Source organism: Python bivittatus, unplaced genomic scaffold (assembly GCF_059951505.1).
Source record: "Python bivittatus isolate LINGU-HERP-01145 unplaced genomic scaffold, Pbiv_v1 ctg000610_np1212, whole genome shotgun sequence".
In the NCBI taxonomy this organism is placed as follows: Eukaryota; Metazoa; Chordata; class Lepidosauria; order Squamata; family Pythonidae; genus Python; species Python bivittatus.
Window position 1 is genome coordinate 4,640,832 of NW_028277088.1, and position 230,987 is coordinate 4,871,818.

The window sequence follows — 230,987 nt, forward strand, 5'->3', positions numbered from 1 at the left end:
CTTGAGCAGGGCCGTCATTGGAGCTGAATTACAGACAGTGCTGAGCCAGCTCATGGGGAACAGAGGCTGGTCCAGTACAAGCAGGAAGAAAGTGGAACATCAGGTGAGCTCCATCTTCCACCAACTCGTGATCTTCTTCACATTCCCACAAAAAGGAAAGAAGAGAAGAATGTGATCCTCAAAGTCAAAGAAAAGAGGCTCAGAAAGGAACTGTGTTGAAAAAAAAGGAGTTGGAGAGCCATTCTGAACAAGTTCATCAGCCACGAAGTGATTTCCTAGCCTCAATGGAGCTTACACACTCCAATTAGGCCTTCAATCATGGGTTCTTTTTTGTATCATACTCAGTTAAATTGCCCCAGACTTGAGAAAGACCCAAAAGCACTGGACCCTGGACCAGGTGATTCCTTTTATATCTCTCTATAATGGGTGGAGAGTCTTTTTATTTTGTAAAACAAAGGTATTTTATAAAAGTGATGGGTAAAACTTACAAATATACGAGTGCTTCCTATTAACTGTATACTATATTCTATTACTATTACTTTTATACTATCACTATTGCAATTACCTCTATACTTTATTACTATTACTTCTATACTATTACTATTGCAATTACAGTTATCTCTATACTATGCTCTATGCTCTACCAGTGTTTCTCAACCTCAGCAACTTTAAGATGCATGGACTTCAACTCCCAGAATTCCCCAGCCAGCATGGGGACTTCAATTCTGGGTGTTGAAGTCCACGCATCTTAAAGTTGCTGAGGTTGAGAAACACTGCTATATTCTAGACTCCACAACATTGTTCTCTATTGCTACTTACTGTGCATAGATGTTTTGTTCTTACAGAGCCTGTTCTGTCTTTTTTTCTCCCTTTGGGATTTCTCCCTTTTTTTCTTCTCTGTTGTTGCTTTTCACAGCCAGTGGGTAGAATTCTTGCGCTTATCCAACTTGTGTTTTTCCTTGCTGGGACTCCTTTTTTTTATTCTGGACCAACCCCTCCCTCTGAAGGAAAACCACCTTCTTTCTTTTTGCTGTTGGACATCTCTGTTCACTGGTGGCTGCAGAGCTCCAAAAACAATGTGTCTCCTCTTCCCTAGACCTGTGTCAGTGTTGCTGTTTTATTGGTGATTCTGCCATGGTGATGTTTGGGGAAAGGCTGGGGAAGGGAAAGGAAGGAGCAGATGCCTGCAAGCAGCCTGGTCTTCCATACCTTCCCACCAAAGATTTCTCAAATTTGCATAGTGGAAGAATGAGTTTCAATTCAAAGCATTCTCTTTTGGATGGTCTCAACATTCAGAGCATTTACCTGGAATGATAGCCCATGTGGGACACCGAAGGATACAGAGTGTTCACACTGATGCGTATCTGCATGATCTGCTTGATAGGACAAGGACAGAACCAGGCACAACCTCCAATTAATGCTTTGATGCCTCCAGGAGCAGTTTCATGGTGAACTGTGCCAAGAGCGTGCTCATGGGGTCTTCATAAATAGCCCACATGACTAATGACAATGGTGGAAAAACATCTAAAATGCCGCAGCTAGGCTGTCAGTGCTGTCTCAAGGAGAATGAGCTCTACACCTAGAAATTTTTCCATTGATTTCAGCAAAATGGGTCCCCCTTAATCTGTTCATCACAGGTTGACAGACAAGTGGGTTGCTTCTCTTAGTTGCAAGACAACACAACAAAGGGATTGAAGCCTGGTAGCACTGTAGCTGAAGAACAACTCTGCTTTCCCACCACTCTGCTTTCCCAACATGACGCAAGGGATGGGCAATTTTAAGTGTTCCATTCTGGGCCATGAGTCCATGGTTCTTGGCCTTAGAGTGAATAAGGAGCTCTTGTGGCCTCTTCTGAAACCCCCCCATTCTCCTGTCCCAAGGCCCAATTGGATTTCTGAACTCAGCCTGACCTAGCTTTACACCTGGAAATTGAACAGGGACTTCCATTGAGTTCCATCCTTCCAAGTCCAGCTGTTTCTTACTCCCCAAGTGTGCCAGAGCAACACATTCCGTGGCCCACCAGCTGATGGCAGATTGTGCAACTTGATTCTTATGATCTCCTGTTTTGTAGGAAACCAGTAGGGTCTTGGCCTTCTGCCCCTTTAGTTTGAAGTGTATTCTTAGTGCCCCACACACATCTACCTTGTACCAGGTTTGTTCTCTAGGGTGAGAAGAAAAGGTCTAGGCAGAAACCATTCCTTCTGCTTGGTGGCATTTGGAATTGACCTCGGGCACAAAGCAGCCACCCAGCCTTAGCAAATCCCTTCTTGATGGGGTATGTATAGATTCCCTCTCATGCAGAGCACCTGGATCCCTGACCCTCCTAGCCAAGGTTAAAATGGCCTTGCCAGTGGGATTATGTCTGATAGGCTTGAAAGGAGCAGTAAGAATCAGTGCCCATGAAGGGAAACTAAATAACCAGGTATGATGGAAGGCTTGTGCTTCTGAAGAAACAGCAGATGTTTGAGGACATCTAGAGGGCCATCTGCCTGGACTCTGCACTGAGTTAGACTTGATGGTCTCAGGGGCTCCTTTCAACTCTAGGATCTTGAGTGAATTGAGCTCCCAAACCAGGGAGCTTGCCCCTGCCTCTTCCAGAAGCCTTGGGGCAGGCAGAGCTCTGTAGTCTGTTTTCTTCATTTCCTCTTCTGCAGTGTGCTACAGTCAGTGTAGACAGCAAATTTTCACTACTGAAATACAGACATGCCACTTCAGCCACGCAGGTCCTCAAGCTGCTTTGGACTGAGAGGCATGGATGACAGGGCAGCACCTCAGAGAACCCTCGCCTCTTTGCAGTTTCGTGTCACATGTAAGAGAGCCCTTTCATGGCTTTTGTCAAAGGGAGGACTCACCTCTTACCCTTCTCTCCTTTAATAGAGACAATGTGGCCTATGAAACCACCGTGACGGTTGTAGGCATGTTGGGGGAGAAGCCACACCTGCTCCATATCCGAGGAAAGGGCTCGTATGATGAAAAGTATGAAGAAATGCTCAAGGTCAGCTGAAGAACAAGCCATGGGGGCCTTGCTGCAAGCAGCTTAAAGGTAGCTAGTTTTTGTAATATTAGAGAAAATTAAAATATTTCTATCACTGGCTTCTCAGAAAAGGGCCTTGCTTCTGCGTGTACATGGCTAAAGCTGAACTGCGCCTTGACTAGGAAGTCTTTGCCATGGGGTGGCCCTAGAGATAACCCAGCTACCTTGGAAGCCTTTGAGACACTTAACTGTGTCATAACTAGGTTCACATAATATGCTGCCATATTATTTCCTTAACCGTGGTTTACTGAATAAATCACAAATTCTGGTTTGTCCCAACAAATAAAGCCATATGCCAGGCTTATGGTTTAATTTCCTATAATGCACCAAGCTAAAACCAAACAAAGGAAGCTTGGCTTGTGTTTTGAAGTAAACCCAGGCTTTTTTGAAAGGGCCTTTTAAGTTGATTCCCAAGTCCATATATCATTCAAAGCAGTAATGTAATTTTTCACAGGAAAAGAATGTTGGATTTCAAACTAAACCGGATGCCCTTATTCAGTTATTCACACATAACCCATTTTAGTCGGAAGGGATGCATGTCAGGGGCATCTGGATTCTGCTGCTTTCATGCAGACGTAGCAAGAAAGAGAAAGCCAGAGCATTAAGTATTTTAACATCTAACTTGGCACCAAACACCATTCTATGTTAGAAAGAATGGCTTTCTAGTAATTAAAAGACTCAGAACCATTCAGAGGCTTCATTAATGTAATTTAATCCATTGACAGAAATTTAATTAGTTGATTAAAACATCTTTAAGAATTGGTTTAGCTCCTTAGACCACCAGCAAAGCAAATATGAACTATTTCTCGCTAAGACTGCAGCTGAATCATGTGATTTCCAACCTGCTTCTTAAGCTGCTTTTCCTTTTAAGGATTTAGAAGTCAGTTGGTGGCAATTTTGTTCCTGTTCATTCATGGCAACAGTAATATTTTTAAAAGAACGTACCTGGTCCCAGTTCATCTTTAAAAATGATGTGGGATGAACTAAAGGCGCCTTAAGGAAAAAAAAAATCAAACCAGCAATAGCGGCTTATGAGCCCCTAGAAAACTTTGAAAATGGAGCCCAACTGGGAGGGCAAGATGCAACAGTGCGCCCTGCTCCCAGAAAGGCAATGAATGCTGTGCCATAATTTTTATTGTTCCCAAATGCACTTGTGCCCCATTTCCTAGCTGCTTCTAATAGTGGTTGTTATTTTCCCCCCAAAGCAGTCCCCTGACTACTTTAAGGATCCTCACCGAAGTAAGGATTCTGGGGAAAAAAAGAAGAAAAAAACTCATTCCAATTGCACGTTAATCCCAGCACTGCTGATAAGGCAATCTATTTCAGACTGCCGATCAGTCACGTTCCTGAAGCACCCCTACTTCCCCTACACCAACCCCAACCCACCTCCATTGGCTGGTAGAGCCCTTACACCTGAGTGATTAATCCATAAGTGACCTGCAAGAGGACCCATTTTCATTGTTTTCTTAACGACGAGCAGCCTAGGTCCTTGCTCCATCTCATTCCCAAATTCATTCCCGGGGCACTGGATTTGAAAGCTCTGTCCACCGTGGACGGTACGCTTCTAACGTTCATAAAGCCAGTTGCACATCGGGTTGGATCACCGGTCACTTTCCAAGCCTTGAGAGCAGGTCGCACAAACGGGCCGAAGTTCTGTTCACTTCCCTGGATATTCAAATACGGCAGCCGCTCCCATCCCGGTCCCAATGCACATTGAGACCACGCCATAGCCTCTGGAACAAGAGGGCGCATTAGGGCTAAGCTCTCTAGGCAGAGGGTCTCGGGGACCAGAAGCTTGGGAGACACAAAAGGATTCTGGGAGAGAGAAGACCTTAGAACAGAGGGCTACTGGCTAAAGCAACACAAATGAAAAGCTACCCTAAGTGAGAGTTTCAAGGTCAATAAAATTTAAAGCAGAGATACAACAAGGTATCCAGTATCTCCTCACTTTTGTTTACACAAGTTAGAGCTTGCAGGAGATCAGGTTTTACAAGTCAGACCTCCCGAACAGGTTGAGAAATTCCTTTGGCGTACTGGATGTGGCACACTTTAAAAGCAACAAGCATGAGCCACGTATTCAATGCGCAGCTCATGCCTTCCGCGCTCACCTCTTCCCCCTGCGCTTCAGCTCATTGAGCAAAGTGACAACTTGCCGAGCCCCGGTGCAGCCCAGAGGATGTCCCAAAGCGATGGCGCCGCCCAGAGGATTCACCTTCTCCATGGGGATGCCAAGTTTCTCCACACAGTAGACAGCCTGGAAAATGACACAATCAAGAACTTTTTGAGGAATCAATTTCACTGGAGGTCTCAGTTGGAACAAACAGCTGGAATAAGTGGCCTCTCCCTTAACTCTTTCAGTTTTTTTTTAATCAAGATTTCCACATTTTGTAACAACTCTATCTCTGCCCATACATGCATCAGTATACATCTACTGAGGCCATGCAATACTGAAACTCCATCTGTTGAAAGGATTTGAAATATACCCAGTTATATCTGGCACAGTGCAATGTAAGCAAGGGAGATTAGGAAAAATGGACATCTTGGTAGTGAGATGCAGAGGGGAGAAGAAAGAATGGGGCCAATGAGAGGCAGGAGGTTTGGCACACGCAACCATGCAGACACGTAACGCCACTTTGGGTGGAATGAGGGGCACCTGCTGCATTGGGAGACTTCAGAGGCCACGTTCCCAAAAATGTGGGCAGGGCCAGGACAATCTTGGCTTGGTGAAATGTGATATTTAGGGAGCCAGTAAATAGCCTTGGAGCCTCAGGGTCCTCTTTTACAGATGCAGTCAGCCTCACATGGATAGGCAGAGCAGACTCCAGGGCAGCTGAAATCTCTCTCGCCCTTGTTCACAATTAGGGACATCTTTATTTTATGGTATCTTCATCATAACCTTTTCTTCAAAAATCTTACCTGACTAGCAAAGGCCTCGTTGATTTCAAATACATCGATATCATCCACTGTCAAACCTGCATGTTAGAGATTGACACAATTAAACAACGTAAAACCTACCTCTTTTAGGGAGATATTACAGGCGACGTACAATGGTGTTTCAATGCCCTCCCTTCATTCCGCTGCCCCAAAGCCGCCCTTAGGCAGTCATAAAAATCACTCCAGGAAGACCCCCCCCCAAAGGCCACTGTGAGCAAACAGTGGGTTGCAACGGATCGGGGAAATGATCCCCTCCCCCCAGTTCTTTGTCAGGAGCCATTCCATCAAAAGGAGGGCTACCTGACTAGCTGCATGGGCTTCGGCTCCTCCCCTCTCCACCCCAGATTACACTCCTCACCGGCTTTCTTCAGTGCCACTGGAATGGCATAGGCTGGCCCTATGCCCATAACATCCGGTGGGACTCCAACCACAGCATACGATTTCAGCACCCCAAGGACAGGAAGCCCCAGTTGCGCAGCTGCAGAACGTCTGGCCAGGAGCACCGCAGCAGCACCGTCGCTAACTTGGCTGGAGTTACCTGTGGGAAGTCATTTCACGCTGATTCCAGCACTGCAAATGCAGACTTAGCTGCAAGATGCAGGCAAACTGATAGAACAGCACAGTTGGGTTAGTTACATTATACGCATCCAGGCCCAAGGATGGAAGAGATTTCTGCATAGAAATCTTATGTGAAAGCCTGTCCAACTCTTCCACACAAAAAGAACACTGCCAATAATTTTGTATTTCTAATTTCTTTTATATTCAAATCTAATTCAATCTAGAAATAATGTACACAAGCTCTCGAGATTGTGTAATCTGGAAATCATCTTTCCCATTAAAAGGACAATTTTGTAACAACTCTGGGAAACTGATCTAAGCCTATCAAGGGCTGTGGGCATCCTTGGAGGGCCCGTGTTCTAGGGGGTCAAGATGGCATACAGTGAGGCCTCCCTTTATTTGATCCTCACAGCCACCACTCTGTGAGACAAACTGGGATGAGAGATGTCAGGACATGGCCCAAAGTCACCATGCGAGCTCTTGGCTAAACAGGAATTTGAACCCAGGTCTTCCAATCCCCCTCTCTTGATCTGATGCTATTCCCCTTAGAGAAAGCGAGCAAGCATATATTTCACTGACTTACGTAAGTTTGGCACAAAGCCAGCCCAACCTCATCTCTTCCTTCGGAGGCTTACCAGCTGTTGAAGTCCCGCCCTCCTTGAAGGCCGGCTTCAGCTTGGCCAGCCCCTCCAGTGAGGTGTTTGGCCGGATTCCTTCATCCTGCAGCACAGTGATGGTTTTCTCAGTGCCCTGGTCATCAGTGAAGGTGGTCGTCACAGGGACAATCTCGTTTTTAAACCACCCCAACTTCTGCGCTTGAACTGCTCTGGAAACACACCATGCCCAAATAATTACCTTTATAGTACACGTTTTAAAACTCCGAGGAAAAACTGCTACTAAATAAGAAAGGGGCCTAGATGTATTTTACAACTTTCACAGGAAACATCTTCAGCAGAGAAGTTAGAGAGAAAAGAGCTGTGTGGGGGCACTGCTCTTGTTATTCCTGGAAAGAACTGAAATGATCCCTTTGAAAAAATGGCTTTTATGCAGCACCAACCCTGATCAAACTGTCATTTGTCTTGCACAATGTCATGTGATGCCAATGAAGAGGCTTCCTCACCCAAGAAAGCTTATCTTCTACTAGGAAAACATGTATTAAGGTTCATAACTGAAGGCACAGATTCCCTATACATGCTAATCTAATCTAATCTAATCTAATCTAATCTAATCTAATCTAATCTAAATCTAAATGGTGGTGATACAATGCCAGATTTTAAAAACGCAAGTTGGTTTTGTCAGGTTCGGTCAGCACGGGGCTTCAGGGAAGCTCGCAGCCAGACCACGCGGAATCCACCGGCGGTAGCTAGCGGGGAAAAGAGGAATTGAAAGCGCCGCTAGTTAACGAGCCACCTGCGCCCAGCCAAACAGGAAAACCGCAGCGGAAGCTTTTAACTATAAACTGATAACGGCGCGAACCAACAATGAACGGGGCCACAGGCAGCGAAACAAGATCGCAACGCAGCACAGAACCCTCGGGCTTGCACGTAACGGGGAGGGACCAACCCAGCCGGAGGGGAACTGGCAATCAAGGACAATGGACCCTGACCGAACCTGCCATCATGGACAATCAAGGGGGATTATTGGGGGGCCGATAATCCGCAGCAGCAACGTGATCGCGAGGCGGGAAAAAAGCGCGGGAAGGGGGGAATATAACAAGTAATGCAATTGTACCAAGCCAGTCCTGGCTTTGCTTATGACTACTACGTTACGCATGAGTAAACCTTCTTTGTGAACCACACGTGTCACGAGAGTTTCTCTGTCGAACGGGGCAAACCTCACATAAAGCCAGGACTCACCGTTAGCGCTACCCGGTACCACCGAGGAGCGTTTCCCTTTCCAATACAGGCATGACCAGCGACGAGGAATCCGTGGGTCAGCTGGAGCACGAGGGACCCAGGCTCGAGGAGGGACGGTCAGAGCCACCCGGGAGCGACGGGACAGCGACCAGGACCGGGCGCCCTCCAGCCGAGCGGTGGTCGATGTGCGTGAACCAAGGGCCAGACGGTTCAGGCGTCACGATGACCCGAGGTTCAGGGTCCCGGAACCGCGAGCGGGACGAGAAGTTCGCCCGACTAGAGGAGAGAGTCGAGCGGCGCCTAGACGCCATGGAGGCGATGCTCCAGACCCTGCTACAGAGAGTGGGACCATCGGCGGTGAGCGATGGGGCGAGCAACGGGGGTGGCGGTCCGGCACCCCAGCCGGCACCGCCCACGATGACCCGGTCGGTGGACCGACGGGCGGCAGACGCCCTGAGACTTCGAGGCATCACTGGGAAGTTCTCAGGGGACCCTGAACAGCTGCCGCATTTTTTGACGCACGTTAGGGGGTTCATGCAGAGGGGTGGTCACCTATTCGCTAGGGACGAAGATAGAGTATCCTACGTGGCCGAGCTGCTAGATGGCCAAGCAGCTAGCTGGGTGATCGGACTATATGACGCCAACGCGGCGGAACTACGGAGTTTCCCGGACTTCATGCAGGCGCTCCGGGACAGATTCGAGGACACATTGAGCGCCAAGCGGGCGGAGGACGACATCCTGCAGTTCAGACAGCGGGGCAAGTCGGTATCGGAGTACGCCCTGGAGTTCCGGAGGTTGGCAGAGAAGCTCACGGACTGGCCGGAGTCCCTGAGGGTGAAGTATTTTAAGAGGGGGCTCAATCCAGAGATCCTGGAGCGGGCACTGGGACGGGACAACCCGTCCACAGTGAAAGATTGGATCTGGCTGGCCGGAACGGCGGAATCGACATGGCGGCAGATCCAACAAAGCGCGAGGCGACGGGACCGGACGAGGGACCAGCCGAGGGAGAGAACCCCCGAGGAAAGGCGGAGCAGTCGGCGGCAGTCCACTGGGGGGCGAGAGGCGACCAGAGCCCCGAACCTGTGCTTCCGGTGCGGAGGCAGAGGCCACCCAGCGGCGCAGTGCCCGACGGAGCGGGAAGGAGCCCCACCACGGCCCGAAGTCAAGCCCCCGCGTGCGACCGGGAAAAGGGCCGGCGACCGACCGCGGAAGGGGGCAGTGGCGGCAGTGACCGAAAAAGGACGCGGGGGGCGGTCGACCCCGGAGACGGCGTCCTCTGGAGAGGACTCGGAGCCGGCGGGAAACGAGGTGCGCTCGCACTGAACGGCGTCCCAGTGCGAGCAGGGGAGTCGAGGCGCGCGGACCCAATCGGAGATGAGGACTGCCCTCCGTTCCGGGTGAGAATACACATCCGGGGGGTGAGATCCGGAGGGGAGGCACAGCTGCGGGCGCTACTGGATTCAGGCTGCACCCACTGCTTGATGCACCCAGCTGTGGTCTCAGGGCTCGGACTACAGCTGAGGTGCCTCCGAGAGCCCATTGCATTCAGCCAGCTAGACGGCACGCTGGCGGGGGGGGGGCCAGCTCAGTATTACACCGAGCCGGTCCAGATGACGATCGGGAGTCACCGGGAAGAACTAAGATTTGTGGTGGTCCCGGTAGCCGACTACGCGGTGGTACTCGGCTTGGCGTGGCTGCGGCGACGGAACCCACGGGTCGACTGGACAGCGGAGGCAGTGCGGTTCGGGGTCGACAGACCGGCGAAGTGCGAGAGCAGAGGGGACCGAGCCGTGGAGACGGGTGCGGCCGCAACCACAGACGGGCAAGTGGAGGATCCGAGACCCCGGGAGACGGGGCGAGAGCAGACGGAGCCTGAGACCCGGGCGGCAACAGCAGCAGCAGCAGCGCCGGGACCCCGGAGACTCGCAACGATCCCGAGGCATGGGGAGGCAGCGGCGACTGGCGAGACAACTGCAAAGCGAGAGGCAGGGTCCGGGGAACCCATGACGGGCGGCGGAATCCCGAGGCAGTATCGAGACCTGGCGGCAGCGTTCGGGGAGAAGGAGTCCGACCAACTCTCTCCACACCGGCCCAGTGATTGCGCCATCGAGTTAGAGCCAGGGGCGACTCTGCCTAAGCCGAAAATGTACTCCCTGTCAAGGAGAGAGATGGGGGCTCTGCGGGAGTTCATAGACAAGAACCTAGCGCGGGGATTCATCCAACCCGTGAAGTCACCATTAGCGGCCCCGGTACTATTCCGGGAGAAGAAGGATGGCTCGCTCCGAATGTGCGTGGACTACCGGGGGCTGAACGCAATCAGCACCGAGTACAAATACCCCCTCCCCTTGATGGAGGACTTGATGTCGCACCTGTCTAAGGGGAGGGTGTTCACAAAACTGGACTTGCGCGAAGCTTACTTCAGGGTCAGGATCCGCGCTAAAGATGAGTGGAAAACGGCGTTCAACACGCCGCTCGGAAGCTACCAATTTTCCGTGATGCCGTTCGGATTAAAAGGGGCCCCGGGGGTATTTATGCAGCTAATAAATGAGGTGCTGCACGACCTACTCTACCGGGGCGTCCTGGTCTACCTGGACGGCATCCTCATCTACACCGAAACCCTGGCGGAGCATGTGAGCCTGGTGCGCACGGTGCTCCAGAGACTGCTGAAGGCACAGCTGTACGCGAAGCTATCGAAGTGCGAGTTCCATCGAGAGCAACTAGACTACCTCGGCTACCGAATATCCAGCCGGGGAATTGAGATGGACCCGGCGAAGGTAAAGGATGTCCTGGGCTGGGAAGCGCCGCGAACCCGGAGGCAACTTCAAAGCTTCCTAGGGTTTGCGAACTTCTATAGACAGTTTATCCTGAACTTCGCCCAAATCGCCCTTCCCCTAACAGACCTGCTAAAAACCAAGGGCACCGGAAAACCCCCCAAGCCCAGCATGACACTTGCGTGGACTGCAGAATGCCAGGGGGCGTTTGAGGAGCTAAAACGGCGGTTCACAGAGGAGCCGATCCTGCGCCATCCCGACCCAGATCGGCGGTTTATAATCCAAGTAGATGCGTCAGACGTGGCAACGGGGGCAGTCCTGCTCCAGCCCAGCCCGGAGGGGGCCATCCACCCATGCGCCTACGCCTCCCGCAAATTCACCGAGACGGAGAGGAGGTGGATGGTGTGGGAGAAAGAGGCGTACGCAGTCAAGTGGGCACTGGCCACGTGGAGGCATCTACTGGAGGGGGCAGCTGAACCATTCGAGGTGTGGACGGACCAAAAGAACCTCGAAGCCCTGAAGACCCCGCGTAAGCTATCCCCCAAACAGGCGCGGTGGTCCCAATACTTCGGGAGGTTCAGGTTCACCCTAAAACACATCCCCGGGAAGCGCAACTTCCTAGCCGATGGACTGTCTCGCATGCCCCAGCACGCCAGCCTACGGGAGGAGATTGTGGACTCCATCATCCCTGCCAGCAGACTGGCTGCAAAGGCGGTGACCCGGAGCCAGACCAAGGGGGAGCGACGGGACGCGGCGCCTGAAGTAAGGCAAGGGTTCGTGGAGGCGGCGGAGCGGGACGCTTGGCTCAAGCAGAACCGAGAGGCACTAACCAGCCAAGAGGGGTTGTGGTGGCACGAAGGAAAGCTGTACGTGCCCGAGGGTTGCCGACGGGAGGTCATGGAAAGAGCCCACGACAGCCGGAGCGCGGGGCATTACGGCTTCGTGAAGACGCTCCACTTAATTAGGCGGCAGTTCTGGTGGCCCACGCTCCGTAAGGACATGGAGGCGTACTCGGGGGGTTGCCCGGTGTGCGCGACGGCGAAAGGGGCCAAAGGCAAGCCTAGAGGGCTACTCCAGTCAGTAGCGGAACCCGACGGCCCATGGCAAGAGATCGCCATGGACTTCATAGTAGAGCTCCCGGAGAGTAAGGGGAAGACCGCCATTTGGGTGGTTACGGACTTATTCTCCAAACAAGCGCACTTTGTAGCGTGCCGGCGAGTCCCCACGGCAGAGGGGTTGGCGAGACTATTCGTGCAACATGTTTACCGGCTCCACGGCGCGCCCCGACAAGTCGTCAGCGATCGGGGCGGCAACTTCGTCGCGCGGTTCTGGAGGGAGTTCCTGAAGCGGGTGGGGACGAAGCAAGCCCTTTCTTCCGCGGCGCACCCGCAGACGGACGGAGCCACGGAATGCCTGAACGGGGGGCTCGAACAGTACCTGCGCTGCTACGTGGGGCACCAACAGGACGATTGGGCGGAGCTACTACCATTCGCGGAAGTGGCATACAACAACGCCGTCCACAAGAGTACCGGGTTCACTCCGTTCAAAGTAGCCACCGGGAGAGACTTCGTCCCCATGCCGGAGTTGCCTCAGCCGGAATCCCAGATCAACTCCCTGGACGCCTGGTTCGCCCAAATCGACGCGACCCGGCGAGCGGCGCACGCGGCATTGCAGAGAGCCAAAGCCGACTACAAGAAACACGCGGACCGCAAGAGGCTCCCCGAGGAGCAGTGGAAAGTGGGGGACCAGGAGTATCTGTCAACCAAAAACCTAAAGACGCACCAGGCATCGAAAAAACTCAGCCCGAGGTTTGTGGGGCCGTTCCCCATTGCAGAGGTCATCAATCCAGTAACCGTCAGGCTGACGCTCCCGAAAAGCCTCGGGAAGATCCACCCGGTGTTCCATTGCAGCCTGCTAAAGCTGCACCAGCCGGGGAATGCCTGGCACAAGACAGAGGGAGTGCCACCCCCCATCATGGTCGTGGGGGAGCAGCATTTCAAGATCAACCAGATACTGGACGCCAGGAGGCACAAGGGGCAGGTCCAGCTCCTAGTGCAATGGAAACATTTTCCCAAGTCCCACAGCGAATGGGTGAGTAAAACCCACATAAGGGCGCCGGACCTAGTGCGGGACTTTTACGATAAATACCCCGGGAAACCGAAATAGAGCCGGGGGGGGAGTTGTCTTCAGGGGGGCGGTATGTCAGGTTCGGTCAGCACGGGGATTCAGGGAAGCTCGCAGCCAGACCACGCGGAATCCACCGGCGGTAGCTAGCGGGGAAAAGAGGAACTGAAAGCGCCGCTAGTTAACGAGCCACCTACGCCCAGCCAAACAGGAAAACCGCAGCGGAAGCTTTTAACTATAAACTGATAACGGCGCGAGCCAACAATGAACGGGGCCGCAGGCAGCGAAACAAGATCGCAACGCAGCACAGAACCCTCGGGCTTGCACGTAACGGGGAGGGACCAACCCAGCCGGAGGGGAACTGGCAATCAAGGACAATGGACCCTGACCGAACCTGCCATCATGGACAATCAAGGGGGATTATTGGGGGGCCGATAATCCGCAGCAGCAACGTGATCGCGAGGCGGGAAAAAAGCGCGGGAAGGGGGGAATATAACAAGTAATGCAATTGTACCAAGCCAGTCCTGGCTTTGCTTGTGACTACTACGTTACGCATGAGTAAACCTTCTTTGTGAACCACACGTGTCACGAGAGTTTCTCTGTCGAACGGGGCAAACCTCACAGGTTTGTCATTGACAAAGCTTGAGAGGGGCTGCTTTTAAAAGCAGCTGAGTGAGCTAGGAGAATGAAAACCTCCCTTCTTAGATTTATTAGCTTGCAATCTGGTCTTTGTAGTGTCTTGGGCCTTGACTCTGGAGGTTAGAATCAGAAGTGAAAATGGTTCAGCCTTTTTACCAAGATCCCATTTGCTCTCAAAGGGCCCGTGCCCCAGCCTGATGGGCAACTGAGCCAGCTCTTGGTTTCAGCAAACCCTGTACCCTAAACCTGGGTTACCTGCCCTGTATGGATTGTGACTGTGCGTAATTCTTCTCCAGTTGGCATGGAAGCAGCTAAGATGGGTTCTCCAGCACAACTAGAAGTTTAATACCTGAACAGAATTATAGCCTCAAATTAATCTGCACCCTCTGGATCACAGCAAACTGCATTGGTACATTGGTACAGTACACTCAAGGGTCTCCAGAGCCTTGCACAGATCAAGCCGGCTAAGCTGTGCAAAAATGTCAGTCAGCCTGGTGGATGCTGCAATCCAACACATCTAGCAGATAAAGAGATGGAGAGACCAATGTAAATCTGTGTGAAGCCACAGTCTAAGCGTCTGCCTAAGCAGAAGAATCTGACGAGGAAGAAATGTAGCACTGAAGATGTTACCTAGCCAGGTAATGAAATGTTTGCAAGAAAAGAACCAAGCTCAGAGAACCCCAAGGACTCCACCGAAAAAGTGTTATTTTATGCAGAATGTCAGATTCCTGTGCTTGAACAAAGTAAGTGGGGGGTGGGGGCGTGCATACAGTTTCACGATTGGTAGTACCACAGCAATGATATGGGGAAAGGTTTGAAAACTAAACTACTTGGGAGCATAGCTAAATTTGAAAAGCTCATTAGTTGGGAACAGCTTTCCCAACTATGCAGCACTGGGACCTCCGGTGACCAGAGTTTTTGATGGAAGCCATTGCTTTATCATCAAGCAGAAAGGCTGCCCCGATAACCACTAAAAGATCAGCTCATGTACAGGAACAAAATAGATGCTCTGTTTAGCCCTGTAGAGTAAGTGAAGTGCAGCCAAACAAATACTGGCTTCAAATTCTTAGGTCTTCGGCTGGTCCATCTTTATGATTTTGGCATTTGCTCTGAAAAATGAGAACCACAAGCAACATAAATGTGGGAGAAAGTGCCCTGAAACAGCAAAAATCAGCCACACCAAGCCAGGCCTCACCACTTACTTTTGTTGGGAGGCAAAGGCAAAAGCGTCTTGCTTTTCTCGGGAGACACCAAATCTTTCTGCCACATTCTCAGAAGTTATTCTGAAAAACAATATTCAGAAAATGTTCTAACTCACGGTTGCCCATAAATTAATTCAATTACTGCAATCATCACGGCTTCAAAAAGTAAGATTTCAGTAGCTAAGTAAGAGGGTGAAAGTGGAGGTTAGGAGAAAAGAACAACACTAAGTTGAGTTTTCAATTATCAAAACATCTTACCGCCTTTTTTTTCAAATATGCAAAATTGTGTATATTTGCTTCACTTCACGAGGACTGCGACTTTTTTCATAATGCAGAATGTGGACTTTTTTATTACAACACTGAGTATGATAGAATGACATCCCAACACGATTATTTATTTATTTATTTATTATTAAATGTATACGCCGCCCATCTCCCCCAGAGGATGACCCTGGGCAGCTCACAATTAAAAACCAAGGCATTAACACTAAAAATATAAATACCCTCCAATTAAAATCACAAGTAACCTAGAGGCGTGACACCCACCCAGGCATTACTCACTTAACTTCTTAGAGTCTTAACAATGAACAACTGGTATCACGTGCTCAAGATGAAAGGCAGTGGCTAGATTTAGTGGTGTCGTTTTTTTAAAAAAAAACATGGTTTGCTGAATCAGTGAACTTGGTTGCATTTGTACAGCATACTCAACCAAAACCATACAGCCCGCATTGTGCCCCAGGACAATGTGTAAACCCAGCGAGTGCCAGAAGTGGAGAAATTAGAGCCGCAGCCTCTTACCCCATTGGGATCAGGCAGTCTCGAGCTTTGCTGTTGTCCATGATGCGAGAGCTGACATCCCCAGGATTAGTAGCACTGCCGAGAGACATGCTCTCCACTCTGGAAGAACAAGAAAAGGTGTTTATGAATGTTCCTCATTTGCACAAATCATGCATGGATTCCTGAAAAGCTAAATGGGTAAGAAATGGATAAGCAAGCATTTTGACAGAAATAAGTATATGAGACTAAGTTACTGTACAACAAAAATGTAAATCTGTCTGAATGTGAAACTTGGACTGCTGGAAAATAGTTAACTAAAGCTTCAAGCCTGTATCCAGGAGAAAGTCCATTAATTTATTTGGATTTATTTCTTGGCAAACACATAGAGAACTACATTGTCAGTGCTATTTCAAGAGATCTGCAGATTCCACAATTTCCTCTGCACTACCAGATCAAGACTCTGAGCAGGAGACGTTTATACCTCAGGCATTCCCTACTTTAGCTTCAAAACAGCCCACTGAAATGTATTTATTTATTTAAAAGACCACCCAGCCCAGTGCTTGGAGGAAGAGCCGACTCTTTAAGGCGTTGTGGAACGCTGTGACAATAGGGGCCTGCTGGATCTCAGGGGGTGTTCCACAGAGACCTACCTCCTAGGCCCCACTGGATGACATCATTTAAGGGAAGGCACCTGGAGTACACCCACCCTATCTGACCTGGTGGAACGGGCAGATATTTCCAAGCAATTATTTATAGGAGTACAGCATTCAAAGTCAATAATGATATGGCAGCAATGTTTTGACATTAAAAAAAAAGTAGACACCACTCAGTGCCACTTAGGATACAGATCCATTTGTGAAATTTCCTGAAATGGCTCTTCTTGCTCAAACTTAATTTATTCAGTATTAAAGAAGTAGTTGCAAATGTCCCTGTAGCTCAGTTTTCGTAGCAGCCACTGGTCCAAAGTCTCAGCTATTAAAGATGAATGGAAGTCCTATGGCTGCTTGCCAAAACATTCCTCTCAAAAATAGTAAGGCACCAGCTAAAGCCACAGGTTCAGGAGAACTGGTGGAGATGCTAGCTTAAAACTGCAAGAGAACAAAAGACCAGGGGACTTTTCATCTTCAAGGTCTGTGGGACTGCCTTAACAGTAATGCTGAGTTCCAAATATTTGTGCATCTAAGAAGCAGAGAGGTTACCAGCAGAGGAGGTTGATCCAAGTATACAGAAAGGGCAGTTCTCAGATCCACTGGAGGAGCTGACTGTTTTGAGGTTGGACTGTTTTTGCTACATGTGGAACAAACCATCCTGAGATCAGAACGTTTCAGCCACACATGTTTTGTATACCTCTAGATTCTGGCCTACCATTAACTCCTTGTAGATCATGAAAAGCTAGTGGAAGCGTGTGCACTAGTAGAAGATTAAGTACAATCCCACTCCTCAAGATTTTCTTGGGTCAGTGTTTCCCCACAGCAGGCACCACACAGCTGCAGGCATGTGGCAATGCATACCTAGCATTGCACAAGATCAGGAAGCTCAATTCAGCCTTCACAGAGAGTCCAACTTTGTTCCTAAGATTATTCTAGTGCTTAATCTGCCAGCAGTGCCCCAGGTAATTGCACAATTAAAACCAAGCTACGACGCTTACAGAAGGCATAAAGCCACATGTGCAGGCACATCCCAATACTTATTTAGCTAAGCCATGGATTTTGTGTTCTGATACAGCACTCGAATATCAAAGAAGGCCTGCAGCTGATTTTCACAAGGCCCCGTGAAATAGATGGAGCAATTGCTTCACGTGGAGAGATCAGGAGGCAGCACCAAACAACACGGCCATCTGATTAACCCAACCTAGTTTTCAAGTGGATTACCTAAAAAGCTTGCTTCTACATTTATACAAAATGCCGTACTACAACAGACCATTACAAAAGAATGAACAGCATTTATAATATTTTTGCAAACTCTTGGAATTCTGTCTTACTAATACTGGGACACCTGTTCCTTTAAGTTCAGTTTTACAGATGTGGCACTGAGGCAGGATTGCTAACTTGCCAAGGCACTCCATCACTGAGGGGTCTCTGGCTGAAGAATTTCCAAGACAGTTTAGGAAAGGGCACTTCCTTGAGGCTGGTGTTTTGCAGCAGAATGCAATATTTAAAGTACTCTCTCACACTCCTGCAAAATGCTATTCTCGAGAAATCCTCTTCCAAAGTAGCTGCCTCAAAATACAGATTTTCATAATCTGCTTGAAAATATTACACGATGGCAGTAATAAACAGACAAAGGGCTACGATTAGTGAGCAGAAAACAATTATGATAAAAACAAGCTTACCCACAGGCCAAACCAATATCATAACAGCCATTTCTAATGCCACCTGCAAATAAAATGAACAAATTTTAAGTCAACCAGTGAACCCCACATATTTCCTCCTTGCAAGTGCTGCCAAGGAGGGCAAAATCAGTACATTCCCTCACTAAGATGGTAGTTTTTTCAGACAGTAATAAGACAGAATATATTAATTTCCTCCTAGAAAAATAATATTCCCAGAACTCTGTAGAACTTACTGGTACCAGGACTATAACTTCCTCTATAGAAAATATTAACAGACAATCCACAAACAACATTGAATTCTAGCATTTAAATCTCTACATGTCATAGCATCAGGACCTTCAAAAGAACTGTGTTTCAACTACTGAAATGATATATTTATTCCATGCATGGAATCTGACTATCACCTTCACACAAAACACAGCCTTCTTACCAGCAATATTGATCACAGCTTGCAACCCAGATGAACACTGCCTGTTAACACACGATATTGGGACAGTCTCTGGAATACCACTGAAAGAAAGAACAAAATATTTCATCAGCATAGAAAGGGGAATAGGAAAACAGCATCAGACCTTGGTGGAATAATTCATTTTAAGGATTTCTTATGCCTTGATGATCTTGGTTTGTGATCTTAGGAAGCTCCACTGGAAACAGTGTAACTAGGATCTGATGCAGTTTCAACTATATCAGACTGCAGTCCTCAAATAGGTTTAGGTAGGTCAGTGCTCTTTACTAACTGACTGAAAGTTGTCAGGCCTGTTTGAGATGCCAGGGATTAAACAAGGAACATATTGCTATATCACTTTCCAAAACTGTACTACAAACACCAAGACTGAAAACACTGAACACAGCCCAAGTGACCCAGGACTGGAACTGAAAGGGGATTCTATCGCGGCAAATTGATCTGCAGAACTACCGTTTGATCCCCACAGCAGGCCTTGGCTCAGCACAAAGTCCAAAGTCAAGTCATAGCAAGTGATAAACATAGGCACTCACCAAGCTCTATGGTCACATGAAAAATGTAATGCAGAAGAAGGTCCAAGGTCTCCCAAACCGCCCAGAGTTGCTGGGAGCTGGGCGGCGTGTACATTTAATAAATCATTATTATTAAGAATGGTATTTGGTCTTACATTATTTTCCTATCTGACAGTGGTGTCTGCAGCAAACCACAATGATGCCACATTAACAGTGTGGAGGAAAAGAGGGGTATAAATCTAACCCACAAATAAATAACCAACCACTGATGCTGAAGAAGCTGAAGTTGACCACTTCTATGAAGACCTACAACACCTTCTAGAACTGGCACCAAAAAAAGATGTCCTTTTCATCATAGGGGATTGGAATGCTAAAGTAGGAAGTCAAGGAGTAATCGGAATAACAGGCAAATTTGGCCTTGGAGTACAAAATGAAGCAGGGCAAAGGCTAATAGAGTTCTGTCAAGAGAACAAGCTAGTCATAGCAAACACTCTTTTCCAACAACACAAGAGACGACTCTACACATGGACATCACCAGATGGTCAATACCGAAACCAGATTGATTATATACTTTGCAGCCAAAGATGGAGAAGCTCTATACAGACAGCAAAAACAAGACCAGGAGCTGACTGTGGCTCAGATCATGAGCTTCTTACTGCAAACTTTAGGCTTAAATTGAAGAATGTAGGGAAAACCACTAGACCACTCAGGTATGACTTAGATCATATTCCTTGTGAGTACACAGTGAAGGTGATGAATAGATTTAGAGGATTAGATTTGGTAGACAGAGTGCCTGAAGAACTATGGACGGAGGTCCGTAACATTGTACAGGAGGCAGCAACTAAAACCATCCCAAAGAAAAGAAATGCAAGAAAGCAAAATGGCTGTCTGATGAGGCTTTACAAATAGCTGTGGAAAGAAGGAATGCGAAAAGCAAGGGTGAAAGGGAAAGATATAAGCAACTGAATGCAGATTTCCAGAGAATAGCCAGGAGAGATAAGAAGGCCTTCTTAAATGAACAATGCAAAGAAATTGAGGAAAACAATAGAATGGGGAAGACTAGAGATCTCTACAAGAAAATTGGAGATATGAAAGGAACGTTTAGTGCAAAGATGGGCATGATAAAGGACAAAAAAGGCAGGGACCTAACAGAAGCAGAAGAGATTAAGAAGAGGTGGCAAGAATACACAGAAGAACTATACAAGAAAGATCTTAATGTCCCTGATGTCCACGCTGGTGTGATCACTGACCTTGAGCCAGACATCCTAGAGAGTGAAGTCAAGTGGGCCTTAGGAAGCATTGCTAACAACAAAGCTAGTGGAGATGACAGTATTCCAGCTGAGTTATTTAAAATACTAAAAGATGATGGTGTTAAAGTGCTGCACTCAATATGCCAGCAAGTTTGGAAAACGCAACAGTGGCCACAGGATTGGACAAGGTCAGTTTACGTTCCAATTCCAAAGAAGGGCAACGCCAAAGAATGCTCAAACTATCGCACAATTGCACTCATTTCACATGCTAGCAAGGTTATGCTCAAAATCCTACAAGCTAGGCTTCAGCAATACATGAACCGAGAACTACCGGATGTACAAGCTGGGTTTCGAAGAGGCATAGGAACTAGAGATCAAATCGCCAACATTCGCTGGATCATGGAGAAAGCACGAGAGTTCCAGAAAAATATCTACTTCTGCTTCATTGACTATGCAAAAGCCTTTGATTGTGTGGATCACAACAAACTGTGGCAAATTCTTAAAGAGATGGGAATACCAGACCACCTTACCTGTCTCCTGAGAAATCTGTATGCGGGCCAAGAAGCAACAGTTAGAACCGGTCATGGAACAACCGATTGGTTCAAAATAGGGAAAGGTGTACGACAAGGCTGTATACTGTCACCCTGCTTATTTGACCTATATGCAGAGTACATCATGAGAAATGCCAGGCTGGAAGAATCACAAGCCGGAATTAAGATTGCAGGGAGAATCATCAACAACCTCAGATATGCGGACGATACCACCCTAATGGCAGAAAGTGAAGAAGAACTAAAGAGCCTCTTGATGAGGGTGAAAGAGGAGAGTGCAAAAGCTGGCTTGAAACTCAACATTAAAAAAACTAAGATCATGGCATCTGGACCCATCAATTCCTGGCAAATAGAAGGGGTAGAAATGGAAGCAGTAACAGACTTCATTTATTTGGGCTCCAAGATCACCGCAGACGGAGACTGCAGCCATGAAATTAAAAGACGCTTGCTCCTTGGGAGGAAAGCTATGCCAAGCCTAGATAGCATATTAAAAAGCAGAGACGTCACCTTGCCGACAAAGATCCGCATAGTCAAAGCTATGGTTTTTCCAGTAGTAATGTATGGCTGTGAGAGCTGGACCATAAAAAAGGCCGAGCGCCGAAGAATTGATGCCTTTGAACTGTGGTGCTGGAGAAGACTCTTGAGAGTCCCCTGGACTGCTAGGAGGTCAAACCAGTCAATCTTAAAGGAAATCAACCCTGATTGCTCATTGGAAGGATCGATAATGAAGCTCAAGCTCAGATATTTTGGCCACCTAATGCGAAGAGAGATCTCTTTGGAGAAGACCCTGATGCTGGGAAAGATTGAAGGCAAAAGGAGAAGAGGACGGCAGAGGATGAGATGGTTAGATAGCATCACTGAAGCAATGAGCATGAAACTGAGCAAACTCAGGGAGGCAGTGAAGGACAGGAAGGCCTGGCGCAATATGGTTCATGGGGTCACGAAGAGTCGGACACGACTTAACGACTAAACAACAACTAACAGCTCCTCTTTCTACAGAATAATCCCAGTTGCATCAGTCATATGCAGTGCAAACAGCAAACACAAAATAGCAGCGCAAGTGCCCGATGTCAGATGTGGCCCATTCATGTGGCCTCTGTCCTAGCTTGTCAGTATTAACCAAGCCAGATCCCTCTTCCGTCTCGGCCATGACGACGGTGCCCACTGCCTCACTTGTAGACGGCCCAACCGCAAAGTTCACCTTAGAAACTGCCCAACTCTCGCCATCAGGGCTCCAGCGCCAGGTTGAAGTACGTTCCCTAAGTGCAAAGAGATGAATCAGCTTCGGTTATCAGCGGTTCAGCGGCCCTTCAAGGGAGAAAGGGGGGACCGCAGCCCACTCCCCGGCCAGGCGGAGCCACAAACCATCCGCAGCCCGGGAGGAGGGGAAAGGAGCAGAGCCCGGGGGCTCCGAACGCAAAGGCTCACCCACGCAGATATCGCCCAGCCTCTCGGGGCTTAGCTTTAAGTCGCTCAGGACAGCAGTCATGACCGCAGCCAGAAGCTCGTCAGGTGTAGTTTCCTGGAGAGGAAAGAAAGAAGAGCCTGCTGGGCAGCTCAGCACCCTCGCCCTGTCTGTAGAGGCGCCAGCCTGGAGATGGTGGGAACTGCGGTCCAGCTGCATCCACGGGGCCCTTGACGTGGGGCCCTCCTCTTCACCCCCCCATAAAATCTAGGACCCTTCTAGGGAGGTCAGACCATGATCCCCAGCCAAAGGGGCTGGACTACAACTCCCATACGAAGAGAACGGCCGGGCTAAACGGACTAACACCTCCCCTCCCGCCCGTAATAGATCCGCGCCCCTCCGGAGGGGCTCGGCGACCGCTCGCAATGACGGCCGCGAGGGCTGGGGGTGATGGGAGTTGTAGTCCGACGCCTCTAAAGGAGAGCCCTGCTTTGGGGTTTCATTGGGGAGGGGTGTTGGAAGGAAACAGACTTCGCAAGAGCAGCTCGGGAGGCGCTTCGGCCCGTCGCCTCCGCCTTAGAAGGCGCCCCGCGGTTACCTTGAAGCCGCCCCGGTTGCTCCTGGCGATGGGGGTCCGCCGCCCGTGCACCACCACCACGTCGTCCGGGCCGGACAGCCAGCTCCGGCAAGGAGAAGGCGCCAAGGCCCGCCGCTGTCCGGAGCCGGCCACATGCCCGAGGACCACCCGCACCCGCTCCATTTTTGTCGCCTCAGCAACCTCGGCGACGAAGAGCGAGGCGCGCAGGCGCAGGGCATGCCGGGAAAACCCTACGCGAGGGCCCCGCCCCGCCCCCTTGCCATAGCGCAGAGAGGCTGCCCGTAGAGACTTTGAAAAAGGAAGAGTCGCCCCTGCGTCCCGATCCCTCCCATTCTAAAGGCCGGGTTGTTCGATAAAGCAGTCGACGGCTCTCCCCGTTCGCATCATTCCCGCGACCCTAACCCTAACCGCGAACAGCCCTCTGTAAGCCTTACTTCGAAGGCCCAAGGGAAACCGAGTTCCGCTTCCAACCCTCAGGAAAGGCAAGCTAGAGGGGCCCCTCTTCCCTTTCCTATCTCTACGCACCGGCTGCCGCCTGCGGGAAGTCCCCGCCCCCAACGGAAGAAGGCAGGCCCCGCTAGGCATCTTGGGACGTGTAGTTCTCGATAGCCGCCGTCCCTCCCAGGCAGGCCCGGGACGCGTTATTCCAAGAGGGACTCCGCTGCGGCGGTGCGCGTGTTCGTTTGAACGCGCCCGGCGAGAATTCCGGGCTGAGCTTCCGCCAGCCTCGGAACTGCTGGCTACGGGGGCCGAGGAGCCAGCCCTGCCTCGCGAGGCTGCTGTAGCAAACACATTCCTGCCTCTCCTGCTGGGAGTTTTCGACCGTCTTCCTCCCGGGCTTAGCAAGTGCAGCCTCGGGGCAGGGAGAAGATCTGGAAGGGGGGAAACCGAACAAAAGCCCGCCCGCCCGCCGTTTCCAGGACCCCGCATTTACCCCTTTTGCATTCAGCCAGCAGCTGGCAAATATTGGCACATCGCGCCAGTCCAGTTTACATATAACATCAACATATATATATATATATAACTTTATATATGAACCAAGCCACGGTCAGAATAAAGCTTGGATCAACCTGCAGCCAGAATGCCTCCTATTCTCTCTCTACGCCCCCCCTTAAAAATAAACATTTTGGTCCCGGAATAACACAAAATTTAAAAACGTTTTATTTCATGCACCTGGGAGGAGGGAAGAGGACGAAGCATTTACAGCAAATAAAATACATTCAGCGAGGTCTCCCACAGGCCGAAACAGCGGCATCGCTTTCCTTTCCTATGGACGCATCCTTCCAGTTATAATAATTTACAATATTTAAAATTGTCCATGCCGGGAAAGGCATGGACGTGAGCCCAAGGATTAACTGAGCATCTGAACTCTGACAAGGGAATTGTAAAGAGTGCATTTACTCTATGGCAGTGTTCTTCATCCTTAGCAACTTTAAGATATGTGGACTTCAACTCCCAGAATTCCCCAGCCAGCAAGGCTGGCTGGGGAATTCTGGGAGTTGAAGTCCACATATCTTAAAGTTGCGAAGGTTGAGGAACGCTGTGTATGGAAACCAGACTTTGGCACCTCACTCATGCGTCGTTCAACATCGTAATCGGACACAGTGCCTAACACCCAACTGTGAGTTGGGGTGAAGGGGGTGGTTTATTTAACTGGCCTTCACCTAGCATTGCATGAACCAGACAGTGGCGTGTTGCATTCTGACAATAAGTGGAGCCATCTATGAGCAGGTCTACCGGATTCACCGAAATCATTTCTGAGTCTGTCTGAATTGCCAGGCGATGGACCCTCCGTTTAAGGCACTCTACGAATGAGCGGTCGATCAACAACGAAGGACTCTGAAGGCTTCCAAAACCTGCCATGGCTAATCCAAGTTCAGGCCAATTTAAATTAAAAGACAGGGAAGTCCACAGCGTTGTAGGTCCTGAGATCAACTCATGCTGCTGATCCTTAGACAATGTACAATATGAAACCTTTTTCCCGGGTAAGGAAAAACCACCTTAGAATCCATATGCATAAAGACAGGAATGAAGTTGCATTTTTTCCCCCAAAAGCAAAGTTTCCACTATACACCTGGTAATTCTTTCTTGATAGGCTATGCATTTTCTTTTTAAAAAAAAAACTGTACAGAATACATACATTTGGATGGACCCACACTTACGACGTATTTGCAATAGGCCCACTGAAACCGACAGGATTTAAGTTAGTTAAGCCCCATTTCATATTCATGGGTCTAAAGCCAACTCATTCCTTTTTTCTTCTTCGTGTTTTTGGTCTGTTTTATTCTCTCTCGTGCACGTAAATCACAGCAAGAGAAATCAGCAAAATGACAGAAAAGGCACCTGAGGAGTAATTCACGTCTATTTACATATCAACAGAGACAGAGAAAGAGCACAATTGTATATTGATGGCAAAGCTGTGTATAACTGTGACAAAGACTGCCAAGCTAGACACATCATTTCTGAAGGCAATCAAGAAGCAATGAAATTCAGTTCAGTTGAGCGGGAAGTCCAGGAGAAAAATAGGTAAGGAAAATTCTCAAAGTGGGGAGAGACGAACAAGTGACAATTTACACCTTCAAATATCCTTTACACATCGTTCCGGAACTCATAGAATCTCTGATCCATTTAAAAGTTGGTCTAAAGGCAGAGTAGAAAGAGGTTAAAAGAAAGCTGGGGACATTGAGGGCTTCTATTATCTTTGGATAAACAAACTTGTAAAAAAAGAAAACCACACACACAACAGGGTTGTTCTTTTTTAGAGATTGGAATTCGTAGCACCAGAAAATCCAGCAACCTGTGACTGGCCCAGAAGAACCAACGTAAGGAATAAGATGGCTCTCACAAGGAGTTAAGATTGTTGGGACACCCAGCTGAATGCACAAACAAGGACTAAGCCACCATCATAGAACAAACTTTGCAAACTGGCCTTCTAAAACTCTATTGCAGTGTTTCTCAACCTTGGCAGCTTGAAGATGGGTGGACTTCAACTCCCAGAATTCCCCAGCCAGCAAGGCTGGCTGGGGAATTCTGGGAGTTGAAGTCCACCCATCTTCAAGTTGCCAAGGTTGAGAAACACTTGCATAGACAGATTTTTCTCCATGACGATTCAGTGTAGGAGAGATATTCAATTTATATGCTACTTCCCATGGGGGAGAGGGGAGAAATTCTCCATTTCACCTCTGATGAATGAGCTAATTTCACATATTTCAGTCAATGCCCAAACTGAAGGCTGGCTGGGGAATTCTGGGAGTTGAAGTCCACACATCTTCAAGTTGCCAAGGTTGAGAAACACTGCTCTGTTGTGTTACACAGTTCTACCCAACCAAAGCATCAATCTTCTAACATTTCTATCTTCCAGCATTAATGGATAGAGAATTCAATCCAGAAGGCAAGGATTGGAACTAATATTGCGCAATGTACTGGGGATGACGGGATGTGCATTAAAATGGTGGAATATACACTATGCAAGTGTGTCTAAGATCAGCAAAATCACCGTTTTACCGCTTTCGTTATAGTAATCGGTGTTTTTTTTTTTAAACTGTTCCATCTAGATCCCTTAAAAAGAGCAGAATGTAAATTATGCCTTTGGTCAGCTTGTATTATAGTCAAATGTACTGTACAATTGCCAAAAAAGGCATAATATTCATTGTCCAGTCTCTGCTTGTTTTAGTTTTCATCACCGTAAAAGTAATCCACGAAATGTCTTTCTTTTCCTGATTGAGCATTTGATGCTGAAAGCGCTAGGGAAGTGCAGAGTCAAACAAAACCACCGGAAAAAAAATCTTGTTTTCTAAGGATGAAGTCTCCATATGATACATCGCTAGATTTCTCATCAGCGCAGAAGCAAATATATGCCAGATACACACATTTGCTTAAAATACACAAGGACTTCAACTACACAGGTCTTAGCTCAGAATTTGGGTCGGTGGGGAAAGAAAATATAATAATCACCACCACAGGAATCATTAGCTTCTGAGAAATTTTCGAACCAGCAATTAGCAGCATCGATCAACCCAGAAACTGAATGGTAGAGAAACTGATTTAGCACTGGTTGGCTAATAGCCTAGTGGATCTCTTCCTTTTTGCACCAATCCAGACACACTTCGTCTGATATATTTTTGCACGGAAAGCTAGCTTGCCCGCCTGGAAACGCCTCTTCCAAGGCGGAAAACATTTTAATCTTGCTTACCATGTCCTTTCCCCTATTCTACAGTATTTGTACGCGTGGGCCACCGGACAGCGAAGGGGCGGTGTTGATGTGTGAAATCTGTACGTGATTTGGGGGGGTTTGGTAAAGCGTAGGGCTGTTGCTAAATTAAGCCGAGTCCATTATCACGTTGGATCGAATGATTCGTTCCTTCATCGGGCTGAGATAAACAGTGCGCCCAGTAGGGAAACCTCTTCTCCTGTGAAAACTGGATTTTTTTTTTTTATAAGTTTCTACTTTGCTTAAAAATAAATAAATAAATAAGTTGATCACAAATTAATTTGGGGGGGAAAGGGCAATTTCTCGCTCAGTAAAAGAATCCATCCTTTCGCCCAACCCATGAATAAAGTTAATGCTGATATTCGATACGTCAATAATTGTAGAATACTATTCGGTGGAAGAGCTTTTGGATACTTTCTGCCCAGAAGCCTTGATATTGAATTTATCCTTTTACAATAGTGCTGGGCGAAGCAAGGAACGAGTCTGCCATCTTTAACAACTTTGTGTTTTTAGGAGATTTCTAAATATAAGCCATGAAACTTAGCAACAGCAGATCACTGCCATCTCCACCATGGGGAATTGTCAACAAAATATTCAACACATAGCAATTTGGATGTAACTTTTTTTCCTTCCTTTTTAGGGTCAAAGATTTGGAAAAGCCCCCCACGCTCCTAAATTTCTCTAGCCTTCTGTTCCAGGTGATTATTCTGTAAGTGACTCTATGAATCATGGCTTTTCCTTTTTCAAAGGATCCTGGAAATGTGGTTCATCTAAGCTCCCCTTTCAAAGCTATCTATTGGCAATCAACAACCAAACTAGTTCTGAAGGGCGTATTGTGATTTCAGCAAGTTTACCCAAGTGTTCTGGTCAAGAGTTTACCAACTTCCTTCATCTTGTTCCTTAGTGGCTGGTCAAATCCATTCAATTCTCATCAGAAAGATACCCAAAGCAGAGAATCTGCCAGTATTCACAAGGCAACACAGCCCTACTAGCGGTATCACCTGTTTCCCAAAGCCTCCTTTTCACTGATCATCCAGAAGGTCAAGATGGATGGAAGTTCAGCTCAGAGGCACCGCAAGACATGACCTGGCCAACGAGGCATGATGGAAAACAACACAGCCCAGGTAGGGGCAACCCAAGTGAGGTTGAATGGAGAAGCATGCAGGTCTCTTTTGTCGCTCACACCTTTGTTCGGGTGCGAACTCTTTGGTCTCCCTTCTCTTCCAACAGGAAGGCCTGCTAGAGGCTGAAGTTCACGAACGGATGCCGCAAAAGGTCTTCTGCTGTGGGCCTCCGCTTTTCTTCTACAAAGATCAGCTTGAGAAAGTTGCGGCAGTAGTCCGAGACCCCGTCCGGAAGCTGGGGCTTTGTTGGCTGTGTTGCAATCTTGAAAATGGCAGCCATAGCTTCAAATTCTGCCCACGGTGGTTTCTCAGTCAGCATTTCCACCACGGTACAGCCCAAGCTCCTGCAGAAGAACACGGAGAGGAGAAAAGATTCAAAGAACGGTTCGTTTCTACAGCACTTTTGGAAGGCAAAGGGGACTCCCTCCTCCTTGATTTCCCATCGCATCTACCCTGTAAGGAAAACTGGACTGGGAAAATGGATCTGGGGAACCACACAGTGGAACCCCAAGGAACCACAACATTATGGTAGGAAAAACAGAGGCTGGGTGGTCAAGCCAATGAAGTTGCCAATGCAGAGGGACGCCAGTTAATGAGACCCGGAGGTGCACGCAGGTGCATTTTCATATCTCACAGGTCCATCTTTGAGATGCCTGTCCTCAAAAGCACGTTGTATCATTAGTTACACCTATTCTACATTAAATAGATGTAAAAACATATAGATAAAATGGCTAAGGTGGGACTTGAAAAATCCAGGTGGCCCAACTGACCACAGAGGCTCAAGATTAATCCAGATGTTCAGGAATGGCTGTCGGAAATAGGTGATCTATCTGTCTTGGAAAAGGCAATATTTTTTGCTAAACAGAGGATGCAGCAATATCTGTTACTATGGCAGAATACTGTGATATTTTACAATAATATTTTGTAAATATAATACTATTATATTACAGTAGTGAATTTCTTAGTAAACCAGTGATTATTGATCTATATAAGGTAGATTCCCCCCTTCCTTCCTTCCTTCCTTCCTTCCTTCCGTCCTTCCTTCTGTCCTTCCTTCCTTCCTTCCTTCCTTCCTTCCTTCCTTCCTCCCTCCCTCCCTCCCTCTAGATCTCTCACCTTTCTATATATTGAATAAACAGGGAAGCAGTGTGGGGCTCACTCAGAGAAAGGGGTCCAGCACATCCATTCCTAGCACATCAGGCTGTGAAATGAAAAGGGATGTAACTTTTCACCTCCCTGGGAAATGAGTGGCCAAGAGGATTGTTCTGTAGTCAAATGGGTGGCAGCAGCATAAATAGCTGGGTCTCCTCCCTGGAGTGCAGGGAGGGTGCTGCAATGTGGTGGGAAGAAGGCTTGGAGATCCACTGTAGGCATCAGTGGGGCCCAAGCCCTCATGTATGTGAGAACCTGATTTCAGGTAACTTTGGGTCTGTCTCCATCTCTCAGCTCAGTCTCCCCAAGTTGCTTTTGTCAAGATAAAAACAATCTCGGTGTGAACTCCAGGGGACAGGTGAGAGAAGGATGCTGTAATAATTCAGAAACAGCTAAAATTAAGCTCTTGGGTTGAAAATGCAGAATATTTACAAATACATTAGGTAATTCCAGCACTGTTCATTCATCTTCACCCCCCACAACCAATGAACATGCCTTCCTGGGATTAACCCCTCATCTTACCATACGTCAGCCTTCCTTCCATAGCCTTCTCCACTGATCACCTCTGGGCTCATCCAGTAGGGAGTTCCCGTGACAGATTTCATCCCTGTTCCAGACATGCAGATGGTCTGAATGCGTTTGCTGGCCCCAAAGTCTCCTAGTTTCACATTCCCAACGGAATCTCTCAAAATGTTGGCACCTAGGTGGGGAAGGGGAAGGAGAAGACAGACAAGGAGGAGAAGGAGGAGAAGGAGAAGGAGAAGAGAGACATGGAGGAGAAGGAGAAGACGGAGAAGGAGAAGACAGACAAGGAGGAGAAGGAGAAGTCAGACAAGGAGGTGAAGGAGAAGGAAAAGAAGGAGAGAGACATGGAAGAGAAGAAGAAGACAGATAAGGAGGAGGAGGAGAAGACAGACAAGGAGGAGAAGGAGAAGGGGGAGAAGGAGAAGAGAGACATGGAGGAGAAGGAGAAGGAAAAGAAGGAGAAGAGAGACATGGAAGAGAAGAAGAAGGCGGATAAGGAGGAGGAGATAGACAAGGAGGAGAAGGAGAAGGAGAAGGAGAAGGAGAAGGAAAAGAAGAAGACAACATGACAGAGAATCAGCAGCAAGCTGGCAAGACATTCCTGCAAATCTTGGGTTCATAGTTGGCTGCCTAGTGCTGGATCGTCTACAATGAAGACTGCAAGAAGCACAAGGCACCGTGTCTGCTGCACACTCAAGGCCACACCTTTCCCTCTACAGACCCACGTCGACATGCAGCCCCTCTTGAAACTAACGCTCCATCGGCATCCTGAATAAATCTTGCACATTCTCCCTAGCAGTTTCAATTTGGTTTTGTTTTCCTCTCAGATTATATGGCTAGCGTCTGTTCTTCAACAATTACAACTTTCCTCATATTATAAGAGTCTTTGTGTGTCTGTATTGATGTATTAAAAAATTAATATGTGTGTGTCTGTATTTTAAAAATAATGTTAAATAATGTGTGTGCATCTCTCTCTCATTACCTATCAATATCTTTTATTAATGTTGCAGCAGCCCCAACAATGGCTTGGCTTTTATCGTCAAGCCATGTTTTAATTAGCATATCGTTTTGGGTATATATTTCTTAGCTGCTAGAGTTCTTTTCATATTACATGAATGCTGGACTGAAAACTGGTGCTGCATTTGCCCCCCTCCCTGTTCTCATTCAATTTGATAGAAGAGAATTTGCTTTAAAATCTCTCTCAAAGGAGAGAGTGATTTCGATGAGAGTTGGATGAGTAGATGTTGGGTGGCCTTGTCCCGATTTAGTGACAAGGTGGGCGACCAAAGACGTATGTGAACAGATTCCCTTAAATGCCTTCAATTCTCTTGAATGCCGAAGAAAGACATTAAAAGGTATTTTCGGCCCGTGTTGGTGGGTTATTCCCCAGACTGAGGAACTGGACAGCTGAGGGGTCTTCAGAAGGAGGGGCTGATGTGATGCAGAAACACCACCAACCTTTGCCACTTCCAGGAATAAAGTCAGCTCAGGTGACTAACAAGAAACACCTCTTTAAAAAAATGCTAACATCCTGAAAACAAGGTAGGAAAATAAAAGTCGTTTTCAGGGTGGGGTGAAATCTTTGAGACTCTGCCCTGAAGATTTCATCACAACCTTCATTCTCATACCGGGCTCCATCAAGCTGCCTTTGGCCCTGGAAGCATCTGGGCTGGCTGAAGCAACCTGAAACGTCCCTTGTGAGTTGTGCCTACCTTTAATATCTCTGTGTACAATCATGTTGCTGTGGAGGTAGAAAACCCCTTGTAGGATCTGCCTCGTGTATTTACGAGTCACATTCTCTGTCAAGGCACCATAGGCTTTTAGCTGGTCTTTGATAGAACCCTAAAAAGCCGCAAGAGATCAAGGTTTGGTTAGTTTCTTTGGTTCCTGCAACGACAGATCTTCTGAAAAGTTGCTGGGGCATTAGCTGTAGTTTTAATGCATAAATGAATAATAATATCTGAGTCGGGCACACCCACATTAAGTGCTGACCATGAAGGAGGGAATGATTAGCTGTCAGAGAACTGAAGTTTGTTCTGGCCACGATTGGAAGGGAGATGCAGAGAGAAAAATCTCCTTATCCATCCTGGGGAACAGGTTGTGCACCAGAAAGCTCACGGAACAGCAAGATTGACACTGAGGCGATATTTTTAGTGCTTCCCCCACAAATAGCCGATCCCCAGCTGCTGCGATTCATCGAATGGTGGGTTCGCTCTAAAAAGTTGCAGCGTACGGAGGCCCGGATGGGCTAAACGGGTCTCGGTTCTCCAAATCCCGGAGACAACCGCACGTGGTTCTGGCGTGCATCGGGTCAGAAGAGACTTCCCCGCGTTTGCACAGTGCAGCACGCTGCTTCCAAACCAAACTAAATTCACATCTGGCCAAAGGGCTCGTATTTGGGGGGGGGGGACAAAGAAAAACAAATATTAGCATCTGTGTCATTCGGAAACCATCGCGCTCAGGCCCTCGTGCTTCCTGGTTGGAAAAAGCTGTTTTCTTTTTTTCATTCCTTTGTGGTGACTGTCTATTCCAGCCTTCTGCAACCAGGAGCTTCAGCTCTTCCAATTCCCAGGCTCAGCCTGTGTTGGTGGGAGTCAAACCAACACATCTGAAGGGAACTCAGTTTAAAGGACCACAGGCGGTCATATATTTGAAAATTCACAAAAAACAGGTTCCTGGTGTGATCTGGGGCTCCATGTTGGCAGAATAAAGGCCTCGGAGATCTCCCCCAGCAACTGGGAACACAGGACAAAAATGATCCATGCATGGATTATCCACCAAAACGTATTCCTATTTTAGATTATTTGATTGTACAGTTACTTACTTTTATATTGTTAATGTACTACAGACTGAGTATCTAGTTTTGGAATCCACTTGGAATTAATGTTATGGTTCTTTTTTTCTTTTCTTAGCTAACCTTAAGTATTGCTAAAAACTTAAGTCTCAAACGAGCGTAGTTAATAGAGGGCATTATTTTACTTACACCTAAGTATGTTACACCCACATATTTGAGTGTATGGGTTTTGTGATATCTTGTTTTAAGCTCGTTATTGACCAAAATAAAATGATCTAAATCTAATCTAAACAGGACCTAAACTGTGAAGTTAAGTGAGAGGTTTGCTTTGAGTAGGTGCAAATACTGTTGACAACATCCAGCATGCAAATTTGAATTGGCTCCTGCTTTCAGAGAAGAAAGTTTCCCTTGTTAAATGTGAAGTGCAGCAAAATTCAAAGAACTGGTTTCATTAGAGCCCTAAACAGGACAAGGAAAAAGAGGTGCGTGATGAAATGTTATATCAGATTATATCAGCTCCCAGAATCTAAATTCCTGTATAAGGTTTGCTCAAACAAGAATGCCGTGAATAAGATTTTAGGGGTGAAAGACACAGATCTGCGGCATAGATGGGAATAAGTAATCCAGGGATGGAAAAAGGGCCACATTTCAAGGATAAGAAAAATTAAGACAAAACAAAACATCATACTATTCCCCTAGGACAGTGTTTCTCAACCTCAGCAACTTTAAGATAGGTGGACTTCAACTCCCAGAATTCCCCAGCCAGCATGGCTGGCTGGGGAATTCTGGGAGTTGAAGTCCACATGTCTTAAAGTTGCTGAATTGGCTGGGGAATTTTGGGAATTGAAATCCACACATTTTAAAGTTGCTGGGTCGAGAAGCACTACCCTAGAAAGATGATCTAGCATTTTTACCCCATTTGGAAAGCTGGAAAAGTCTATACTCTTTTCCAAAACCAGGTGGGCCCCCTCATTGTTGATTTCTTTTCCAAAACTCCTGAAAAACGAGTTATTTCAGAGAGCCGTCCCCTGATGGGGTGTTGCCGTTTTATTTCTAACTTTTATTTTTACAGTAACGCAGTGATTTTTCTTTAATGCTGTATCTGGTTCCTACCGATGACTGTGCGGGTTTTGATTATACCCTGGATGTTTTCAATGTATTCTTTCATTCTATGTAAGCCGCCAAGAGTGTTTCGGATTGCAGCGGGAGAGAAAGACGCTTCATAAATAAATGAATAAAATTACACACGCAGGCTGGCTTACCCCGGGCATGTATTCCACAAAGATGGACAATTTCCTCTCCTCCGGATCGCGGAGACAGCCGTAATATTGCACAATCCTCTCGTGACGGAGGGTTTTAAGCAGCTGGATCTCACATTCTAAGGCATTGACTTCCTGAAATAAGTCCAAGGTTAGAGAGGGAAAGGAAGGTTGGTGGACATGGCCAGATCCGACACGGCACAGACGGATCTGGCAACTATAACCCATCTAGCATTCTTTAAACCCTGATGCTCTGATCTGGCTTCCTTTGCCATTTCCAGCCCCAACATTGCAAGGAATAAGCAATGAGTTTGCAGAAGTGAATTTTGTTCACTTAAGAGGAGTGTGGATCCATGCAACCCTTTTGACCCATTGATGCAAAACTTTGCTGCCCAACAGCCTTTAAGAAATCTCCCTTCCATGACTGTCAGAAAGGACAGACCAAATTTGGACAGGGAACCGGTGCAGACTCCCCGATCTCTTTTTAATTGCTGGTGAAAAGTGGGGAAGAATATGCAAGTTCAAGATGACGTAGCTGGACATTTCCAACTATCCTGCCAATGGTCCAACAGCTCCTTCAACATTAATGCACTCCTGAGTTTGTGCATTAAGCAACCAAGTTTCTGTATAAGGTCATTGCACTGTCTATTTATTATTTCTTGATAGTAAATACAATAAAAACGATAAAAACGTAGCACATACATTCTTTCCTTTCCTTTTTCAGGGTGGTAAAACCCAGATATTTAAAGGCACCCACACATTCCCCAAGGATGGCCTCTTGCAACTATCACGCGTGGCTCTTGGCATCATTTTGTACCCGAATTCAAAACAGAAAAGTTGACGGCTTCTTCCTCTGCAATTCCAGCTCACCGACTGCCTGAACAAGATGTTACTACAGCTTTAAGTTAGCACCAGGCAGACCGGAGGGCTTTTCCAGGAAAGTGACCCATTGCTGAACAATATTTGGCCCGTAACATTTCCTGTCTGAAGCCAAAAGCGACAGGAATCAGAACGGAAGAGCTGTTGCAACAGCCTTTCCTAAAACAGTGGACCTGCTGGGCCTGTAACAGGGAATTTGGGGGGGTGTAGACCAGAACATCTGCAGGGCGCCCACTTAAGTTGATTGGAATGGAAATTCTACTGGGGGCAAGGGGGCATCCATTCCTCCCAAATGTCCATAAAATGGCAAGTCAAGTTCTTGGCGGTGAATGAGATCATTTGCCTAACGACCCCATCACATAGCTTAAGCCAGTGTTGTCCAAACTTGGCCACTTTAAGATGAGTGGACGTCAACTCCCAGAATTCCCCAGCCAGCATGGCTTAAGCAAATGGCATCGCTGGCATCTGTTTGTGTACGAACCTTAGAGGCAAATGAAGGGATACAAATAATACTACTGCGACCGCTAATAATCACGATTTATTAAATTTGCTCTCAAGGACTCTGGGTGGCTCACGCCAATCAAAGCAATGACAATAAAATCAATAAAACATCAAAGTTAAAAGACGACAAGCACGAGGAAGTGAGGGATCTCACTCTCCCTCACCAAAGGCCAGAGGTCTTCACGGCTCTTCTACACAACAGCAGAGCGGGGGCCATCCTGTTCTCGGGGGGAGCCTTGACCTCACCTGCGCTCTTTGCGCAACGACCTCATTACACAAATGATATAGATCGCCATGAATGCAAAGAATTTGTAGAAAAGGAATGTAAATGCCTTTTCCAGGTGACTTCAGATGCAACGGATGCCTCTGCTGTTTTGTGGGTTGTCAACAAAAATTTGGTCCATTGTGATCGTGAGCCTGCTACATGAGGGTCCTTTAAACCAAGATTTCGCTCTGTTATAGAAATGCCTCCTTAAAAAAGTAACAGCGCCGGCAAAGAAAGAAGCCTTTTGTGTGTTTAAATATATGCATATTAGATGGATGGATGGATGGATGGATGGATGGATGGATGGATGGATGGATGGATGGATGGATGGATGGATGGACTGATAGGGAGATGGATGGATGGATGGATGGATGGATGGATGGATGGATGGATGGATGGATGGATGGATGGATGGACTGATAGGGAGATGGATGGATGGATGGATGGATGGATGGATGGATGGATGGATGGATGGATGGATGGATGGACAGGGAGATGGATGGATGGATGGATGGATGGATGGATGGATGGATGGATGGATGGACAGGGAGATGGATGGATGGATGGATGGATGGATGGATGGATGGACAGGGAGATGGATGGATGGATGGATGGATGGATGGATGGATGGATGGATGGATGGGAAGTGTGTAGGGAGGGCAACAAATTCCTGTTTCTTAATCTGACCAAATACTCACTTTGCTGGTCTCTTGGCTGTCAGGATCAAAAGGCACCTGCTTCACAGACAGCTCTCGTCCAATGTCCACATCGTAGCAAAGGTAGACTTCTCCAAAAGCTCCTCGGCCTAACAACTTTCCAAGCCTCCAGTTCACTGGGGCCTGCAGTGCTAAAGGGAGATAAAACAAGGTCACAGTGAAGGAGAAAACCCCACCCAACTCAAGCTCCCCAAACTTCCACAACTCCTACTATGCAATGATCATGCACAACACTGGGAAAATTCACCTTTTTCCAGGGCAGAATCTGACGGTTTCATCAAAAGTAGGAGAACGTCAGCTTTCACTTCAGGTTTCTAGCCCATGTAGTTGCTGGGACTTCTAAAGAACAGGCTGGCATTTGAAGCTAGGGTCCCACAACCTATCTGCATTTTACTTGATTTCCTTCCTAATACAGAATTTGTAGTTTCCTTGGAGAACAGCCATCTAAGAACCTGACGACTTTTGAAACTTGTTATCAGCTGGATTTAGGCCTAGCCTAGATTTCAGTTGCCAACACATCACTAAATTTGGGCTTCATCAAAATTAAGCAGATTTAATGTATACCTTCTGACTAATCCTATGATAACTCTGCTCAGCTTCACTTACAAAAATGTCGATGGCCAGAATGGACTTGCCAACATTGCACCCCAAGGGTTTCTGAACAGGCTATAAGGAAAACTTGGAAATGCAATATAAATTGCATTGGACAGCAATATATTCAAAACACCCAGGATTTCATGTTCGACAGAAAACTCTCAACTGAGTATGTTCAGCTTGACCATTAGGGGAGGCAGGACATCTCCATGAAAATCTACAACTAGTAGCACAAACTCACCTTCTAGGGGAAAATAGTGCCCTCCAGTTATGACAAGGTGTATTAACTCTCTTGCCTACCCCACCATCCACCATTTCTGAATTTCCCTGTCTCCCAAACATTATCAGGTTCCCATCTCTGGTACTTCCCTGTGCCTGAAAGGGACATGAAAATCAGGGTGGAAAATTTGGGCTCAGCAATTCTTTTGACCTTTGAAGATACTACTTGTGTTGAGAGGGGAAAACACCTTTGTGAAAGATAAAGAACTCATCTCTTGTTTGTTATTTTCAGAGCTAAGATGATGATTATAAAGCGTTTGATGGCAAAGGTCTATCCTTGGCTATCGAAGTAGGGTGTGATTCAAAACATTCAGAGGTCTAAGCCTGCTCAAGACTGAGAGATAAGGACATCTCAAAGGATTCACCATTGGGAGAAATACCTGAAGATACTGGAAGGATATGTTAATTAGGCTGGGAATGGGTAATCTTTGGACCTTCAAATACTCCTGGTACAATTCATGACTACAGGCACACTAGCTGGAAGAGCTAAGTTGTGCATCCAATTACATTCAGAGGATCACTTTTTCCACTATGTTCTAAACTCTTCTGTAGTTCAGCTTTGTCCATCCACATGTTGTAGGGCTGCAATTCCCAGAATCCTAGCCCAAGGCCATGCTGACTAGGAATTTTGGGAGCTCCACCTGGAAAGTGGGGGAACAGCTTCTGTAGTTACAAGGAAAGTAACTTAATTATTTAGGGAGCTGAATGGGAAATCACAGAACCTTGTCAGAGTGACAATTAGTATTCCTTCAGGGAGTAAAGTGTCCTCCCCTCAAAACACTTGTTCTTTAGGTGTCAAAAACGTGGAGGAACATTGAGGTAGCCCTCTGTAATTCCAGGGAAATCTTGCAATAAAAATCTGAGACACTCCACCGTCAGTTTTTAACTTTACAAGATCAACAATGGAAGATGTCCAACTGACCTATTAATCAGCGAAGGAATTTCCTCAAGGCCAATTCACTTTGCTTTTTGAGTCAGAGTAGAAACCCTGTTTTGATTGCAAGGGGTAGACATGCTCCTTGTTCAGTCTTTGAAATCATCACCTTATTTCTGAAATTGGCAGACAAGAAATGGTTTCCTCGCCATTGAAACGTGTTTTCCCCAACACAAGTAGCATCCTCAAAGGTCATCAACTCTGAACAACCTCTCAATGAGCAGACTCATTACCAGCCAGCCCTGATGTTCCTTCCCTGGGTGAAGCCCAAGGGTTTCAAGATAGCATTTAACATGGCCAATGAAGAGAATTCCCATCCAGGCCCACATACACAGCAGAAGCCCATTGAGAGGCAACTTACTGTTCCTGGTCTTGGCAGGAGAAGAGCCAAAGCCTTGAAAGATCTTGTCACAATTGTGCCACCACTTGTTGCTCCCGCGTTCCTCGTACCGCAAGGTGATGAGCTTGTTGTCTCCATTGTAACTCTTGGTTCGGCTGGAAGGCAGAAGCTGAAACAGGTTCTCTGGAGGAGCGTAACTTCTGGGGAACGTTCTTCGGCCTTGGAAAGCAATGGAGAGAGAACAAAAGAACTGAGACCATGGAGACTTTCCCTGTGTGTAGGTAGACCAGTGTTTCTCAACCTTGGGAACTTAAGATGTGTGGACTGGCTGGGGAATTCTGGGAGTTGAAGTCCACACTTCCCAGAATTAGAGTTCCCAAGGTTGAGAAACACTGATGTAGACTGAACAGGGACACTGTTTACTTTTGAAGATGAGTGGATCTCATTGAAGTCCAATTTTATCTGTCATCCTGGTTTGTTTTTCTACCTTAGTTCCTAAAATCAAAGAATTCCATGATTCATAGAAGAGGCCAGGCAGGGATCCAAATGTAAGGGATGTGGGAATCCCAATTAAAGTAACCCCAAGAAATGTTTATCCAATCTTGCCTGAAGATGTCCCGTGAAATGAAGCCCACCATCTCCCTATGGAACTGCCTCCCCCTTCTACACTCTCTTTTTACTAGAAAATGTTTGTAACGTTCAACCAGGATCAACGAATGATCTGAAGTTACTGGAAGTTACTGCCTTCCTGTCACTTAAGACCACTATTCCATGTCGTGCATTCTGGGGTGACAAAGAAAAGATCCTGGTTTTCTTCTGTCTGCCTTTCATTTAGATACTTGAGTGCTATTATACTCCCCAATTTGTCCTTCACACGTGTTGGACTTCAGTCTTACAATTTGCAGCCAACACAGCTGCAAATTGAGAACTGCTAATCCAAGATGCCTGGTGGGCACCAGATCTGTGATGTCTATTCATTGACAGGGCTGATTTTATGCTGGCTGTAGAAGAGAAATGCAAGAGAATCTCTCTGGTTCCCTTCTCAAGGCCCCTTGAGGAAGATGTCCAAAGGAAGCTATAGTCTTCTTCAGCTTCTCTACTTTCTAACACATTGAAATGATGGAGCCAGTAAGGCAGTTATGACCTCTCCAAAACCAGCATGGGTTAATGGAAAGCCAAAGAGGACACATTCAGTTACACGCATCTTGATTAGTGTGGAAGAGAGAAAAATCTTATCCTGTCAATGAAACATGGCATGCCTATGAAAAGCCATCTTCTTTCAGGTTTAGGAATATGGGGTTCACACATGTAATTCAAGGGCAAGGATTATGCCCTGTTGGATCCTCCAAGTCCATCTTCACACCCTTCTCTTTTAATAGCAATAGTAGATGTAGTAGTGCTGTAGTAGGAGATTCCTACACTGGGCTAGCTAAGGCTCTTCCTACCCAAAGTGTCTGCAGGGTATGGTCACAAAAGTCAAGATGGCAGCCACAATGGTGAGATTGAAGTTCTGCTTGTTATGTGTGTTGCACCAGCCAAACTTTGATCACACCTTTGTGCCCACCATGTTGACTTTTTTGACCACCCTGCAGACACCGCTGCTTCCAACTCTTACAGTCTATCCTTCAAAAACAATTCAACCCTTGTTTTGACCAGTTTACCGTCGTTGTAATCCTTGCGACTCTGAGAGAGATGATACTGCCTCGGGAAGGTGCCGCCTTTCCCTCGCTCGCAAAACGGAATATCGAAATCTGGCAAAGGAAGAGGAGCAAGGTGAAAAGGTGGAAAACTTTTGCATGCTTGACTCCCACCTGCCCAATAAAATCCAAGATAACAGGAGCCACTCCAGATTCTAACCCCCGTTACAAGTTGACTTAGAGGCAGAATTAAATAATAGGTGTTGTCCTAGATCAGTGTTTCTCAACCTTGTCAACTTTAAGCTGTGTGGACTTCAACTCCCAGAATTCCCCAGCCAGCCATTCCCCAGTCCATTCAAAAAGAACGGTACAATCTCCGGTTCCATCCCAAACTCAATTTTCATTTTCACATTGCCAATTTCTGCACCATCAAGCCGTTAGCAGCCTCTCCAAGATAGGGTACGTGACTCAGAGAAATGAGAAATGGGCCCATATGCTGGGAACAATATTTTTACAAAACCAGAAGATAGAATTGTCTACAGAAAGCAAATAGCTCAGCCAGGAGAACGGTCACAAAAAGGCCTAAGTTTCATCTTGTTTTCTTTCACTGCCGGATTTTCTGCAGTCCTGTTGAAGCCCAACCATAAATCCTACTCGTGCTCCACATCGCTGAGCCACCGCTTCATGGATCATCTTCTAAGGCAGTTTGGCTGCTTCGTCCTAACGTGCTCTTCTTGAAGCAAAGATGTTGAGATGGCCATAAGGTACATGAAAGAAAGCAGGGGCCAGTTGAGTGAGCAGGACAGTTGGGGCTCAGGCAGAGGACCGCTTAATCCGAAACTTGAGTTCTGCACCCTGGAGGCCTATTAAAAAATCCCAGAGTCCCACAGCCTGAACTTGAAGGTCAGCTTCCACAGCACAATATCACTTCAAGCCAAACACTGCCTTTCTTTTCTCTTCTTTTTTAATTATCATCTCTGGGCCCCCTGCCATGTATTCATTCTTAATAGCAGAGGTCACGATAACATAACAGTAAGGAAATGTTCCGTGATTTCACCAGCTACACATGGATGTTGAAGTCAAGCCTTCCACCGAGAATCCTCTCTGCGAGCAAAATGTCAGATCGTGAACGTATCCGTCTGGGAAACATCCCTGTTCTCTGGGGCCGACTGAGGAGAACTGTGTGGGGCTTGTTATAATTCTGACCTCCTGGCATTGCAGCCTTTTAGAGCTCAGCTAAAACTTTTCTTACATTCTTGCTTGGGGGAATTTTCGCTCACCATCCGCCTTCCAACATTTTGGGGAGACCTTGGGTATATCCATCTTGGTTGAAGTCAACAATCCCACGCTTAGCATTCTTACCTAAACACTCCAAGCTGTCCTTGGTTTCTCTCTTCCTTCTTGAAACAGGTGTTTGGCTGAAAGGTGGACTGCAGAAAGAAATCAAATTAGATCCAGTGAGATGTGTTCAGCCTTCTGTACTGCTTATTCTATATCCACCTCCTCCAAACTGGTACCCTTCACTGCACGTTGACTGAACATCTGAATAATGCGTATCATTTCAAATTCCAGCATACATTTTAAGCTTAGCAATGTCTGTCTCACCATATAAAAATGTTAGGCATCTTGCATCAATAAACAAACCAGGAGCATGATGTATAACAGAAGACATATATCCACCCGGAGAGTAGAAAAAGCACCATAAAAGTCAGCAGCTCAGTGTTAATAATTCTTCATTCTTTATATATAACAAATTATTGTTCTTTTAATAAAAGATCCTTGCCTGACAAATCAAAGAGGACAGTGAAGGCACCAGGCGAGTCTCTCCAGGGAGGATATTTTGAAGCCAAACCACCACATCTGAGAAGGCCCCCTTCCCTTATTGCCACCCACCAGAACTTGTTCTGATGATGACCTCAAGAAATAAGCAAGAAAGTATGGAAACAGGTGGCCCTTCTGGTTCCAAAGGAGGAAAACAGTACCCTGGTAAAGCCTCTTTCTTGAACTCACGCCCCAGGGAGCCATTTCTGCTATCATCCTATATCTCCCTTACCTGTCTATGGATCTGTCCAGGGACTGACAGCTACCAGAAAGTGAGTCGTCTGGGCTAATAAATGGGTCCAACAACTTCGAGAGAAAAAAGAAGGGGAGAAATAAAGAGGAGGGTTTCAGTACATGTTTGAAATTGCCCCAAACAGACCCATTTAAGCACGTGCTACCCCAACCAAGCAGAATATAACCAGAAGGGCACTGGATTCTTAGGTTATGAAGAATCCCAGGGATCTCCACAGGGCTAAGTCAAGCTGATCCATCACATTCTTTCTTCTGCCACCCCAAAGCCAAAGACTTCTGGGGTCCGATTCTCTCTTCAGTGCAGCTTACATTTTGGTCCATAGTTTCAGGGATAAACTCTCCTTCACTGTTGATGCTGGTGTACGATCCCTGGCGAGCGATCTGCTGCTGCTCTTCAGGGACACTCCCAGGAGGTGGAGAACTCCGACCAGTGTGCAGAGAACCTGCAAGACAGGTAGATGTCACCAAGGGGGAGATCGAGAGGTGAGTGTGGATCCCAACAGCAGGGAAGGGGAGGGTGGCCTTGAAAAAGAACAATTTCATAAGGCTGGCAATCCAGTCCTAATGCTGAGCAGGGGACATAGGCATGAAGGAAAATAAAAGAGTCAGGAGAATGCACCATGTCAGATGATGATGTTGGGTGGACATGTATCTGCCCTCAATGGAAGCAGAGTAGAACTCTGCCTTGCTAAAGCTGGCTTCAACTTTTACCCTCCAGATATTTTGGACTACAACTTCCAGAAACCTTCAGATAGCATGACCAAACCCTAGGGAGGGTACCTGTTTCAGGCAGAGGATCATTCATGGACCTGGTCTTTGAGATCTTTCATTGGCGATGCCAAGAACTTCTGGAACCATCAACACGCATGTAAAGCTTACTGAGTGATGGGCCCTCACTCAGTAAGGAATGGAAATGCTAAACCAACTCCATCCCCACCCTTCTGGCCCAGAGCAAGAGTGGGCATCCTGGTGATCTCCAGATATTTTTGAACTACAACCCTCACAGCCCCTTCAAACTGGTCATGCAGGCCGAAGCTGACAGAAACTGAAGTCCGGCATTGGTGGGAACTTGGAGTGGCAAGGGCTGAACCCACAGGATGAAAGGCGGGGGCATCTCAACTCTCCTCTTTCAGAAGTTCTCTGGGTTTTACACACCCTGGCCAAACTCCCCGTCTTGGTGTGGCTGCTTCATAGTTCTGCTCCCACCACTTCCCTCCTTGGAGTGTTCTTCTTTTTACAAATATAGCCAACACTGACTGTGGCACAGTGGAACTGGAATCATCATCATTATCTCCCTCCAGCTTTGGATCCTAAGTTCAGCCCAAATACATCAAAGACCCAGGATCTACAACCCTTTGATGGACAGGTCCTCTGAAGCATTTCATATTCCACCCTGGTCTCCAGATTGTATTTTGCTCCTTTCCTTAAATATAGCAGTCTTCAATACCGGAATAAGCTGAGCACCTCTACACATTCCCCTTTCGCAATTCTGCCTCTAGCTTTCAGGATGATTTTCCTCCCCAAGAAAATGCCAACAACAGTTTGGGATTCTTTTTCTTATACGACCACGAGGACTAAAGAGCTGCTTTGTTTTGGAAAAAACCAAGTTACGTTTTTCGGTCATTCCAAACTCATTGTTGGAAGGAACATTTGCAATCATAAATCAGTGAAGATTTGATACCCTCTGTTTCTTTTCACGCATTTCTCCCCCCTCCCGTCTGTTTAACAAATGAGACCCTTTGCCAAGCATTAGCTCTTTTGCTGAAAGAAGAATCTTTTGGGTGTTCTGCCAACAACAAGTATATATTAACTCCAAAAGTCATTGGTTTGCTAATCAACTCGACTGGCAGGCCGAAGGAAAACAGCAAACATTTCACGGGGTTCAAGCGCAAGACGACATCTGCAGAGACTTAATGGAGCAACAAACCAGCACATTTTGTTTCTGAAACAGCTTTCCAATTGCCTCCCAGTATTCTGGGCAAAGACTCGATGGCAATGTAAGGGAGAAAAGGCATGATCATTTTTTTAAAAAAATCAATGCTTTAGTCTGCCAGGAATCTCCAGCAAAGAACTAAGACAGATGTAGTAATGTGGATGAGGAATCCTGATTCAGCCCATCTCGTAGAGCAAATTCCCCTACAACCCGGTCCGCTACAGAAGTTGGGATTTCAACTCCTACCAGCCCTCACTAGAATATGGCAAGGAACTGTGGAAGTCCCAAGTATCAGCCATGGACCCACTTGCCTATCCTTGGCTGGGCCTGCCAATCCTGGAAGAGCAGCTGAAACTCGGAGATCTGCAGTCCCAACACATCTGGAAAACACCAGGGTAGGCCAAGCTGCCTTGCAGATGGGGCACAACTGCCTTATAGGTTGGGGCGTTGAGGGGGTCAACTCCAAGGGAGTGACTTTATAAGCAGGAGACCCTTCTACCTTAGATAGAGGAAAGCTTCAACTCCAGGTAGCAGCGACCAAGATCTGCTCTGCAAACTTCTGACCCAAATCCAGCCCTGGACATGGAACACCGTTGATTAGCTACATCATTCTTCATTGAAGCTAAAAGTACTAGATATGGTATAGCCAGGAGCAGAGGACTCCCATCCAAACGCTGACCAGATGCAGACCTACCTAGCTTCAATGCAGTTGCAGAATGACATGCCTGCAGGCCACTGTTTGGAGGATAAGCCTATGGGTAGCCACTTTAGGCTGAAGAGCCTCCTCGGTTCACATACAGGAATGGGATCATTCCCCAACTACTGGAGCTCATCAGAAGAACCTGGTCCGCTGTACAACTGCATCTCACTGACCTGTTGAATGCTTTCGTGTCCTCTCGCTGTCTTTGTACAGAGATCCCAGTATATCTCCCATGGATTTAGATATCCTCATCTCATGCTGCTTGGTGTTATTAGGTTGCAGGGGCTATGAACAGAAGAAAAGGTGTTGGTAGGTCCCACCTTCAACCCTGAGAGATGATGGGTCAAATGTCCCAGCCGTTCCAAGGAGCAGTACCCCCTTCCAGGAAGCCCCAGTGCTCAGCTAGCGGGGGGACTCAAGTGGAATCCAGGTGATCTATTCAAGATGACATCACTAAACAGTGAGGCCAAAGCTTTCTGGCCTCTGCCCCAGGATCTCTTTGTATCGTAAAGAAGTGAAGAGGGAGAGATAAAGCATACTATTAATGACCTACTCTACCTGTAAAATAATGAGAGTTAACTGGGATTCAAGCAGTGTTTGCATGATGGCAGCCCCAGTGTCAAAAATACACCCAGGTAATGCTAATGGAGGGATGCTAGTTAGCACAAAGCATCCATTGCACTCAATTTTATTTCACTGCATTTCACTCCACTCCACTCTTCTCCTAGGTCCAAATTGCTCAGGGGTTATTCCAACCTTGAACTCCAGAAAACATTCCAAGGAGATGTATTATTCCAGTGTTGTCCAAACTTGGCCACTTTAAGATGAGTGGACTTCAACTCCCAGAATTCCCCAGCCAGCCATGCTGGCTGGGGAATTCTGGGAGTTGAAGTCCACTCATCTTAAAGTGGCCAAGTTTGGACAACACTGTATTATTCCCTTTGCTCAGCATAGTCACTCAGAGACTGGTGGTTCCCCCACTTTCTCTGCTCCACAGCGGACTCACATCCCCTCTAGATTATTTCTGCACGCCACCCGCAGTGCACAGATATCACCGGTTGAGCAACACTCCTTTAGACCATGGAGGGGGCGATGTTCGTTAAGCTTCACCCCGATCATGCCATGACCGTTTAAGCAACAAACATGGAATCCTTTGCACGTCGTTAAGAAGGTTTAAACGAAGAAAAGCTTAGCCGAACGGCTGCAAGTCAGAATAGAGAAATGGAACCTCCATATTCAACAGCTGTTAATGTGGAGATTTTTAAAAAATGCCATGTCAACTAAAGTGAAAGTAAAGTCTCCTTCCATCAATTTCATTTCTGGGGATCTCATGGAAAATAATAATCATCATCATCATCATCATCATCATCATCATCATCATCATCATCCTGGCAACAGGATGGATGTGGTGTTCTTGTCTTCTTCAAAGATTCTTTTTTTTTTACTTTTCAGTCTAGCTTACAAATCTAATGATCTCCCATCCAAATACTAACCAGGCCTGATCCTGCTTAGCTTGTTAACATCAGCCAAGATCAACCTAGAAAGTATAGATTCATTCATTCATTCATTCTTAAAATGGCCGTGATCAGAAGAGATGGGGTGAGGACATCACAATATCATACAATTGTGTAGGGTCAAAATTTCAGAGATCCTGGAGGTGGCAGTGGGGTCTTTTGACCCACATTAAGACTTTCAAAATGTCTTCATTTTACCAACAGAAGAGAATATATTGTATGCAGCTCAGGATTGAACTGTGGAGTCCTTGGGGTTCTCTGAGCTTGGTTGTTTTCTTGCAGACGTTTCATGACCTGACTAGGTAACATCTTCAGTGCTAGAAGAGAGTGGGGTTTGCTCTCTGTTTATCTACAGTAGCTTGCCCTGTCACAGTGTTGGTGGAGGAATTATTTTTTCTCCGTAGTTCCTTGATTAGGCTGCTGTTTACTGCTTGTCTGTGTTGGTAGTTCTTTGATTAGGGTATTGTTTACCGCTTGTTTGTCTAGTATTAATTCTGGTGCTAACCTAAACAGGAATTAATCCTGGTGCTAAGCAGGGATTAACACCAGGATTAACACCAAACAATCAAGCAGTCAGCAATACCCTAATCAAAGAACTACCAACTCAAATAAGCAATCAAGCAGTCAACAACACCCCAAGGACTCCATTGTCTTTCTTTTGTTTTCCATCAAAAATCGGTAGGAAATCACAGTTTTGGCAATGTAATTTTAGGAAGCACTGGAATTTGCCAAATTGGAGTTCAAAAAGTACATGCAGACACCCCCTCCCCAAACTTCTGGCCTTCTGCTTCTACTTGGCGCATTCCTCTGAAAGCCAGCTTTTGCAAAAGGCAGCCAGTTGCTAACCAGGACACCCACACGCTGCCCGCTGCATAAAGTAATTACAGTTCAGAGTTGCGATAGGGAGAGGGAAAAACCACAATTTCCCCTACAGAGCCAGGTACATAAAATTTTTTAAAAGGGAAATCCTATCGTCAACATATACAAGTGTTTCCAGTCCTTTGGACGATCCCATTGCCTTTTGCTTTGTACACAAATCGAAGGGGCAAAAACACCCAGCAGGTCTCACACTTGTTTCCTTTGGAGTCTTCACAAACACTCTCAAGCTTTTCATGGAAGGGCTGAGATCCAAGTGTTCCACCGCCCGGTCCAAATCTTCCTGGGTTTTCAGGGGCATCAGGAGCTGGGAAAAGATTGAACAAACACCGCCGATGCAGCTGGGTTGCAAACAAGAGCTAAGGGAGGAAATGGCTGAACTCTGGGGTCTTGGGAACCGCAGGGGTTGGGGCTGTTGAACCCGGGACGGTGCAAAGCAATTGGAGGTTTCTACTGGAAAACAGAAACAAACACCGGGGGCTGTAACCTTTTCTTCCATCAGAGCATTCCCCCAAGGAGGAATGGAATAAAAGTTATCAAAACAACGGCTTAGAAAAGGAGAAGCACGGAGCGTCCCTCGCTCTGCTAAAAGGAAGACCTGCATCGCGCTGAGTAAATAAAACATCTGGGGCCCGGGATCTGCAGGGCTGGCTATGCACAGAGGGAGCGACTTGGCTGGGCTGCAATTCATTTTGAAGGCAACTTCCAGCTGACCTGGACGACTGCTTACTTAGCTTGTTGGAGAAAGAGGCATGGGCCTTAAGGAAAAGAAAGAGGGAGAGATGCAAGCTTGCTGTGACTTTCTTCGGTTTCCGAAACGGTTATCGTTATACGGCAGTTCATCTGGCTGCCTGAGCCAACAGGGCCATACATATCGTTTGCTGGATGGAGTCAGACTCCAAACCTTTTATCTGGATGATTTCTCACATGCAGAGACCAGAATGCTGCACTTGAACATCCTGGTTTAAAGTCCATTCAAACCCTAGATTCATCCATCAAGAGATCAAAGGTGTGCTTGGCTCATATCTCCCCTCTGCTGTAAACAAGCTAACTTATTACAGGTAGTCCTCGCTTATCGACCACAACAGGGACTGGAAAATTCATTGTTAAGCAGGGTGGTTATTAAGAGAGTCACGGCTGCTTTTACGACTTTTGCAGCGGTCATTCAGCAAATCACTGTGGCTGTTAAGTGAATCACACTGTCATTAAGCGGATCACGCGGTTCCCCATTGATTTTGCTTGCTGGAAGCCAGTTGGGAAGGTCGCAAATGGCGATCACATGACCCCGGGACACTGTAACCATCATAAGTGCAAGCTGATTGCCGAGCACCTGGATTGCAATCACGTAACTGCAAGGGTGCTGCGACGGTTGTAAGTGTGAGGACCAGTTGTAAGTCCCTTTGTTCAGCACCGCTGTAACTTTGAATGGTCACTAAATGAATGTTAGTTAAATGAGGACTACCTGTATCTCATAGTCTTCATGCCTCCATTGGACCGGGGGATCTTTAAGGGCTGTTGTAAGAATGATGGCGAGAAATAGAAGAATGCCAGCAATGTTCTTTGGATATCCTAGATTGGCTAAAGTTCCTAGTTTGTTTCCTTATTTTTGCATTTTTTCCTGCATACATACAAATTGGCTCATTTATTGAGTCGTCTAAGAGTCCATACCCCAGAACTTATTGAGGCACCCTCTTCACTTGGAGGAGTGGTAGTAATTTTATTCAATTACCCCTTAGGGCAGTGTTTCTCAACCTTGGCAACTTTAAGATGTGTGAACTTCAACTCCCAGGATTCCCCAGCCATCCATGCTGGCTGGGGAATCCTGGGAGTTGAAGTCCACACATCTTAAAGTTGCCAAGGCTGAGAAACACTGCCCTAAGGGGAAAACTGTGGATGGTGCAGGCACGGTTGAAGCATGCTCTGTGGGGCGATCTCTTGGTGGTGCAGAATGGGACATCCCTCGTCTTTTTAATATCCTCCAACTTCTAAACTCTCCCTTCTCCCAAGCTGCAGAGCACCAGGCAGCTCCTTACCAGAGGTCTGGGCTAAGGACTTCCCCAGGAATAAAAATTAGACTGAGAACATCATGTGGTCCTAAAACCATCGGTTGTCCATCGCTGGCCAGACCAGAACCAATGGCAGACTTCAGCTTAACCTCGTAGGGGAGGCCCATCCCAAAGAACGCTTTTAATCCTTCTTCCAGCAGTAGGAATCAGGAACTGAGCTCACGTCCTTCGACTGCTGTACCATTTCTCTTCCCTACTACGCACTGCCTGCTTGGAATTTGTATTGCCATTTTCTTCTTGGCTGCAAATCATGTCCACGGCTGTCTCTCTTGCCACTCCCTCATGCCTTTCCTTGGAATGGACATTCATCTTTCAAAATCTCGGATAAAATAGCCTTCCTGTTTCCCAGGACTTCATGCACCCTTGCGCCAAGCTTCAAAGACTTCAAAAGACATCCTTGGTGCACCGTTGCGATGGACTTCTGCCTATGGCCAAAAGCTGAGAAGAAGGCTTGGACTTCCCCAGGCCAGCAAGACTGTTGTGTGCATGGACGGTCTCCGCTAGACACCGGCCTAAATATAGATGCATGTAAACCGGAGTGCAAATTGGCAAGTTGCAGACTCAGGAAACGAAGCCCAACTTTCCTGTATCTAGGATATTGAATAGCTACATTAATAAGGCAGGAAGGCCGAAGCAAAGAAAACTGACAAATGCTGATTCATCGCTTTGCTATGAATCCCGGTGCTTAAACCAAGACTTGTAAGTCAGCGAGGCTACAGGGGGGGTGTAACGTGCTAACGGGGGTAGAGATCTGAGCCGTCAACACGGCTCCCAAACAAACTCCAGAGCGAGCTTCTCCTCTCAAAACCGCAGCACCAGAAAAAGGAATTTCGAAACCCAAACAGGGCTGCCGGATTAGGTATGCATGCATGCATGCATGCATGCATGCATTTATTTAATTTATTTATTTTTTTTCACGGTTCGTTCTGCCCTTTAGAAACTTTGGCTGTGCAGAACTTCTACTGGCTAGAGGCAGGAGATGGGTGACGCATCCCTACATCTTGGAAGTAGTTTTGCAACGGCTTTCAAAGAGTTTTGCATTTTTGAAAAACCCAGTGGAGCGATTGCTCAGCACAGGATTGTGAGCCTACAAAAATGTCGTGTTTGTGCAACTTGCGTTTGGACCTCCTTTGTGCACCAGCTGGACCAGTGTGTCTCGACCTTGGCAACTTTAAGATGTGTGGACTTCAGCATGGCTGGCTGGGGAATCCTGGGAGTTGAAGTCCACACATCTTAAAGTTGCCAAGGTTGAGACACATTGAACTGGACACAACTGCTAGTGACCAAGTCAGCTGTAAACAGCCATTTCTTAAGTTCTCCCAGGTGCTGCAAAGAGGGAGGGAGAGAGATTGTCATTCCCCATCTGTCTTTCCACAAATGAGACTAAAATTAAGGGAAAACCTCTGATGGGAACCCCTATGGACAGAATTAGGAGGTGAACTTCTGTCCTTCCCCCTGTTCTGTGCAGTGGAGAAAGACAGGATTCCTGGAGAAGTCCCAGTTTGAGGCCGCTCCACCAAAAATACTTTGGGAACAGGAAGGGTCAAGTTAACCTCCAGGTAAAATGTTTTGGCCACACAGTTGCCCACAAAGAGTAAGTGCAAGCTGGTTGCCCAGCGCCCGGATCGTGATCACATGACAGCAAAGGTGCTGCGACGGTTGTAAGTGCGAGGACCAGTTGTAAGTCCCTTTGTTCAGCACCATTGTAACTTTGAATGGTCACTAAATGAATGATCATTAAGTGAGGACTACCTGTATCTCATAGTCTCCATGCCTCCTGAGAGAAAACTATCAATTTTCTCTCATGAGCGTATCTTGGGATTGCGGGATTGTGTTTCCCAGGCCTTCAGCTTCTACAAATGCTGTCCAAATGCTGAGGACCAACTCAAGAACTTCTCAAGCAGGTGCTCCAAGTCCTGAACCACAATGTCTTCCCTACGTGGGATTTTCCAGGAAAAGGTTTTCAACGCACCTGTCTGGAGGCCTGTGGGGTTAGGCCTGCATCTGGAGGGAGAATGGCCAAACTACTGGTTTTCAGAAGAACGCCTCAGCGTGTTGCTGTGAGATGCCATATGAAGAGCAAGAGATTGCTGACAGCACAGACAGACAAGTACCTCATTGCTGGCGTAATGCAAATCCATCATCTGTCCAAAAGCATCCATGACTTTCTGTAAAACTTCTTTGAACTTAACTGGCCTCTGGAACTGGATAATCCTGCAGAATTAAAATTAATTAATTAATTTTAATTTCTATAGATGCTCATCTCAACCCAGCGACTCCGGGCAGTGAACAAACACAGAAACAATGAACGTAAGTGCAACGTGTGGGAATTTTGTTTGGGGATAACATTGTTCCCCAGCGTAGTATACTTTTTCTAAGAACAGTCCCTTGCGCACAGAGGCCAATACAATCTCGGTCATGGGGGCCATTGAAAGCTGGAACTTCCAGTTGCCCAAATCGTGACCCACGTTAGAAAGGTCCTGTTGGGTGTCAAGGTAAACCCCCTCTTCCAGGCCCAGCAAAACCAGGAGATTCATGAAGAATCTGGTCTCCTTCCACAGATGATCTCATGGGTCCTTTAGGCTGGTTCTACAATTCTGATGTAAACTACATCAAAGGAAAAATGGTGTCTGTATAGCAGGAAAGGAATCTTTATACCTGCTTAACAGTGTCATGGAAAATATAATAGTAGCTGTGCCTTATCATGCAAAGCTGAGAAATGCTGTGCTTCCACCCAATTCTTAACGAACCAAATACATTTAATAAATTGGCATAACTGCATGTTAACCTTATTGCTAGAATGAAGAACGTAAGCTGCTCGGCGTCATTTGCCTATTAATGGCTTGGATTTTAATTGAAACGGTTTACTGTGTTTTCTTTTTGGTTTAATCGACTGTACGCTGCCCAGAGTTGCCAAGCTGATTGGAGCAGCCAGATTAAATTCTTTAAATTAAACTGAATCAATTAATTTTCAACTACAGTGGCAAGTAAGCAGGAGAGAATAAATTAAAAAAATATTACCAAAATCTCAGTATAATCATTTTGAAGGGCTACCTGCAAGAGGGGAACTTTCTATTAGGAGGGAGACCACTGAATGAAGGAAAGAATGAAGTTGGGCTTTATTTATTTATGAATTATGGCTTTTCATAAAACTTCAGCAAAACCAAGCAATACATCTAAACCTGTATACCCAAGAACACAAGAACATACCTTTTTTCTCCATCGTGTTCAAATTTGATCCTGGCATTCCGCAACTACGGAAGAAAAAGAGATAGAAAGCCCCTTAGGTACAGAGATATATATATTTAAATACAGAAATGAGGCAGGGGCTTGAACTACAAATCTGGAGGTCTTCAGCTCAACTTTTATCTGTTCTTCTCACATTATCTGGTCTTGGGTGTTCAGTCTCAGCCTCAATACACCCATCATCCCCTTCCCTCACCTGGCTTCTGCAATATCTTGCAGCCCGCCATCCAGAATTGGAATAAAGATTAGGACAAAAATCATGCCCAGCACACGTCTTGAATAGCTGAAAATACGTTCTAGTGATGATTTGCTTCTCTTGCAAAAATGTTTGGGCAGGGTCAACTTTTACAGGCAGTTCTGCAGGACCCAGGGAAGACACCTCCCTGGACAACCCCTTAAAAAATATTTCCAGGGCTGAATCAGCTGGTCGACAGCTCAGAGAACATGGTAAAACAAACCAGAATATGATTTAGCATGCCATGTGAATTTGCTTCCTCCCAACAAGGCCTAAAATTGCAGTTTTGCAATCAAACACACCGGAGCGATCCTGTTCTTCTGCAAGCAGAAAGTTTTGGAAAAATGGGGCCGTTTGGAGCATGAAAGTGTTCAGTAAAGTCCACTGGTTGGAGCATTTAAGCAGGGCCACTATTATTAATTGGGTTTTTTTAAAGGCAGAAATAAATTTAAGCCTTATCTCCCTCCCCCTTCTCCCTCCGGTTTCTTTTCAGAGTGGAAAAAACACATCCCATACTTGGGAATCAGCATCATTTGGAAAGATCGGCTACACACGGCTGGTATCTAAACAGGAGAATTCCTAGATGGGCGAGGAATGACGTCTCTTCCTGAAAACACTTCTTATCTCTCACTTGAGCTTTACCCAGAACATGATTAGCAGTTTCCATGCTTCCATTCTATATTCCTGAAAATATGTTGTTGCAATGAAAAAGTTTCAGTTCAATAGCTATTTATGTGGAAGAGGGACAGTGTGTGTGTGTGTGTGTGTGTGTGTGTGTTAAAAAGATCAGTTTCTGAAACAGTGAAAGTGGACTGCACCAATAACCACAGAAGGCCCACCCAAGTTGGGAATCAGCAAGGCTGGTTTGGGTGGGTCGCTAAACTGGGTCATCCCTGTGGATCCACTTCCCTTATGGGTCCTTTAGACTTTCTATGCTATTCCTGCCCAAACACAAGAGGAACACCAAGGAAGCAGAGGATGAGAATCCAGTTCCATCTGGGATAAGGAAGAGCATCTGATATTGTCACAACCTAACTACTGTCTGGATAATACAGCTTATATCCCTGTAGGTTGTTGATGATGATGAAGATTACATGCCATCAAGTTGTTGTCAACTCTTAACCAGACAGATTTTCTCCATGATGGTCTGTCCTTAACCTGGTCCTTCAGCTCTTCCAACAGTGTCCCAATCACCACTGTAACTGAGTCCATCCATCTTGCTGCTGGTCCTCCTCTTCTTCTCTTTCCTTCCACCTTTCCCAGCATCGTATCCTCCTCTAGAGAGTGGGGTCTTTGTGTAATGTCTGAAGTAGGATCATCTGAGCCTGGTCATTTGTGCCTCAAGTGAGAACTCTGGGTTGATTTGTTCAGTGACCCATTGATTAGTTTTCTTGGCTGTCCACAGTATTCTCAGGAGACTTCTCCAACCCCAAAGTTCAAAAGCGTCGATATTCTTCCTCTCCTGCTTCTGCAAAGTCCAACTTTCGCTTCCATCAAGTGTCATGGGGAATACCAAGGCTTGCACGATTCTGATCTTTTCCTTGGGCATTATCAAGTAGGAAAGGAGGCTTGCAAGATAAGATGCTTACTGTTTTTGTCTAAGTGAAATAAGATGAATTATTTCATCTTCTCTAATAGCTTTTGGACTATGTGCCTCCACTAATTTTAACCAGAAAAGCAGATAAGCAGAAAGCTATTCATGCCTTCATCCACAGAGGTGGCAATCTGTACTTTCCCTTGAAGAATCGAAGATACTCAGGAATTGTGAAATAATGAAAAGAACAACAAATACATTAAGAAAGGGGGCAGAATAAAGTAGAGGTGAACCTCAAGAAGGTTAATGAAGAGTGTCGCATGTTCAAAAACATTGTCACTAAAATTCAGCGTATACCAGATTGAGATCCTCAATGGTTTGCAACATTTAAAAAAGTGTTCAAAACCACTGTTTTGAAAATGGGACACGGCCCCAAAGCCTTCTTAAAATGAAAGTCTCTATGCCATGTAAGAAGCCACCAGCTGAGTGACTAGATCAGTGTTTCTCAGCCTTGGCAACTTTATGATATGTGGACTGCAACTCCCAGAATTCCCCAGCCAGCATGAACTAGATACTCAACTGGAGGACCATTCAAACTCTGTTCGCAAGAAGTTTCCTTAGACCACATCAGACCAGTGCCCCTCAAATGTAGTATGACAAACCAGGATGGAGCAACCTTGTGGGGCCTATGGACGGCATCAGTACCCTTACTGGGGGCACAAGAACTGCTATGTGATAATGCAAAAGGGTGGCAGTTGTATCACACACGTGGGTGTGTGATTTTTCTCCCATGCTTTTCCCCAGGGTTCTAATAGCAGTGAAGGTAGCGAATATTCTTCTTTTTAGTTTTAGGGTTTACAGGACTGTTTTTGTGGGTTCCCCAACTCAAAATAGTTGGAAAGCATGCCACTGATTTTTGGCTGTTGCATCACTGAATTTTGGAGACGATTCCCAAGCAGAGGCAACCACAGGGGAGGGAGGGTGATCACAAAAATCAAGATGGCATCCACGACTGCACAACACACATTAAAAAGGGGTGGAGCTTCACCAGCACCGTCGAGGCCACCATCTTGACTTTTCTGACCTCCCCCTCCACAGATGCCCCTGATTCCAAGAACTGCATTAAAGGCCTTTGGAGACCCCACACAGCTTTCAAGACCAGAAATTATCCATCTCTGCTTTAACCCAATAGAGGGGTCCTTCTAAACTGTCAGGTAGTCCCCGGGTTAAGTACGCTTGGTTTATGGACAACCCACAGTTAAGAATGGAGCCTACTGTAGCAAAATTTGAGTTAAATGCACAATGATTTCAGTTAAATACACAATGGTTCGAGTTCATTACACAATACTACTTATACAGTATTATACAATAATACTGTTCTGGCTTAAATTCAACTTAAGGACAGACCTTGGAAATGGAACTCGTTCTTAAATGGGGGCTACCTGTATCTTGAAATGAAAGACGCCAAACCTTCTCCCTAAACGTCACCTGCTATAGTCTGTGGTCTCCCTCATCTTAAAACTTGGATCTGTGGTCTCCCCCATCTTAAAATTGCCCCCGAAGAGCTTCCTGAAGAAACCCTGAGGGCCCAAGTGAAGAGACGTCATACAGCTTTGCCTTGCAAAGAAACCTTTCTCTATCCCCGTCTAGTTGGACAACCAAGAGAAGACAGTCCTTAAGACCCAATGCCCTATTTGCTGAGCAGACCAACTCTGTTTAGGAACAATTTGTTGCTGGAAATCGACAAAACACTTGTTTAAAGCAGCCCCAGAAGAGAGGAAACATCATGACTGCATCCTTTTTCTTCAGCGTGAAACAATAACAACAGTGACCTCCTTTGGTTAAGGGCCAAGGAAAACACACCAGCCAACTCACAGAACAGCACAGTTGGCAGGCTAGAGGAGAAATATGAGTGATGCTTCAGAAAAACTGTCCTGGGCAAAGCTTTCCCCACACTCACATACTACTTGCTAGGAAAACAAGCATGGGAGAGAGGCCCAACTGGAAGGGGAAACGAAAACCACAATCAGGCTGTGTCCATTTTGCATCGCTGGTCCTTCTGTTGACCGGCACTGAAGGGGTGCCGTTTCTCTCAGCAGAATACAAAGCTAGCTTCAAGTATTTTACTGCACCCTGGTGTGACCTAGAGACGGTGGGAGAAAATGCAGGAATGGTGATGCAGATTGAAGAGCTGGACACTACAAAAACCCAACGTGTCCTAGAACCATGTTCTACTGAACTTAAGGGAGCTGACTTCTGAGAACATGGGTGCAGGACTGAATTGGGATGTCTATGAGCAACCTGGCCAGGGGGCCCCTGCAGAGGAGATCTAGCGAGCATCTACAAAGCCATGTTTGGTAGATGCAGGCTAAAGTGTGTCAACTCATTGAGGTAGGCCAGGTCAAGCAACAGACACTGCAAGGATTGCAGGAATGCTACTTTATTGTTGTAGGTATCGTAACAGAATCTTGAAAGCCTGTCAAAGCTTCTTTCTACATCATCTGATACCAAACATCTCATGCAGAACAAAAGTGATGAACCTTGAAGGAACACTACAGTGTCCAGGAGTGCAAAATGTTTCAAGGTCAAAATTTCCCAACCTAGCCTCACTGGAAGCATCCTGGACATTTCAGCCATGCTCCAACCTTAAAACAGACACTTCCATTTTCCAGAGACACTGGAACATTTCCGATGAGGTCAAAACAAAGATGGAGGTTGGAATGGGACAGGAATAGACCCACCCCAATGAAATGAACCTTTGTTTTTAGTAAAAAATGACAGAGGATCAGGAAGCAGAGATATCTGCCTCTGTACTAGAGATGCTATGACATGCTTATGCAGTTCATGACTTTGAGACGTCACATTTCCGAAATATAAAAGCACAATGTTAACCATTTTTAAAAGCCAACCAACAACTAGAGAGCAATTTTGGTGCCTCTACGTGTGTCTCTGTGTGTGTGTGTGTGTAACAATCTGAGGACTCAGAAATCAAAAGGAGTATTGCAGTAGATCATGGAAATGATCCAGGTTCAGATCAATACTCAGTTTTCAAGCTCATCAAGAGATCTTTGGCTATTCACTGCCTCTCAACGTAACCTACCATACAAAGCTGTTGTTGATTTGTTAACATTTATTTTAATCCTAATTTCAATTTCTATAGCTGCTCACTCACACATCAGTCGGGGAGCTTATTATGAAGACAAGAGTTGTAGGACCTCTACACTCTGAAAAATGGCAGGAGTAAATGTCTGTAAATAAATTGAAAACTTGATCTCATTACAGTATAAAATATCTTTTAACAACAAAAGGTAACAGACAAGGATGGACCACACAATGCATTTTTGGATGTACATTGTGGTTATGTTAACCCTGGAAGGAAGAGGTGGGAAGTGAGACCACTTTGCACGTGGAACACTTTCTCACCTCTCATCAAGTCTTGTAGTGTCCATAGTTGTACAAGTATCAGACCATCCTTAACATCATCTACACCCTAGTGAAAATCTCCATTGCTGCAGAGGTTCCTCAGCTTTTCAAATGACCAGTGTTAACTATATCTTCATCAGCACCAGCTCCTAATCATGCTGTGAAGATCATAACCTGTTGCCACTTGCTTGCAAAACTGATGCACAAGGTTAGATAGATTTGGTTTTTTTTTGAGTTCACCCAAACAACTAAGATTTGGCACAAGGATGGAGATAAAAAGACATGAAAAGGGTGAAGGAGCCTATGAAAGATCATGGTGTGTTATTTATTTGTTTGAATGTATTAGCCACCCAACTCCAATAGATCATTCAAAACAATGCGTAGCCTTTGTAAAGACAGTTTCATCTCCTGAACTCCTTAGGAGTTCTTCTTAACTCTTCTCAAATTGTCCTAAGATGGCGCCTGCCAGGTTCTGCTTGCTCCCCACCCTCTATTGCATTAGTTTCCATAAAAACTTAATCCCACAAGTCAGTCAAAGCCTTACTGGGTCATTGGACAGCATGACAGCTGTTAGAGACCTGGTGACTTCGCTAAACATCTTGAATTGGTTTTCAGCAAGGGCTGCCATAGGACTGAATTCAGCTTAGAGAGCTGTTACACCCTGGAGCTCAACTATGTGTTCGTTTTCATCAACAAGCCAGTGTTGCTATAGCAATGGGAAGAGAAGGATGGTGTTTTCTTGGTATAGAATTCGGTTTTTTATTTCCCTTGGTGCTTGGCTGACCACAGGGGTTAAAAGCAGGACCTTGTAAACGCAGGGGCAGTCAGAGACTTGATTCAAAGGCAACTGGATCTAATCTCCAAATCAAATCGATTTTCCAGATCGGGCTATTGGTTGGGATCGAATTCAATCAGTTGTCTCAAAATCAATCTGAGGAGTCAGTGACTTTTTGCAAACGTGCTGAAAGGGTTCTTTTCTGACTTGATTCAGATTGGATCTGATGTGATCCTACACCTCTAGTAAATATATGGAGCTGTCTAATGCCAAGACTGACCATATGCTCCTTTAACCCAGCATTACTTACTCCAGTGTTTCTCAACCTTGGGAACTTTAAGATGTGTGGACTTCAACTCCCAGAACTCCCCAGCCAGCATGGCTGGCTGGGGAGTTCTGGGAGTTGAAGTCCACACATCTTAAAGTTCCCAAGGTTGAGAAACACTTATCTACTCTAATGGTGGCTGTACCTTCTCTAGCCAACTATCCTTCCTTTTTAGAGGATCACAATTTCTATCATCCACAACAAACCATCCATTTCATATTCTGCTTCTTCTGCTATCACCCCCATAGCAACCCCATGCTACCAAAGTCCAATCCCTTAAGTTTAAGCAGGAACACTGAGCATTGCAGAAGGGAATCTGAAGCACCATAACTGACCTGTTTGTTGGAATGGTTTTTATTTCGGTTGCTGTCCAAGAAGCCCCCGCATTTGCCCAGGGCTGCAAGATCCTTCATAATAGAATTCAGAGCTTCCTCTTCATCTGCAGACAGACAAACAAAGAATTAGGTGAGACCTCTGAAACTTCAGGACATCTTTCCAAGGGCCACATAACACCTTCCAAGGAATTCTGACGCATGGCAGACTCATCTTCCGAGCATAACTGCTTATAAAAGATTGTGGAGAGGTGCCCCATTCATCAGTGGGCCTAGCTACGGGGAGAACGATGATCTGGAAGCGAGGGAAGAGCCGAAGACATGGCATACCCTCCCCAAATTTGGACTACAACTCCCTTCCAGTATTCCTGGAGCGCAACCAATACATCTGCCTGAAGGGAATGCTACCCGCCCCATAACTGGAATGAAGTTGGAATGAATAAACTTGCACAGAAAGATAAATGCATTCAAACAGAAGGTTCAGCTGTTCGAGCACCTGCAAACATTTGGGCTATTGGCTTTTCAGTTCTCAAAGTGAGCGTTCACTTTGTTTTCAAACAACACTGTCTGTTGAATTTGCTACCAATCGATTGGGCGTCCTCTCCTGCCCCAACTATCACAAGGAGAGGGTTGCTAAAGAAAAATCTAGCGTGGAGCAAAAGGATATTTATTCCCGTTCCAGCCAAAAATCTCCTTTCTTCAGGAATCCGAACAGGTCCCTGAAGCCCTTGAGCTGTGAGAGATAAATCCTATCACTAACCCACCCATAGGAAAAAGTTGCTTCTACCCGTTTGGAATGGAAGGAGGACTGAAGTCACTCCAAATGCGAATACTGTATATGCATCTATTTTCCTGTGGTATTCCCCCATCCCAGGGAGGGGTGACTCTGTCCATTTCAAAAATGGTCATATTTGAAGATATATGAAGCTGACTTCTTCTCGTTCTTGCAAAGCAAGGCAACATTTGGGTGGTCCAAATGACTATTTATTTATTTATTTAGGGCAAAGCCCACATTAAAATGCGTATGCACGTTTTTCGGTGTTACTTTGCCTCCTAGCCATCTTTTTTTTTTTGCAACCCGTGTTCTCTGATGCCGTGCCATTTCTGTACGTTGCTTTTATCCATTTTGCAGGCTCTTCCGGCGATTAGTCGTTTTTGTTATTAGCAAACGGCAGTGTAAAATTGGGAGAACGGTGAACTTTTGATGACAACGACGTTGCAATATTCGATACGGAATTCCTTTTCCATCCCTCTCCTATTGTGATTCATTCACAGAGATATAATTATCCATTCAAAATGAGCATACGTGAAATCAGAGTCCTGCTATTCTTCTCTAAACATTTGTTCATTATGTAGTAATCAGTAAAAGATTAAAAACGCAAAAAATGTAAGAACAAAAAACATGAAAAATGGAAAAAGAAGATACTGTACATCGCAAAGCAAAACGAAAAAGGGAGTTTGGAGGCAGGTAGAAATACATTTGTAAGCTTAGTGGGAAATCCTTTTTTCCCCTTTTTACTGTAATGCTGTAAACCACTGTATTATTTCAATGCAGATTTCAATGCAGTACAGTAATGCTTATTAACGATGAATAAAAATTATTAACATTCTGTTATTTAAAAAGCTTAAACTATTGGAAATAAAAAGAGAAAAGTAAAAATTCTCTCAGGATCAAATTGCCATTTAGGATGTCAGTGTTAGAAGCATAAAATGATTTAATTTTTCATCCAAAGGGTGGACTTCTGGGGAATTCTGGGAGTTGAAGTCCACTCATCTTAAAGTGGCCAAGGTTGAGAAACAGAGTTATGTGATAATAGTTTCAGTCTTGAGAGAAACAACATTTTATACATCCATACTTATCATTTCTATCCCCAAAGGAATGGAAATAATCGTTTAGGAATTATTTCACTGCCATATTAAAAATAGGAATTATTTCAAGGCCACATTAAATCAAGCTACCCCAGTATTCATGATCAGGGATGAGTGCGCACATTTTCCAATTTTCTCAAAAACATGCAATCAAAATGCCAAGTCAATGAATCATCTCACCCCAGTTACTCTCAAGAAGGGTCTTTCCCCGTTACGCTGTTAAGAGTGTGCTCCGCCCATCCTTGAATCAGCAGAAACAGCCCAGCGTGAAGTGCGCTGAGCCCACTGATTCCTGCCCCTCTTGCTATTGATCCCAATCTCTGCCTTCTCTCTGAGACAGTATCTCTCAACCTCAGCAACTTTAAGATGCCTGGACTTCAATTCCCAGAATCCCTCAGCAGCATGGGTGGACTTCAACTCCCAGAATTCCCCAGCCTGCATGTGTGGACTTCAACTCCCAGAACTCCCCAGCCAGTTTAGGGAGAAGAGGAAAGCTGAAGGCTTCAGATACATTAATGAATGGAAAGGAAAGCTGAATGGTATCTTAGTGCAGCAAGTCATTTGAAATGTAATAGGTTTTCTTTAGCCATTCCCTTTATCTGTTCTTCCCCATTAACTCAAAGTTGAATGCAACACGCAAGGTTTCTTCCCACCTTGAAACTCTGTCCTCTAGGAGTAGCCGCTGACTTTCAGAAAGGCCTTTCCTGAAATATTTTGTTTTTAAAAGAGCAAGGCGCAGCTGATGGGAGAGGGAAAGAAACGGAGAGCCTTTGCACACCATAAGCCAAGGCTTCTCAACTTCAGCAATTTTAAGATATGTGGACTTCAACTCCCAGAATTCTGGAAACATGCTGGCTGGGGGATTCTGGGAGTGAAGTCCACACATCTTACAGGCTGAGGTTGAGAAACACCACTTTAAGATAATGGGCTACGAAAACTCGCAGATGTTGCAGGTCTGAAGGCTGACCTGGGATGGTCTTGGGATACAGGAGAAAAGGCTCTTGAGCAGAAGTCTTGCTAACTTAAACCTGTCTCGCTCATGGGTGAGATGAAGGCAACGTCATAGGGACGTGGCAGAAAAAAAGGAAGCCGCCAGGGCACGTTGGCACTGTGGTTACGTGCAGGTGGGGAAAATGTTGCAAAGTGTTTGCCCGCTGGGTTTCTGCTGACTCAGTTTTCTGGATTTGTTGCTTTCTAATCAGCCCCACCTACCACCAAGTCATTATTCTACCATATCTTTGCATTCTGTGTTATCTTCTGTAATACAGAAGTGTTTTTTCCCCTTTTGGGCCAAGATGAAGGCAATGCCATGGGGACGTGGGAACAAAAAGAGGACAGAGCGAGTGGGGAACGGCTCGAGGGCAGCACTTTGCTCTTCCAATGCTACTGTGCCCAATAGCCTTTTAGCCCCATAGACCCTGGACTGAATGATGGAGGAGGCTTTGCACAAGTCACGGTGTTTGTGGATTTTGGCTGGCCCACGATTTTCAGCCAACCAATCCAATAAGCCACTCTGGGACCAACAGGCAGATTGGAATAAGTCTGTCCTTCTGTTTTTTGCACTTTTCTGAATGTTGTCCTAACAATTAGCTCAAAGAAGTCCGTTTTTGTTTTTTTGGGGGGTGCCTTCAAATTCGTCTTAATTCCCTCCATGGACAATTCTGTGCAATTTTCTTGACAATATTTTGAGAAGCAATTTGCCATTGTCTCCTTCCTAGGGCTGAGAGAGAGTGACTGGCCTAAAGTTGCCCAGCTGGCTTCGTGCAGGACTAGAACTCACAGTCTCCCGGTTTCTAGCTTGGTGCCTTTAACCACTCCACCCAGCTGGGTTTCCCTGCAATGCCTATAATACTACATATCCTAGGCTAAAATTTAGACAGTGACCACCATGTCTACATGCCCCTGAAACAGGCATTATGCCACCACAATATCTACAAGAAGAAGGCTATGCTGAGTAAAAAAAAAAAAAACCTCTGATATTCTACAAGTGGCTGCAGGCTTTTACTTGGTTCCAGAACTGCATGCCTGATATGGATTCGACCAGCCAAAGCTGTCACACTCTCCGTGGCTTTCAATACTTTTATTTCTGTAAATCAAACTGCCCGGGTCTGCTCATTTTGCCAGTGTATCTATTCAGGTCATCAGGAAATCTGCCCCCCCAACTATATATATTTTTAAAAACAGCTGCAAAATTATTCTTAACAGTGGAAAAGATGTCTATGTGTGATGCTGTTAGCTAATTTCAGGTAGTCCTCACTTAACAACCATTTGTTTAGCGACCACTCAAAGTTACAACGGCGCTAAAAAAAGTGACTTACGACTGCTGCCCGAAGTTACAACCATCCCAGCACCCCTGCAGTTATGTGATTGTGATGTGGGTGCTTGGCAACCGGCTCGGCTCGCATTTACGATGGTTGCAGTGTCCTGGGGTCATGTGATCACCATTTGCAACCTTCCCAGGGGGCTTCTGAAAAGCAAAGTCAACGGGGGAAGCTGGATTTGCTTAACAACATGGTGATTCACTTAAAGACCACCGCAAGAAAGGTCATAGAATAGGGTCTGATTCCCTTAACAACCGCCCTGCTTAACAACCAATTCTCTGGTCCCTATTGTGGTCATTAAGCGAGGACTACCTGTAACTGTGCAATGGCAGATCTGGCTAGAAATTTATATGACTAGATTTTGTGGTCATAAAACTTCTAGAGAGGAAAAGCTTACGATGTTCAGCTTGAAGAATGTGGTGGGGGCCATGACCCAAGGAAGTGTAAAGGTACTATCAGCTTTAAATGAGCTAATCCATGCTGTTCTCCCTCAGCAGTCCCCTGGATATTATACTGAGGCAGGGAGAGTCACTCCCCTTCGTTTGCTTGATCTCCCAAAGCTTTTGTGTTTGGGAAATCCTTTCTCTTTGACTCTGCCAGCAAAATACCCAGCAGGATGCTCTTTTAGACAGTCCAGCCCGGGTGTGCTTTAAACGGCAACCGAAACAAATCCTCTTTGCAAAAAGGTGAAGCATCTCAAGGAAGGTAAGCAGCAAATCAGATTAACAAGCTGACCTCCTTGCTTGCAAAGTTATCCATCACGCAACTCTGTTTGCTAAAGGACTTCTGCAAGAGATGGTATTTTGCAACCAGCATTGATTGCAACTCTAGAGATCCTCCTCAGAGGTTTTCCTGGAAAGATGGGAATCCTCTTTCAGTCATCAGCCTAGCCCAGTGTTTCTCAACCTTGGCAACTTTAAGATGAGTGGACTTCAACTCCCAGAATTGAGAAACACTGGGCTAGTCATTCAACCAGGTCTAAAGTAGGGTCTTGTAACTGTGGGGTGATGATCCAGTTTGAAAAACTCCCCTCTTCAGAATTGCAATTTATAACAAGCAAGGCCCAAAACGTCTCCCCTGTATTCCCTCCTTGAGAACATCTACAAGCATTTGCAAGGTATCTATAACAACCTGCGGCTTATCCAAAAGGCACAAAATTGTCCAAAAGGCACTGAATAAGTCGGAGACGACTTAACAACTGAACGAACAAAGCATCCAAAACGGGTGATATATATATCACTCGAAAGATCAGATTTTGGAATGATCACCAGGGAATAGTATGGATCCAGTCCATGTTCACCACGGGTAAAAATGAAACGAAACAATAGTAAATCAGAGGCAAAGGGGAAGGAAATATGCACAAGAAGATGGCCCAACTGAAGCCACAATACAAGGGTTACATCAGGTTTATATTTTATCAAGGCTCTATGTCACCCAGGTCCAGCTCAGGGGCAAGCACCTAGGGAGGAAAAAACGCTAAGCAGAGCTGTATCTGGTTAATACTTGGATGAGATACCATCAGGAAACCCCAAATCTATTAAACCTGGGAAGTTTTTAAAAAATCCTAGAAGAGGGCAGTGCCAAATCACTTCCTTTTTGTGGCCAAGAAAGCTACAGAGATACCTCCATTTCCAACCCATAAAGACGAAGAAGGTACAGGGAGTCCTTGCTTAGTGACTGCCTCATTTAGTGACCACTTGCAGTTACAATGGTCATGAAAAAGGAATTTTGTGACCAGGCCTCGCATTTATGACCTTTGCAGGTCTGTAAAGCAAAAGAAAGCTGAAGATTGTAAGCCCAATCATGGTTTCACTTAGCAGCTGCCCTGCTTAACAACTGAGTTGCTGGTCCCAACTGTGGCCGCTGAACAAGGACTCCCTGTATGTGAAGGCATGGTTACCTGCCCTGTGCCACACCAAGATCCTGCCCAAAAGTAGGACCAATCAGGAATCAGGCCTTAAAAATGGGCAGATCAGAAACTTGCCTGGACAAGGATCCACTCAGGACTCAGCTGCTCAGACTAACCAACCTGAACCCAGTACAAACAAAGAACCAATCAGGAACCAGCACTCTAAAAATGACCAATCAGAAGCTGGCATGAACAAAGGACCAATCAGGAACCAACACCACCCAAACCACCAATCAGGATCAGGCACAAAGAACCAATCAGAGACCAGCCCTCACCAACCTGCACCAATTGGAATCTACCTTGGCTAATGGCCAATCAGAAGTCAGGATACCAGGCCATAAAGACAGGAGCCCAGTCAGTCCCTGCTTGGTTGTCTGTGGTCTACATAGGAGACCACCTTGCCTCTGAAGATGCCAGCAAAACATCATGAAATCTGTTGTCTAGACCACAATCATTAAACTCTGAAGCCCAAAACTACCCAGCAGATACTGGTTATGAAAGCCTACACCAGTACAGGTAGTCCTTGCTTAACAACTACAATTAGAATGAGCAACTCCATTGCTAAGCAACATGGTTGTTAAGTGAGACATCATGTGACTGTGGCTTGCAATTGTACTGCCAGCTTCTCCACTGATTTCTTGTGGAAGCTGGCTGTGAGATGTCCAAATGGTGATCACATGGATGCTGCAACGGACATAAATGCCTGCTGGTTGCGAACCGCCTGAATCTCAATCATGTAACTGCAGGACACTGCAACGGTTGTGTGAGGAACTGGTCGTAAAGTTATTTTTTCAGCGTTGTTGTAACTTTGAACAGTCACTAAACAGGGCAGTTGTTAAGTGAGGACTACCTGTATTCTGTGAAGTCTGCTCACCCAAATGCAGAGACTAGGCACTCTGCATTTACACATACAGGTCAAAAATCTCCTGATGGCAATACGGAGCAAAACTGTGGTCTACAGTTTTCATTCGTGCAAAGTCTCAGAGCCTTCCAAGATTGTGCTCCTGAAATCTGGGGCTGAAATGGCCTCTTTGAAACAGCGAAATCTTTTGTGTGGGGGGACAGTAGGCAAGATGCAATTTAAGGCTAAAATAGGTGTGTTAAAGCTTCAGTGACACCTGATGCATCTCTTTTGAGTTCCCAATGGGCTGGAACTTTGAACCTGGCCGTGTCACTATCAGGTATCTCTTTCCCTCAAAGGAGAAAAGACAATCACCCGCTTAGGCTACTGCAACGCACGCCACATGGGGCTGCCTTGGAAGGTCACACGGATGCTGCAGTCAGTTTGGAGTGTACGGCCATAGCACGAGTGGCCTTTGCTGGTCGAAGCACCTCACTTCAGTGCTCCAAAGGTGGACAACAGGCTTCTGGGTACAATTTGAAGTGCTGGAAATATCTTCTAAAGCCCAACGCCAGTTGGTGCCCAGGTATCTACGGCAAGGGTTGTTCCAACTTCTTCAGGCTGCAGAACCTGTTCGTTTTTTTTGTTTTGTTTAATGTCCTGGAATCTCTGATCAAGAGGTAAGGCTATCGTGATAAAAAATGGGCTGCATCTGAGTGAACTTTTTGTGTGTGTCTTAGTCTCTCACAGAACCACTGTGAATTGGTCCAGCTGATTTAATCGACCCAGACAAACTATGTGCTGGGCCCCATTTTAAGGCAGTGAGGAGGGCCAAAGCGCGATGGTCCCGCTCCTTGGTGGCTCAACCAGTTCTTTGGAGCATCCCCCTGCCAGTGGACATTGGTTGGCCCCACCTTGACCACCATCTACAGATCTTCTGGAAGGCGTTTGTGTCTTGGCCCCATCTTGGTTTAGTTACAGTTCTGATTTGGTTAATTTGACATTCATTTTTAATGAGCATTTGCATACTTTATTGCAGTGTTTCTCAACCTCAGCAGCTTTAAGATGGGTGGACCTCAACTCCCAGAATTCCCCGGCCCATGCTGGGGAATTCTGGGAGTTGAAGTCCAGACATCTTAAAGTTGCTGAAGTTGAGAAGCACTGCTTTATTATATATGGCTTATGGTATAATCCGTGTGTATCTTAATGATTGCCTTTGGTTTATTGTATAATGTTTCTTATGTACCTTAGCAGTACATTGCCGAGAGTCCTTAGGGATTCAGTGGTCTATAAATGTAATTATTAAGACCCATGATTTCTTATACACAACGCGAACTGGCACCCCTTGGAGCACATTCACCATCTCAATGGGAATTCAGGATCAAATCTTCGGCCTTCGAGAACAAGGATCATGAAAGAACGAACCGAGGAGATTGCAAATACAGAGTTAAGCTAAACGCCAAGGGATCCAAGAATATTATTCTTAAGCGTATTCCCTCAAGTCCTTCTGGACGGAGGTTGAGATAAAACACATAAAGGCATAAAATAAGCTGTAGAATTCCTCCAGCTTTCTTCAGAATGTATCTGCCAGCTAAATATTGTGACGCAGAATTGGCAGAGTTAATTGTGGCATTGATTCAATCGGCATCAGAAAACAGAATTAGTACAGATGCTTAAGATAGATCCAGAGGAAAATGGCATGATTCATATCTTTGCTGTTTTTTTTCTCCCCACCCCCAGTGTCTGTGGTTTCAAAGTCTGGTTGCAGAAGAGGGGAATTTCAAAAACCACCCTTTGCAGAGGAGAATCTGCAGATTAGGAAATCTGGGCCCCTTTCACCTGTTTATCCTCCGCATTCATTTTGTCCACAAAACACCAGGAAAATTCTGTTTCCCCCAACAACAGCACCATTCTGGCATAGTAGACGTTCAATACAACTTGGTTATTGTTTTTTAAAACATGGTTATGATGCTTAAAATGATGGCTTGCTCCTCCTCTGGAGTAAAACCATAATAAAGCCATCTACGAGGAGTTGAACGATAACTCTGCAAAGCGCCGCGTATTGCTGTCGATCGAGCCAAACAAAAATACATTGATTAAATGGATCACTTATTGGAAGGAAATGTGTTTCTGGATCAGTTATCACTCTGAAAATTGCTGGGTTGTGCGGGGATAGATTTCTTAGAAAGTCACAATAATAGACTTCCTAGTAGGCCACAATAATATCATATAAATAAAAGCATGTTTTCCCCTGTGTCTTCCAGATTCGCCTCCCCACTCAGGAGTAGTTTCCCACTGTTGATTTTTACTCAGTCTCAACTTCCCTTTTCATACTGTTCTTAAGAACTCAGCTGCCTCTCACACAAACATCTCTGAGCTTAAATGTAGGGAAAGGGGGATTTTCTTTACCCTAAAAGAGGAAATAAGAGGTTTTGAAAAACAAAAGAAAAAAGGAGAAACAGAAACACACAACGGCCTGGTTATCGTACAGGCAAAACACCCATTTTGGTTCGAGTTGCGGGAAAAAAACCCTAAAAACTTTTATTGCAGGTTAAGTTTGAATGTGAAATGAAATCATCTGGGTGATACTGACTTAGGTCTTTCATGTCAATATTTAAGTAATTTAGCTATTGATTTACTTTATATACTACCACATTCCCTAGGGACTCATGGCTGTTCCGATGTCCCTCTGTCAGGGAGACCCATTTATGAATTTCATGCCAGGGAAGACAGGACTTGGCAATCTTTAAATTGTAAAATGCATATTTACTAGAAGAGAGAAGAGAAGAAATAAGCAGTTATTTTCTTTATAGCAGGGTTCCTCAACCTTAGCAACTTGAAGATGGGTGGACTTCAACTCCCATGCTGGCTGGGGAATTCTGGGAGTTGAAGTCCACCCATCTTAAAGTTGCTGAGGTTGAGGAACCCTGCTTTATAGGATAACAGCAGCGAGACTCTTATACGTACAGAAATGGAAGGACCCACAAATACCTACAGTTATGGATGGTGAAGTTGAATGAGTTGGAGAAGATGGAGAAACTGACTATTTTTATTAAAGAAAAAACTTTGACTAGCTTTGTTTTCTACTTGGAAATTGCTTCTGGACTTTTTACTTGAAACCCAAAGAAATGAAACTTTAACTTGGGGGTTCGATGATTAATACTGTTTATGATTATAGAAATACTGTGTATTAGTTTAAGTTTTAGAGTAAGAGGTGAATGTATTATATTTGTACCTGTACCAAAGAAAGTCAGAAGTTACCTTTTTTTCTTTTCTTATTTTTTTTCCCTTCTGCACTTTAAATTTTGTTCTTTCTCTGATCTTTTTTCCTTTCAATTCTTTTTTTCTGTTTCCTTGTATTTTATCTTTTGTTGAAATTTAATAAAGTTCTTATATATAAAAAAAGAAAAGAAATAAGCAGTATTCTGCGGGATCAGACTCCTGTCCTATCTAGTCCAGCCATCTATTCTCCTAGTGGCCAACCAACTACACAAGGAAGCCCATGAGACTTCCAGCAAATGGCCTTCAAGGAGGAGGTGGTGGAGAAGGAGGAGGAGATTGGACCCCTGGCCCATCTAACCTACCAGTCTTTTCCCAGGGGCCCACCAACCGCTCATGAGTCTCCCAGCAAATGGCCTTCAGAGGCAACCCACTGCCATCAAGGCTAAGAGCCATCAATCTCCATGACTTCCACGAATTGGTCCAACCCTTTTTTTGAAGCCAGCCAAGCTGGTCACCAACACCACATCTCGTGGTAGTGAATTCTAAAGCTGAATTATGTGTTGTGTAAAACATATTTCCTTTTGTCTGTCCTAAATCTTCCAGCATCCAGTTTCATTGGGTGACCTTTGTTCTATTATTTTGGGAAGGGGAAAATAGATTCTCCTTTTCTACTTTATCCACACCTTGCATAATTCTGTGCACCTGAATCATGTCCCCTCCCGTTCGCCTCCTTTCCAGACTAAAAAGCCCCAAATGTCACAACCTTTTCTCCTGGGAAAGCTGGTCCAGCCCCAGGATCATCTTAGAACTGCACACAAGATTCCAGATGTGGTACCACCATTGATTTCTATAAGGGCGTTAGAGTATACTCGGTGACAATTGTGGTTAGTTGTTAGTGACACTAAAAATTAGTGATCAAAAAAGGAGAGTTCAATAGAAGGGCAGAATAATATTGGACCATCATTTGTGAGGGAAAGGTTGTCTGAAAGAGCACGGCTAACAACTATAATTGAAAAAAGATGGGGTACCAAGCAGAGTTTGTCACAAAAGGTTCTTGTTCCAAAAGCTAACAAACAGACCATTATGTTGGCCAAACTTTGGCCAATGAAATAGGCAAACTTAATAGTTATCCTCAAGCAGGTGTGAGTCAGAATCAGTGCCTTGAGACACAACTCCCACATTCTTAATATACACTTCTCTGCATGACCATTTCAACAACACTCAGGAGTAGACAACATCTAGCCTGTCTGTCCCTGCCTGCCTCCAATTCTCTCGGTGACTTTATGTAAAGATAAAGTTCATCTTTACGTCAAGGTAAATGCAATCCTTTTAATTGAATTTTAATAGAAAATGCATTTGTACAAGCAAAGAACCAGCTTCTAGCATGTTTAGAATGCCCTGTTCTGTTTTCAGATGACCTGGAAATCACACCCACATAGCAGAGGGCGCATTGGAAACCTAGTTTGTTTCTGATAAATGGGTGTTTTCACATGTTCTCAACACTTCCACCTCAAAAGGGTTGCAGGTTCCTCACTATAGTACTGGTACCTAACACTAGACGAATTTGCAAGGTGATCACGAGACACCATGGTGGTATCACTCAGACACGTTGCTTTCCCATTTGAATTCAATCTTCCAAGCCACAAGCTCCAAACTTAGGGGGCTTCAAAAGTTTCTCGGAGTTATCCAACTGGCAGAATGCAATGACTGCTGCTAAATGAGTTTGAGCAATGTTTCCAGGCCAAACAGGGGTCTTTTACAGAATGAATGACGTTTCCCCCAGGTCAGGGACATCGTTTGGAAGTCAGATGAGAAATTAGCAATAAAGGAGGAGAAACAACAGAAATGGGGTCAAAGCAGACCACACCAAAAGCTTTTAGCTGTCAAATGCGAGGAAAATGGGGAGAGACAGAGGAATAACTTAGCAATGTTCAGATGGTCTAGACAGCCCTGTTATTGTTGGCTGGGTTGGCTGGCTATAAGTCGGAAGAAATTTGTAGTAGGTTCCAAGGTTCTGCTTCCATCAACAAAGAAAAAGACAAGAAAAAAATCACCGTATTTGGAAGACTTAGGAGGCAGATGGTAGAGGCTAAGAGAAGAAAAGATGCACAGTGCAGTGCAAGATGGATGGATGGATGGATGGATGGATGGATGGAAGGTAGGTAGGTAGGTAGGTAGGTAGGTAGGTAGGTAAATAGGCAGACAGACAGACGTATTCTGAAATGGATTTATAATTGGGCCACTTATGAGTTAGATCAAACTTTCCAAAGGAAGTGAGCAAAGATCTAGGTTACATATGCATAAAATTTCTTTGCAAACATCCCAGGTTGAAGAAAAGGTCCTTAACCCTCATCAAGTCTGTAAAAGGAACCTCCTATGGCCCTAAGCACAATCGTGGGTATCTGGCATTGTTAAAAGCAAAGAATAACCATGAATATATTACATTTGCACACCCTTGGTGCTCACTTTTCTCTAACGACAACAAAAAGAGTGATAAAGATCTCCGTGTTTTGAGGACATAAGTCTGAGGAGGATGTTTTTAACTTGTGTATTTTTTCTAAGATTTTATAGTTTGACGCCCATAGGTGGTTCCAATAGAAGAGAATCTCTGTGGCTCAGGGTTGAGCTGTGGAGTCCTTGGTGCTCTCTGAGCTTGGCGGTTTGCTTGCAGACGTTTCATGACCTGACTAGGTAACACTTTCAAACAGCAAACGCTTCAGAAAGCACACAAATGGGAGAAATCTGCATGTAGGCAAACCCTGCCCCAAGGATATAAACAGGGAGCAAACCCCACACCCCCTCGCACTGATGATGTTACCTAGTCGGGTCATGAAATGTCTACAAGCAAACCACCGAGCTCAGAGAGCACCAAGGGCTCCACAATTCAACCCCGAGCTACAGATATTCTCTTTTATTGGAGACAGGATTATGCTAGGCTTGAAGTATAACACAGAACAAGGGCTGAATTGTGAGCACCATTTTTTTCCACCAGGAGAGGCTCTGCTGGAAATTCCTTAATCTGATACGCAGGAGAAAGTCGTCTCCTGTGCGGCTCCCAGAGAGATGTATCTCTCCCAGTATTTAAGAATATGGCCAAAAAAGAAATCCATCTCTTTCACAGTGGTTCCAAGCTTTACCTTCTTAATTCAATTGACACTGATGTTAATGATACCGATCATAATTTTATCCAGGTTTCAATTGTATTGCTTTAATCTTAGGGTTTATCCTTTCTATTTTTAATTGCAGCGAGCTGCCTTGAGTGCTGAATAAACAGAAAGACATGAAATAAATATGCTGGAACTGCCTCTTTCCATTCCACGGATGGACATTATATTAGTTCTACTCACCAACAGAAGGTGGAAAATAAGAGATAGTTCTTTAAGGAGGAGCATTTTCACCAGACCCAGCCTACACTAGGAAAATGCAGAAAGAAAAAACAATATCTACTATTCCCTGTAATATGAAAATACTTGGACAATGCTCTTCTTGGATACAGAAACTTTATTCTCTGATATGCCCCAAGAGATATTGGAGATCCCCCCTCCCTCTTTTTAGACTAGGTTTGCCTCTTGCTTTTTGCTAAAATAAAACCATAATCTATTGCCATGACAATGGCTGTGTTATCCAAACTACAGTAAAAAATGCCTGAGGGAAATCAGGAAGGACTTGCATTTCTCGCTAGCTTCTCACTCCTCCCTACACATACGAAAATCGTCATCACTAGAATTCCACATCTCTGCCAGACTGTAAAAGAGAAATGAAAGCACCTCATGTCACAAGAGTGAAAAATGTCAGGAGGATGGTCACAACCATGTGACCGTCGCTCCTTTTTATGTGGGTCGTGCATGAGACATGGGTAAAAAAGGAGACAGGGCTTCAATCACGCAGGTGTGCTCGCCATCTTGACTTGTTTTTTTTTTGACTTCCCCGGGCGACACGCCTGTCCCGGAGTGCAAAATGCATAAGAGGACCCCACCAGATTGTTTCGTGCAGAAGATGAAGAGTCTGAGTAACTTCCAACATGCGGCAAACCAACATGTGTTGGAAAATTATCCTGAATTTCGCAAACAAATGGACCCACTTTTGTGCTGATCAATCACGTTGCATTCGAGTCAGCCAGTCCCTGATATATGAGATTGTTTCCATAAAAAAATAGCGGAAGAACTGTGCAGAATTGCACATACAATAAAGCCTCAATGTTACATCGTTTCTTTAAAAGTTACATAAATTTCATAAAATATAGATGTGTTGTGTAGACTGGATGTCATGGATGTTCGGCCCCTTCTTTTCCCAAACAGACCAATGAACTCAGGTTTTGCTGTATCCAAAATCGTAGACGTCCTGTTTTCTAAAATTTGAACCTATTCCTCACTACCCAGAGATTTCTGTATCATTGCCCCAATACATGTGTGGGTATAGGAAAGAACCAATACACGTTTATCACACTGAAGACTAAGATAAATGAACCTGAATTTCAGAACAAACTGGCACTTTCCTCATTTTCATAATCTGAGTGGACACTGAAAGATGCGTCTTCTGTTGACAAAGCAGACATAATCTTGTTTTCTGAATTCTCATGCTTTCATAGTTCCCTAATCCAAGATTCATCTCATCCAATTTAATTCGATCTATTGCTCTTAGAGTAACAATGGATAAACATGATTTTAACTGAGTCACCACCTAATATATTACCTCTTGGAAGTATAAATATATTGCTAGTGCCAGGTAGTCCTCGCTTAACGACCACAATAGGGACCAGAAAATTGGTTGTTAAGCAGGGTGGTTGTTAAGTGAATCAGACTCAATTTTACAACCTTTTTTGCAGCAGCCCTTAAGCGAATAACCGTGGTCATTAAGTAAATCACATGGTCATTAAGTGAATCATGTGTTCCCCATTGATTTTGCTTGCCGGAAGGTGGCTGGGAAGGTCACAAATGGCGATCACATGACCCCGGGACACTGCAACCATCATAAGTGCAAGCTGGTTGCCAAGCATCCGGATCACAATCACATATCACGGGTGCTGGGACAGTGGTAATTTCAGGCACTAGTTGTAAGTCACTTTTTTTGGTACCGTTGTAACTTCAAACAGCCACTAAATGGACAGTTGTTAAACAAGGACTACCTGTATCTCACAATAAACGCCTTTTCAGAGGATTGAAAATCAAGGCTACTATTTAATAAATAAAAAAAAAACACTACCCATTAAAGGGGAAGGATGATGTTAATGCATTAGATTATTTATTTATCAAATTTAACAAACAATAAACAAAATAATTTAAAAACAAAATACGAACATCTGCCTTTTCCATACAAGTAATAACAATGACCTCTTCTTGATCATGAATGAAAGCTGAGTAGGCTTCAAATTCTGCTTTTGTGCTTACGAAAAAGCATAGAAACAGGATACTGGGTTAGATGGAACTTTTGTCCACTTCCTTAAGGCTTAAGATACAGAAGAAAAGTAATCCTTGCATTTTAGCTTAATTTATAAGCCAGGCTATGGGAAATCCTGTTAGATTAGTTGTTTTGTTGTTGTTATAGACTAACTAGTTTATGATCTCGGATGTAGCAATAAAATTTGTCAACCTGGATTATTAGCTATTTATACTTTTAAAGCTACCCACACAGTGATTAAAAAAAGATCCACCTATACAACATTCTTATTTCATCACTCTGGACTTTCCCATATATAGGGTATAGAATGGCCTGTGTAGTGGGCAGTCCTCACTTAACGACCACAATTGGGACCAGAATTTAGGTCATGAAGCGATGCAGTCATTAAGCAAACCATCACGTGACCAGACCCTATTTTATTACCTTCCTTGTGGCAGTCATTAAGCGAATCATGCAGTTCCCCGTTGATTTTGCTTATCAGAAGCTGGCTAGGAAGGTTGCAAATGGCAATCGCGTGACCCCGGGACACTGCAACTGTTATAAGTGAGAGCTGGCTGCCAAGCAGCTGGATCACGATCATGTGACCGCAGGGGTGCTGTGACAGTCGTAAGTTTGGGCACCGGTCGTAAGTCACTTTAGCACTGTCATAACTTCAAACAGTCGCTAAACGAATAGTCATTAAGTGAGGACTACCTATAAGCCACTGAGTAACTGAAATGCTCAATTATGGAAAGTTTAATTGATTTTTAATTAACATTCAGGATTGCTATCCAGGATCTCAGCCTCACAGGTAATTTCAGGTATACCACATACAGTACAACTTCACCCGAATATCTCTGTTTTGTAGAACCTCCACCAGCTTTCCCCCACTTAGGTTCCCTCTAGATATGTAGATTTCAATTCCCAGAATTCTCAGCAGTTGCTCTACCAGCAGAGAATTCTGTGGGCTGATCTAAGCTGGCTTATTGATTTCCAATATTTACAAATCCCCTCTCCATTGAACTCTAGCTTAGTATGAGCTGAGCAACAAAACTGAAACCAGCCCTTGCTGATCTCAAGTTTCATTGAAAATGTCAGGGCCAACCCCCAAAGGTGTCTGAAGCATGGGAACGCCAGCATCTTCCAATATCTCTCTGATTCCCACCCTCTACAACCCTGATGAAAGGAAAAATCTCAGTTCATGAATCTCAGTTTATATTAACTACCAAGAAGGACAGACATCAAGTGGTATCTGTATTTGAAATCCACAGAGAAAGTCAATTCCCTTGGTCCTTCCAACTCTTCCTCATTAACCTAAGATTGAAAGACAACCACTTAATAGAAAGATAGAAAATCAATTCCCAGAATCCAACCTAACTTTTGTCTTCTTATCCAATTAGGCGAGTAAGAAGAACCCAAAATTGTGTGGTTTATGCACTGTGTAAGGCTTGAAGAAATACGATGGGTAACTCCGGTCCCTAATCACAGCCTTTGTCTTCACAGACAAAAAGCAACTTCTTCTGCCCTGCTATATAGCAGAGGAATGCAGAAACGCTTTGATCTGCAGCGTAGAACCCAATTATTAAAATGCAGAAGATCTGAGTAATCAACTCTCTTGTAGCATTCAGAAAATACTTCCTAACATAGTCAGCTGCAATTGACTTTCATCAAAGCACAGAATCACAGAATCACACAATTGGAAAACTGGGAGGGAACACAAGGATCATCTAATTCAACTCTATGCTATCTGCAGAAAAACAGTTCCACCATCCATGAGAGGTGACCATCTAGCCTCTTCTCAGAAATCTACAAAGATGCAGAACCCACCTGATGGGATTGATAAACTGCCTGTCAGATTTGCAAATGACACAAAATTGGGAACTCTGGCCAACCCCCAGGACAACGGAAAGAGACTGTAATCTAATGGAAGATTGGGTTGAGAGGCACCAAGTATATTTTAACAGGGAGAAAGGTAAGTGTTTACATTTAGGGAGGGGGAAAAAAGGCACAGAACTTGAGGGATATAAGGCTTGGACGCTCTACCTCTGAAAAGGACTTGGATGTAGTCGTTGACAACAAGCTGAACATCAATCAGCAGAGGGAGACAACTGCTAGGAGGTCTAACACAATTCGGGGCTATGTCAACAGAAGCGTTGTATCGAAGACACACAACATCATCATTCCTCTCCATTAACTGCTCCTCTTATAGGTGCTTACACGCATCTATTCCACAAGAATTCAAAAATGCCCCATTTTACACCACCCTTAACAGAGGATCAAGCCAGGAAGAGTGAAAAAGACTTACCCATGGTTGTATAGTCATCAGGTCTGTGTCCTGCTACTGACTTAGAGCACGTGCACTGTTAAGGCCTTCAGTAATAATAGTTAGCCTACCAAAAAAGAAAAAAAAAAGAAAAGAAGTAAAGTTAATTGGAGAATATATCTTGCCTAGGTGGTAATATTTAGCTGACCTTGGCTGATCTCTGAAGCTAAGCAAGGTCAGTCCTGGTCAGGTCTTGGACGGAATCCAGGAATTAGACTAAAGTGAGATGTTGAAAAACGTATCAGAAAATCACTTTAAAACACAGTCAGAAAATGATAGGGATGAATCAGGAGCCCAACTGGACTTGAAGGAGACTTCTGTTTTCAGATTCTAATCAAAATTTTGATATGGCATAAAATAGCATCTTGCCTCCAACGTGCCCGGAGAATGTCTCTCTTTCTTGTTCCACCAGAGGCATGGAAGATGTATTCTTAATTCAGATTATTACAACAAAGTTAATGCAAACCCCGTGGCATTTGATTTTGGTTCAGTGTACAGAGTCAATATAGTCTTATGTGTGTCATAATTCAAAGAGAAGATTACTGAAGGACCAGGGAGGAGGAACTTAAACTAATGGCTAAATTCAGTAGAGCAGCACAGCGTTGGTAGTGAAGAAAACGTGAAGTTGGGAAAACATAAACTTAGCAAGGGACGACAGGAAAGCATCAAAAAGAAACTCAAGACTGTCCCGCCTTGACTCTCTTTGGTATGGGGGGGAAACCATTAGGCTTTCAGGTTTCTATTACAGGTAGTTCTCGAGTTATGACAACAATTGGGACTGGGATTTCCATCGCTAAGCAATACGGTCATAAAGCGCAACATCACGTGATCGCATCGCTTAATGACAGCAATGCCTGCAGTCCTTGTTGCCATCATTAAGTGAGGACTGTGGGTTATTAAATGAGGACCTCCTCGCAACTTCCTGCTGCCTTCTAACCACCAAAATCAGTGGGGAAGCTGGAAGGAAGATGCAAGTCCCAGGTACCTTACAAGCAGGCCAGCAGGCAGGTAAGTGGCTACTGCCAGGTGGGAGAGGGAACATGGGGGTGTGCGGGTGGCTGGGGAGGCATGGTGTGAGTGCAGCAGGGCTTGGGGTGGCTACTGCAGGATTTGCGAGGATGCGCAAGTGGCCAGGGAGGTGAGGTGTGAGCGCAGTGAGGTTTGGAGAGGGTGCACGGTTGGCAGGGGAGGTGCAGTGAGAATGTGGCAGAGCTTGGGGTGGGTACTGCTGGGTGCGGGAGGGTGCACAAGGGTGCCAGGGGAGGCGTGGCGCAAGCACAGCAAGGCTCAGGGAGTGTGTGTGGGTGGCAGGGAAGCACGGGGCGAGCACAGAGGGACTGGGGGAGGGTGCGTAGGTGAGGGAGACTTACCCAAACAACTTATGACCCTCCCTGCTGGCTTCCCTATTGATTGTGCTTGTGGGAAACCAGCAGGGAAAGTCGCAAATCACGATCACATGACTACAGGATGCTGGAACTGTCATAAGTGTGAGCTGGTTGCCAAGAGCCCAGATTGCAATCATGTGACTGCAGGGGTGCTGGGACAGCCAGAACTCTGTCGTAACTTTGAACAGTCACTGAATGAGTGGTTATTAACCAAGGACTACCTATATTATAGTTTAAATCAATAAAGTAGAGCTTTAGCAATTTTTATAGTATCTATTTCCTGACTTGCTTTACCCTGAAGGACTGACAAAGACTCAACAAATGCCGTTCCTGGGTTAGATGGAACCTCACAGGCTCCTAATGACAGAACAACAGTATTACAGTGCAAACCCAGGCGAGCCATTATTCATATATTCACAAATATCTATTTCCAGTTAAGCAATCTCAAAAATGGAAAGTGCAAATAATTGCCTTTTTCTGACCAACGCAATGAGATATTTTGAAAGTTTGTTTTGCTTTCATTCCTTCCTCTATCAAGAGGAAGCAACCATCAACTCTCCCCTCCAATGTGTCTGAACGGGTAAAGGAAGAAGGGGAACAGTTTCAGGACATGTTGAGCCCTGATGACATAGTCTGAAGCTAGATTCCCAGCACAGCTTCTTCCGAAATGAATGAGCCACCCATACATTTTTCTTGCGGCTCAAAGGGTCCAATAAAGTTCACGTGTCCAGCAAAGGCCTTGTTTGCATAATCAGCATTTGTTCAATAAATGTCGGCCTTGCGAGACAGCCCAACCAGGAATCATGGCCAGAAGAACGAATTCTACTTTCTTGTATGGTTACATTAACAGAATTTTGCAAGTCTGAAAGTCCATTTCTCCCCCCTCGCCTTTACAGCCCAAGAAACTAGGGAGGGTCCCTTCTGAGACGCTTTCCACACCCCCATTCCTTCTGAGGGCTCAGCTGCCTCTTATCCAACCGATCCCCTAGCTGTGTCTCTTCCCCCGTCTCCCAAGGCCATTCCCACATACCATTATAATAAGCCACACTTTATTTATTTATTTATTGAACATATATGGCCACCTATCTCAGCTAGTGATAGGCAGTTCACAACAATCAATAAAAAAACAGAGTAAAAACAGAACAACTCTTCCCACCAAATGCCAGACCAACCAGCTATCAACCTCCTGGCTCAACCCTCATCCCAGCCCAAGGATCGGGGGAAGAGCCAGGTCTTCCCCAACAAAACCAAGAGTCACATGGAAAAAATGTATTTAAAAAAAAGATTCCACCAGATGAACTTTCAGCAAATTTTCAGGAGACCTGACAGGCACAGTGTGGGATGGCATGTATGCCTGTGTGAGTGTGTGTGTCTGCATCTATCGGTGTGTTTTTTATTCTCTCTTCTTTTTTCAATGCACTACAGAACTGTTCAAAAATATTGTTTTTTGGAGAAATTTGGGCTAGCGGCTGGGCTACCACTAGAAACAGACAAAAAAAAAACCCAACAACAACTGGGAGTCCTTAGACTCTGGAAAATCAAACTCCACAGTGCAGGCTGGCAAAGCAAGACTAGAGACTGGAAACAGAAGTCTCAATCATGCTGTCATTATATCAACACATAGGGTTAGACCTCTAAAGTACTTCTGGTTTCCTCATCCTTTTTAAAAAAAATAGTAATAAAGATGGCAGGGCTGGAAAAGGAACAGAAAAGAATAACTCAAAGGATTAAGGAAAGTTCCCAGTCTGGACAGTCACATAAGCAACCACCGATTCCAGTAGACACAGGACATGTGGGCTTCCCATGCATCACGTTTTTTGGGATACCTGTAATGGATGGTATGAGTGGGGAAGATTCTGGAATGGAAGTTCAAGGTTGTCAGGAGGGGCAGAGCAAGCGCCTCCTCAGCCCGCAACAAGAGTGTAGGAAGACGAAGAGGATGAGGCTGGTCCCTCCCTAGAGTCTCACGGGGTATATCCACTAGTTGCTTTAGCATAGGTTGAGTCTGGCGAGATTCTGTCCATTAGGTGCGAGCTAATAAAGGAGCTGAACTGTTCTGGATGTCCTCGTTGTGGTTCTTGGGCTGAACCTGACAATCTCTTCCCTATTAAGCAACAATTAAATGGCAAATTTGGGGTAAGAAAAAGATCACTAAAGAGCCAGGAGAAAACAAGGGTCTATGATATTGATTGACTGATTAATTGGGTGTTATCAAGTTGGTGATGCTAGCAATCACATAGATGGACCTTCTCCAGGAGGGTCTGTCCCCAGCCTGGTCCTTCAGGTCTTCCAACAGTGCCTCCATCGCCACTGTAACAGTCCCTCCACCTTGCTGCTGATCAACCTCTTCTCCTTCCTTCCACCTTTCCCAGCATTATGGACTTCCCAGGTGAGCTTGGTCTTTGCATTGATTCACTGATGGATTATACGGCATGAAGTTGGTGTTGCCTAGCAACCACATAGATAGAACTTCTCCAGGAGGACCTGTCCCCAACTTGGTCCTTCAGGTCTTCCAATGGTGCACCCATTGCTACTGTAACTGAGTCCATCCACCATGATGCTGGTCATCTTCTTCCTCTCTTTCCTTCCACCTTTCCCAGCATTATGGACTTCTCAAAGGAATAATGGGTGACAGGTTAGACGCTACAGAAAAATTGAAAGCTCTGAGTCTTCCTGTTTCCTTATTGTTGAGTCTCTCCTCCCACAGAACTACCATTTGCTTAAACACACTGATTTTTTTCTTAAGAACCTCCCCCCATCAAAAAAACGTGCTCCATTCAGATATGCAGACCCTAAAAACAACTCCTTTCATTTATTACTTTTATATTGTAAATGTGTGGGGAAACCTCCACCCACAAGACATCTGTTATACTGTCACAGTGCGAGACCGTATTGCGGTTTCGAAATAGCAGGGGCAAGAAAAAAGTGTCATTGCAACTTTGACCAAGAGGGTGATAACTGTGAGATGGTATTCCAAAACTGCGCTCTGATACCAATGCACTTATTAGCTGATCAAGTCTGACACTTACTTCTAAATTAAAGCTCCTTAGGGTCACAATTGCATGAGGACTTGGAAATCAGTTCCTTCAGCCTCAGGGGAACTTCCAACCAGGGGCGCGCGTCATGTACAAGATTGCGAAATGCATTTGGGGTGTGCTTTAAGAGTTTGCTTGCTTGAACTCTACAACATGTAGGGAGCAGCAGAAGGAAGGGCCAAAGCATTATTAAAGCAGAAAAACTGGCGCAGGAATGTGCAGTGGGGGATCCCAGTTCTAATCAATCTTGCCCCTGAAAACTAGCCAGCCACGATGGATTGAACTTCTCCTCTGACAATGTTCTTGTGGGGACATTGAACAGCCTAGATGCCTTTGTAACTAAGCCCACAGAAGTTAACGCCTACCCAAGAAGCAATTTTTTAAACAAAATTCACCAGGCTTCCTTCTCCTTGCCCTTTATCTCACAGCAAATGTAAAAGTGGGAAGGGGACAAGCCACCAACCTTTATCCTGACTTTGGATTTACCAATCTAACAAGGATTCATGGGGCACCGGCCTGTTGACCAGCTCCAAAGCTGGGAGGAAGGCTGGAAATCTGGGGACAGGCGTGCAGGCAAGGGGGCTGAAGCCGCCTAGATGCGCAGTTCCACAAAGTGCCTAGGCTCAGGGGTTCCCAACATGGGATATTTTGCCTCTGCCCTACCTTCAGAAAAGGGGAGAAAGGAGATGTTGGAAGTCATTGCATCAAGGCCAAAGTGAGCTTGGAGCAACTGTTCCTAGCCCCTTCTGGGTGGTTGATGGCATGAGGAACAGTTTTTGGCTGAAAACTCACACACTGCAGCGTTGCGTGCTGCCTTAACTAGGTTGGGGGTTTCATTCATCTAGTCCAATGATTTTTTTTTTTTATTTTGGTCGGTAGCACTTTGTTTCTTAAGCCAAGAGGATTCTCCCATCACATCTAAGAAGGGTTCCAGATCTGAGTTGCAAACCTCTTGAGAACCACAAGTTGGCAGCAGTGAATTAGAATTTTCTGCATCTCTTTGCTCCCATTGACTGATTTTTGGGGGGTTTGCAAGCCTATTTCAGTGGAACTTAGTTTCTCCTAATGCAAAATAACCATTTCCTCTTCTAATTGCAACCCCAACTTTCCAGCTAAGTAGCGGTGGTCTATGCCAATGTCTCTCAAGCTCGGCCCCTTTTAAGATGGGTGGACTTCAACTCTGGGAGTTGAAGTCCACGCATGCTGGCTGGAGAATTCTGGGACTTGAAGTCCACTCATCTTAAAGTGGCCAAGGTCGAGAACCACCAGTCTATGCATAAGAGATTCTACAAGCTTGGGCATCTTTTTATGGCTCATTTCCTCTGTTCTCAGCTTTTAAAAGCTCAAGTCCTGATCAGAGGGTTGGCATTGCCAGCTCCATTTCTTTCTCCTAAAGGGCGGGGGGGGGGAGATCTGCATTCCCCTCCCCAAGTGTTTGGCAACCCCTCTGGAGAGGCTTTCCAAGTGCTTCTCCCACACGGTCCCAGCACATTCCTCTTCCATGTGAGGCCCGGGCTGCTTCGTGCCCTGCCCCACCCCCAGAACAACACAGGAAATTTTGAAAAGCTATGACTGGGGTGAGTCAGCTCCTGATGGAGAAATCCCTGTGAGAAAACTCAGCGTAGGCGAAAAGTCAAAGCAAGGCGAGACGCTCTTCCAAAGCCTTCAGAGACACGTCGCTTGGGCCTGCGATCCAAAACTGATGGAGTGGAGGGAGGCGGGTGCATGAGCAACAGGAATGCAGCTGCGCATCCGTGTGAGGAACAAGCTGCTGTTAACTTAGAGCCGTGTTTCTCAATCTCAGCGACTTTAAGATGTATGGACTTCAACTCCTAGAATTCCCCAGCCTGGGGGAACGCTGACTTGGAGGCATCTGTTTTCAAGCAAAGAAGCAGGGGGCTGCAGCAAATAGATCATTTGAACAAGATTTTAAAGATTTAAGAAAACCAAATGGTGAGGCGTCGCTTGCTCCAAAGGCTGGCATCTTTGCATTAAATAGGTAGAAGAGCGGTACCAGCTGTGGATTATGGCAGTCCTGCCTGAGGCAGCACATTTGAGGGGCATGAAGATTGGGAATGGTTGGGTCAAAAATATTAGAAGCGGTTTGTACTAAATTTTCTACCTGCAGAAGTGAAAAAGCAGAGACTCGCTTTTCTGCATCGGACATGGATTTATTCAGTTACTTATATGCAAACATTTGTACGCCGCCTCTTCTCACAACGGCAAGCGGCTTACAAATGTAAGGCCACCCCTTCCACGGATAAAAGCTCACCCAACTTCATGAAATCGGCATCCACATTCCATTTAAAACCTTCCTTTGCATTTTCCACATATAAAGTCAAGACCTAAAACTTATTTGGCCTTGATACTTCATATTGGACCGCTGCTTTTATCCGATGAGTGCCCCTAATGGAGATTGCCAAATGACCAATTCAAGATTGTACACCGAACTCTTACTACCCTGGACTTGTTCTCTGACATCAATGGGGTTAAAACTACAAGGAAGTTGGTTCATGCTAGACAGCCGGATGTTACGAACTCTCAGCCAGTAGGACACGCTGCCACATGAATTGGTGAGTCCTCTTTCCCCGGAGGTCTTCAAACAGAGCCTGGACGCTCAGCTGTTTCAGCGGATCCTAAACTCAGCAGGGAGCTGGACTAGATGACCGTTAAGATCTCTTCTACCTTCAAAATTCTATGACAATAGGAGGGACAGAAACCCTGCAAGGAACTGTCACAAATTAAGATGTTTAACCTGTCACTGCAGGAGTGTTACCATAGTGATATTTGCCAGAATTATATTCCAGAAACCATTTCATGAAAGTTTTATTCTATTCTATTAAACTAATTAAATGAAGAAAAAGTCTGCATCCGTACAAAGCATAAAGGGAATACAGCATCAAAAATAATTATTAATAAATAATATTATACATTATTATTAATAATAATATCATTGATAATAGCTATTAATAAGGTAAATATGACCAGGAGGAGGTTGTAGGTCTGGAGAAAGTACCCCCACTCACAAAAAATCATTAGTTATCTACTTAGGCAGACTCATGTTACTGAGGACAAAAAATTAATTTTATTTGCCGTTCCTTTATTTATAGAAACTCTGACAGATATGCTTACAGGTAGTCCTTGACTTACGACTATTTGTTCAGCGACTGTTTGAAGTTACAATGGTGCTGAAAAAAGTGAGTTATGACTGGTCCTCGCACTTACGACCACTGCAGCATCCCTGCAGTCATGTGATCAAAATTTGGGTATTTGGCAACCGGCATGCATTTACAATGGTTGCAGTGTCCCAGGGTCACATGATCGCCATTTGCGGCCTTCCCAGCCACCTTCCAACAAGCAAAATCAATGGGGAAGTGTGTGATTAACTTAATGACCATGTGATTCACTTAATGACCACAGTGATTCGTTTAACGACTGCTGCAAAAAAAATAATAAAATCAGATGACGTCACGTGATGTTTCACTTAATGACCACACCATTTAACAACAAATTTTCTGGTCCCTATTGTGGTTGTAAGTCAAGGACTACCCGTACTTGAGCTCCTCCAGATGTGGAAGACTTCAGTTCCCAAAATTCTCTAGTCAACATGGCTACCAACTGAGAAATCTAGGAGTTGCAGTCTCAGCAAATCTAGACAGTTCCAGGTTGGCCTTAGAGTAGTGTAGTATCTTGACTCCCTGCTCACCACCTCCTGCTAATGAATGACCTAGAACCCATTTTCTTTTACTAGAATGCCTGATACTGATTTTGAATTCTTGTCCTTGTATTATTCACATTGTGAAAAATCTAACCCTGACCTCAACCTCTCCAAAGCTAAAGAGGGAGAAAAGAAGAAAAACACAAAAGGGCCTTTCCAGAAATCCTCTAATCCCCTGCTTCTCGTCCTGCCTTAGTTCTTTGATATATGTACCAAAGTCTCTGTAGACCCACTTCCTCCTCCTCTTCCTCGGTCGATACTCGTACCTGGGAGCAGTGTTCCAACTGGCGTGAAACAGCTTGTTAAGCAAGGCTGCGCTCAAAGCAACCCACTGATCTATCGCCTGGTTAAGCTGGCAGCGTCTAATTGGGGGCCAAAGGAAAACATGCGAGACACCTATCGACTCGATCTAAATTGGCACACATTTCTCATTCTTGTAGAAAAGCTTTGCGCCTTTTTGACTCCTACCGGCTTGCACGCCAGGAATAGAGCAAGGAGCTGTTCTGCTCGAACAAGAATGAGCGTTTGCCATCAATTTGCACTAGCTACAGGTCTCTCACTATCCGCCTGGTAGCACCCCCCCCAGCACAAAGTGTGTGCCACAATCAGGCCCCTTTATGCTTCCTTGTCACCAACCTTCCTTCTCTAGCCCCATCATCCTCGACCACCTCAAAATGTCCAGATCCCTTAAATGTCTCAAATGTCTCTGTTGCTGCCCCTGACACCTCAAATTACTACCATGTGCACCTACCTAGCATCCTCTCTCTTCTCATTGAAGATCGAGCTCCTCTGAGATGGGCTCATCTCCCAGTGATTACATGGACATGTCTCTGCAGTTTTCTTAGAAAATTACATAAGAGTGATTTTTGAGTGCCCATGTCCCAGGTCTAGCCTGTAGACCCCTGAGATTTCCCATCCAAGCACTAACCAGGACCCACTTACCCTACCTTACCCCAATGAGGCATGCTATCATGAACCCACTTGGAGATGGCTTACAGAAATCTCTTTGGGCTGATACAAATGAAATAATCAACGTATAAGAGGCCATGCTACAACAAGGAACACAACTGCCATCTTGCAGATTTTGACAACCTCTGCAGCGACCAATGGGCTCAGTGAACTGTGCAAATCCCACCAACTGAGGTTTATTCAACAGCCTACGGTTTAGCATCTGGCGTGATCCTAGCTTCAACTTATGCAGGAATTTCTCACATGCCTTATTTTTAATACCATCACTCCCCAGATCCATAGGCAATTCTGCATAAAAATGGAGGTGGAAGAACCTAATGTTGTGGCTGAACTACATTCTACGAGGAAGAAACCCTAAGGGTGCATTCTTGCTTGCTCCTGGCACAGGGAGATTGTGGAAATTAGATGTAAAGGAAGTGCTTTAGTTCAGGTAGCCGGTGCGTGACAGACAAATAGCCTGATGACTAATCTTGGGCTATGTTCTTGCTTGCATGTAGCTGTGGCACAAATAGACACTGTCAACCTCTTTTTTCCGCTGACCTCCATGACATGGCATTCATAATATCCTCAGCATGTGAATGAGACAGGTTAATGTCAGCTGTCCTGCTGTTAAAGGAATGTTTTCCCCCTTATTCCAGCACCATCCAAGGACAGCCTCTAGATGTGTAAAATCTGTTCAGGACACAAAGATGTGCTGGCAACCTCTTTCTTCCACCATGTCCCCATAGGCTTTGTCCCCCGTTACTCTGGAGGCAAGAGAGGGGACTGACAGGGAAAGGGCAATGGAGACAGGGACCAGCAATGGGGATGACACATGTCATGCTGGTCTGGTTGCCAGCACTGAAAGAGTATTGACATTTTTGAACTCTGATGTTGGAGAAGACTCAAGAATAGCATAGATAGCCAAGACAACAAACAAATGGATCATAGAACAAAGAAATCCAAAGTTGTCACTGGAGGCTCAAATGTTGGACAGGTTATGTGAAGACCCAGCTCTCCTGAAAAGTCCATGATGCTGGGAAAAGGAAGGAAAAAGAAGAAGACGATGACCAGCAGCAAGGTAGATGGACTCAGTTACAGCAGCAATAGGTGCACCGTTGGAAAACTGGAAGGTCCAGGTTGGTGACAAATCATCCTGGAAAAGGTCTGTCTATGTGATTGCTAAGAGTCAACATCAACTTGATGGCACATATTCAATTGTCTGCCAGCTCAAGGATGGGTGGAGAGCATTATGGGTCTTTCCTCACTATCCCTATCCACAGCAGAAACATGTCCTGGCAACCTTATTCTTCTGCCATGTCCCGGTGATGTTGTCTTCACCTCATCTTCAGTCCATGAAACAGGTTCACATCATCCTTACTTGTACATTGGTGTTTTCCCATGATTCCAACAGAGTTCAATGTAAAACCTCAAGGGATGTAAAATCTGTTAGGTTTTATCTCCCCTTACCTCAGAGAGAAGGTAGGGGACCAGCAGGGACTGGGAACAGAAACAAGAGAAGCGGAGGAGAAACCAGCAATGGAGACAGCACATTTCATATGGGTTGAAATTTCTGTTGACTAAAGGAAAGGTGCACTTCAGCTCAGCCATGGGGAAAGGCCCTCATGATAAATTGCCAGGGTGTTCAAGGATGTTCTTGAGAACTAGACCTTTATAGTAAACCATGCAATAGGACTAGCTACGCAAAATCACTCAATCAAAGACCAAGGAGGATTCTTGATTACAATACTGGCATTCTGACTTGGGTTACAATCCTCTAATACAGTGTTTTTCAACCCCATGCTGGCTGGGGAATTCTGGGAGTTGAAGTTCACACATCTTCAAGTTGCTGAGGTTGAGAACCACTGCTCTAATAGAATTACCAGGTTCACACATTCAGCAAGTCATATCTTTAACGCGATTTGTTTTTAGAATAAGACACAATTGTCTGGGTTCCCATAACCTTAAGCCATTACCCAAAAAGCCACAATATGTGTCTTACGGCAGTGCCATAAGCAAGGATTTGTTTTTTAGTTGAGCTAAATTATAACCGATGCAAACATCTATGCTGAATCCTGTTTCCGTGGCCAACATGAAAACTGAGGACTATCTAATGACAGACCATTCATACCTATTGCAATTTGCAGAGAACCGGTAGGTTTTCTTGACACATCAAGTGAAGGGCTCCCATATCTGGTCCACAGAACTCAACATGACCATTATATGACAACAAAGAATTAAGAGTTCTCTGTATCTCCTGTCACTTACTGGCCATTTAGATTTTTGCATTCATGACTGACATTCTTACAAAGGTATAAAGTTTTTTATTTATTTATTTATTTATTTATTGGACTTGTCCCCACCCATCTCCCCACTATGGGTGACTCTGGGCGGCTTACATCAAATTAAAATCATAAATACATGATTAAAAGTTATAAAAGAACCATAAAGTAATCTAGAAAGCAACTGAAGACACACTCACAGCAAAATGATGAGTTATAGTCTCCTAATTTCCTCCATCTATTCCAGAGGTTTTTGAGTTGTGGTTCTGAAAACCCTGAACTGTATGTCTACAGTCCAACAAAGCTGTCCCGTTATTTTATTAAAAAGAATTAATCATTAATACAGAGATGAGTTGACCTTTTTCACTTTAGAAAAATAGGCTAGGTAGCATTCACCTTAAATGTGGTCAAGTTAACTAATTTAGTAAGGTCCCATTGAGGAAAAGACTAACCAGACACCAGTATGAAGCATTACAGAGGAGTAAATTCCTTAGAACAAAATAGGGCTCACTGCTAAGTTGATATGCCTATGACTGTGTTTTTTAAGAGAACTGGAAGGAGTGTCTATTGGACTAGCTGACTTTAAAAACAGTGCCAATAAATATCTTGGGTTGGGTCTTGACTAAAGCTACAATCATATGCACATCTGGCAATCAACCTAACATGAATAAAATTGGGCTTACTTCCCAATAAATATGCTTAGGGTAAGTGACTTGTCCTTAATCTCTACTGAAATATATGGGGGAAGGAAGGAAGGAAGGAAGGAAGGAAGGAAGGAAGGAAGGAAGGAAGGAAGGAAGGAAGGAAGTAAGGAAGGAAGGGAGGGAGGGAGGGAGGGAGGGAGGGAGGGAGGGAGGGAGGGAGGGAAGGAGGGAAGGTAGGTCTATGAATCCAAGAGAAAGAAGGATGTAATATGTGAACATAGTCTGATCCTTCTGGAATGGCATTGATGAATGCATACAGGGAAGTGAAAGTATAATTTTATTATGAATGAAAGGACTAAACCTATGTCAGAAAATATGAACTGGGGTCATCTAAGTTGTTGCGTCATGGAGAAAATCTATGTAGTCACTAAGAGTCGGCACCCACTTGATAGCACTCAATCAATCAATCAATCAATCAATCAATCAATCAAGTTGTTGTGGCTACTTATGAAAATAGGAATCCATAAGTTAGTGATAGTTGCATATAATGCTCCAGTTAATGGTGGTAATGGGAGTACTAGAGAAAATTGGGCAACATTCTGAATGAATGCAGCCCGAGGGAGAAAAAAATATTCTGCCAGGCAGCATAAATTGATGGGTGGGTCTGAGATGAAAGAATACATAAATGGAGACATAAAAAGGAATGGCTATTATGACTGAGTGGTCTTTAATTAGGAAAAGCTCTGTTTTTGCAGATACTCGTTTTAATGAATAAATCAATTCATACAAAACAACAGAAGGAACGAATATAACTCTCAAACCATAACTGATGGGATCCTTTGTGATGAAATACTGAGATAACTAGTGGAGGATATGAGAGTGATACGAGGTTCTGAATGTGTCACAGACTACTATTTAGTGTCAGGAGTAGATCTGGGAGAAAATGGGCATGGAAGAAAAGTGAAAAGAAGTAACAGTGGAAGTAGAACAACTGCAGGAAAAGAAAATATGGGTTCTATATATATAAATAGGTAGGTAGGTAGGTAGGTAGGTAGGTAGGTAGGTAGGTAGATAAAATAACACTCAATCTCCCAAGAGAATGAATGGATAAGAAAGGTAAGAAAAGAATATACGGATGCTGCTCAGAACAAAGTGGAAAGAATCGTGTTATGGAGCGCCACGGAAGTGTGTGAATGGGAATGGGAAGTATGAAAAGAAATGCTTCGTGGAACAAGGAAGTGAAAGCGGCTGCAGATGAGACCACTGCTGCAAAAAAATGAGGGAAGATATTATATACAGGTAGACCTCACTTAATGACTTCCCTGTTTAGTGACATTTAAAGATATAACGGTGTTGAAAAAGTAACTTTATGACTGGTCCTCGCATTAATGAGCGCCACAGCATCCCTGCAGTCACATTATCAACATTCGGGCACTTCACAACTAGTGGGCATTTGTGACCAGTGCAATGTCCCATGGTTATGTGATTGCCATCTGTGCACTTCACAGCTGGCTTCTGACAAGCAGAGTAAGGCAGTAAAATCACAACATGATGTCTCGCTTAATGACCACAGACGATTCGCTTAACAACCATGGCAGAAGTGAGGTTGTAAGTCCGTCATGGTCACATGTCTCACTTAATGACTGTGGCACTTAGAGACCAAGTTGCTGGTCCCACCTGTGGTTGCTGAGCGAGGACTACCTGTAATGTGCACAGGGAGAAAAAGATTGTTGCAACAAACATAGTCCAAGAGATCAAGAAGCAGAGAAAACGCAGAGAGATTTTGAGGAAAATGAAAAATAATGATGGATGTGGTCAAAAGGGCTATACAAGGTGCCTCCAGCAGTGTGAATGCAATTAAATAAGAATAATGACACAATTTGGGATGAAACCGAAGAGAGGGAATGCTGGAAGTATTTTAAAGATTTGAATGGGAACGATAGTGACATTATGAGAGCAGCATTGAAACAAATATTATAAATGTTAATGTCCAGGGGAAAAGTTGAGGAAAAGGAAGTAAAAATGTGAGAATGTTGAAAAATGGTAAGGCTGCACGCGTTGATGGTATAACTGGAGGAATGTTAAAATACGGAAGTGGTTTGCTTCTGGAATAGGCTTTAATATGTATAATATTATAATACATGGGGGAATTCTGGCCATTGAAGTCCACACATCTTAAAGTTGCCAAGTTTAAAAACTACTGATTTTTTAAAAAGTACAGTATACAATAAAGTGAATAGGTTTGAATTATGAAATGTTTTGCACAAATACAGGGTTGAAAATTGGTTCAGAGTGGCATATAATGAAAATAACATATGTGTAAGAATAAATGAGATGCTTAGCAAATGGTTCCATGTTGAGCAGGGAATAAGGGAATGACTATGTGATGTCATCTTGGTGGCTTAATGTATTTATAGATAAATATATACCAAATGTTTGTGGTGACATTACAAATGTATTGCTTTGGGTTGCGAATATATATGTACTTATGTCGACAATGCCATATCTCTGGCCGAGGACCCAAATTATTTGCAGCGAATGTTGGACAGTCCATATGATGCAACCAGGAGCACAGTTCTAAAAATGAATATATCCAAGACCGAGGTTCTTGTGTTTGATATAGAAATGGAGTGAATAACAGACAGTTAGACATATAGGGTAAAAAACTAGAGCAAGCAGATGAATCTGTGTACCTTTGTAGAATGTTTACTGAAGTTGGGGAAACGGAGAAATTTAACATGTGCAAATGCGGATAGAAAGTTGTAATCGGTTGAGACGCAGAAATGTTTGTTGGAGGAGAAACGGTTGTGTGTAAGAGTAGGTTCAGCTCATTATGTCACATAAGAAGAGCTGGGCATGTCAGGAAGAGAATAAAATGCATTGGGAATAAGATCCTGTAAAGCAGTCTTTCTGAACCTGGGCAACTTTGAGATGTATGGCCTGCAACTCCCAGAATTTCCCAGCCAGCATGCATCTGTCTTTACTGACATACATCAGACTGTTTGCAGACAAAATTTGATGCTTTGAGTGTTCCTGGAAAGGTCTAGATCAGTGTTTTTCAACCTCAGCACGTGCTGAGGTTGGGGAATTCTGGGAGTTGAAGTCCACACGTCTTAAAGTTGAATTCTGGGAGTTGAAGTCCACACGTCTTAAAGTTGAATTCTGGGAGTTGAAGTCCACACGTCTTAAAGTTGCCCAGGTTCAGAAACACTGCTGTAAAGAAATGTAGAGCTGATGTTGGAGAAAGTATGAACGAGCTATTAAGGAAGGATTTGGAGAAGAGATGACACAGTCCTGAAATAGTGGGTAACATGAGAAAAAGACTCCAAATAACTGTCTTGACGGTGCTTGTTATAAAATGGGAGAGGAAGAAACTTGGACAGGCTTTCAAGATTCTGTTATTCTATTTTATTACAGTGGAAAGCATTTCTGGAATCCCTCCTGTTTCTTGATCTGGCCTACCTGAAAGGGCTGACGGGTCCTAAAGGAGGATGTGTGTTAACAGCAATAGGGTGAGGAAGGAATGGGTATGGAAAGAATGTGGATTGACCAGTACAGAAGAATTACATGGAGGTGGTTTAATCACAGAGAGAGAATTAATGAGGGTCAGATTTCAAAATAAATATAAAAGACAGAGTGAATGGGTCAGAAGTAAGGGGGAGATTGAACATGTGGATGGATGGAGTGAATCAGGGAGGGCAGAGACATTTAAAGAACAAAAGGAAGCATCTGAAGCAGCATTTAGACATGGTGAAAGCAAGGATCGAAAAGTTTGAAAAGGTACGGAAAGCAATAAATAAAATAGAAATAAACTAGATTTTCTTTTCTTTATTTTGCCTCCTACCTTAATTTCTTTGCTTACTACTTTTGTGTGCTTTGCACAATGTTGCTTACCCTGAAAGGATGTAGGTGGACGGATGAATGCAAACTGTGCGTGCAGCTTTTGTGTAGAACTCCTAAGTGAGAAATGAAAAATTCTTGTTCTCAGCCTGTGATTTCTGCAAACTTTTGGGGTTATGTTCTACTAAAGATGCTGTTTGCACCTAAAAAATCTATAGGAAGGCTTGTATGGCAACGGCGTATATGCTCTAAATCAGTGTTTCTCAATCTTGGCAACTTTAAGACGGGTGGACTTCAATTCCCAGAATTCCCCAGCCAGCATGCTGGCTGGGGAATTCTGGGAGTTGAAGTCCACCAGTCTTAAAGTTGCCAAGATTGAGAAACACTGCTCTAGATTTTCTCTTGATACAGGAAGAACACAGATGTTTTATATGAATCAGTCTTTACTGATACCCCACTCCTGTTTTTCAAAATGCACACATATCCATACACACACACACACACACATCCCACAGACCACTAACAAATTGGAAAATGTTTTTGCATCATATTCAGTTCCTGCTGCAATCTTATTTCCTCTGGTCCTCCCAGATTGCTACGGTATTATTACAAGCCCATATTCAGCTTCTGGGTAGCAGAAACTCATCTGGGGGGCCTGAGGAAACACCCAGCAAGAAGCAAGTTTGAAACTCCCAAGAGCACCAGAACATCCATAATTTTGCACTCATACACAACCAATTCACACCGTACACACTTCTCTACCCAAATGGTCTACCAGGCACTTTGCTAACCAAGTTTTACGAGTGACTGGTTTTTCTTTCTTCCTAACTACAAGTGGACCTTGGGGAGCTGAGGTCCACATCCCTCCTCCAACTGAAATGCGGGCGTGTAAGATGAGAGTAGATTTCAAGTATCTGCTTGATTGTCCTTTCTGTGTGTCAATTACTAGTAACCATGGTGGATTATCCTTTTTGCATTTCAGAGAAAACCAGAAGGCAAAGTCTGCAAAATCTTTCGTTCTGGTTCTTGAAAACTCCAAACCTTACCATGCTGCTTTCTAATTTGGATTTGGACCATATTCAGAGAAGAGAACGCATGCCTGCTTTTTTTTTTAGACCGAAGGCAAGTGGTTTGAAGGTGTTCATGCAAGACACACGGATGTGTTTTCACACAAATACACTTCCTTTAGGCGGTCAACAGACTGAGAACTGAAGCTCCATCAGTGTAACTCTTGCTGACAGCTTGCTTCCCAACCTAAATTTCCACTTCTATCTCTGTAGCTTTGCCCACTGGCTAAACTGTCCAAGTTGGACGCAGGTAACTCCTTTTTAAAACCTGAAAGAATAAGGACCAGCTTTGCCAATTCTGCCTCGCTCCTTTGAACAAAGCCACATGGTATGCTGGATTTCGAGATAAGCCCCACATAAACAATTCAACACATACGGCAAGAAAGCCGTTTGGAAATTCCCTCCTGGATTGCAAGCCAGCTTCGTCCAGCCATTCCCTCAAGAAGCCAGATGCTCCCGATCAGCTCTCATAATGATCTCATCCATTCTTAGCTGTTTCTGGCTGGCATTTCATGAGTCACCCAAAACAAGAGTCTTGTCGCTTGGGTAACTGGAGAATCAGCATCTCAACCCTGCTGTGCAAGCCGGCATCCAGCATCTCCTGAAGACGAACAGACGCAAAAGAGGACGTATTTCCGTGAAGGGTCTCTTGAATGTGAGAGCAGGGAGTCAAGCAGATTGCTTGGAGCCTGGGAAGGAGACCGGCTCAGCAGGATTGGGACCCCGGTTGAGGACTCTGCCCGGTCCGAGCGGGAAAAAAGCAGGAGGAACGTGATTCTTGACAAAGCAAGGGCCTACAGCTAGATCCAACGTCAAGGTGACAGCGCTGAGAGGTAGAGTATGTCTCCATGGGAACTGGTCTTCACCGGGCCTTTCATTAATTGTGGAAAAGGTAGGTGCGAAGAGGTCTCTGCAGGAAGCAGGGTCTCAAAAATTGTGAGGTCACACTCTCCTGGAGGTGCAAACAATAGTCCAAGCAATGCAAACGCCTTTCCCGATCTCTCTCGAGTCAGAGCATGCATCTCCCTGTTTTGCAAAACCCCACAAGGGCGCTGCCAGTTTGATCCCAGCCCCTCAGAATTAGCATTTATCCCCTGACTCCTCATCCACTGATCTAAGTTTAGGAAGCTGCAGGTAACTCTATTCGCCTGCTCTCAATCCAGAGAAAGGTTTCCCTCTCTGGCTCAGATGCATCTGTTCCCCAGGTACTATTGCGCTCCCAAAGAACACCGTGGGAAGCAAAGCGATTGCAATGGAACTTTTCGGTGGGGAAATCAGGGTGAGCCCCAGTCCAGATTTTGAGCCCATTTCAGGTCAGGGCTCTAGAGCTGCTCTTGCTTCAAAATAAAACTAGCCAGCGCATATCTTTTTGAAGTGTGACTAACAGAACGGGCTCATCCCTAAAACACCCAGCCAGGAATGCAAGACCAGAGAAAGAATATGGGGAAAGAGCATTATGTGGGCTTAAAACTGTGGGGGCAGCTTGGAAAGAGATGAAGGGAATCCACCCATGTACAATTTGGGGGTTAGGAGCGGGTTTGGAGGAAAAGAGAAGAATGCCACTGGGTTTGCATTCAGAGATTTCCAAATGTAAAAATCGGTGCTATTTTTCACTCTAAATTTCCTCCCTTTTCCAAAAAAATCTTCAGGCAGGCAGCAACATCAGGAGGAAAACAGAGTCTCTAGATAGATGAGCTGATTTTTTTTTTTTATGCACAGAGAGTATCCTTTTAAAAAAATGCTTAAAGTGCAGAATGAAAACACAAAACTCTAACTTAAAGATTTGGTGGAGCACGTAACTCTTGTGAACTGTGGATTTTGACTAGGAGGCAGAAGGATGCTATTTGATCTTACGTTTGTCTGGACCCAAGAGGTGATGAGAACATCCTTCAAAGATCTTCAGGCTGTAAAAACTCAAGGTCGGCTGTTAGCTACAAGTTTGTCTTTCATTTCCTCCCCTAGCTAAATAGGGTTTTCTGCCCAGTTATTTCTCTCTCTTTCTCTGTTTTCCTAGCTTAAGATTTTGCTCCAGGACCTCTGACACCTGCCAGCAGAAGCTGAACAGGTGAACTATTTCCTGGTATGCAAATCAAGGCACGGGAGGGAGAAAGATTTATCTGCTCATCTCCCATGGGTCAGACAGGTATTAAAAGGAACATCACCTAAAAGAAACCAAACCCATTCTTTGCTTTTTAAGGTCAGGTAAACTTGCGAGTCTAGTTTCTAACCTCCTTCTTCCTGCCAGCAAAATCTCTCTAGCTCTCCTACTCCTTGCAATTTTCCATCACAATTTGTAGAAAAACACGCTTGCTAATTAAAAAGGCCCAAGTTTTCCTAAAGGAAGCAGAAGCGTGCCAATGAAGCTTCAGCCTACGAACCCAGGAGCGGTTTGTAAACACTTTCAACAACTAGATTCCTATTTTCCAGGGAGGAGGTCTCACTGAATTCAACGGGCCTCACTCCTGAAGAGCCAAGGAGGTTGTGCTGGGTGTTGCATGCATGAAAAACTCTCTTTTGCTTTTTTTTTTTTTTTTTTTTTTGGTGGCTGCCAATAAAAACATTTGCAGGGTGGAAATTCTGAAAGCTGCAGAATGAAATTCTGGCAGCAGATCAACTCACCAAATGCCAAGTTTCTAGCTTCTAAAGCAGTGTTTCTCAGCCTTGGGAACTCGAAGATGTGTGGACTTCAACTCCCAGGATTCTGGCTGGCTGGGAATTCTGGGAGTTGAAGTCCACACATCTTCAAATTCCCAAGGTTGAGAAGCACTGCTCTAAAGTTGCAAAGATAAGCTTTCAATGGTAAGAGAGTCAGGACAGTCAGGGATTTGGGAGACAAACCAGCAACATGAACTAAGCATTAGTCTTTGATCCCCTTGTTTCAGTTATATTCTCTGGCTGTGAGGTTTAAATAAGCTCCTAATAATTAGGTGGTGGTGATGATGATGATGATGAGGGGGAGGAGGAGGAAAAGATGATTCAATCAATTAAAATGTATTTACGGTCCAAGACTAAACACAGAAAGGATTACAGGTAGTCCTCACTTAACAACCATTCGTTTAGTGACTGTTCAAAGTTATAATGGCGCTGAAAAAAGTAACTTATTACTGGTCCTCACACTTATTACCATCGCAGCATCTCCATGGTCACATAATCGCAATCCAGGCACTTGGCAACCAGCTCGCACTTACAAAGGTTGCAGGGTCCCAGGGTCATGTAAGTGCCATTTTCAACCTTCCAGCCAGCTTCCAGCAAGCAAAATCAATGGGGAACCACGTGATTCACTTAACGATGGTGTGATTTGCTTAACAACCACGTGACTTACTTAACGACTGCAGTGATTCACTTAATGATTGACACAAAAAATGTAAAACTGGGTGCAGTCACGTGAAGCCTCGCTTAACAACCGTCCCGCTTAACGACAAATTCTTCCAGTCCCTATTGTGGTTGTTAAGCAAGGACTACCTATATTAGCAACCTGTGGCTTGCTGTAACCAACCAGCATTGTTAATGATCAACCACTTCAATGATTTATTTCAATTTTGCCTTTGGCTTTAATTGCAACAATTTTGTTATGTTTATATACTCCACTTTTTTAAAAAAAAAAATTTGCATGCCACTTGAACACTGCTTTCAATAGAAAGCAGGGCTATAAGTTTAATCATAAATAAATCCATAATTAAATTTGGGGGGTAAATGGCCAAATTTTAAGAGTGTCCTCTTTGAGCTGTTGGGGGAGGTTAAGAGTGATGGGAGAGAGTTAGTCTGTGAGATGCTCCCCCCACACTTAAAGCACCCCAAAGGCCAGAAAAGTTCAACCATACCCCTTCAAATAAAGTTGCTAGTCCACATTGTTTGATGACGCCCTGGGGGCCTTTAGAAGGTTAACCTCAGGCCTTGAACCTCCAAGGATCAGCCACAGCTGTCCGGGGGGGGGTTGCAGGGGGAAGTTGCATGAAAAACACACCTACTAACGAACGTGGTTTCAGGAGCAGGGTGGAAGCAGAGAGATGCAAAAATTATAACTACGCTGGAACTGGAGGAATCTGTCCGATTTCCTTGTTTTGCCCAACTTGAGTTCTGAAGCTGCCAAGTTTTTAGCTTTTACTGGGGCCGGATTTCAACTCTGTGTTTTATGTTCTTATGAAAATCAAGGAGGAAGGAAGGAAAGAAAGAAAGAAAGAAAACACCCTTTGATCCTCCTGCAGGCTATTAAAAACAGCCTTTCTAAGCTATTTCTAACCCAAAAGACTTTCACTTCCTAGGCCGTCTACAAAGCGCTACTCTTGAGAAGTTCCTCTCCGAGGCAAAACTCTCATGGGCATATTTATATCCTTCAAGGGTCAAGAAGTATCTAACCATTCTTTGGGGCTTTCAAGTGCTGTTCCAGCTTTTTAATCTACTGTATTGCCTTGATTTTATGACCCCACCATTGCCTGGCCTTTACTTATCAGTGTTCCTCAAACTTGGCCACTTTAAGACGTGTGGACTTCAATGCCCAGAATTCCCCAGCCAGCAGGAATTCTGGGAGTTGAAGTCCACTCGTCTTAAAGTGGCCAAGTTTGAGGAACACTGACTTAAATGTACTGTTGTCACTATTCATGTTTTGCTGTGATTGCCATCCTAAACTGCTCTCCAGTTTCATTACTGTGTGGCACAGAAGGCAGAGAAAACCCCACGAATAATCAATCAATGCAATTGTGTACTCACTTATCAGACAATAACCTCATTCTTGTACACACACACACCCCAACAATGCATTTTGTCCTTCAAGCAGGTGGACCGCACCAAAAGGCTTTGCAGCCAAGGTTGTTTTCTGGGTCCATCTGCAAATTAACCATTCTTGGCCTCCGTTGGCAGCAGCCTCATTTTTCCACTTCCACCCACGGAGATCTTCCACCCCACCTTGCGCAACCACATCGCTTCTTGCAAGAACAAGCAAGGAAGAGAGAGATCAGACATTTTGTGATCGTACATGTGCTAACCAACGATTATGTCAAGATCCCTAAGAAACCATATTTGTCACGGTTGATGACAGATGAAATAACATGCAATCCGAGTTGTGGCCAAAACCGGTTTCACAATGGGGATGACTGAGATAATACACACCCCGACAAGGCTATCTTTTCCTCCTAAGAGGCTTTTTGCTTGTTTATTTGTAAAGGCGGGTTCATTTGGGGAGATAGGTTTGCTCCTTTTTGAAATATGCATCTCCAAAAGAAATGCAAGATGGATCTGAAGCTTCGGAAGCTGTATTGGCACCAGGGCATGCACTAAGCTACGGGGACCTCCTTTAGCTGGCACTTCTTCAATCATGGAATCATAGAATCCTAAAGTTGGAAGCGACTCTAGAAGTCTTCTCGTCCAACCTTCAGCTCAGGGCTGGGATCCTCGGACCATCCCAGACGAAGCGGTGTTCAAATTTTATTTGAAAACCTCCAGGGATAGAGACCCCCTCTGCCCACTGCTTCCTAGCTCTCACGGTTGGGAAATTCCTCCTTATTTTGAGTTGGGATCAATCTCCATAAAGCTTCTACCAACTGGTTCTTCTCCTGCCCTTGAGCACTCTGGAGAATAAATCCACAGCCTCTTCCCTAGGACTGGGGTTGAAGCTGAGGCCTCAGGTCTCCCTTCAGCTTTCTCTTCTTTAAGCAAAACATACCCAATATTTTAACCATTCTTGGTAAGATTTAGTCTCCAAGAGTCATCATCTTTAATCGGACCTCTCTGCATTCTTCCGGTTCTTCAACATCGTTCTTGGATTGTGGCAAGTCTAACTGGACATGGTCTCCTGAAGGGGACCATTATTCCAAATTCCCAGCTTTCCATGCGTGAGACTAGGAAGCAAAGAAGCACCTTTGTCTTTTAGTCTGATTTTCTAAGGATGCTTCCAAGGCGATCTTGCTGTTTGCATCCACCTTCATCTTCATGTTGAAAGAAACCTTCAGCGACTTATCAACCAGAACCATAGAAGTGACAGGAAAAAGGATGTCCCATTGCAGCAACAGGTGAGAAATCAAACCACCAACATAAATAATTCTACTTTGGGAGCCAACTCATTCCTCACGATCCAAAAACACACTGTCTCCCTTTGATTTTTCCCTAAAGCAATTCTGAATGCAGCGTGATTAATAATTTTGGCTCACATTTCTTTGGAGAAACAACAGGGCTTTAGTGAGAAATTCATAAGCCTGGCTTGGCGATCTGCAGCCCACATACTGTATCACTTTCTGGGAAAGCAAATAGTACGTCTGGAGTTTCTGTGCAAAGAAAATAACCCAGATGAACCCCATATTTCCTTTTCAGGCTCCTATAATCTGTTTTCCGTACACGTGGTACACAGAAAAGGCATTCAGTTGGATTCTTCCCGAGCAGGAATGTTTGTAATTGAAGAGTACACAAGTATTTTGTAGCTACAAATATCTCAGAAATAAAAGCTGTAAGTCAAATTTCAAAGTGAAATTTCTCAAACTTTACCTAACAGGGCATGGCACCCAGTAAGGAAACCCTTCTGGATTTTTGATGATCTTTTCATTTCCATTTTCATCCATGGAGTGTTTCTAAGACATAGTGGAGACAGTTTAATCTAACTTTCAGGAGGGGTTAAATCTGTCAAGGTATGTTATTTTTCCAACCTTAAATTTAGTTCCCCCTCTTTTGACTATGGCTTGCAGCCTTTTTTTGCCCACAATTTTGCCTATTGTGCATATTTCTTGCAAACGTATATCTCATGGAAGTTTGTATAACCAGTTTTTATACATATTCTTTTCTCTAGTTTGCAAATTGCAAAATTCAGAGCCAATGGACCATTTCAGAGGACAACTGCTTTTTACCATCAGCACTTCCATCTTGTCTAAACATAAGAACATGTATAAGAACATAAGCCGCACCCTGCTGGATCAGACCCCTGGCCCTTCTAGTCCAGCAGTCTCTTCTCACCATGGCCAACCAACTGCCCAAGGAAGCCCACGAGTCTCCCAGCACATGGACTTCCCACTGCCACCAATGCCATCATGGTCATTGATCCCCATGACTTTCTGGATTTAATTTTAACTAGTCTTCTTCATCTAGTTGATTATCAAACTCAGACAATGTCCAAGAATACCAATTTCAGTCTTCTTCCTTAGAGTTGGATGGTGAGGAGGAACAGAGCTCTGGATGATGTCCTCGAGAAGTATCACGGAGATACCTAATAAGATGGAAACCATGATGGAATCCTCTGGGTCACCAAAAGTCAATGGACTAAGTTTCAAACTGTAGTTTGCCACATCCACCTTTTGGACTTGGCCTGACGGGAAGACCCAGAGCCTCTGCAAAAGAGTGCCCCCAAAGCCCCCTTTTTTAAGCAGTTCAGAAGGACAGCAAGATTGAAGGCATCAGAAACCAAAGAGTGGTCTAAGAAAGCTACATTCTCGCATCTAGTTTCTAACCTCAGGTCCATAAGATGGAAACTGTACCCACAATGCCCAAAGAATGGCTTTGCACACTGAGCCTACAAGTATGTATAAGCTATTTTCATTCAACTTTCACACATGTTGTAAGCTAGGAGGTTGGACAGTTTTAGCTCAGAAGCACAGACAAGTAGATAAGGGCCATTCTATCATTGTCCATACAACCTGCCACTCTCATACTGCAATAAATGCAAATCATTTCGGTGACATTTACCTCTTATTAACAGGGCCATGTTTCCCAAACATCTGAGAGCTACAGAGCCCCGTACTTACAAATAAATAAATCTGAAAGCACATTTTTCACCTAGGTAAGTTCATGAGAAAGGCTTCCACAGCAAATAAAGAACTTAGCTGGCCTATCTGTTGGTCTGAAAAGATGACATTCTGATGTCCTTTGTTCAAACGGCATTAACTTCTGCTTTATAAAAACAGACATTTTGGAAGCTGCAAGGAGAGAAAGAAACTCTAAATGTTGGACTGTCAGAGTGTGTGTTTCATATCACTGAACCAGATTCAGGGAGGGAATATTTCCAAGGAGAAGCTAAGCCATATTATTGTTCATCTCTCATCAGTCTTCCCAATGCACACAGTGATTAAGTAATTAGAACATCAACATTTAGAGGGAAAAATGAGTCAGCAACCTAATTTGAACTCTAGAATACCAATGTTTTAATTTCCTTGGCCATATATATCTTTCCCATTTTAATATGAGGCCTCTTGCACAAAACTGAAATACCAGCAACAAGAAAAACCAACTCCAGTTAAAGAAAGAGGACGAAAATCAGGAAGCAAACTAACAGACAAAAAAGACTCTAAAGTAGGCGTAGAACAGTCTAAGATGGACATCTCCAAATTTGCTAGTTCATCCTCCCACCAAACGCACCCCTCCTGGCTAATGCCTGTTGTGGAGAAGATCTTGGTTTCTAGAGGTCACAATCTAGAAGTGCCAGAACAGAGAAAGTGACTTTGCACAACAGAACGTAGAAAGTATGGGGAATACTGTATTTGTGCCCTAGAGACCCAACTGGGAATACAGCTCTAGGAATAGAGATTCTAGCTAGAGCAGGTAACCCTATAGGAGAGGTGATGGCCTTTCAGAGATCTTAGTCCTAAACCATTTAGGACGTTGGGCAGTTTGTTGGTTAGATGCAGCTGGATTCCAGGGATATCAGAGATCCTTCTGACTCTGAAGTGGTCCATTCTGAACTATGTATGAGATCTTTCAAGCAGTCCAAAATAGATCCAACTTTGGAACAGACCCATTACAAGGGTCAGATCTCAAAACCTCCCCAGAACAACTGGAACAGACTCATTGAGATTGTAAGCTTCCATTTTGCACAGCCCTAGAAGACTTCTCTTCTAGAACATGTTTTTTTCAGTGCGATTTCTTTCTTAACTCCAAAGCAACGTTTTCCCAGTTATAGATCTGCACCTAACATTTGACCTCAGAACCTCATTGCTCCTTACTTTCAGCTGGACAGTGAGCAAGGAGCTGCAGGCAAAGGATCTGAAGGTGTGTTGACGGAGATAGATGGTTGATTAGACTAATAATCACCATAATAAGACAGTAATATGAACAATGATCTATCACATTAAAAGGAATGTTCCCGCCATGAAACTAGATTCATGTTTCTTTCAACGACAATTAGATTCATGTTTGCAACAATACCATTCTGCAACCAACTGGCCCCATTCCTTTTTTAGCACATCTGGGGACAGATTCAGAATTCCTGTCCCAAAGGCTCAGAAACAGGGGTGGCAATGTCCAGATGGAGTGGCCAAAATCCACCATGTGGCAGAGGGAGTGTCCTAATGCAACCGCCTCTCCTTCTGAACATTCGTGCAACATCAGCACGCACCCAAAAGGGAGAGGACTTGCATTGCAATGCCCCACCTGCCATCTTTCTGATCTTGATCACCCCTGAAGATGCCTCTGAGAGGTGGCATGGGGTAGCAGTTAAGGTTGATGGAGCAGGATGGAGGAAACCAAGGTTCAAATCCATCCCCAGCCATGGAAATTCCCAGAGGGACTTGGGATCAATCCATAACTCCCAGTCCACCCTACCTTACTGGGTTGTTGCTGTGCAGGAAAATAAAAGGACCCTGCTTATGTTGCTTTGAGTCCCAAGGGGACAGGTGAAATACAAATCTAGCAAGCACGGTATACGCCAGGAAAGTTGAGATGTTATTACAACTCCACAGGCTATGAATCGCCCACCCGGGGCCCGGGGTTTCGAGAGAAAATCCAGGCACAATTTCAGGTCCAAGAAACACTTTGTACTGCTAAGGAACACACAACTTCAGCATCTCTCTGACGCAACGCATAAGGGGTTGTATTCTGTGGAATTTTTCAAGCCCAACATACAAGTCTCAAGTTCCGTCAGCCTCTCGCCTGCTCGGTCCTTGTCTGCGCCGGGCGACTCCGATTGCCCGAGATAGAAAGCATTTCTTTTCAGCCTTGATGAACGTTGCACAGTTGTGGGTTTCTGTCTACTGAAAATTAAGGCACGTTAGGAGGACGGGAAACCCCTCAGACACCAAGGCTATATTGAAGATGAAGGGCATAAAAGGGTCTTTCAGCAGAACAGAAGCACTTTCAACTTTAAAACGCTGTCCGCAAAGACGCCCCCCCCTCCTGCAGAAAATCTCACCCGCAAATAACTTTCTTTTACCGTACTTCCCCAAAACTCGCATCAAATCCTGGTTTGATGCAACGTGGGCATACCTCAACATGCCCTGTCTACTCCCTAACCAAAGCAGGAGCACGCACAGTGCTAAGCCAAGATGTGGGTGGCTTCTTTAGCATGTTGCATGAACCAGGCTATCATGGTTTGTTGCTTATATGCGGCTTATGGCTTCGGCCCCGGGGGGGGTTGTGAAACAAACAAGGGCTAGTGCAAAGTTCCTGGTTCTCTTCATGGATCTGAAATCAAGGATGGAAAAAAATAATCCAGGTTTGCCCGCTGAGGATACATGGGTACAGACTGCCAACCGTCTGCCAGGCTACTGTAAACTCTCAATTTAACTACCCACCGGTTAGCAGGCAAAACCTCTCTGTACCCTGCAAGCTTTTGCACACCTACAGATCCTGCTTGCCATGTTATACGTGGGTAAAAGGCATGAGGTATTAAAAGTATGTTCGTGCAAAATCCCATTTGTCAGATTTAACCGCTGTTCTGCTTTCAAAGACCTCTCTTCCCCCTGCTAGGCTATGAAATCAGGGATTTACTCAACCTCAAGTATTTTCCCTTGGTATGAGTTTATACTAAGCACAGAACCAGATCTATGTTCTTTCACCACAGTCCTGTCAGGTAGGCTGGGCCGAGAGGGAGGGCCTGGCCCAAATTCCCCCAGGGGACCTGCCGGGCTGCAGGCGGACTAGAACCTGGGCCTCCCCGCCCCTCGTGCAGGACCTTCCCCGCTACCCACCGCGGCTCTCAAAATGCTTTCTTCTTCCTCACTGCAGCAGGCGGAGGCGCTGCGGCTGGCTTTGCGAAACACGCTCAATCCAGGTTAACAACACTCAGTTGCTGTGTTCCGGTCACAGGCTGCACCTTCACAAACAAACAGGACTGTGGGGTAATGAGACGGTGGGATAATGGCTAGTTCCCTTAACATGTTGAATCCCACACTCCATTTTAGCTGAGTTTTAGCATGTTCTGCAAACGGAATGACGAAATCTCGGGGGGGGGGCTTAGCAGCTGCACTTAGACACAGGTACCATTCATGACATAGTGACTGATCCTGGATTTTTCTTCCTGTCTATCCAGTTTAGTGTTCGGCAACTTAAGGTGTGTGGACTTCAACTCCCAGAATTCCCCAGTCAGCATGCACGGACTTCAGCTCCCAGACTTCCCCAGCCAGCATGCACGGCCTTCAGCTCCCAGAATTCCCCAACCAGCATGCACAGACTTCAGCTCCCAGAATTCCCCAACCAGCATGCACAGACTTCAGCTCCCAGACTTCCCCAGCCAGCATGCACGGCCTTCAGCTCCCAGAATTCCCCAACCAGCATGCACAGACTTCAACTCCCAGAATTCCCTAGCTAGCATGCACCATGCACAGACTTCAACTCCCAGAATCCCGCAACCAGCATGCACAGACTTCAACTCCCAGAATTCCCCAACCAGCATGCACAGACTTCAGCTCCCAGACTTCCCCAGCCAGCATGCACGGCCTTCAGCTCCCAGAATTCCCCAACCAGCATGCACAGACTTCAACTCCCAGAATCCCGCAACCAGCATGCACAGACTTCAGCTCCCAGAATTCCCTAGCTAGCATGCACCATGCACAGACTTCAACTCCCAGAATCCCGCAACCAGCATGCACAGACTTCAACTCCCAGAATTCCCCAACCAGCATGCACAGACTTCAGCTCCCAGACTTCCCCAGCCAGCATGCACGGGCTTCAGCTCCCAGAATTCCCCAACCAGCATGCACAGACTTCAGCTCCCAGAATTCCCTAGCTAGCATGCACCATGCACAGACTTCAACTCCCAGAATTCCCCAACCAGCACGCATGGACTTCAACTCCCAGAATTCCCTGGCCAGATGCATGAATCCCACCCTTGACTTCCCAACAGCCATAAAACTGGGGCTGCATTTTCACAGCCCTTCAAATGCAGGCTGATCTATATCTCTACCAGGCCGAAGGGGAAGCCCACTTGCCACAGGCCGTATTCTGATTTTTGTGATACAGCCACAAAAGCACGGTGCCATTTTTCAACAAGCCTCTAAAGAGAGAAAGAGGAAAAAAACATTGCATGGAAAGAAGGCACGTGAGGGAAGATTAAACAAAATCCTCCATACAGTCATATGGTTTCCTACATCTACGTTTTTTTCCCTCGACCACTGGAGATCATTCAGACGTGCAACCCTGACCCAGCCTGCATGCGTGGTGTCTGGGCTCCGAAGCCTAACGAAGCGAGACCAGACTTGGCAGTGGGAAACTGCTTCCACAGTGTTGTCAAAAAAACTACACCAATGCATTCATGGAAGTCACCAGGGGTTAACTCCAGGGAGACTCACTTTTCCTGTCTCTGAACCGCTCACCGGAGACTCACTACCGCAACGAATGTTTTTTTGCGGCAATTAAGGCCCATTCTCTTCATCCGGCCTGCCGGCACCCTCTCTTTGCAAGCTCAGTCTGAAATAAGCCCTTTCTAAAGTTTGCAGCAGGAACCAACTGACTTGACACCTCCAAGAGCACACTTCCATTTTCAACCCCAATCGATCAGTTGCAACAATCATCAATTCTGCGGACACAGAAAAAGACACCCCCTCCAGAGCTATAAAGCTATTGGTGACTCTTGTTTTTAAATGCGTTCATTCCTGGAAAATGGGCATTTCGTTCGGGTCCTCCTTTAACTCCCAAATCATAATACCAAACTGCAATTATAAACTTTTCTCAATTCCTCAAAATGTAGATTGGGATCACCAGTAAGCTCTGAGATAATGCACTGGAAGCAGAGGGGAAAAAATCATCGCTTTGCTAATTCTCCCCACCAGATAGTCATCTGTGTGTCACAGAGCCATTAAGGCTGTGATTTCTCGCACAGCGCCCCTGAGAATAAGCCCTGGGAATTACAGTGGGACCGACTTCTGACTAACTGCGCACAGGATGGTCCTGTTACTATTTGTGAAATTATCTGGAAACCGCATTCTCCCACCCAGGATTTCAATCCGAACGAAGCCCAGATTGGAGTTTTCACTCTTTGCTGGCTCTAATGGCTCTAATGGCTCTAATGCCTAACATTTCATCAAAGACCACATTGGGGGGGAAGCGGGGGGGGGCTAGCCACATGCAATCCCACCAGGTTATCCTCAAGGAATCCCAAGGTTGTGAGCTAGACAGGGAAGTTGAAAACATCCTGGAACATGATGATGCTGAACCAGGGCACAGAAATGCCCGCCAGGTCACCCAAGTCGTAACCTGAAATATGCAGTTAATTATTGCCAGCTTCCACGCGGGTTGAGTTTCCCCTCTTCTGCCAGATCCACGCATCTTTTATTTTGCTGGGCTAAGCCACAGTGCCAAGGTGGGGCTATCGGAAGAGCCAGAGGCCAGATCAGGCCAAGGGCCCACCTGGTCCAGCGCTCTGTGTTACACGGCGGTGGATCCGACGCATTTGGGGAACCCTCCAGTGGGGAGCGGAAGACCACATCCTTTGAATCTCCCCACGTTTCGTTGGAACGGAGGACTCCCCCCCAACATTTTAACACATGGTGAAAGAGGTAGAAACATTTCCCTTTCCACATTTTCTAGGTTGTACATTATTTTAGCATGACCCCTTAACCGCCTTTCCAGTGGCCTTTTCGTACCGTTTTACCCCACCATCATTTGGGTGGCCCGATTTTTTTCCAGTTCTACCATATCCTTTTTCAGATGCTGGCACCACATTTGTACGCAGTCCTGGCCTCGTGGTGGATTGATATATAAATGGTGGATTTATATTTATATATTCCACAGGCATCCTCCGGTGTCCCCTTCTTTCCATCGGGTTTTTAGCAAGTTTAAAGTTTGTTTGATCGGCAGGATACACCGGGTTGATATTTGCATTCAGCGGAGTCCTTTGCTCCAAGTTCCCTTTCCTGATCAGCTTGTAAACAAATCACCACGAACAACCAGCTTCATCCTTCACATTCAGCCAAGGCAGTGTTTCTCCACCTTGGCCACTTTAAGCTGCGTGGACTTCAACTCCCAGAATTCCCCAGCCAGCATGGCTGGCTGGGGAATTCTGGGAGTTGAAGTCCACGCAGCTTAAAGTGGCCAAGGTGGAGAAACACTGAACCAAGGACTCTACAAACTATGGTTTCTTTGAGTATGGTTGAATGAGCAAGACAGGGTGGCCTGGCTACCTATCACATGAAACCTCAACGGAGCAAACCCACCCCGTATTGGGTCTTTGGCACAGCTGAACTTAACACACACTTTGACCTGGATATTTATTTATCCCAGATTCGTGTCGCAGTCGACTGTGAGAAAGCAAGAAATCCTGCGCATACTGGATTCAGAGTTCTGGTTTTCTCCCTCCCCACCACCATCAGGCCAAGCTCACGGCTTGTGAAGGAGCCCCTCCGTTTATCATTACGGTACGGAGAAACCCTAAATATCATCAATGCTAAATCCCTTCCCTTTCTTTCATCCTTCCGGGAACTCCTGAGCATCGCCAACTTGCAGGGGGAAGCAGAAGTTTTTTTTAAAAAAAATCACCCTTCCTCACCCCCCCCCCAAAAATCCAGTCCAATATTTTGCTTGGAATCAAACAGGCTGGTTTCCAAAAAATGCAGCAGCCCCCAAATTGGTCGAGTCTTAATTTTCGCGTGCAAAGTTGCAGTGGGACTTTCTTCCCCGAAATCTCCGTGGCCCAGTTTACACACGTAAAAAAGAACGGGGCAGAGTTTTATGTCTTTAAGTAAGAAAGGCTAGAGTTCAGGGCAGTCCGCGATGGGCTTTCTTGGACCGCGCGGCCTGCAGCAACTGGAATTACTTTGCTTTTTGGAGAGACCGTTGTGTGTATATATGCCTACGGCCGGACTAATTTATTAAGCCTCTCTTTCAAAACAGGAAGAACGCTACCTGAAGTTTCTGCGTGCGTGCAACTTCAACATTAAAACCAATTCTAGACAACATCTGTCTTTCGCAGGGCCCAAAATCTTGCTGGTGAACTTTTTAAGTCTCTGCGCGAGAGATGCTATTGAAAGGTGTAGATTATTTTATTTTTCTTTTAACCTCTCGGCTCTGAGGCTAACCTCTTCGGTTCCCCTAGCAAAAGCCGGGGGCAATTCTTGGGGGGGGGGGGAGAAATGGAGAGAAATCAGGGAGAGTCTTCCCTGGAGTGGCAGTGCTAGTCCAGCCGGGCAGCCCTGAACAAGACCCGCTAGGGTCGAATGGGGAGCCTCCGCCTCGGCCGATCGTGTGAATGCACGTAAGAGCCAGGAAAGCGGAGCAGGAGGGGAAGGGAGAACCGTTTCACGCAACCACCAGGCCAGACCAGCCCCTCGAATGAATCCCACCGCCGCGCAGAGCGCTGGAAGCAGGGAGGAGAGAGATCGCGCGATCCAACTCGGAAAGATCGGGAGAGCGGAAGGCGCGTTTCCCGGGACGAAGCCCGAAAGTCCGGCGGCGCAAACCAAGCCGCGGATCCGAAGAGCCTTACCTCTCTTTCTTGCGGGAAGACCCCCAAGCGCGGAGTTCCTCCTTCGCCTCGCCGGCGGCGCGGTGGCTCCGTCTCCCGGCGCCCAAAACTCGGGACCGGGGATGGGCGGGGGCAGGATCAGTCCCAAAAGCCCCCCTCCCCGGGCATCGGCAAACGGGGGGAGGCGGAGGAGAAGGGAGGCGGCAAGGGCCCCGCCGGAGTGGCCCCGGGACGTGTTTCCTGGAGGGGTCTCCTCCTCCCCGTCCAGAAGGAGAGAAAGAAGGAAACGTTGGCGGCTGCAAAACTCCCTTTCTGGGCTCGCGGCAAGCGAACCTCTCGGCGCCGGGAAAAGGGGGGTCTGCGAACGCCCCAGTTTCCTGCTTCCAAAAAAAGGGGGATTGCAAAGGAGGCGGGGGGCAGAAGTGGGGGAGACAGGAGTCCAGACGCAAAGAAGACGAAGACGAAGAAGAAGAAGAGCGAGCGAAGAAAAAGAAACGGGGAAAAACTTTTCGCCCGCGACGTCCCAGCTCAGCTGCAGAGCGCGGCGCGCAGTCTGGAGAGGGAAGGGGACCCGAGCAGCAGGAAAGGATGACGTCAAAGGCGGCGGCGGCCAATGGGCGCCCAGCACGCTTTGGCACCGCGTCCGGACGCTGCATTCGCTTTAAGCGGCCGGGCGGCGAGCGGAGAACGGGGAGGAGTGGGGACCACGCGGAGGTTGGTAAATTAAGCCCCCTTCCCCAGGTCTTGGCTCGGGGAAAGGGGGGCTCGCTCTGTCCTTCTCTGGATCCAAGTCCGAAGGAAAAGGGATGGATTGATCCGGATTAAAGGCTGGCTCTAACCAAGAGTCAATCCGGAGTGAACTGCCGTGTGAAATAAGGACTCTCTTTCTCTGGATTCAAGAGGATTCTGAAGGAAAAGGGATGGATTGATCTGGATCAAAGGCTGACTCTAACCAAGAGTCAATCCGGAGTGAAAGTGGAGTAAGCTGCGGCTGTGAAATAAGGACTTGTCTGCAGGTCCTCAAAGGTAACCTTGGACGGCTGTTTCTTGCTCTACTTCAGAAGTGGTGCTTTCCCACATCTGTTGGCACAGTGCAAATCTTCAGTTGGGGGGGATTCCCTACTCCTGTTGGCCAGCTGGGGCTGCTGTGGGCACCCCATTCCCTGGTCCCAGCAGTCTCTGATTTTCAGGGCTTTGGGGTCCAGTGGGGCATTCCCAGGTGCCGGAAAGCCATCTCTCTTGCCATCCCTGGCACCGAAAATCATCCACTTCCATGCACGGAAAGTTCATTGGACCATGGGGGCTGCCCCCCAGAGTACAGCTGCTTGCCACCTATCTCCCCCCACCCAGCAGCGTGGGTGCCGCAGAGCCTAAGACCCGGGCTTTTTCATTCCTGTGTCATACGGGTGACGCGGGTCAAGAACACCCCTTGCGACTTCAGCACGGTGCCCTGAAGCTGAGTTGGGTTCAGCAACTGCAACACCAAAACAGCAGGGGACTGAGACCCCGGCCTTTCCTTCACCCCGTCCTCAGGGGCTGCCAGCAGAAGAAACCCAGGAGCTCTGCCCCCATCACACCCCTGGCGAAGCGGCCCACCGCTTTCCCGCAGGGACATTAAGAGAAGAACCATAATGCACGCCCCTGAACCCCCAAGCGCCTGGTTCCCATCCTCCTTCCCTTCCTTTTCAGCTGCTCCTCTCTCGGGAAAAACTGAAGGTTTTGGTGTCCAGACAAACTGGCACCCAAAAGACCCACTTCCTCATCTTCTCCCCCCCCCACACACCCCCTTGGACCACCCTACTGACATATGAATCAAGCTACTGAATTCTAATTACTCATGTTGCTTTTATTTATTTTTTTCAAGCGAGGTGTTATCATTTTCAAGGAAAGAAGCAAAGATATAATATTAATAGAAGCCGAAGTTTAAAAGAATATGAAGAAATGGTGCCAATCGTCATCACCGTTATCCTCATAAACTAAGTTCAAACACTAAAATAGGGGGCATTTAGCGAACAAATCTTGGATAACCGACAAATCTAAAATATCACATGGCCAATTAAAAACTTAAAGTACTACAGTAGAGGACGTTTCATACCACATTCCTAATCAAAGCAGGTCTCTATGAAAGTTTTAAAAATATTTGGTTAACCCAATGAGAATAAGTAAAAAGAGAATGAAAAAACTATAGATAATGAGCATTTTACTAAGAGAACCTATAAATTATAGGTAGATAATGAATCAAATGAAAATATAAACTCTAAAACCCAAATTTCGGATGTGACACAATTCCACGTGTAGAGTTTTAGACTAAAAATGGTTTTCCAATGTATTCTGATTAAATTTAGTAGGACCACTGAGCAGAAGAAACCATTTTTCTAGGAACCTTTAGGAATTTTAGTTTAATGAGGAGAGGGGATCCTCAATATCCTTAACTACAATTCCCAGATCATGGGGGAGAAGAAGTAATAATAATAATAATAATAATAATAATAATAATAATAATAATAGGCATTGACAAAATCACTATCGGTCCATTGCAAAAGGCAGCTTTACTTGGAACAGCTTATATCATGCAACAACACTTTTAACACCATCAAATATCTGCCTATCCCAGGTCCTTGGGAAAGACTGGATAGGTGGATAAAAATGCCAAATCCAGTCTAAACATCTGGCTGAGTGTGCTGCTAATAATAATAATAATAATAATAATAATAATAATAATAATAATAATAATTTATTACACTTGTATGCCACCTGACTCTCAGTGACTCTGGGTGGCTCACAGCAGTTAAAGAAAGATATTACAATAAAACCAATAAAACATAGACGATAAAGATAGTAATACATCGTGTGTTATAATTCCTCTTTTTAAATACATAGCTGTTATTGTTCCTCAAAGAATGCTTTTCGGACTTCTCAATCTAATCTACAACCTTGGATCTCCTGTTGGCCTCCCATCCAAGCACTAACTGAGTCAAACCCTCCTTAGCTTAAATAACTTTATAGGCATTAAGCCTGCAATCATGTACCTAGGGGAAAACTCCACCCCCTTCCCATCTCCCAAGGATGGAGAACAGTTTTCAATGGCCCTATTTTCCTAATGACCCCCAAGGCCTGTGTAAATCAGGGCGGAGTAAATGTTGCTTTAGGGCCACACGCAGCATCGGCCTCATTTGAAAAGCAGTTCACTCAGATGAAAGCCTCTACGTTCTTTTCTGACAACTTCCTCCAAAGAGATCAAGAGAGAAAAGTTATCCAAAAGGGAAGAAATAGGGTGTCAGCCAAATGTAGGGCATTTTTATTTCTTTGACTGAGTCCATTACTGGTCGTGTCATGCAAATGTGACCTTCAAAACAAGAAAACTAAAAGAAAAAATCAATTTCCCCCTCCTTTTAGAACGGTGTTTCTCAATTTCAGAGCCTTTAAGATAGTGGACTTCAATTCCCAGAATTCCCCAGCCAGCATGCTGGCTGGGGAATTCTGGGAGTTGAAGTCCACACATCCGAAAGGCTCGGAGATTGAGAATCCCTGTTTTAGAAGATTTATCTCCTGCGCGTCAAACTTTTCACCTTGTTTTAAACAGGTGAACATGGTGAAGGTTGCCAACTTCTCCATCGGCTTCCGCAGCTGTGCCGCGAACCGGGGGCTAATCTGTGGGAGCGAGTGGGCAGAGCTGGTCACTGCAAAGAGCGAAGCAGCAGCATTGTGGCTCAACGCAAAGATCCCCAGAGGTGTGAAAAGGAGGAACCAAAGAGGCTGTTGGGAGTTTTTTCCCCCAGTCAGTTGGCAACCGCGGCTGTGTTTTTAACAGCCGGTTTTTTCCTCTGCAGGAAGCCTCTTCCTATGCCCCAAGTCCAGTTCCTGTTACCGAGGGTGATTTCCAATCTCGCCGTAGCCGCTGGAACGATCTGATGCTTTGATCCTGAGATTTAGCTTGAAAATATATATTGAACGTTTCAGCTGTGAAATATCATCGCTCTCAGACGCCCGCCTCTATCTGGAGTTCAGTCCGCAGAGGAAGTACAACTTGGTTTCCTTTCCTGCTGCTTCTTTAGAGTTCTTTTTCCGGTATTATTTCAGATCTCTGCGAGCGGAGAAAACACCGCTGGCCTGCGTGCACATGACCGCCTGGCCGCATCCCGCACTCACAACCCGTCGATCTTCCGTCCCTCTCCCACCTCCGCGGTTTCAGGCTCATCTGTTAAGAATTCGTCAAGAGCAATCTGGCCAAACTGATTGTGACCCCCTCCGACCGCATTTGCACAACACTCCACACGGCGGTTTATTTCACGGGATTAATTGAGACCCGGTTGATTCACGTAACACGCAGAGTGGCTTACGGAGCACCATGTCTGGATTCACGTAACCCTAACTGAAAACTAAAGATAGCCCATTACTGTTGAGCGTGGTGCGTGGCCAAGCTCCTGGCCTCACAAGGGACACTAAGACACCTGGTTTTTTTTTTTAACCATGGTTGTGAGAAACCGGTGTTTCTTCCCTTCTTTTTTTTTTTTTCCAAATTAGCTAGTAACGTTACGGATTTATTGGCCTGGTTCAGTGTTAAACCATAATATGCTTTGTTTTAAATTACTGTCATATGTGACTCCCCTTATGGCTTGTGCATGAACCACTTAAAGGCCCCCGTAGGTCCTCTGGATTGTTAACATGGATGCACAAACCAATTTCTAATAATAGTCCTGTATGACTCCTTAACCATGGTCAATGACATTTCTATCTGTCATTCACGTCATCCAATCCGTGGCCACCTTTTCTGGTGAGCGCTACCCAAAACGTATCAACCTATCATGCAAACTCTCTCTGCCTTATTCTAAAAACCATGGTTTAAAAAACACCCAGGCTTCCCTGACATGATTTTAATTTTAGCAAAAGACTTGGCAGTTTCCCATGATTTGGTTGGGGAAGGGGGCAAATTGGCTCTCAACTTGATTTGCGTCTGTCCGCGATGCTTAAAGATTGAAAACCCACTGATTGCTAAGGAGCTCCTTGAGGTGCAACTCAGACTGGGTAGATCCTTAGGTATCGTCCAAACCAATTGAACATTTCAAGCAAATGCACCAGTAACTGGGTTCAGGCTTCACACAATGTCATAGTTTGCTTAACCATGATGAACTGAACCGATCACAATTAGCTGTGCTCATATTACGGACCCTCCTGGAGAAAAATCTGCGTGGTCGCTAAGAGTCAACACTGATTTGATGGCATATAATCAATTGATTAATCAATGTCATACACCAGTTTTTCAAACTTGGCCACTTTAAGAGGGGTGGACTTCAACTCCCAGAATTCCCCAGCCAGCATAGAATTCTGGGAGTTGAAGTCCACCCCTCTTAAAGTGGCCAAGTTTGAAAAACACAGTCATACACCGAACCATGCAGTCTCATGTCATGCCAAGGCAAAACCAAACCACAGTTTGAAGTTATGCATGGACACCGCTGCCCGTTTAGTTTGTAACGTACGGTTTTACGGCTTAGCTTATTCAATAAACCATAGCATGCGGTGTGAACCTCACCCCAGTTTCAGCTGGCTTAAAAATCTTATTTTTCTGGTGTCAGCTCCTGATGTTGAAGGGAGGCCTTTACAGTCCTCTGTGGCCTCTTCCCGTTCCCTTGGCACAAAGATGCTCTCGCCGGCTCTGTTTTCCGCCGAGTCCCCGCGAGGTGGCCTTCCTCCGTTCGCCAGGGTGCAAGGGAAACGGGCTTCCCCCATCCTTAGCTGTACCCTGTGAAATGAAGCCCCCCTTCTGACACCACCCAAAGGGGGTCAAATCGGTTAGGCTCCCCTGGAGCAGGAACGGGGACCAAGAAGGAAGAGGGGCAAAAGAGATGGGCGATGGAGACAGGGCATTTCACGCGGGGGCCAGATCTCCCCACTCGGGTGTGGAAGAGACCCCTTCCGCCGTGGGGAGAATTCATTTTTTGCCTCGATTTCCAAGAAAACGCAACCTTGCACGGGCTGCGTCCCGGCACTTTCTTTCACAATTTGAGAAGCGGGGCGAGCAAAACGGATGGCCCGTTTGCAAGACGGGGGTCCACCGTTGCTTTGCGCCCCACGGTATTCAACGCAGGACGGTGGCGGTGGCAACTTTCTGATGGTTTGGCAACTGCCTCTTTCCTCCCCTCCCCGCCCGTCGGCTGCCTTTTCTTTTCTCCTGTGTGACACACAACACACCGACAACTCGCCTTGGCTCCTCATTGGCCCCGGGCGAAAGCGGGCCTGCCCACGCTGCTCCTGGCCATGTTTTGGCCTCTTGCTTTCAAACTACAGTAGGTCTTATTTTACCTCCATCAAGGAAGTGAGAGCATATGGTTTCAAAGATAAGAGATTTATGCTGGCGCTCTGGTGAGCTTCGCGGCTACTTTCCACACCGACCCATTTATAAATGAAATTGTGCGTAAGCGGCCTGTCAGCCTGTGATTGTTGCTGAGATTTTTCCGTCTCCCAATTTAGTCCCTTCCCCCTGCCCCTCTCGGTCCCCTTTGCAAGGGAGAAACAGCCAATTTCCTGTAGGAAGATGGTTTTCGAGCAACGAAGGGAGAGCGTATCGTTGGACGTTGGCTGAACATCAGGTGCTTAAATTAGAGAAATTCTAAGTGGGTTTTAGCTCCGTATATTAGGCAACAAACAAGGATTTTGAATAAAGCTGTGGAAGTGAAGTGGGTTTGGGTTTTGGGGGGTTTTTTAGGACTACCCGCAGAACTATAGACCGCCACTAGATGGCACCAGCAAGACACGAAAAACACAACACTTTTCTGCCCCCTGGCAGTCTCCTGAGTTTTTGCAGCCCAATCGGCTTCAAACTTGGGTCCCGAATGGTAAATCAATATGTTGCTCTTGAGAGAGGCAGATTCCCATTTAGAATGGTGAGAGGTGCTTAAGGTCGCCATGCCTGGCCTCAGCTTGGTAGCTAAAAGGGCCAGAACTGGCTAGAATGTGGAAAGGAGACCACCAGGGAATCCCACAGGTGCAGACTAAACTTGGAAATTAAAGAAAGAGGGCAACATGGATGCCCTCACTAAGCTTTTAAGTTATTGCTCAGCACTCAGCAGTATCTGTAGGATAGGGTCCAAATAATCAAGATGGCAGCCACGCGGGTGTGATTGATGCTCTACCTGTTGCACATAAAAATGGGTGGAGTTTTCCTTGCACCATCATGGCCACCAACTTAACTTTTTTGACCCCACTGTGCAGACATCCCAGCTCAGGTTCACTTTTAAAATGGTTTATTGTATAAAAAAAGATTGGGGGTTCTGCTTGGGTCACACAACTGGGCACATCTCCAGGAAAGTACATTCAGATTCAGGATTATCTGTATCTTTTTAGAAAAAGGATTTATCCACGCCACCATCATGACTTCCTTCTCTTCCCCTTTCTGGATGTCTCCAAGGCAGGGATCCCCTAGAGCAGTGTTTTTCAACCTTGGCAACTTTAAGAGGTGTGGACTTCAATTCCCAGAATTCCCCAGCCAGCCATGCTGGCTGGGGAATTCTGGGAGTTGAAGTCCACACCTCTTAAAGTTGCCAAGGTTGAAAAACACTGCTCTGGACCTTTCCAGGAAGACTCAAAGCATCAAAGTTTGTCTGCAAACGGTCCGACATATGTCAGTAGAGACAAATGCATGCTGGCTAGGGAATTCTGGGAGTTGAAGTCCACACATCTTAAAGTTCCCAAGGTTGAAAAACACTGCCCTAGAGCTTCCGAACATTTTGGTCTACCATGTGCCCAGTTTCTTTTCCAATGCAACACTAGTTTGCCGCAGCCTTCCTCTGGGACCTTCTGTTCATCTTCCCCATCTAGTCTACAGCCCTGGGATTCCTTTGTGGTCTCCCATCCAACTCCCTATGGATGCCATCCTGCTTAGCCTGCAGGCCAAGCGCCGTATTCTCCTTTAGTTGCTTTTGGGCGAGATGCAAATGGCTTGCGCTAGTTCCCTACAGGACTATTGGGAAAAAGACAGACTGGATGCCAGCTCATTGAGAAGGAGGGAAGGGACCGTGACTCTTTCAGACCTACCTGAAACTGCAGTAGGAGGTTATTTAAGCTGGCGAGTCAGACGCATTGCTAAACCCGCCCAGCTCCAATCTCAGATTTAAGAGATACAGGCTTTCCACTTGTATCCAGGGCTGGAGCTGGGTTGGACGAAGACCAGAAACAGAAACTCCACCTGGACAAGATGGAACAAGGGAGAGATAAGCACCACCTCTTCCCGCAGTTTGCTACAGGCTCCGGGAAACTCCTTCCCCCGCCCCAACCTCTGAATCTGAAAAATTGGTGCATAATTTTTCTGTTTACTTAGCAGACATCGTGGGAGGGCCAGGCTTGAAAAGTTCAGCTGCAGGGGTCCCTCTCGGCCCCCCGTTTTGCGGGACTGGGAGGTGTTAAATAAATAAGCTAGTTAGGACTAGCAGAGACCTCAGAAAGCAAACTCGCTTGTTATTGCTTTCAAAGGATACCTTCCAATCTCTTCCCTTATGCAGCCGCGATATCGTTATTAGCGGTTGTTCCTGGAGCTGACGATGGGGCACCTGCAGGCACCCGGGCCAGGCTCCCAAAACAAAACAACTGAAAAATAATAAAATAGCCGTAATCGCACCGGGTACAGAACCTTGCAAAATATTGGTGTTCCTATGCAAAATCTTGCAGGAGTTCTTCTGAGATGTTGACCTTTTAGAATGCTTGTTTTGAAAACAGCATCCGTGCTGAGGCTCAGCTGTAGGATGGGGTGGGCCCTTGGTGGGCCCAAGTTGGAAGGAAGGAGGGAAGGAAGGAAGGAAGGAAGGAAGGAAGGAAGGAAGGAAGGAAGGAAGGAAGGAAGGAAGGAAGGAAGGAAGGAAGGAAATGGATGGAGAAGGGAGGGAGGAAAAGGAAGGAAAGGAAGGAAAGGAAGGAAAAGGAAGGAAGGAAGGAAGGAAGGAAGGAAGGAAGGAAGGAAGGATGGAAGGAAGGAAGGAAGGAAGGAAGGAAAAGGAAGGAAGGAAAAGAAAGGGAAAAGGAAGGAAGGAAGGAAGGAAGGAAGGAAGGAAGGAAGGAAGGAAGGAAGGAAGGAAGGAAGGAAGGAAGGAAGGAAATGGATGGAGAAGGGAGGGAGGGAAAGGGAGGGAGGGAGGGAGGAAAAGAAAGGAAGGAAGGAAAAGGAGGGAAAGGAAGGAAAAGGAAGGAAGGAAAAGAAAGGGAAAAGGAAGGAAGGAGGGAGGGAGAGAGGGAGAGAAATCAGGAAGGAAGGAAGGACGGAAGGAAGGAAGGAAGGAAGGAAGGAAGGAAGGAAGGAAGGAAGGAAGGAAATGGATGGAGAAGGGAGGGAGGGAAAGGGAGGGAGGGAGGGAGGAAAAGAAAGGAAGGAAGGAAAAGGAGGGAAAGGAAGGAAAAGGAAGGAAGGAAAAGAAAGGGAAAAGGAAGGAAGGAGGGAGGGAGAGAGGGAGAGAAGGAAGGAAGGAAGGAAGGAAGGAAGGAAGGAAGGAAGGAAGGAAGGAAGGAAGGAAGGAAGGAAGGAAATGGATGGAGAAGGGAGGGAGGAAAAGGAAGGAAAAGGAAGGAAGGAAGGAAGGAAGGAAGGAAGGAAATGGAGGGAGGGAGGGAGGAAAGAAGGAAGGAAGGAAGGAAGGAAGGAAGGAAGGAAGGAAGGAAGGAAGGAAGGAAGGAAGGAAAAGGAAGGAAAAGAAAGGGAAGGAAGGAAGGAAGGAAGGAAGGAAGGAAGGAAGGAAGGAAGGAAGGAAGGAAGGAAGGAAATGGAGGGAGGGAGGGAGGAAAGAAGGAAGGAAGGAAGGAAGGAAGGAAGGAAGGAAGGAAGGAAGGAAGGAAGGAAATGGAGGGAGAAGGGAGGGAGGGAGGGAGGGAGGAAGGAAGGAAGGAAGGAAGGAAGGAAGGAAGGAAGGAAGGAAGGAAGGAAGGAAGGAAGGAAAAAGAAGGAAAGGAAGGAAGGAAAAGAAAGGAAGGAAAAGAAAGGAAGGGGAAGGAAGGAAGGAAGGAAGGTAGGTTAGATTTTGGCAGTGCAAGCAGGGGGCGGTTCTTGAGTTACAGAGAAAGGGCTGGATGCTCAGGGACTAATCAGATCCTTTAGCAACAGCTGTGAGTTGTTAATTTCCTGGTGGTCTCCCATCCAAATACTAACCAAGCCTGACCCTGCTCAACTTCCAAGCCAACCAAGGTAAAACCGGGTAAGAAGAGATACTATCTACCCTTTTTCCTCTTAAAGCCTAAGTCATGGCTTCCCAAACCTGGGTAAATTACCGAAAATTGTCATTTTTCTTTGGGTAACGACACACCAACCCATTACCCCTCACTACAGGGACATTGAAATCAACTTAAATAAGAAGGACTTTCTGAGAAGTGGTTTTGGGTAATGAAGGAAAACGTTTGGGAACCACTGGCCGGATTTGCACGGCGAGGAAATGCCCGCCGCTTTTCTTTGTGACCCATCGCACTGAGATCCTTGCAAGCCAAAACTTGTATGGCAACCACTTCGCACATTATCGAAGGTCGCCCAGGATCACCAGGAAACAGAAACTGCGTTCTCCAGCACCATCTACTGGTTCTCACTTCCCAACCTGTAAAAGCAATTCTGTGGAGGCTGAATTCACAGAGACGTGATTCGTGGGATTGTACCTTATTGTGTAAATTGCAGTGGCAACGCTGCGTTAAGCCAAAATGGGAGACAGAAATATTAGGGTTAGTGCCTAGAGTGTTGAGGTGGCCTCGACGGTGCCCCCACTAATCTTTCCTTTGTCTTCCCAAGCTCAGTGCCCAGTTTCTGGAATTCTTTAGCTAAACAAAATCAGGAAAGCAGCATCATTGCAAAGCAAAAAATTGGATTCAAATGCAGTCTTCGCTTACAGCCCTGTTTCTGGGCCCCGTAGAAGCTGGAGAGGCATCGAGAAGAGAGGTCATTTTCAGCTCAGGAATCTGTTGGGAAGTTCACCCACCTATCCTCCACGCCCAGCAAGTGAGCTGAGGGGGTAACAAGCATCCAAAGAGTTGTGGGGAGCAAGATCTGTTCTCCCCCTTTCCAGAATGCAAGGCTTGGAATAATGGATCTGAGCTACCGGAAGCTAGATTCCAGCCGAAGGTTAGAAAAGGGATTCCAAGAGCGAAAGGAGGCCTGAGAGTCGGTGGCCTCCTCTTTGCCAGATGCGTTCAGACGGAGGCCGGTCCGCCATTTGTCAGGGACACTTGAATTTGGAGTCCTCCACTGAGTAGGGTTGGGCTAGACAGTCTCAGTGGCCCTTCCAGTGTGCCTTTGGGCCGAGAAGTATGGGGACACTGCTCAGGCCTGCTGCAGGAGCCATTTGGTGAATGTGCCTATAGGGAGATGGGTGGGCATATAAGTTTGATAGATAGATAGATAGATAGATAGATAGATAGATAGATAGATAGATAGATAGATAATAAAAATAGATGAGAGAGAGAGAGAGATGATAGATAAGATAGATAGATAGATAGATAGATAGATAGATAGATAGATAGATAATAAAGAGAGATGATAGATAGAGAGAGAGAGATGATAGATAATATAGATGATAGATAGATAGATAGATAGATAGATAGATAGATAGATAGATAATAAAGATAGATGATAGAGAGAGAGATGATAGATGATAGATAGATAGATAGATAGATAGATAGATAGATAGATAGATGATAGAGAGAGAGAGAGATGATAGATAATAAAGATAGATGATAGATAGATAATAATTATCATAGATAGATATAGATAGATAGATAATAAAGATAGATGATAATGATAGATAATAAAGAGAGATGATAGATAGATAGATAGATAGATAGATAGATAGATAGATAGATAGATAGATAATATAGATGATAGAGAGAGAGAGATGATAGATAATAAAGATACATGATAGATAGATAGATAGATAGATAGATAGATAGATAGATAGATAATAAAAATAGATGAGAGAGAGAGAGATATGATAGATAGATAGATAGATAGATAGATAGATAGATAGATAGATAGATATAGATAGATAGATAGATAATAAAGATAGATGATAGAGAGAGAGAGATGATAGATAGATAGATAGATAGATAGATAGATAGATAGATAGATAGATAATAAAGAGAGATGATAGAGAGAGATGATAGATGATAGATAGATAGATAGATAGATAGATAGATAGATAGATAGATAGATAGATGATAGAGAGAGAGAGATGATAGATAATAAAGATAGATGATAGATAGATAATAATTATCATAGATAGATAGATATAGATAGATAGATAATAAAGATAGATGATAATGATAGATAATAAAGAGAGATGATAGATAGATAGATAGATAGATAGATAGATAGATAGATAGATAGATAATAAAGATAGATGATAGAGAGAGAGAGATGATAGATAATAAAGATACATGATAGATAGATAGATAGATAGATAGATAGATAGATAGATAGATAGACGATTGATAGATGATAGATAATAAAAATAGATGATAGATAGATGATTGATAGATGACAGAGATAGGTAGGTAGGTAGGTAGGTAGATAGATGATTGGTAGATGACAGATAGATAGGTAGGTAGGTAGGTAGATAGATGATTGGTAGATGACAGATAGATAGATAGATAGATAGATAGATAGATAGATAGATAGATAGATAGATAGATAGATAGATAGACAGATGTTTCAGAAGTGCCTATTTTCCCCAGAAGTCTTAATGTGATGGATATCGAGGTCCTTTCTATAACAAAATTGATGCTTTGACCTTTCTAAGGGCTATGCCCTTGGCTAACAATTAATGTTAAGCAAGCCATGTTTCCACCTGAAAAGGGGTTAGGGAGCCAAGGATGCTTGCTTTGCCCCTCTGCCCCCCCCCCCAAAAGCACCCACAGGAGCTCTTTTATACCTTTCTCCCGTAATTTAAGGTGCAACATTTCTCATTTGCTGTAATTGGCTTGTGTATTTTTGGCGTCCGTTGGACAAGTCCAAATGCATATGTCTCTACTGACATATTTTGGGCTGTTTGCAGACAAAATTTGATGCTCTGATTGTTCCTGGAAAGGTCTAGACCAGTGTTTCCCAACCTTGGCACCTTTAAGATGTGTGGACTTCAACTTCATTTGCTGGCTGGGGAATTCTGGGAGCTGAAGTCCATACTTCTTAAAGTTGCCAAGTTGAGAAACACTGGTCTAGACATTTGAACCTCTTTGGATCAGTGTCATAGGTGAATTGGCCTTCATTTTACACTGGCTCAACTCTCATGAGGTACGAAGCTGTGGTTTGTTGAATAAGCCACCGTTCTCTGGGTTCTCACATTGTGCTAAGTCACAACATGGTTTGTTTGGACCAGGTTTAGCATGTCACATGAAGCTTGCGTTAGATTTAGGACGATGCCTGAACCTATCAAACATGGTTTATAGAACAAAACACAGCTAAATAAACTACCGTTTATGCAGTCCACCATTGTCTGCAACAACTGGCCACTGTTTTTCTGGGTTGTAGATGAGGGTCTTTGCTCACTGGAGCTGGAAATGTCAGGAATTAAATCCTACATTCAAAGCATGTGCTCTACCACTGAGCGATCGTGGTTTGTAGCACCGAGAGGCCCCAAACACCACAATTGTTAATCTTGCTATAGACCAATCTGTAGTCAGCTGGAAGACAGCCTTTTTCCGCCAGAGGTTTCCTGCGCCTGTCCTGGTGGCCAGTGAACCTCAGGACGAGTCGTGGGGCAAACGTGGAGTGAGCGAACCCCTCTTTATTTATAACACAATCCAACTCACACCCTCCTCTCGATTTAGATAAAGCTGCTTCGGGTAAAAGTCATTTTTGCCACGACATCAGCTGCGACAAGTGAGCAAGGAAGCCTGATCAGATGAATATCTCCCTTTCAAACAATGGGAATGGAGGGGAGGTTTAAAAATAGCTGCATTGCAAAGAGGAAGCCCATAAACCAACAGGGGAGAAAGGAAACATGAGTCATGTAAAAATAATGATAAAAAGCCCAAGTTCCATCTTGCACCGTTTCATCCTGAATAAAGCCTCGGGAATGGCAGATTTAGAATTTTACCTCCCGTTGCAACAAATATTTTCAGTCGATGATCTGCCGCTTTGAAATATCTGCTCACTAGGAACCCATTTGGTACCTGAAGGGTTTTGGCAGGTAGAAAACGGATTATTGGCTGAATTCTGACATCCACACACAACGTTATAGCATAGCAATCCCCATAGCACAATGTTGTCCAAACCTGGCCACTTTAAGATGAGTGGACTTCAACTCCCAGAATTCCCCAGCCAGCCATGCTGGCTGGGGAATTCTGGGAGTTGAAGTCCACTCATCTTAAAGTGGCCAAGTTTGGACAACACTGCCATAGCAGGTACATAATACACCAGATTGGAAGGAAGTGTTTCTCGTACGACATGTATCTGCTCCTTCTTCCCCAGCTGGGGCGTGGACTGACCTCTTTACTTTCCGAACCCACTTAGATTGAGATTATGCATCTCATTAAGCCTTAATTTGACTGCTTTGTCTCTGCCGTAGCCTGCTCAATGAACCCTGGTTGACGGCTGAATTTTATGCAGACTCAGCCAGTTGTGATTGATTCATTAAAACTACGCCTGTGGCTTAGAAAGATGTATGATCTGGACTCCCTTCCATCTTCTCCCTCCTGAGCACTTGATGTCCAGCCCCGAAGCTTTGATCAAGTGAGGAAAATCTCAGAACTCCCTTTTCTTCATTAAGGGATGAAGCCCTAGAAAGAATTAACAAAAGACTGCCTCTTCTCCCTGCAAAGCCATCCGACAACCCTCACTTAGCCCCACGGTGCAAGGAGCAGGGCCAACTATTGCTGTTTCTCCAAGATAAATGCAGACACGCCCGGGAATGCATCAGTAGTGGAATACACTGTTTTTCCACCTCTAAGGCGGACTAAATATCACATTTCCTTGCACCGTCGAGGGCTCTAAAGGCCAAGAGGAACGAATCAAATCGGAGTACGATCAGCTGAAAAGTCACCCACTCATAGGGTGCCTTTTAATTCTTTTAATTTATTATTTCACAATAGCATGAAAACCACACCGAGCACCCTTGGAAACACAAAAGTCTCTGGAAGAAATCAATTGACAAATAAAGTTTCTGGATAAAGCGATTGCTGAGATCCTTTTTCATCTGACAACTGAGCATCCTTGATGTTTGGTTCTTAAAATAAACTGCTTGCAGAAAGGAAGAGCAATTTGGGCGAGGGGAGCAAATATCTTCTCTTCACATACACGCTACATACTCCTATAATAATTGCGAGTGCCCGCAGGAATTGTCTTTTGGATGGATGACTGGGTTCAGAAATGGCAGCAAGGCTTGGGAAGAGAACAGGGTTTCTCAACCTCAGCAGCTTTCGGAAGTGTGGACTTCAACTCCCAGAATTCCCCAGCCAGCCACATTGGCCTGTAGTATACAGATGGATCAATGGGAGAGAATGTAGGTCAATGGGATGAAATTCGCATGGTGTTAGCATTTAAGACAGAACTTTTATAACATGACGTATCGTTGGTATATGATACCAGAGAAATGATCAAAGATGTACTGTATAAAGCCAATGTTGGAAATGTGAAAAACGTGAAGGGACATTTTACCATGCAGGGTGGACTTGTGAAAAAGTCAGAACATTTTGGATACCCATTCATGCAATGATACAAAGAATTTTAAAGATTAATATTGAGAAAAAGCCGGAACTCTTTTTATTGGGAACCTTTTATGGACTTTGTGCTGAAAACAGAAAAAAAGTGATGATTTATAGATTTGATGATTGAAAAAGGATTAAATAAGGAGATGAAGAGATTTCTGTCATACCAAAGAGGGAGTTGGGATAATGAAAAGAAGGTTGGAAGGTTTTTTTTTTTATTCTTTTGTTATTCTTGTTTCTTTAGTTATCCTTCCTTATTTTTTTTTTTTGGTTTTTGCCCTTTTTTTCTTTCTCTTTCTCTTTCTCTTTCTCTTTCTCTTTCTCTTTCTCTTTCTCTTTCTCTTTCCTTTCTTTTTCTTTTTCTTTTTCTTTTTCTTCTTTTTTTATTTTTTCCTTTAGATTTCTCTTTTACTTACAGAAAAAATTTCAATTCAAATTATATTTAAAAAACGACAATAAATTCCGTCCACAGAGAGCTAGGTCTTTGCCTAATGTGTCCGAAGTAGAATAATTTGAGCCTGGTGCCTCGAGCAAGAACTCTGGGCTGATTTGTTCTGTGGTCCAGAACAAATCTGATCGTCTGTTGTGGCTATCCATGGGGTTCTCAGCAGTCTTCTCCAACCCAAGGTTTCAAAATCACAGTTGGCTGTGGTCATGCCATACACCAGACCAGTGTTGTCCAAACTTGGGCACTTTAAGATGAGTGGACTTCAACTCCCAGAACTCCCCAGCCAGCCATGCTGGCTGGGGAGTTCTGGGAGTTGAAGTCCACTCATCTTAAAGTGCCCAAGTTTGGACAACACTGCACCAGACCATGTTTTGGGAAGTAGGAAAATCAGGTCTTCGGCTATCACTCTGGGAGGGGTGTGGATCATTTTGGTGCTGGGAGAAGAAGAGGAGAAAAGTGTGGGAAAATGCCTCTTTCACTGCCAGTTCTCTTAACCGCAGGGAATGATCATTCCATGGGGCTGGAGATGTGGGTCTTCTGCTACCCGGAACTGACCCCAAAAGATGCATTCCCACCCCACTTCTTACTTCCTGCATCCCCCATCTTCTGCTTTGTGGCGGAGTCTGAGAGGAGTTGGAAATGCGGATAAATTAAACATCTTAAAAGGGATCTGACTCAAATTGTGTCTTTCGGTGTGCGTTAAGGATTCCTGTTCAATAGGAGTGGAATACGGGATGATGGCTAGCGTTTTAATTTTGGTGTGGGTCAGCTGAAGGATTATGTTGTTGTGCACTGATTGGTGAACATACTTCACAACTTACACATACTTGCCTACTCATAGCAAGAGTAATATCCAGATCTAAGCTTCAGCTTTAGTGGAGATTCTGCAGAAAACAAGCAATGCTGGAAATTTTTGGCATAACGGGGCCAAACTTGTTTCAAAAGTGTATTATTCTGGTTGCCGGACACTGGAGGGCTCTCTCCTCTGTTGAAACTACAGCCTTGTTGCAAATTTATTGCATTTCTTCTCTTGATTTTAAAAAGCTGTTGTACATCCCTCTTCCCCTTCAGAGCAGGTGACTGTAGCCTTATGCACCGAATCTAGCTGGGTCTCATAAGGGGACCCCCGTGGATTGCCGGGGCTGGACTCTTCGACTAAGTTTGCCCTGCGTAAGAGGCTCTCGCATACGCTCCCGAAGTGAATGCCGCTCCGTTGAGATGGCTTTCAATTAAAAACGGTCAAATGGCCAGTAGACAAGCTGAATTCTTCCCCATCAGCACCGCTGGAGGGCCAGTCTTGATAGATGTTCCCTCTGCATCGCTCAAGGGCTGGCAGCAATCTGATAGGAAAGGAAAGGAAAATCAACCAGGGGATTGAACAATTTAATGGAATTGGAGCTCCTACCGGTAGGACGTGATCAGTACAGCCCGGAATACTGATCTGATGGGTGGGACATGGGGACATGCTCACGGTCACTCATGCCCTGGTTACCTCCCAAATGGACAACTGTTATGCACTCTACATGGGGCTGCCCTTGAAGAGCATCTGGAAGCTTCAACTGGTGAAAAATGCGGCTGGGGAATTCTGGGAGTTGAAGTCCACCCATGCTGCCTGGGGAATTCTGGGAGTTGAAGGGTACCCATGCTGCCTGGGGAATTCTGGGAGTTGAAGTGCACACGTCTTAAAATGGCCAGAGTTAAGAAACACTGTGCGGAAATAGCCTTTGCCATTGCCCAAAACATGTTCATTTCAGGTCTCCTTTCAAATTGGGAAAAGAACCCTTGTAAAGCGAAAGGTTTATCCAACCAAGTAGCTGGAACAGAACAGATCTATGAGCTGGACAAAGTCGAGCATCAACTTTCTGCCAGGCAGTCAAAAAAGTCAAGATGGCGGCTACAACTCCATGATGGAAACCCTGCCTCATTTTTTACTGGCTCCAGACATCATTAGCTCTTTTCCCATTGGGCAGGCAAGCCACAGTAGGTGGGGCTCGACCTCTGTAATCAATGAGATTGGATGGAGTTAGTTTAATCCAGTGTTGTCCCACCCTGGCAACTTTAAGACGTGTGGACTTCAATTCCCAGAATTCCCCAGCCAGCATGGCTGGCTGGGGAATTCTGGGAGTTGAAGTCCACTCATCTTAAAGTGGCCAAGTTTGGACAACACTGGTTTAATCCTCTGCATAACTGTGCTGACTCCAACTTCTGAAGGATTAGTGGCCTGAGTCAGTTAACTGCTTTCTGCAGAGGCGCTGGGTCTAGTGAGAAACAACTTTTGCTGTGTATTACAATGACCCGGGGAAGACAGGCAGAGGAAGCGTGATGCACCGAGCATGTGATTTACTGTTTTCTAAGCTTTACTTCCGAGCATGAATCTTTATCATATCCAAGATGGACAACAAGATTTGCAGCAATTACAGGAACCAGCTGTTCCACTCCGGAGCTGGCAAGGTTCCCAGAGAAAACTGGAAACTGAACATGATTCAACAAAGCACAGATTAAAACGCTCTTGTGAAACCCTAAACATGGGCTAATGAAATAGCATGGCTGGGTTTGCAGCAAATGCTGTGCTCAAAGCAAGCAACTGTAGAGGGGCTTTACTTGGGGGTCTCCAGTCTGCTAAGGTAATGCTGGAATTCCCACAGTCCATTTAATCACAAACTCTCAACCCCCTTTTAGCATGGTGTGGCCTGCTGCCTACTTCTCCAGCTGCCACAATGCTAAAGACAATTGATGGAATCCCACCCAGCAGATTAAAAATGATTTTCTGCTAATTTTCAGTGGAAATGAAAAAGAAATGGATGCGTTAAGCCTGGAATCCCAAAAATGTGTATATGTGTGAAAATCTTGCCCTGCCCTATCTGTAATGCTATCCTGTCCTCTTTGTTTCTTAGTGGCCCCAAAAAGAATAATTTTAAAAGAGGTGACTTTGGCTGCCAAAGGCTGCCCCTCCTTGCTGGGTGGGTGAGATCAGGTGTCTCTCAAAGCCAAAACAAACAGATCACAGGGTCGGCTTTCACACAATCCTTACCTTACGCCCAGTTTAGCAAATCACCATCGTGCCATTCACAGAACAGACAATATCCAGCATATCTTGATGATGCAGGAGAGGATGGCTTACATCACATCACCCACTTGGGTAACAGCTGGATTCCCATTGTACGGACTCAGAAGCAAGCCAACCCCAGTTTAGCCAAATTCAGGATGTTGTGTGAACTTGGTCATTATGTCGTAGCACGATGGGCGAGCAGACCTGTTGTTTTTGTAGTCTTCTATTGACAGCAGGGGTGTATGGGGGGTCCAGGGAGGGGTAGCACCTCTGGCAGAGGGGCCTGCCATGCTCCCCACTTTTGGTCCCCACCTGGTGCTTAGCTCTCACCTGTGGCTCCAAGTAGCTGTAACACGTGCAGCGGACACACCCTGGTGAACTGTCTCGGCAGACGGAACAAATCAGGTGAGGGTAGCTGATAGGTCTTCAACCCTCAGTGAGGTGAGGTACTTGTTTATCCCAGTGTGTGAAATCTGGCCCTGGCAGATGGAGTGAAGGAGACCGGTCAACGGTCCAGCGGTCAAGAAGGCAGGCCCAACAGTGTTGTGGAGCGCTAAGAGCACAAGAAGACACTTAGACGTCCTGGTCCTCCACTGCAGCGAGTGAGGTCTCCAACCATAACGATCGTCTGTACCACTGGATTAAGGTGTCTTCTGCCAAGAGAGGGGAATTGCCCCCGCGCAACGGCTGATCCGCTTAAAACTCCATCACACACCGGTTTCTGTGGGGCGATTCATCTCGGTCCAAATTTAGTTCGTTAAGTCCAGCAGCGATGGGGGAGTGGCGAAACAACAGGTGGAGATGACCACCGGCAGTTGTAGTCACGTGGGCAGCCCTTGTTCGTCCTGATCCCTGGGGCGGCAGAAATGTCCGGCAGCATCCAGAGCGACTGGGCAGCCCTTTTTAGGATAGCACTGCCTGCCCTCGCATGAGGGAGGGGGTTAGAAAAAGTACCCTACACGTTGCCTGCCCTACAACATCTGGCTAGCTGACCGCAGCTGGCGGAGCACCTCCTTAGTGATCGACATGTATCAAGAAAAACAAATCAAAGAAAAGTCATCTTTGGAGCCTGGAACGTCCGCACCTTGCTGGACAGAGACAAGACGTCAAGGCCTAAAAGATGAACGGCATTCATAGTGGCCAAACTTTGTTGTTACCGCATTGACATCGCTGCACTCAGTGAGATGAGGGTTCATTACAGAGCGATTTCTTTTGGAAAGGGGAACCACAGACTGACAGCAGGATTCACGGAGTAGGTTTTGCAATCAAAAGTGCTCTGCTGAAGAACATTTCTCTTTTACCCACTGGAATAAATGAACGTATTATGAAGTTCCTCTTTCCTCTCAGCAAGTCCTGGGATATCCCTATTGTCAGTGTCTATACACCAACTCTCTTGAGTCCAGACGAAGACAAGGAAGGCTTCTACGAGGACCTGGATCAGACTAGTTGGACAACCCCTGCCAGCAACAAACTCATCATTTGGGGCGAGCATCGCTAGGGTGGGGACAGGCAGTGGCAAGTGGGAGAGTCCTCCTTGAGAGACACAAGGTAGGAAAACTAAACAGTAACGGCCTGCTGCTTCTGAGCAAGGGTGCTGAGCACAACCTGTGCATCACTAACTTGATGTTCAGATTGCAAACAAGTACAAAACCACCTGGGTGTATCCCAGTCCAAACACAGGCACCGACTCAACTATGTCATCGTACGCCAGCATGTCCTTAAAGATGTCACCATCGCCCAGGCCATCCGAGGCGCTGAGTGCTGGGCTGAACACAGGCTGGTTCAGTTGGTCTTCAACCTGCACACAGCCCCTTTACGATGTAAGCAACCAAGGACTGTCAGAATGTCATTCAACACCGGCAGACTGCAAGACCTCGGTCAAGGCCAACGTTTTCAAAATAGACTTAACGAAAAACGCTCCAGCAACTTATCGCTTGTGGGAACCTGTTCTGAAAAGTGGATGCAGTTTAAAGATGTCATCACGCAGACCCCAACAATTGTATTTGCACTGAAACCAGGGGTGCATCAAGGCTGGTTTGATGAAAATCATGAGACCATTGATACGAGACCATATGATTCTATGATTTCAGCAGCCCTCCAGCCCAAGAACAAGGCCTATGCAAATTGGCAGAATGACTCATCATCAGCCTCAAAGAAAGACAAGTTTGGACACCTGCAGTCCAAAACACAGGCGGAACTGTGAGAAACGCAGGACGAGGGGTGGCCGAGAAAGGCTGAGCAGGTGGAATGCTATGGAGACATGCCAACAGAGAGTTCTTCAGCACCATAAAGTCAGTTTATGGTCCTTCTAAATCAGGACGCTCCCCCTTGCTGTCATTTGATGGGTCGAGCCCGATCAAAGACAAGGAAGGACTGAAAAACCGCTGGACTGAACACTTTTCCAACCTACTCAATGGGCCATCCACCGTTGATCATGATGTCTTACAGCAGATTCCTATATATGTAGTCCTTCAGGTTCAAAGAAGATACGCCGTTGTGCAGTTCATCTGTGAACACGGAGGTGGCTCTGCAGTCCCAGTCTGGAAGCACAGAGTCTAGCACCATGGGGGCACTGGAAGTCATTGCTACAATAACTGTGGGTGTTATTCTATGATGCTGCTCACAATTTTCCATCAGTTTTTGGCGGCACCTGTCTTCAAAGCTGATGCAGGCTTCTAGGACAGCACTCCCCAGGGGGTTCTGTAGTAGTCACAGCTTCTAGTTCTGTTGCTCCCTTGGCTGGATGTCACAGTGGCGTAGGGTACATATATATTGACAGCAAGATGAGGCCTTAAGAGAGACAAGGCCAGATTCTGGGTTCCAGAGTTACCATGCAAAAGAGAGAGAGAAATGCCGATCCCTGGTCCCTGATCCATTCTACTGTTTCTCAGGCTGGGGTTAGCCTGAGCTTGTATCTTTCTACCTATTCATCTATCTATCCATCCATCCATCCATCCATCCATCCATCCATCCATCCATCCATCCATCCATGTGTCTCTGTCTGTCTGTCCATCCATCCATGCATGGATCCATCCATCCATCCATCCATGCATGGATCCATCCATCCATCCACCTACCTAGCCGCCCATCCACCCATACATCAAATTTGTATTCTGACACAATCTCTTGGTGGTAAAAACGTATCAATAAAGACACAATAAGACATCCATGGTTAAAAGATAAAAACAGTTAATTGGATAATACCTCACTCAGTCAGAGGGCTCCAATTCATCCCTTCAAGGCTGCCCAAGATACCTCCATTACCACTCGGGTTTTGATGTTGGATATGGAGAATATCTGCACCATCTTTTGATAAAGGTCTTCTCTGGTCTCAGACTCCAGCCTTCTACCCTATGGGCTGAGACATCTTCTACACTCTGACTCTGACCTGGGATGTTTTCTCAAGCCTGTTGTCTGGGGGCTTCTGGTGGTCTCCCATTCAAACACCTGCTCACCTTCTTGAGATCCGACAAAGCCAGCAAGCAGCTTTGGCCAAATTTTCTCAGCCTAAGCAGCACCATGGCAAACTAATCAGCATTTACTTCAGACTGGACACGCAGGGGACGCAGGGAATTTAGATTTTCAATTTTTTTCAAGCCACGGAACCCGCTCGTTTACAAAAGAATTTCCTGGACCCCTGATCAAGAGGCCAAGTTCTAGTGGAAGAGAATTGGCAATAAAAGGAAACATATGTTAATTGCTGCTAATTGCCACCGGTCCATAGCAAAAGGTCCGATAAGGAGTAGCTTGAAGCTTAAAAATCCAGAGAAGCAATATTCTTCCGTGTTGTCCACATTAGTATAATTTGTTCTCCACCGTAATGTGTTTGTACTTCTCCCACAAAATGCCCCCAAAATAAAAGCATTAAAAAAATCTAGAAGTGACCAGAAAAATGTAATGTCTTAGACAGAGGAGAGCGGTTGAGTTACCATCTTGATCAAATGAGCTGGAGTGAGCTTATGAACCATTGGATCAGTGTTTCTCAACCTTGGCAACTTGAAGATGTGTGGACTTCAAGTCCCAGAATTCCCCAGCCAGCATGGCTGGCTGGGGAATTCTGGGAGTTGAAGTCCACACATCTTCAAACTGCCAAGGTTGAGAAACAGTGCATCGGATGAACAAACTGCGTGGCCTATGATGAATGCTGGCAGAATAAATCAGTTTGCTTGAAATGTTGTGTAATTAGACGACCTGGCGGGGGCAAAAGCTAAACTCCATTGAAAACCTGGACCCCTCACCTCTCGTGCAGACTCTGAAAACTATCCCACAGTTCCTTCTTCAAACCAACCAAGTTCTCAGAAGCCATACATATTTACGAATGAAATATTTCCTGCTTTTCGCTGTGTGTGGTTTTTTTTTAACTTGCCCTTCCGCCTTGGGGAAACAAAACCCTGTTCGTGAAACTGAACTGCTAAGCTTCCTCAAATGAGTTCCCTATCGTATTTTCAATTCTGTTGGCACAATCCATTAAGCTCTGGTTTGCTTAACCCAGGTTGGCCTTGATTTCAACGGCTCAGTGAAGTTGGTGGAGAACTTTAAACTGTTAGCCTTGGCACACTGGCAGAGTTCACACCTTGGTGCCACCTGCTTTCCAACCCCAACTTATATTTTAATGCTAGCCGCCCCGGCCCCAAAAACGTGCTTTTTAAGGGAAAGGAGAAAATGCGTTTAATTAACGGGGCGATTCTCTATTTTCTTTTAATTTGCTTGGGGCAGGCGGCGGAAACAAGGCGGCTCTCTCGCTCTGCAGCGCGAACTTAACTCGCGCTCCTCCTCGCCGCCAACGCGGGTGAGGATGCGGGGATGTCGTTCACCCACATCTGGAAGGCTTCGCTCGCCGTCCCCCCGCGGGAAGTCGTCGGCCTTCGACTGCCGTCCTTCCCAGCCCAGCAGCCGCCCTGCTTCCCCGGCTGGCGAACGGCGCGGCCACCAGGAGCCGCCGGCGCCCAAAGCGAAAGCGGCTGGGCGGCGATGTCTCCGCCTCTGCTTCCGCGCCGTCGGAGGAATTGCGAAAGCGGCCCAGCGAGAGAGGCGAGGCAGGCGCGGGGAGGCGAGGCGGCGGGGCAGAGCCAGCCGGAGCCGGCCATGGCGGGAGCCGCGACCCGATGCGTCGGGAGCGCGGCGGAGCCGTCGGAAGACGCCGCGGTGCCGCTGGTGGCGCTGAACTACTCGGTGCGGCGCCGGCTGGCGCTCTTCCTGAACCCGCGCGCCCCGGTGGCGGCCGACTGGGCGTCGCTGGCCGAGGAGCTGGGCTACGAGTACCTGGAGATCAAGCACTTCGAGGCCCAGCCGGACCCCACCGGGCGCCTGCTGGACGACTGGCAGGCGCGAAGCCCCGGCGGGGCCACGGTGGGCCGCCTCCTCGCGCTGCTGCGCCTCCTGGGGCGCCAAGACATCCTCACCGACCTGGGACCCAGCATCGGTGAGCCCCGCGGCGCGGCAGGGCGGCCGCGCCCGGAGCGGGGAGGTCGCGCTCCGAGGGACGGGGCGGGGCGGGGGGCGCCCTGCCTTGGGAAGCCAGCTGTTGCGCGGCGGCGCGCAGTCCGCGGATAAGCGCTGCTGGGTTGCCCTCGAGAGCCACCCTGAATCCCAGCCCCTCCGGATCGCCCTCGGCCGGCTCCCAGCGAAACTCCGGAGGGGCGACGGGTTGGGGTTGGGTTGGGTTGGGTTTTGCAAAGCCCTTGTACAGTTAATTCCAGCTGTGGTCTCATCCAGGATCCTCTTCCCAACAATGGCTGTAGGAAGGGAGGTGAGGTTGGGGAAGGCGTCACCTGTTGAATACCTGTCTGTCAGGCACAAGGGCGGGGCTGGAGGTGGGGAAGAGCTGAAATGCCCCTTAAAGCAGCCTCCCCTGTTTCTTCTGATTGTGGGTGATTTATTCAAAAGCCAAAAAGCTTCCTTGTTGAACGTGTCATGATCGTTTCCTGCTCACCCGTCTGCCACATCCTGTTTTGTTGATGTGGGCTCACCGTCTGCATCTCCGAACAAATAGGTGGCTGTCTTTCCAACTGACACATTTATTAAAACATAAGCTTTCGTGAGCATCTGATCTGCCTCTGGTCACCAAATTTTAGCATCACATTCCCTGATCTGGATGTCTTGCAGATGTGTGGACTTCAACTCCCAGAATTCTCGGCAGCAGCCAGGCTGGTGGGAGAATTCTGGGAGTTGAAGTCCACACATCTGGAGGATGTCCAAAATAGGGAAGACTGGTTTAATGGCATCATAAGTGGACAGGAAATAGTCATTTCAGCACCTCAGTCCCAATGGTTGACTTTGATGGAAAAAGATAGTTGTCCCTTTTAGGGGTGTTTCTGTTTTTTCAGCCCTGTCTTGGATTGCTGAAAACTGACCTCAAATGCTGTCATTTTGAGGAGGGTTTTGGACGGAAATGGTACCCCTAAAATAATAATATCATAGTTAAAACACCGTGGGAAAAAATGTCAAACTTCCCTTTTCTTTTCTTTTCTTTTCTTTTCTTTTCTTTTCTTTTCTTTTCTTTTCTTCTCTTTTCTTTTCTGATGTGGCCCCACCTATGTAGGCACTTGGTGGGGGGGGCACATGATGTCACATCTGTTCTGACATGTGGCCTTGAGTTGTCATTATTATTATTATTATGGTTGGCTGCACAGCCAGATGTTTAAACTGGATGTGGCATTTTTACCCACCTCTTGAGTCCTTCCCAAGGACCTGCCTATATAGGTGGATGTTCTTATTTGATGGCGTGAAAGGCATCATCGCAATGGATTGATGATGATTTGGTCAATGCTGATGGTGTTCAAGTTTTTTATTATTTTTTATTATTTTGTTATTCATAATACTATTCATTAAAGTAGTATTTATTAAATTATTTTCATATAATACATGTTTGGGGGTCGATGAACAATCTGAGACTTCATGAAGGGGTCGATGAGCTGAAGAGTTTGGGGACCCTGGCGTAGACGGTGCCACGGGGGCTGGCCCTGGAGGGCTATCCTCACCCTCTCGCACCTCCCCGAAGTTACGCATTGTCCTGGCCTCCCCCAGCCGTCCGCCCCTGCTCTGAGATACCTTTTTTCTACGCGCCACTTTGCAGAGGAGAACTGCAAGAAGTATCTGCAGAAGAAGAAGCAGGAAGAATCGGAGCAGCCGGTCCAGGTCCCAGCAGTGGACAGTAGCTTTCCGAGGGCCTCCGAAATGCAGGGCATCACCACTCAGGATGACCCACTTGGTAAATGGGCCCTCAGATCTTTGAGTCGTTTTAATATTGTAATATCTTTTAAGAACGGCTGTTTTTAAAACAATGATTGTACTGAATTTTCTCTCCCGTTTGGTTTTACTGTGGGCTGCCCAGAGTTCATTCAGACTTGGGTCGTGCCTAAATTAAATGAATTAAATCAGATCTTTTAAGCAGGCAGGTGGCAGGGGTTGGCGAGAGGGGTAGCTTGGGGCCCTGTTAAGCTGGTCCTGGGGATGAAGTTGCAGACAACCACCATCTGTAGGAGTGAGGGAGAATTTCTCGGTTCTCAGAACTATCGACACTTGCAAGCCAGGTAGAAATTCAATAGGAGAAGCTTCAACAGGCTAGTTCAGTGTTTCTCAACCTTGGCAACTTTAAGATGAGTGGACTTCAACTCCCAGAATTCCCCAGCCAGTGTGGCTGGCTGGGGAATTCTGGGAGTTGAAGTCCACTCATCTTAAAGGGGCCAAGTTTGGACAACACTGAGCTAGTTCATACATTACAACAAACTCTAATAGGGATCCTTTTGTATTGGCTTAGGAGGTGCTGAGCCCCCCCGATGACTGTGGTCTGTTTGCAAAGTCAGTTGTGGTTTATTTATTGATATGTCACATTTATATAGCCGCCCATCTCCCACAAAGCGACTCTGGGCAGCATACAACAATTAAATAAAATAACAAGTGAATAAAAACAAGCATTATAAAAAGTTATTATTAAAATAAAAACATCACCACAATTAAAAAAAATTAATTTTAATTTTAATTTATTTATTTACGGTTCATGTCTGAAGCCAGCTGTGGTCTAGTTATACTTTGGGTATGGAGCCAATTGTGGTTTATTAATGGTTTGTGTATGGAGCCAGTTGTGGCTTGTGTATGGAAGCCCAAACTGTGGGTTAGTGTGATGTGCAAGCCAGCTTATGGCATTTCTCTCCAGTAGGCTGGTTGAAATCAGTTTGTTGTGCACCCCCTTGTGGAAGAGCTCTGCCAGAAGGAAGGGGACGGACAAGTTTATCCGTGGCCTCAGATGTTATTGCTCCTTGCAGAGAATGAGAACATCTGTTTATTCTGGGTTAGCCCTGCTTGATGTCTCCTTCCCCTGCCCGTCAGGATTTGAATGGCCCAGAGTTGTTTCTACTATTTGGTATTGTGTTTGGAGAGCTGGGGGGAGGCAACAAGCTAAGCCATGGTTATCCTAATCCTGGTTTCGTGAATAAACCACAGTTGACTTGGGTCATACAAACTGGATTTGCACAACGCTCTAAGTTTCCAGCAAGCAGACCGCATTCATTTACTTCTTTGTTTGTTTTATATCCTGCTTTTCCTTCAGGAGCTCAAGGCACTGTGTGCCCAGTGCTCTCTCCTGGTCTTCTTCCCCAGAACAACAACCCTGTGAGGTAGGTGAGGCAGAGAAAGAAAGAGAGACTGGCCCAAAGTCAGCCAGGAATCTTTCATGGTTGAAGTTGGTGAAAGTGGGACTTTAACCTAGTTCAACTCAGTGCCAGTCTTCCTCACGACACCAAACTGTCTCTCACAGTTGGGGTGTATGTATCTTCTTTTGGGGGCTCTTTCCAGCTGTTGGCCGAGCTGCTGTGTGTGCAAATACTCTAGCTGAGGAAAAGTACCTGCCACAGAATGTTAAATGCCTTTCCAGCCATTCAGCCAAAATCGGTTTGGGTGGATGAGGAAATGCTCGGTTTATCCTAGATTTCCCCAACTCAGCGCCGTTCTAGCACCAGTCGGGGCTGGAGAAACAGCAAAGGAACAATCGTAAGGCTGATGAGGAAAAAGGTTGATGTGATCACCCAAGAATTCTAGCAAGTAATGTGCTTTCAAGGGTGGGACCTATTTGCGGGCTATTCAAAGCCGTTAGATGCTGGCCTTCTTCCTTCTGCACTTTTGGTGTGAGAGAGAAGAGGCTAGTCCCTTCTGAGAAGTCAGCCAGCCTGGCCCTGACTTTGCTTTTTAGTTATTAGTCACGTTATCAATGGGAGAAATAATCTTACATTTCCTTACAGAGATGTTGGATTCAGTTCCCAAGATTCTGTGGCCCCGGAGGCTGGGAATGCTAGGCTTTGAGGTCTAACACCTCTGGAGGGGACCAGATCAAAGAAAGCTGGTTTAGGACTTCTGTGGTTTATCACAGTAAACCATGGTTTATTTTGCTGATGTGGTGGAACAAGCCATGGTGGCCTGGCTTGCTTATCATGCTGGCTGGGGGATTCTGGGAGTTGAAGTCCACATATCTTAATGTGGCTGAGGTTGAGAAACACTGTGCTAAGCCCTAAATGGTGATTTATGAGCAACAAGAAATGGGTTTGTACACTGTAAGCCAGAAGCAAACCAAGGGGCTGACCATGATACACAAAGGTCTGGAGGGGTCAGTACTTCACAAAAGACAATGAGGCTACCTTGTTCCTCTCCTCCCCGTACTAGGGGAGGCAAGAGGGCGCAAGGGATAACGTGTGACATGATGTTCTCCTGCAGAGGACATGAATTGCTGGCCAGTATGTAACTCCCACCGTTTGCACAATGGCATCGTGCCACATCAATTGGCATTTTGGCCATGCTGGTGGCTGGTACCAGTGCTGGTGCTCATGTCGTCCCGTTTGTTTTCTTCCTTTTCGGCAGGGCAGTCCCCTGAGCTCTTTGACGCCTTCATCTGTTACTGCCAGAATGACATTCCCTTTGTGCAGGAGATGATCCGGGAACTGGAGCAAACGGAATACAAGCTGAAGCTCTGCGTCTTTGATCGGGACGTCCTTCCGGGAACCTGCGTGTGGTCCATCACCAGCGAGCTGATAGAGAGGCGGTGAGTCCAGGACCGCATCTGAAAAGGGTCAAATGGACTGAGGAGGAGGAGCAACACAATTTAAACACGGGTTGTGTTGATTTTGGGGGTGGTGGTGGGAGAGGCAGCTTAGCACCTCTCCAAAAAGATCTGGGAGAAGAGACTTGCTGTGGGTCCCACCACTGAAGAAATACAGATAATCCTTGGGTTATGACGGCAGTGGGGACCAGGATTGCTGTCGCTGAGCGATGCGGTCATAAAGTGTGATGTCATGTGACCGCATCGCTTAGTGACGGCAATCCCGGCAGTCTCTGTTGCCGTCGTAACCCTAGGACCGCACAGGTTGTTAAGCAGGAAGTGGCGGGAGTCCCAGGTAAGGAGCATGGGGGTGCTGCAGGGGAGGGGTACTGCAGGCAGAGGCCATGTGCGGGTGGGGGGCTGCTGCAGACACTCACTACAGACAGGCAGCGGGTTGCTATGGAGCATGAGTTCCCTGGGACCTTGTAGTCTGTAGTGAGGTTCCTTGGGAGAAAAAGCAACAGGAGTGACTTACTGGAGCGACTTGGGACCTTCCCTGTGGCTTCCCCATTGACTTTGCTTGTGGGAAGCCACAGGGAAGGTCGCAAATGGCAATCGTGTGATTGCAGCTCCCTGTGACGTCATAACTGCAAGCACCTGAAATGCGATCACGTGACCGTGGGGGCGCTGCAACAGCCGGAACTTCGATCTAAGTCCATTTTTTCAGTGCTGCTGTAACTCTGAACGGTCACTGAACAAATGGAAGTAAGCCGAGGTCTACCTGCACCATCATTAGAGACCCTGGGCTCCAACCTTCTCAGTGATAGCTCTCCCCCGGATATCTGGACTAGCCTACCCTCATTCTTTTTTCCATTTTTTCTTTCTGTAATTTTTTTCATTAGAGTTTTATAATACAATAAAGATATAAAAAATGAAAAAGAAGCAAAGATAGGAAATAGGAAAAAAAGAAAGAAAAAACAGAAAGAAAACACAGAATTTTGACTTCTGCCCTTTTTTCTATCGAGTAACTGCCATCTTACTCGTTCCCTTCCCGCTGTAACCCTTTTTAATCCCCAGATCCTTAAATCATCCGTTCAGTGTCCTCATTCTTCTTTTCAAAGAGCTGTGAAGCCCTGGCTCCCTAGGGGGACGAGGGAGACCGTTGCCATCCCCGAGTGATGGCGCATCCGAAAGACTGAATTCTTATCATCCAAGTGTTTCCTTTTAACTCTGTTACATTGACCCTTTGTAAGTCGCTTGGAAATGGAGGAGATAGAAGTTGAAGTTACTTGTTGGTTTATCTGGTGACCTGCAGTCCTTCCCTACAGAATTCTTCCCTACAGGTGATTTAGTAAGTCACCTGATCGGGTGTAGAACATGTAGTAAGCCATAGAAACTCCCATTGTGCCTTGGAAACCATGGCTTATGACATCGCATAGTGTGTATATTCAGTCAACAGGAGCCTATTCAGCTCATGATTAAATAAACACTGGCTTAGCGCAGGGGAAAATTCATCCCCAATGTGTTTTCCTTGTTCTGTGTGCAACCACAGGTGTCGAAGGATGGTGGTGGTCATCTCAGATGACTACCTTGACAGTGAAGAGTGTGACTTCCAGACCAAGTTTGCTCTCAGTCTCTCCCCAGGTAAGATCCTGATAATTGTGGCCATGAGGTCGATGTCCTTGGTCAGTTATGCCATGCTGCCTTGCAGACATACAGGTAGTCCTCGACTTACGACCACAATTGGAACTGGAACTTCTGTTGCTAAGTGATGCGGTTGTTAAGTGAGTCATGCCTGATTTTATGACCATTTTTGCTGCGGTCATTAAGTGAATTACGGTCATTAAGCAATTCCGGCTTTCCCCATTGACTTTGCTTGTTGGAAGCCCCCTGGGAAGGTCACAAATAGCGATCACATGATCCCAGGACACTGCAGCTGTTGTAAGTACATGCTAGTCTCCAAGCACCTGAATTTTGATCACGTGACCATGGGGAAGCTGCAATGGTTGTAAGTGTGAGGACCAGTCATAAATCAGTTTTCCCAGCGTCATTGTAACTTCAAACCGTCGTTAAATGAATGGTCATAAGTTGAGGACTACCTGTATTGGACTGCCCTGGGATGGGTCTTGCGGTTCAGAACATCAGATACAGTTGGGGAAGCTGGCTGGGAGAGTTGGGCCACCACCTCTCTTGCTTGGGGCAACAGTTCATGCCTGGTTGTACTGCATGCGCCTCTTGGCCCGACCCGCCTAGTTAGGTCTTGTTCCCATCTCGGCTTCCTTCTGCAGGAGCTCGTCTCAAGCGCCTGATTCCCGTGAAATGCAAAAGCATGAAGAAGGAGTTCCCGAGCATCTTACGGTTCATCACCGTCTGCGACTACACGAACCCAGCCACCAAGAAGTGGTTCTGGATCCGGCTGGCCAAATCTCTGTCGTTCGTGTGACGCTTCGTGGAAAGGTTGAAGCCTCGCGACTCTGGCGGGTGGGGCCCTCAGGAAGGGCGGGAGTCACAGAAGCCTTTCCTTGGCTTCTCACCGTGAAGCCAAAGCAACCCGGGTTTAACCACACATAATTCCTCGCCTTCTGGGTGAACCGCAAGCTCGGGTTAAACCCAGCCTTTGCAAAGCCTCTGGAACGGTCCCCTGCCTCCTCATATTGGGGCCAGTTTTAAAAAAGAAGGAACAGAACATAACAACAGATCTTTTCACCACCCGCCCTTTTCTTTCCGTTTTGGTGAAACAAAGGCACCAAGAAAAACTTGGTTGATGGTAAGAACTCTTTTAAAGCCGGTGGGATGAGAAATGCCAGTTACTTTCTGCTGAGTGTACGTCGCCCGTGGCTTCTGATGGAGGAAGACCACGAGAACCATCGTTCCGTGGCACAGAACCAAACCGCTTTCCTGTTTCCCAGAAGGGCAGTCAGCCTCCCAATGCCTTAAAAGGCCTTTTCGCCTGCCACGTTTCCCAGATTTGCCAGCCTGTAGCTCACGTGCCTTGTATACATGAACACACATTTCCCCTAGTGCCGTAAGTCAGGGTTCGCTTTAACCGTGGTTTCTTGACCAAGTCTTAGTGGGCTCGTTCACACATCATACTAAGCCATGAAGCACAGTTGACAAGGGTTGAGTTCACAAGTGCTGCTAGACCAAACATGATTTGTTTCATTGAGGCCTAGCGCAGGGTATGAACTCCGCTCTTGTGTGGGTAAATCAGGGTTTATGGCTTAGAGTCATGAGCAAATGTGACCTGTATACATTTTACAAGCAGCCAATTCTCTCTGTCCCGCTTCCAAATCGGAGGGGTGGAAATGGCTCCAGTTTACGTGGGTCTGTTGGGTGGGTACCTGACCCACAGTTGATTCTCAGCTGTGCGTAAAGTACGTGGGTATCCACAAAGGGAGGGATGCTGATATGACATCATAATGCAAATGATGCAAACAACGTAGTTGGGTGATGTCATGACGCGTGTGACATCACTGCGGCTTCTCCCAAATGCTGGTGCTGGCGTGGGAAAACTTCAAAGCCAGCTTTCTGACTTTTCTTAATTCACTGAGACCTGTATCCCCACCTTGGTGAACCGGTTAGAGACAGAAACTCAGTTGGTCCTGTTCTGACGCTGCTGAAATCATGCTAGGTTGCCGGATCCCTTTAATTTCAGGGGTGATCAAGCGCAATCAAGTCTGGTTCTAGTCTCCCACAATGTTGGGAGCAGAAGAAAAATACCTTTTTCGTTCCACCAGGTCCTCAAACACACTCAAGCCCCAGATTTAAGCAATAACGTCGTACCAAAAAGAGAGATCATGGAACTATTTGGGGCCCCTGTGCTAATGCATAAATATGTGAATAAAAACATATATATTATAGATAAGAGAATTTATAATATATTCCTGTAGATGTAGAGATGAGGATGATTCTTCCTTATCTGGCTGCTTCCATCTCTCCTTAAAATACTTTTTGCAAAGTTTAGCATGCGGGGAGCAGTGTCTTTAGGAGTGAAAGAGTTGACATGCTCCAGCTGGAAAAAATGATTTTTTTTTTTCCCCTGAAGATGCAATAAAATATAATCTGCCCTGTCCTGGGATAGCTAGAGATATGTGTGGATTACCACCCATGTCATCCTAGGCTGTGGATGATGGGAGATGTAGCTGAAATTCATCCAAGTGTCTGTTTCTCTGAGGTCCCCAGTGTTTGGGTGGGGGTGATAATTACATTTGAAAGTTGAATGTAAAAAATGAATTTTAATTTAATTTAATTTTAAACGTTATTTTAAAATTTAATGTGTTACTCTTGCAATATGGCTGGAGGTGCGTGTGCTCTATTTCCCAAATGGCTCCATGATGCACCCATTTCGCAGAACGGTAATCCATGCTGGAGTCTTGTTTCTGCACAGTTACAGCTTTGAATTTTTATCTGTCTCTCCAGGGGTGTGTGCAGAGGGTGGTCAAAAAAGTCAATATGGCAGCTGTGACAATGGGATCAAGGTTCCGCTCATTTTTTACATGCACATAAAAAACAGGTGGGGCTTTGACCAAATGTCATGGCAGCCATCTTGACTTTTTTGACCACAACGGACAGACACCTCTGTCTCTATCTCAGGGCCCTCAGGTGCCATGTGTCAGATCTCAGCTTCAGGATATGTGATATTTGGAAATGCTATTTTGTATGTATTCTTAGGTAACCTTTAAAGCTTAATTTCAGAGGCTAAAGGCACGTTTGTATGATCACAGTTAATTCAAGTTCTTCATTTCTTGGCTGGCATGATCCATGTTGCCTTCTGTTTGCTTACATAGGCTGGTTTTTGCTGGGGTATTTTAACCACATGCCCTCTTGTTCACCATTTTAGGTTATTCTAAAATAATTAATTATATATGAATATATTCTAAAATCATTTAGATTATACATGGCTTTTCATTCTGAACTGCACTTAACTCTACAGAACACTGTTTCTCAACCTTGGCGACTTTATGCTGTGTGGACTTCAACTCCCAGAATTCCCCAGCCAGCTTGCTGGCTGGGGAATTCTGGGAGTTGAAATCCACACATCATAAATTGCCAAGGTTGAGAAACAGTGTTCTGTAGAACCAAAGCACTTTATATGTGGTGCCCACAAATTAAAGAAAGAAAGAAAGAAGGAAGGAAGGAAAAAAAATTCTTGTTATTGGGGGTTGTCCTTTCTCACTTCAATTTAATTTGTCGGAGTTAATTCTGGATGTGTAAATCAATCCAATTCTTAATTGGTTTTTTCTGCGAGGGATGGCGGGGCGGGGGAAGTAATCTGGTTCGTATGAAGGCATATGTACTCACTCAGACCGTCCGCACTTCCTGAATCATAGTAAGATTCAAAAGAAATTATGCTTCGAAATTAGCACTTTCTGAAATGCTGTACTGAAGAAACTGGGCCACAATGTGTATATTGCTGAAAATAACCAAAAAAGGCATTAACAACCAGCCGTTTATCTTACAGGCACAAAAACTGGGTACAATTTTTTATATAGATTTTCCAGAAAAGGGCGGAGTGGAGCTGAAAATGGGGATTTGAAATGAATGGAAGACGGGGTGGATAAGAAACTGATATTCTGGGATGTGTTTCTACAAATAAATTCAAGGATGGTCATAAACTGTGTGCCAATGCAAGGTAATCATTAACCCCGGTTTACTCGGAATCTGGGTTTATTTGTGTCTGGCTTAGCATGTGTTGGAAACAAATCAGTGCATTTTGCTCGGTCGTTGAAGCTCATGTTGCAATAATGCACATTTGGTTATGTCTATTTAGAAGATATCACAATCTTCCCTTGGAATTCAGGACAGATTGCCTGGAAACGAGAAAGGCCATTCGTAGCAGAGCAGGGAGTATGTTTTTTCTTTAAGATTTGTAATATTGAGATAGGCTGGGAATTTGACATCAACATTCGCCATTTGCATTTCTTCAGTGTTTCATGATTTCGTAGGACTGGAACAAAGGGTACTCCGTGTTATTGCACATCCCCTGTCAAGAATCCACTTGCGGATCGAAAGATCTTGCTTGAGGAATGGAGAGATCTGTACCAAGATGAGAATGTCCTCCAAACTGCAATTGTGAACTGTTTCTTCTGTGCATTTTCAACATTTAGCGTTTCAGTTTTCTGTGGATTTTTTAAAAATGGTCTTTTCAGGTGGTTGTACCCTTATGGGATAGGAAAGACTTTTTATAATTACATTTAAGCATTAACTACCTTGGCAAGTGGTGCAATATAATTGTGTAGCCGAGTTTGCTATTACCCACGGGCAGATATGAAAGCTCCCATTTGTGTTTCCCTTGAACGTAAGGAGGAGTGGGTTGTCCCACACCCTGCCCGAATAGCTAACAACCCATAATATAAAAGCAATGCTTTACTTAGTGGGAGTGGCAATACTTAAAGGTATGAATGAATCCATAAACCTCAAGATTGGCTCTTTTCCAGCAGACTGTCCTCCAGAATTCAACTCCCATCATTCACAGCCCACCCGTTGCCTGGAGATGATGGGACGTGAACTCCAAATGATGGTGCCAAGCAGAGCCTTTGTAGAAGGAATCTCCCACCTGAGAAGATGTGAGGACAGGGCAGGACCTACCTACGGGGAAGGTCCCACCTACTAACGTGGGAGCTTCAGAGAAGGTAGCACCAGAATTGCCCGTTTCAGCACCAGAGATCATGGCTGGGTTGAGTTGGAGCCAGAGGATAAGGACCTCCCAAGCCCTAGAAACTTCAGATGCTTGAAGATGTAGAAGCAGAGAACGTAGAAGAGCGCCCAGTGATGGTTCCACACGAGAGTCAATGCCTGTTTCTCACCATGGATTAATCTCCGACCCTGTGTGGAAACCATGATTGCTAGGCATAAACACTTTTAGCGGAGAACAGTCTGGCTTTAAAATAATATCTGACTTCAAAGCCCAGCCTTTAGCTCTTCTAGATCAGTGTTCTCAACCTTGGCCACTTGAAGATGGGTGGACTTCAACTCCCAGAATTCCCCAGCCGGCCATGCTGGGGAATTCTGGGAGTTGAAGTCCACCCATGGTCAAGGTTGAGAAACACTGTTCTAGATGAATCCTTTGCTGGATTCCTGGATCAACCTAGCATTTTCCTCTGTTGTTTAGAGCTACCAGATCAGGACTGCAAATTGGCAGATGGGCCCTAGGGGGCGGCAAAGAGCTTTGCCACCCCCTAGTGGTCACTGCGAGCTTTGCAGCCCAGTCTTATTTCCTAATTATTTTGACTGGATGGTTGCTATTTAACATCCACAACTTTTTTTGCCCGATTTTCATACAGAACAACACTGATTTATTTAATTTCCTTTGAAAGAGAGTTCTGGGAGGTGGAATAATCACGCCAATGTGATATAATTCTGTCAAATTGACACCACTTCACCCCTAGCTCTTTTCTCGGTTCTCCACATTACCTCTTGCATCAGTCTTCTTTTGGGTCCAGTGGGTTAAAACTTTAAAAATCCCTCTAAGTGAGCTTGTTGATAGACCACAACGGTGTTGTTTTCTGGGCAATAGGACAGAAGCGGTTTGCCTCTGCTCGCGGGGGTGTTTTTATTTTTTTATTTAAATTTTTTATTGGAGAATTTTTTGCCAGGTTAAAAAGATAAACTCAACACAATGTAAAGAAAGAGTTAGAAAAGAGGAAAGATCAAGAAAAAAGTGCTTAAACAATAAAGAGCAAAAAAAGGAAAAGGAAACAAAGATACTTAAGGAAGCAACTTCTGATCTTCACATCAGTTACGAACATATTTAAAACCATTTCTCCCCTTCAAAATTATACAACATGGTTCCCTTCTCCCCATATTCTGCCCTTATTAATCAGTAAATCCAGAAATCATCAGTTCCCTTTAATCTATTTTCAGCAAAAAGCCCATAAAGGGTTTCCAGTCTTTTATAAAAGTAGTAGTGATTCCCACCTTAAACAAGTCAGTTGAGCCGTTTCTGCAAATTCAGCCATCTTCACCATCCGTTCCTCCATTGTAGGTATTTCTATATTCCGTTGTCGTGCATATAATAACCTCGCCGCCGTTACCATATATAAAATCAAATCTTCCATATGATTTTTCTAACTGATGTCCCACCAAAAAGACGGCTTGCTCAACCACCTGGTTCAATAAGCAGCTCGGGCGGATGACCGTTCAGCCTCTGTCTGAAAACCTCCCAGGAAGGAGAACTCATCCAGAGACAGCCTGTTCCACCGGCCAACAATTTGAACAGTCAGGACGTTCCTCCGAACTCCTTTTTCCTTGTAATTTTAGCCCGTTGGTTCTGATCCTATCCTCTGGGGCAGTAGAGAATAAGTCCACTTCTTCAGATATTTGGAGACTGTCATCTTTGCTGAAGACTCAACCTACCCACATCCTTTAACCATTTCTTACTGGGCTAAATTTCCAGAATTCATCAAAGACATTATAAGAGGAGAGCCTTGTTAGCCTAGGGTAGCCAAAACTTTGGAAGCCCTTTTTCAGTCTGACAAATGTTGTTAAAAGACAGAAGCTTTTTCAAAATAAAATGTGCTCATCTGGGAAAAAGAAAAAAAACTTCCAAATTCATTGGGCAAACCGTGGCTCTGTTCGCCCCGAGAGAGTGTGTTTTGCCAACACCACCGTGGGCAACCGGTGCTCTTCTCAGTTCGCAGCAACCGAGCCAAGGGCCATCCTTTCTTCTTGCTACCCCTCTCGGTTCAGATCTGCTGCTGACGTGGCTTTCTTTGCTGAGAAACACACAAAAAAGATCAGCTCGAAATCCTCAGGACACCTGATATTTTATTTATTTTTTTATTTATATTTCAAATTTGCCACCGCCCATCTTGCTACAGATTGACTCTGGCCAGTTTACAGCAAAAACAGAACAAACATGAACTAAAACAGATAAATATTCATTCATTCATTAAAATATACTACAATAACAATGTAATACTATGTAATACTTCCTATGTAATACTTCCAAGAGTATTATGATAAACAGGCACTGATCTGCAGAGTTGAACAGGGGCTGGGGTAGGGGGCTGCTTTGGCAGAGCGGAGGAAGATTCAGAAGAAAGGGCATGGAAAAATGGTACCCCCCCCAAAAAAAAAGCCTGAGATGCACCATCGGCTTAAAAGGCATTGCATTCAAGAGAAGAATTGCTGCAAGAAACAGCTGAGGTTCACTTTTGGCTTCTGTTTTGGAAAGTTTGTGGGTTGAAGCCACATCAAGAGTGCAAGTCCGGGAAACCTGGAAAAAACATGGATTTTTCCAACGCTGAGTGATGGGAATGGGGAGGAGATCTTCAGGAAGAGCATCTTATAGCTTTACTGTATTAATCCCAGAATAAAATGCTGGTGTCCAGCTGCTGTCTGCAAGCCTTCCATCAGGGATCAAGATCCTCTAAAACAGCGTTTCTCAACCTTGGCCACTTGAAGATGGGTGGACTTCAACTCCCAGAATTCCCCAGCCAGCATGCTGGGAGTGGAAGTCCCCTATTGCTGGCTGGGGAATCCTGGGAGTTGAAGTCCACCCATCTTAAAGTTGCTGAGGTTGAAAAACGCGGCTCTAAAACATTTTATTTAGAGGAGATCAGGAGGCTGGTTTTGCTCAGTTTCAAGGCCGGGCACAGCCGGGGCACTTGCACTTTTTTGCGGGCGGACGGGATGCGCCTTGTTGGCTTCGAAGAATGAGGTTGTGATGCAGGCCCTCCTCCTCCCTGGACAGAGTTCTGACAATAACGGGATTTCTAAACTTTTCCTGGGTTGGCTTCCAGCCACGCACTCGGGTGGCTCACGGCTCCTGCCCCCGTGAGTAAGCCGGGAGGGGAAACGAAATCCGTGCCAAGAAGGAAAGAAAGACAGAAAAACAATGTTGGCGGCTGGCCAAGAATACTGTTTGCTCGCTCAGCTGGTCTTTCCAGCTTCGCTGGTGTGACCAGCACAGACCCTGACCGAGAAGCGGAGCAAGCCCCCGGACCTCTTGAGGTCGAGAGGAAATATTTGGCCCTTCTGAATAGCGGGCGGCCTGTTCGCTCTTGTACCAGCTTTGCATTGGCACACCTGTTTTTAGGTGCGGTGGTTTCTATTGCTTTCGCCCCACCCGCCTCCAGCTGGGTGGTGAACGTGCAGCTCTGTCATAGGAAGGTTGAAAGGGACTTTTGAGATCATCCATCTCAACCCCCGACTGGCACAGGAGTCCACTACAACAGCATCTGTAAGATATGGCCGCCCAGCCTCTGTTCAAACACCTCCATGATGTTTTGTCACTGCACTTCCCGAATCCGCTTCCTTGTCATTTCAACGCATCATGTTTTGTCTTGTCTTGTCAACTTTGAACCATCCCGCCCCGTCTTCTGCATCCCAGCCTTTCCGGGCCTTGAAGGCAACTATTAGGTCTCCTTGTGGCCTTCTTTTCTCCAGGTTCTCGGTACCCAGTGCCTTCAGCTGTTTCTCATACTGTTTTTCCTTCCAGGCACTTTCTTGATGGGTTTGATCTCCTCGTGTCACTTCCAGTTTGCCTGTGGCCTTCCTAAAATACAATGCCCCAAACTGGATGCACTTGGGAAGGACTCGATGCAAATAAAGAGGAATGGGTGGAATCAGACGATCCTCCTCTTGTTCCAAACTTTGCTAACCATTTTTATTGGCTGGTTTTGGTGCCTTCGCCTCAGCCTTAATTCTGGCAACTGTGGGGATAAGTCCCTGAAGGTTTTTGGGGCAAGATTTTCGGAAGCAGTTTGCCATTGCGGCCTTCTTCCTACAGCTGAGAGAGAGGGGCTGGCCCAAACTGCCCCGGCTGGTTTTGCGCCTAAGGCGGGATTCGAACTCAGGGTCTCCTCTGATCCATCACCTTCAACCACTACACTACACTGGCTCTTGGGCTGAGAGGGAGGAACAGCCCCCAAATTCCCTGGGGAACTTCCATGATGGAGGGGGCCGAGAACCCAGATCTGCTTAGAACCCAGATCTTGTCCAGCTCTGGCTCTTGGGCTAAGGGGGAGGGACGGGTCCAAGTCCCCTAGCTGGCTTCCATGCCTAAGGCAGGACTAGAACTCAGGGTCCTCCTGCTCCTAGTCCAGCCTCTTCCTCACGACTCCGCACTGGTTCTTGGGCTGAGAGAAGAACTGGTCCAGAGTCTCCCAGTTTCTAGCCCAGTGCCTTTAACCAGTTCTCCAGACTGGCTCTTCTCTAACCAAGCAATCGCCTCCACCAGAGGTTCAAACATTCAGTATGGCGAATGCAACCGCATAATAGAAGCCCCACACTTTTTAAATGTGCCTTGAGCATGCAATACATGTATAAGGGGGGTGGGGCTTCAATTTTGGACTCACGGCCCCCATCTTCACTTTTTTTACCCTCTCACCAGAGGTGCCCCTGTTTCAGAATTCATCCCCAAGGTGTGACATAGGGCATCATCATCATCATCATCATCATCATCATCATCATCACATACAGAACATGAAATCACAGCTGCCAGTTCTTTAGCTGGTGTTGTCCTTAATTTGTATCGAGTCCTTCCCAAGAACCCAGGATGTTGTAATGTATTGGCGTAGTATACGTGTGGATCCAAGCTGTGTGGCCTTTTGCAATCGACAGATGGAAACTTTGTCAATGCGCAGATTTTCTAATTATGGCTGGTCGCGCAGTCAGCCAGATGTTTAGACTGGATTTGGCATTTTTATCCATCTGTCGAGTCCTTCCCAAGAACCTGGGATAGGCAGATGTTTGATGGTGGTGTTGTTATTACTCTGCACCTGTTTTTGGGCTGAATGTCATGATAAGCCTCTTGGTGGGTTTGAATTTTCTTTTGATGGGAGAAGCAGGACATTTTTTCATATTTTTCATGCTTTTCCCAATCCAAGTTTTCTTGTGCTCATGTCAGGGTTGCTAAAATCTCACCATCCTGATACCAAATAGAAATACCAGCTTGGGGGTATCTGTGAATTTTGTACCGTTAAAAAAAGGGTAGAAGAAAAGAAGTTCTCTGAAGGAGGGACATAGAAAGGGATGAGTCACATATTGCACTAAATAAGCCACAATGTACTTAACCATGGTTTGCTGTACATGCCAGAATGGCTGGGTTCACATATCATGATAGCCATAAACCATGGTCTGCAAGTGACTGGGTCACTGTATACAACTAAACCAAACTTAAACCACATGATGGTTTAGTGCGATGATATAACGATCTCTTTCCACAGGGTTCAGGTAGATAGAGAGGCCTCCTATGCTTGGCGCGGATATTTTAATTCTTTTTATGAGTGAAAACGCCGGCTGAACGCCTGCCCGCCAGAACGTTTGCGTCATTCGCATCAACTGCGAGAAGCTATAAAAACTCACATTTAAAACGTACATTGTGGTATTTTTGTTCTTTCCTTACTTTCTGCAAGATGTGCTTTCGAAACATTGACAATAGCATTTCCCTTGAGGGTCATTCCACACATCCAGGAAGACGTTAAGCCCATATTGACTTTTCTAAATCCAATTCCTGCAGAACAGAAAGGCTATTCTTCAATTGCCCAGAGACAGCTCAGAGGAAAAGAGCAGATTCCCTCTCAGAAACATGCATCTGTAGCTGCCTGCCCTTCCAGCCTTTTTTTTCCCAAACCAACTTTGCCTTTGTGTAGGAGAAAGGCACTCTGTGCATGCTCAGAGGCACCTGGGTCAAAATTGATGAAAAGCTGGACAGCAGTATGTGAATTCCCAGATCTTTTAGGACGTGCAGACATGCTTTGAATTCTTTTCCTAAACTCACTCCTATTCTGGACAAACTGGGCAAAGGAGCAGCGCAAAAGAAGCCGAATTACTGTAATCCACTTCAGTTTCTCCACGTTAATTCCCAGCCCATGGAGCGAAGGCGGGGTTAAAGCGTTATTGACAGCTCCCCACCCAGTGACCGAGACAGCCTCCTCCTTTCCCACCCCCTTCCTTTCCCCAATCCCCGGCCACCATCTCTGCCCCAAGGGGTGGGGCCTCGGGCCGCCGGCGCAGACGTCGGCGGAGGCGCCGCGCGCCATCTTGTGCGTGGCCTCGCTTGGGCTCCTCTCCCCACCCCGAGCGGGGAAACTTCGGAAGGAGGGACCGGGTTCCACCTCAGAGACGGAAAGCCCGAGGAGAGACGAGGCGCGGGGCCTGCTCAGCTTCGGAGCGCGGGGCTGGCGCGGAACCGAGGACCCGCTCAAGATGGCGCCCGCGGAGCTCCGCCTCGCCCCCGGGCGGCGTGCCGTGCGCGTGACGTCACCGCGTGCCTGGGCAAGGGCAGGTGGGAAGCCAGACCGGGCGAAGTTTGGCCCCTGCGAGGCGGCAGCAGCGGCGGCGGTGCCCGGTCCGGCCCGGCCCGGCCCAGCTCCTTCTCTCCCGTCCCTGCTTCGAAGCCGCGGCTGCCATGGCTGCGGAGGACTCCCTCTCGCTGCCCTGGTCCATCGACAAGGATGACTACGAGCTGGAGGAGGTGATCGGTGAGTCGGGCTAGGCCCGGGTGGCTGGGCGGAGGGGGCGTGCGTGGCCCGTGCCCGCCGGTGCCAAGGAGGGCGCCGCTCCTGCAGCGGCGGGGCGGCTCTGCGCTGCAGGCTGTGGCCGCTGGGGGCCCGGGGGCGCTCCTCTCCCCTTCCCTCCGCTGGCACGGATGCCCGTGCCAGGGTGCAGAAGAGGGGCACGGGCACCCGTGTCCTCCACGTGGGGGGAGAGGAGGAGGAGAAGTAGGAGGAGGACGAGAGGACCCCTCCCATCCCATCCTCCCCAGCCAGGGGTTGCATGTCCGGGGTGGGGTGGGGTGGGGTGCGCCCCTTGGCAGACCTGGGGGCGCGGAGGGGGCTCTGCGGGTGCCCGCCGGCGCTCGGTGGGGCCAAGGTGACCTCGCTGGGGGGGCGGCCTTCTGCATCCCGCCGGCGGGCAGGGGCGCGGATCGGGGCTGGTGAGCGCGGGAGGAGGATGCGTGGCAGCCCGGCTCTTCGGGAGGACCTGCGAACTGCGCCTGGCAGAGGGAGGGTGGGAATCCTGGGCATGGGCTGGTCGCCTTGATGGCGGGGGGGGGGGGCTGAAGGGCACCTGCTGGGAGGCTGGTGGGCTCCCTTGGGCAGTTGGTGGCCCCTGGGAGAAGAGGCGGTTGGACTGGAGGGGCCAGGGGGCCAGGGGGCCCAACCAGCAATGCACTGCTTATGTCGTTGTTGTTTCTTCCTCCTCCTCTTCTTCCCCTGAAGGCCATCTGCTGGGAGACTCCTGGCTTCCTTGGGCGGCTGGTGGGCCACCAGGAGAACAGGCTACTGGGCTAGATGGGCCAGGGCTCCCATCCAGCCGGGCACTGCTTGTGGTCTGTTGCTCTCCTCCTTGTCTATCTTCTCCTTCTCCTCTGGAGGCCACCTGCTCTGCTGGGAGACTGGTGGGCTCCCTTGGGCGGTTGGTGGGCCACTGGGAGAACAGACCGCTGGACTAGATGGGCCAGGGGTCCCACCCAGCAGGGCATGGCTTCTCTTCTAAACTTGGAGGGGCAGGAGATGGCTTAGCCTTGAAGTGGGGAGGTAGCCATAGTCATCTATCCTAGGAAATGCTGCTTTTCGGTAGGGTTCTCATCCTTCCTTGAAAGTCTCGCTGTGTGTCTGCTGTGTGACAATCACAAGTCTGCTTCTGAGAAGTGTGGGGGAGGGTATATGCTTGTGTGTCAGTATATGTGTATGGTCTGGTCTTAACCTAAAAAGCATACCAACTCCAGCTTGTTTTTTTTAAGCATTCACAGACCTGGTTTGAGCATGTATGTTGCTGGGTGCTGGTGTCCCTATAAAATCATGCCCATCTATGTTAGCTTAAGTATTCATTGCAACAAAGAGCCTTGCATTTCTAGACTAACTCAGCTTGAAGTCAGTCTCTCTCTCTCCACGCCCCCCGCCCCCCCAATTAATGCTTGAGGGATGAAGAAGTTTGAATAGTTGTGGTTTAAAGACTTTGAGGCTGGGGGTGTGGTTCTGCTATATATTTATTTATATATTTATTTTGCAGTCGAGATTCATTGTCCTCAGACTTTCTCCAGCTGCAGTTTTAGAAATACTGCGTATAAGAAAGAATTCGCATTTTATAATGTATCCTCCTCCCCCCCCCCCCGGCTAGAATGGACACTGGGCACGTTTGTTCTGGGTATATTTTGATTCTCAGGAAGGTCTGGAAGGTCACATTTATCACTTGTAAGATGTGGCAACCTCCAAGACCTTTGTTTCAAACCCTTCAGACACTGTAGGAACATGGTTTGCACTTGTTCATCCTTCCTAAAAGGAGACTGAGGCTCCTAGAATCACTTCAGGAATTTGGGTTGCTCATCACACTGGCCCATCGTGTAGCCCTGACTTAGTGCATTCAAACTCATCTCGTTTTGGTTTATTCATTTATTGAATAGTTGAATGAGCCATGGCTGAATGCAGCTGGATTAGGAGGAATTATTTGCCACCGATGCTGGGGAACATTGCAGTTTGAAGGTTAGTGTATTAATAAGCTCTGATCCAATTCACATATCCCTTAGATTCACACCCATCTTAGCTGTAAACCCTAATTTATAATCCTTGGTGACCCGGTGGTACATCATACTGACCTGAAATCAAACCAACTCTTTATGGCTTTGTGTAAACTGTTGAATTTTGGGCTTTCCCACTGCTATGGCCATAACTCTTTTTCCCTGTATTCGCTTGTGCAATCAAATCTAAAAAGCTATATCTCAATTGTCAGTTTCTTATTTTCTAGTTTCATACCTCATGCTAAAGCCATTACACCAGGGTTCCTCAACTTTGGCGACTTTAAGATGGGTGGACTTCAACTCCCAGAATTCCCCTGGCTGGGGAATTCTGGGAGTTGAAGTCCACCCGTCTTAAAGTTGCCAAGGTTGAGGAACCCTGCATTACACGGCCTGTTACCCTTAGCTTAGCGTGGTATGTGAACTTGCCTGTTGTGGCTTAGTGTGATGTGTGAATCAGGCCATGATGGCGTGTTCTGCAGATCATGGTTTAAAACATATATGTATTAAGCCATTCGTCTGGGTAAGGCCCCCAAGTTATTGCTCCAAATTGCTTGCTGTTTGCAAAACCTTTTATTCATACTGTTGGTGAGAGTTGGTGTTGCCAGCAAAGTTGATGAATCGATTATGGGTCAAACTCTGTTACTTTCAGCCACAGACCCATTGCCCTTTCTGTACTGCATCTAGTCTGTTTCTTGAGTGATGAGTTGGATTTTGTTTGGGGTGAATTCAAAGTCTCTGTTCTTTGCTCCCCACCTTCAGAGAACACAAACATAGTGACTTTTTAGAGGATCCGAGAGGAAAAAGCCATAAGAAAAATTCAACATTTGAATGCTGCTTATCAACTTTTCATTCTTGTGCCTCTAAGCTTTATCTAGCTACGCAATCCACAGGTATAATTTTTGGATTAACTTGTATGAACCCAACATGGTGGCTTATTCAACAAGCCTTGGGCTAGCATAATTTGTGAGCACATGCATTTCTCCATCCTGTATGCAGGGGTGTGGTGGATCCGTCTTTAGAGGGATCCATTGGAACCAGCGAGACTGACAACATCCCATCATTTTCTGTGGATAAACTTCTAAAGTATGATTAAGGCTTGGATAAAAACCATGGAATGGAGCTATAAAGTCTCCTTCTATTTCATCAGAACTTCTGAATGTTTGGGCAGCATAGATGTTGCCTGAAAACCTCCAATGTCTTCTGTTGGAGGATGTCTTCTTCTTCTTGGATTTGAAGGTTGGACTATATCAGGAGCCAGTCTGTGGGCTGGTTGACATTGGGGAGAGGAAATTAATGGAATCAGGTTGCCCACCATTGAACTGTGCTGCATGATGTCACCCATTTCTTTGATTGAGGAAGACACACAGGCAAACTTTCAGAAGTAGCCTCTTTTGCCCACCAGTTGGTGGACCTCCTGGCTTCACGCATGACCTGCCTTTTCAGCTTTTGACTCTTCTGGGGGAAGGAGAGCTGGATTAGGGCCACAGTGTTGGGGGAAGGGAATGACTTAATTCAGGCATTTACAGTTTTGGGTTTCTCCAGATGTATTAAGCATTTCCCAGAACTCTCAGCAGTAGCCTCTTGGCTAGGGAATTCTGGGAATTCAAGTTCATATGCTTGGAGGGCACCATGTTTGAAGAAGATTAAAAAGAACAATTCTGTAATGCTTCAACCCAAGTCTAAGTCATGTTCTCCCACTTCTTCAAACAATAGTGAGTTCTTTGCTCCTGTAGCATATCTAGTTTGGTTCTTGGAGACAAATTCCCTCTACATTGCATTTATTTGCATTGTAGTTACCCTTTCTCCTTCCTTTTGTTCCCCATCTAAACTCAGATCTGCATTCATACAATATGAACGGTCTGGTCCTAATTTTTCTATTTTTCTCCTTTTGGTTTCTTTAAAATTATAACTGATGTTGCCACTGAGCTGGTGTGGAAGGATTTGTGCATATAACCTGAACGTGTGAACACTACCTATTTTACACTTCCCCAGCCTGGCATTCACCGGAGGGTTTGAAATACCGCTCTCATCATTCCCCCAAAGTCTGGTCTTATATTTCTTTCAAGAGGTGGTAATGGGGTGATTGTTGCTGACAATCTCATAGAAAAACAAATCTCACTGATAGGCTGTCGTTCCTTGTTTTCATATGTTTCATATTCATATTTCTTTTCATGGTGATGGTGAATGAAATGGAAAGATTAGCCTTTTCCTGCAGACACCCTCCTCCCTTCTTCAGCAGCTGGTTTTAACAGTTGCATCAGGATTCTCATCTGCATGTTGAAATTTGGTGAATAGCCAGGATGTGGCTAGAATCATTGCAAAGAACAAATGCGATTCATAGGAAGACAGGCTAAAAGTCAAGAACATCGCCTATAGATTTTTTACTTCCTTCTACTCTATACTTTTGGCAAAAGTATGGTTCCTCTGTTTTTCCAACTGATCTCTTTCCCACCCCTTCAAGAAACACGTGCAATTGAAAACTGATTAATTTTCTTTTGGCTCCGGTTCCAATCTTGCACCAGGATATAGAGATAGGCAGTGAAGGTTACAGTATTAATATTCTATGTCAGTGCCTTTTCCAACAACAACAACAAAAGGACTATATTTTCTACCAGGAAATTGAGAAGAACATAACGAAGAGGTGAAATTGGACCTGGATTCATAAAAACATAGTTATGGAAGACTTCCTCACTTTGAATGAGCTTAAACTTCCAAGACCAGCTGAATTACATCTAAGAACTTGATTGATTGATTGAACTCTTATGTGATTTCTTTGAGACATCCTGGAAAATTGGGGAAGGTGATTGGAGGGGAGCAAATGTCCCCATCTTCCAAAAGGGGAAAAGAAAGGTCTAGTGGATGATAGACCAGTCGGTTTGACCTTGATGCTTGGGAAGGTTTTAGAAAAGATCTCAAATAATTCAGTCTGCAAGCACCCTGAAAACAGTGCATTAATTATCTGAAGTTTGTCAAGAATAAATCTTTCCAGTAATTTTGTCTCTTTTTTTGACTGAGCAACTTTCTTAATAGATTGTGGGAATGATGTAGGGCGTAATATATCTTGGTTTCAGCAAAGCATTTGACAGCATACTTCATGACGTGGAATGGGTGGCATGCCAGTTAAGTGGATGCATAGCTGTCTCAAAAATCATACTCGAATAATGGTTCTTCATCACAGTGGGAAGGTATCAAGTAGGGTGCCACAAGGATCAGTCCACAGTCTTTCGCTCTTTAATATTTTCATTAATGATTGGGATGAAGAGGTGAAGGGAATGCTTTTCACTTTTGCAGAAGTACAGATGTGGTGTTACCTAAAACCCTAGAAAACAACGCAAATTAAAAATGATCTTGATAGTTTGGACAAATGTACTAAAAGTAACTGAAGGAAATTTAGCAGTGATGGTGCAACGGTTTTCACCGAGGAACAAAAATCAGGTGCAGAGGTATAGGACGGGGGCATTTGGCTTCATAATAGGGACTCAGCAAGATGATATTGCTACAAAGAAAACAGCATTAGGGTGGCATTGACAGAAGTATATTGTCCAAATCATAGAAAATAAGGATCTGCTGTGATCAACCCGGGCTCCATCTGTTTCTGGATACCACCGTTTGAGAAGGATTAAGAGAAATTGGAACAGATTCAGAGAAAGGCAGAAGGAGAATAGAAGAGAGGCGTGTGTGTCTGGCCTTGAGAAGATGACAACGGAGGGGGGACAGGATAGCCCTCTTCAAATCGGATGTCATAGAGGATGAATGCCAAGACCTCTCCTCTCTTGTTGCAGATTCCAACCGAATGTTTAGAAAAATAATCCTAAGAGCAATTTACCAGTGGAATCAAGTGACCCAGGGAGGCGGTGGTCTCCCTTTCTTCTTTTTGAAGTCCAAAAGCCATCTGTTGTCAAGGCTTGAGTTTGAATTCCTGCCTTCTGGGGAGGGGAGGTTGGACTGGATGACCTCAAGGGGCCTGTTCAACTCTAGGTTTCTCTGCATTTCATAAGATTTCCTGCTCTGTGAGTCTTCAGGCAGGGAACCGTCAAGGCTCGAGCGCTGCGCTGACGAGTTGCATTTGGTGTTGCTGAACATTTAAAAAAAAAAAGGAAAGGAAAGGAAAGGAAAGGAAAGGAAATCCCCTTGCGAAATGTCCTTGCTTTATCTAGAGCGCAAAAGGGGGGGGGGATCTATTACTCAGCACGATATCTGATTAATTCTGTTTCCAAAGTCTGCAGATATATCTGTGTCGTGAGCTAGGATGAGCCCAAAGGGACAAACAGTGACTGTGGGCTTAAAATGGGCAGGGCCCTTCACCTCCAGAGACAGCTGCTGGTTGAAATGGGGTGCAGATTCCATGCACCCCTCATTTTCTTTCAGGCCTTCAGTCCCTGGCACAGAGCTGGCAAAGAGTGCTAAAGAGAGAGGTGCATGGCTGGAAAAAAGTCCTTAGGAGGAAAAGGAAGCATTTTTTTTTAAAAAAAGGACAAGGTCAGGAGAGAAAGTGGTATTGGGTTGGCTCCAATCAAACTGTGGAATTTATGGTTTCTAGGAAGAATGTTATGAGAGCAGTTTAGAATAATAGAAAAAAGGATTTCAATAGATACTAACAACAATCTTCCATCTTTAATGTGGAGCAGTGTTTCTCAACCTTGGCAGCTTGAAGATGAGTGGACTTCAACTCCCAGAATTCCTCAGCCAGCATGGCTGGCTAGGGAATTCTGGGAGTTGAAGTCCACCCATCCTCAAGCTGCCAAGGTTGAGAAACACTGACGTAGGGTATAAATATCCAGGTTGTGGTCAGCAGTTGTTTTTATTTATTCCTAGTAGTTCTTTCCCCTTGCTTTATTCTACAATCGCCACCTAGAACAGACTTTTCCCCCCTTCGTATTTCACTGTCTTAACAATAAAAGAATTCAACCATTTAAATAAATTGTGGAATTTGCTGGTAAGGTGTCATGACAGCTACCAAATTGAACGGTTGTAGCCAATTAACAATTTCATGGAGTGGGCTGTCAGTGGCTCCTTCTTGTAACCGTTTTATCTTTCTTTGGACTTCTATCCTGCCTTTCCTAGGGCAGGGAAGGTGGTGTGCATAGTGCTTGCTCCTATTTTTCCCCACAACAACCCTGCGAGGTAGGCTGGGCTGAGAGAGAGAGGGAGAGGGAGAGAGGGAGAGGGAGACAGAGATGGGTCCAAAGTCATCTAGGGAGCGTCCCTGGCTGGGAGTAGGATTGAACCAGACCCCCCCCCCTTGTAGAAGAAACTGGTGGGAGCCCCGAAAGTAGATTGTGACGGAATCTGCATTCTGCTTTCTGGATGCAACTGGAGGCAACTGGATGGTTGCAGTGGGACATGAATGTGGTACCAGGCTTTGGTTTAATCCTGCATTCTTCGGGAGGGCTGATCTGCTGTTCCCCCCACGCTGGTTTCGGAATGAATAGCCTCTTCTTGCGATCATATTGACAGTTGTCGAATGGAATTGCTAGCTCAAACAATCCAGAGCGGTGGAGTCTTTGGTGCTCTCTGACCTTGGTTGTTTGCTTGGAGATGTTTCGTTACCCGAGCAGATAACATCATCCGTGCTAGGGAGTGGGGGGTTTGCTCCCTGTTTATCTACAGTAGCTTGCTCTGCCCATGTTGGTGGGGGTGAGGTTTTCTCCTTGGTCGTTCCTTGATTAGGGTATGGTTTTCTCCTTGACTGTTTGTCTGGGGTTAATCCCTGCTTATCTGGGTGTTGGCTGCTGGAGAGGATGTGTTCTGGTGTTTTTGCTTCCTCCTCAGCTTTTTTTATTGGTTTGTAAATGTGGGTTATTTACTTTGTTCCTATAATGGATCTGTTCAAAAAAATCAATTCCTTCGAGCAGCGGAAAAAATAGCTTTGGCTGTACTGTGAGGCTGCTGTGATTCCCTTGGCAGTCTCCACTTTCATCCAGATGATCCTGTCTTTCACAGAGGCTGAACCGATGCAGCTGGGAAGGTCAAAGGCCATTCTGGCTGGGAATTCTGGGGATCGTAGTCCCAGCATCTCTAGAAGGCAGCAGATTGGTGGAAGTTGCCACAAATTATTATAAGCTATAACATGTCCTGTCTCTTTGGGCTTACCATGCTGTGTGAACACATCCACTGGGATAGTAAACTATGGTTTATGGCATGACATGCCACACAAACGTGGCTAGTGCTCCAAAATCATGGTCACTCATCCTCCAGTAGGGAAGCTTGGTGGCCTGATCCAAGCTTTCTGGCCCTCGTGTGCAACTGGGAGCTTGCTTATTCTTCAGTTTCCATGCGTCTCTGGATTTTGCCGTGCACATCAAGGGGCCGAACGGCATTTAAAGATTATGGCGTGGATGAAGTGAGCGAGGAGAAGCTGTTTTCCCTTTCCCAAAATATTGGAACCAGAGGTCACCCAAAGAAATGGAATCCCGTAAGAATCAAGACAGCAAAAAGTTTTTTTACCTAATGAGTAATTCAACTTTGGAATCCGCTCCCACAAAATGTGCTAGCCACCGGCTTGGCAGCTTCAAAAAAGGGTTGGATCGATTCGTGGAAGCCAGGAAGATCAGTGGCTCTTAGCCTTGATGGCAGTGGGTTGCCTCTGAAGGCCATCTGCTGGAACGCTCCTGGGCTTCCTTGGGCGGTCGGTGGGCCACTGGGAGAACAGAAGGCTGGACTAGATGGGCCAGGGGGTCAATCCAGCAGGGCACTGCTTACGTTATTGTTGTTACTCTTCCTCCTCCTCCTCCTCATCTTCCTCTTCCTCTGAAGTCCACCTGCTGGGACACTCCTGGGCTTCCTTGGGCGGTCAGTGGGCCACTGGGAGAACAGAAGGCTGGACTAGATGGGCCAGGGGGTCAATCCAGCAGGGCACTGCTTACGTTATTGTTGTTACTCTTCCTCCTCCTCCTCCTCATCTTCCTCTTCCTCTGAAGTCCACCTGCTGGGACACTCCTGGGCTTCCTTGGGCGGTCGGTGGGCCACTGGGAGAACAGAAGGCTGGACTAGATGGGCCAGGGGGTCAATCCAGCAGGGCGCGGTTTATGTTCTTATAGCTATTTTTGTTAACATTCACGTGCACTTAACAATGGAATGAAATGCTGATTTTGCAGGCGGGTGTCCTTTTTGAAATAAAAATTGCAGATTGATGTGGACACAGAGTAGGAAGAACTTCTGAAGCTGCTCCGATCAAGGTGATGTAGGTGGGCATGTTCTGTTCCCTGGGATGGTCACCACGCTGTGTGACAACGAGTCCCATCAATGAGGCGTCGCTGTATAAGGCTGAATCATAAATAGGGCTGCGCTCTCCCTTCTTGGACTGGGCAGGCTAATAAATGGAACTCTCTATATTTCATTGAGAAACGCTCCCAAGTAGTTTGGAATGTAACTTTATCGTGAACTGAACATTTGCCCTGAAATGCAAGGTTTCTCATGTCAATAAAAATGAGATTGGATGCCAGCCCAGATATGCTTGAATCACATCTCAGGACCTTCAGGCCAGCTCACCATCGCCGTAAAAATAATATCAGTAAAACAGTTCAGGCAATAAAAGGTAGATCAAATAACCATAACTGCAGCTTAGTAGCAGTAAATCTGTCAACAGTCTTCCAAAAAATGTCTGTCTAAACAATTTTGTTTAATCTCCTGGGAGGAGCCTTTGATTGGGTCATCCTGGATGATTCATCCCATCAAACAAAATTTGCCTCTTCACTGCAGGAGCAACTTACTGATTATGTTAATGGCATTCCTCCAGCGTGCAAACACATTTTTTGGAAGGAGAAGTCTACCTCTGATTCGCAGCGAGGGATCCTTGAGAAGTCAGTTGTCAACCTTTGAATTAGTGTAGTTTTCTTTTTCTTGTAAAGGCAATAAACGAGCAAGGAATATGGTTGAGGAATATGGTCAGAATTTCAGTGGTTCTGTTTACAGTACAGTATAACCGTTCCCAGCTCCTCTCCTATTTTATGATGGTGATTAATTTTGAAGTTAATAATTACCTGGACTATTCATTTCTATGTTCCTTTTGTTAATATGTTTAGCAGAAGTATATTAAAAAAAAAAAGAATGCAAACATGTCTTAGTTCTGCTCTTGTTAAAGCAGGATGCGTTAGGTTGTTACTTCCCAGTTTAGCAATCAGACCCTAAAGCAGTGTTTCTCAACCTTGGCCACTTTAAGACGGGTGGACTTCAACTCCCAGAATTCCCCAGCCAGCAAGGCTGGGTGGGGAATTCTGGGAGTTGAAGTCCACCCGTCTTAAAGTGGCCAAGGTTGAGAAACACTGCCCTAAAGGTTTCACGGCTGAGCAAAACTTGAACTCATAGTGAACAGACCATTCTTGTGCAGATTTCTCAGCACATTTATTTTCACCGGGGAATTTTGAGAAACTCAGGAATTTGGAGCTGGGTGATGGCCAACAGATGTCCCTTTTACAGCTGAATATTGGTGCTTGGGGAGGGGGCACGGCAACCCAGCCATTTGTTGCATGAACATTTTGAACACAGGTCACCTGAGCGCTGAATCTAGCAAAGGGGGGATTTGTTGCAGCCTCCTCCACAAAGGCAGCGGTGGGTGACTCAGGAGAGTTGGGGGTGGCCTTCTTGTATGGGTGCTGCTTTGGTTGTGTCTGCATCCTGGGGATATCTTGGGTGCCCATGAACATGGGTCCAGAAGGAGCCTCTCCAATGCAAAGTGGGGAGATAGAATTGCTGGTTTTGCAATAATGGCAAAATAAGTTGAGCCTGGCAATCGTCTTGCAAGCCAAGATGCTCAACTTGGCGAGATGCCCAAGTTTCTTTTGGGGGGGCAGTAGCCTTTGGGAATGAGATCCTTGTCTAGGAGAGGTAGGATGGGGGGGGGTCCCCAGCTTATCTTGCACATCCTAGAAGCCTGCCTTTAGTCATGCCCGCGAGTTTTATTTAAAGCAGTTGTTTTCCCCAGGATCTGTGTTTGCAAACTGAGCTTATTTCAAGACTGAGGTTTCATAAAGGATATCTGGGACTTTGGGAACAGAGGCAGAACTGCAAGATGTTCGTTGGGGAGGAAACTGGTTGGAGAAGTTGGATAAGAAACAGCAAGGATAATACTTTTGGACGTTTTTAAAAAGTTTTTAGAAAGAAAGTTTCTGAGCCTCTGGCCCTCCGTACTTAGATGGTTAAAAAAGGGTTTATTTAAAATATATATATATATTAGTGAAATTTAATAAAGATAATAATGGAACAGTGATCATTGTGTGGGTGTGTGATAAAAATGAATTAACATTTAAAGAAAAAAGGGAAAGATCTATATACAACTAGCTTAGTCCTTTCACATCTTATTAAATCTAGATTGTATAGAAACATACTCCTCCATCTTATCTCTCTCGAACTCGGTCTTTAACATCTGGAGATTCATTGTTTTCTCTATAGGGAGGACTGTGGGAGAGTTTTTAAAATTTATTATTTTTTATTCATCATTTTTGAAAGAAAAATGAGCAAACTAACAAGCAAAAAGAAAAAAAAACTGAATTGGTACAGCAATATAATATTTATAAGTGGACAAAGTAATTACCAAGATGGTACAGATAATACCCATTGTATCTTTGATTGGGAATCAACCATGGAAAACATTACTTTACAGTATACTTAAATACATTAAATTGTTTTAACGGTATAAGTAAGAATTTATATCTTTGAGCTAAGTGCCCAAATCTCCACTGTTCGTCGTTTAAAAATACAAATACAGGGGGAATAAGGGTTCCGAGGATTGCCAAATTCTATACCGGCTTGCTTCAGGTGATAAGAAGACAGGTTCACACAGCATGCTAAGTTTTAATGCTGATTTGTTTAATAACTCACAATGCTAAGCCATAAGCCATTCATATTTTCTATGGCTGGGTTCCCGTATCACAGTAAGCGACAGGAACTTCATTTGCTTTTACTGTTGTGGACTATCAGATTAATTCATCCCACGCAACTATGTTTGGGTCAGTAAATTATGGCTAAACTGTGGTTTATTGTGGCGCTGCTTTGTCCTCTGCAAGAACTTCTGAATATGTGCACCAACCTCTCCTGGTTTCCTCCTGTTCTCCCTTTGTTCTTTCCCACCCAACCCCTTCAGGAATTATAGCTATGTCTTTATTAACATTTTTCTTCAGCGTCCTGGAAATCCGCCTTCCTCGGGCCTGGAAGAAACGTAGTGGGGGGGGGGGGGCAGTGCCAAAGGGTCTGTTCAGTTGCCTGTGACACTGCAAAGTATTTTTAGCAAAGTATTTACAAGGGAGGCCTGCCTTTTTAAATTGTCTTTCTTTGCAATTTAATGGAAGGGCTGGCCAGGGCAAAAATCAGTGGAAGGAGGGAGGGGAGGGAGGAAAAAAAGGGGAGAAGGAAGGAGGAAGGGAAGGGAAAGAAGGGAAGGATAACAGAATGAAAGAAGGAAGGAAGAAGGGTAGACGTAGGCAGGTTGGTTACTTGGCTCCCATTTTCAGCAATAGCCCCTTGACTTTGGAATACCTTCTCCCAAAGTGCAATCCATCTTTTTCCTGGCTTACAGAAGTCACTGGAAACCGATTTTATTCTGTTGGCCAGCCTTTCCCAACGTTTTTTTTTTGGTGACTGCCTCGGTAAAGCCCCTGTCGTTTCCTTGGTGCCATCTTTGGAAGTGTTTTCCCCTGCCCTCCTCTTTCCTAGGGCTGGGAGAGAGGGACTGGCCCAAAGTCCCCCAGCTGGTTTTGTGCCTAAGGGAGGACTCGAACTCAGGGCCTCCTGGCTTCTAATCCAGCACCTTCAGCCACTCCCCCACACTGGCTCTCTTTCCCAACTTGGCACGTCCTAAATACGTTGGAGGGTGGATCCGCTGGGCTTTATTTGTTTATAAAATGCTTCTGCTTTCTCATCATTGAAATCAGTCCCAAAGCCAGCCCGTCTGACTGTCTGGTTGGGAAAAACTCTGTTAAGCCTGGAGAGATTTTCTCCAAACCAGGAGTGGTTTTTGCTTTGATCTATTGCATCGTGCGGGTCCGCTTTGTTGAGTATATTCTCTGAGCTAAGTTTTTGCCTTTCCTGACCCTGCTTCCCCTTTGGCTGTTTCTGTGTGTTTTTTTTACTTTATTGACTTTATATTGATTTGGTTAGCTGCCCCAAAGGCAATCTGTAAGCAAAGCAATTCATGCTTAAGGTCCTACCTCTGAGTATAAAAGACCGATGGGGCATTTATGGAGTCTTTTTATGTAAAAAGATATTTTGCTCAAAAAGTATCCTGGAAAAAAAATCTTCAGCTTGGAAAGGAATAATTGAAATTTGCATGGACGGGCAGCGTTTGCAGGACACGCGAACTGCATTTATTCCTTTCCAAGCTAGAGATTTTGCTAAGCGCGTTTTGGTGGAGGGCTGCATTTGAGAAACGAATGGGTTATTTTGCTATATGGTAACAGCAGCAAGACTTTTAGACGCACAGAGATGGAAGGACGAGATATTACCTACGGTGGAAGGACGGTTGGTGAAGTTGATGGAGTTAGCCGAGATGGCGAAATTGGCGGCATGGATCCGTGATAAGACGTTGTGCAATTTTAATAGCATCTGGAAACCTTTTTGGGACTTTTTGCAAGTTACGGAAAAAAAATAAAGTTTTGTTGCATGGATTTGATGATCAGAAAAAGTATGGATTAATAGAAATAGTGGAAGTTGTTTTTTGGGTAAAAGTTGGATGTACATTTTATCTTTTGTGAGAAGGATCAAGAGTCAATTCTTTTTTTTGTTCCTTTTTCCACTTTTAATCTTTACTGTTTTCTCTCTTCTCAACTTTCCTTTTCTTCTTCTTTTTCTTAATATTCGTCCTTGTTAGTTCTTATTGTTTTTTCTCAAAACTTAATAAAGTTATTATATATAAAAAAAGAGAGTAACAGATGGGTAATGTAGTTGCCAGGATTGTCAAACTCTTCTTTTTGGAGCAAATCTGCCTTCCTAATTTTGCATTTGCGGGTCTCTTTCAGGGAGCGGAGCAACAGCCGTGGTCCAGGCGGCCTACTGTACCCCAAAGAAGGAAAAAGTGGCAATTAAACGGATCAACCTCGAGAAATGCCAGACCAGCATGGATGAACTCCTGGTACAAAAATTCCACCCATGCCCTTTCACAATTAATTTAGGGTCTGTAAATCACTATGATTTGGGGTTGGTGGTAATAAGCCTTCTTGGAATGTTAGTCTCTTTATTAACATTGGACGGGATGATGGCGTTACTGTGGTTTGGCCCCTTGATTGCTTTATGGTTTCATTCTGGTTCGTGGGTTTGTGATTTTGCATTTTTTTGGTTAGGTTTTCTTCAATTTTTTGTTTTGCTTTGTTTTGTGCTAAGCTGCCCAGAGTTAACTCGGTGGAGTTGGGTGACCGTATAAATATTTTTAAATGGAGGAATGAATGTTGTCAATGAATAAAATAAAGTCTTCGGTTGCCCTGTATGAGAAACCAGACAGTGAAAGGTGTAAGTTCTTTTTTTGAAAGGCGTGCTCCAGATAAGTTAAAAGGGAAGGGCGTACCATGATGAGAAAAAGAAGAAGTCAAATCCGTCTCCTTTTTGCTTCAGATTATAAGTTCTCCAGCTTCCTGTTGCCATTAGGAAGCCAAGCCGACAAGCTTTGTGGTTTAGTTCAGATCTCGGTGTGAATGAAGTTATGCTCGCTTAAGCCACAAGGAGGGTTGTGATCCGGTTCAGTTCTAGTTCGAGACAGCATAAATGTGGTTTGTGTTATTATGTAGGAATCCCCATTTCTTGTGATCCTGTTTTCTTGGTAGCCCCAGGACAACGTTAGGGCACCAGTGTTAGGATCTCGGTAAATATCGCGCATCACTGTCTCCCTCTTGCCCACTTCTGTTCCTTTTCTGCTAAAATAGTCACACAACTTATTGGATTTCAAGATTTGACAATTTAAGGCTGGTAATCCTATTCAGCAAGCTGAGGGGTGAGAGCAGTGTTCCTCAACCTCAGCAACTTAGGTTGTATGGACTTCAATTCCCAGAATTCCCCAGCCAGCGTGTTGGCTGGGGGATTCTGGGAGTTGAAGTCCATCCATTTTAAAGTGGCCGAGGTTGAAAAATACCGGGTTAGAGTAAAATATCCTAATGAACTGACTTCATTTCCAGCTGATCCATTCCTTTGGAATACTAGTTTCTTGGCTAACAAATGGAATAATATTGACTCAAATTGCAGTTGAATTGCTGCTTTTCTTCTTAGGCAGTCCATCTTTTAAGAATCTAGCTTGGGCTCTCTTTCCACAGTGGTTTAAATATAATAAGTTAAATGTAATATGTTTCTGAGTTCTAATAACACATCCTAGCATTACTGTCTGAGAATCAATTTTTTGCTCCTTTCAGTGGTTGGTGGACCCTAACCTTAACCCTTTTTCCCCCAGCCAGTTAATGAGGATTGTTAACAAGGTAGGAGAAAACTGCAGATCTTAAGAATATAAAAGCTATTTGTCCTACCTTCTGCTTCCTGATAGTGGCCAGATTCTTCCAGCAGCACAAAGACATTGGGAAGGAGTGTGTGAGTGTGAGACAGTGTACTGCAGTGTTTCTCACCCTTGGCAACTTTAAGATGTGTGAACGTCAACTCCCAGAATTCCCCAGCCAGTATTCCCGGAATTCTGAGAGTTGAAGTCCACCCATGCTGGCTGGGCAATTCGGGGAGTAGACGTCCACACATCTTAAAGTTGCCTTGGTTGAGAAACACTCGTCTAGAATAAGCAGGGGATGGACCGGCACGACCTAAATAGAAATCCCTCAATTTTACACTGTCTGGTGTCAAAAATTCCAGGGGATGCACAGCCTTTGCAGGGAAAAAAGTTAGAGAGAAGCAGTCGTCTTGATTCAGAAATCCCTTTTCCCTTCTCCTAGAAGGAATTGTGCTGGGGAAATATTTCTCGGGCATCCGGAAAGCCTCAAAACCTTAATCCTTCGCAAGGCTCAGAACATCCTTCAGGACCGGCGTGGCCTCCCCTGACCCTCACCCCTTGCTGTCCCCTGATTCTAATTCACACGCAGTCCTCTCGAGATGAATGCCATCTTCGGTCCCAGTGGCGGTGTTTTAAATTTAAATTTGGAAGGCTGGGGTTTGACTGCGCTGGGGATGAGCGAGTGGAAACACACAGGTATTAACTGGAGGACGTTTTCCAACTTAATGAAGCCGAGGCTGTTATCCCTGCAGACACGTCTGCCCAAATTCGGGCACCGGGTCAACTCAAGTAAGACTTGGGAGTGAAGCTAGATAGTCTGGGTAAGAGGGTGCGTGGCTTGTATTCCTGCTCCTAAGAAGAGCGTTTGTAAAATTGTGGAAGTGCTGCTCCTGCCAAACTTTGCGCAAAAGTTTCATTTTGGGTGCAGCTTTCTCCATGGCACTGGTTTTGATCTGAAAGGCCTTTTTCAAAAATATTGAGATTTTTATATTGATATATACTCTTGATATTACAGTGGGGGTTTTCTTTCCCAAGATAGCCCGTGACAACCAGAGTATGCCAACCTCTGGGTTTCCTCTTCATGTATTGTAGCTTTGGGCTTCAACAGGTCTGTGGGTTTGGTGACGAGAAACCCCTTTTGGACTTTTTGCTGAAACAAGAAAAAAACGAATCGGTGGTTTATGAGTTTGATGATTAGAAAGGGTAGACTATGGAAAGTAGGAAATTATATTGGAACCTTAGAGAGAGAGAAGAGAAAATATAAATGTACTTGTAACTGCTGTTAAGAAGACCAGAAGCCTCTTCTCTTCTCTTCTCTTCTCTTCTCTTCTCTTCTCTTCTCTTCTCTTCTCTTCTCTTCTCTTCTCTTCTCTTCTCTTCTCTTCTCTTCTCTTCCCCTCCCCCTCCCCCTCCCTCTTTTCTCTTTCTTTCCACTTTTTTTCCTTCACAATGCCTTTCCTCTCCTTACTTTTCTCCTTCAAAATTTGTATTGTTTTTATTCTTTTAAAAATTTCTTTAATAAAAATTATATATGTAACACATCTGTCTGTTTGCACCTCTGAATGAAAACATCCAGCTTTGGAGGATTGCACAATTCAGTTTTAGGCTGCATAAAATCAGTTTTACATTGCCTAGAAGGTGTGGTAGGCCAGGGTTCCTCGACCTCAGCCACTTTAAGATGGGTGGACTTCAACTCCCAGAATTCCCCAGCCAGCATGGCTGGCTGGGGAATTCTGGGAGTTGAAGTCCACCCATCTTAAAGTGGCTGAGGTCGAGGAACCCTGTGGTAGGCTACAGGATTGAGGTCTGGTTAAGTTCAGGTTCCAAAAATAGTGCCTAATTCGATTTTTTTTACCCTCTTGGCAAACTCTTTTTGGTACATAGGTACTTGCCGTTCCTCAGCCAGCAGTTCTCGGGGCAGCAAATATTTGGCAGCTTGTCAATTTCTGCTTCCCTGTGTAATCTTTAAACCTAATGGATTTGTGTTCTCTTTGAAGATTACTGTATTAAAAATCCTGTTTTCATGTGTCGGTTTGTTTGCTTGCTGGAGCTAGCTTCTGAGGTTGCCATGTTCTGCGATGCGGTCTCCTTTCCAGGGTTGGCTGATATTTTTATAAATGCAGAACAAGAAGTTGGGTTCTTCCTTCACACATTGTGGATCGCTTGATTTTGGCTTGGCGTCTTGCACGAACCCAATCCAGTGTGGTTCATTTAGCCAACCATGGTTACATAAACCACAATGAATATATTCCCCCTGTTCTCCTAGCTCTGAGCTCAGGCAGAGAGGAGATTTAGGCTCCTACATCTTTGGTGCTAGGGTTGGCCGGGTCACCCTGGCATTTATTTATATCCGCTTGGCATCTCTGAGAAAAGCACAGAACGGTTAGTATCCTAACACTTAAAACTCTAAAAAGCGAAGAGCCAGGATGGATCCAAAGGAAAATTTGGATCTGGAGCCCAGAAACCTTAAGCGTCATTGAAATTACAGCAACCACCCGGAGAAGATTTGGAGGACATTCAAGCAAGTGGGCCTTGTATGTTTTCTTGCTTGAAACGAATAGATTAAAAGTGTCCGTTTGGCTTCAGGTGATAGAGTAGCCTCTTCTGCAGCCTCCAACCTTCAGTGTTTTTTTCCTCCTTTCTCCTTTCCCTGAAAATTATATTCTTCACAGGTAGTCCTTGACTTACGACAGCGGTTGGGACTGGATTTTCATTAAGGGATGCAGTTGTAAAGCGTGACTGCATTGCTTAGCAACAGCAATCCCTGCAGTCCCAGTTGCTGTCATTAACCAAATCCCACAGCCGTTAGGTGAGGCAACTTCCTGCCCACTTCCCACAACCAAAGTCAGTGGGGAAGCTGGCAGGAAGTTGCAAGTCCCAGGCTGGCAGGTGGGTGAGGGAGGGTGCGATGGGGTGTGCGAGGGTGCGAGCAAGGCGCAGCAAGGGTCGGCGAGGGTGCACAAGTGTCAGGGGAGGCTCGGCTTGGGGAGAGTCCGTGGGGGTGTGCAAGTGGCCAGCATGGTGCCAGCACAGAGGGGCTGGGGAAGGGTGTGCAGGTGGGGGAGACTTACCCCAGTGACTTGTGACCTTCCCTGCTGGCTTCCCCATTGACTTTCTGGGGGAAGTCTGGACGCATTTTTGTTCCCAAGCACCCAGATCTTGATCATATGACCACGAGGGTGCTGGGATGGCCAGAACTCCGAGGACTGGTTGTAACTACCATTCGTTCAGTGCTGTCATAACTTTGAAGGATAGCTGAATGAATGGTCATAAGTCGAGGACTACCTGTATTCAGAATTGTCTTGCCAAGGACCCTCTTGAGAGCCAATTTTATATTCAGCCGAAATACAAATCTTTTTCTTTTATGCTTGTGCTTCAGGGTCCAGAGACAGATGCATGGTCTACTTCTATAACATTTTTAAATCATTTAATCTCCCCCCCCCCCATTCAGAGAAAAGTTGCATGTCCAGTTAAAAAAGATAAAATCTCTCTCAAGCTGAGTTTGACTCAGGATGACTATATATCCATGTAGCTTGCTGGGAAACAAGATGGAAATGGTTTCAAATTGCCTTCTTCCATGATACTTTTCAGCTCCTTAGTCTAACCTGTAACCCTGGGATTTCTAGTGGTCTCCCATCAACCACAAGCCAGATCTGACCCTGCTTATTTTCCAAGCCCAGAAAAGGTTGGCTGGTGCTAGCAGCTGCTGAGATAGCATTGTTTAGTGAAAATGCCAGTTCCCTTCTCCTGGGTATGCTGGACATGGGTGATTTTTTTGCCCATTGCACAGCAGAGTCGGCATCCTGAACCTCCTTGGATCTACAGGCAAATTTGGAATTTGGGGAGCATGGTATGGGCACCCTTACAGCTGAGTGGCTGCAAGACGTGTGGCTGTCACAAAACAGCCATCGACCAGACACCAGCCAAGCGTCCAATTCAATTGCAGCTCTCCACCAAGGATGCCTCCTACTTTCCCAAGTCACTTTCTTAAGAAAACAGAAAATTGTACTAAAATTAGGTGCAGAGAGGAAGCTGGCAAGGCACCAAGGAACAGGTTCCCATGTGAAGAACCCAAATAAGGAGGATAATTCACATACACAGCTTGAAACAATCAAATTGGTTTGTTCTTTCCCTGTAATTTTTATATTGATTGGAATGCAGACCCATACTTTCCAGTCCCCACCAGCAAATGCTGCAGCCATTTGTGTTTATGGGGGTTGTAGTTGGTACCATCTGGAGTACCATTGCAAAGACTTGGACTTGGCTGGGTGGAATCAATTTCAGATTTTCACCTTTTAGCCAGGATTTGGTTCAACTTTTGCTCCTTGTATATTAGCATTTCCCAGCTTGGGTTGAATCCAGATGGGTGGGTTTCAGCTCCCACAATTCTCCGCAATGCCCATGCTGGTTGGGGTTTCTGGGAATTGAAGTCCCCACATTGGAAACTCTGTAAATGAATCTGTCTGTGTTGATGTCCTGTTTCTTCAGTTTATACAGTACAGGTAGTCCTCAACTTATGATAATTCATTTAATGACCAAAGTTACGATGGTGCTGAAAAAAGTGACTTACAAATGGCCCTTGCACTTACAACTGTCACAGCATCCCTGTGGTCACGTGCTCAAAATTTGGGCGCTTGGCAACTGCCATGTATTTGCAACAGTTGCAATGTCCTGAGGTCATGTGGTCGCCATTTGTGACCTTCCCAGGGGGCTTCTGACAAGCAAAGTCAATGGGGAGGCTAGAATTGCTTAACGACCATGGCAGAAGGTCGTAACATTGGGTGTGACTCACTTAACAACCACATTGCTTAGCGACGGAAGTTCTGGTCCCAGTTGTGGTCATAAGTCGAGGACTACCTGTAATGGTTAACATTGTTAAAGGAGAACAGTAACAGCAAGTTGATTTTCCTTTCTTTTTCTCCTCCCTTTTAGAAAGAAATTCAAGCAATGAGTCAGTGCCATCATCCGAATATTGTCTCTTACTATACTTCTTTCGTGGTGAAAGATGAACTTTGGTTAGTGATGAAGCTCCTAAGTGGAGGTAAGATTTCGGTTGATTCAGCTTCTTTTAGGTTTGGTTTCTCCCTGTCAAAAGGTATTTTAAAATACTGATCTATTTTTCATTTAAATCAGCAAAAAAATGCCACTGTCTCTGAAAGACACCTCAGTGGAACAATTCTGGAGGCTGTTTAATTTTAAAGATTTTAATGAACCGCAATCATAGATCAAACTGGATAAGACAAACATGCAGCCAATCAAGGCAAATACAAAAAGCTGTCTCTCATCCAGATGCTTGATACATGTAGGATGCTAATTGAAAATGTCGGTAAAATTAATCTGAACGGCCTGGAATCCAAAACTGAACTTAGGGGAGGTGATATCTTATTTGCAGAAGTCTCTTTGAACTAGCAAAATGTCCTCACTTTTGACTTTCAAAAAGGCTTTTAAAATGGAGCTGTCCAGAAGAGTCTTTCAGGACTAAAATCCTGCCTTTTGGGATCACTAGATTTTGAGTTCCAGACTTTCAGTAATAGTGTTATGATTTATTGATGTGCTGATTAGGCACTGTTGTTCGGTAATTGCTGTTCCTCTTAAGTGGAAGCCCCCACGAGTCCTTTGAGAGTGTGGCGGTATACAAATATAGCAAGGAAATGGATAAATAATGGGGCGTCTCAACTTCCCCTAATCCACACGGAGCCCTGCGCTTGGAGAGTGGGATGCGAGCATCTCTCCCTGACAGTTGAATGGAAGGGCAAACATTAAAACATTAATGTTTTAAAACAAGGCAGCCTTAAAACCATCTTAAGGCTAGGGGCCATTAGGCTAGAAACATACTGTACTTCGTAGGCTTATCAAATGGAATAGCTTTAATGGGAAAATATAGTTCATTTTGGCCTTTAGATGAGAAACTTGATTGTCCCTAGATAGAGGTATCTTTGCTCTTTGGTTTAGCAGACACCCTGAAACCATAGCTTTTAGTCTCTTGGGGGAATAGGACAACTTCTCTCTCTCTGCTACTGCCCCCCAGCCCCTTCTTCCATCTTGTAACCCTTCATATGTTGATTCTCCAGTTATTCAATTAATCCAGTGTTTCTCAACCTTGGCAGCTTTAAGATGTCTGGACTTCAACTCCCAGAATTCCCCAGCCAGCCATGCTGGCTGGGGAATTCTGGGAGTTGAAGTCCAGACATCTTAAAGTTGCTGAGGTTGAGAAACACTGGATTAATCATTCTCTAAAATTCTGGCAGCCTTTGCGACATAGGTTTGAGCTACTGAATTCCACTGTTCCACATTCATTCATTCATTCATTCATTCATTCATTCATTCATTCATTCATTCATTCATTCATTCATTCGATGGTTGTAGACCAAAATAGTTTAATACAGTTGTAGACCAAGCACCCTCCATGTTCAGGTCTCCTTCCTTCTTTCTCCTTTGAATATCCTGCCCTTCAACCACCTTGAGCGTGCTTGTGTGATGTGCTTACCCACAGATAAGCCAGGGTTTACTGAACAAGCCCCATTGTCCAGGCTCATATGATATGATGCATCCCAGACTAACCACATTTAATCATCAAGGTCTGAGCCTCCAGCTTTGAAGTCATCCCAAGTGGGGGAAAACATCTACCTACCTGCGTTCTCCATCCAATCATCTTAGTGGAAGTGTGAGACCCTGAAAAATATGAAGGAATCTGATAGAGGGAGAACTTTCCCTGCTCCCCTCCCCCAAATTAGGAAAGGTGTGATGTCATATTTGATGCTCTTCTTTTTAGGAGAGTCAGAAAGGAGATATCCCAATGGGTTTTGCATTCCATTTTGAGCAGGTGACAGATATGAGGTATTTGAACTGGGTAGCTTGTTTTGATTGTGCTGTCAAGTTGGCATCAACTCTTAGCAACTACCTAGATTTTCTTCAATGATGATCTGTCCCCAACTTGGTCCTTCAGGCCTTCCAACAGTGCCCCCATTGACACATAACTGAGTCCCTCCACCTTGCTGCTGGTCGCCCTCTTCTTCTCTTTCCTTCCACCTTTCCCAGCATCAGAGCCTTCTCCAGAGAGCTGGGTCTTTGCATCATGTGTCCGAAGTAGGATCATTTGAGCCTGGTCATTTGTGCCTCGAATGAGAACTCTGGGTTGATTTGTTCAATGATCATCAGTTTATTTTCTTGGCCGTCCATGGAATTCTCAGGAATCTTCTCCAATACTAAAGTTCAGAAGCATGAATAGTCTTCCTGTCCTGCTTCTTTAGAGTCCAACTTTTGCATCTGTAGAGGGTCACAGGGAATCCCGTGGCTTGCATGATTCTGATCTTTGTAGGTAGAGATGCATTGTAGCATTTTCTAAGGCCTTCATGGCTGCCTTACCAAGTGCTAATCTGGAACTGGGTTAAAGACAGAAAGTTAATTGCCCTCCCTCCCCAAAGCACCTTCTTTTGTTGGTAATCCTGTTTTTCTACCTTTTCTGTGACCCCAAAGAGGTCAAAACCCTCAGGGGTCAAATCCACTGCTTGGAATCTTCTCCATAGCCCTTATTTGTTGACCATCCAATCCTGGTTTCTTGACCCATTTTTCCTTTTTGAGTTGCCTAATAGTCTCTCTTTGAAGAGAGGGTGAGCTTTTTCCCTTTCATATGAAGCTCTTTCATCATGTGCCATAAAGCAGCTTTTATTGACCTTTCCCCCTCCCTTAATTATCTCATTTAGCTTTTTTTATTTTTAATCTGGCACTGGAAAGGGAGTGGTCAATGGGGGAAAGTGGGAGGCAGCAGTGGTACATATTTCACTCTGAATCTCTCCCTTTTTTTTGTTCTCCAAGCTCTCTGCATTCCGTCTGTGGTGGCCACACATGTCCTGCTATGATTTGTCTGCTCCACGATTCCTGCCCACTGCGACATTTCCAGAGTGCATTTTCATAGAGCTAGTTGGTGGTAGCTGTTTTGGGGCTGAGGTTGATAGAGCAGTTGCTTCTAGGTTCCCTGGGGACACCTGGTGAAGGTGGCTTCTCCGTCAAGCTGAAGGAAGTCCTGTGGTCTGGTAGGGAAAGAAGCCTAAGGAACAAGGGTTAGGGTTGTTGTGCCTCTGATGGTGGCCTAGATGTTTGGTGTAATGAAGATTGGTGGTCAGCTGTGTTCTCCCCGGCTTCTGGAAGAGGGTGTGGGTGTTCCAGAAAATATTTCCATATGTCAGGAGGATGGGAGGTAGGGAGGGTGGACACTTCAGAATATGATAGGGTTGCTCATGACTGCAAAGCTTGTCCTGCGTTACTGATAACTTCGTTCAGGAAGCCCTGATCTTCTGGCAGATATTCTTGGAGACAGTCCTGAAAATTGCTACACCAAAAGGACACCTTTGGGGTTCTTTCTCAGAGTGTGAGGGTCTATAGCAGTGTTTTTCAATCTTGGTACCTTTAAGACGTGTGGGCTTGAACTCCTAGAATTCCCCAGCCAGCCATGCTGGCTGGGGAATTCTGGGAGTTGAAGTCCACACGTCTTAAAGCTGCCAAGATTGAAAAACACTGCTTTACAGAGTTTTGTAGTAAATCTCTTCCACATTTGAACTGAGCAACTTTCCAGCATGCTCCATGGATCCTCCTCATCAGAGAGAGACTATTCTTACCCATGGTGGATTTACTCAGTGGAGCAGTGCTGCTAACTGAAGAAGCTCCCGTTATCTTCCATAGGGTGTATGTGGTAAATTCTCTTTTGGTGGGTAGGGCTAGCTACACAAGAGCGGTATATGCGAGGGTTAAGTTTCAGTTCCCATAATCCCTCACCAGCTGCTAGGGGCTATGGGAGTTGAAGTCCAACACATCGAAATGGTGCCAGCTTGGAGAAGAGTAAAGCGTTAGTAGTTAGTTCTTGTCTCAGATCTTAGTAGTAGAGTCTTATAGGAGCATTGCAGTGTTTTAATGGGGGGGCTTATATATTCATATCTACAGTATATCTATATATTTTATATCTATATCTGTCTAATATGAATATATATTATATATAAAACCAGAAGTCCATGAGTTCTAGTCCTCCCTTTGGCATCGACACCAACTGGGGACCAGTCCCCTCTTCATAGCCCAACCCACCTCACAGGGTTGTTGTGGAAAAATGGGAGAAGGGAGTATCATGTGTACTGCCTTGACTTAAAAAAAAAAAAAACAAGAACGAAGTTGGGATATAAACAAAATAAATAAATATGGGAGCGCGGGATTTCCATGCGGCAACCATTTTGGTATCACTTTTCCATCTTTGTATCCAGGCATTCTCTTAAGGGAACTGGGTTTAAGATTGAAGAAGTACTGTAAAAACATTAAGAGGGCAAACTGAGACGTGGCGTGAGAGAATAGGGCTGTTTTTGAGAGCCAACGTATTAAAGCACGCTCTCCAGGCACTTATTTGTCTGGAAGAAAATTATTTCTGTGGTCTCCCAAGCCCTTTCGAGCACCTTCTCGGCAATCGAGCGCCTTTGAGCCACGATGGCAAATGCCACCGCAGCATGTTTTAAAAATGGGAACATCGAGATTGCAGGTCAGTGAATGGGTTTGTAACGAAGGTGCAACTCGCTGGAAGTCCAAAGCAGGCTTCGCCCTCGGTGTCACTCATAACTTTCTCTGCATTGTATTTCTTCTTATCTAGGGTGTTCGAGGCGTGTCCCTCCTTCGTTTGCTCAGCCAAGAATGCAAACGGCTGGGTTCAAACCATCTTTTGCTCAGGCAGGAAAGGTGAAATTTCTTGGCTCGGGGAAGGAAAACACGGCACAAAGAAAATTAAAAGTCACATAGCTGTTTTGGGAAATGCACACAAAGCATTATCAGCCAGGTTGCTTCTGGGGATGGGGGAAGTTTGGAGGCAGAGTTTTTAGGAAGCCAAGCTGAATTGGGGGGCGGGGGGGGGGTTGACTTAAGAGCTGGATTTTTGAGACTCAGGAATTGGGGAACAGCAAATGTTTGCAGATTTTTTCATTTTAGGAATTTAGGGAGAGTCTTGCAGCAAATATCAGCTTTGTTTCTAATGGAGCTGGTTTATATGCCTGCAGCCAATTTTTGCACAGCATATTCTTGTTCTTATTGACAGTAGACCCGTGATGGCGAACCTTTTAGGCTCGGCGTGTCAAAAATTTGGAAAATGCCTAACCTGTCACCCCTCACCCCCCCGAACAAAAGAGAAACAATTTTTTACATATTCATTTATTTAAAAAAAAATGCAGTCCAGTCATGTGTGGTGCTATGTATTATACAAAGAAACAGCAAATAATTACAAAAATGAAATACGAGTGAAACAAACTCAGTTTCTTTGGTAACTCAAACAGGGAGAACAGTTGTTGTCAGGTGTTGGTGAATGCTGGCGTGTCACCCCAAACGTCGTGGCGTGTCACCTTTGACACACGTGTCCTAGGTTCGCCATCACTGCAGTAGATGTTGCTTTCCTTTTTTAAAAACCATTTTGATGGAGGAAAAATTCTTGAAACTTGAAAGCTATCATACTGTTTGCCTCCCTTGAGTTGGCTTCATAAAGATCATCTGTATTCTTTCTTCTACCTGTTCTCCACAACCTGTAAATCTGATTTAGACTTCGTTCGTGCCTTGCCCTGAGTTATCAGTTCTTTAACTGTGTCTTACACCATAATTTGCCAAATCAGCAAAGCCACAAATGATAGATTACCATTCACAATGGCTGGGTTCCCACAGCACTCTTAACCCCAAAATCAATGGAAGTGTTTTATGGCTTAGAGCAGTGTTTCTCAAACTTGGCAACTGTAAAATGTGTGGACTTCACCTCTGAGAATTCCCCAGCCAGCCATGCTGGCTAGGGGATTCTGGGAGGTGAAGTCCACTCATGCTGGCTGGGGGATTCTGGGAGTTGAAGTCTACACATCTTAAAGTTGCCAAGGTTGAGAAACACTGGCTTAGAGCAATGAGTGAATGTAGCCGTTCACAGCTGCAATGGGTTCTGCTTATGTCTAATACAGATGTTTGCAGAAACCTTCTGCAAAAAAACTATCCTTCTGTCAGGATTCCTATGCCAAGCTCTCTTCCCTTGCACTTACTCTGCACAAAAATAATCATTTAACCTGAAGTCCTCACATTACTAGTCCACACGACAACCCACATATGTCAAATGTTTCCTGCCTAACTAGATAGGAGTGGATCTGGGACCGGTTTCTACAAAGCTTGTATCTGGAGAGGAATCCGTTGCAGGACTTGTGCTTAACTTTGGAATTATACAGTTGTTCAGGTCTTTTTTTTTTTTTAAACAACGCAGGGATTTTGTGCTGCACAATTTCCCATGTTAAAAGTGGTGCCTTGGTTCCTTGTTTTGACAATATTGGTGTCTCAAATAAAACACACAGCTGCTGTCAGCGCGGATCAGGGATTGTGTTGTTCTTAAAGTCCTGAGTCCAGTTTGAGAGCAGTTCGGCATGGAAGTTTAATGAGTAATTATAATTGCACTGGCCAAAGCCAGTTAAAAATAAACAGTTGTGCAGAATCACTGTGGATCATGGGCTTCATGAATTTGGATCCGGGGGTTTTGGAGGGAACAGGCTGATGGAAGGCAAGAGAAAGTCCAGCAGCATATGCCCTGTTGCCATCTTCCAAACGGCTACAGAGTTTATCCTCCTAACACGCTAAGCTAATAAACTTGGTTAATGGAAGGTAAAGTAAAATCGTGGCTTGGGCTTGCAAAATGTGCTTTTTAGCTCAGTGGATTATGTATCTTGGCCAACTGCCTCTAACTTGGTGCGCTCCAGCGGTGTTGAGTTCCCACTTCTAGAAGCCTGGGGTTGGGTCGCAAAGGGATTCTGGCTCTTGACGTCCATCACATCTGGCGGACACCAAGTTGGAAAGCTGGGTCAGGAGGGGAGGTAGAAACAGTCCTGCAGGGCTACCTCTTGCATCTGGCAAGTAGCCTTTTGGGTTGAATATATATCTATATATCTATATCTGTATCTATAATTGAAATGGAGGCAGTGGTTGGTATGTCTGGTGTTTCCACCTTCTGACCAAAGCTTCTTGTTGTAAACACTACCCTGGCTTCGCTTTCTTGCTGAATGGTTGCACACTTAGCTTTCCCTCCCTCCCTCCCTTTCAGAATTGAACCCTAAGTAGTAATTTTATTAGTGCATAAGGATGAGTGAATGGGCCTTTTAAGCGATTCTTATGGGAGCCAGAGGCATAAACATTTCTCTCTTTGTCCATGCTGGTGATTCACATAGCGTGTGTTGTGGAAAGGGAAGGGAAGGGAAGGGAAGGGAAGGGAAGGGAAGGGAAGGGAAGGGAAGGGAAGGGAAGGGAATAGGGGAAGGAGGGAGGGAAGGAAGGAAGGAAGGAAGGAAGGAAGGAAGGAAGGAAGGAAGGAAGGAAGGAAGGAAGGAAGGAAGGAAGGAAGGGTTTTTTAAACTCTCTTCTTTGTGACAGCTTCAGAATATGCAGAATGTTTTTGATGCTTTTGTGCCAATAATGCCTTTCATATATGTGTGTGGGTGTTCATGTGTATTTTAAAAACCCCTCTTCTAAAGAGCCCATTTTCCACGGCTTCTGTTACTCATCTTAAACTGGATGCTTGAAAATATCTGAAAAAATCTAGATTTGGCACCAGTAGCACATTACTGAGTCTCTCAGCAATTTCTGAAGACACTTTACTGCATTTATCCCTCTTTCAATAGAGATATGGATAACCACTCTAAATTGTTCTTGTGTTGCTGTAGCTGGCAGGGTTAAAACCTCTCCTCCTTTGGAAACTCTTTCTTTATTAGGGTTTATACGCCACTCCAGTTCAGAGAGACTCAGATCAGCTTACATTCCCTCCTTTCCATAAGAAGCTTAAAATAGCAAGACAATATCACAAAAGAACAGCCATCAGTAATAAAGAAAACTATAGCCAGTGAGTTAATAAATATCCAGGGACACACTGGGAGAATGGCTGGGCTGAAGAATGTCTTCGTTTAGTGACTTCAACCCCCAGAATTCTCAGCAGTAAATATTCTGGCAGGGGAATTCTGGGAGTTGAAGTCTACACATCTGGAAGTTGCCAAGTTGGGGAAACACTGACATGAGCAATTCAGCACTTTGGATTCAATTAGGTAAGCTAAGGGACAGACCCCATAGAGACAGGAAACCTGGCAGTGCTATCAAACACGGTGTAAGAGACCTCTTAGAGGCTGAGAAAGCAAAAGGAATATTTTAAAGCCTGTCAAATGAAAAGGAGTTGAATGTTTCAATCTTACTCGGTAAAAGAGCCATTAGCCCTTTGGTTAAGCAATTAGGGAAAAAAAGGTTCAGGTGACTCACTGAGTCTTTGCTGTAATGAATTTACTTATAAACAAGGGCTGGAGTTTGGCTGTGTCAGTCTCCAAGATTCTGTATCCTACCCCCTTTTCCCCCCACAGCATTAAACCCCATTAATGAACATCTGGGTGACTCTTCTTTTCTAGACATTGCTGTTGTGGGACATGATGCAAAGGCTCCGCATAAGCTAGAGGGTCATGATCTTTGTCTTTTAGGCTGTCCATTAAAAACATCTGTTTTGAACTCTCCATGGTCTAAATAAAAGGAAACATCACTTAACCGTGTCTGTTCTTTCCGTACGATTGAGGTTCAATATGGGGTTCCTTTTTACCCCTTAAGGCAGCTTACATTTTAAAACATGGAACATAATATAATAGCAAACAGATTAAGAAAAGAGATGAGGTAAGTGGTGTTGGAACAGGGGCTACTTAGATAGAAGAGTAGTAGTGTAACAGGCAGGGGACTTTGAAGAAGCAGGATAGGAAGAGTATTGACACTTTTGAACCTTGGTGTTGGTGAAGACTGAGAATACCATGGACAGCCAAGAAAACACATTGATGGATCACAGAACAAATCAATCTAGAGTTCTCATTCAAGGGACAAATGACCAGGCTTGTATTATCATATTATGGACACATTATGTGAAGAACGTGCTCTTTGCATTGACCGACTGATTGTGCCATTAAGGTGGTGTTGACTTTTAGCAGCCACGTAGATCGTCTCCAGGAGGATCTGTCCTCAACTTGGTCTTCCAACAGTTCACCCATCATCTCTGTAACCGAGTCTACCGACTCTACTGCTGGTCTTCCTCTTCTTCTCTTTCCTTCCACCTTGCCCAGCTTCATGACCTTCTCAGGTTTGCTGGGTCTTCCCCTGATCATTTTGGCCTCAAGTGAGAACTCTGGATCAGTTTGTTCTAAGCTCTGTGGTCTCCTTGCAAAAGAGCTGCTCTAATTTGGCTGGTGTGGGTCTTCCGGGCTGTGTGGCCGTGTTCTGGAAGTTGTCAGCTCTAATTTGTTGATAATTTTAATTACCCTGTTTAGCAATGTTTCTAACTCCACAATATCCTTTTTGAAGTGTAATAATTAGAAGCATGCATCGAATTCCAAATTTGGTCTAACCACAGATTTATATAAGGGTGCAACTTTGCTGGCACTTTTATTTTCAACTCCCAAATAACCCTAGGAAGAAATCAGCTACTTTTTATAGCAGCCACACAGTAGTCTGTGTTTTCAAGATCCCTTTTGCACCCGCTTTTGTTCCATTAAAGTATGTGCGATTTATAGAGCTAATATACATCCGTTTGTGTGGAGGGAGAAGGAGGTTAGTTAACCAGGTCAGTGTCTGTAGGAAGTGAATGTTAAGATGCATCAGTGGACAGTGGAAAAGGTCTTAAAAGTAGATGTTTTGGAAGGTGAGAAAACAATTTTAAACTGTGCAAAATATCCTTGTAATAGATCTATTTTAAGTCGGCTGTTGTTCTTAGGCTGTCACTTGGGTTTAACCAGCCATCAAGATACATACTTTGAAGCCTTAATTTTCAATAAGGCACAGTGAAGGGGTCTTAGCCTGTCAGGTTGCCTCTAACAAGCCTGAACGTGCCTTCTCCTGCATTCTGCGACTTTAATCTACCAGCTCAGCAAAATGAAATCTGTACCTTTTCTTCGGAATTCAGCCGTGGTTGCAAGTTTTCTGGTCTTGAGTTTAGGACTTTAATATTAAAAACTATGTCAAGGCTAACTCTTGGAACATTTTGGAGATGGTGATTCAGCTTCCAAAAATTTTTCAGCAAGCCCCTTTACTGTTACCAACATTTGATTTAGGAGTAGTAATAGTCGATTTATTATGGTCAAAATACACAAAATACGTAGGATGTCTAAACAGTGCAAGCTGTGTTACCTTAAATGTTGGAAAAAGGGGAAAGATTTCATAACTTAGTGGATGTTGCCTAATCTTGGTGGATAAGAAACTATTTAAAGTTCACATAAAAGGGAATTGAGAAGAATATTTTTCTTTTTCAACTTGGCATCGCTCCAAATATTCTCCCCCTTCTGCGCTGTCTAGCTATTTGACAGTAAATGCTGTGTGAAACCTTACAGTGCAGTTTTCACTTGCTTCTGACTTCCCATATGAGGAGCAAACTCGGGTTTCGGGTGCTTGCAACCCAAGATGCACGTTACCCATGCCTTTCCTAAGTTATAATGTGGCTTGTTTGATTCTGATTTAGGGAGAAGCATGAACCCAGCTGTTGTGGTTTGTAAACCACATGGTTTTTAGGGTTGTGTGCAAGCCAGGCCCCTGTATCTGCTTCAGCAAACTTGGTTAAAATAAATCAGGGCTTAGGGTGATTCACAAACCCGTCTGTCCATCAGCAGCAACATTGAGTTTGGTGTCGGTGGTAGAAGAATGACTCCGGGGAATCTTCTTTGTAAATGAAGCCCTTTCTTTCACTTAATAAAGAATGTTTCCCCCCGCCTCAATACAGGTTCTGTTCTGGACGTGATCAAGCACATTGTAGCCAAAGGAGAACATAAGAATGGAGTCCTGGATGAACCTGTAATAGCCACAATCCTCAAGGAAGTGTTGGAAGGATTGGAGTATCTGCATAAAAACGGGCAGATTCACAGGTGGGTCTCTAACGCGTTGCTTCAAAGGCGGTCGATGCTTCCCCGCTTTTCCTGTCCACGGAGGGCCAGAGCAGTTTTGGGGAGTTGAATTTGGATTCCCGGCTGCAATTCTCCCCCCACCCTAAATTCAGCCTGTCTTAATTCCTTCCACTCTACTCCATTGAGAAAGGGCACAGTCTGAACTGAATGTATAAAAAGGTGACAGCTCCCTTGAGTTGGCTTCAAACCAGGTAATTCCACAAACATTATTACTGTTGTTGTTGATTGCTTAGTCAGCCAGATGTTTAGACTGGATTTGGCATTTTTATCCACATATCAAGTCCTTTCCAAGGACCTGGGATAGGCAGATGATGATGATGATGATGATTTATCCTGCCTTTTTAAAAAATATTTGGTCAACTCAAGGTGGCCGACATCCCTAAGGCTCCTGCCTCCTGTGTTCCCCACATCAATAACCCTGTGAGGTGGGTTGGGCTGAGAAAGAGTGACTGGCCCAAAGTCAACCAGCTGGCTTTCATGCCTAAGGCAGGACTAGAACTCACCGTCTCCTGCCTTCTAGGCGAGCACCTTCACCTCCACACCAAACTGGCTATGCAGTTCTCTTGCTAACAATATGGTTTCCTCTGGCCTTTTTTCGGGATGTTGTTTTGATTTCCTGGTGGTCTCCCATCCTAGCACTACCTACTCCTCTTAGTCTTTCTGAGATCAGCCAAAGTTGGCTGAGAGCCACTATTACGCCCTGATAAATGTGTTTGATGGAGCTTCTGTATTCAGAAGCACTGTATCCTCGAATGCCTGATGTTGCAGGCAGATGGAAGCATTTATTTAAAAAAAAAGGTATGAGGCATTTTATATATTGTCCTGTGTTCTTAAGTAGAACATGAAATATAGTTAAAAAAAGAAAAAGAAAGAAAGTTGGCGGGGGGGTGGACAGAGGGGGAAACTCTCCTTCAATCCAAATGCCTAAAATGTTTTACTTCTTTAATGAAGTTCACAGGTTCCCCCCAAAAATAATGGGGAGGGAGGGTGAAGACATTTGATGTGAGCAGGATCTGGTCCATGCTGATGTGAATATGGTACGGAGGATCTAAAATATATTGATTTGCCTGGAGAACTCAACATTTTTCAGTCACCAGGAAAAAGCTGATTTCATATTTGGATGTCATTCATTATATTATTAATTAATTGTTTAGAAGGCTGCATATCCTAAACTAGAGCATTTTCCCCTCTCCTTGTACTTGTACAGTAATTTTTGCCATTGCCATTCAATTTTCATCTGGCCTTTTTGTGGCTGGAATTACGGCCTGCTAGTTAGATTCCTGCTGAGTCCTCCAAGTTACGCACGTCTGGATTAACGGTAGCTGTTAGCTGGGTAAAAGTTTTGCATGAACTGGGCTGGTGAAAGTATTAGCTTATTGGTGCATCTGCAGTCAGCTTAAAAATGGAGCAAATTAGAAAGGAGATTTAGGATGCGACTGAAAAATTGGTCGGTCCGAAAAAGAAATAGTCTCCAAGATTATCCGAGTTTGCACAATACTGTAATTGTGTACCTGAAGTACAAGGGAGGATTTAAATCCGTGTTTCTCAACCTCGGCAACTTTAAGACGTGTGGACTTCAACTCCCAGAATTCCTCAGCCAGAATTCCCCAGCCAGAATTCTGGGAGTTGAAGTCCACACGTCTTAAAGTTGCCGAGGTTGAGAAACACTGATTTAATTTGATAGCTCTCAACTCGAGCAGAAAAGCAGATCAGGATACTTACAGTCCCAGGGGTGGGTACAATAAATGCAGTTTGGTACTGATTATCATAGAGAGGAGGTGAGTTCTTTGTTTGTTTTCGTTATATTGGGTTGAGGAAGAAAGAGCTGTAAGTCAAGCCCATGGTTAAGAAGGCATTCCAATAGAATTGAATATCTGTAACTCAGGGTTGAACTGTGGAGTCCTTGGTGCTCTCTGAGCTTGGTGGTTTGGTTGCAGACGTTTCATGACCCAACTAGGTAACATCATCAGTGCTGGTGAGTGTGGGGTTTGCTCCCTGTTTATATACAGTACCTTGCCCTGCCTGTGTTGAGGGGTGGTGGTGGTGTAGTTTTCTCCTTGGTAGTTCCTTGATTAGGGTATTTGTTTTCTGCTTGATTGTTTGTCTGGTGTTAATCCCTGCTTATCTGGGCATTGGCTGCTGGAGAGGATGTGTTCTGGTCTTCTTGTTTCCTTCTTAGCTTTTTTATTGTCTCTTTTGAGTGGTGTGCCAATGTGTCTATTCAGGGCTGAAGGCATTGAATGAGTTCTGCCATTAAGGAAACAGGAGCTCAGGCATGAACGACAGCTGCCAATGCACATTGTCGAAGAAGAGCCATGTCAGTCTCTGGTGGCAAAAAATCAGGTGGGGTCTGGTTGCCATCTTTTTCGACAAACACCTTGTATGAAAAGGCAGAAGCTTTCCTGAGGTTGCAGCTCCCTTCATCAGATGCATCTCCTTCCAATTAGCTGCCAATTGAGGGGTCAGAACCCTTGGCACCCCTCTCCTGCGTCACCTGCGCTTTGGGCCCAACACATCGAAGAGTCCCCTTCTCTGGGGGACGATTGTATGTCATCTGCAACCAAAGGAACGGACAACGGTGGTGCAGAACGTAAGCCACTCAGGTGGGGTGTCTTTTCAACAAGTCAGTCATGGTTGACTTGACAGGATGCAAGTGGTCACCAGATGCCAGTCTCTACAATTTAGCTCCTGCATGGCTGAACGTTTTGACAAACTTAAAAAAGAAAGAATGGTGTTTAAAACCTTGCCTTGCGGCAGCCTCTCCCACTTTAAAAACTCCACGTGCTTTGGATTGCCATGGAGGCTGGAAATTCTTGGAGTTGTTGGCCTCCTTGATTTGGAAGAAGCCAGGGAAAGTGATTCTTGAGGCTGAGGTTGCCTTTGGATGAGAGCTTCTGTTGGGCACACTCACAAAATGGCTTCCACGGGAGACTTGGTTAGCTACCCAACAGCTGCCTGGTGAGCATGGCTTAGTCACACAGCATCCATTTATGAGAAGGTAGCAGATTAGCTTCCCAGAAGCCCTCAGCCATCCCAAAGGGACTTTTGCAGAGTCCGAAAGCGTTCATGCAAATAAATACGGCATAAGGCTGGAGGTTAGTGATTTGCTTTGCAAGCATGCCAGCTTCCTATTTAATTGGGTTTATTAAATGACCTTTTGAAAAATCAGATGGGGCAGAGCCTGGTGTTTGCTCCCCCAAGGGAAGCATTGGAGGAACATTGGTGTCTTTCTTCTCCTCCAGGCAAGGCCTTCTACACGTTTTTCTATTGCTCACCTACGTTTTCTTGAAATATTCTGAGACCTGATGCAGATGTGTTGAAATTGGCTGACCGTGGCGCCAAGGATCAATCCTTTGTACCAGTGTTTCTCAACCTTGGCAACTTGAAGATGTGTGGACTTCAACTCCCAGAATTCCCCAGCCAGCCATTGAAGTTGAAGTCCACACATCTTCAAGTTGCCACGGTTGAGAAACACTACTTTGTACAGTTGTAGCTATTCCAATTCCCCCTGGGAAGGTTAAAGTCCATAACACCTAGGCTTCAAAGCACCTTCTCCAGAAATGGTCCCTCTCATAGAACAGTCCTGCTCATTCCCAAACTGCAAACCCAGCTTTGCCCACCGAACAGACACGGGCAGGGGCATTCAGCCAGCCCCACCTTTCCAACTCTGGGAGTTAGTTTACCCAGTCAGACGAGAGCAACCAATAACCGATCTGTCTGTTACCACCTCAAGAGTTCTCACGCAGAGGAAAGCAACTTGATCCCAGATCCGTCTGTTACTAAAGCTAGGGACCGATGGGCATGGGGCCTCCTGCCCCAAGGAGAGGGCCATCTGGAATGTAGCAATGCTCAGAACAAGAATTCGAACATCGATTTCACTATAAATTAGACGCACATTGGATGTACCGCAGTTGCTGGACCTCTTTCATAATGATTTTTTTTAAAACGTTTTCAAACTCACCTTTAATTGGAGGATAGTGCGATTGGAGACCGTAGGCAGCATTCCAACAAAAATATATTTCTTCTGGTCTTTTAACTCGTTCGGTCTTTCAATGGCCGATTTTCCCGCAAGGGAAATTGCTGAAGGGGTGTCCTACATCCAGGCACCGCCAGCCTCTGTTTTTATATATGAGCCACAGTGCCAAATACTCAGTGTTTTCCTCTTCATATGGGTCTTTCCACAAAAGGAGCAGAGATGCTTAGCCCGCTGGCTGATTTCAATCTTCTTCAACCTCTTCCTGAGGGAAGCTCCACGTCGAGTGCCCTAGTTATCCACAGTCCTAGCCTTCCTCGTACGCTTGGCCGTCTTGCTACTTGACCAGGATGCAGAAAGAGCATTTGACTGCATAGGGGATTCTTAGTTCTTCTCTACTAAAGCTGCCTTATCGGCAGTTCCTGGCAGGAGAAGACTGACTCCTGCATGGGCATCAGATTTCTTGTATTATGTCCTACCTTGGCAGTGAGGGCCTGCTCCATAAAAAGTAACGGTGCCCTTGAGTCAAGCGTGACTCCTGTTGCATATATGGACACTTCTCATCTTTTTCTTGTCAACTATACATAATTTGGATTTGTTTCCTTTCTTCTGGAATGTCTTTCTGACTTCTCAGGGTAGCCTGAAGGTCTGACTCTGCTTAGGTTTTATGAGATCAGTTCTGGCCCATTCGGCATGCTAGAAATATGGTACTTTTGTACTTGAGGTGGACAGAGGCAACGTTTTGCCGCGTCCAAGTGCATTGGGAATGGACCAAGGAAGATGCTCTGGAATCTCCCAGGGTCATGTGAGATGCTTTTTCCATAGCTTTGGCAACATCTAGGTTGGAGGAAGGCAAATTAAGTATCTTTTGGGGGGTTCCTAGAATCATCTCCAACCAGAGCCTCATTTTTGCCCATCCCAGGGCAGCAAATATTCAAAAATGGCAGGGCAAGTCTTAAAATATGGTATTAAAAACAAAGGAACCTTCCAAAACTCACTCTTGACAGCCAAGGGAAAACCCTAGGGCAGTGTTTCTCAACCTCAGCAATTTTAAGATGCGTGGACTTCAACTCCCAGAATTCCCCAGCCAGTTGAAGTCCACACATCTTAAAGTTGCCGAGGTTGAGAAACACTGCCCTAGACCTTGTTGCCATGCCAGTATGAGTGACATTATCCTTCCCACTTCGCTTTACTCAGTTCATTGTGGCATGCCTGCTGTGAAGTAGTTAAGAGGCCAATTTTCTCCAACTTCCTTGATCTCTTCTTCCATGGCTAAGTTCATATGCTATGGTTTGCTAACCATGGTTGGTTGAACAAAGCCACAGTGCCCTGGTTCACCCCTAGCACTAAGGTATGAGCCATAGTTTATGAACTGCACAGGCTATATTTCCACAGCACGCTAAACCCAGAATGAAGCCACATTAAAGATAAGGTTGTGTCTGTGTGACAAAGATGCAATGTTTTCCACTGTTGGTGCTTTGTGTATTTTTTCCCCCCATTTCTAAGAAAATCCTCCTGAAATAGGCCTTGCCTTTCTTCTAGAGAGTTCTCTGTTTGAGTTTGTGAAGAATATTAGTTTATCTGTGTTTAAACGCCCTCCCTTTTTAAAAAAAATACTCTCTTATTGCTTGACTGCTGCTGAGTTGGAAAAGCATCAACCACTATGTCATGATTTCTATCCCTGACAGATTTTTTTTTCTAGGCTTCTGTGGGTCTAGGAATAGAGTCTGCTTCTTCTATAAGATCGCAGCTAGTATTTCTTGGATCTGGAGTTAGGCGTTGACAAGATGCGTTGCAGACGTGGTTTGTTGTCTTTTCATTAAAAAAAAACAGCGAAGAAAGAGCTATTCCCTACAGGATCGCTGTAGATAGCCATTGTTGTTAACTGTTGCATGTTACTCATTACCTGCTATGTGATATTTCTCTTTTCCCACCCTGCCTCCAGCAATAGAGGATTTATTTATTTATTTATTTGCTCTTGGGATCGTAAAAGGAGAAATCCAGGATGAAGACAGTGAGCCAGGAGAAGTTTAAGATACCAGGAGACAGCGCCTGACTTCTCCTCTCCCCTCCTCTCTTGGTGTTGATTCAAGACCACAACCTGCTGGAGCTGAATGAAACCTGGTGTTGAGTGACAGCCTTGCTGTTGCCAATATATGAAGTCTAAGTTGGCACAGTTAATCCCTTAACTGTGATTATGAGGTTTAGCAGAACAAGGGATCACTTGTTTCCAATCTCTGGTCCTATAGGAGCAGGCTTCCCTGTTGGTGAGGACCACAGTCTTGCTAATCTCAGCTACTTTTCTTCTTTGGGGTTGAATGTATCTCTGCAACAGAGCCCCTGTTCCCTAGGAAATTTTCAAAGAAACATGCCAAGCGTTGCCTCTTAAAAAATCACAGGGCATGAGGAGATGAGAAAGTCTTTCTTGAGAGTGGAAGGAGGAGGGTGTCAAATGAGCAAAGAGACAGTCTTCCCTGACCATGCTAAGCCAAGATAGATTCTAACCCCACTTTATTGAACAAGCCATAATGCCTTGATTTGCACAGTGCACGAAACTCGAAAGAAACCACATCTTGAGTTGGAGCTACATGAAAAACATAGTTTGAGCTGGAATAGTGCACCATTTTATGGCCTTTTTGGGGTGGGTGTTTTTAAGCAGCTTTGGATCCCCTTCAGATAATGGGAACCTTGCCCTGTTCATGTTGAATACGGTCAGTTAATACTGTCTTGTCCTTGAAGCACAGGAGGAGAAAGAATGGAATCTCTCCAGGCCCTGAAGCCACTTGTCCTCAATTCATCAGCACCACCCTTGTCATTTGCAATGTGAGATGGTGGGGCAGAACAAGACCATAAGTGGATGTCTTCTGCTCCTTTGTCATTGTCAGACGTAATCTTGCACGATGCACGCCATGTAAAGGCTTTTCTAGTGTTGCCGTCTAGCTGAAGGAAGGCAAACGAGGCACACCGTGAGCATTTTCTCGCTTTCTAGATGGCCCATTTTCCAATGCAGGGCCCCAGTGGTAGCACCGTGGCTCACTGTTTTTGTGAGACAGCTGTGATTTGTTCTTACATCCCTAGTTTTCCCAGGGACTAGAAATGAAGTCCTTGTTATAATGGCTAATGCTTACTTAGATGAGAAGGTAAATGATATATCTCACATAATTTTGTTATCTTTGTGAGAGAGATGTGTGAACTTGTGGTTACTCCAGTGCAGTGTTTCTCAACCTAGGCAACTTTAAGATGGGTGGACTTCAACTCCCAGAATTGGCTGGGGAATTCTGGGAGTTGGAGTCCAGACATCTGGAAGCTGCCAAGGTTGAGAAACACTGCTCTAGAGATTTAGAGATTTGCTCTGCTAATTCTGGAAAGCAAGTCAATAAATGGGATTTGGGGTTGGGGTTGGGGTTGGGTTGGCGGTCAGAGTCCTGTTGGAGTTTGGCTCCTGCTGAAGCTTGCCTTGCCCTGCCAATGCTAGCATGGCACTGAATTCTTGCACGCTTGGACAAGGCATGCCAGGGGAGAAAATTGTTGGGAAGCAGGTATCTGTGTTTGGCACTGAATAGCAACCAATGTTCATTCTGAACAGTAACACTAAGAAAATGGGCAAGTGCTACAGATATGAATATGCAGAGCAGTAGTACTGGGGGAAAAGTGGGCCTGGATAATTCCTTCTCCTGCAGTGCAAAGTTCAGGGTGAGAACACAAGTGACTAAGCCCAGGTCACTCATTCAGATATGGTCAGTATTGGCGGCCATAAGTGACATTCAGAGAAGCTTAAGTCAGACTTCCTTTGGGGGAAGCTGAATTCCTGATAACTTCATTGACACACCCCTGTAGTTTTCTCGGAAGTGGTATACCAAGAAACTGATTTGCAACTGTCTCCTTCCCAGTCTAGCCTACAGCCCTGGGATTTCCCAGTGGTCTCCCATCCCAGTAGGAACCAGACCAGAATTTGCTTAACGTTTCTTAATTGGATTATTGCCAACTTCATATAATTTCCTGGGCAACAATATAAAAATGGTTGGCTGTTCTCTTATTCCAGGGTGTGCATTTGACATGCTAGTCTAATCCAGTCCTGGGATTTCCTGGTGGCCTTCCATCCAAGTATTAACCAGGTCCAACCCTGCTTAATTAAAAATTAGCCAAGGTCAGCTAGGTCCTGCCACTTGTTGAGGTCCAAGGAAGCTGGCTGGTGCAGTTAGCAACCTTTTTTTAAAACCTCTGTTGCAGTAACATTGGAAAACGACAGGTGCGTCATTAAATCCATGGATAAAAATCCAGATTTTGGGTTTTTTTAAAAAAAGTTCAAAATAGTTCCTGCCTCCAGTATATTAAGCCCGAAGGAAACTAGACATCATGGTGAAATGGAGTCCCGTGCCAGAGCCCTAGTGAAGAGGAGGACTGGGGTGACCTTCAGTGACTCAGTAGTTTGGGGAGGGGTCTCTTAACAGCCCTTTGCTGTAGCAAGATCGATCCCTCTGGCTTGCATTTGCAGCTAAATTAGCAGCTGCTGCAGTTCTTAAGAGGACTGACATTTTCATACATTGAACTCTGGACCTTAGCCCAACTCTCAGGTTTTCAAGCAAAGCCTTTCCAAAAGCAGCTTTTTGTAGAAGGCTGGGGATCTTACTTAATGCCTGGATAACATTATGCTGAGATCATTGTTCTGGCAGCAGCTGGAGAACTCCTGGAGTTTTTCCAAGGTGTGGAAACGTTGTGTTCGGCAGCAGGCCTGGATCAAGAACCGTCTCCAAAGTCGCAACCCGTTTGCCTGTTTGCCCGAATTCAGTTCCGTTTTGCTGGCCTGGGGGCATCTGTTCAGAATAACCCGGGCTTCATCCGATTGAATGAAAGAAGCAAACAATTTATGCCAGAAGAGTCTTTGAAACAGCAGAGGCCAACCTCTTAGTGGGGGGAGATGGGGGACGCTCACTTTTTCTGGGGGTGTATGGAGTTAAGCGAATTGGTTAGGGCTGCGTCCTGTGGGTAGAGCAAGTTTTATTCTCTTTCTAAATTCAGGAGATTTTAAAAACGTTGTTATGCCTATTTTAGACGTGTGAAAGGAAAGGGTTGCTGATATCACCCTGAAATGCTGATAGCTGATAGATCCGTCCATGTTTTGCTGTTTTTTGGGCAACAGTATGAAAGCAGCCTGCTTGGACTTTTTTTCCCCCCACTTCCGGTCTATTCTGCAGTCCTAAGATTTCTTGTTACTCTCCTACCCAAAAACTAATCGGGTGCCACCTTGCTTAGCTAAGTCAAGAGCGGCCCGTAGAAATCAACAAAACCGTATGAAAATTGGAGGCAAACAGACAGCACAGCTGTCTGAAGCAGGTATGAAACCCAGTGAGATTCGTTGTGTTAATTTTGTCTGGTCTTTCGTGACAATGCCTCAGAGGTTTCACGAACAGAATTGCATTCGACAAGCATAAAAGATAAAATCTCCCTCAAGCTTAACTCCTGGTGATTTCATGGAGATGTTCATTGCTGTTTTCTTGACAGCAAGAAATAAGTAGTTTGCCTTCTGCCAAAATGTCTTTGGACTTCCTGATCGAGTTGTCCTGCATCAGTATCCTAGATCAAGGGTAGAGAACATAGTCTCCATTCAGTTCCTGGCTCCATTATAATTTTGTTTAGATTCTCTTATTATTTTTTTAAAGAAAGCTGATGTATCGCAAATTTACAAGAGTGCCTCTGCCCATTCCAAAAGCTCTAAGGCCATTTTTAGAAAATAAAAAATAAAGGTTAGATGGGTTACAACCTCATGCATTGGAAATGGGCCCTTTTGCACAGGGGAAAAAAACACATGGTAAGCTTGAGTAGCAGAGAGCCTTTTGTGGGATGAGAAGGAACAATGGGACATGAATTCAGATGTTTGTCTTCTAGAAGAAGGTATTTTCGGGGGTGGTGGTGCATCATTCGTGGAAGCCGGAGACTGCTAAGAACATTGGCCCCAAAGGTTTTTTTCGAGGAGGGGCGTGCGGTTGGGGGCAGAAATGGCATTTCTGTATTGCTCTCCTAGCCACCCCCAAGTTTCATGCTGAATAAAACTTAGCTGATGTCCTGTGAGAGCTATTGTAGAGTCCCAGTGAAGGTGTAGGACTAGGAGTTGGGGAACCCAAGTTTGGGTCCACCCTCACCCATGGAAGCTTGATGGGCATCAGCGAATTCTTGGAAGCTGAGAAAGAAAAGGGATTGTTTTAAAACATGTCACATGAAGAGGAGATGAACATTCAGTCTTACTTGGTAAAAGAGCCGTTAGCCCTTCGGTTAAGCAACTAGGGAGAAAAAGGTTCAGGCGACTCACTGAGACTTTGCTGTAATGAATTTACTTGTAAACGAGGGCTGGAGTTTGGCTTCGTCAATTTCCAAGATTCTGTATCCCAACGCCATTTCATCTGGTACGCCAGTTGCACCCTTTCCTAGATCAAGGGGCCTTTCAGACCAGTCACTCATGCTGTAGTCACTTTGCGGCTTGACTACATCAACACACTCTATCTGGGGCTGCCCTTGAAGATCACTCAGAACTTCAGCTGGTCCAGAATGCAGCGGTACAGGCAGCAATTGATGTGTCACAGTATGAACATGTGTCCTCACTGCTTCACCAGCTGCACTAGTTGCCATGTTGCTTTCAGGTGTGATTCAAGGTGCTGGTTGTTACCTGTAAAGCCCTACATGGCATAGAGCGGGGTTACCTGAGGAGCTGCCTGTCTCCCATAGCATCTGCCCATCCAATTTGATCCTGCAGGGTTGGCAGGCTCCAGGTTCCTTGGATTAAACCAGGCCAGCTATTGGGACCCCAGGAGCACACCTTCTCTGTAGCAACGCCTAACTTCTGGAATAAGGTTCCCCCCAAGATTTGGCTGGCCCCCCACTTTGCTGTAGTTTAGAAGAGCCATGAAGACCAGACTCTTCACCCAGGCCTTTGGCGAGGGAGAGGGAAACCCCTTGCTTCATCGCCCTTGCCAACTTTTATCTTTATGTTTTATTGATTTTATTGCAATTTCTTTGTTTTATTGTTGTGACTGATCAATTGATTTGATTTTTTGTGCATATGAGTTTTTTTTTTTATCATCATCATCAACCCCATTAATGGAGCTCCGTGTGAATCGTGCTTCCTTAGCCAACTGTTCCTATTAGGGGCTTGATGTGGAGCGCCTTGGGGCAGCCCCACTTTCTCAGCTCAGCCTACCCCACAGAGTTGTTATGGGGAAAGGAGAGGTGCAGTATAAATCTGATAAGTAAATAAGCAATAATAAATTAACATAGTACATGGAAGGAGGGAAAGAGGTCCCAGAAAACATGAAGACGAGAGGCAAGCTGAAGGCGTCCCACTGAGGGTGTGTCTGTGGTGTGCCTGTGGCTCCAAGCATGCACGAGGAGAAGTCATATGGGGTCCAGCGTTTCCCATTATGAGTTGTGTCCCCACATACCATGTCATGCCCATCCCGTCAAAATTCTCCACCCCTGTGCTTCATCTTATGGAGAGACCAAGGGAAAATGTTCCACTAGTATGTCATTGTGGGTAGTGACCCTTCATTTCTCCTGGAGCCTTTGCTTGCTTTCCTAAAAGAAGACCTTTTTCAGCTCTTTCCACAAGAAAGTGAAAGAAGTTCTGGAATTTCTGTTGTATTCCCAGTTCTTGTTCTACGCCCCGTTTTAAGAAAAGTGGTCAAGAACAAACAGTGGTGAAGCAGGCCCAGGGCCTTCATCTTTTTGTGATGGCCACAGATCTTCTAATTGTCCCCAATCTTTAAAATGCTGATTGATTGATTGATTGATTGATTGATTGATTGATTTATTAGTTATTACATTTGTATGCCGCCCATCTCTCCCAACGGGTGACTCTGGGTGGCTCAGAATTAAAAATCAAAAGCCCAGAAACAATTAAAATACCCCATAAATAATTAAATGACTCAATCCATAAAAGTCCACTACAAAAACAAATCCTATACATAAATACTAAAGACATTCAAGATGACGGGGGGGGGGGGTAAAATCAATTACTCCGCAAGCCACTTCCACTGATGCGAGCCCCCATCCGGCCCCCAGGCCTTCACACCTTTCCTTTAAAAGGCTATACAGATCTAATTTAGATAGCCTTAGACAGTTTAAACCCAAGACCCAGATGCATAAAGCATAGATGACATAGAAGCAGTGAATGTTCTAAGTTAATAGCTGTAGTAATTTAAAAGTACATTGGAATTACCAGTTATTTAAGGGCTGTTTTTCAACAGCCAGGAAGGGAACCTAATGCACAGCCAGTGGAAGGGAGTTTTATAAGAAGGGGTCACCACAAAAAAGGCCCATTTCTTTAGCAGTCGCTTAATTAGGCGTCTTGGGCTGATCTGGCTTGTGGTCAACGCTCCTGAGTTTGGTGTGGGACTTCAGTGCCCATCATTCTCAGCCAACTTGGCCACTGCTGTTGTGTGTGTGTGTGATCTCTTACACATTTTATCCTCATGTCTCTTTAGTTGGGTATTAAACACATGATGGCGGTTTTATTATTATCGTGTGCTTTGTTTGCAAGCCATTTGGGGAAAAGGGGATTTTTAACACTCAAGTATTTATGTAATGCCATCGGTGTGTCAGGTGCCCTGTGGAAAATAAAAGGACAGGCATCTGCCTCGCAAATCGTACTGTCTAAAAATTGGCAGAGCAGTAATGAAAGAATGCTGGACTGCAAGAGGCCAGAATTAACCAAGAAGGAACGTACGGTGGATTTCCTTGAGCGAATTTAGTGACTTCCCTGTTCCCAAGTGATCCTGGTGCCAGTTGATGGAAGGGGGAGTAGATGGAAGAGACGAGATTGTAGGAATTGAAGTCAGGAATGCCTAGAGCAGTGTTTTTCAACCTTGGCATCTTTAAGATGTGTGGACTTCAACTCCCAGAATTCCCTAGCCAACCATGCTGGCTGGGGAATTCTGGGAGTTGAAGTCCACACATCTTAAAACAGTCAAGGTTGAAAAACACTGGCCTAGAGGATATCGAGCCGGGGGGAGGCTGGATAGAAAACAGAAAAAAAGAAGCTGTCAGGATAACAGAAATGAAGGAATAAGGGAGGGTTGGAGACCTAGAAGAATATTCTCAGGTGGAATAGGTTGTAGGTCTCCTTTTCTCCTTACATATCAGATGAATAAAGTTGGTTCATTCCGAATCAGAACCCATCACAGAAATATATTTCACCCCCCCTTTTTCCCCCTAAAAAGAGTTTTATCTGATCGGTAAGTCAGCCTTACAAATTGGATTAATAAATAAAATTAATACAAAATAAATAGTTTATACCACTGCCAAACTCAGCCAAGTTTTCCACCCTGGCCGGCTTCCAACGTAGGCATGTGCGGGCCCCAAAGTGCGTCGTAGACTTTGCTTCAAGAAGGCAATGCTTCTGATTGACCCCACAGAAAGGAAATGCAGAATCTGCACCTCATACTCACGGCTGTGTATTTTTTTCTTTCTCTTTTTTCTTCCTCCTAGGGATGTGAAAGCTGGCAATATTCTTCTGGGAGAAGATGGGTCAGTCCAGATTGCCGGTGGGTATTTACCAAGTGGTGATGCTTTGGAGGTTGGGCCCAAACAAATGTGGAGTTCTGGCTTGTCCGACAAAGCGGATGCACCTTGGCACATGGTCTCCTTTCCCAACCCTGAGAGGGCAGTGCACGAACTGAGCGTTGGCTGACTTGGCCGGCGTGCAGGGATTCTCTGTGTAAACATCCCCCACTGCTCAATCTGGACTCAGCAATGGTTGACAATTGCTTTGAGACTAGGCTGTGTTCCCAGAGCCTCACCAACAGAAACATGTTCGCCTCTCTCCTTTTGGCTTTTCCCTTTTCCTACAGCCCGTTTCTCCCTCAGTTTCCCTTTGGTGAATTTTGAACAGACGGTGGGATCTTTGGCTGGTGTGGTAGGCAGTGCTGCCCTCCTCAGCTTTTGCTGTTGTAATTTCCAGGCCACGGAACACTTTGTATTTCTAATGGAGTCCCATGGTTTCTAGGCCTTCCTCTGCCACTCTCTTCCATTTTAACAATGTTCGTTAGTGGAGGGAGCCCTGATCTTTTGCTGGGTGGACTGGGCAAAAGGGTGGGGAGGCTTGAGCAAAATCACAACTCAAGTGGAAAATGGCTATAAGGGAGGACAGTCTTCTGTGGAGCAACAGAAGTTGAGGCTTTGCTTATCTCTGGAAGAGAGGAGAAGGCAGAGACGGGGTTTGGGGAGGAAAAAAACAGGGGCTGTTGTTGGAATCCTGGATGCAGATCTTGCCTTTGCTCATGGCTCCAAGTGCCAATGGATTGGGGCTCCTCCTGTCCTCAAGAATCTAGCAGAGAGGAGACGATGCCCGTCAATGACTGAAGACGTCCCCACTTCTCGCTAAGACCTAAGCTGGTTGGTTTGGTTCAGGTTGAACAGGTTGGGTGAACCTAAGGCCATTTTGATTTGTAAACCATGATATGGAGTTTACTGCAATGTTGGCACCATACCCATGGTGGCTTGTTCAGTAAACCACGATCAAGCTTCCAGTGACTTGGATGTGTGAATTCAGCAATGGGCTTGTATGTCTTTAGTGTTTCTAACTGAGGACCAACTTTCCCAATAGGAGGTTCCCTGTTGGGCGGAGCCACCATTCCTTCCTTTCCCATCTATCAAAACCAGCTTTGTACATTTCAGGTTTATAATGGAGCTCTTTCAGGGATTCTTCTGAATCAAGGGTGGGTTTTTTTTGCCTTTCTTTCATTTTTATCTACAACAGTTTATCAACTTATAGCCACAGGCCTTGCTGCAGTATAAATTAGGACAGCTTGTCCCTTCTCTTTCATCTACTTACAAACTCACTTAACTGAGTGAGATCATCTAAATAGGCATCCAGAGCCTTCCGGTTTCCCTTTTTAAGCTGACTCCTGAATGCTTAATGATGCCTTTGCTGGAACTTCATTGTCAATAGCCTGAAGGGAGCCGTTGGGTCTGGAATTAGCAGCTCTGTCTGCGTCTTTCCTCCTGTGCTTTGATATCATTTGTAAAACGGCCATACATCCTCTGCATGTTGTAGTCAGATAAAGCAGGGACCTGTTCACGTTGGATTAATCAGCTGCACGAAAGCCACAATAGACAAGCCATTCAGTTCATTTATGAGGAATAGCAGATGGGGTCTTCAGCTCATGAGTTTTGAAAAGCTTTTTAGTCCACGATGGTAAAGATAGATGTTGAAGTCCGTCGGCATTGCGAGGTTGGAACATCTCCCACAGCGTTCTTTTCCTTTGACAGTGATGAAAAAAGAGAAAACCCTCTATACCAAATTAAAAAGAGCTTGCAAATGGGTTTTAACTTCCATCAGAAATTCAGATTTTGCTTTTTGTTTGGCAGATCAACCAAAGGCAAGTTTGATAGTATGTTAGACTTATGGAGTATGGCAAAATGCCCATATGAAGACTTGGGGAGTTGTATTTATTTTAATATAGAATAGAGATCCTGCTAGTATAATGCACCTATGCATGACTCCTATTTCACTGCATCTGGAGGGAGGAAGGATGGAGGGAAGCGCTTCCAATGACCAACCATAGTAAAAACATATTTGCACATTGGGCTTCTTCCTCTTCTCTGAACAATAGGGTTGTGATAGTATTTCATGCTCAAGCAGAAGCATACAAATCACATGTTGCCTTAGAGTCATGGGTGAAGCCAGCTATTGGGCCTTGCAAACCATTGTTTGCAATGTTGTATTACATGTGACCTAGATCAGTGTTTCTCATTCTCAGCAATGTTAAGATGTCTGGATTTCAGCTCCCAGAATTCCCCAGCCAGCCATGCTGTCTGGAGAATTCTAGGAGTTGGTCTACACATCTTAAAGTTGCTGAGGTTGAGAAACACTGACCTAGCTCACTGTGACTTGCTCAACAAACCATGATTAAAACTGGCCAGTTGCTCTGGCATGTCTGAATATTCCAACATAGGCCCATAGAAATTAAGAGAACAGGTAGAATCCTCATCTCCCTCAGGACAATTATCAACAGCTGTTTCTACAGAAGCAGAGATATTGGATTGATAAACCATTTTTATGCTCCTGAAATGAATCTTTGGAAAGACTTGAAAAATATAGAGAGTACTATGCCTATCATTGTGATCTTAAAGTTTTCTTTTAAAATTTTAAATATGAGGAAAGTACGCTAAAGATTCCTATCCATGTTAGTCTCTTTGTGGAAGAGATAACTCAATTTATTTGTGTATGACTATATGAATAACTGAGTTCATATATTGCAATAGGTCGTGGTTGTTTAATGCTCATTGAACAAACCACAGTGCTTTGATTCATATGATATAGTTAGCAAAAGCAATGAAGCAGCTGATGGTTTCCATCCTGTGTGTGTGTATGTGTGTGTATTTCAGAGTTTACACTATAGTATACTTTGGATTCCTTACACCTGAAATTGTCACAATCCTTGACAAATGTCTTGTTCTTGTAACGATCTACCTGCTGAATGGTAAGAACCTTGTACAATAGATTTGGGGATAAAACTGGAAAGTTTAGTAGCAGCATGTGGGGACTTTGACCTATAGAATCTAATGTTGCTTTTGAGAACCTTCAGATCCTGGATTTTAAATTAGAAAAACATGCTTCTAGTCCTCACGGGTTTTCCTGCAATGTACTGTACATAGATAGTTTGGACAGATCTTAAGGTAATCAGCTTCAGCTGTTCAACAGCCAACGTTCAAACAAATGCAAGCTGTTTCCCTCCTAGCGTCTTCTGAGTCCACCAGTGGTTTTTCATTTTTGTGATGGCTAATCTGATTTGCACACACCGCATAAGATTCAGCTAGCTGTACATTTCTGAATGTCAGTCTTGCTTGAAAAATAGAAAAACAGCATAGCAAGCTAAGATTCCAGCTCAAATGTTTCTCCTGGCATGCTTCCCCCCCCTCTGTTTGCAACAAGTTTTTATTATAAGGGGAACATAAAACAATGATATTCGTCACTGATAACCTGATACGGTTCTGTCCGTTTTATCACTTTAGGATTTTTCCCAGTGTTGTGCTGTGGCTGAGAAACATGGCTTTACCTACTGTTCCACCTACTGCTCCTCTAAAAACATCACCTCAGTTTGCAGGGATGGTGAAAAAGGCCATTCTGTGCTAGAAACTAGTAGGGAGCAGTCACTTTCAGGTAAACCTCTGGTGCAACTTCGGGCAAAATATTGACTTGCTCCAAACAGAAGCCAGAGATGGGAAGGTGCAAAAGCTGAGCATTTTAGCGATGCTTCCTGCAAATTGCTAGGTGGTGCATTACGTGCCTGCTAGCATAAGGGCAGGGTGGTGCTGAGCCTCATCTCTTTATGAGTTCATAGCTGAAATATCCGAACGGCCTTGCTGTGTATCTGATAGAGACAACTTTGGGCTTTACGTCGGTGGAACGTCAGTTGTAATTTGCACTTCAGATGTTCAGCGTGAGACCCATCCTTGTTAGCTGCAAATGTTGCTATGCCTGTTCCTTTGTTAAGGAAGAATCTGTAATTATTTGATGCCTTTTGCAAGGAAGGCTCGGTTACCTCTGCCTATATCGCTGCCTGTATTGTGCGATAATAAAAGGTCCAGAATTTTGTCCTCGAAACAGAAGGATTGATGGTAAACGTAGTGTCCTGTTGTCTGTTTAAACTCTTCTTCTTACTGTCACTCTGATCTGTATTTCACTGTTATTTTTCTGTTTGCCTGCAGATACTTGTTTGCTCGTATTTCAGATGGAACTGTGTTTTTCCCGTCCCCCAAATGAAAAATAGGAGTGATTTGTCAGGTGAATAGTCTGTGTCAATGGTCTCTGAACTTCCTGGAAATTCATCCAGGGCAGCATATTGGCAGATGTTGAAAACAGGCTCAGAAAGAGAAATCCAGTCACAGCGTTCCCTTCATATCTGGCTTAGATTTCTCCCTTCTCGTCAACAGGTGGGGCAGACCGGGTGACAGATGAAGTAAAACAAAAGGGAGGGGACCCTGGCCACAGGGCAGCAAGAACGTTATTTCATGTAGCTCGGTTAACTGATGGAAGATTGCTGCCATAAAGATGGCTGCCACTGAAGCCCAAGTCCGATTTTATATCAGAATCAATTCCAGTCATGGCTAATGCCAGCCAAGTTTTTTAAAACTAGGGTGGGCAATCCTGGAGCCTTCACCACTAGACCAAAGTTGGATCCTACCAGTTTGCATCTTGGTTCTTTGTTAAGCTGGAGTAATGTTAGCCAGATGCCTGGATCCTTGAGGGGCTCCAGATGTCTTGGGTGTGACCCCTGAAGCATCACCAAACATTGGCAACTGATTGTAATGTTTGCTAGAATGGTTGAAACCATTAGTGGTAGGTAACCATATCAGTTGCATTTAATTCAGTGCCATTTTCATTAAGTAATATCCCTTTTTACATCTTTGTCCTAGCTCTGCCTGCTTTCTGCCACCCAGCCCACGGAAAAGTGAAGTGTGGCCGTTGTCCTGAAAAGACCTGTATATCTCTGAGTAAACAGATTGGCTAGTCAGGCTGCCAAAGAATTGAGCAAATGAATGGGCGCATCGTTGGCTGACCTTCGGCCAAAGAAAGTGCCAGTATTAACTGCAAAGACTGATTGTGGTTTGTGACCTTTATAGATTGAATTGCACAAGGGGTACAATGCATCTATTGGTTGGTAAACTTTAACAAGATCCATGGTTTTATTAAAAATGTGATTTAGCTATGTTCCAGTCCTCAAATGGTTGGTAAACTTGTTAGAGATCCATGGTTTTATTAAAAATGCAATTTAGCTATGCTCCAGCCCTCAAAATACCTGAAGGCTCTCTTCTAAAAAGGTTTACTGTCCTTTGCAACATCAAACATTCTTTGGACTGTAGAGAATGAGCAAAAGTTCAAATGAAGGGGAAACATTTTTCAATATGGTGGTATTTCCTTGCTTAAGATAAAAAAGAAAACCCCAGAGGCTTAATTGTTGAAATTCTAAAGTCATAAATCCTGGTATGTATTTAGCAGTTTTCAAGCATCTGGAATGTGTTCTGTATATTAGAATTGTTCAAATTGCTAAACTCAAGTCCTCTGATTCCAGGGTTGTCCTCACTGAGAATTCAAGAAGCTGAAATCCTCATATCTGGATGAGATCTCCCCAGGTTGGGGAGGGCTGTGCTAAGCTGTCCACTCCCACCCCCCACCCCCCCCGTGGCACAATGTAGCTTAGCACAACATGTGAATCCCTGCCAGATTTTTCCGTCGAAATCACCTTGCCACTTTATTGTGAAAGGAAAATGGAAGCACACACCTGCTTCTCTAGGAGCAAGGATGGGATTTGAAAAAAAGCAATGAATAAATGGCGTGTTTGCACTTCCTACAGCCGTACACCAAACAGCTGGGCTGATGGGAAAAGAGTCCCTTGAGAGTTTGAAACCTTGTTATGTCTATACAATCAGAGATTCTTGCAAGAGCTCTCAGAGGTTAAGGACCTCTTATTTATTTGACTAAAGCATGGGCCACGTCGGTATCTTGTAATAGCCAACAATTCATAGGGCAGTAAAACCTTGCGATTAAACAGAGGCCTCTAACTTTTGCTCATCCTCGGTAGCAGAGCCAAGAGCCTGGCCCGTAGCCTTTCGCTTCTGGGTCGATCTTCGGGTCCTTTTCTAATGCAAACCCTGAGCTGGGTGAGGAAGAGAATGTGGGTTTGTCTTTCACTGCTTGGGCAGCCCAAGTCATCTGCGTAATGCAGCTGGCTGCAGAGGGGGGCAAGTCACACCCCTTGGTCGCTCCAAAATGGGGAGCAAATGAACCCCTGATAAGGATCTTGCAAGATTCTTGGAAGGAGTCTGGGAGCCCCTTTTCTGATTCAGAACTTTGATTAAGAGGTAGAAGCATTTTTCTTGACGAACGTGTTCCTTTATCCTCTAAAAATCCATAAAGGAAAACTGAATTTCAGTGTAATTAGGGTGCTGCTGTGATGATACGTGGTTACTTAAAATGTATGCCTTGCACACGTGGCAGATAAAGCGTTGACGTTTACCTTTGTTTTTGTCCTCATTAGAACAATAGTGTCTTCATTTTGTGCATAATCTGAGAAAATGTGACAGTATAGAAACCTTGTGACTGGATGCTTGGATGATGTGTGTGATTCTGAACTAATTTTTCTTTCAGTTGGGGTGGAAAAGAAGGGCTTGTAGAAACTTAGAGTGCATCATTCTGCAAATGTTATGCAAGGAGTTTTGAAGTACTGAAGGACCTTCCAAATACTTGTTACTGGCTAGGCCTAGGTAGGAGCAAGAAACTACGGCCAGCGCAGAAGTCTTATGTTTGACCACTGGACACCTTCCAGCAAGCGTTTCAATTTTTGCAATCATTAGGACTAACATCTTAGTTTCTACACACGGTGTATAATATCAGCCCATGGCCTTGATGACTTGTACTGTTTATTGTTTATTTACTTACTTTTTTGCAAGTGAGTGATCATAATACAAGTCATAACTTGTGCTTTTTTAAAAAAACACAAGGGATTGAAGTCTGTGGGCGGTGCAGAATGTTTTTTTTTAACCCCCTCTTTTCCCCTTTTTGTTTTGGTGCTCAGATTTCGGTGTAAGTGCTTTTTTAGCCACCGGTGGCGACATTACACGAAACAAAGTGAGAAAAACATTTGTGGGCACCCCTTGCTGGATGGCTCCTGAAGTGATGGAGCAGGTAAGAAGAAGCAGAACAGGCTTTCATTATGCACTGAAATTTCAATTATGACCAAGTAACCATGTTTCTCAGCCTCAGCAACTTTAGGATTGATGTGAGCCCTACAAGGTAGGTCAGACTAGGAAATCAGTGCCATATAGGTCAGAACTACTCTTATTGTAAAGCTATAGTAACACAATCTTGCAAATCTGAATGAGCTTCCCCCTCCCTCTCTTTATCTTTGTGTGAACTAGGGAGGAGCTTGTCTAAGATGTTTTCTCACATTACTTACTTGGCCCGGGCTCAAGCCCCTCTTATCTGACCATTGCCTTGGTAGCGGCTCTTCTTCCTGTCCTTCAGGGCCATTCTCTATGCCCTCTGCAGTTTCACTGTGTACATGTCAGGTTCCTTAGCCGCTGCCTCAAATCGAAAGTGTTTCTTTTTTCCCTAAGCACGATTCTCAGAGTTGTCTTTAGCAAGATTTATTGAGGTGAAACCAGTGGTGTTACATGAGTTTCAGCAATGAACATTTAGAGCCAGTATATATTCGTGTACATTAGGGCTCTTTCTTTGCAACAGCTTTCCCGTGATCCTGCAAAGAAGCAGGTCCCTTCACTGATAAGGGGAAAGCTTGCAGCTGGCTGTTTATATAAATCTCTCCAGAATGTTTATCTGTCTGGGAAACAACTTTATTGAGAAAGTGTTTAAAAGTTTAAAAGCATTAATTTACATTGTTCCAGGTATATTTCTTCCCAGTCTTCCAACGATGGCTGAAACAATAATCTGTTGACCATTGTGTAAGGCATGGGCAGGGGTGGCATGTAAGTTATGAAACTGCCTGAGAAGGAGAAGGCCATTGTTTAGCCATTAACTTGGTGACATGAATGCCTGTCACATATTACCCTGTTGACAGGGTATTGCTTCAATTAATGTAAGTGTCTGGTGACACAAGGGGGTCAGAGGCATCTGGGATGAAAAGAGACAGAGACAAGCTTAAAATGCAGGCATAAATGCAACCAATCAAATGAGAAGGGTGGGAAAGAAATCAGAATACTGTAGATGTACAGAAGAAAGGATTTCTAACTGAGAAGGGCAGCACTTGAATTCAACAAAGCTGCTTCTTCGCAGACTTCTTTGGATTCATGAAGAGGGGTACACCCTTGCAAGACACCGAACTGTAGAAAACAAAGAAACCTCGAATTGATACTCATTTCAAAAAATATTGGTCATGTCTCCAAGAGGAGATTGGGGCCTAGGACTGATGGTAGTAGAAGGTTTGTAGTTCAACCTTCCCAACTAGGTGCTTTCGGTATATATTGGACCACAGTTCTCATCAACCTCAGCAACATAGCCATGCTGGCTGGAAGTCATAGTCTTCCAAGTTCCATGAGGCTAGATGACTTTGCAGAACCAATCATGGGCTGTAATGAATTGGCCCAGACCAAGAGGGGCGTATTTCAGCCCTCTGCTCATGATACCTTGTAGCAAGCATGGAGTTAGAACAGAATGCATGCACTAGACACGGGCCTAGATAGCTACGTGAATTTTCCAACCATCCTCGTGAACTTAAATACTTGTTTCATTCATTCATTATGTATCTTAAGTATTTGTGTGTGAATCAGTCCAGAGATTTGTTCAGGAAGTATGGTGGTCTAACTTTATTATAAAGATAACTCTTTGGTTCTTAGTTCCTCTCTCTTCGAAATGGAAATAATATTGATCTTTATGATTGTTGGAATAATAAATAATGAATATACAGTGAATATACAAAACAGTGAAAATATTGTATGTAATATTTCTTTGGGAGGGATCAGGACAATTTCCCTACATTTCAGATAACTTTTAATCCAGCTGCATTATTCTAGGAAGCCAAAGCTCTTTGGCTTTGAGAGAATTGTTTCAACTCCAATTAACAAGATAACTGATTTCTGTGATATTTGCAAAGAACATAATTTTCCAACACATCCAGGGGTTAGTTTATTCCTCTCATTTGGCTAAAACATTTGGAATATTTTCACTCTTGTGAAGCAGAATACATATTGTGCTTTTTTCAGGAATTGGGAGAGAAGTTAGAAGTTCTGTTTTAGGTGCCAAATCATAAGTGAATGCCAAAAAGGAATTGGTGGAGGAAGGTTAGCTTCAAAGTATAATGCGGGCGAGTTGTCCATGGAATTGGAGGAGTTATTGTGATAGAAAAGCCAGAAAGTTTTGAAATGAACTTCTGTTACTATGCAGGTTCGGGGGTATGATTTCAAAGCAGATATTTGGAGTTTTGGAATTACAGCAATTGAGTTGGCTACGGGAGCTGCTCCTTATCACAAATACCCACCCATGAAAGTAAGTTACAGATTTACCAGTTCAGATAAACAATTTGACATGAAGAGTGTGCATTCAATCTGAAAACTTGGATTGACCTCTTGTAGAAAGCGCTGCCTCTGATGTAAGTGAAAAGTTGCAACTGGGGATAAACATGTCCTCCCTCCAAAAATGTGCAAGGAAGTCTGGATTTGGACGTTTAAGAAAGGAGCCTATAACAGAAGACAAAATCATGGTGGTAGAATGCAGAATGAGCATACCCCTATATTGAAACATTAATGCTCAATTTGTATTCCAAAATGTTTCTGAGAAATTAGCTAAGAGGTCCTCAATAAAACGTTACATTGGGTAAGTTTTTCCTTAAAAAAAAAGTGTCTATCTTCTGAGCATTTTGGAGTGCTTTGCCTGTTGATGCACTGGATAAATTTGACCTTCCTCGTCTTTGCTTCTTGATTTTTTTAGTTTTAAGGTGCTTAATAATTAGTCTCTGTCTTTTACCTGAAGCCTGTTCTCAGATATCTCCAAACACACAGCCTCTTTCACATGTATCTGGAACCCCTTGCTATAGTACAATGATGTTCACTAGCATTCACTTTCATATTTTAATATAGACTGTGCATTATGACATACAGTTCATTCAGCATACAATAACTCTGATACCACTCAGTTCAAAAAATAAATAACATGTCTTCCACTTGCTGTACTGTACTCAGAATTAGTCAGTTGCCTCTGGTACAAGGTACATACTTGAGGGTTTGGACGATGGGGACATAAAAAAGTGGAAAGGGTCTATGTCCCCCCCCCTTTTTTTTAATCGGTCTTGATTCCTGACAACTACATGGACAAAATGTTTCCTTGGCAACATTTTCAGAAGTAGTTTGCCCTTGCCTTCTTCTTTCTATGATTGAGAAAGCGGGACTGGCCCAACGTCACCCTGCTGTTTTCATGTTTAAGGCAGGACTAGAACTCACAATCTCCTGGCTTCTAATCCAGCACCTTCCCCATTACATCATGCTGGCTCCTGGGCTGAGAGGGACTGGCCCAAGGTCTTCCAGCTGGCTTCCATGTCTAAGGCAGAGCTAGAACTCCTGATCTCCTGGTTCTCCTGAGTGAGTTCTTTAGTGTCTCAGAACTGAGGATCAGAGTGAAAGTAAGACCTCTTTTATCCACCTTCTCATTGACTAGATTCCAGAGCAACAGTCATAGCACCGCTGAACATAAATGCTGAACTAAACCCTTGGGAGAACATGGCATTTTGTCCTCCACTGTGGACTTTCTAACATGGGACCACCAGTCCTTGAGATGTAGGAAGCCATTTTGCCTCTTAGAGCCCTTACATGCCCTTCCCCAGTGATAGTGGAAAGAGGATAGGTGAGATGTGTTCCCTTCTCCCAAACAACACTTGATGCCTCTAGAGAACTAGTGGTTGTCCATTAGAAGCTGTAGGACTTTAGGCCAAAGAAAGCTAGATCTCAAAAGTAGGTGTTTTCACTGTGATTGTTTGTTAACCAGTTCAAAATGTTCCTTGATGTTTCTAATGGATGCCATTTTTTCAGGTCTTAATGTTGACACTACAGAACGATCCCCCTTCCCTGGAGACAGGGGTGCAAGATAAAGAGATGCTTAAAAAATATGGGAAGTCATTCAGGAAAATGATTTCATTGTGCCTGCAGAAAGACCCAGAAAAAAGGTATAAGGCAGACCATCTTAACTTCATCCTTCTTTCTCCCTCTCTATTTTAGATTTATTTTATTTATATGACTTACACCTCCCTTTTCTGCCCATGGATACATACAGTATAAATGCACACAAGTTGGTACACATGAATGTACACGCACATGTTTAAAATCTGATAACAGTTAACAAGCACTGTTAAAATTAACTTGAACCGAAAAGGCCTGACAGAAGAGAAGGTCTTTCCTAAAAGCAGAAAGAATGTAGACTTGAGTCCAATGTGCAAAGAAGTATTTTTTATAGTTTGGGAGAAATATAGAAGTCAGTCTCTTGTATAGTTGGCAAAAGGATCTTGAAAGTGAAGACTTCTTTAAAAAAGCTTCTCCTTGTGAACGTAATAACTGAAGAAATGCATCCCAAGATAGATGGTCAGTGTCTGTGGTCTGCAAAATTCTGTGCTGGACATTTCTCTGAATGCCAGTGGCGGGCAAGCCAAGGGGAGGGACCTTTTGCCCTCAACTCCTGCTTCTGGGCAGCCCCAGTAGGGAAATAGGATACAAATGAAGATACAGCTGAATGTTTCATAGCTTATATTAGGCTGTGCTGTGTGCAGTTAAAAGGATGACGTTATCTTATACAGCAGACAACATTCATAAGCTGTTGCAGAATTCCTGTGGCTTTTGGGATAGAACCTTTGTGTGCAAGGCATCTCTTGTAGAGCTGAGGACCAGCCATCACTGGATACCCCCAGTTCAACGCTTGCTTATTGTATGTAATTCGCTGGTCCAGTGATCTTGGGTAAGAGGTTCAGGGAGATTTCCTCTTCAGATAAGTGTAGCATAGTATTAGCCCTTCAAGGTAGGCTAGGTCAGGAAGTAGATGCCACAAGAAATACTGGAACTCTACTTTATTGATCTGGGGTAGTGTTTCTTAACCTTGGCAAGTTTAAAGTTTATGGACTTCAACTCCCAGAATTCCCCAGCCAGCATGAATTTGGGGACTTAAAGTCCACACAGCTTAAAGTTGCCAAGGTTGGGAAACACTGACTTAGGCTATAATAACAAAATATTGAAAGCTTGATAGCATTGCCCCTTCCCTCCTCCTTATACTTCCTTCTTATACCAAGGACAGGGCAGTCTTGACTTTCTTTCTCATTCCTTCCTGTTTTTCTGGGCTAAGTTCATATTTTGCTAACACATATCTTCTCCAAGTCATCTCCACTACATATAGCCCATTTTAAACACAATCACCTAGATACAGAAGTTCAAGAATGGAGAGTGGATGCCACATGCAAAGATTTGCCATATGCCAGAGGATTTTTGAGGGGGGAAAGCATTGAGTTTAGGACAAACAAGGAGACTATGATTGCTCTTTGGAACTTCTTGCCACAGGACATTGCATCATGTACACTGATAACTGCATTACTGATATTTTAGCAAATGTTAGTTTTCAATATCTGTTTGTCTCTGGTTCAGACTTTCTGAGAACTGATGTTAAGGGGTGGAGTAAGATGCCCTTGTGAAATCAGTCTGAGTCATATGATCACCAGAGTAAAACAAGCTCAATCATTGTTCTAACAGCAAAACCCATAGTTGTATCTTTAATGTTCTTAAGCATTTCTGTCTACTTTGGGTAGATGTGTAGATTTGTATGCAAATATATAAAATAAGAATGTGAAGATTATGCAGGAAATGCTTATCTTATGATTGTAGTCAGTGAAGCCAGTAATCACACAGGCTTGGTTATGACCCCACTTTGCAAAAATCCATTAATTTCATCCAGAATTAGCATCTCACTTGTTTCTTTTTCTCTGATGCACTAATTGAAATGTACAAACTGTGAAAAGTGCCATCTGTCCTGATCCCTATTGTGGGTGACTCTCCTATGTGAAATAGCCTAAGCTCTTTAAGAATTTCTGCAATATAGTATAGGTTTAAGAAACTCTTTTTTTTCCCCTTCTCATAGACCAACAGCAGCTGAACTCCTAAGACACAAATTTTTCCAGAAAGCAAAGGTAGGATCCTTGACTGATACAGCCATCTAACTATTTGGACGCAGGATAACTTTATTCATAGTCAAGGAATAATCTCTGCGTTGTCAGAGGTTCTCCCCAACTTGCATTCATCCAGTGACACATTTGCATCTCATCTAAGATCTATTCTGCTTTTGCCATCTGCAAAACCGGTAATCCTTTAAATGTGAAACTCTCATTTGGCTTGATTCCCTGGGGTTCACACTGGCTTCTGTTGAACCATTGGCAATTTGTTTTGTCACTCCGAATACAGCTGCCTTTTGGTTCAGTTTTGTCCAACTTTGTTTTGCTCTGGTTCCTGGATTGGGTGGAAAAAGAAAAGAAAGCTAGGTGTCACCAATGCACAGATCATGCCACTACCAACATGGAGGTTATGTTACTTTTTAATGTGTTGCTTTCTCAACTCTTGTGTCAAAAGCATTTTTGATTCAGTGTCATATAATTAAAAAACTTTTTTTCTTCCTCTTTCCCTCCTCCTTGGCAAAAAGCTTGGGGGAAAATGCAGCTTGAGTCCATTGAAGTTGGGTGGCTAATACATTCAAATAAATAATAATAAACTGTAGGTTTTGAAGAGCAAGTTGCAGGAGTTGATGGTTTCATTCCTTTTTTCTTTTGCAGAATAAAGAATTTTTACAAGAAAAAATGTTGCAGAGGGCCCCAACCATCACTGAAAGAGCCAAGAAGGTACCAAGGCAGCTGTTAAAGTGGGAATCTGCAGAAAGATGGTTTTGTAAAATTTCTTGGCTTACGTGGTTTATAGTTTGCCTGCAGCCTGAGAAATAGGCTGATAACTTTGGCTGAGTTCACACATTTTAAATAAACCTAGTTCCTCCTGCTTCAAAAATAGTTAGCCGACATCCTTGATAGGTATAGAGTTATATCCAGACTGACATCCCTTGATTGTTCTCTCCTAACAAGCCAGACACTTGAGCTAAAGAGCAAACCATGGCTTCTGTTGCTGACTTGTTCGGTAAACTGCAAATAACTAGTATTCTTGCTTGTTTGCAACACCTGGCTTATACATACATGTGGACTTAGTCAATATGTTTAAAGCCCTGTTATTTTCTCCGCCTCGTGGATCTGCTCAAATCTAGCCAGAATAGAAAGCTCCCCTATTTTCTTCACCTCCCTCTGTGCCCTTGAGACTCTGACTTGGCACATGGACATAAACCAGAAAGGATAGTGTTGCTGATATATCATAAAGACTGTGGTTGAAGCAGGGGTGTAATGAACCAAGGGTACTTAGGGTGTATAGATAGTCACTGTTAGATGTTCAGCTGTGTCCAGAAATCAGCAGGGAGATCATGCATATATTGATGTTCCAAATCTACTTCCATAAGGAGTTTGGAGGTGGCCTTGTTTTTCCATCTTGTTGACTCTTGCACCCCTTAAGTCTATAGCCCTGCAGCAAGATTTGAAAGAATTGGTTGTATTTTCAAACAGTAACTGCCTTGAAATATTTGTTTGCTGCCATATACAAAAGCTATCATGTCCCTGGAAGAAATGTCGCTTTTACAGCCACACTGATTTCTGAATGCATAGTTGTGTCAGACATAGCATTTCTGTTCTTGTTTTTGCATACAGATAGCAAAATTTTTAGGAGATTGACCAGTGCACCTTGCTTTTAGGCTTATCAGAGCCCTGGAGGAAATGCAGTGAGACTGTATAATCCTGATCAGAGCTGCACCATTACACATCTAATGTTGCTCTTCATGAAATGCAGGTCAGGAGAGTCCCTGGTTCCAGCGGACGACTTCATAAGACAGAAGATGGGGGCTGGGAATGGAGTGATGATGAACTAGATGAAGAAAGCGAAGAGGGCAAAGCGGCGATTTCACAGCTCAGGGTGGGAATCAATTTTGCTTCTTAAAATATTCAAAGTGCAGCTCCCCAGTGAATTGATGCCTTGTATTATTCTCTTCCTGGGCACTTCTCTAATGCATATCTTTCTGATAAAAGGCACTTACTGTTGGAAACTGTAGGTAGGAACTATGTCAGTTACATGTTTTGTGGACTCGTTTTCAGTGTTAGTCTGTCCTTTTCAACAGTTGAGTCTAATACTTTGGCCGGTACAAAGTACTGGATATTCTCCGGTTTTCATGGAGATGCATGGAAAACAGCTTTCTAGGGCTCTAAGATTCTTTGTGAATCCACTGTGCCAACCTTCCCCAATTGATACAGTCTAGAACCAAATTTCTAGTGAAAGTTACTTTGCAGAGAATTCTTGCAGAGAGAGTTGCAGTGTCCAATCTCTGATGTGGCTTAGTTATCAGGATACTGTGCTTATAACATACACAAACTTTTCCCCAAGTGTTATGCTTCAGGATTTTCCTTCTCCTCAGCAGAGGTGCTTCTGACCAAAATATAATTTTCTAACCTGTTAAAAAAAATTCTGAAATCTTCTAAAGGCAGCTGGCTCTTTTTTTGAAAAGGAGACTGACTTCCGTTTAGTATTCATAGATGTGGCTGATATGCTGCTTATCCTGCAAATTCTCATAATTAAATATTAAAATTATTAATTACTGAAAACAACTAGTAAGCCAGTTTATCTCTTTCTGTCCACCTCCCCCTTGATTTCCTGTGTCTGTTTTTTTCAGATATATAGCTATCGGAACTCAGCACTTTAAATATCTTCTTGCCTCAGGAAGTGATAATGGATTTTAAATGGTTTTGCTCACATGGGGATACTCCCTTTGAGGGTGTCTGGTGACTTTGTATGGTATGCTCAGGACTTCATCACATGACATCGAGATTGTAGCAAAAGTGTGATTGAGACACTGTGTTTCACCCTGGGTAGACTCCACACAGGGGTGTCTATAGGATATGGTAAAAAAAAAAAGTCAAGATGCTGACCACATCGATGTCATGGAAGTTCTGCCCATTGTTTATGTGCACTGAACATAAAAAATGAGCACAGCTGTGATGGCAGTATTGTGGCTACCATCTTGACTTTTTTGACCATACGATGCCTATACCCCTAACTCCACTTGACATCTTGGTTCCCTTATGAACTTGATTGGAGGCTTCAGGCAAATGTCTTAATCCTTGCTTCTTCTACATTAAGGGATAATAATACTTGCCTATAATATTACAAGACATTTTGAAAGGATGGCAAGGAAGTTACTTTTGTTCAGAGCGGTAAAGGTTTGTAAGAATCATTTAGATGATGGATATTATTGAGGGTCTGAGGCCTGGAGATAAACTTCCCCTTCCCAAAGAGCAGTTACAAATCCCCTTTTGAAAAATGTCCAAAATAGAAAATTTTCCATGGTCAAAATATTCTACGTCATTCCACTATGGGCACTGTAAAATTATCCAATGTTTGCTTTTCAGGTGATAGATCTAAAAAAATAGAAGCAAAAAGCACAGTGAAGTTGCGTGTTATTTTATTGTAATTTCCAGGTGAATATCTTAGGGCATTCCTGTTTCTGTCTTCCTCCAAACAAATTAAGCTTGTCATACAAACTGGACCGTAATATTCTACCCCAAAATGTTTTGACATTGTATGTTAATCACAGATCTCTATCTCTCTTAGTCTCCCAGAGTGAAAGAATCCTTACAGAATTCTGAGGTAAGTTGTGAATCATGTACATTAAGCTGGAAATCTCAACTAAAGTATTATGCATCTGTTTGCATAACAGAATAGCTTACAGCTGAATTGTTTTCAAAACTGATTGATTGATTACATGCCATCAAGGTGGTGTCAAGTCTTAGGAACCACATAAGGAGAACTTCTCCAGGATGATCTGTCCCTAACTTGGTCCTTCAGATCTTCCAAAGGTGCCCCATCACTGCTGTAACTGAGTCCATCCACCTTGCTGCTGGTCGTCCTCTTCCTCTTTTTCCTTCCACCTTTCCCAGGGTTATAGACATCTCCAAGGAGATGGATCGTTGCATTGGTTGATAGATTATGTGCCATGAAGTCATTGTTGACTCTTAGTGACCACATAGATGGACCTTTTCCAAGATGATCTGTTCCCAGCCTGGTCCTTCAGATCTTCCAGTGGTGCACCATTGCTGCTATAATTGTGTCTGTCTGCCTTGCTATCGGTCATCCTCTTTTTCTCTTTCCTACCCTCTTCCCCAATATGATGGATTTTTCAAAGGAGCTGGGTCTTCGCTGGACAGCCACCTCTTAATTGGTTTTCATGCACATTGTAGAGTGTCATAGATGATCCATGTGGTCCCTTTGAACTCTGCAATTCTGTGGTTCTGTGATAATGTCCAAACTTTTGCTGGTCATACAAATGTTATTGGGGCTTCAGATTTGCTGATACTTGTGAGATAGTTGGTGAAGAGCCACCATTTGTATCGCATATTGTAGTCTAGGTATTTGTTTGTTTGTTTATTACAGCTGTTTCCATCAGCTGAGCCAACTGGCCCTTTGCTCAACCTCCAAGACCAGACTGCTGCTCAACTACCTCAGCCTGCAGGACAAGTTCCTGCACAACCTCCTGTTGCTGCTCCCGGTCCAACTTCTCAGGCCCCCGGAGCAGCTCTTTCAGCAGCACAGGTAAGGCTCACGGGTCCTAAGGGGAGCCCTAACAGCTTCCTGGACAAGAGGGAAAACTGGTTGCAAATCTGCTGGGCTGAATTCTTCTCAAGAATGTTTGGTGGGTGAGGGAGGGTCTCTTGCTTCCTCCTCAAAATGCTCTGCTATGACCTTGCAACACCGTCTGCAGTTCAGAATGGCTTTTCTCTGCAACGTGCAGGTGGCTTTAGATGTTTTGGAAGTATTTCAAGGTTGAAAACAGTTATGTTCCAAACACACAACACTGTCAAACTTGAAACACTTTCACAATGTTGAAAATAACCTTGTGTTGGCACTCAACATTACTCTTGCAAACTCAAATGGGAGCAATTCAAATTCAAAATGGTGTGTTTGGGATTCAGAATGGTTCAAACTTCAACCCTTTTGCAGAGCTGTATTATTTGTGAATAAGAGATCTCCATGTGCTCTTTCACTCACCTTCCCCTTAAGAAGTGGGCTGTGAATTACAAAGACTGTAGTTGACATGTTTGTGGTGTTTGGCTTTAACAGACGGGCAGCCCTAGCTGTTCTCTTATCTGTCTCCCCATCTGCAAAGATGGGAATAATCCTTGATCCACTCTACTTGTGATTCTTCTTTGTGAACTTTCTGTGGTAATCTCTCTTCTGGCCTTCTTCTGGCCTTCACATCCTCTGCTTATGTAGCTTCCAAGGTTAAATGCAAGATCCACCTTTTTCAGGGAACGTGTAAGTGGGAGAGGAAAGCTAAGTAAACATAGGCTTTATATGCAGCGCAAATCTCTTCCAAAGTCAATCTGTCCTTAAGGCATCTTGGAGAATTTCCTACTGTGGGCACCCTCAAGTCTACCAAATTATGGTAATATGCATGCGTGCACACACACACACACACACGTATATGAATGGTTGTTCTTTAGTCAGACTGCATCCTATAATAGGAAGAGGCAGACTCCCATGCCTTTAATAAGCCCTCTGGGAATTGTCTGGCCGCCCTTGTGGTTCAAGCCATTCTTAAGGGCTTCAGTTTTTTCCTAGAAACTTTTTCTTGCTTTTTGAAGCTTAGCTACATATAAAACATTTTGCTCAGAAAGACTTCTGTTCCTTTCCTGACAGGGCATTAATCTTAAAAAGCAAACTTTGACCACTGCGGTTTCTGGATTCCAGTTGGTTGAAATTCAATTGAACTTCCTTGGCTTTGGGTCTACAGATGTTTCACATGTGCAGGGTCCAAGCTTCCATTCTGAAACCATTTCTGAACATCTAGGGTTGTATTGGAGCTGCTCTTCAGCCGCTGTAAGAAAACAGCTGTAGCTTCATGATGTCAAAGGATCATAAATGTCTAGGAGGACTCTACCAGATATAGTTTATCTCAAACATGGCTTTTCCATCTTTTCTCATCACCCTAGCCTCTCTCTGCCCTTGTAATGCAAAATATCAGTTCTAACCAAGCAGATGTTTTCTTATTGAGAAATTGGTCAATCCAGAGCCTATTTGGAAGAATCTTCCACTGGGTTCTCTCTGTGCCAGATCATCAATTTGTTTTCTGTGATGGGCAGTGGCTCTTCACAAATCGAGCCAGATGTGTTTCCTCTCAATTGTTGTCTGATCCCTTTAATTGGAAAAGCTGGGGGTTGAATCCAGGACCTTTGCATCAAAAGCATGTGTTTTCTCGCAGAACTGCAGTCCCATCATCTTCAGAGCCAAGAGAGAGGATTGCCATATATCTCTTCCCTACAGAGGGCATTTCTCTTGTGGGTTTAGAGTCCCTGATCAACATTTAACATCTTGGACAGGATGCTGAGTAGCAGAATGCAAGACCCTGGTTACAGTCTTCACTGCTATGGTGGTGTGCTGTGTTCATTTTCCTCAGCTCATAAAGAAGATATGCAAAGTTTATGTAAAGATGGGGTAGGCTTTCTTTAGCCAAGAGAGGGGACAAAGATGTGATACTTTTCTGCCACCCTGAACAGCTGAGCTAAAGATGGTTGTTCCTGCAGATTTTGTTTGAACTTAGTAATAGTAGTAGTAGTAGTAATAATAGTAGTAGTAGTAGTACAGATAGTCCTTGCTTAATGACCCTAATTGGGACTGGCAACTCCATCGCTAAGTGAAGTGGTCATTAAATGAAACACCATGTGACCACCCCACTTAGCAACAGCAGTTCTGGCAGTCCTGGTTGCAGTCATTCAGTGAATTACCCAAGATTGTTAAGCGAGACATCACGTAACTGTGACTTGAGACCTCCTGCCAGCTTCCCATTGACTTGCTTGTTGGAAGCTGGCTGGGAAGGCCGCAAATGACGATCATGCGACTGTGGGACACTGCGATGGTTGTAAATGTGCAACAGTTGCCAAGCACCCAGATTACAATCACGTGACCATGGATATGCTGCGACAGTTGTAAGTGCGAGGACCAATCATAAGTGCTATTGTAACTTCAAATAGCTGCTAAATGAATAGTTGTTAAGCAAGGACTACCTGTAGTAGTATAATAAATAAATTTGTCTACTCCAGGATTCTGCCAGATTCAGTGGTTCACATTGCAATATAATAAATTACACATCTGCAGTACAAAACTTGTAGAATATAAAACTAACCTTTCAAATATCAATAGCAAAAATAATTATTTATCTTTTATAAACAAAAGGCCTTTATGGACTTTTTGCTGAAAATGGAATGGTGATTTTGGGATTTATTGATTAAAAAGGTTTGTTTATGGGAAGAAGGGAACCATGATATGTAATTTGGGAGGGTGGAGATGGTAATTACTATGTTTATAACTGCTCAAAGAAGATTGGAAGTTGCTTCCTTAGATATCTTTCTTTTTCTTTCTCTTTTGTTATCTCTCACTTTTTCTTTTATTCTTTAATATCTTCTTTTTCTACTTTTCTTTTTATGTTTCTGTAGTTTTTTAATATTATGTAAAATCTTCTTTTAATAAAAATATATAAAAAAATAATTATTATTTGTTAAATGTGTATGATCCCTACTCCTACATGGTTCATAGTATCTCATAGTACAGCATGCTATGGAATCAATAAGATGTCCATGGTACAAAATTGACTGCATATAAAAATAGCAGCCATCAAAATGTCAATAGCAGTTACAATAAAGAACAGTATAGCAGAACAATAAAGAAAGAAAACAATCACCTACCCTCTAGAAGAGTTGGGTTTTCATCAGCTTCTGGAAGTCATCAACAAGGGGTCTTCAAAAGGCTGTTCCAAAGGGTTTTTACATCATGATGAAAAGCAGTGCTTTCTGAACTCAGCCCTCCTTATCGCGAAGAACTAAGGTATCACTAGTAGTTTATCTTTGGATGGGTTGATGGAGGATGGTATAGGTTGACCTGAAGTCACCATAGTACCAGTGTGAAGTTAGAAGGGATCTTAGAGGCTAACTAGTCTAAAGATTCAAGGATGAAGTTTCTTAATCCAGATTAGAATGTGCCACCAAGAAGTGCTTATCTCTAGAAAGTTCTGATTACATGATATGAATCTGCTATTTTCCCCATCTTCTCCTCATGTGTTTTTAGGATCATATTGTTCAGCATCCTCTCATCTGGCAGGTTCCATTGGTATTGGGACTCATAATTCCAGCACTCCCAGCCCACACAGTGCTTTCTGGCAGAGTCTGAAGATTAATTTGCTTTGTATTAGTGGACTCCATGCAGCTGTGCCACTTGCTATTCACCTTGAGTGGGCCGTCTGAAGAATCTGTTAAAAATAGTGAAAAATCCTAAGAATATACCAGGGTCCTTTCTGTGCAAAAGGCTAGAATGTGTCAAATCACACACTGCAGCCAAAAGACAAAATAAATAAATCCTGTGTACTGATATGGCATCAGGGTCAAAATCCAGTGAGAGTGCCGCAGGAAGGAGTCCCTTCCTGAATATTCTTCCAAATATTATTGATTAATCAGATGCTGGGCAAAACCCATTCAATGGCTCTTCCCCAGGAAATTTTCATTTGGGTCCAATTGAGGGCCACTTGATTTCTTTCTTAGCCTGTTCTTTGAAATTGTCAGCTTGGTCCCTGCAGTTCTTCTTTGAAAAGGAATACCATTATAGCCTTTTGCTTTCATGGATTAAAAAATATCCCACCTCTTTTTTCTCTTTTGATAAGGTACCTCCTGTCCCTACAGCACAAGAAGAACCCAAAATTCCAATAAGTCTCGTTCTAAGGTTAAGGTAAGCAGGCTGGGTCCACGTGTAGGTATGAGAGAAAGCGAGAGTGATCTGGTGGGGAAGGTGCTGGACTAGGAGTGGAAAAACCCATGTTCTAGTCCCCCCTCAACCACACAAGTTCACTGGGTGACTCAGGGCCAGTCTGGGAAGTAAAAAATCCCCATCTATCTACCAATCCATGCTGGACCAATGAAGAGGCCTTCATTCTGCAGTAAGATGATTCGGACTGATTACATTTTGTTGTGCTGCATTGTTATGTTATTTTATATCTGTGCTATAGATTTATAGCACACTGATTCTGAGCAAAACACCTAGCACTCAAAATTTCTGCTCAGTGAATTCTGACCTCAAAACAAGATTCCTGGCATTAGGTGGTTTTGTTGTTCTGGGTGCCTTACTAGGAGAAACTTGGGCTTACTTGAATAAGCCTTTCCTCTGTTGTCAATCATCCTGGGCTACAAAGTAAGTAAAGTGGTGGCCCATGCTGAGTGTTAATCATCCATAACTTCCAGAAGAAATGTATTGATTTATTTATTAATTTGACTTATAAGTGGCTTCATTTCTGAAGATTTGAGCAGTTTACAAATAATATGCATAAAATTAATATCTATGTATCTGTCTACCAACTTCAGTAACACAGCACAACACAATACCAGCCTCGCATAAGAAAGCCTATGTGAAATGCTCAAAGGGCTGAGGGTTTTTTAAAAGTGTTTAACCCTTAAAAAAAATCTTATTAGTAAATAATAGAAGCAACAGTTAAGATGAAATCAGCAGTAGGCTGCCTGCCCAAAGTTTAAAAGCATCTTTAATCATTTTTCTGTAGGCTGGATAGTTCCCACTGTTTTTGGGGGGAAGGGGGCTATTCTAATATTTTAAGTTTTATTCTGGTAGACTACATTCTATTCAGAACTCTTTGATGGAGCATGTTCGGTAGGCTTGTTCTGTTCCAAGCTTGAATAAAAGTTTTGTTTTATTTCTTACACATCCCAGTAGATCCAATAGTTTATTTCATACCTTCTAACATTAACAACATTATTAAGTATGTTTATTCAGGCATTGTATTTGCCTATAAATACTACAAAGATGCAGAATGGAAGCTTAGTTTCTACTTCTGTGTAATTTAAATGATTTTTCCCCTCTTCCTTTTCAAACCAGGCAATGGGAAAACCTTTTATCAAGCTTGACTATAATGTAGCCTAGGAGAGTTGGGCTGGGTAAAATTAGTTGTAGGCTGTTTCTAACCTGCTGGTCCAACAGGCCTGCCTCAGGAATAAACAGGGATTCATGATTCAAGCAGAATTTGATTTCATTTTCATCTGTAACACAGATTTTGATTAAAATCTAACTGCATCTTCTCCACCCTGACAGGAATTCAAAAAAGGAGCTGAATGACATCCGGTTTGAATTCACACCTGGAAGAGGTGAGGGGGTGAGAAAAGCTGTCTTTTGCAACCTGTTGCTGACAGTGTTTTGTCTGGTGGATCTATGCTGGTGTGGTGGTGGGGAAGTACATGCCAAATGTCCCAGTTGAAAAGAGGTTCCCTAAATATGGAGCAAAGATTGCGTCCCATGTTATGAGCAAAATAGACAAGGAAATCTCCAACTTCCCTTATCATGACCCTTGGGCTTGATGGATCTTTTCTGGATACAAGCTCCCAAAATGTTATTTGAAAGATGGACTGTTTGGCTTGCAAGTAAGACTAAATCAGCTGGTAATCACATATCATAAGAAAGACAGCATTAAAGACTTCTCCATGGGTCATGTTCTGAGACATGTCAACCTTTGATCTGGGATTTAATCTGAACTGGTGTAACTCCTCAGAGCATTGTAATAGGCCTCATGCCTTCCAAATGCCTGGAAGCCAGCTATCTTAAATTCCTTATCTGCTTACCATAAATTTCCCATCTTGGCTGGAGATTATGGGAATTATATATGGGGAACTGTATAACTCAACACCTGTGGAAGACATCAGGTGCTATATAGCATCTTTTTCCTTTTCAACTAATCAATCGCAGCTCGATCTGCCACGGAATACCACAAACATCTGTGGTGACTCTATTTGTTAAAGAAAGGAATACATTCTCCCTTCCTGCACACAAGCTGTTCTAGGCAGATTATAATAAAATAAAGGCAAGATAATGTACAATATACAGATGGTCCTCGTTTAATGGCTAGTCATTCAGCAACTGAGTTACGATGGTGTTGAATGAGGGGACTTACAACTGGTCCTTGAAGTTGCAGCCATCACAGGGTCCCCGGGGTCACGTGATTGTGATCTGGGCACTTGGCAACCGTCAAACAATTAAGATGGTTGCAGCACCCTACAGTCATGTGATCACCATTTGCAGCCTTCAGTGCCATCTTCCGACCAGCAAAGTTAATGGGGAAGCTGGAAGGAGGTTACAAGTCGTGGTCACATGATGTCACACTTAATGGCCGTGTGGGATTCGCTTAATAATGGCAACCAGAACTGCTGTGGTAAATTGGTGCGGTCTTGTGATTTTCTACTTTACAACTGCATTGCTTAGTGACGGAATTGCTGTTCCCAATTACCACTGTGTAAAACAAAGACCAGAAAGAATCAATTTATAAATGCTGAAATCAAAGATAGCATCTAGATAGTATCTAATATTGATTTATCTATCTATAAAACAAATCTGACTGTTTCTTAATTATGGTCTTTCCAGACACTGCAGATGGGGTATCACAAGAACTCATCTCGGCTGGACTCGTGGATGGCAGAGATTTAGTGATAGGTAATGGAAGGCTTATTGCAAAATTTCACTTGCATTTTTAACCCTGTGCTGGCCTTGCAAGTTTGTGTCACTTTATTTTGCCTCCAGACATAGCAGGACAAGCTGACCTTCTTTTTTGCCTATATATTCTTGGCTAATGCTGGAGGGAAACTTGTTTGTAAGGCTTAGATACCCATCACTGAGTGTGTCTTCCCTGTTGTTTCAGTTGCTGCCAACTTGCAAAAAATTGTGGAAGAGCCTCAGACAAATCGATCTGTCACTTTCAAGCTGGTATTTACTATTTTTTCCATTATTATTCAGATCTTTCTTAAAAACTGCTACTGCTCTCAGCTTCTTTTGGGCACATGCTGCATTTATTCAGCATGTGGTCTTTCAGCAAATATATACTTCTCCTTTGCAAACATTACGCAAGTGGATTAAAGCTGTTTTATTTCCAAAGATCAAATGAGCTTGGATTTAGTTGAATGCCAGACATGTTTTTATATCTTTCTGTTGAAATGGTTATTGTTTCAAGCTTTGTGAATGTAAACCAGCTTTCCTTTATTGGCTGCCTTTCAGATCTGTGGATGCCCCAGGATATTTTAGCCACTGTGGTCACTGCTGGAGATTCTGGTTGCTGAAATCCACAGATCTGGAAGGTGCCCAAGTTGAGGAAGAGCTGTGTAGACTTTTCAAAAAACAGAGTTAATAAATATTAGCCCCTCTAATAGAGATATGTGGTGGTAAGTGCCAGTCCTTTTCTAGCTAACCACCATTGACACACCAAAGGAAAGTGCTGGCTTGCTTTGAAGTGTGCTGCAGATAGTCCTCACTTAATGTCCACAATTGGGAGCAGAAACTCTGCCCCTAAGGGTTGTGGTCATTAAGCACAACATCATGTGACTACACCCTTAGCAATGACAGTTCTGGCAATCCCAGCTGTGGTCATTAAGCGAGGACCTCACGTGACTGCAACTTGCAGCTTCCTGCCAGCTTCCCCACTGACTTTGTTTGTTGGAAGCTGAATTTGGAAGTTGTCAAATTGTACCTCTTAGCCATGGCTGCTAAGCACATGCCATGCTCACAGAATAGTCTCTTGGGCCAGTGTAGAGAATAGTTGGAAAGCAGAGACAGCCTAGATATAGACCACAAAATAATCAGAACAGCTCACATGAATGACCCATAATGTTCTTGGGAGTCTACAGTTTCAAAAGTAATAACAAGGGTGACAAAAGCTGGAGTACATCTTGACATGCTTTAGCCCACCCTGGCAAAGAGACATCCTGGGAGGATAATGACATGGATGGGTGCAGAATGAAAAAGGAACGAGTATTATTCAGAAGCATTTGATCTGGGTTTAATTGGGAAACAGACTTAATGGATTAGCATAGGAGCAGCAGTGTGAAATCCACAGCAAGCAGAAATCAACGCCATCATTAAGGATAGTGGTGTCTAATTTAAAGATCTTAATGGTTGACAAAGATTTTTATTTTAAATCATCCATTTGTTTATGGTGAAAGACAAAAGAGTTCGTGTTTGAGCTATTTAGGAAAGCTAGTTCTGAGCACTGGAGGATGCTAGTGATAAGGCTGAGTGTTAGGGGGCTGCAAACACACCTCCAACTAAAATCAGAGCTTCACCAGAACCTTTGAAAGAAAGACTCATAAAGGAAAAGTAGCTTGTTCTAGTTCTACAACTCACAAAGTCAGTGCATCATTTTGAAGGTTACCCAGAGAATCCACTCTATTGGACCCAAACATCTCTGCCTGGGTGTAATTTTTCATTTGCTGCAAAATCTGGCGTTTCTTTATCTGTAGTTTCCTCCTCCCACCGTGTCAGCCCTTCAAGGTAGATCAGACTAGGAATCCAATGTCATGTAGGTCTGTATTATTTTTATTGTAAAGCTATAGTAACAGAATCTGGCAAGTCCAAATGTGCTTCATCACTCCCTTCCTTTATCTTTGTAGAACTAGGGAACATCTTGTCTGAGATGTTTTCTCAGGTTACATTCCTGCTCTGTACTCAGTTTTCTCTCTTTTATCTGACTGTTGTCTTGGTAGCAGCTTTTCCTCCTGTCCCTCAAAGCCGTGCCCTTTGCCCTCTACATGTTCTGATAAAATAGTGGTTTCCTTCTCCTTGCCTTTCAGGCATCAGGTGTTGAAGGATCCGAAATCCCCGATGACAGCAAACTCATTGGATTTGCTCAGCTCAGCATCAACTAAAACAACACTCCCAGCTTATGGTCGCCCGTGGGTGCAACGTACGAACACTTCTGTTGGCCAAAAGCAAAATCACTCCTGCCAAAGAACCAAAACTACAGGCCCTCTTTCTTAGAAGCTTTAACCTCATTTGTTCCCAAGTAGCATCAAGGAGGTCTACAACACTACTGCCTTGGAGGCATTTGGCTTCTCTTTCATTCACGTACCGTTTTTGCATTTCCTGCCTCTCATTTGTCCTTCCTTCCTTCCTTCCTTCCTTCCTTCCTTCCTTCCTTCCTTCCTTCCTTCCTTCCTTCCTTCCTTCCTTCCTTCCTTCCTTCCTTCCTTCCTTCCTTCCTTCCTTCCTTCCTTCCTTCCTTCCTTCCTTCCTTCCTTCCTTCCTTCCTTCCCTCCCTCCCTCCCTCCCTGCATGCTTGTAGTTATTATTGCCTTAACTCAGCCTTCCCCAGCTGAGTGTCCACCAACTAGGCTGTGCCTACAACTCTTGGCATTTATAGCCAGGAGGGCTGGGAATTCTGGGGGTTGTCGGGATATAGCCAGAGGGCATCTGGTTGGGAATGTCTGCCTTAACTATTTAAAAACAAAACAAAAATAGAAATATTACTACTGAGTACGAAAGAGGGATTTCGCTGCTCTTAAGTTGTCCTGACGTGATGGGTTGGTTTGTGCTGGATCGTTTTTGCGTGACTACGTGGTTACTGCTAAACAGCAAAGACATTTTGATTTGTGGTCTGTCTAACCGGGCAGGTATCTTAAGAAAAAACAAAAAACAGTGGAAGCTGTTGTGGAGTATCAGAATACAAGCTGAATTTACTGTGGAAAACTTAGTGAAGTCTTAAATGAGTGAAAGCCCTTGGTTTAAGCAACCTTTACTATATTCAGAGCACAAAAGGGATTGCTTGGCCTGAGGTAAGACTAGCCTTAATTTTTTCCCCTTCCTTTTGAATGCAAACACATTACAGTGGAGAAACACCAGGAAGTGTTTCTGTGTAGCTGTGATCTCCTCCATCCCCAATTTGCTATCTCACTGGGCCTTCTCCCAACTTGTCCCTGTGGTTGTAGATTTCCAAGATAGACACGTTAGTTGAAATATCAGGTGCCAAATCCATTTTGTGCATCATAGTCTGAGCAGCTTTGACAACTGCAGGATGGACAGGCAGGAGCTCTTCTGGTGCAGGATGCAGGGACCACATGTTGAAGCTGAGGATTCCATCTGGCCAAAGGGAGAATAATGTGTTTTGCACAGCATACACACCAGAGGATGCCCTATTCCAAATGTCCATTTGTGTATTTTTCATAATCACACTGTTTCATTTTGGAAGTTGCTTATGCTCAGTTACTTGTCTTGACAAAAAGGAGAGTGACGTGGCCAGCATGAATATTCTTGAACATGGAACAGTTCTCAAAAAACAAAATTTCAGTCTTTCAGTTTTATCATTTGGTTACTGGGCTTCCACTCTTCCACAAATGTCCCTCGCTTAAAAATCCTTTGATGGAAAACCATGAGAGGAAATTCTGGTATCTGCACATAACCCTGAAGTCATTTCCAGCTTCCTTAAAATTGTTGTATTCTGGTGATGGAATCCTGGGAATTGTAGTTCTGCTGAGGATCTAGGGTTATGCAGCCTCCCTTGTGCTAACTGGCAATTTGCAGAAGTACCCTAAAAACAACAGATCTTTGTCAGTCTACATGTTTTTCTCACCCCGGGGTTGTCTTTGCAATTGGTTTTTGGTGAAGGGATTCCTATGTAAGTAGGCTATTGAGATGGGGATTGTCCTGCAAGTTCATTAGAAGTGGTTGAAATCCATCAGGCAGCTGTGTGATTTGATGTGTGACCATTCATAAAACCAGATGTCCTTCACATGTGGCTGTTATGAGCGAAAGTTGATCATGTGGTCTGGCAGTTGAAAGCTCTGTGCATGTGTGTCTTTCTACTACTGCAAATGATTTCCTGACTCCCATTTCATTCTCTGAAAAAACACTTTATTAAAAATCCATTTGCCTTTTTTATGCCCTTCTTCCTTCATAGACTGGTACTTATGAAACTGCCCCCGTTCGATTTTTACAGCAATAAATGAAATTGCCAGTAGATACATACATGGCAAATCGATGCTCAGAGCAGTTTTGTCTCTTTGCTGCACTGCTTGGAATTTGCCAACAATAATTTTTTATACTCTGCTCACATATCAAGAGTTTGGTCAACATGATGTAACTGAAGCCAATATAGCTCATATTTAGTGTTTTTGTTTTTAAGAAATTAATATCTGGTGTGTTGTTGTTTTTTCTTTCCATTGTTTTGGATTTTTTGCCTATAAATTATACATTTAGTTTGAAAAAAACAAACACTTATAATGCACTATGTGAATAATAAAATGGTGTTGATTCCTCTACCCATCCTACAGCAGCCCCCACCCCCTGGCTTTTGTGTATTACTGCTTAAGCTTTGAATTATTTTACACATCAAAATTGTTTTCACCTTAAAATTAATTTGCATAGCAAACAAATGGAATTAGGTTCTCATTTCTGGCTATGGCCTTTCAATAGGTAGGGTGTAGGCCCAGTAGGGACATTATGAACTATTTTATAGAGTTCCTCCTCCTTCCTTTGTTGTAATTACCATGGTTGAATGACCGTGGCTTTTAAGCTTCCAAAGCTGGTTTCTAAGTTTAGATTAAGAGCAGTAATAAATGTCCTCACAACACCATGTTGTTGAAGACTGTTAGGGGAGCAGTTATACAAATTTGAGTCCCACATTGGATTTCCTGAGATGAATGGGGTTAGATCCCCACACCAGCTCTTTTTGAGTCAGTGGAAAATATGGAATATGGGATTCTCAAATCTTCTGACGCAATAAATTTTCCTCTCCAAGCAGTTATGGAAGCTTGATTTATTTGTTGTTTAATTTATTTGTTGTTTGCCTGTAGTTTTAGTATTGGCTAGATCTGCTCGTAGGTCATTAGCAAAACTCCAGATGTGGAGATCAATTGAAGAAAGGGCTTGAAAAGGAGAAGAGTTTAGACATCAGTAATAGGGTGGGAGGGGGCAGAGGCTGAAAAAGCTCTGTTTGGGCTGTGTTTGTCTGTGCGTGTGTGTCTGTGTGTGACCTCTCCAAAAGTTCCAAATCTTTCCATCCTTGGCGCTTAATGGCTTACAAACAAGCAAGCAAGCTGCAGTGTATTCCTTAATGAACACTGGAGGTCATTTTCTTGTTTTATAACCCTTTAGGGAGGGGCAAAAGTCAACAATTCTTGGTCAACTGTTTTTGATAGACCTCTGACTGGGGTGTTGAATCCTCATCTGGATGAGGGAAGCGGCTCTCGGAGGCTCCATGGAGATCATGGTTTCCCTGGACTTCTGTTTCTGGTTGGCAAGAAGTCCTTTGGAGCCAGTGATGTTATTGTCACTAAAGTGAACAGCCCTTGTCCCAATGTCCATCCCCAAGTGTGATGATGTGGAAAGTGGGATGGACCTCCTTGCTGAAATGGGTGGTAGCCCTGGATCGAATTGCTGGGTTACCCCAAGATGGCACATGGGCAGCGTGAGAAAGAACAGCCATCCTTACCCATTTTATTTCATCCCATCTTCAGCTACAGAGACCAAATGATTCTGGTACAGTATTAAATCATTTTGCCTGCATGCTGCGCATATGTACTCGCTGACTAGGACTCCAGACTAAGCCAGTGAATTGATGCAGTATCTATCTATTTATTTATTCATTCATTCATTCCTGTCTCTGTCTAACCCAGGTCTAGCAGACAAGAGTATCCATAATGGCTGTTCCCGTGTATTATTATAATAATGATTGTTTTAATGATCCTGAACTACCTTTGCTACTAGATTTCTAGGCACTTGTCTCTTGATAATAGTATTTTATTTTTTCTTTTTCTTTTTTTCCCCCCTTTGGATACTAGAAATGCTAGACAACTATTTTATTCTTGAGGTTCAAAAGTGCCAATGATTTTTTGTTGTTGTTGTTTGATAGTTTAGAAATTATTTCTAACCTTTTTACCCTTATGGATCAGAGGGTTTTTATTTTGGGTAAATTCTGAACTTGAACCTAGAAATCGGTTTGTATTTTTTTAAACTTAGTTAATAGCCTTGAGGAGGGTTGTGTATTAATATAAAAGGAACCTCTACACAATTTGGTGTACTGTAGATTTTAACGAAAGATGTAAAATATTCGGCCTTTTTTTCCTTTGACTTTGTATTTTACTGCATGTCATTTCTCTAATTTTTAATCAATAAAAAAAATGTCCATTACTTTTGGGAGTGGCTTACGTTAAAGTTCTCTATTACTTTTTCTGCAGATTTCTCAAGAAGTTTACCACATAGCACATCCACAGATGGGAAATAGGCATATGGTATCTTATTATAAATAGTTAAACATGTAGTTCAGTGGTTAAAAGGATGCTGTTAGTTCTGGTGAATGTGGCATCAGTTAAAAATCTGGATATTGGAATTGTAAATGAGGGGGAAAGGCCCCCTCAGGCTTGAACCAGCCCTTCCTCTGAGGGCCTTCTTGTTGGCAGATGTGAAAAAGGGGGGGAAATTTAATGCATTTGTTTTTTTAAAAAAGCAATTCTATATAATTTCCCATTCAAAGACATCTCAAAGTGATTTACAATTCAAAAATTATATTTACAGTTAAAAACAATACAGCAAAATTAATAAAAATGTACAGAAGTGTCTGCCTTATTGCACAAGTCAGGTAAAACAGAACCTGCATGCTTTCCCTTACAAACTGGTAAGGCACATGGCCACAAAGTAAATAATGTCCCAGTAAACAAATGCTCAAAATTCTATTACTCTCTGAAAATGGCAACATCAGGGACAGAATTAGATTAGTTGGTGGGCAATACTCTCTTGTTTGAGGCCTCTACCTTTTGTAATGAGGAGGAAAGGCGTCCTCAGGGTCGAACCAGCCCCTCCTCAGGGGTCCTTCAGTTCTGAGATAACCCATGGCTGTGGGTGAACAGCGACTAGCCAATGACGTATCCTGCTGCCACCACCCCTACACTATACAGCTAGGTCACTATTAATGCGAGTCTGAATAATACAATATTCGATTATGTGCATTTAATGCGACCCAAAATTCATTGAATGCGAGGCTAGCACGTGAGCAGTTGTGATTGGGGTTTTGGACGCTGCTCATCTTCATGGGTACGAAATGGAGAAAGGGAAGATTCTGTCAGAGGAAAACAAGTAAGCTTGAAAAAGAAGTTATTACATTGGAGCAAACATTTGATGTAATTGAACAACATGAACGTGGTCATAGCAAGGCTAAAATAGGATGTGACATTGGAATACAGTAGCATTTTTTTTTGTTTTTGCTTTCTATAACTACTCTGTTAACCATAAATTTAAATTATAAGTATATTTTTATCCTTTACTGTAATATTTATTAATATACATATAAACATTTAAAAATTATCATTGCCTATTTCCGCCAAGCTGGAACCAATTACCCTGTTTTTCACAGAAACATCACTTCGAATAGTGCAAATTCGAATAATGTGACCATTTTGTGGGGATTCATTAATTGCACTAGTGGAGACTTAGCTGTACAGTGACAGAAACAGAGCATCTTTTAACTGTATAATAAATACAGTTTATTATTGTATAATAATGTAATAATAATAATAATGACATTAGTCCATATTAATATTTATTAATATACATATAAACATTTAAAAATTATCATTGCCTATTTCCGCCAAGCTGGAATCAATTACCCTGTTTTCCACAGAAACATCGCTCCGAATAGTGCAAATTCGAATAATGTGACCATTTTGTGGGGATTCATTAACCGCACTAATGGAGGCCTAGCTATAAACTGGTGTCTCCCTTCCCCACCAGGAGAGGATGGAAGGGGAAATCCTCACCCCACGTTGGGTCTGGCTAAATACAAAAAAGGAAACCAGAACAAAGACTGAGTCAGTAGCTCAGCCAAGCTGAGGCAGGTGCTAGAAAGCCACCAGTCAGGATTGATACAAAAAATCAACTTGATGAAAGGTGCCAAAAGAAGATAACTTTCCACACACACCACAGGCTGTTAAAAAGAGGTAAAATACAAAAAAAACCCCTAATGCAGTTCTAACAAAATAATTTTCAACCTTGCCTGAGGTAACCGCCTCCTCCAAGACTCCATCCAACTCCCTCACAAAAGACACTGAAACGTTTCCCGCCAAAACCTGACATGATAGAACCGCCTTCTTTTCTATTGGCCCTCGGGTCAGGTGACTCTCTGGGCAGCAAAGGTGGGCTTTTGATTTAAAGGGCCAGCTGCTCCCCATGACCTTGGTAACTCCGTTTCATTGATCTGGAAGAATTATACGTTACCATCCCTGCGGCCAAAAAGACTGACTTACCAGGAACATAGACATTTGTTCTGGAGGAATTGCATTAATCATAGTATATTTTCCAAGATTTCCCAATTCAATAGACCAGTGCTTCTCAACCTTGGCAACTTGAAGATGTGTGGACTTCAACTCCCAGAATTCCCCAGCCAGCCTTGCTGGCTGGGGAATTCTGGGAGTTGAAGTCCACACAACTTCAAGCTGCCAAGGTTGAGAAACACTCCAATAGATAGCATGGATGGAAGCAGAGTAGATGCTCACAACATCTAGGACCTGTATGAAGTCTGGAGAGGGACCTTTTTGCAAGTCTTACTAGAGGACATCCGAGCCCATCAGCCTCAGCTTGGCTTGTCCCGAGCCCCATCACCTGAGTTTTCCTTGTCCAGGCTAAATATGCTGGAAGTTGCAATCAAGCAAGGGCCAGAACATGGCATGGAAATCGGCTCTTAGATCTTGCAGAAAGTGAGCAAATCATGGTTCAGACAAGATGGATGGATTGATCGATGTGTCATCAAGTCAGTGTTGACTCTTAGCAGTCACGCTGATAGATTTTCTTCATGGTGATCTGTTTCCAGCCTGGTCCTTCAGATCTTCCAAGGGTGTACTTATCTTTGGTGTATTTGGGTCCATCTACCTTGCTGCTGTTGACCCTCCTCTATCCTTCCACCTTTCCCAGCATTATGGATTTCTCCAGAGAGATGGGTCTTTGCATTGATTGACTG

The 230,987-nt window shown here is 44.8% G+C and overlaps 4 protein-coding genes across 6 annotated transcripts; 2 read left to right on the plus strand and 2 right to left on the minus strand.

The window, feature by feature from the left end:
- Positions 1 to 3,729: 3,729 nt before the first annotated feature.
- ACAA1 (acetyl-CoA acyltransferase 1) lies at positions 3,730 to 23,229 on the minus strand. The gene is made up of 12 exons (XM_088150900.1): positions 23,004 to 23,229; positions 22,429 to 22,522; positions 22,202 to 22,259; positions 18,658 to 18,737; positions 18,228 to 18,270; positions 15,917 to 16,015; positions 15,119 to 15,199; positions 7,162 to 7,352; positions 6,327 to 6,506; positions 5,951 to 6,006; positions 5,143 to 5,288; positions 3,730 to 4,767 (listed from the first exon to the last, which is right to left on the minus strand). The coding sequence occupies exons 1-12, from the start codon at positions 23,163 to 23,165 to the stop codon at positions 4,692 to 4,694; spliced, it is 1,266 nt and encodes a 421-aa protein (XP_088007026.1). The 5' UTR covers positions 23,166 to 23,229; the 3' UTR covers positions 3,730 to 4,691.
- Positions 23,230 to 24,114: 885 nt separating this feature from the next.
- Positions 24,115 to 110,178, minus strand: LOC103064885 (mitogen-activated protein kinase kinase kinase 3-like). The gene is made up of 17 exons (XM_088150225.1): positions 109,632 to 110,178; positions 77,088 to 77,172; positions 59,248 to 59,351; positions 52,585 to 52,628; positions 51,489 to 51,588; positions 47,502 to 47,615; positions 45,092 to 45,203; positions 42,595 to 42,728; positions 42,266 to 42,339; positions 41,575 to 41,642; positions 40,237 to 40,326; positions 38,597 to 38,794; positions 36,411 to 36,559; positions 34,071 to 34,202; positions 31,727 to 31,856; positions 30,012 to 30,189; positions 24,115 to 28,681 (listed from the first exon to the last, which is right to left on the minus strand). Exons 2-17 carry the CDS (start codon positions 77,089 to 77,091, stop codon positions 28,453 to 28,455), a joined length of 1,860 nt encoding a protein of 619 aa, XP_088006351.1. The 5' UTR covers positions 77,092 to 77,172; positions 109,632 to 110,178; the 3' UTR covers positions 24,115 to 28,452.
- A 23,439-nt stretch (positions 110,179 to 133,617) lies between these two features.
- On the plus strand, positions 133,618 to 144,406 carry MYD88 (MYD88 innate immune signal transduction adaptor). 3 transcript variants are annotated; one of them, XM_088150316.1, is made up of 5 exons: positions 133,646 to 134,186; positions 135,840 to 135,974; positions 138,614 to 138,794; positions 140,344 to 140,435; positions 141,080 to 144,406. In XM_088150316.1, exons 1-5 carry the CDS (start codon positions 133,736 to 133,738, stop codon positions 141,232 to 141,234), a joined length of 1,014 nt encoding a protein of 337 aa, XP_088006442.1. In that variant the 5' UTR covers positions 133,646 to 133,735; the 3' UTR covers positions 141,235 to 144,406. The 3 variants fall into 3 exon arrangements, with proteins under 3 accessions (XP_088006443.1, XP_088006444.1, XP_088006442.1); XM_088150317.1 differs by lacking the exon at positions 135,840 to 135,974 and having other exon boundaries at positions 133,618 to 134,186; XM_088150318.1 differs by lacking the exons at positions 140,344 to 140,435; positions 141,080 to 144,406 and having other exon boundaries at positions 133,621 to 134,186; positions 138,614 to 138,798.
- Positions 144,407 to 151,992: 7,586 nt separating this feature from the next.
- OXSR1 (oxidative stress responsive kinase 1) lies at positions 151,993 to 227,823 on the plus strand. The gene is made up of 18 exons (XM_088150896.1): positions 151,993 to 152,218; positions 166,209 to 166,321; positions 172,598 to 172,706; positions 183,426 to 183,567; positions 197,057 to 197,112; positions 204,148 to 204,257; positions 206,472 to 206,573; positions 208,109 to 208,242; positions 210,192 to 210,240; positions 210,877 to 210,942; positions 211,982 to 212,104; positions 213,794 to 213,829; positions 214,613 to 214,771; positions 218,889 to 218,953; positions 220,322 to 220,374; positions 221,642 to 221,710; positions 221,916 to 221,980; positions 223,837 to 227,823. Exons 1-18 carry the CDS (start codon positions 152,146 to 152,148, stop codon positions 223,909 to 223,911), a joined length of 1,599 nt encoding a protein of 532 aa, XP_088007022.1. The 5' UTR covers positions 151,993 to 152,145; the 3' UTR covers positions 223,912 to 227,823.
- Positions 227,824 to 230,987: the final 3,164 nt, after the last annotated feature.

Bases quoted from the DNA above. Each gene is read 5' to 3' on its own strand.
- ACAA1 (XM_088150900.1), bottom strand. From the start codon at position 23,165: ATGGAGCGGGTGCGGGTGGTCCTCGGGCATGTGGCCGGCTCCGGACAG. The intron at 6,507-7,161 runs GTAAGCCTCCGA...GACTTCCCACAG, and splicing joins GGGCGGGACTTCAACAGCTG to GTAACTCCAGCCAAGTTAGC. The intron at 5,289-5,950 runs GTAAGATTTTTG...GTCATTTTCCAG, and splicing joins ACGAGGCCTTTGCTAGTCAG to GCTGTCTACTGTGTGGAGAA.
- LOC103064885 (XM_088150225.1), bottom strand. The intron at 45,204-47,501 runs GTGAGACCTGCT...TTCTGTTCATAG, and splicing joins AGACTCCAAAGGAAACAAGT to CCCCTGCAACCTAATAACAC. The intron at 34,203-36,410 runs GTGAGTATTTGG...GACTTATTTCAG, and splicing joins ACAGCCAAGAGACCAGCAAA to GAAGTCAATGCCTTAGAATG.
- MYD88 (XM_088150316.1), top strand. From the start codon at position 133,736: ATGTCTCCGCCTCTGCTTCCGCGCCGTCGGAGGAATTGCGAAAGCGGC. The intron at 135,975-138,613 runs GTAAATGGGCCC...CCTTTTCGGCAG, and splicing joins CACTCAGGATGACCCACTTG to GGCAGTCCCCTGAGCTCTTT. The intron at 140,436-141,079 runs GTAAGATCCTGA...TTCCTTCTGCAG, and splicing joins TGCTCTCAGTCTCTCCCCAG to GAGCTCGTCTCAAGCGCCTG.
- OXSR1 (XM_088150896.1), top strand. From the start codon at position 152,146: ATGGCTGCGGAGGACTCCCTCTCGCTGCCCTGGTCCATCGACAAGGAT. The intron at 152,219-166,208 runs GTGAGTCGGGCT...GGTCTCTTTCAG, and splicing joins CGAGCTGGAGGAGGTGATCG to GGAGCGGAGCAACAGCCGTG. The intron at 166,322-172,597 runs GTACAAAAATTC...CCTCCCTTTTAG, and splicing joins CCAGCATGGATGAACTCCTG to AAAGAAATTCAAGCAATGAG.